Source organism: Trichosurus vulpecula, chromosome 2 (assembly GCF_011100635.1).
Source record: "Trichosurus vulpecula isolate mTriVul1 chromosome 2, mTriVul1.pri, whole genome shotgun sequence".
NCBI lineage: Eukaryota > Metazoa > Chordata > Mammalia > Diprotodontia > Phalangeridae > Trichosurus > Trichosurus vulpecula.
In genome coordinates, this window is record NC_050574.1 from 379,550,439 (window position 1) to 379,801,782 (window position 251,344).

General features: G+C 37.2%; 4 protein-coding genes, 1 long non-coding RNA gene and 1 pseudogene across 5 annotated transcripts; 2 read left to right on the plus strand and 4 right to left on the minus strand.

Annotated features, from left to right (window-relative positions):
• Nucleotides 1–16,070: 16,070 nt before the first annotated feature.
• BRWD1 (bromodomain and WD repeat domain containing 1) lies at nt 16,071–166,694 on the minus strand. Its single transcript, XM_036747966.1, has 41 exons — nt 166,240–166,694; nt 166,011–166,069; nt 165,801–165,830; nt 165,562–165,621; nt 129,366–129,516; nt 127,241–127,339; nt 124,333–124,493; nt 122,337–122,558; nt 115,062–115,162; nt 114,454–114,524; nt 113,456–113,556; nt 112,873–112,913; nt 103,839–103,937; nt 91,453–91,603; nt 90,963–91,097; nt 87,835–87,963; nt 87,350–87,575; nt 85,306–85,494; nt 77,107–77,290; nt 76,275–76,368; nt 71,658–71,783; nt 69,279–69,394; nt 67,017–67,206; nt 65,276–65,401; nt 65,051–65,158; nt 64,298–64,422; nt 63,766–63,848; nt 58,814–58,925; nt 56,843–56,904; nt 51,574–51,729; nt 48,486–48,606; nt 46,616–46,741; nt 42,475–42,556; nt 39,461–39,502; nt 36,662–36,808; nt 34,444–34,596; nt 33,437–33,600; nt 28,176–28,402; nt 22,183–22,305; nt 21,082–22,011; nt 16,071–17,849 (listed from the first exon to the last, which is right to left on the minus strand). Exons 1-41 carry the CDS (start codon nt 166,286–166,288, stop codon nt 16,693–16,695), a joined length of 6,828 nt encoding a protein of 2,275 aa, XP_036603861.1. The 5' UTR covers nt 166,289–166,694; the 3' UTR covers nt 16,071–16,692.
• Nucleotides 165,967–167,626, plus strand: LOC118840453. Its single transcript, XR_005009662.1, has 2 exons — nt 165,967–166,043; nt 166,409–167,626. It is a non-coding gene; the product is annotated as an uncharacterized LOC118840453 (long non-coding RNA).
• Nucleotides 167,627–181,909: 14,283 nt separating this feature from the next.
• Nucleotides 181,910–189,328, minus strand: HMGN1 (high mobility group nucleosome binding domain 1). Its single transcript, XM_036743465.1, has 6 exons — nt 188,789–189,328; nt 187,918–187,950; nt 187,796–187,825; nt 187,663–187,713; nt 184,150–184,281; nt 181,910–182,837 (listed from the first exon to the last, which is right to left on the minus strand). The coding sequence occupies exons 1-6, from the start codon at nt 188,801–188,803 to the stop codon at nt 182,790–182,792; spliced, it is 309 nt and encodes a 102-aa protein (XP_036599360.1). The 5' UTR covers nt 188,804–189,328; the 3' UTR covers nt 181,910–182,789.
• A 339-nt stretch (nt 189,329–189,667) lies between these two features.
• GET1 (guided entry of tail-anchored proteins factor 1) lies at nt 189,668–214,793 on the plus strand. The gene is made up of 5 exons (XM_036743466.1): nt 189,668–189,949; nt 204,182–204,347; nt 205,073–205,140; nt 210,657–210,771; nt 213,976–214,793. Exons 1-5 carry the CDS (start codon nt 189,848–189,850, stop codon nt 214,047–214,049), a joined length of 525 nt encoding a protein of 174 aa, XP_036599361.1. The 5' UTR covers nt 189,668–189,847; the 3' UTR covers nt 214,050–214,793.
• Nucleotides 214,794–217,074: 2,281 nt separating this feature from the next.
• Nucleotides 217,075–217,962, minus strand: LOC118836107 (flavin reductase (NADPH)-like). The gene has a single exon (XM_036743463.1). It carries the CDS (start codon nt 217,879–217,881, stop codon nt 217,258–217,260), a length of 624 nt encoding a protein of 207 aa, XP_036599358.1. The 5' UTR covers nt 217,882–217,962; the 3' UTR covers nt 217,075–217,257.
• Nucleotides 217,963–232,571: 14,609 nt separating this feature from the next.
• On the minus strand, nt 232,572–233,938 carry LOC118837215 (annotated as a pseudogene).
• Nucleotides 233,939–251,344: the final 17,406 nt, after the last annotated feature.

The following is a 251,344-nucleotide window of genomic DNA, read 5'->3' on the forward strand; positions in this document are numbered from 1 at the left end:
TTCAACTGCTTAAGCCAAAGTTGTTCAGTTCTATGAAGACCTACGTCTTCTAGAAATAGCATCAAAAAAAGATGTCACATATTTTATAGGGGATTGGAATGCTAAAGTAGTAAATCAAAAGATAATTGAAATAGCAGGCAAATTTGGCCTCAGAGTAAAAAATTAAGCAGGACCGAGACTAATAGAGTTTTGTCAAGATAACCCACTGGTTATAGCAAACACTCTTTTTCAACAACCCAACAACTGACTGTACACATGGGCATCACCAGATGATCGGTATTGAAATCAGATTGATTATATACTTTGCAGCCAAAAGTGGGGAAGCTCTATACAGTCAGCTAAAACAAGATCTGGATCTGACTGTGGCTCAGATCAGGAGCTTCTTATTGCAAAATTCAGACTTAAATTGAAGAAAGTGGGGAAAACCATCAGACCATATAGATATGCTCTATGAAGTGGAAGTGATGAATAGATTTAAGGGATTAGATCTGATAGATAATGTGCCTAAAGAACTACAGACAGAGGTTGGCAATATTGTTCAGGAGGGAGTACTAAAAAGCATCCCAAAGAAAAAGAAGAGCAAGAAAGCAAAATGGCTATCTGATGAGGCTTTACAAATAGCTGAGGAAAGGAGGAAAGTAAAAGGTAAAGGAGAAAGGGAAAGATATACCCTACTGATTGCAGAATTCTAAAGAGTAGCAAAGAGAGAGATTTTCTTAAATAAGCAATACAAAGAAATAGAAAATAGAATGGGAAAGATGAGATCTCTTCAAGAAATTTAGAGATATCAATGGAACATTTCATTCAAAAGTGGGCATGATAAAAGACAAAAATGAGAGACACTTAACAGAAATAGAAGGGATTAAGAAGAGGTGGGAAGAATATACAAAAGAACCATACAAGAAAGATCTTAACATCACTGATAACCGCGATGGTGTGGTTACTGATCTAGAGTCATACATTGCGGAGAATGAAGTCAAGTGACCCACTGCTAACAATAAAGCTAGTGCAGGTAACAGAATTCCAGCTAAGCTATTGAAAATCCTCAAAGATGATGCTGTTAAAGAGCTGTACTCAGTATGCCAGCAAATTTTTGGAAAACACAACAGAGGCCACTGGTTTGGAAAATAGCAGTTTATGTCCCAATCCTAAAGAAGGGCAATGCCAAAGAATGTTCAAATTACTGAACAATTGCACTCATTTCACAGGCCTGCAAGGTTATGCTTAAGATTCTACAAGCCAGGCTTCAGCAATATGTGAACTGAGAATTACCAGAAGTGCAGGGTAGTTTTCAAAGAGGGAGAGGAACTAGAGACCAAACTGCCAACATTCAGTTGGATTATGGAGAAAGCAAGGAGTTTAAAAACACTTCTACTTCTGCTTCATTGACTACACTGAAGTCTTCAATTGTGTGGATCACAACAAAATGTGGCAAATCCTCAAAGAGATGGCAGTATGAGATCATCTTGCTTGTCCTTGGAGGAACCTGTATGTGGGTTAAGAGGTAAAGGTGAGACCCAATTATGGAACAACTGATTGGTTTAAAATTGGGAAAGGAGTATGACAAGGCTGTAGAACATCACCTTATTTATTTAACTTATATGCAGAGTACATCATGCAAAATGCCAGGCTGGATGAATCAAAAGCCAGAGTTAAGGTTGCTGGGAGAAATATCAACAGTCTCAGACATGTAGATGGTATCACTCTGATGGCAGAAAGTGAATAAGAATTAAGAAGCCTCTTGATGAGGGTGAAAGAGGAAAGTGTAAAAGCTTGCTTGAAGCTCAACATTAAAAAAAAACACTAAAGATCCCTTCTCTTCCTGGAAAATAGAGGGAGAGGAGTTGGAAGAAGTGTCAGATTTTGTATTCCTGGGGCTCAAAGATCACTGCAGACAGTGACTGCAGTCATGAAATTACAAATTGGAAAGAGAACTATGGTAAATAGGGACAGCATATTAAAAAGCAGAGACATCACTTTGTTGACAAAAGGTCCAAACCTATAGTTTTCCCAGTAGTAACATGTGGCTGTGACAGTTGAACTATAAAGAAAGCTGAGCACTGCAGAATCAGTGTGTGTGTGTGTGTGTGTGTGTGTGTGTGCGCGCGCGCGCGCGCAGAAGACTTTTGAGAGTTGTTTGGATAGCAAGGAGATCAAATCAGTCAACACTTAAAGAAATTAATTCAGACTATTCATTGGAAGGACAAATTCTGAAGCTGAAGCTTAAATACTTTGACTACATAATGAGGCAACAGGACTCACTGGAAAAAACCCTGATAGTGGGAAAGATTGAAGGCCAAAGAAGAGGGGGGTGGCAGAGGATCAGATGGATAGTGTCATAGAAGCAATGAAAATGAGTTTAGACAGACTTCAGGAGATAGTAGGGGCTGGAAGAACCTGGTGGGCTAGGGCCCATGGGGTCATGAAGAATCAGACACAACTGAATGAATGAACAATATCACAAAAACCCAGAGAGAAGAGAGTGATAAAGAGAAGAGGGTAATTGGCAGTGTCAAAGGCTGCAGAGAGGTCAAGGAGGAAGAGAATTAAGAAAAGGCCATTAGATTTGATGGCTCAGAGATTATTGCTATCTACTCCAGAGGGCAGTTTCAGTTAAATGATGACATCAGAAGCCAGACTGAAGACAGTTAAGGAGAGTGAAAGAAATCAGAGGCAGTGATTAAAGATGGCCTTTTCAAGGAGGTTAGCCACCATAGGATGATAACTAGTTGGGAATGAACAGGTCAAATAAGGTTTTTTTTTATATGTAGGAGAAATAAGAGTGTCCATAGAAAGCAGGGAAACCAGTCACTAGAAAGGGAGAATTTGGAGATAAGTAAGAGAGTAGATATGATAGAGGAGTGAATCTCCTGGGAAAAAATGGAATGAAATGGGATCATCTCTGCAGAGAGAAGGGTTTGCCTTGGCAAGAAGGGTCACTTCTTTAGTTGCTTGACTTTTTTTATATCAATTAAAATTTTTTCAATTACATGTAAACCAAACATTTTTTTTTTTTTTTGGCAGAGGAAGGCATTTTATTACACTCCCCAGGAGAGCGGAGAGCGGGTGTAGTGCTCACGGGAACACTCACCTAAACCAAACATTTTAACTTTCATTTTTAAAAAATTTGGAGTTCCAAATTCTCTTCCTCCTTTCCTCCTCTCCCTACTCCTTGAGAAGGCTAGCGATTTGACATAGATTATACATGTTCTGTCGTGCGGAACGTTGCCATATTAGCCATGTTGCGAAAACAAATGTGGACAAAAAAACCCACAAAACAACCCAAGAATAACGAAAGTTAAAAAAGTATGCTTCATTCTGCATTCATTTTCCTCAGTTTTTTCTCTGGAGGTGGATAGTATTTTTCATCTTCGATCATTGTATTACTGAATATAGCTAAGTCATTCCCAAGTAGCTAGGTGGCACAGCGGATAGAGTTCTGGGCCTGGAGTGTGGAAGACTCATTTTCCTGAGTTCAAATTTGGCCTCAAACACTTACTAGCTGTGTGACCTGGGCAAGTCATTTAACCTTGCTTGCCTTCGTATCCTCATCTGTAAAATGAGCTGGAGAAGGAAATGGCGAACCACTCCAGTATCTTTGCCAAGAAAACCCCAAATGAAGTCACAAAACTTCAGGCATGACTGAACAAATCATTCTCAGTTGATTATCATACAATATTGCTATAACTGTGTACAATGTTCTCCCAGTTCTGCTCATTTCACTCTATCAATTCATATGAATCGTTTCAGATTTTTCAGAAAGCATCCTTCCTATCATTTCTTATAATGCAATAGTATCCCATCACAATCATATACCACAGCTTGTTCAGCCATTCTCCAACTGATGCGCAGCCCTTCAATTTCCAATTCTTTGCCACCACAAAGAGATACCATATGTGTGTATGTGTATATATATATATATATACACATACACACACATATACATATATACACACACACACACACACACACACACACACACATATATATATATATATATATATATATATATATATTTTACATGTAGGTCCTTCTCCTTTTTCTTTGATCTCTCTGGGATTCAGACTTAGTAGTGGTATTGTTGGGTCAAAGGGTATGCACAGTTTTATAGTTCTTTGGCATGTCACCTCTTGAGAGACAAATGTGAAAGAGTGAGTGGTTTGAGATGAGGAGAAATAAGAGAAAGATCTCAGCAAATGACCTGATTTTTTTTTTTACTTTCAGCCAAAATTCTTGGCTGAGAGTAGGGGTAAGGGAAGCCATTGGATGTTTGAGGAGAGATGAAAAGGTTTGGAAAGAGTGGTGAATTAATTAAAGAGATGTCAAAAGATTATCTTGATTTAGTGAGACCCCCATTGAGATTACATAACAGAAATTTGTAGTGGACCTCACATGATTTCATAATTTTTTCCAGTTTTGTTCAGTAGTGTATCAGTAAGAGCAAAGGCAGAGGGTGGTAGGAGTAATCTAAGGTTGGGACTTGGCACGACAAGATTAGTGATAAGACAAAAGGGCAGAGGTCTCAAAAGATGATGGTATAGTTGAGCTGGTTTATCGAGGGGTCAAGGTCAACAAGACTACAATCAGATAAACAAATTTTAGCATTTATAAACTTGGAACATTTATGAGTGGTGGCAAGATCAAGGGTATAACCATCTCTGTACGTAGCTGAAGTGAGATGGAGAGTAGGTCATGCAAAATAAGTAAGCTGAGGAACTAGGACTGTGTTTGAGGGAGTATCAATATGTATGTTGAAGCGCCATAGTATGAGAACAGGCATTGAGGAGAGAAGAATTTGTTTTAGGCACTAAACTCATTGAGGAAGGTTGGAGGTTGGTAGATAACAGCCACCAGAATTTTGATTGGGTGGTAAATATGGATTGAAGGAACCATAAAGGAGAGGCCATTAAGTGATGGTGCTAGAGGGACAGTCTGGAAGTAAGTACAGGGAGCAAAGTGTATTCCAACTCTGCCTCACCCCTATCATCAGTGAATTGGGGAGTATGAGTGGAAGTGCAACATGCTGCAGGAGGTGGTCAGGGAAACTGTATTATTGGGGGAAGTCAAGTCTATATCAAGGCAATAAAATGGAAGGAGAAAGGAAAAGTAGTCTTTTGACCTACAATATTTCTTTTTTGTGTTTAGTACTTTGTTCTGTTCACTCATATCTCCACCCTCAGTTCGTGTTTGGGACTTTGTGTGGGAGCTGGACTCTTCTTTCTCCTTGACCCAGATTTCTAGTTCTTCCACTGACTTCTTCCTGCTCTTAGGTCTACTCTCACAGAGTAGGACCCCCCGCCCAAGAGTATCTCTGATCAGATAGATAGCTGTGGGCTTCAGATCTTCTTGTAATGTACCTGGGCAGAGAGTTGGCAGGCTTCTGGCCTATTTATCTTAACTGCTGCTGACTGAGCTGGATGAAGTTTACTATTGTTGCTCTTCGGATTTCTTAATCAATGTGGAATTATAATAGCTAGAGTCTTCCATGAGCTTAGATTAGTTTTAAAATTTCCTTCCAACTCTGAATTCCATGATCCTATGAATTATGGCAACTCGCAGCTCAGTCTTGAAAGTATAATTCATGAAGTCCCACCACCCTTTATTTAATTTTTTTGTTCCATTTAACTTCCTATTGTTAAGAAAAACATTGAGGGTGGCAAGAGAACAGGTGATTGAGTATTTTACTTTTATCACTTTAAAGGATTTTCCCCCTTTTACATGAACCACTTAAGAAAGTTAAGGAGCCACTAGTTAGGGCACAAATATTTGTTTTTCTAGTGCATTATTTCAGTTCTAGAATACAGTCTACGTATATCATCTGTAATGCCCAAGGAAGAATGTTGTAAGGAAGATATTATAGGAGAATGAAGTAACGTGACCTTATTAAATAGATGTCCTTGAACCTGTTACGAGAGATCCCCAATTGAGTAAAATAGCAATAGTACCCCGTACCCCTTTCCAGCTCTAGGATTACGTTCTAATTAATACTACCATTTTTGCCATCTTAAGTTTTCCCTGTTCCTGTCCTACATTTAATTTCTTTTCACACCCTCCCGTCTTCCTACCTTCCTCAATACTATTGTGGGTATTATCCTCAGTCCCCTAGGCATGCCTAGGTATCCTAGAGTTCTTAATCTCTCACCCCCAATATACAATGTTACCAAATCTTGTTATTTGTGCCTTTGTAATATTTCTCCCTAATCAGCTTGTCTTCAGACACCACCTCACGCCTGGACTAATGCCTTTGACTTGCTCTACCGCAGTTCTCTCTCCATTACAGACCACCCTCCACTCAGCTATCAAACTGATCTTCCTGGTGCACAAGTCTGACAATGCTACTCTCCCCGCTATCATCCCCCCTCCCCCATTTAATCAATTCAGGATCAAATATAAAAATTTACCTGGCTTTTAAGCTCTTTGTAACTTGGCTCCTTTCTACTTTTCCAGCCATTGCTCATCCCACCCCTACTCCCCATCAAAAATCACCCAGTTCCTCTGAGACTCAGGGACCCAATTCTATCTTCTGACTCCAGTATTTTCATTAGCTGTCTCTCATGCCTAGAACTCTTTCCCTTTTTATCTCTGCCTTCTCTAAAATCTCAGCTAAAGTTACAGCTTCTCCAAGGTCATTTTCCTAGTCCTTTGTATCAACTAGAATTTATGTAGTACTTTAAGGCTTGCAAAGGGCTTTATGAATATTATTTCATTATATCCTCACAAAACCCTGAGAATTAGGTACTATTATTACCCTTGCTTTATAGATGAGAAAACAGGCAGAGAGAGGTTAAATGGCTTGCCAAGGGTCAGTTACCAAGTGTTTGAGGTCAAGCTTGAACTCAGGTCTTCCCAATTTCAATTTCAGGGTTCTATCCACTGTGCCATCTGCCAGTTTATCTTGTGTATCCTACATATATCTTGAATGTCCAGTTGTTTCCATGTTGTTCCCCCCATTAGACTGTGAGCTCTTCAAGAATTTTTTTTTATACTTTTCCGTACTGCTTAGCACAGTGCCTGGCACAGAGTAGGTACTTAAGGGGAAAAAAATATTTCCATCACACTTTCTGAAATGGTATATTTTCATTTATAATTTTGTCTCAAAATCTCTCCATTCAGTTCAGCTATTTGTCCTGGTTTATTTTGTAATGTCCATCAGTCTAGTTTCGTTACAAAGACATGAACATTTTTGTGGTAATAGATAATGTATTTTGAAAGGTAGTTCTAACACAGTGTTCAAGAAATTCCAACCTTTTGTATAGCAACTTTTTAGAAGACATGTATTTTCTGGATTGTGTATGTTGTTTCTCATTTTATGTAATGAAATAAATATATTAATTAACTACTTTGGTGTAGGGTATTGCTATAATCCTCACTACAGGAAAACAAGTAAGATCTGGCAAGATAAACTAAGATTAAGCTTTGCAAGTCAAAAGCAATTCAAACTAAATTTCAAAAAAGGAGGGAAGGTGGGACAGGAGAGAAGGAAAAGAGCAAGAGAGCACCAAGTTTGAAAACTAAATTGGTTATAAATTCATTTGTATAAAGCAACTCCTATAAGAAGGTGACAAGATGGCATCTTCCCACAAAAGGGCAACTGCAAAGCACTAAGAACAAATATAAGAATTTCAGCAAACTTCAAGATGTTAGAATATAGAGAACTTATTTATAAACCAGCTGAAAAAATGAGAATTTTGTTATAAAATACTTTATTTTCATTGTAGAAAGACCTGGGAACTGCTTAAAAACACATAGGGCAACTCAGAGGTAAGGTCAGGTTGTCTATTAGGGCACAGACATAACTTTTTCATGACATGCTAACAATACATTTGCTCAGTGCTTGAAACATATTAAATGATTATATCCCTTATTAAAATGTGTCTGTACCAATCTTCTGAGATTCACATTCTGAGGCAATGGTGAATTAGACCACTTCTGTTAAGGTTGTTCTAGACATAGCACTTGAGGGAGTCTGCTTTCCTTGAAAAATAACTTCCCAGAATCACAAAACTGCAATAACTGTGTTTCATACAGAGTGGGAATAACTGAGCTATTGGCTATTTGAGAAAAGGAGCAACCCATTCATTCACCTATCTCCCAGTCATACATGGTTATGTGCTTTAAGTCCTAAGTGAACAGACGGACTCTGGAACTCATGACACTTAAGAGCCATACTGAAAAGGTATGTCTTCCTCCATGACTAGTAAACTCCCACTACATTTTACTCTTCCAATTGTAGTGACAAAGTCACAGCTGTTTCTTTCATGATGGAGACCTAGCTCCCTGTAGAAGATACCACAATCCTTTCTAGCACTGGTTGACTTTAATGCCTTCCACACAAATGATCTTGGAGAGGGATCATCTTTACTACCTAATTTCTGAGGCTATTACCAAACCCTCCCTCTGCCACCATCACTCAGTGACTTTACTCTCTTTGAGGTTCACTTCCTCTAGATACATCACCCAATCCTTACTCTGGTGGCAGTTACCTAATAGCCATTGGGTTATTCTTTCTTCCATAGAACTCAATATCTGAGTTAGTCGTCTTCTTATCATTACACTGTCCTAGTGCCATTTCACATCTCACCACAGATACAGTTTGGGTTTCTTCCCCTGAAAAATATCTTCATATTTTTAGACCACTGGTCAACTGGGGAATGGCTCTTGTAAATATGAATCAGTTCCTTGTGTTCTGAAAATGAGACCTTAATTGAATCTTTATTTCTCTATATTTATTAGAGAAATCTTCCCCCAGTTGTTTCCCTTTTAATATTAGCTTTATTGGATATTTCTGCAAATCCTTTTTATTGTAACCAAAATTATCCATTTTATCTTCTGTGACCCTTCTTGTTGGATCATGAGCTTCTCTTATAGATCTGGGAGGTAATTTTTAAAAACGCGCTTCTCTGTTTATGGGACTTTTTACACATCTAGGTCACAAAACCATTTGGAACTTTTTGCTTGGCACTGGTCTCAATTCCTGCTGTGTTGCTAATTCTCCCAGTTTTTCCCCACATAGTGGGTCTTTTGCCGCAGTAACTAGAATCTTAACTTTATTGAAATATTAGGCTCAGTATGCTGAATACTTAATCTGTTCTGATTTTTTCAACCAGCATCAATGTTTTCGCTTCCCACTTTTTTCTCTAGACATTCTTGAACTTTTGTGATTCGAAATGAATTTCGTTTTCATGTCTTAGTCATCTGAAATGATCTTTTGGTAGTCTTGCACGGCACTGAATAAGTAAACTAATTTGAGCAATTAATATTCCCCCAATTACTGAAGTATGCCTATTTTTGATAAAAATGTTTTGTAGTTGTTTACGTATAATTCGATCTGTATATTGGTAGTCTCCCAAATACTTTATACTTTCTGTAATGTCTTTATATAGAATGTTTGCTGGGTTTTTTTAGATCCTTGCAACTTTGCTTCTTAGTGTTTCAGTTAGTTTTTTAGTTGACTTTCACCACATGCAAAAAGCATGCTTAGTCCATAAACTTTATTTTTTGTCTTAATGGTATAGGTAGCGTTTCTAGCACTCTGTCAAAGAGTAGTAGTAGCAATAAACATTCTTGCTTTGCTCCTGATCTTACTAGAAAGGACCATTACATATGATGCTAGCTCATGGTTTTAAGTTTATATTGTTTAGCAGATTAAGGAAAGGTCCATTCTGGTTTTCTAGTGTTTTTAGTAAAAATGGGTGTTATACTTTGAAAACCTTTTTCTGCATTGACATAATCATATATGATTTTGTTATCAAGTCAATTATGTTCACACTTGTTCCAATACTACAACCACCCTGCATTCTGGGTCAGTATCCAAGCTGGTTAGTGCATAATGTCAGGCAACTAGGTAGCACAATAGAGCTCCAGGCCTGGATTCAGGAAGAGTTCAAATCCAGACTTGACACTTAATAGCTGCAGGACCTTGGAGGACCTGTTGACCCAGTTTTATCATTTATAAAATGGAGATAATAGCCCCTACCTCCCAGGGTTCTGAGGATTAAATATTTTGAAAGCGCTTAGCACAGTGTCTGGCACATAGGCTCTCTATGTTGGCTATTGTTTTATACTCTTTGCTAATATTTTTGCACTGATGTTCATTTGCAATATTGATCTGTAGCAGGGATGTGCTGAAAAATGTTTAACAACTGAGCCTCAGGGTGGGAAGGAATGTATGCACTATACACTTTTTAAGGTTTATTAATATTTTCTTCATCATTTTCTTAAGACTAGACAATCAACAAATCAAGTTCAGTGGCACAGTGGATAGACTGCTGAGAGTCAGGAAGACCCTCTTCCTGAGTTCAAATCTGGCCTCATACACTTACTATATGACTCTGGGCAAGTCACTTAGCTCTGTTTGCCTCAGTTTCCTCATCTGTAAAATGCTCTGGAGAAGGAAATGGCACAGCACTCAAGCTGGACACAACTGAAAAACAAGGTATAAATGCTCACACTGAGGATTTAACAGTATGCACCAGTAAGCACACCATGTTAGTTTTTTTCAGCTCTCCATGGTTTATGTATCAAGACCATAACTGCATCAAAGGAATATAGTAGAATCCCTTCTTGTGCTATTTTTTTTTTTGCAAACAGTTGTATAATATATAATTGTTCTTTGTTTCATAGAACTCACTTATGAATCCCATCTGGACTTGGGCTTTTCCCCACTATGCCTTTGGGAGTTCTTTTTATGGCTTTTCAATTTCTTTTTACATTCTTGAGAATTGGCAAATATAATGGCTAGAGTGACCTCAAAAAGGTCATAATCAGTTGGAGAGGTAGCATAGGTCTGGAGAAGGATAAATGTTCAAACATTTATAAAGGGATAGAACCTGTTGGGTGGTAGCCAGTGAGTGTGACTTGAATTTCTTATGAAATTCTGTAGCACACGATTAAAGGGATGGTTAATAGAAACAGAAACAATGATCACAAAGGAGCATGGTTATGAAGAACAGGTTATTCCAGAACCCACTAAAACACTACTAGACTTACCATTTTATCGGGGGAATGCTGTAGATACAATTTACCTAAATATTAGCAAAGCATCTGACGGTATCATCACAACCAAGAGAAATGTGGGCTCAGAAATGTTACATAGATTTGGCACTGGTTGAATAGCATAATCCAAACAGTATTCATTAACAGTCTGATATGAGATGAAAGCCCTAGGATATTGCGCTATTTATACATATACTCATACATCTCATTCCAAGCCTGCACATGATGGAAGTTTTGAATGGCAATCACAAGTCAAAAAGACCCCAACAAGTTAAATGATGGAGTAAATCTTAGTAAAATATTAGGGATTAATGCTTGTATTTCTTAATACTTTAATAAGTTCAATACTTTGATTTTTAAAAAGCTACTTGAAAAGGAAAAGCCTTGGTTATACTCAGGTACACAGCAGTTTAAGATATGGAATTTGAACTGAGAAGAGAAGCCTTAGTGGGGACATTCTTGTCTTCAAGTATTTGAAGGGCTTGTACAAGGGATTAAAATTGTTCTGTTTGGCAGAACTAAGAGCAAAGGGTAGAAGTTGTAAAGGGGTCTACTTTGGGCTTAATATGAAGACAATTTTCCTAACAATCAGAGATATCCAAAAACAAAAGTTCGCTTGAGCGGAACTGGATTTCCCCTCATTAAGGGTCTATTCACTTGAGTGGATAGATTATGTTATGGAGATTTTTACTCAGGTGTACACAAACAGGTTCCTTCTAAATGAAAATGTTTCCCTATTTTGAACAGGAGACTTTCAGTTTGTACTGTTCAAGGATTTGAAATTTGTCATTTAACTTATTACCTCTTCAACTAGAGATCAAAGTTTTCTAATTAGTGTAAATACAGAAAAGGGAATATGTAAATGTAAGATTTTTTTTCCCTTAGAAGGAGAATTTGTCAGGCTATGACTGATACAGTTGACTGGCCATGTTCATTGTAAAGTTCCTGTGACTTACAAACAAGTTTTTGGAGGTTAACAACTTTTCAGGACTTTTGAAAGAGTTCCACAATCCTTTTTAGTCCATAACAAACTTGTGAATTTGTAGACACACAACTCTTCTACCCCTATACCAGCCATTTTTATAAGATGTTATATGCATACATATACATAACTCCTCAAAAATATTTAGTTTGTTGAGTTCTGGAACAAACTAATAAAAAGCAAATACCTGATGTCATGAAACAAAAATAAGTTTAAAAAATTGAGACTTCACTTCATTTTTAAACTCACTTTTTGTTGCAGACCCAAAAAGCTGTAAGGGCTCTTTCAGCTCTATAATATTCACGTAATACATTAAGATGCATACAGATCTAGAACCATTCTCCCTTCATTATGTTTAATTATGGCACTGTTACTCCTACTCTCCAGGTTAAATTTGTGAGGCAATTTATAATAGTCATACACTGATGCAAAATGGAACCTACATTTTGAAATGTTGAGACATTTCTCTTACCCCTGATGGATGTGAGTTTGTACCTAACTCAGATTATCTAGATAAGTCTTTTAAAATAGTGGTCTCTAAAGTGGGAGCTGTCATCCACCCTAAGGGGACTGTGATCAGCCAATTAAGAGAATGGAAAGATGGATTACATCTCATACTCCCTGCCACTGTCTCCACAACTGCACCTATCCTATCCCTATACCTACCACTCTCCTACTCTACTCAATCTTCCTTCCTGTGCAAGCTCCCAACCTTTTTTCTCCTCAAAGCAGCCATCAGTTCCTCAAAGTACTTATAACCTAATCAATACAGGCACACCCATAGCACTGTGTAGGTAGGTAGCTTTCCCCTGAGATCACTTAGAATCTGTGGTTGCAACCACTTCAATGTTGGGCTCTGTGCTCTAGGATATTAAAAGCCTTCCTTGCCTACCCTCTTTATGTTTTGGGTGGGACAGCTAGTCATGTAGGAGGATGAGAAAGTTGTGATCTACATTTCACATCTCAATATCTTTCCTTTCCAAACCTATCCTTCTTCCAGACTTTCCTAATATTATTGAATACACCACCACTGTACCAGGCATACAGGCTTACTTCATTGTTGTCTTCAGTTCCTCACCCCACATTGCCAAATCCTGTTTCTACCTCTACATCTCTTGCATCTGTCTTCATCTCATATTCACACAATGACCACCCTATATTTCAGTCCCTCATCACATCTAGCCTAAACTATATTAACTTCCAATTGGTCTCCCTGCTTCTGGTCTCTTCCCTATCCTCCACACAATGGCCAAAGTGACTTTTCTAAAGTGCATGTTTGACCATTTCAGTGTCCTACTCAGAAACTCCAATAACTCTAAGATTAAATGTTATTTCATCCTTTTAAAATTCCAATTTTTGTATATACATATTACATGATTTATAAATAAGTAAATAAACACGTATTAAGGAGAGGCGCTAAAACATTTTTTACTGATGGGGTGTTCAATCAAAAGGTCTGGAGATTTTTGTTCTAAAAAAGATGGCTTACCAATAGTTCTATTTCTGTTTTATGGCAATATCCCCTGAAAAGATATGAAACCCTAGGGATTTTGTGTTTGTGACACAAGATCCTCTTATTTTGATCATTTCTAAAGTTTCCTTCCATCTACAGCTTTTTTGTCAAAAATTCAATCTTGATTTTAAAATTCAGCCTTGTTTTAGATTTTAATTTTGTCTCAGTGGTGTTCTAATTCAGCAACAATGAATTATGATATACAGGCAGTATGAGATGTGTTTTGAAACAGAATCAGGATGAGAGATAATCAAGTGGGTTCCTCACGCCTCCGCATAGAAGCATACCAAAACATAAGAAAAACAACGTGGAAAGTACCAACAAAGAGCTCTATTTTATAATGTTCTGTAAGTCTGTAAAGCTATATTTTCTTCATTAATCAAAAGGAGGATGAGTATACCAGGAACCCTAACAAGAAGAGAGTAAGTTAAAAGCTACACTGTTGCCATCAAGTAGGCCAAAAAAAAAAATTCAAATAAATTTGGCATATTAACAGTACAAGATTATTTAGAGACATATCTAACCAGTTTCTAAAATGTTTGAAACCATTAATATCAAACCTGGTTAAGTTATGTTCCTTCTTCTAAAGAAAAGAGAAATAAAATCTCAGTACTTTAAATTATTTTCTATTATAACTTAAAATTATAGAACTTATGATAATTCGCTTTTAGTAAACATTAATTATATTTGTACTATAATGAATGACTATAGCACTTTTTGTATTGGAATGATCTAACATTCCTTTATGTAAAAAAATTAAATAAAAAAATTTAAAGTTCACATGCTGTAAGTCAACATAAATATTTCCTTTATTACTTTCTTAAATAGTGGCATGTGTATATCCTTCTCAAAATTAAATATTGAGAATAGTACCCAAGATTAAAACAACCTATAACTACACAAATTCCTTTATAGCACCAAGTTCTTATTTTATTTGTTTTTATAATTTACCTTTTTCCAAGTACATCTTTACAGTGAGAAAGTGAAATGATGCTGTGCTTGGTTTTTCCTATTATATTCTCATTAAAATATGAAAGTTGTATTTACTAACAATTGGTTAAACCACTTTGACTGGACTGACCAACTAGATAATTTAGCCCAAATGGGCAAAACTCATTCTGTGTATACATGCAATAAGAAAATTTTTCTTTATAAAAGAACCTAAGCCCATTTAAATATTCCACATTTATATGCACTCAGATTTTTGATACTTTACACAGAAGACAGTGGTAAATGTATAAACAAATAAGCTTAAGAAGAGTTTAGGTTAATTTATGGACTAGATTCATAACAATTTATTATAGTAACTTAGGGGATGTTCAAGGAACATTCTAAAACTTTTTTAGTTTAGTGCCCTAGACAGCAATCTCCCTAAACACCCCAAACTGTTTGGGGCAGAACACTGTACTAAGATGGTATACATATATTCATGTTTTATAATACTATCGAGGGAAAAGTTTTTATCTGAAATTACAATTCCCTGGGAGATAATAGGAATAGATATCCTAGATTGTGTCACTACTGTCTAGAACAATCCTACCTTGTTGGTAGAGAGTGACAGTACAAGTTTCTGGGAAATATGTACGAGTACTTTGGAAAGGATTCTTTAACTTAGAAGCAGAAAAACTTGTCTACAGTTTTTAATAACTTTGATTTCAGGGAAAATAAGAAATAGATTTTCTATTTGATGCCAAAACCAAATTTAAAGCCAGTCATGGTGGGGTAGAGGTATAGGGCATATAACCGTCCTTAGCAAAATACATAAAAAATATTGGAGGTACTACTTCAGGCACATGGAAGCTCAATGAGGCTACATATACTGACAGGAATAAGGTGACCTAGCAAAGAAAAACATATTACTACAAAATACAAAATGTTTAGGTGCCAAGTTTATCTTAACGGTTTCAAAAATCATTAAACTAACGTGTACTATGTTTTCTTAGAAACTGCAAATCTACACATTAGGCCAGTGCCATTAATATTGGTAAGGTTACTTTAGTAGCCCAGGGTGTATGGGAATGCAAATTGATATGGCAAATCAATTCGAACAACAAAGATATTTGCCTCATTTCCCTGGATGAAGTTTCACTGTCACAAAACCAAAATTATAATTTCAATATTGATGGGAAACTCACCTAAGTACAGTAGAGTGGCGTGGGATAAAATGATTTTTAACCAAATTGAAATAACACGGACTACTAGTTAAGAATACGATTTTCTTAAACCAAAGGCACATTCTTTCATTTCAGAGGATGAAGTAATTAAGGATACTAATTCACTTTGGTTAAATACATTAATGTTAAAAAAAGATTTCAGGTGGCTAAGAAGCAAGCTTTACAGCATTTATACATTAGTGCAGATGTTTAAAAAAAATTACAAAATAAAGGCTATGGCTCTGACCTTACTTAGAATTTTTTTTTTAAAGAAACATGTTCAACATTTAAACAAAAAAGCCTGGATAAAACAATTTACCAGTAGTTTCTAAGTTCAAGTTTACAGCAAAGAAATGAGAAATGAGAAAATATATATATGATATATCCATATCATATATACATATAAATATATATATAAAACCCCAACACCATTCAAAAAGGAAAATGGAAGCCAGTAAAATTAATGGAACTGATATTCTGTATTGAACTGTGGGTGGCAATAAGTTTTTAATGGGAACCAAAACAAAATGGTTAATTATCTGTCTACCTAGTAAAGAGTTCCTCTTCCCATGATGTTAATGTCAGTATGCTCTTGTTATGAGTTATCTGTAAACCTTCACATGAAATGATATTATACAAAGGAGAATAGAAACTATGACTTACTTAAGAATTTAATAAAGTAGTAACTATGAAAAGTATTAACTTGCTACTTTGAAAATAATGATCAACCATTTAATACTAGCCAGCTGTCTAGTGTTTATAGACAAAACAGATTTTAAACTCTTGCTATATGTAGTCACATAGAGTCAAAATTGAGAGCTGCCCCAAAATGAAGCTTATTTTGGCACCTGTGCTAAATGCTGCTACCTAAGCAAGGAAAAATAAGGAAAAGGACAGTCATGATTTAGTCACATTCATAACTTTTTCATAGAAAAATATAAATATATTCCCTGAATTATAGAACCAAAAAAAAAATCACTGGAACAGCCAATATTCACCACAAATTCCAGCTCAATTCCTCTAAAAAATGAACTGGTTTTCCCTCAAGGTCATAAGGTGCAATCACCTGTATCAAAAACATTTTCTATATCTAAAACTCTATCATCATCCCCATAATTATATCTTACAGTTCTTCTACCCTGATTTCTTGTTCTTATTTTTGAACGTCGTGGAGCTTTTCTAGTTTTTGCGTAGTCCAAATCCTCCCAGTCATTATCATCCAACCTTAACCTTGGTCGTTTGCTTTTTCTTGGTAATCTCATTGGTTTAGATACGTTACCTTTAAAAGTATTACCACCTCTTCGAACAACATTTGCTTTTCTATTCCTTTTTCTCTTTTTTGTTTTTATGTTATCACTATAAGCAGTATCCGAATCAGTTTCTGTTTCCTGATTTGAATCACATTTGGGATTAGTCTTTGAACTAGCTGCTATTTCAGAACCTTCCAAAATTTTTGATTCAGAACATTTTCTTTTCCTCCCCTTTTCAGATTCTGTTGTGTCTTGCTCGTGATGAACCTCTGCCTTTCTGAAAGGAATCTTTTGACGCGTTTTCCTTCTGGTTCTTCTACCTGTCCATTTTCCTACCCCAGAACTCATTTTGTCTTCAACATTATTCTCTGAAGTAGATCCCTGCACCAAAGCTGACCGGTAAGGAACTTTCCTCCTATTATCATCTTCTGGATTATGGCTTTTTGAATCCTCACTTGAAGATTCAATCAGGGAATTTTTCGTTGTATGAGGTGCAGCACTAGTAGACTTGAGACAATTGGTGTGCCGTTTCTGATTACTTCCTGAATCTAAGTCTCCATTTATAGACTCACTAACATTTTTCCTGCTACTATCAGAACCAGTGTCAAGTAGTTGATCTTCAGAGGTACTTTGTTCATTTAACACTGTCTCACTCTTTAAACTTGTATTTCCCTCAGAATCATATGATGCATTCTTAGATTTAGTAGAAGCACAATTAAGGGTCTTTTTCCTGTACCCATTGCTTCTAGTGCACACATTTTCTGAATTAAAATCTTCTTCATCACTCATTAACCTTATTTTATTGGCAGCCATTGCAGCACTTCTCCGTGGAATCCTTCGGAAACCAATTTTGCCTTTTAATGATTTAACTACTTCTGAATTGCTGTCTGACTCACTGGAGCATATCCTTTTCTTAGAAGCTTTTCCATTCTGTCCATTTTCTTGAGATACAGCATCTGGGGGGGAAAAAGTACTTTAATTTTTAATGATAAAGTAAATGATTATTCCTATTAATAGAAAGTTGAAAAGTATAGAATAAAATTCCTATTACACCATTACCCAAGGTTTTTTTGTAATTTCAGCTCAAAAATTCTGCCAAACCACAATCTTAGAAATTTATATAGCACCTTTCTACCTAATATGATATGATCTTTTATTTTGTTAACTTTAATGGGACCCATACTCATCACTGACTGGGTCAATTTACCAACCAGTGGACCAACAAGCATTTATTAAGCAGCTACTATATGCCAAGCACTGTGGTAGGGGCTGGGGATACAAAGACAAAAAACAAAACATGCCCTGCCCTCAAGAAACATATTCTATTGGGGGAGACAACATGGACATAATTATTTACAAAGTAAATATAGGGTAAATAGGGTAGTTAGGCATTAGTGTATGTAAAGTGGTGCTTGAGCTAAACTTTAAAGGGATTAGGTATTTTAGGCAGTGCTTCTCAAACTGTGATCTATGAACCCTTGGGAATCCCTGAGATCCTTTTTTTTTGGGGGGGGGGGAGGGGCTCTGCATGGTCAAATGTACTTTTATCATAATCAATATTAGGATATTATTTGCCTTTTAAAATATTCCTCCATAGGGCAGTTAGGTGGCGCAGTGAGTAGAGCACCAGCCCTGGAGTCAGGAGGACCTGAGTTCAAATCCGAGCTCAGACACTTGATACATGTACTAGCTGTGTGACCTTGGGCAAGTCACTTAACCCCAACTGCCCTGCCAAAAAACAAAAAAACCAAAAACAAAAAACCAAAAAAATAAAATATTCCTCCTATTTCCAACTACATATATGTATGATGCTGACTTTTCTTCATCTATTTCAATCAAAATAACCTATCACAACAGACTGAATTCAGAAACAGATTTAAGAATCCAGTTTTCTATTAAGCCAGGCAGAGATGTACAAAAATGTTGTTATACTCCTATTTTTTTGAAAAGTTATTTTTCATTAAAATGTTACATATCTTTATTATTTTAATGAATTAATATTTTTAAAACTTATCCATTTTAACTTATGGTAAATATTTATATTTATATAAAAATATTTGCAAAAACAAGTTTTAACTTAACATGGTAAACATCAATAGATGTAACTCACATAAACAAAAGTTCTTGGGGTCCTCAACAATTTTTAAGAGTGTAAATAAAGAGATCCTGAGATCAAAAAGTCTTTGAACTGCTGTTCTAGGAGTTCTCAAACAGTAAGTGCTCCACAACTGTTTAAAATGTGTGTGTATGTACAATATTTCAATACTGGCCTTCTTTGTTATATTACTCACTTAAAAATATTATTCTGAAAAAGTTCCATAGACTTTACCAGACTGCCGAAGGTGCCCAGGATACAAAAAGGCTGATTCCCTGAGGTGTTCTGAGAGGTGGGAGTACAAGAGAGTACACTACGGGCTTAAAGGATAGTGTCTATAAATATAAAGGCAGCTAGGTGGTACAACAGATAGAGTATGGGGCCTGGAGTCAGGAAGACTAATCTTCCTGAGTTTGAATATGACTTCAAACACATGCTAGCTGTGTGACTCTGGGCAAGTCACTTCACCTTGTTTGCCTTAGTTTCCTCATCTATAAACTGATCTGGAGAAGGAAATGGCAAGCCACTCCAATATCTTTGCTAAGAAAACCCCAAATGGGGTCATGAAGAATTGAACATAGCTGAAAACGAATGAACAACAAGAAGTATGTAAATACAGAATGTCACAGATGAGGACAAAAGGTTGCAGCCAAGTTGTCTAAACGCCCTCAAAAAGATTTTGTTTTTAACTCTACAGGCATTGCTGTACTAGTAAATCTACCAAGCCTCACTGATTCATCTCCACCACATCTCTCTTTCTACTCTGCAGGAGCCACAGGAGCTCTTTCAACATTAAAGTGAAATAGTCAGACTTGTGGTTTAGAATATCACCAGTAACTGTGTGGAGGATGGACCAGAGAAAGGGATGGATGAGAGAGATGTGGTGAAAGCAGTGCTGGCAACTTATTGTATGTAAGAGGCAACGGAGTTAGGGATGAATTCAAGTTTGAAAACTAAGGTGACTGTATGGTGGTGCTGAAGATATAGAAAAAGTTAAGTGGTGGGAGAGAAGTTGTGGGGGAGACAATAAGTTCTGCTTTAGAAGTGCTGAATTTGAGATTACTACGGGACCTCCAATTTGAAATGTCCAGTAGCAGTTTGTGAAACTGCGCTGGAGAGAAAGTAGGACTAGAAATTGGATCTAGGTATCATTTCCATGGATATAACTGAATCCATGGAGGGACAGGAAAGAAGAGGGGATGAAGAGGGAGAAAGGGGGAAGGAAAAAGAGCATGGGAAGAGGGGCAAGGGAAATAGAGAAGAACAATGGGAAAGGGGTAAATCTTCCGGAGTAGATGGGAAGGGGTGGGGCAAATTGGGGACGGACGGACAAATTGGTGGCATCTTTTAATCAGAGACTGAATAAAATGGGGGATGGTTTTGAGATGTAAAATAGGGGAGAAGTTGGAGGCCGTGCCAGAGGGCTTTCATTTTCTTAATGAAATCTGACACAAGGTCAGAGGAGGGGAAGATGAGGGGTTTCATTAGAGAAGGCTTGGAACAGCTATTGTGGGGAGTGCTAGAGAAATTTGATTAGGGAGAAGTAACAGAATTGCCTTGCTGCTGTACATCATTAAGATTAGACAACCTAAATTTGTAATGAACTCAGACAGTAAGGATGCACAACAGAAACCAGTTATACATACTAATCCCCTCATCATATTCAAATCTTTCTTCAAAACAACCTTTCTGCAAACAGTCCCATTTTCTGCTCTAAGCTACACAACTGTGGTTCACACAACAACACTCAGATTTTCCAGATTCTCTAAATCCTCACTAGAAACTATTACCAAGAAACTATTGTACCAGAAACCTTTGCTGGCAAAAATATTCTCTTCCATGTTAAGTACAGAAGAGAAAACACTAGAGTTAGTGGTAGAATATCTTGAATATACAGGTTGAAATAAGATTTGGATGTAGTACTGTGTATCAGTATTAAAAGGTATAGACACCTTGGGAGCAGTACATAGGAGGGAAAGATGGGGTGAGAGAGTAGCTAAGTGGGTGAGGTGGCAAAAGGACACAGTGAAAGGACACAGATTGTGAGTTGGGGAGAATAAGGGAAATGACAAGTTGTGTTAATGTTAAGTTACCTTTCATAATATCTTTTGTCCTTTTATTTGGTTCTGTATTGTCATAACTATGGTCGGAATCCAAATCTGTTTCAGATTCATGTTTCAAATAATGCTTGGAAACAGCGAGAGGCTCATCCTCCAAATGCCCTGAATTCAAAGTTGTTTCTGCTGTTTCACAATGTCTTCCAGCTTCTTCTTCACTCTTTTCACCTTCATCAGAGTCCTCTGAATCACTTAGGACTTTTGCTTTCCTAAATACAGTAGCACTCTTCCAGCAAGTTTTCTTGCGTTTTTTACCACTCCATTCACTTGGCTCAGAATCTGCATCCTCCTTACAACTCTTTCTGGCCTTAGATTTCTCAGCTGAAGTTGATGGGCAAGCTTTCTTACTGCCATTCTCTGAATTATAGCCTTCTGAATCTTCCTCAGAAGATTCTATCACGGGAAATTTTGTTGTAAAACCTGCTCCAGTACGGGCTTTATAACCATTAGCATGCCAATTCTTTTGCGACACCATTAAATCACTTTCAGACTCAGAACTTCCATTTTCAGATTCACTGACAGTTTTTCTAGCAGCACCAGAACATACCCCTGATGCTGGCTGATTTTGTTTTTTTAGTTCTTTTTCACTTCCTGTCTTTAAACTTTGATCATCCTCAGAGTTATATAATAACTTTTTTTTAGCTGCAGCAGAGGCATTTCGGTGAGGCAGTTTCCTGCTGATTTTGCTAGCAGAGCAAATACTTCCTGAGCTAAAATCTTCTTCTACATCACTCATTAGCTTAATCTTATTAGCAGCCACAGCAGCACACTTTCGTGGGATTTTTCGGTTACTTCCAGCTTTGTCTTTGATTGTTTTACTAGTCGGTACTGAATTATCAGAATCACTCAAGTAGACCCTTTTGCGTATAGCTTTTCTACCACAACCATTTTCTAAAAAGACAGAACCTAAAAGAAAAGGTGTGAAATGTAAAGTGAATAAATCTTACTTTCATTTAGAAACATAAAATATAAATGTAAATTAATGGTTAGTACACTAAACTAAGTCAATCAAATTTTTACTTTGCTTTCAATGTTCTCCTAACATACATTTCTTTAAAATGTTACTGAATATCTTACCATTTTTTCTTTGAGAAGTTCTATTTCTAGTCACAATGAAGTTTCTGCTTCTGGAAATGCCATTACGTAATAAGGGCTCGGGAGATTCAGAGTTCTCTCTACTTTCCTCTGAACTACTGGAAGCTGACAAAGCAGAGAAAGAAGTAATTGAGAGATCTGACATAAGCTTTGTAACAAGAGACTTAAGAAGTTTTTCTCAAAAAGATTCATATCAGCACAGCAGATTTTTTAAAAATAGCATACTAAGGTATAAATACTTAAAACATTTAAGTAGCATATATCTCAAAGACATGAATTGTAAGTTTCTAACAACACAGGACTACAGATTTTGAATTGTGTATCAAACAATTTTACATGTTGTGAAACAAGTAAACGAGCACCCATTTCAATTTTGTCATAGAAATAGCTTTAGAGCTCTAAGGACCACCTAATCCAACCTCTTCATTTTACAAATGAAGTAGATGAGGAATCTGGGGACCAACCTGTACTAGAGTGATTGGGGACAGTGACTGGATGGACCCTGGATGCTACATTTATAAAACATTTATAAAAGAAAATTGCTCAAATACATTAGAAACAGAATGCAAGGTGAAAAGAGAAGTAAAACCCATCAGTTACCTCCAGAAAATGAAAATACTCAAAAATGTCATTGCCAAGATCCAAAGTTTTCAAATTAAGTTAAAGATACAAGCAGCCAAAATGTAGAAGAAAAAAAAAAGTACCAAGGAACCATGGTGATGATCACACAAAATTATGTTACAAATAATATGAAGAAAAGGCTATCTTGGAATACTGTACCAAAAGGTTTATAATATAAAATGCTGCAAAAATGATTGTAATACTGTGCTGCCAGGGGCAGGGAAGAACGGGTGCAGAAGCTTCAGAGACAGGAATAGAAATAATCTTTAACAGAATAGAGGACTTTCAAGCATTTCTGATAAAAACAGCAGAGCTGATTAGAATCTTTTAAATACAAATACAGGCGATAAAAGAAACCCAGAAGGTTAAATCTATTAAAGCCATGGAAGGGTTTAATGGTAATCATTAAGTAACACATTCCTAACAGAAGAAACAGAAATAAGTATCCTTTCGATGTCCAATTGTTATATATTCAGAGAGGGAGTAAAGAAAGACATGCAAGGCCTTGGAATGGTTTTGTTCTGCTTTACTGGTTTTAACAGAAGGGAAAAAAAAAGAGGGAAAAAAGAATATACAAAAGGGAAAGGAGGTATAGTGGGGAAAATTTATGTCTCATAATTATGATATGGAAAGAATATACAAATGGAGGTCAGATTGGGAGAAGACATCTGATGAATTTCACCCTTATCTGAACAGACAAAGGAGGATTGAACACATACGCACCTATAGAGTTTGGTGTAGAAATACATTAAAATCAGTAAGGAAATAGGAGGGGACACGGAGAAGGAAGAAGGGAGTTTAAGGGGGCAATTAAATTTAGAGAGGTAATAGTCACAAGCAAAATAAAATTCAGCTATAACAAGCAGATCAAAAAGTGGGAGTGGAATAACAGAGAGAAGTGTATGGCCCAATCAACTACTGGGTCATGTGACCAACCAGATGAAGAATTAGGTAGTTTCTTCAATTCTCACAACTTCTCAAACCTCTCCAAAATAAGAATTATGCATGATATGAGGCAATTTCATCTGTCTCTATAGTCTAGGACACCAAGATCCCAAACAAAGTAAAAAATTCAGTGAAATGACAGCAGAGAAAGCTTATCCTTAACCCCTAACAAGCTTATTCAACACCAACTACCTCACTACCAGTCACACTCAGCAGCATCAGGGCTGCACAAGTTCCACCTGCATGCAACAGAACACAACTCTACATACCAACATCACCAAAGCACCCTACCCTTTTAATGAAGTTAATATAGTTCTAATACCAAAACAAGGTTAAGAGAAAACAAAGAGAAAGAGGAAGAAAAACCAAATATCACTAACATTTATTCAACAGTTTTTAACAAGATCCTGTCATACACCTCATAGTGATTTATCCAAGAAAACATTCATTAAAACCAACATGGATTTGTACCAGAGATGCAAGGATGGATCGACAATAGGTAAACATAAATAATTAATCATGTTAAAAACAAAAATACCTAAAGCCATATGATTATCTAAATAAATGCAGAAAAAAAGTTTGACAAAGTACCACATTAAGTTGTACTGAAGACTCTACAATTAAAAATGAAAGAATGATGTGTACACACACACACCCCCAAAAGTGAATGTGACAAAATTATAAACAACAAGCAAGTCCTGAAAGAGGTGAGAAGACATTCACCCTACCCCAATGCAAAAGTGGGAGGTCTGCGTGTTGCCCAGATTTTTAGAATTTTTTTTTATGGCTATCAAGCATATGCTTATGTTTTCACCTATTTTACTTTTTTTTGGTTGTTTAAAAAATATTATTTGTTATATAAGAGGGTTCTCTGGGAGACGTAAGGGACGGATAATGGGATAAGCTATGATGATGTAAAAAACAAAAGACATAAATAAAAACCTATTTAAAAAAAAAAAGACCCTGTCAGTCATAAGGATCTAAGCTTTGTAAAGAGACAAGAGCAGAGAAGTGAGATCAGGTTGATGGAGAATATGACCATGATGATGATGATGATGACAATGATGATAGCAGCTAATATTTGTAGAGTGCCTTACAGTTTACAATACACTTTACAGATGTCATTTGACCCTTCCAAATACCTCAGGAGCTAGAGACACAATTACAATCCACATTTTGTGATGTTTAAGTAGAGGGAGACAGACATTAAGTGACTGTCCAGATTCACACAGTTAATCTCTGAGGCTAGATCAGAATTTAGGTCTTCCTGACTCCAGGTCTAGCACTCAATTCACTGTGCCCCCTAGATACCAACTTGTTCTAGTATTGAGTTCATCTGTATTCTGGTTCAGACTTACTTTGGGCTATCACAGCAAGAAATGCTGGGAAAAAATTGGCAAAAACAAAACACCTATTTGTTCAAAACTCTTGAAGAACATTGGAATAAGTGGACCTTTCTTCAATATGGTAAATACTACCTATTTAAAACCAAGAATAAGATCTATGAGTGAGAAAAGCTAGAGACTTTCCCAGTAAGATCCAGAGTAAAGCAAAGATATTTACTGTCATCATTATTTGGTAGTGTTCAAAGTGTTGGTTATTACAATCAAATAACAAAAAGCAACTGAGAAAAGAAACATAGTGAAAGAATAAATAAAATTATTGCTTTTTGCAAGTTACATGACTAGAGGAAAGAGATGTATCTTTACAAAAATAAAGATAGACTTAAATAACCGGAAAAATTTGTTTATGGTTGGACCATACTCAAATAGATAAAATTAATTTACAAAATCAATATTACCAAATTTTATCACCAAAATGAATTTACAAAAAAGGATACCAAAGAACCACTTCTCAAATTATATTACAAATGAGTAATCATCAAAACAATTTGTTAAAAAATAAAGAGGATGAAAGATGAAGTGAATAATTTTGATCACACAGAACTCAAAAATTGTTGCAAGAAAAATTCCAATGCATTGAAGATTAGAAAGTAAACAGTCAATGGGAAAAAAAAATTTGTATCAATTCTGATAAAGGTTTCATTTCCAAGAAATATAAGGGACTGACTCAAATGCATATGAACAAGAACTGTTTCCTAATGGATAAGTTGTCCAAGAATATGAAGTCAGTTTTCAAGAGGAGAAATCCAAGCTATTAATAGCCATAAGAAAAAAAAAAAGTTCTCAATCACTAATAATTAGAGAAATGCAAACTAAAGTAACTCCTGAGGCTTCACTTTACTAATCTCTAAGAAGCTAAATGAACAGGTAGTTTTCAGATGAAGAAATCGAAGAAATCAGAGCTTTCCATAGTCACAAAATAAAAAAAAATGCTCTAAATCACTCTTGATAAGAGAAGTGCAAAGTAAAACTCTGAGGTACCAACTGGCTAATGCCAGAAAATGAAAATGATAAATGCTGGAGCAAATGAAGATAAATTGTGACATTAATGCACTGCTGCTGTAGTTGTGAAGAGAACCAACCATTCTGGAGAGCAATTTGGAACCCTGTCTAAAGGGCTATGGGCATACCCTTTGATCCAGCAATAGCACCATTAGGTCTGTATCTCAGAGATAAAAAGAAAAAAAGGGAAAAGGACATGTTTGTACAAAGATATTTATAGCAGCTCTTTCTGTAGTGACAAAGAATTGGAAAACCTTCATTTGCCCTTCAATTGAGGAATGGTTGAACAAGTTGTGTTATATGAATGTGATGGAATACTGTTGCGTTATGAGAAATGACGAGCAGGATGCTTTCAGAAAAACCTGATTAGATTTACATGAACTGATACAAAGTGAATGAGCAGAACCAGAAGAACATTGTACACAGTTACACAGTAACAGCAATACTGTATGATGATCGACTGGGAATGACTTATTCTCAGCAATACAAGATAATTTCAAAGGATTCATGATGAAAAATTCTATCCTCCTCCACAGAAAGAACTGATGGAGTCTGAATGCTGATCAAGGCACACAATTGTTCATTTTCTTTTCTCTTGTGGCGGTTTTTTTTTTTTTGGTGTTTTCATTCACAACATGACTAAGTGGAAACATGTTTAACATGACTGCACCTGTATAACCTGTAACAAATTGTTTGCTGTCTCAGGAAGGGGTGAGCCAGGGAGCAAATTTGGAATTCAAAATTTTAAAAAACAAATGTTAAAAATTGTTTTTACATGGTAACTTGGAAAAACAAAATATTATTTAAAAAAGAGAAATGCATATTAATATAACTGAAATTCAACTTGATATCCAGACTGTCAAAGATGACAAAAGAGGAATGACAAATTTGGAGGGATTTTGGAAGGACAGACACAGTGGTGCAATGATGGTGAATTTGAAAACTGGCCCTATAATTCTGAAAAACAATTTGGAACTACAGGCATGTCCCATAAGTTACTAATTTGTGCACATCAAAAATTGATTAAAAACAAAGGGAAAGGGTCTATATGCACAAAAATATTTTAGTCACACTTTTGGTAGTTGTAAAGAACTGGGGACAAAGTGAGTGCTCATAAACTATGAAATGGCTGAATAAGATATGGCATGTGAATGCACTGGAATATGTGCTATAATAAATGACAAAGGGGACAGATTCAGAGAAACTTGGGAATACAATTCCTACAACTACAATAATGTAAAAGAAACAGCTATGAAAGACTTAAACTACTGTTCAATGCAATAACCAATAAATAACTCCAAAAATGAATAATGATGCTTCCAACTTCACAGAGAAGTGATGGGAGATGGTGAGACATATATTTTTCAGACATGGCCACTGTGTGGATCTGTTTTATTAGACATCCGTATATGACAAAGGAGCAGCTGGGGGATTGGTAGATAATGAAATAAAGAAAATAAAGCATCATTTAAAAAATACACGAAAGGTTGTTCAGAGGGGAACATAAACAGAGCAATTTTGTAACTATTATATAGCAGGCTTTAAACATTTCATATACGATTCCTTTTTTCTGTTATTATCTGTATACTGGAACATTCATATGTTGATACTTGTTAGTAAAAAGAAAATTTAAATTTTAAAAAAAATCAATTATATAACATACTATGAAACATACTAAGCATACGAAGATGAATTAATATATAATCTGCTGTCCTCCAAGTGCTAACATCTAACAGTACCTTCCTACCCTACTGATCCCTTAAGGTCCAACTCAAGTCCTTCCTGGCACACACTGACTATCTGGATCAGTACTACAGAATTTAGCACTTCACTGTTCTCTAATTTTCATGCCTATCTGTTTTACCAATTAGACTATGAAGTCCTTCTGAGGGTCAGAACATTTCATGCTTTTTTCAAATTGCCTCAAGGCATCCAACAGTGAATACAAGCATATTAGGCAATTGATTTTACTTTCAGTAATATTAAATAGTCTTCATGTCTCACCAGTTAATATTGTAGAGTTTGCTAGAGTTATGGGTCTAGTCCTTCCAATTTTTTCAGATGATGCTGCAGAATCAGATGAATCACCAGAAGTAATATTGGCAGAGAAGCTAACTGTTGTCTTCTGGCTTGAAGACCAAGCTGCACTATTTGAGGTAGACTGAGCAGGAGAACCTTCCAAGTCAGGTATGACTTTTTCCTGGGATTTCAATTGTTTCCATTTCACATTTCTGTTCAAGAAGAAAGAGAAACCATGTATAAATGCAGAAGTGTCAGTGGGCTTAAAAGCTAAGTGGAAAAGATCTACCCAAATTCCTGACTAAAGACAGAAAAGTCCTGAATTCAACCATAATTATAAGAAAATAATACTTTCATAATATACACAATGAACAACTATTAATCCTTTATCCTTAACTTTGTGTTCAATTTTGTCCTAATGTAGGCTATGATATACTCAAAAAATCCTTTAGGAGCAAGATGATTAGATAGAGTTACAAAAAAATTTTTTTAAAGGAATTAACACATATAACGTGTTACTACTAAAATTGGGGACCCTTGGTGGGAGATAAACAATTTGTTTCTTCTACTCTCTTATTTATATATCAGAAAAGAACACAAGGAGTTAACTGAAAAGCTTTTGTAACTTGAGACTGTTCAAGGCATACAGAGGGAAGTAAGTAGTAAAGAAAATAGGGCCAGAAATCAATATTTGAAGTGAACTAATCTAAGACATGGTATCTCAATGCATTGGTCTTCTCTTGCTGTTGTTTTCACTCTGATTTCAAAAAAACCAGAAAGCAATTTGGCAGAAACAGGCATAGAGTCTGATTCCACAGTAAAGATGGCAGAAACTAACAGCAAGACAGTTTATTATTTTTTAAAATGTGCATTCCTGGCACTATGTCTGCTGAGAATGAGACAGCTGGTTTTGTTTGTTCATTTGGGAGAAGAGGTCACGTAAAGGAGACTGCTTTATTGGTTCCACTACTAATGGGGATGTATGTGTAGGGGAAAAACAGATTTTCCTTACTTCATAATCTCTGGCTGCAGAAGAAAAAATTGATTAATTATTTTTCAAAACTGTGGCCTCATTTTTCATACTTACCCTATCAGATACACAGATAACTGGACATTTAAAATGTTCATAAAACATATTAAAATGGAATATTAGCAATTCTTATCTTTTAAATATGCAAAGTTTAGACAGTAGTAATGTTAAGTCACACATTAAATAAGTACAGATATAAACTAATCCGAGTTTTCCATCTCATGTTAGGCAGAGCGTGTACCCTGAGGAAAGGCTACTAGGCTAGGTATCTTCCATTTGTCCCAAAGCAAACATTTCCATCTCTACCAGCACAAGGCAACTTTCACTTGCAGCTAGCTCAATTTCCCAAATGAGATGTAGAGAACCTCCAGTGCAAAGGGCACCCCCTCCCTTTGATTTCAGGTCTTCCATCTGTTCCTAAACCTGTCCGTTTGAGGGTAGAGGAGTAGCATTCTCCACTTACTGTTGAATATTCTCATACCTGGTCATACCTCTCACATTCTAGTAACTCCTGTAGATTACCAGCCAAACCCCATTCTTCACTCCCCACCACTAAATTCTTCATTCCAATGCCCTTCAACCCCTCTCATCCCAAAGTGTTATCATAATTTCCACCCAACCTTTTCACTGAACCCTCTGGAATGCCTTTTCCATAGCCAATAAACCTCTTCATCTTAAATCTATTCCTCTCCCACTTCTTCCATTTACTAGCTCTTACTAAAACCTGGCTTTCCCCTGATGACACACACAATCTCCCTGCCACCTTTTCCAGACTGGCTGTACCTTCACTCACTGGATGAAGCAGAGGAGTTGGAATACTCCTTTCCAGTGATACCTCTAGGTTCTCCCCCTTCCTCCACCACTCATAAAAACATCTCTTCCTTCGAAGTTCATACTAATCATATATAACACCCTATCAAAATCCTGGTGGGTAATGTCTATAAAACCCTTGGTCATTTCCCTTCCTTCCTCAATGAGTTTAATACTAAATTCACACTTTTCTCTCCTCCTTAACTCCTGCCCTCATACTAGCGGACTTCAACATACATACTGATTCTTCTTCAAAAACTCTAACCACTCGGTTCCTCCTCAAGCTACTCATTCTTTCTTCCCATCTCAGACACACACAAAAACATAGTCACACTCTTGATCCTGTCATCATCCATAAATTACCAATTCCATGTACAAGAATTCTGAAATCCCCTTATCCAAACATAATCTATTGGCTTTTCACTTCTCCCTCTGCCTTTGCTTGTATAACCCTACTTCTTTTTCATGTGCACAATGACCTTCAATCCCCTAATCCCTCAATTTTCTCCCTGGCCATCTCCCCTGCACTAGCCACTCTCTCTTCTTATCCCCATCTTGACCCCTTGGTGAACCAATTCAACTCTACACTGTCCCCCTTTGAATCCCTCACCTTCTTATAATATTACCAAGTATGCCCAGATAAGCCTCAGCACTGGATCACTCCCATCATTTATTGCTTTTGCTCCTGAAGAAAGGTGGAGAAAATTATACAACTTCTTACCGGGTCCACTACAAATTTATGTTATACCACTTCAACCAACTGTCACTACAATTAGGCAATGCCTATACCTCCTTTATCAACTCACTATCCTAGTCTCTACAGAGGTTCGTCCAAACCTTTTTGTCTCTCTTTCCAACTCTCCCATGGCTCCTCCTGCCACCATGCCCAGCTGAGAACTTGGCTGCATATTTTACAGAAAAAACTGAGGCCATGTGCTGTGAAACTCCTCCTTACTAATCTATCAATCAGGTACTTTCTGCCACTTTTCAACTTCATCTGTTTTACATGAAGTGGCCTTACTCTTTACCAAGGCTAATCCCTTTACTTGTTCAAGTGATCTCATTCCACCTTGTCCCTACTCTTTTATTTATTAATATTAATCTCTCCCTCTCTACTGACTTACTTGCTACTGCCAACAAACACACTCATGTCTCCTCCATTCTGGAAAAAATCCTCACATGATCATTCCACGCCTGCTAACTATGTCCTATTTTTCTTTTGCCCTTCACAGCCAAACTTGAAAAAGCTACCTAGAGTCCTCCAAGTGCTTCCACTTTCTCTTCTCTCACTTTCTTCTTAACCCCTTAAAATCTGGCTTCCAAATTTATCATCACACTGAAATTGCTTTCTCCAAAGTTACTAATGATCTCTTAGTTGCAAACAGAACGGCCTTTTTTCAATCCTCAGCATCCTCAGATATCTCTTTCCTCCTTGTTATTCTCTTCTCTAGGATGTCGGGACACCATTTTCTCCTGGTTTACCTCCTACCCATCTGACCACTCCTTCTTGGTCCCCTTTGTTGTATCCTTTTCTAGGTCATAGGGGCAGCCAGGTGGTGCAGTGGATAGAGAATTGGGCTTGGAATCGGAATGATGCATCTTCAGGAGTTCAACTCTGACCTCAGACACTTACCAGCTATGTAATCCCAGGCAAATCATAACCCTGTTTGCCTTAGTTCTTCATCTGTAAAATGAGCTGGAAAAGCAAATGACAAACCAATCTAGTATCTTTGACAAGAAAATCCCAAACAGCATCAATGAGGAGTTGGACACTACTGAAAAGAATGAACAACTAAACTAACCTCCAGATTATGCCCTCTAACTGTAGGTGTCCTACAGGGTTCTCTCCTGGGACCTGTTCCCTTTTCCCACTATACTACTTCACTTGGTGATCTCATCAGTTCCATGGATTTAAATACCATGCTATGCTGATGATTCTTAAATCTATCTATTCTGCCCCAATCTCTGTTGACCTCCAATCTTCCATCTCCAACTATCTTTCGAACACTGCAAACTGGATGTCCAATAGACATTTTAAACTGCCCCAAACTGAGCTCATTCCCCTCCCCACTAAATTCCACCTCCCACCCCCACCCCTTACCTATTATTGTAGAGGGCAACATCAGTCTTTCAGGCTCATCTGGACTCATCACTATCTCTCATCTCCTATATCCAAAGCTGTTGCTAGGCCTGTTCATTTCACCTTCGGAAAATCTCTTAAATATGCCCCCTTCTCTCCTTTTGCACTGCCACTACTCTAGTGAAGCCCTAATCAATGAAGGCCTCGATTCCTGTAACAGCCTGCTGGTGGGTCTGCCTGCCTTAAGTCTCTTCCCACTACATTCAGCCACTAAAATGATTTTAAGAAAATCAAGTTCTCATTATGTCTCCCCCTTCTGCCCCCAATACAAATGCAAATGCTCTGTTTGCCATTCAAAGCCTTTCATAACTTAGCTCTCTCCTACCTTTCCAGTCTTCTTACACCTTATTCCCTGACACACTGTCTTTGAACCAGTGACACTGGCCTCCTGGCTGTTCCATGAATAAGACACACCATCTCTTGGCTGGGAATTTGCCTTTCTCCTCCTCTCCATGTGACTGACCTCCCTGGCTTCCTTTAAATTCTAATGTCCCACTGTTCATAGGAAATCTTCCTTAACCCCTCTACTTCGAGTGGCTTCCTCATGTTAATTGTTACTTATCCTTTACATAGCTTGCTTCGTAAATATTTGCTGAGTAATTTCAGGATTAATGCACTAATCTAGGGAAATAATTTGCTACTAATTATTTTGTACTTTATAAGTCACTATAGATAATGTCTATACATGTGCCTGGCTACATTTTTTCCATATGCTAACAACTTGTAAGGCTATCAGTTATGAAGAAATTAATTTATTGTTGTTGTTCAGTTATTTCAGTTGTGTCTCCCTTTATTTTGATCCCTTTTGAGGTTTTCTTGGCAAAGACAGTGGAGTGGTTTGCCATTTCCTTCTCGGGCCCATTTTACAGATGAGAAACTGAGGTAAACAGGGTCACAAAGCTAGGAAGTGCCTGAGACTGGATTCAAAGTCATGAAGATCAGTCTTCCTCATTCCAGGCCCAGTGCTTTATCTACTGTGCCACCTAGCAGCCCATGTTCTACATGAAGTATAAGCCGTAATTTGTTAGGCATGTCGAAAAACTATTTTTCAGACTTTTACCTTAAGATATTTACTATAGCTTAAAATAGCACGTTTTACTCCAATATCATAAAACACATACACATGATAAAAAGTGACTTCCCCAAACACTTTTCAAATCATTTAATATCATATCTATCTTTAATATCTATATGCATGGTATGTTAATAAACTAAAACATCAAAGAATCCAAAAGTTATGACTACAACTTGTCATCACCAATTCACCTGAATTTGCTAGATTGATAGCCACATGTGGAACTTTGCCTTCTCTTACACCTCTGACTTCTTCGTAATTTTTCATTGTATTTTTGCCCAATTTTAAAATCAGAGGAAATTCTCCTTATTTTTTCCTCAAATAGTGCAGATAATCTAAGAGTCATACTGTATATCTACAAAGAAAATGAAAAAAAGCACAATTAATTATAAAATAGCCTTCAAAAGTATTTCAAGATTTTAGTAATAAATAAGGTCTTGGCCATGGCCAATAGATTTGCTTTTTATCTGATTATCAAAGGAAATTATTAATTTCAAATCTCTGTCCTAAATGCTATTTGCTAAATAAAGAGTAAAATGGAGGTACAGAATGAGATATATTTTCAGACACAGCCAAAGAGAGTCTCATAAGGCTGAGGTGGAGACCAATGGAAAGTGACAGTGATGTTAGGAGGGAAAAAAAATGGAAAACTTCAATTAAGCTTAAAAAACCTTTAGGTCTGAAAAGCTTAAGGATGGTTTCTATTCTTAATTGCTAAGGCTGAGTTTGAAAGCAATAAAGGCATTGTTTGAGTAAATTTCTTAAAGTAAATTCTTGAGGTCTTTATGAATAAATATTTACACGAATGAATATATATACACACCCCTCCCCCCATGCCCCACTGCCCAGACACACAAGAAGGAAAACATAAGGAAACAAAGACAACAAATTCAAAGGAACCTACTCAGAGAGATTAGAACAGACAAGTGGGTAAAGACAAGGAGGAAAGGAACATAAATAAGACAAAGTATACATTTTAAACAGTTGTGTGAACTCTTTGGTTAACAGTTGTGATTTACATTTAAGTACCAATATAATGTGTATAAAAATGTTATCAAAGGTTTTTAAGGTGGTTTGTTACAAACCCATTTTTCATTTACCTAGGTTAATTTTTCTACTCACCACTAACTAGCATGTGCTAACCCACAGGCTATGTGTATAAATCCTTCCTTTTTGTTTTAAAGACATTAAAAATTACCTTTGACCTTTTGTTTGGTGTGTATGCTTTAGCATTACTAAATATTAATCGGATATCTTTGCAAAATTCCAGTGGGTTGTCATAATTTCCTGCTTCTAGAGTTTCCCTCACTGTTCCAAAGTCCATTGGAGTGTCTATAATATCTCTATAGTCCTAGGTTTAAAAAAAAAAAAAAAGAGGTCATTCAACAAATATTCTTATAAACAAAAAAAACTAGGTGTAAAAAATTTTTTAAATTGCAGAATCAAAATGATAAATCTATGAGAAATCCTTGGAAGCCATACAATTCACCCATTCCAAACAAATGGAAAGAGAATTCAGTCCTTAGAAGTAGTTTTCTTTTGGTCTACACCTAAACCTTTTTTTTAAACTACCTTTTCTTAAAAAAAGTCCACAGGCCTAGGTTTGGAAGCAAGAAGTAAAGTCAACATTTACTGATTAACAATATAGTCAATGCTAAACGTAAACAAGTAAATAAATACATTTCTTTCTTTCTTTCTGGGGGATATTCTATGTAAATGGGTAGAAGGCATCACATAGTAAAGGAGAGCCAACCTTAAGAGTCAGGAAGTCCCCAGTACCACTTTTAACATGTGCTGCCTATGTGACTCTGGAAAAGTCATTTAATCTCTTAGTATCCTAAGGTAGTTAATCATAAAATGTAGAGCAGGTGACTATCTGCATTGGCTGAAGAGATCCTCATATCAATAAAATTACAAGTCTAGTTAAAAATAATGGGTAATAAGAATAATCAACTCTTTATCATGTTCTGGACACTGGGAAAGGTGGTCATGACAATGACGGGCCAGGCCCTGCACTAAGCATTTTACAATCATCATCTCACTCCATCCTCACAACAACCCTGGGAGGCTGGTGCTGTTATTATCTCCATTTTACAGATGAGGAAGCTGAGGCAAATAGAGGTGAAGTGGCTTGCCCAGGGTCACAAAGGTAAGTGTCTGAAGCAGGTTCGGTCTTTGAATTGTGGTCTTCCAAGCATAGCACTCTACCCAATACTCCATGCCTAACTGCCTCTAATAATGCCTAGTCCTTGGAAAAGGGATAACTATTTGCTCAATTACCTATTAATCAATCTTCTACTTAACTTGGCTAATATTTTCCACTTGACATTCACTAGTGTCTGCTGATTTGCAGGTTATGCATATAACTACACCTATATAAATGACTCTTCTGTTCACAATGGAAAATTATTTTTTACCTTTTTATGTGTCATTCTTAAATATAAAGTGTTTAAAGTACTGATAATTTTCAGTGGCATTATACTCATACATAGTATCTCTGTTAAAGAAAATCATCTCTCTGAACCATAAAATCATAGATCCAGAAGCAATAAGGCCATTGGGTACAACTCCTCATTGAGAAGGCCTGAGGCCCAGGTAGAGTGATTTGCCTAATATCACAAAGAGTAGTCAACATCAGAGGCAGGTCCCTCTTACACTAGTCATTGCATTGAAGTAAAAGCTCACACAAATAGAATTACAATCATTGAAAATCATTAATGATTTTTTCAAACTGCTATATAATCAACTGAAGTGATAGTTTCTGGAAAAACTCTCTGTATCAAAATTTCAGGTTTTACTTTGTTTCCTTAGTATTAGTGTTGGAAGAAAAAGAATTGTCTTTATCAGAGCCATTTCCAAAATGTATTAAATCAAAGAGAAAGAAATATAATAACCTTGGTGTAGACAAATCCTTGCATTTAAAAAGTAACCCACATATAAGCAGTGCTTTACAATTACAAAGTACTTTACATATAATCTCATTTGACCTTCACAACCATGATATATCATATGACCTCAAAACTGGAAGGGAAACTCCTTGAAGAATTACTGAATATATGTGTTATTCCTTTAGTACAAAGTGATCTCCATAAACATAGACTATTGCTTTTTATTGTTATAATGTCTTTATATCCTCAGCATCTAGAGAGTACTTTGAATTTATTAAGAGCTTAGTAAGTTTAATAAATATTTGTTGAATTTGTACGGATTACCAAGAAATGAAAAATACTGAACTTAAAAAATACAAATACTTAAAATTTTTTCTCAAACACGTCATTTAAAAAAATATTTAGTTATTAACAGCTTGTACACACCAGATACATGAGAGTATATCTTGTTCTTATAAGTTTAATTCAAAGATGTATCAATTACATTCTACTGTCCCCAAAATAAAAATTTAAATAATAATAACTTACTGGATACTCAACCAAATCAACAGGATGTCTAAATGGCTCAGAATCTTCACACTGGAAAATTAAGTTCACTAGTTCTTTACATTGTCTCTGCCAGTTATTTTTATCATATTTCGTTTTATTACTGTTCCTTTTCTTCCAATGATGCCCCTAAAACATATTCACAACATCAGTTTCCGAAAACTACAGTTATTTTTAAGAAAGAACATATCCTAGATAAACTATGTACAAAAGAAAACATCATCCAAAATGATAAATACTGTGAGCAACCTTACTATTGCCATAATTAAGTTATATGATACTACCATTGTTACAAGAAAAAAAAAAACTTTCAAAAATGACTCAGTGTAATTGATGGTCTAATGGTATGCAACACTCCAGATAATCCATAAAGGTGTACTTATTACTGGGCATTTATCCAATAACGGCATTTGAATATCCATGTTGTAAAATAACACATCTAATGACCAAGAAATTGCTTTGTAAATGATAGAAAAAAGAAGCCTATGTTTTTAAAATCAGTAGGTTACAGACGTGTAACAAAATTACAAAACAGTTTTTACTGAAATGTTTTAAAACATTCTAAATTAAAGCCTTTCAAACTTAAACAATGGAAAAATATTAATTGCTCATGGTTAGGTCAAGCCATGATAACAAGAGTAACAGTGCTTCCTAAATTAATTTACTTGTTCAGTGCTCTACCAAGTGATCTGAAGGAAAAAAGGGTGAAAAATCCCAAGAGAAATAATGTAAAGAGGGAAAAGGAAGGAGTATCAAATCTCAATTTATGCTAAGAATCAACAAAAACTTCTGGGAAAACTGAAAAACGAAAAACAAAAACGAACAAAAATTGGCAGAAATTAAGAATTTAAACCAAAATCTTACACCATATACCAAGATAAGCATAATCTATAGATAAAAGGTCACATCAGAAGAAAAGCTTTCAGAGCTATGGAAAGGGGAAGAATTAAGAAACAGAAGATAATTTTGATTATATAAAATTTAAAAATTTCTGCAAACAAATCCAATTCAGCTAAGATTAAAAGGGGAAACGAGTAAACTACAAAAACTTTAGCAGCATGTCTCTAATAAAGATCTAATTTCTATAAGTCATAAGGAGATTAGATGTGTAAGAATAAAGCCATCCGCCAAGTGATAAATGGTCAAAGGATATGAGTAATGGAAGAAATCCAAGCTATTAATAGCTTTCTGAAAAAATGTTCCAAACCACTAATAATTAGAGAAATGAAAATTAAAGAAACTCTGAGGTTCCACCTCATGCAGTTAGGCAAAACTGACAAAAAAAGGAAAACTACAAACGATGGAAGAGCTATGGGAAAACAGGAACACTAATAGACTATGTGGAATTATGAACTAGTCTAACCATTTTAGATGGTCTAACCATCCCCACTGTAACTAAACTGTGCATCTAGTGATATCACTACTAGGCCTATACACAAAAAAGATCAAAAGAGAAGGACAAGGATCCATATGTACAAAAATATTTATGGTAGCTCTTTTTTTAATAGCAAAGAACTGGAAACTAAAGTGGGGAACTGAGGAATGGCTAAATAAATTACTGTTCTATGAAATAAAATAATAAATTATGAAAGGAATGGTTTCAAAGAAACCTATGAATATTTGTTTGAAATGATGCAGAAGTAAATTAGCAGAACCAGGAGAACAGTTTATAAAATAAGCTACAATAATGTAAAAACAAACAATATTGAAGGACTAAAACTAATTTAATGACCAACCATGATTCACAAGGACTGACAATGAATGAAAATGCTACCCCATCACCTAACAGAGAGGTAACAAACTCAAAATGTAGAATAAGACACACATTTTTAGACATGATATGTTTTGCTTGAGTATATATAACTGTTATAAGTATTTTGTTTTTCTTTTTCCCAATGAGACTGGGGAGATTGGAGTGGAAGAAAATAAATGCTTATTTTAAAAAATTAATTTACAATGAATTAAAGTTTTTAAAAATTAAAATGCATAACCTTCTGTTCTTTGTAAATGGTGTATTTCTCCCAGACACAGACTCAAAATCATACCTCCTTTTCTTTATTTCTCTAAATCTAGTCAGTCACCAATTAGTGTTTACTTTCACTGGAAATGGCTCAACTCTTTTCCTTATCATAGCCCAGAGAATCTACTCTGATTCAACTTTCTTCATCTCACCTCTGGGTCACAAATACAGACTTCAATTGATGACCCTGGGTCTCTTATCACTCCATACTAAAAAAAAAAAAAAACACCCAAAGGAACAATGCACTTTTTCTTAAGTACCACTTTTAGCATGTTATTCCATAGCTCAAAGTCCCCCTCCTTTTCCTACAATATCAAATCCAAGCTTTTCACCCTATCTTTTAAAATTACCATAATCTGGCTCTAGTTGATGCAGAGTCCAGATAGAGGAACAACTATAACCTCATTTCCTAATCACTTGTGCCAGTCAAACTGTCTTCTGTCCTACATCAACATATAATGCTGATTCCTAGAGTATGTGTTTCAGGTTTTGCCCTTCACCTAACATGTCTTTCCCACCCCCTCTGAATACTACCCCTGCGCTAAAACCTACATCTGAAGTCCACCTCTTCAGTTCAATCAACACTTAATCCTAACTAATTTGTAAGCATCCTTCCTAAGATACTGCAGGAACAAAGAAAATATTTATTCAATTATTTCAAGAAAAAGAAAATCTTCAATTTAAACCCTAATTTAGTAAAGCATAATCTTTATAAAACATCAAGAGCATGTAATAAACATGAACAAAACAGAATAACTTACTCGTATTCTTCCAGAAGAAGTTTTAGGAAGATCATGCTCATCCTACAAAGGAACATGAATCAGATCACTTTAAAGGTGGTTTAACTTTTCAGAATTATCTATTCAACAGAATAATCAGATTTGTTATTCTTTGACCTTTCTATAGCTTCTAAAAAGAATTACATTCAATCACTAATTTGATGCATAATTAGATAATTTTTAACTCCTCAGCTCTTAATTTGCTCAATCAAATTAAGCAGTCTGTTCTAGCTAGAAAAATCTAGAACTCTCTCTGTATACTAATCATAAAGTATTTGACAAATTCTTTCATACCAGCCTGATGGCCAGGATGGGCCATGTAATAGTGGAATTAATTGGACCATGAAATCAGATGAAAGACTGAATAAAGGTTAATTAGGCAGGAGACTTCGAGGGAAATTTCTCAGCAACTTATCTTTGGCCCTATACTGATTACTATGCTTAACAATGTTTTGGATAAAGGTGCAGATGATGCTCCTATCTAACTTTCAGGTGACACAAACTTGGGAGTCAACACATAAGATGATGACGTCAGCATCCAAAAAGATTCTTGATCGTGACCACAAAGAATGCTGGTCCAAATTTTTTTTAAAAAATGAGATGTGATGACTATAAACATAGCTATATGTGATGACTATAAACATAGGTCAAAAAATCAATTCATAAGTATCAGTTGAGAGAGAAGCTAGTACCTCTGAAAAAGCTAGGGAAATTTTTAGTGTGATGAAAACTCAATATGAACCAACAATACAACATAACCTTGAAAAATGCTAACATAATCTTGGGCTGAATTTAAAAAGGTAGTTTAGGGAACAAAAGAGGTGGTTAACCTCACTGTATTTTGTCCTAGCACATGTCTAATGTACTGTGTTCAGTTCTAAGGGCTACATTTTATGTGGGATACTAACAAGATGGATAATGCTCAGAAAAGTATGACTGGGATGGTACAAGTGCCCTTGAAAACAAGTCAATAGTCATCATTTCAAGGAACTAGGGATTTTTAGCCTGGAAAAGAAAAGATTTGGGGGACCGTGACAATTGCCTTTAAGTATTTGAAGGGCTGTCATGTAGAAGAGAATCTATGTGGCATCTGGCCCTTCTCTCCCTCTTCCCATCCCCATCACTGCAAAATTAGGAAAAACAGGTAGAAAATGCAGAGAGTCAGGATTTAGGTTTGATGTAAAAATAAAAAACAAAACACAAAACTTAACAGTGCTACCTGAAAGTGAAATACATTGCTTGAAAGGTAATGATTTTTTTTTCACTTGAGGTCTTCAAATGAATAACCATTTCTGGGACACTGTAAAAGGGAATCTTATTCAGCTATACATTATAGCCTAGATAGACTCTGAGATCTCCTCAAATCAATTCCACAATCAGTAGTAAAATAACAGGATGACCTTACCCTAGCATATTTTTAACAAAAGCGTTTGTGGTGGTGTTTTTTTTAAGCCAATTAAACTTAGGTCATTACATATTTACCATAGGTACAAAGAACCAGAAAATACCAATCTCAAGCTTAAAAATGTTTTAAATAGGTGCCATAGTTTTAGGAAAGAGAAATGAGAGGTCATCTAATAGCTAGCTGGCATTTATGTAAGCCCTTTAAGCTTTAGAAAGGGTTTTTTATAGGTGTTATCTAATTTGATCCTCACAATAATCCTGATAGGTAGGTGCTATTATTAACTCCAGTTTATAGATGAGGAACCTGAGATTAAGAGGTTAGGGCTTTGATTAGGGTCACACAGCTAGTGTCTGGAGTGAGGATTTGAACTAATTTCTTCCTGATTCCAAGTCTAAGACATCTACTCCATGATGAAGAAACTAAGGCCCAGACAGATTAAACTGGAAACACGGGCAGTGATAGGCAGAGTTTAAATCTAAAGCCTCTGGCTTCAAATCCAGGACCTCATTCCATTGTTCCAGGCTGTCCTCTCTCCCATAAATAATGACAGGCCATTTATACAGTGCATGGTGAGGAAAATGATTTAATAATTATGGCAACCCTTCAAGGTTGCATCTATCTCAACTTTACAGGTGAGGAAAGTTAGAGAAAGCTAAATGTGGTCACATAACAGTGATGCTCAGGCTGCGTACACTGCAAAAAATGATGCCCCTTTTGGACAATCTCAGCTTTACCACCTTCTCCTGGCTTAAAAATAAAGAAAAAGAAAAAACTCCCCCCATTAAAGCCAACTGCCAACCGGTTTATTGTTTATAATCTCAAGAGAATTAGTTGCCTAAATCACTAAGAAGTTAAGTAACTTGCTCATCCATGGTCACCTTGATTTTTTAAGTGTCACCACTACTTACACTATGCTGCCTCAAAAATATGCAGAGAAAAAAATTTCCAAATAATTGCCTTTAAAGACATTTATATATCTCAAGTTTTAGAGACACTGCTATACAGCTAGGGATAAAACATTAAATAAGATTACTGATGAAAATATTTTATTATTTAATATCAGTATAGTTCATAAATAATTGTGTATTTCACAGGTTCTCTCAAAGATTATCCAGATTAATTTAGGTCACCAAATCAGATAATACATTCTAGTTCCGCCTATTTTAAATAGGAACAGTATAATTACAGCACTGAAAGAAAACTAAATATAGGAAAAAATCAAGAGAGCGAAGATTTTGTGCTGTTAAACAGAACAATTCTTTATCCTTAACCCATAGCCATTTAGATAAGATTATACTATTCTGTTCAAAAAGCAGTAAAAAAAAAATATTAAAATTAAAAAATGCTGATTCATTTTGCTACCTGTGCACATCTTGAAATACACTTTAAAACATATTGCCTTTTTCCCCCCCAAAATTGTGTTTTTCCAGCAACATATATAAGCGTTGGGAAATATTCTAATGAAAAGTGTAGAAAGAACACCTGAAATTAATTTTAACTAGTTAAAACTAAAGTAATTTTCTCATTTGGTTTTAGGTTAGGATAAAGAAAAGTTTTTTCCTATAAATAAAAGTACAAATTAATTTTATACCAAATCATCAGCATCTGTGCAGTCTTGTTCATCATCTTCACTAATATTACAAAATTCAGAAATATTTGTACAGTCTTGATTGCTGAAAGAAAAAATTAGGTTACTTCAATGAGAATATATACAATGGTTGTTGCTTCTGTGATTCTACTACAAAAATGATTCATAAAGATAAGTGATCCTCAAAGCTTCAAGAAAAACTGATTATCAGAGTATGAGAATCAAAAGGACCCATGAATACATTGTGTGTTCTTATTCACCCTCTAAAAATCACAAAAGACAGCATGGGGAGAGACACTGCCTGCTCTTCCCCTATGAAGCTGTAAAACAAGGTCACTCTCTCTATAAAGTCAGGATTCTATGTGAAGAAAAGTAACAAAGTACCTCAAAATAGCTGCCTATAGGGCTATATAATAGGAGAAAATCATTTTTTTATTATTGATGTTTTCTTAATAAGGGCAAATATTATATACCTAAAGCCAAGAGCTGGTATTATTTGTAATGAATAAACATTCCAAGTCTTTCAAATAATATCTGAGTGTAAAGCAAGTATATCCATTGTTACTGTTATTATTTCAGAGTCAGAATTAATAAACATTTATTAAGCATCTACTATATGCCAGGCACTGTGCTAAACAACGGTGAATAAAAAGAAAAGTAAAAAACAGTTATCTGCCCTCAATGAGTTCACAATCTTCTGAAGGAAGAGAGTACAGAAAGAGAAACTGAAAGGGTTGGGCTGGACAGGGAGGGGTGGCGTGCCACGAGGGCAGGGTGGAAAACAATGACCAGGCATGGGAACAATAACGAATTCCTGCAGCTGGGATGGGGAAATAATTTGAAGAAGTGTGAGTTTCAGAGTTGATTTCATATTGCAGAATGATGCATTTCTGGAGATCAAGAAATCCATAAGGTAATCCAGGGAGAAAATGATGTGGTGAATTAATTCCTAGTGCCTTCCTTAAATAATATAAGATCAAGGATGAGCTCTCCCACATCCACCTCCCACCCACTTCCACCAGAGGAAGGGATCTCAGGGGCAGGTGATGCCTGGGGAGTGTCAATTTCAGTTATTTGAATTTTTTTTTGGTTTAGACCTGTCATTTTATTGGTGTAGGCAATCTCTAGTAAGTAAACTCCCTCTGTTGATGGAAATAAGTAATTGTTTTATAATTTAAAGGTCTAGTAAATTGCCTGAGTAGGCACTGAGAAATTAAGTGACTTGCTCAAAGTTACAATGTGTAAACTTCTAGCATTTAATACAATGTTATAAATGCTAGCTATACAATTAAGAAAAGAAGAAATCAAGGGAATAAGTATATGCAAAGAGGAGAAAATTGTTCTCTATTTTCAAATGTTAGGATGATTGAGAAGTCCTGAAATTAAATGAAGTTATTAGTGAATTCAGGAAAGAAAATAAAACTGTAACAATCACCACTCTTTCTTTATGTTATTAATAAAATCCAGAAGAGAAAAAAATCCATCTAAAATAACTACAAAATGTAGTTGGAAGGTTGCGGGTGGGGGGGGTGGGGAGGAGTAGAGTTGATGAGTAGTCATGATGATACAAAAAAAGAAAATAAATAAGAACATCAATGAGACAAAAAATACACAGAAGAGAGAAGGAAGATGAGAAGAGAAACAGGGATCTGCTATGTTAAATTTACTAGTCACCCCTTCCACATTTCAGGGGTTAGAAGTGCACTGTCACTCACAATCTGGAAAATCGGTATTATTATGGTACTAAAAGATAAAATATGTTGATATTATACAATACCATATACGTATATTTTGTGAATTCCTGAGTTTCTAAACTTTTTCTGTGTTGTCTGCATCCTCCGCAAAACTCCAGAAAGTTCTCATTTAATTTCTCATGCTGATCCATGATATATTAAAACTGTGATGGGGAAGGGGTAACTACATAAGCTTTAAAAAACTAAGTAACTGATGTTCCTAGTTTCATACACAAACCATTTTCCCTAAGTAGGGGAAGTAAAAGAATGTAGTTTAATTCTAAACTAAGACAAGGAAAATTCCATTAACTTTACTTTTGTTTCTGTATCCTTATTATCCTATCTATATAAACTGTATAACCTAGGAAAACTATGTAAAAAATAAAGACTGTAAACTAACTGTAACTCTAGCAGGAGTGGAGGGAATGGTTACCCCTGCTCCTGCAGCTATATCAGTGTGGGTGTTCCAGTGAGCACTACACACGCTCTCTCGAGGAGCATAATAAAATGCCTTCCTCTGCCCAAAAACAAACAAACAAACAAACAAAAAAAAACATTTTCCCTGTTCTCTGTGTACTGAAATGCTCATGTTTGTTAGGATCATATTAAAAGAATGCATTAAAACCAAAATTTTTTAAAAAGTAATTGCAAAATGCATAAAACATCTGGGAATTAACCTACCAAGACAGGCTCAGGACCTAGATAAATACAACTGTAAAAGGTTCTTCACAAAAATAAAGGAAGACTGAAACAATTGGAGAGACAGTCACCATTCATGGTCTAACCCTAGCAATTTAACAAAAATGACAGTAGTATTTAAATTATTTTATAAATCATGTACAATACCAAACAACCAAGGAGTCCCTTTATAGAACTAGTTAAAATAACAATGAAATTCAACTAGAGAAATAAAAGGTCAGGAAATCTCAATGGAAAATTTTTGAAAAAAGCAGGAAATTAGATAGACTAGCATTATTAGATTTTAAACTATACTACAAAGTTATAATAATCAAAATTATTGTACTGAGTAAAAAGAGAAACTGACTAAGGGAATAAATTAGAAAGACTCAAAAGCAAACAAACATAATAGCCTAGTTTTCAATAACCTGAGGACATCTGTTACTGGGGTAAGCATTCCTCACTTGACAGTAATTGCTGGGAAATCTGTAAAACAGCTTGGCAGAGATCAGGTCTATGCCAATATCACCTGGTATGGGCATCTAGGTGGAAAAGTGGAGTGCCAGGCCTGGAGTAAGAAAGACTTATCTTCCTGTGTTCAAATCTGGTGTCAAACACTTACTTACTAGCTGTGTGACCTGGGGCAAGTCACTTCACCCTGTTTGCCTCAGCTCCTCATCCGTAAATTGAGCTGGAGAAGGAAATGGCAAATCACTCCAGTTATTTTTGCCAAGAAAACCCCAAATGAAGTCACGAGTCAGACACGACTGAAAATGACTGAACAATATCTCCTGGTGTACCACAGGAAGTATATAGGTCACATCATAAAACAAAGAAAAGAATGGAAGTACTTTACACCATAACTAGGGGGAGAATCCTTAGAGATAAGTGATCATAAAAGAAAAAAACAGACAATTCTGATAACATAAAACTAAAAACAATGTGCACAAACAAAATTAATGAAGCTAGAAGAAGAGAAGTTTACTAAAGAAAAAATCTTTACAACAAATATTTGATATCCAAATATATAAGGAATTCAGGAAGTCAATAGACAAATGTATAATAATAATAATAATAATAATAATAATAATAATAAAAATAAATATTAAGCACTTGCTTTGTGCCAGACTCTGTATTAGGAGCTAGGGATATAACTACAAAGAATGAAACAATTCTTTTCTCAAAGGAGCTGGACTTGATACAAATAATCTAGAAGAACTATTCCCTAACACAAAAGTGATCAAAGTATATAAACAATCCATTTCAAAAGAAGAAATGCAACCTATGGAAAGAAGATGGATGGAGGTGACACGCAAGCACTGTTAGGTCAAAAGAGCTATTGGATTAGAAGAACTTGGTTGCTATCTGGAATGAATGTCTCCAATCTGACATTCAATTTACAATACAGAGTAAGAAAAAATGAAATTTAATTGGCATTATTTTCTGCCACTGAAAAGAACATTGTTATTGTAATAATTATGTCATTCAAAGTAACAAATGAAATAGTGCCCTGGAGTCAGGAGGACCTGAGTTCAAATTCGGCCTCAGACACTTGACACATGTACTAGCTGTGTGACCTTGGGCAAGTCACTTAACCCCAATTGCCCTGCCAAAAAGCAAAAAAAAAAACCAAAAAAAAAACCAAATGAAATAGTTATGCTTCAAAGGCAAAAAACATACAGTAGAGAAAGATAATAGAATAACGTGTAGTTGAAAACATCGTTACTACTTACTTAATGAATTTTAAAAGCTGGTCAGTGATCTTCTTAGCTGATCTTGCAATAGCACTTCCAGGTTCATTAAAGGTTCTGGCATTATATTCTATATACCTTACTTCCCAGACCAGGGCAGAAATCCTCCTTTAAAAGAAAGTAAATAAAATAACACCGAAAAGCTATTAGATTTAGGACTAGAAAATGAAAGTGTGATTAAGGGTGAATATAACAAATTCATGCTTAGGATGTGAATCCAAATGTACAAAAACATTATGAACCACCTCTAGCACTATCAGCTCTGCCACAATCATGAATGATTATATTGGTTTGGGGTAAACATGGGTGAAGAACTAAAATGTCTCATCCCATCACAGGGTATGGGAGGGGAGCTAGTAAGGAGACCATCATGTCTGGATGTTTAATTTCATAAGTGTAGGTAAATGCCAGTGTGGTAATTCCCTCCAAAGTTTCAGACTGATTATGATAACTCTTCTGTAACTCAGCATCTTAGAGCAGCGGCATCAAGCTCAAATAGAGATGGATCCTCGTAGGCTGCATATTATCACAAAACTATAAATTAACATTATTTATGTTATATTATTTATTTTGTTAGATAATTTCGAATTACATTTTAATCTGGTTTCAGAATATGGGCCACCAATGGGTCCTGAGTTTGACACCTCTATCTCAGAGGCATGTCTGGGGAACTGAGAACTTCTGTGATTTTCCCACCTAGATCTTCCTGCTGGCCCTATATTCTGACGCTATGATGCATGTTATCTCATTTTTACCAAATGAATAATTAAAATCTGATTAGATGTTGCTTATATAGTAACCTTGCAGAAGTTAGAAAAAAAATGTCAAATATACTACCAGTTGGTAATGAACACGGAAAAGAAATAAGCATGTATGTAATATCTACTATGTACCAGGCCCTGTTCTTTGCAAATATTATTTATTTCATATTTTAAGTATAAAGTTTGTATTTCTAGATGGTCTAGAGTTGATCCAGGTACAAAGTGATGATTGGTCTTTAATAGTACTCAATAATCTACCAAACTGAAGTATAATTATAAACCAAATTAAAGACTTTAAGAATAAAATCATTTAATTAGTAGGTTAACATGCTAATATTAGAAATTAATTTGAAATGCCATCCATCTAACATGATTTATAAGTAAAACAGTAAACCATGTAAAATCATTAGTTCTAGAGTACCCATCCCTGTGAAAAATATACTGCTATCATCACTCCCACAAAGAATGATCCAATATATTTTGGAAAATTTAATAAAATAATTGCTTTTATTTAGAAAACATTCTTCAGTAGTCTCACAGCTATCCTTTTAGTCTAAATTTCTTTTTCATCAATTATTCTTTTCTAACCATTTCCGCTTCTCTATAATCAGGGATCACTTCCTAAACTTGGAAGTTTGAATAGTTTTTTTAAAAAATTTACTTTTAAAAAATAGATTATACAACAAATAGTGAGCTGAAAATACTATTCATGCACAAAACATTTTTTTATTGCTGGTAAAATCTTCACAAAAAGGCCTTTATCTTTCATATGGAAGGACTAAATAATAAATACACTGAAGAAATAAATCCACGCAGAATCTAGGAAATCATACTAGCAGGGGAAAAATTACTTTCATTGTTAATCCTTAAGATGGCCAACTCCTTAGACAAATATAAAGAAAAAGTAACACCTAAGGTTTTTTAATACCAAAGTTATCTTAAAATAAAAGAACCTAGAGTAATACGATTCTAATATAACTTTCTGTTTTTGTAAAATAAAGAACACCTTTATTCTCCTTGTTTACTAGAAATCTTGTAGGTAGGAAGAAAGAAGCATATTTCAAAATTAAATTTTTTATTAAGCTACTGACCTGTAAAATCGATGGACAAGTCTCATCCGAATGGTGTAAAGATCTGTTGGATAGGCTACCACTGTACAGTACTTTGGGTATGTACATAGGTCAACTGGACCTGCAAAAGCTGCAGCTATATCTAAGAAAAAAAAAGCCATTTAAATAATTAAATTTCAGTGAACACAGACCCAAAGATAATGAAACTTGTTTCCTTCCTCTTGGCAGAAGTATAAGAGACTTACCTACCTTTATGTAACTACACATATGCCCTAAGTCTCTGTTCTAGGCTGCCTTCTCTCTTGGTAACCTCAACTCCCAAGGATTTCATCTCTATACAGATGACCCTGAGATTTACATATCCCTCCCTAGTGTCTTTCCTGAGCTCCAATTCTGTATCACCAACTACCTACTGAACATTTAAAACTATTTGTTTCATAAGAATCTCAAACTCAACATGCCCAAAACAGAGGTCCTCAAATGCACAACCCTACTGAGCTTCTCTATTTCTGTTGAAGGCACCAGTACCTTCCTAGTCATCCAAGTTCTCAAACTTAACTTCTTAGTCTCCTTCACCATATATACCATAATCAAGCATCAAATCTTGGCAATTCTAACACTACAGCATCTCTCAAACCCATTTTCCCCGCTATATTCTCACAGCCCCAGTAACCTCTATTACAATAGCCTTTTGGCTCATATCAACATTGACCCTCTCAAATCCATTCTCGACATGCCTAATAAAGCACTGCTCCTAAAGCACAGGTTTGACTGTATCTCTCCTCTGCTCAATAAACTCCAATAGCTTGCTGTTACTTAAATCAAATACAAACTCCATTTACAACCTAGCTCCAATTCCATTGTTTAGTCTTTTCAGTCACATCCAACTCTTTGTGACCCCGTTTGGGGTTTACTTGGCAAAGATCCTGGCGTGATTTGTCAATTCCTTCTTCAGCTTATTTTACAGATGAGTAAACTGAGGCAAACAGGGTTAAGTGACTTGGCCAGGATCACACAGTTAGTAAGTGTCTGAGGCCAGATCTGAACTCAGAGGTCTTTCTGACTTCAGACCCAGTGCTCCACCTAGCTGCCTTTTCATGCATTCAATTGTCCAATCAAACTGGCCTTGTTCTGTTACTCACATACACAATTCCACTTCCTGTCTTTATGCCTTCGCTTAGGCTGTAGGCACTCTCTCTCATCTCTACCTCTTAGAAGCCCTAACTCACTTCAAAGTTCTGCTTACGCATCTCTCAGACATGAGAAATATTTCATTATTACCCAAGTTGCTAGTGTTTCTCTCCCCAAATTATCTTGTATTTATTTTGTGTGTATTTATCTGTGTATGCCTCCCCTGACAGAATGCAGACTTCATTACATTTGTGCCTTAAGTATATAAACGTGCACTGGGCCTGGTATATAGTAGGTGCTCAGTAAGTCAATGAGGAATAATTAAGCATCCATTATGTGCCAGATACACACAGACACAGACACAATCAATAAACTGGAAATAATAAAAAGAGTTGGTATCTAGAAAGGCTTTTTGCCAAAGATCAGATTTTGGTTTAGACTTGAAACCAAGGAAACCAGGAAGTGAAGAAAGAAAGGAGAGAATTCCAGGCATGGAGGAGAGCTGGTGAAGGAAATCATGATTGTCTTCCTCAAAGAACATCATGGAAGCCAGGGTCACTGAACTGCAATTAAGTAATTGGGAAGTAGCAGAGAGGAGACAGTGGGAGACAGTTGTGAAGGGTTTTAAAAGCCAAACAAAAGACTTTATATTTGATCTTGGAAGTAAAAGGGAATAACTGAAGTTACTAAGTAAGGGAGGGGTGGAAAGGATAACATGATCAGATTTGTGCTTTGGGAAGATTAGTCTGATAGTTAAATGGAAGGTGGACTAGAGGAGGGAGAAACAAGCCTGGGAGACCAGGCACAGAAAGACACTGCAATAAAGCGAGGCATGAGGAGATGAGGGCCTTCACTGGGGTGGTGGCAGTGTTGGACAAGAAAAGGGGGCATACAGGAGAGATGTTATGAAGGCAGAATGAAGAACTTGGCAACAGACTAGATATTAGACAGTGGGGACAAAGGAGAAGAGAAAAAGTGAATATTTGAGAATGTCACCTAGGTTGTGCGCTGCTTTATTGAGAGGTAGGGCCAAGATGATAGAACAGCAAGAAGTTTCCCCTTAAACTGCCCAAAACAGACCCAGAAAACACATCAGACCAAATCCCAACAGAAAAAAAAAAAGTCACATTGAGTGCCTAGGCTAGCATTAGAAAACACACAAGTCTAAGAAAATTAGGGATACAGCCTGGCCAGGAGCATGCCCAGGGAGAGGACGTGCGCTGGATCATGAAGAGGTCCCAGATCCATACCGGGATACCGTGATAGGAACAAGTGCCATTTGGTAGCTCTGGCACCCATACCTAGTTCTATACCAAAGATCCAGGACCTATGCAAAGGAGTAAGGCACAGTAGTAAGAAGGCAGTATACTGAGAAGTAATAAGTTCACAGTTAAGTAGCAATTGTATGTTTCATCCACCAGGAGCAGGGGTGGGGTTGGGGTCTCTGTTCCAACTCCTAGTCCAGTCTGAAGCCTGGAGAGGTATAGCAGAGGAATGAGGACAGGAATTCTGTACCAAGGTGAAGCCTAGAGAGCCTTCCAGCTGGCTAATAAAGGCTAAGTCTAACAGTATTCTACCATTGCTCAGACCCAAACCCAAGCCAGAAACTTGTAGAGCTCAGACTGAAGCCAAAGGAAGGGAATGAGGGGAAAGGGTCAACAATCAGACTTTGACTTAGATCAAAGATCTCTGAGACACTGAAAGCTTGGAACACGCCATACACAGTGACTGCATTGTATATTTTTTTGTATCTGCAAAACAGGAGGCAGGAGGATTTCCAGAAATGAACGATAGAAAAACAAAGGACACCAATAAATCTTATTTTAAAAAGAAATTAAATCCTGTCATTTCTCTCAAAATTATTCACCAAGTAAAGCCAAAATATTAATTCAAAGCACAATGCAAATATCTCATAAACAATCATTTGTGTTGATGATTTGCAAATTTTTGATATTTCTAATAAAATGTAAACTGTTACCAAGATTCAAAAGCTGATCAATGCCATTGATTATTCTTTCACATTCTTCATCCCGGGACTTTTTACCCCATTCACCATTCTGGGGTTTGTATAACAACTTCTCTAGTTCATCTGAAGTCACTGAAATACTAGCTCCCAATTCTTCAGGTGGATCAACTACATATAAATAAAAATATGACACAAGAAAGAAAAAAGAATGAACAGGAAAATATAAAACTATAAAAATATACTTTTACATTCAAATAGCTCACTTTACAAATCTTTTACCCTTTGTATACAGCATAGAAAAATCTAGTTCAGTAAAAGATGGTCAAACCAAATATATCTCCAAAAGCAATCTTTCACAATCTCAGTCTTATCAAATTTTATTCCAATTCTATAGTGTGATACTGTACAATTTCAAGAGTTGAGCCTTTACATTTAAAATACTTCATGTCTAAAATATAAAATGTGGATACTTTCAAATAGCCAGTATAGAAGCAGCAGAAGGAAGGGAAGAAGGATTAGGGAAAGGAATAAGCATTTATATGGGACTTACAATGTGCCAGGGAAAGTGCTAAGTACTTTTAACAATATGGTAGGCAATAGTTTGCTAAAAGGTTTATAATCCTTACCTTATTTGAGCCTTACAACAACTAGGTAGCTAGGTAGATGCTATCATTACTCCTTTTTCACAGTTGAGAAAACAGAGGCAAAGAGAGATAAAATGTCTTGCCCAGGATCACACAGCTTATTAAGTACCTGGAGGCCATATCTGAACTCAGTTTTTCCTGACTCCAGGTCCAGCTCTCTATCTAAGGAGTCACCTAACTGTCCTGTGGGCACAAGGAGGTAGGGATTCTGTTCACTAAAATTTCAGCTCACTTTTCATGGCTATGCCATGGGGTTGTCCTACTCCAGAAAGCATGTAGGGTTGAAGGGTAGAGCTTGAAAGCCAAGGAAGATGATTTTGGACTTGATATGGCAGGCAACATATATAGTGTCATCACAGGACCCTACAGAAAATAGGCATGGGTGGGTGGGAGTGATTTTTAGAGCAATGATTTAAGAAAATTGAGCTGCTGAAGTGCAATTAAGGAGAACATATATATCTGACATTGTAGAGAAAGACAACTTTGAAAGACTTGGGAACAATGATCAATGATAAACTACAGGTACAAGACTGAAGACAAATACCCCATCTCACCTCCTATCATAAAGGTGAACGTTAAATTTAGAAAGAAACATGTTTTCCACACATGGCCAACAAGTGGCTTTGTTTCACTGGGATTATGCATGTTTTTAATAAAGGTTTTCATTTCCTTTTTTTCTTCTTTTTTTAACTGGCAATTGGAGAGACATTATAAATGCATATAAAAGTAAATTTATTTCTAAAAATGTTTCAAATTTGTCTTTAAAAATAGTAGTAATAATAAATGCTAATTGTACTTAATGTATTAATTCCTATACTTTCTGGATCTAGATTTTACTCAACTACTTCTATATCCTATCTGATAATTATTTAACATTTGAAAGAACCTCTGTATAAAAATAAGAAATGCAACTACTTGAATACGGATTTTGCAAACAAATATATTTTGGAAAACATGGAGCTTGAACTTTCCTAATTTTTACAATACATATAATATTAGTCACTAGATGTTTAGCTTGTATTTTAGAATCATGGTAGGAATGTGATAATACTGTTGTACACAGAATGCTTTGAAATGCTGTCAGTAATACCAACAATAACATTGGATTATTTCACATTTCGCAAATGGCACGCCAAAGAAGCAATCTTCATAAATTACCTATTTGCTTATAAGTGCAATTAAGTTTTAGTTTTAATTAAAAATAAAAAGAATTTGTCCAGGAAGCTACAAGGAAGGTGTTTGCCAATGCTAGGTGAACTTGTGGGAGAACATGAATGGAAGTCCACAAAGAATGAGCAAACATCCTATTTGTGATAAACTATATTGTTGAAGGGAGCATACACATCAATGAAATCAAAGATCCACCAAGTACCCACAATCTATCCAAAACACAGAGAACAGACTGAAGAAGAAAAGAATAAAAGAAAAGTTAGTAAAATATTCACAAAAACTCAGTAACATGATGAGGATATCTAGCTTAAAGTGTTTACAGTAGTACTAGATAAAGGACAAATACATACATAGTAAAGAAGAACTGACAGGAATCAGTAACTGTTGGGTTATAAGAGTCAAGATAATGCCAAGATTTGGAGACTGAAAAAAAAAAACATCAAGTCACTAAAAGAACTAAGAAAACTGGGCAGATTGGGAAGATATGATACATTCAGATTTAGAAATGTTGAACTTGATCAGATGATATGAAACCTAAAAAGAACTCTGAAGGTTTCTTGGATTTTCAAGTAAAGGCTAAATCCAGGGAAGTCATTAAAATAAAGGTGCTAGTTGAAAGCACGAGCCAGTATGATTTTTCTGAGACTGTAAAGATGATGGAGAGGTTCAACATTCACTAAGTCTTGGATATACTGATACACACAAGTCAGAACACAAACAGCATTCAATAACACAGAAATGAAAATAAGGATATCATGGAAAGAGGAAAGCATTTCACGTGATTAACATGAAATCTTTAGGAGTCGAAGTACTGAGGTCAAGAGTCAAAGTTAAAGAGACTGCACAAAAACCATGGATCAAAAAATCTGGAAGGGAAAAATAAAAAAAAAGCAGTTAACCTGCTTATTTTGTTGTTTTAAAAATGGCAAGATCTATTGAGATGTCACCTAGACAGTAGGTAGGAGAAGCATCGGAGCAGCACCTGCAAGTCTCAGACCAAAAGGAAGAGATTCTACAAGTAGAGATATTTTGAGGTGACGGTAGATAAGGGATCTCATGCAATATGGCTTCTATCTTTTCAAACAAGGGTGCAAATTAGACTACAAACATGGACTACAGAAACAAAGAGATTGGGAATACAAAAAAGATGATTAATAGAAGAGGTGAAACTGCAATGGACAAATTAGTCAATCAGTTCATCAGCATTTTATTAAGCACCCACTGTGAACTAGGCAATGTGCTAAGTACAGGGGATATGCAGAACAGCATGAAACCCCAAACAAACAAAAACATCCCTGTTCTCAAGGAGCTTAGTATATATAATGGGGGAAACAGCATACCAACAACTATATACAAATAAAATATATAAAGGATAAATTGAGAGGAAGTTAAATTAAGGAAGACTGGGTGGGGTTTCTTGCAGAAGGTGAGACATCAGCTGATATCCAAAGGAAACCAGGAAACTAGGAGGCATAGAAATAGTTGCTGAAAATGTTCAAAATTTGGGAGAGACTGTCATGTAACAGTAACAGTAAGAAGGTTAGTGTCACTGGATTACAGAATGCATGGAAGGTGGCAAAGTGTAATAAGACTATGAAAAGGTAGGAAGAAGCTGGGCTCCAAAGGGCTTTGAAAGCCAAATGGGAGGTTTTATACTTGACCTTGAAAGTAATCATAGTAGTAGAATAAGACAGTAACATGGTTAGGTTAGGGATGGCTCTGAGAGTCATGAGTTTATGGATGATAACTGAAACCACAGGAGCTGATGAGATCACCAAGTGAATAGTGTGGAGGTAGAATATAAGACTCACTGTTAGTAGGTGTGATATGGATGAAAATCCAGCAGAGGAAAAAAAAAAAAGCAGCAGTTAGGAGGAGAACCAGGAAAGAGTAGTATCACAAAAACCTAGAGAGAATGGAGTATCAAGGAGAAGAGCTTGACTAACAGTACAAAGGTGGCAGAGAGGTCAAGAAAAAATGAGGACTAAGAAAAAGCTGGTAAGTAACTTAGGAAAGAGAAGCTTCAATCAAATGAAGCCAGAAAGCTAAATTTCAGAGAGTTAAGAAGAGGAGAAAAGGAGGTAGAGGGGTCTTTTTCAGACGGCTTTTCTCAAGTTTTGGCACAAAAGGAGAGATATAGGATAATAACCAGGGGACAACGGACAGATTAAGTTAGGGTTTTTTGAGGACAGGGGAGACATGGGCATATTTGCAGGAGGCAACCAGTAGAAAGAGAGAAACTGAAAAATTAGTGAAAAAGTAGGAATAATCAAGGTGGGTAATCTATTGGAGAAGACGGAATAGAACAGGATCTCTTAAGCATGTAGAGGGGTTTGCCCTGGCAAGAAGGGTCAATTCATTGGGTGAAATGGGTGGAAGGAGTAAACAACAGAAGAAGCCACCTGAGTGATATGAAACGAGGAACAAAGAATAGGAAGCTCTCAGGAAATGGCCTCAATCTTTCCAGCAAAATATGAAGCAAGGTTCTCAGCTGAGAAGGTGGGGGAAGGGGAACTGTGGGAGGCTTAAGGAAGAATGAAAAGTTTTTGTGGATTAGAGAGGTAAAAAATGATTGCCTTGTTGCGGTGAGGTTCCAGTTGAGATTATGCAACATAAATTAGGGGGTTCAGCATGGTTTCATGATCTTCTTTAAATTTGTTCAAGAGGAATGTGTGAATGAACAGGAGTGAAGGCAAGGGATAGTGGGAATGATGTTTCTTTAGTACTTAGCATCCCAAGAAAGAGCGCTACAATTTCTGCATTTATCAAAAATCGCCAAATGGAAAAAGAACAGTAGATTTGGGGTTAAGTGCTCTTTGTTCAAATCCTAGCTCCATTATTTCCATGATACACGACAACAGACAAACCACAACTTCTCTGGGTCTTAGTTCTCCCACATGTAAAGTGGAAAGAATAACCTTCATAGGTAGCAGGGCATACTAAAGAGGGTCAGCTTCAGTCAAGAAGACCCAAGTTCAAATTCTGCCTCTCACAGATACTATCTGGGTGATCAAGGGCAAAGCACTTAACCTCTCTATGCCAAAGACAGCTCTTTAAGTTACAAATGATTCTGCTGTTCTACATCAGAGGAAGGAGTTCCATATCAGGAGTTCCTTACATTGATAAAACCACAGGACCAGACCAAGAAGAACACTTTCTGCTACCTTCAAAGTATGGTAAATTCTAAAGTGTTAAATGAATTCCAGTTGGTCATTATGCTGTCAGCTTTAACAAAAGATAAAACAGTGAAAACATGAAATTGTGTAATAAAAAGAAAATAGGACAGAAGTGAGGAATCCTAGGCATGAGTCTTGACTTCTACTAACAATTATGAGACTCCGGACAAATAATTTTCCTTTTTGGGCTTGTTTGCTCATTTGTAAATGAGAGGGTTAAACTCAACCCCTAAAGCCTCTTCTAGATCTAAAATTCTATGATTCCTTATAATTTAATTAATTTCCACATACCATTATCAGGAATTGGCTCCATATCCCATGGACTAAGCTTTTCTATTTCAGTATTGTCCCACCTATTTAATCAGTAGGTTGGAGAAAAGGAAAAAGTTAGCCTTCATAAAAACATTTTAACTGATGTCTGAGGGTAGACATCATTAGCAAATTTTCAAAAAAAGGAACATGACTCATAATGTAAGATATTAATTATTCTAGAAATTAAAATAAAAACACTAATTGCATTCTTTAAAATGGCCTATCTAGTCAAACCAAATATCAACCCCTCTTCTGATCTTTAAGATAATGAATACTTACTGTAAGACTAAACTAAGTGAATTTAAAAAAAAAAAAAAACCCTCAGATATTGAATAAAAAAACATTCAATTGTTTACCATGTACCAAGCACTATGCTAAGCTCTGGGGATATAAATACAAAAGTGTATCAGCTGCTGCCTTCACGGAGCTTATTTATTTTATAGGGAGAGACAACTTAAGTATTCTATATTATACAGAATGCCCCAGAAGTCTTGTTTCAGTTTTAAACTTAAAACTAAAACAAGATCTTTGAGGATACCCTGCATTTCTTGGTATACGATATACAATGTGGCATCTTCTTTATTCTCTTGGACTGGTGTCAGACATGTCTATCTGATTTTTATAAATATTCTGTTCCTTTGGCTTCCGTGACAATGACTCCTCATCTCTCTTACCACTCTTTTATCTTGTTTGCAGGCTCCTCATTCACTACCCCAACTCACATCTCTAGCTCTCTTTTCCCATTAAAATCTCTCCCTTCACAAGCTCACCTCTTCCATACCTTCAATTATAATAACCTTAATGCAGATGACTCGCAAATCAGTGTCTCTTGTTCCCATCTTCTCCCCAGGTCCTAGTCTCATGTTTCCAAATGCCAGCTGGCTATGTCCACCTGGATGTCACAAGCTTTACTCATTAGGTCCAAAACTGAATTTATTTTCTCCTCTTCAAACCTGTTCCTCTCCCCAATTTTTCTATTTATGTCAATGGTACCCAGTCACCTACAGTCAAAGTTATTAACTTTTTTTGTGTCATGTATTTCTTTTGGAATTGTGGTGAAACCTATGGACTCCTCAGAATAATGTTTTTAAATGTGTAAAATAAAGGTAGTATGAAGGAAACCAATTACACTGATGTACAATTTTCTAAAAATATAAAAACCAAGTTTAGGGATCCTAATCTTTGACACCACCATAAATCCAATGATGTAAAAATGTGGTTAAATCTACTTCATATCCACCCTGTCTTTCCCTCAATTCCCACCATAAAAGCTTTTATTCAGATCCTCTTATCACCAAGACTATTGTAATAATCCACATTACAAAGTCTGTCTCTCCTCTATCTTCCCCTTATCTATGTATTCTTGATAATTATGCAAGTAATCATCCTAATGAATAGTTCTGATGACACCACCAATCTACACAGAAACCTTTAGAGATTTTCCATTACTAATTAAATAAAGTAGAAATTTTAGAACCTGGCACTCAAGGTCCTCTACAGTTAGATTTCTTTCTACCTTTATCTTACACTATTCCCCACTGTGTTGTATTACATAAACCTGAAATCACCACGCAGAAGTATACTGTTATTCAAATATTCAATATGACACCCAAACTGGATTATTTTCCATTCCTTATACACATCTTGCTTTATTCTATCCCCACACTTCATTTTCTTTGAGCTCCAACTCAGGTACAACTTCTCTTCCAGGTACTCCATCAGTACCAAACCTGCCACCTCTACCTATTGATGAAAAGGGTAACTCCCTCCTCAGTTTTCTAAGTGGGCTAATCCATTGTTCTTCTTTGTATCAGTTATTTCAGATCTTATCTTCCTGGATCTGTGTCATACATAACTTTCTAACTTAAGGAATTAGAATAGTATGTGCACATAAGAGGCACATAATAAATGTGTGTTCAATGAATAGTAAACATAAATATTTGTACATACTTAACATTGTAACATTGGAAATGACTATCTGGATACTGTGGTTGAAAGGGCTCTTGACTTAACACTGTTCCAAACCACCAAGCATCATCAATTATAGATCGAAATCTGTCACCTGTAAAAGAAATAGCAACTATTTTTTAAAATGCAAAGAACTACCAGACTTTTAAAAAAACTATGCAGGAAATACACAATGAACGTTACTTTAATTCTTATGTTAAATAAAATTTGAGTTATTGATATTACCATATTAATGACCAGAAAGTCCCATAACTAATGTGACTGTTTAGTGGCTATAACGCATTACTATAGTAAAAAAACTTAGTCCAGAAGTTCTTACTAAGATAAATACTGATACCTGCATCAGTAAAACTACAAAATATCAAACAACAAATAGAGACACATTTGGAACGCTCAGCCTAAATCACAATGCATTTGTCTAGTTCAGGTACCTAAATTAAATATATGCCATCATCGAAAGAAAAAAAATCACCATTATAAAAAGCCCCTAAAATGCTGGAATTTTACACATGGCATTCCAATTCCGAAAACTGTTACTATCTAAAAGAATGAATGTAAAATTCTTTACAAACTTTAAAGTGGTATACAATAACAATCATAAAATTATATACTATAATAATAATTATAAAAGCTAGATAGCATGTATATAGTGCTTTAAGGTTTACTAAGCACTTTAAAAGTACCATCCCATTTTATCCTCACAATAATTCTAGGAATTAGGTGTTATTATCATCTCCATTTTACAGATGAGAGACTGGGATAGACAGAAGTTAAATGATTTGCTCATGTTCAGATAGCTAGGAAGTGGCAGGATATGAACTCCTGACTCCTGGTCTAGTACTCTATCTACCATTCAGCCTAGCTGCCTTATATATAAATGTTAGCTATTATTTAACTAGAAATAACTAAACTAGAAATAATAATCTGATTTTCAAAATAAGACAATGCCTCTAAGTATCATCTCTAGCTAAGTGGTGCAACAGATGGAACATTGGACTTGGAGTCACAAAGGAGAGAATTAGAATCTTGCTTCAAACCCTTATTAGCTACATAGCCTTGGGCAAATCATTTAACTCCTCAGCTTATTTCCTCCTCACCTATAAAATTGGAGTAACAGTACCTGCCCTCCAAGGTTGTTATGAGTATTAAAAGAGAATATTTATGAAAGGGTTTGTAAGCCTTAAAGCTCTATATAAAAGAGGAGCTTTATATATGTCAAAGAAATCTGTGTTTATTATTAAAAAGTATAAAATATTAAATACCTACCACATTTGACACCATGGAAAGCACTACATAAATGTGGGTAAAAATATTTTATGAAGAATGAAAGACAATACAGTTATGCAAATGCTCTCAGACAAAAAAATGTTGAGAGGAAAATAGGGCATGATAAAAAAGTAACATGAACAAAGTTATAAGTTTATAAAGTACATAAACTTTTTTAATAATAAAGGTTGCAAATTTCTGGTTTAAATATTCCATAAATAATTTTTTCATGGTTTTTATTCTATATGTAATGTGTTTTGATTCATTGTTTCACATATACACATGTGTATATATACATATAAATGTGCCTATATATACACACACTTTTTTAAAAGAAATACACCCTTTCCTGTTAATCCAAAACCATCACTAAAAAAAAAACTACCCATACTGCCCTAAGAAAACCATAGAACAACTCACAAAAATTTGTGATTCTAATTCTTTTTAATGAAAAAATAGAAACGAGATCAATTTTTGAGCATTACTGTAGCTTTAAGCACAACAATACTGTTAAGGGCAACTAGTTCCATGAGAATAATACTGTAAGGAGGACTAGGAGTCTCCTAGGAAAGAAAAATTAATTTTAGTCCCATAAATCACAAAAGTTTAAAATCAGTCCTTAGAGAGACTTGACTTTAATAGGGAAATCTCAAGGAACATGTGCAAGAATGAATTGCTTCAATGCTTATGGGTGAAAGTTGAGATGATGCCACAAGCCAACAGAGTTACTTCTGAGGTTTCCAACTATCGTATGGCTCTCAGGGAACAAGAAATTTCATCTGGATATTGGAGAATAAAAGAACCAAGTGGTTAGTGAGCATTTTGGAAATCAGTCAGTAAGCTGGCTAGCTTCAAAAGAAGAAGTAAAAGCGAATGCCTCTTATTTCTCCTCCTTGGAAGGAGAAGAATTTTCACCGAGACTGAATTGGGGAACAAAAGAATCCAGAAATGGCCAGCAAAATGAGTAGAAAAGGCAGTGTTAGAGGCTGGAGTCTCTGGAAGCAAATCCACTTGCTACCTTTTATTAGGAATGGGACAACAAATGTGACAAGTAGGGTTATGTGGAAGTTGACTAAATTGTTCAGGATGGGGTTAAGGAATTAATTAAATTATTTTAATTGGCATTTTTCTGGACTTGAGGTGAGGTTGAGTTATAGTTTATGAATATTTATAAAAGCTGTTGTTGTTTGGGGCAACTTTATATGGGGCATTTTTCTCTAGCTTGATGAATACTCAAAAGGTAGACTATCTGAAGAAAAAAATTCAGAGTATCCTGTGGAAACTTAAAAAACAAAACAAAATAAAACCACTGCTTCTTTATAAATACAAGCCCTTATCTACTAGATTTACAAAACTTTGGGCCCATAATAAATGCTTATTGATTGACTGATTCAAACATCCTAAAATGCTTTAATATAATTATGATACAACTTTTGGAAAATAAAGTATTTCTTAAATTGACCAGGAACATTTGATAACAACAAAGAACTAAACAAGTATTATTAGCTATAACATTATGAAGAGTCTACCTTTAATAAAATGATCTCACCATAGAGATACATTGTTTCTAAAACAAAACTTCAACTTTATAACAAAACTAACAACCAGAAGAAAATGGTGAAATGCACGTATATCAGTGACTTGATAAGATGAAAAAATTATAAAGAAATTCTTCATACTTCACAATAAGTAATTTTGGTTATATTGTGGCACCTAAAATAATTCAGGGAAGATCAAAATAATTAATACACAGTTAATGAGCTAGTACAGAACTAGTTAAGAAGGGCCGATATTTTGAAGACAGGTTATAGTAGTTTCTTCTATTTACCCAACATAATTTTTCTCTATTTCAACAAACAAAAAACCTTTTCAGTTCAAGACTAACAACAGAAACAGAAAAGGCACAGTTCATAAATGAATTGAGCAGGGAAGAATATGACCACATTTGTAAATTCTAGCTAAAAAGCCTTGTTAATTATTTGTTTTGAAGCCAGCTGATTTTCGTTTAAAGATTTTCTTGTAGGAAAAAAAAGCCTTTTTGGTAAAGAAATCAAAAGATTCCAAGTAGAGTATACCAACTTGTGTCTATTACAGGTGTTAAAGCACCTTAAAAATATCACTGTCAAAAGATTCCAAGTAGAGTATACCAACTTGTGTCTATTACAGGTGTTAAAGCACCTTAAAAATATCACTGTCAAAAGATTCCAAGTAGAGTATACCAACTTGTGTCTATTACCGGTGTTAAAGCACCTTGAAAATGTCACTGTCATGAACTGAACTAATATTTGATCTGAAGTTATGGACAACTGATGTGGTAAAAGAATTTTAGCCACAAAGCTGTTTAAATTAAGTCACAAGAAAGTACTGAATATAATCTCCACAAGCTTAGATTGTAGAGAACAAAATTTAAAAAAAAAATTAAATGGACCGGGAAAATAAAATGAGAGCTTCTAACTTACGTCTCCAGGGGTTCCAAAAATATATGGATGGCAGCCTTAATTCTTTGGGCCTTGACTGTATGAATGTTAACCCTCACATGTGCCAGCTGCCTCATCTTTTTCTTCTTTTGGCCACACGCTTTCCTTCAAGAAAAATTTCCTCTACCTCTAGTCCCAGAACAATCCTGATTACCTGTACAGATATTACTGTTAAGAATAGTATGTTAAGAGCAACCATGCTCTCATCATCTTGCATTTCAAAGGATGATTGCCTAGATTTTACCTCTTCATAGTGCAGAAACCAGGAAGATCTGTTATAATAAGGGCTTTAAACCTGCCATATTAAATGTTTTTTAGATGCTGTCTGAAAAGGATTTTTTTTTTCAGATGAGAGGAAAGCAAGACTTGATGAAAGAAAGATGAAGAACTCTGCTATAAACTAAACTTGATGTATCTTACCTGTTCCTTCAAACACCTGAGAGCATATAATATGTGTATACACTAAATAGTAAGGGTAATGTGTACAACACTGAGGTAAAAAAACGAGAAGTTGCTAATTTGGGAGTATTTAAAGTCAACTCAAGTCATCAATTATGCAATAACTTGGGAGAAAAAAAATTATACAAAACAAAAAATGAGCCTGACACAAAAAAACTTCTCTGTAATTCATTCTCTAATTCCTATATTTGATTAAAGAAATATGTAATAAACATACCTATTTGCCCAACTTCAATTAGTCTGTCAATAAGGGCATTGAAGACATAAATATCTAAAATCTAATTTGCACAATGTGTAGTATACAAAATGAAGATACAAACAGCTTTAAATACCTCCCATCTAAATTTGGATTAACACGGCAATCAGGTTGAAAGATCTGAATAAATTAAAAAGGGTTTCTGTTTATAACTTAGGAATTCTTAGGCCAATTTGCATTATAAACCAGTATCAACTAACAAATAATATGGAAAGAATATTCAGTATTCACAAGGAATTATTTAAATAATATATCCTTTCCCAAAACATATCGATCTGAAAGTAAAAAATGTTGAGGACCTACCACACTGCAGATAGTACATACTAAATGTTATTGAATTGAAATCAGTATTAACCAGTCTACTAATCTTACAAAGACTTATTACTGAATGCAAATACTACAAAATCAATATTACTTAATCACATCATATAATCTATCCTTACATGTAAGGCTTTGTAGAAACTTAAAAGACTTACGAGCTTGCCAGTTCCTCTGTCGTGCTTCATCATAAAACTGACGTAGTACAAGAAAGTCAATAACATCTGGCATATCATGATATCTAAAATAATGCATTCTATTAATTACTTTGCATAATTATTGCAGGCAATAATACTGCTTGCTGCCTAATACATGCTCCCATTCCCCCACCCACCCCCAAAAAGGCTAGAACAAATTTCTCTCATAGATCAGCAGTTCTCACAACATGTGGCAAAAGTGGTACACCAGAATACTAAACCTAAGACTCAAACCCAAAGTGGCTGCTATATAAAACCCATTTGCCTTTGTCCCTTCCTCACCTCAACTTGGGCACAACTATGAACAATCTCAAATACCTATAATTCTTTGTTATTTATTCTTTTTACTAGAATGCAAAAGATACGTCAAGGTTTCTCATCTCTTTTGAACATCAAGTATTTGCTATTAGAACCAGCCCACTAGTGCAGAACAATGCTCATATTAAAGATATCAAAATTTAATTCATAGCTAAACAAACAGAAAAATACATACTTAAGAGAGAAGGACTTGTCCAGAAGCTTTCCAGTGGCTGGATCTATAAAAGCGAGCTTAAGGCAACAGAGTGTAGGGGGACCAACCTCATACCGCATCCCAACTATTTTGACCAATTCTTGATCCTTCAAGAGATTTTTTAAAAGTTACTTGAGTGGCACTGTTAAAAGCATTATTAAGCAAGCTCTTAAAGACTCCATCCCTCTTTCTTTACAGATAGCATTACCCATTTACGCTCCTCCCAATGTAAGTATTCAGTTTGTACAGGCCAGTCCAACCTTAGGTTTTTATTGAAACAACAGACAATATATTTTGATTTGCCAATTTAGTGAGAGCTCTGCGGTAGCCTGGCTTTGTTTACTAAAGCATTCATGTAAATTTCTATGCTTGTAGGTGGGCCACATAAATCGCACTGCATTTTGGACAGCTCTGGTATAGACAATAAGTAACATTTTTATTTTCGTATTTATGACTAGCCTTTTTAACCTTTCATTGTAGTATTTTTCTTTAAGTCAATGCCCATATAAAATCTTAAGGTTTGGAAAATAACAGTAAAAAGTTACTTCCTTTTATAAAACTGATGACAAGTCATATACAGTTGTTCCCAAAAGTTTGTAAAATGAACCTATAAACTAATTATAGTCAAGCAAGGAAGCATTTATTAAGCACTTAGTATATGTCAGGTATATGTTAAGTGCTGGGACGTAAAGAAATGCAAAATTCTTTTACACAAAAAATAGTAATAAAACTTACTCTAAGATCCATCTTCTTCCATGGCTCCTTGTTGGGGTTCAGCTCATAAATATTATTTCTCCTGACTGCCTCAACATAAGCTTCATGACCTTGTCGAAAATATATTACCTACAGAAAGAAAATTAAGGCATATGAAATAAATACATTTGAAACACAAATAATTAAGCCTGATTTTATAATATTTACCAAAACTTATCACACATACAAAAAAATTACCACTCTTACCTCATCACCCATTTGAGGAACAAATGGAGATTTCCGAAGTGTAGTATCTGTTATCCAAACTGGAGGATGAAATTCATATAAAAGTTCTATATTTTCAAGCTCAGCTGGAGTCATCCTCTGCAAATTCTACACAGTAAAAGACCCAAACTATTAGTGTCCCCAAAACTGTATGAATGCAAAACATTCTTTATAGAAATAGAATGACTTAAATAATTGAAATGTTAATTGCTCAATTAACAGCTGAGCTCAATAAAACTGAGCTCAATTGAACCAATACAATGAAAATGACAACACTACCTAAATTTATTTATTTAGCACCAAAACAATCAAAATACCAAAAAATAATACTAAAAGTAATCTGGTGGAAACAAAAGTCAAGAATCTCAAGAGAAATAATGAAAAAAAAAGTGGGAAAGGGGCACTAGCAGTAATAGTTCCCAAATTATAGAACAAAGTAGTAATCATCAAAACAATTTGGTGCTGGTTGAGAAATAAGAGAAAGGTTCACTAGTGGAACAAATTAGCTACACAATATGTAGAAGTCCAGTCTGATAAATTTAAAGATGTCAAATACTGGAGTTGAGGACTTATTCCTTGACAAAAAATGTTGGAAAACTGGACAGCAGTGTGGCAGAAATTGTGTTTAGACCAATACCTCATACCAAATAACATGATAAGCTCCATATATGACTCAGGTATAAAAGGTCACATCATAAACAAATGAGAGGAAAAAAAGGAAGACATTTTACCTTTCAGATCCACTGATAGGGGAAAGGTTCATGAATAAGTAAGGGTTAGAGAAGATCACAGAAGACAAAATGGACAACTTTGATTACATAAATAAAAAGATATTGCATAAACAAAACCAGTACAGCTAAAAATAAAAGGGAAAAGTTGACTGGAGAAAAAAAAATCTTTGGAGTAAGTTTCTCTGATAATGATCTAATTTATAAGATACATAATTGATTTAAATTTGTAAGAAAAAAGCCATTCCCATTGATAAAGTAGTTAAACATTTTCAAAGGAAGAAACCCAACCTATCAATAGCCATAGGAAAATCGGCTCCAAAACATTAACCATTCTAAAAAAATAAATATTAAGGTGACTGAATTTCCACCTCATACTCGGTCAATTGGTAAATTTGATTTTTTTAAAGATGGCAAAATATGGAGGAGCCAGGGGAAAGCAGACACTGATATACTGTGGTGTAGCTGTGATTTTTTTTTCAGTCATTCTGGAAAGCAATCTAGAACAATGACCCAAAAGTCACTAAACTACTTAGTCACATATTCAGAGATACCACTATTTGACCTATATTACAAGTAGATCGAAGAAAGATTAAAAGGACCCTAATGCTCAAAAATATTTAGATTAGTTCCTTTTAAAAATGGCAAAGTACTGATACAAAGTAAAATAAGAAAAAAAAGGAGAACATCATGAAGACAAACAATTTTGAAAGACTTAAGATTCTCCTAAATGCCAATCAGGATTCCAGAGGATTAAAGATGAACCATGTTAGTTATCTCCTGACAGAGAGGTGATGGGACTCAATATCCAAAATGAAACATGTTATTGGACATAGGCAATGTAGGAATTTGTTTTGCTTAACTATGCATATGTTATAACAATTCTGGTTTTTTTCCCAATTGGAAGGTGAAGGTTAGAAGGAGAAAAATTAAATTGGCAAAACAAAATTTTTTTAAAAAAGAAATTTATAGAAAGTACAATTTTTTTTTCATACCGACTTCTTAGGTTTACATTTTTTCCTTCTCTTCCGCCTTCTCTTTGGAGTAGATAACTTCTCAACAGATACTTCATCTTCTGAGCTACTGCAATACCGTATAATTCTACGACGAGATGAGGTTCTTAAAGGAGGCTGAAGATTAATGCCAACATCAGCTCTCCAATCAGAATATCTGGCTGAAGAATCACTATAAAAAAAATACTAACTAAATGAAACCAGTAAGAGTCTTGTCATAAAAATTTATGATTTGTCCTGAATTGATTTTTTAAATTTTCAAAAGAAAAATGCAAAAGTTTAACTCTAATAGTAATAACAGTATAGATAGAAAGTTAAGTGTCAGACCAGAGAAGAACTGGGTTCAAGTGCTGCCTCTGACACATACTAGCTGTGTGACACTGGGCAAGGCATTCAGTCTCTCAGTGTCCTAAGCACCTTTCTAAGACAGAGAAGGTGCTGATCCTCATTAGTACACATTTCTCAATAGCAGCTGACTACTCTGATCAAATCACAGGTCCAATGACTACCCCTAATAAATTTAAGAAAATTTATCAACTTCTCTTTGGCAATTACTTACAGAAAGCCATGCAAGATGTCAACTAGTAAATTAAAGAAATCAAAAATCCAGTACATGACATGCAAAAAAGCTAACTTGATCTTAGGCATAATGTTCAGAATGAGAAGCAATCATCCTGTTATAGTCTCAAAACCTGGAGAGACCACTTTCTCTAGTACTGAAGAACAGCTCCTTGGAAAGAATGTGTTCAGAGGAGGGCAACCGATATGGTTTAAGGGTCTGGACAGTCTGCAGGAAAACAAGTCGAAGGAACTGGAGGTGTTTAAGCTGGAGAAGAGAAGACCTGGGGAAGCTATGGTGCAATAGAATTTAAGTTCCTTGAGGGCAGCAAATATTTCCCTTTTGTCTTCTCATCCCCAACCCCTAATACAGTTTCTGGCCCTAAACAGGTAACTGCTGACTAATTAGTTCAAGTATGAGAAGAGCAATCATGTAAAAAAAAAAATGAGACTTCCTAAGATCACTAACTTAGAACTAGAAAAGACCTTAAATATCATGTATTCCAACACACTCACTGTACAGGTGAGAAAAGTGAGACCTAAAAAAGTTAAGTGATTTCTTTAAGAATGCACAGTTAATAAAATGTTGAGTTGGGATTCAAAACTAGTTCCTGATTTCCTATTTAGCATTGCCTCCCTTATTCTACTACACCTAAGAATACAAAATAACAAAAGACGGAAGCTACAGAAAGGCTGTCATTAACAGTGAGGGCTGTCCAGAAGTGGAATGGATGACCCTGAAGGGCTGTCCTATCAAATGAGCCAATACATGTGACCTGCCTTAGCTAGCCAACTCCATACCACAAACGATACTTAACATCCTGGCTGACCATCCATTTATAGTTATTCACATTTCTATATCCCCTTACTCACTTTCTATGTCTAGAAATAGTCATCAAATCAATGCTAACACTGCTTCTGGAAGAAGTGTGTCAACTGACATTCCTGGTTCCATTCATCATCTCTTCGACTTTCTAAAATGAAACCCATTTCCCTGATCTTAAAATGATTCTTTCCTTCAATAAAGAACATAAACTTATTGAGGACAGGGACTTTTTTGTTTTGGCATCCTCGATGCTCATGACTGGAACTTGGTAAGCATTTTACAGATGATTTCTCTAAGACAGCTGGTGGCAGGAAGACCTGAGTCCAATTTGACTCAAGATATTTTACTAGCTGTGTGACCCTGAGCAAGTCATTTAACCTTCATTTGCCGCCTTAGTTTCTTCAACTGTGAAATAAGGATTATTGCACTACCTTGCAGGGTTGTTGTGATAACGCTGAGCATAGGTTCCATATAAATGCTTATTCCCTTCCCCTATTCCTCTTCCATTTTCATTCATCTGTTCTTAATGTGAAGATTGAATACCCAGTTGAAGATGCTGTGTAAGGGGTTCCTATTTATGTACAGAACCATATGGGGTTTTGAAAAATTTGGCAACAGTAAAAGGTTTCTGAATGAACAACCACCAAAAATTGATTGAAAATTAAATGTTACGAATCCAAGGTGTTTCTGGCAACGTCATAACTTCACTGCAACCTTGGTTCTGAATACAAAACATGCACACTTTGCACTGTGCTTGCCCTCAGAACTGCAAAAAGGGGTCGCAAGTGGAAAACATTAAAGAAGCCCTGGACTAGAATAGGCAGTCCCCCAAGCTTTGAGACTGTAATTCTCTGAAATACCTGGAATTGTCACTGTCACTTTCACTTTTTTCTTCACTTTTCCATTCTTCTTCTTCTTCCTCTTCTTCTTCTTCAGAACTGCCAGAATCTTCACTTTGATCTGGAGTTGAAGTGTCCTGATTCAAAAAAGTGGGGGATGGGGAATACAAAATACAGCAATAATTTTATTCTTTGATGGAAGAATGGCTAAAAAGCAAGTTAAGAAGCATTTGTACATCCTTTGTATTTACCTATACTTGTATATATTGTTCTCTAGCATAGATTTTAAATTCCTTGTAGTAGAAAATGTTATTTTTGTCTTTGTATCCCCAATGGGTGGCACAAGTAAGCATTTAGTAAACTGATACTGGTATTCCTAATAATGGTAAATCTGACACCCTCAAAATAATATAAATCTATTACCTCTTTATATTCCTTACCAATCAGAATTAAAACAATAACCTTTTTAAACTTAGGCAACATTCTATAAAGTTAGTCCTTTCCATACAACAGCCCTGTAAAGTACACTTCATATATACTATATACCTACTGCCTCAAAGAATTTTCAATTTTCACTGCAGATGGTAACAAAAGAAAATGCAAAGTTGTGTCGATGAAATTTAATGAATGAATTTAAATCTAAATTTAAAATGAATGAAATGAAATTTAATGCAGCATAAGGACAGAGTTTGAGGAAGAAGATAAAGAGTTCAGTTTTGGACACACTGAATTTTAAGATGTTTAAAAAGGGAATTCTAGTTTGAGATGCATACTAGGCATTCGTAGATGTGAGTCTAGAGATCCCATAAAGGTTAAGGCTGAACAAGTAGCTTTGATAACTATCAGCAATTAATAGACTATTGCTATTGTTGAAGGAAGAGTTGATGAGAATCTGAATTAACAGTCTTGGCTGTGAGTAGCAAGAAGGGGACAAATACAATAGACAGTGAAGGTAGAAACAAGATTTGGCAAATGACTGGATACAAGGGGAAAAGGAGGATGAGAAGTCGAGTAAAATGATGAAGTCATAATCTTTGGTCTTTAGAAGAATGGTGCCTTCTGCCTTCAACAGAAAAGGCAAGATTCAGAAGATGTGTGGGTTGGGGGAGAAGAAATGCAGGATGTGGGATCAAGATGGCAGAGTGAAAGGTCACAAATGCCAAACCTCCTCCAAAACCTCTCCTACAAAACAACCAGGAAATATCAGACAGAACTCTGAGTGGGAGAGCCAAGAAAAAGCCAAAATGAGTTATTTTTTCTTCCCCAGCCCAGGACAGCTTAGAAAGACAAAAAGAGAGATCTATGGAAACTGGAGCTGGGGCTAGCCGAGAATGAATGGCAGAAAAGGCATTGGGTAATGGCAGTGGCAGGCAGCAGCAGTGGGGAGTAATGGCAGAGGCTACGGTGGCACCCGTGCCCAGGGACCAGAGATGTTAAGGGGAATGAAAACATGGTCAGAAAGAAATCCCAGAGGATCCCTGTCTAAGCACTAAGTCTAAGACTGGATGCTATTTGGTGTTTCTGTCACCCACTACCTAGTTCTGGATCACCCTACCTGGGAAGGAGTAAAGTACAGAACAGGAGGGGGAGACCTTTTCCAACATTACATCACATTTTCCCTTCTCTCCAAAGAGACATGGAAGGACTACAGGCACGGAAGGTCGCATACACTGTTAAGACAAAGTCCCTGTACCAGCTATTTTAGTTATTTCTTTGTAACAAGGGAAATTCAAACTTCAAATGATCATGACATTAAGAAAAGGAATTAACAAATAGAAGGTAACGGCTTAGTGCAGTTTTAGGCTGAGAGCTTTACAGCTTACAACTGCATCAAGACTTACGGAATACTCTGTATTACCGTGAGGAATTAGTAAAGAAACAATACAAGTAAAATAGAAGTAAAGGTCTAATTGAAGGCACAAAATAAATATTCACAATGAACTTGGTTCATTAACAAGATACTAAATCCTTTTCAGTATATGTTCAGAATATGCGTTTTAAAAGGAAGGAAAATGTAATTACAGAGATTCCAAGAAAACGCTTACAAAAATTTTGGTGACAGTAAAACAGATAATTTCACCTCATTTCTCCAGCAATGTCAAATGATCTAAAAATTACTAAAATTTTAAAAATTATTTAAAGTTAATCATGCGATTTCAAAATTGTCAGTAATACACATATTATTTATATACTTGTGTGCATAAACATATTCAACAAACATTTAACTATGGTACTTTTTCAATCAACTACAAAAAACTAATAATGATTGAATTAAAAATATTCTAATTTCTTTTGGATTTGCAAATTTGGCCTCAAATATCTGTCTGGTCCAAAGTAAAAATAAAATTAAAGGAACATTATTCAAAATTAATTTATACATTTCAATATTCCATTACTTACCTGTCTTATGAAACTAAGAGAGTCATTTTCTTCCTCAGATGATGACTCAAGGTGACCAAAATTATTTTCATAATCTGAGTATTTAGATCTAAAAATTCTCTGTCTGGACTGGGCCACTGGGACCATCTAATATGCATAGATATATACATGAGAAAATAAAAAGAAATAACAATCAAAGACCGATTAAAAGCAAATATTTAAGATACTAAGAATGCTAAGCATTTTTGCTTCTTATTACTATTTAAACAGCATAATTAGCATTTCTAACAAAAAAATTAATTGTAAGTCAATTATGGGGGAAATCACTTTACATACTATGGAAAATATTCTTGCAAATCCATGTTTTCAAAAAATACATTTACCTACATTTTCTCCTGGAAATTTTGAATTTTTCCACCAAACCAAGATATGTTAAAAGTATTTTTAGACTGATCCTTAAATACTACCTAAATCCTATGGGAATCAAAGTCTGCTCTATAATAGTTTATTGGAGTCTAGAATTCAATCCATTATCTACCATGATGCATCTAAGAGTCACAGAAATAGCAAGTCAGTATATTCTAAGCAAAGGAGATAATATAAGTGAAAGTAAAGGCAATAAAAAGTGAAAAGAGCTAAAAACAGTGAGTATTACAATCTGACTAGGTGAAAAAGGAAACAGTAAAAAGATGCTGGAAAGGAGAGTTGGGATCCAGACTTTGGTGAGCATTAAATAAGAGGGTAACAAGTTTCAGCTTTATTCTGAAGATAATGAGAGCAGGAAGCACTGAAAGGGACAGCAATGGAGTAGAGAGAAGATAAGGCTATATAATTTAGAGCCTGGAACCACTGCCACAGAGATAATCAATTGGGATAATCCATGAGAGCTAATGAGATTAGAAAGTGACACATATTATTCAACTCTACAAAAAATTTTCAAGCTCCTATTTATTATGTACAACTACAGTGACAAAAATGAAATTGCTTCTACCCTTTAGAACTTTATATTCTGAGAAATGTAGACAACAAGTAAACAGATAATATGATAATCTGAGGAGAGAAAGAATGGAAGTATGTCAGGGAGTAGGTGGAAACTGATCTGAGCTTATAGTATGCTCCAGACACTGTCCTGGGAGCTTGCCTGTGTGAAGGCAAGGAAGAGACGGAATGTCCATATGAAAAGAACAGTACAGCATATATAATCCCGTATAGCTATAACACTGAGTAGCTGAACAGGACGATAAGGCAGAAAAGATGGGCTGGAAAAGATACTAAAAATACTGAAGAGAGACTTAAATGATAGGCTGCACTTATATCAAATTCAATTCACAACATTCTCCTTGTTGCTTGTCTGAATTATTAGTTTCTAAATACTGTGAATATAGCAATGTTGACAATCCCATCTCCCCCCCCACCCCCCGCAAAAGGCATAATATGCTCTCCTGAAGACTGAAAAGCTCCTAGCACAGTTTGACACTGAGATGATGGAACATGCATTAAATTCTTCAAAGATAAAGAAGTCCTTTAAGAGCAAAGATACAGAAAGAAAATAGTCCATTAAGAGCATAGCATGAGTATTTCTGAAAACTTTGAAACAAATACTTAACCTTTCATTACTGCAGTCCCTTTTTAATTTAAAAAACTTAGCAAGTATTATATCATTTATTGAAAAAAGATAAAACTTATTTCCCATAGTCCTTTATGATACCCTGCATAGACTATGTTGCTCACATTTCAAATTGCTTCTTCCTTCACTGCTTTGCATAATACTTGAGTCTACAATTTGAAAGTAGCAAAGCTCTACATTTTTCTAAAAATTTGTTAGAGATTAAAACAGTCAGAAAAATATATTATTTTAGAAGCAAATGAAGTAATGAGTTTACAGGTCAATAAGAAAACTAGGAAATACTTTGGGAGGTTAGGAAAAAACGTATGGTTGCTCAGCACACCATTAGTTCATTTCATACACTTCATTAAATGTCTTAGCACACCATTAGTTCATTTCAAACACTTCATTAAATGGCTACTTTATGCAAGGGACTCAGATCTTTACATAAATACTAGTCTAACCCTGGGGTGAGGAACCTACAGGCCCTCTAGGTCACATATGGCCCTCTAGGTCCTCAAGCATGATCTCTTTTAACTGAATCCAAACTTTACAGAACAAACCCCCTTAATGAAAGGATTTGTTCTGTAGAACTTGGACTCGGTCAAAAGGCTACACCCAAGGACTTCTTTTCCAGTCATAAGTCACACATGTGCTTGATACTGTTTATAACAGGTCTTCTTAAATTTTTTCCACTCTCGATCCCTTTTTGGTCTCTACAGTGTTTGTTGAGTGTTGCATGGCCTGAGGGCATGCACAGTGCAAAGTGCAAAGTGCACATGCTCTGTGTTCAGAACCAAGGCTGCAGCGAAGCTGCATGGGAAAGCAGTGCCAGAAATACCTCAGACTCATCATGAGCTTGATTTTGAATTAATTTTTGGTTGTTGCACATTCAGAAACCTTTCCACTGTTGGCAAGTTTTTCACAACCCCATGGGGGGTCATGACCCACAGTTTAAGAAGCAGGTTTATGCCACTTAGAATACAAATTATCATGGTTAACACAATATAAAGCTTGCTTGTACCCACCATGCATTTTTCCATGGTCTTTTGGATCACCTAAAATAGATTCATAAGTACTTACAAACTCACCAGTAGAAGACTGCTGTCACAAAGAATTTTGGCTGACAAGCAGCTTTAAATCATGGAAAGTGCTAAGTTTCTCAAATGCCATCCAGTTGGCCTGACAGACCTACCTTATTATTTATCTCCAAGTTTATAAAAAGTAATGGCCTAATTCAATTAGTTTAGCTATATGTTGTAACCCAGGCTATGTTTTGACTCCGCTTTATGTTAAAACAAGGTTTGAGGCGATAAATTAGTTAATAAACATTTAATAAGCGCCCACTACATGTCACATGCTACACTAAGTTTGTAATGTCTTGCAAATGAGCACATACTCTTAAAAAACCATCTTATGGCCGGGGGGGAGTGGCGCAGCTAGGTGGTAGAAGTGTGTAGAGCACCAGTCCCGGGAGTTGGGAGGACCTGAGTTCAAATCCTACCTCTGACACTTGACATACTAGCTGTGTGACCTTGTTCAAGTCACATAACCCCAAATGCCCTGCCTTCCCCCCTCAAAAAAACAAAAACCAAAACAAAACTGTCTTATTCTGGACTACGTATCCATGCTTAAGAGATCAACACTGCTGGATGGGATGATCTGGAGGGACTCTTCTTTGTAGAAATAAAATGTTTTACATAGAATTTCTCTAAGAACAACAATTACAGTTAGGGCAATAACTGCTCGTCTTCTCCCATCCTTCATATTGTTCCCAAAGTGCTTTTTCTAAAATTTGGGTCTGACTATGTCACTCTCCTACTCGACTAGTAGGATCTGGCTCCAGCCTACCTTTCCAATACTGTTACACTTTATTCATCTTGTTCTGAACACAGTGGGATCCAGCCAAAGTGGTCATCTTTCTCCCAAACACAACACTTTATCACCTATGGGCCTTAGTAATGGCTGTCTCTCATGCCTAGAATGCATTCTCTTCTCATTTCTAGCTCTTATAATATTAAAGAGTTTTCTTCAAGCCCGAAACTCACAAAATTGTTCCCGATCACCTCCCCATTATTAATGCTTTTCCCCCTCAAAAAAATTATCTTTTATTTTGTATATATGTGTAACTAACTATATTATATGAATGTTTTCTCCCTTTGATATCTCCTCAGAAGCAGAGACTTTCCCTTTTTACTTTGTATCCCAAGCACCCAGCAGTCCCCAGTACATAATAAGTGCATAAAAAGATTTGATTACTTCTTCAAGTAACAAATAAAAACTGGTGAATATGTTATTGAGCCACCACCAACACTTTTAAAGACTCCAGCATAGAAAAGGTTCAGAAGGACTGAACAAGGATAAATTATTAGACTATGTGTATGTATGTACACACACACACACACACACACACACACACATACACACACCCCAGGCAAAATTCTACAAAGGACTAATAAAGAAATAGTGAACATGTAGAAAAGGAGGGTGAGATCATTAAGGGACAGCATGGATTAATCAAAAACACATCATACCACACTAGCCTAGATATAATTTTTTTGACAGGGTATTTAATAACCTAGAAGATCAGAAAAAAGCTTTAATTATAGTTTATCTAAATTTTAAGAAAGTATTTGATACTCTCATGATAGTCTTGTGGGGGGAAATGGAGCTTTATAGGCTAGAAAACAGTAAAATTAGGTTCCTTTAGAGCTCACTGAATGTCATTAATGGCTTTGTGTTAGTTTGAAAGATGGTCTCCTGTAGAGTGCTCCAGGGATCGGTGCTTGCTGGAGATGTGCTGGGGAGTGCTTCCAGGGATGCTGTTTAACATTTTTATTAATAAATTTTTTATTTTTAATCAGGTATCATCTGGCCTTTATAGTTTTAAGTTTCTGTGTAATTCTCTGTGTAGTCTGTCTTTATAATACATTTGGAAAATAATTTAGAATGTGAAGTTTCATTCAAATTTGAATGTATCAATTTTCATCTGGTTCCATCCTCAAAAAATAGACTTTAACTGTATATCATACCTTTTGGGTTAGCTGAAGAGGCTTCTTTTTTCTTTCTGCTATATATAGATTTTTCTCCTCTTCACCCTTTCCAATTCTATAATCTTCCAGCTTTCTGTAAGAGTTTATCAACATTTAGTTTTGGTACTATGCCTTCAAACATCCCAAAAAGTTCTTAAAGACATAATTGTTTTATAAATATTGTGATGCTAAAATAAAAGATTCAACTAGGGGAAAAAAAAATGTAAGATTTCTCTAAGTTAAAAGAGAAACTGCACATAAGTCAAAAAAAAAAAATGAAAAAACAAAACAGAATGTAATTCAAAATATAAAGACCCCTTTTAAGTACAGCTAATACGTCTACTTTTTCAGACGGGGAAAAACCCACATCATTATTTTGCCTTCTAATTAGTCTTGAGAGCAATGCTCAAGGGAATTCTACATATAGTGGCTTATTAAACTATCATCAGACAACCAAAGTAGGGTTTTCTCCATGAATTTCTGAAGAACATATTTCTTTTTCCCTATGGAAGAAAGCAAACTCTACAAATAATCTGGGACAAGGTCTTCCTGACTCCAAGCCAAACAATTGTCACATTGCCTATCTACCTATATCTATATGTTCATTAAATGGCTTTTGTAGGATGCAGTTATAAAACCACCAATCTTAAGGGGAAACTGTAAAAGTAAGCATTCCAAAGGCATAACTAGATAATTACATTAGACTATCCTGTTTAAAACATACAATATATGTACATACATACCCTAAGTTTCTTTAAAAATATAAAAGTATGCATATTCGTGTATACTCCCTACTCTGAAACAATACAGCAAATTAAAATTTTAAACAAACCGAAATATACTCAGTGGAACTTCTGGAACAACCACTCTTCGTTTCCAAGCTTGCAGATCACGTTCTGTGGCAATCTGACTACGTGGAGCATTCTGATGCATCTGACGAACACCTTCCACTTGTCCACTACGACGCAAACCAATATTTGGAGGAGACTGGATGTCTAAACTTAGTCTTCTGAAACCTAGAGGAATGTATTAAGTGAAAAATATGTATCAAGTACTATATCTTAGTGTAAAATAATTATGAAGATAATAGAAATTTTCTACAGAAAGTCACGCCAAAACTAAATTTACTGAATTTTACAGATACATATATACATCTACATATATATAGATACAGATATAGATATATGTAGGTGTGTATGTAACACACATAAAATCAAAATTAGAAAATTAGTATTTATCAGACAATAAACCTCAATTTACCAAAATACTCAAGGAAATAAGCATTATCACTAAGTTCAGTACAACATAATGACAAGTCACAAACCAATGTTACAATCTTGATTATTCACTACAGCATGTTTTTGATTAATATATACCGAAACAATATGCATAATTAATTCTTAAAATCAACACTTTTAAAAATCACAGATAAAAATCTTCACATATGGTTATTTAATAACATCAACTTTATTAACCCCCTTTTCATTTATCCATCAATATCTAAAAAAAGTTCTATTCTGATATTTCCTTTTTGCTTCAATACTCTGGGTTCTCAAAGTCTACACAACACCAGCAAAGCACAAGCTTTTGCAGAAAGCTAGAAAGGCTTACAGTACATGCATGGTAATGGATTACATCTGCTGTCCCAAAATGCAGAGCAGCTCATTAAAATAAACTCTGACCACCAGATGATGAGGAGGCATAGTAACTCTTAGGAGCCGGGAGTTACAAGTTGAGAGTATGGGGGGAGAGGGGAAAGGAGAGAATGAGCGTTCAAATAAGAACTACATATACACAAATTCAACATTTAACTGTTAGGTCCATTCATCAACCCAAAGGATCTACTGGTGCTGTCTTATAATTTTGCATCTTTCCTTTCTGTCCCTGAAGAACTGTTATGTTCATAGCTCTCTAGGGGCTTCCACATTTTTCTAAAGTTACATCATGTTAATTAATAAATTTAAACTTAGTAATGACTTATTTAATTATATGTTGCTGCTTTTAAATACTTAATATTTGGTCTACTTATAATGTAAATAATATTAAAAATAAAGCCAGAGAAAGTTTCCTGAGTGAAAAAAGACTTTGCCAGTACTCACTACAAATCGAAACACAATGAATGCTCCTCAAATGCTTTGTTGTTGTTTAGTCGTCTCTTACTCCTCATAACCCTTTTTGGGGACTTTCTTGGAAAAGATAGTTCGTCATTTCCTTCTCCAGCTCATTTTACAAATGAGGAACTGAAACAGACAGGGTTAACTAACTGGCCTGGGGTCCCACAGCTACTAAGTGTCAGAAGCCAGGTTTGAACTCAGGAAGATGAGTCTTCCTGACTTCAAGCCGGGTGCTCTATCCACTGTGCCACCTACCTGTCCTCCTAACATGCTACCTAACTAGTATTATAGTTTCCAATAACCTAAGAGAAGAATTTTTAATAATATTGTGAATATTGTTGTTTTGGCTCTTTCTTCACGTTGCATCACTTCTTACAAATCTTCCTGTGATTCTCCAAATTCTTCATATTCAACATTCTTTATAAAGCAGTCATATTCCCTTAAATTCCTGTATGTTTATTCACTAGTCTCCAAATGTTAGACACATGTATAATCTCTTTATCACTAATGATTCTGCTTTTTTTGCAGAAAATCTTGCTGTCAATAGCGGCCTTAGGGTCTCAAAATGGAATCTCTGAGCCAAAGTGCATAAACAATTTCGAATTATTTTCCAAAACTGATGAAGTAATTCATAGTTCCTCAAAGTCTGTAATGTGTTGATGGCGTGAATTTTAAAGGTAACATTAAGTAGGAACCCAATGTTTTTACTTTTCGTACATCTTAACATACTCTTACAAGAAAATTTTGTCATTGTTACTGCTTTTTTTTTTTTTGGTGGTGGTGGTGGTGGGGAGGGGTCTTTATATGGCCAGACATAAAGGTACAAAGATCTGGGTTCAACTCCTCCCTCTGATATTTTTTAGTTATATAACCATGAGTAAGAGACTCTCTGAAACACCAATCGTTCAACTGCTTTAAATAGGGATAAACTATATTTAACTTCCTCAAAGGGCTGCTATGAGACAAGTTCATTCAAATAAAGCATCAAGCAAACTTTAAAGCACCGTATGTAAAATGTCAGTATATATAAATTTCTGAGAAGGTATAATGTGGGGAGGCAAAAACATTAAATACCAGAAAGAGCACTGGACCTGGAATCAGAAGATTGGATTCCAATTCTAGCACTGCTACCTGTGTAATCTGGGTAAAATCTTTTAAATTGTCTGATCTTTAGCCTCCTCTCCTCATATGTACTTTTCTTCATAAAATCTTTCCTTTCCTACAAGATGGAACTCAAGCACAAGAAGCCTTTTCTCATCCACTCAACTGCTAGTACTATCCTTCTCAAACTAACATCTTTAAATACTTGGTATTTGTTCTCTTTTTTAATATAGTGGCTAGAGCTAACCTCAAAGTCAGGAAGACTTGGATTCAAGCCTTGCCTGTGACACAATGGTTAAACAAGTCCCATCATCTCTCAGCCCTCAATAACTCTCTGAGAAGACTTGGACTTCCACTAACTGAAATTTTCTTCATCTACAAGTTCCCTATGCCAATGAAATCACAGCTCCCATCACCATCTCCTGTTCTCTTTATATTTATCCTATACGAACATTTATATATGTGTGTACACACAAACAATCTTAAAATCTTCCTTCTTTGTATATGTATCCCTACCTAGCACAGTGCTATGCACATAGCAAACACTTATTAAATGCTTAATTAATGTTTGATTAATAAATGCTAATGAATCTGTAAAATAAGTAAGTTGGCCTATATGGCTTCAGAGGCCAGATCTAATTATACGAACCTACACCAGGAAGAAAAGATGCAGGAAAAGAAAGATGCAGATTAGAAAAAGTTTGTAATGATCACCTCTGGCATTGTACATCAATACCCAAAATTTACGGGGAACTAACACAAATCTATTATATTAGGAACCATTTGCCAAAAGAAAAGTGGTCAAAAAACCAAAACAAAATGAAGAATTTCCAAAAGTATTCAAAGTCAGGAATAATTAAAGAAGTACAATTAAAACAATTCTGATGCATTGATTTATTTCAATTCTCTAATGGATCTGTGATCTGACATACATGAGTACTCCCTCCACTGATACAGGTAGTTATCTACCTACACATTCTAATTCTTCGCAATTCCTGTCCATGTCTTCATAAAGGATCCACCCCAATGGATAAGATATCACTTTATAATCATCCATCAAATTGGCAAAGACTGTAAAAATGTTAAAATTCAATGTTGGTAGAAACATGGGAAAACAGGCATGCTAATTTGCTGCTGGTGGAGTTATAAACTGATATCTCTCTCTCTCTCTCTGGCTTTAGAAAGCAACAAGTAAGACAAAAAGAACTGCAGAATTTTTCATATCCTTTGATCCAACTAGGTTTGTTCCTGAAATTATAAACAGGAGGAAAACAAAGATCGTGCTATATTATTAAAAAACAACAACAAAAAACCTACTTCATATCAGTTCTATCTACGAAAGCAAAGAAATAGAAAAAAAATGTCTAATGATTATGGAATGGTGGAATAAAAATGGTATTGATTAAATTTGTGAATAATTAAAACAAAGAAAGATGATCTGAGTGATAGAAACTAAAGAAGGCATTTCCAAAGAACAATATACATACCTATAGCTATGTAAATTTAGGCCATATTATAGAGCATTGAAAGGCTAACTGCAAAGGACAACACTGGTACTGCTTTCTTAAAGTTAAAGCACATATTCTTTCTTATTCTTAAGGAAATAAAAATTATGAAAACAGACAAGCTGCATAGAGTCATAAACCCTCAATTGTGTTTTCCTGCTTAATAATTTTCTGAAATTATACTATTCTGTGGTTTCTCTATCTTGTAAAGTGTGTTAAAACATTTTATCAAGAAAAGAAAGAAAAAAAGCTAGTGCTTAGACAAGCCATTAAGATAAAACATTAAGCTTACTTTGTTTAATGTACTAATAATCTGACCACATTCTATACTTACTCTAGATAAGTAATTAAAAGTAAAGTCATTAAAAAAGATGCTCTCACATAGTTAAGGGGCAATGTGCTGATAAAGTGCTGGCTTAAGTGTTGAAAAAATCCTAGGTTCAAGAGAAGTCTCTGAAAAATATTGGCCCTGTGCAAGTCACAATCTCTCAGTGCCACCAAGCAATTCTCCAAGACTCTCACAGACTGTGGCAGATCTATATTGGTAAAGGGAGTTTCCCTCTAAAGAGGCTCTCTACACTAAGGAAGACACCAAGTCCAGACAAAAAACTAAAAATAGTACTAGAAATGCTTTTGTAGCAATATCAAGACTTTGTAGCATTTTTCTGATTCCAGAATTTCTCTCTTAAGTTTTCTATAAATGACAGGGATTTACTCCAATAACTAACCAGACTATCACTTCGCAATCTAGCCAGTAAGATATTAAATTTTCACCTGGCTGATTTACTCCTGGTGTTTATAAAAAAATCTAGTCAATGCTGTTTAACAATTTGCCAGTGGTTGCCACTGTCCAACATGATAAATTCCACATTGAAAATTATGTCTTTAAATTCTATTTTGAAAACTTCAAAATGTGCAAAACTAGTTTGAGTAAAACGACAAACAAGTAGCAGTGAAAATATACTTTTAAAAGGATTCTTTAAAATTAATATGTCTCCTTCTATATGATGAATAGTAATGTGGAACCAGGAATTGTAATTATTGCACAATGCTCATCACCAACATTTAAAACCATTTGGAAATGAAATAAATCCCTTGTGCTCAACAGGTAAGAATGACTATCAACCAACAAAATCTCTTGAATACTCTTGAAAACGCTCATTTGTTGAAGATGGTGGCTTGAAAACACGGACTCGCTTGAGCTCTCCCCCAAATCCCTCCAAACACTGGGAAAGAATGACTCCAAACAAATGCTAGAACTACAGAACCCATGAAATGACAGAGTGAAACAAGTCTCCAGTACAAGACAGCCTAGATGGTCAATGAGAAGGGTCTATCGCACTGTGCTGAGAGAGGAGCTGCAGCCCAGTGTGGGCCATACCAGGCCAGAGTAGATTGGGCGGTGCAGGCCACAAGGCCCTGAATCGCTGGCAGCTGTGGCAGTTCCCAGACTTCTCAACTCACAAACCCCAAAGACAACGGAGCAGGTCAGTGGGAAAATTGTTGGACCTGGATGAGAGAAGTGCGTAGTCCAGTCCCAGCCCTGGGGCAGCAGAGATGGCTGCAGCTGTGGCTGAGGCAGCTGCTTCCAGCTCCAGGCCCACAGACAGTGGGGGGAATCAGGTGGCTACTCAGAGTGGAGTGCAGGGATCCCTTCACTGGTGCTAAGGCAGAATACTCTGACTTTGCCCTGCTTGGTTGGGGGTCGTGATCCTGCTTGGCGGTCCTTGGGGGAGGAGGAGCACTGATGAGACAAAGCTTGTGGTAACTATGGAGAGGGAGTCCTCCTGGTAGTTACATGGCATCAAGGAGTGCTCGCACTCACAGACCAGAGCACAGGCCAGTAGAGGAGTATCATACCACCTCAGAAGAGAAGTAGCTCTGAAAACAGCAGCACAAAACCCCTGAAGCTTGGGACAAAGCACTCTCCACTCTCGAAGCAGTCATACCCTGACAAAGACCTCAAAGGTCAAGCAATTGGCTGGGAAAATGAGCAGGCAGGGTAAAAAGAGTTGGACTACAGAATCTTTCCTTGGTGACAAAGAAGATCAAAATGTTCAGCCAGAAGAAGCTAATAAAGTCAAAGATGCTACATCAAAAGTTTCCAAGAAAAATATGAATTGGTCTCAGGCCATGGAAGAGCTCAAAAAGGATTTGGAAAAGCAAGTAAGAGAAGTAGAGGAAAAACTGGGAAGAGAAATGAGAGTGATGCAAGAAAATCATAAAAAACAAGTCAATGACTTGCTAAAGGAGACCCCAAAAAATACTGAAAAAACCAACACCTTAACAAATCAACTAACTCAAAAGGCAAAAGAGCTCCAAAAAGCCAATGAGGAGAAGAATGCCTTAAAAGGCAGAATTACCCAAATGGAAAAGGATGTCCAAAAGACCACTGAAGAAAATCTACCTTAAAATATAGAACGGAGCAAGCGGAAGCTAGTGACTTCATGAGAAATCAAGAAATTATATAACAGAAACAAAAGAATGAAAAAATGGAAGACAATGTGAAATATCTCATTGGAAAAACCAATGACCTGGAGAACAGATGCAGGAGAGAGAATTTTAAAATTACTGGACTACCTGAAAGCCATGATCAAAAAAGAGCCTAGACATTATTTTTCAAGAATTTATCAAGGAAAACTGCCCTGATATTCTAGAACCAGAGGGTAAAATGGAAACTGAAAGAATCTGCTGAAAGCGTCTTGAAAAAGATCCTCAAAAGAAAATTCCTAGGAATATTGTAGCCAACTTCCAGAGTTCCCAGGTCAAGGAGAAAATATTGCAAGTAGCCACAAAGAAACAATTTGAGTACTGTGGAAACACAATCAGAATAACACAAGATCCAGCAGCTTCTACATTAAGAGACTGAAGGGCTTGGAATACGATATTCCGGAGGTCAAAGAAGCTGAGATTAAAACCAAGAATCACCTACCCAGCAAAACTGAGTATAATAATTCAGGGCTAAATATGGATTTTCAATGAAATAGAGGATTTTCAAGCATTCTCAATGAAAAGACCAGAGGTGAACAGAAAATCTGACTTTCAAATGCAAGAATCAAGAGAAGCATGAAAAGGTAAATAGGAAAGAGAAATCATAAGGGACTTACTAAAGTTCAACTGTTTTGTTTACATTCCTACATGGCAGATGACATTTGTAACTCATGAGACCTTTCTCAGTATTGGGGTAGTTGAAGGGAATATGCGTATTTATAGACAGAGGGCACAGGGTGAGTTGAATATGAATGTACGATATCTACAAGGATAAAATTAAGGGTGAGAGAGGAATATATTGGGAGAGGGAGAAAAGGAGAGATAGAATGAGGTAGATTATCTCACATAAAAATGGCAGGAAAAAGCAGTTATAATGGAAGGGAAGAGGAGGAAGGTGAGGGGGAATGAGTGAATCTTGCTCTCACTGGATTTGGCTTAAGGAATAACATACACACTCAATTGGGTATCTTACCCTACAGGAAAGTAGGGTGGAAGGGGATTGGGGAGGGGGGAATGATAGAAGGGAGGGCAGATTGGGGGAGGAGGTAGTCAAAAGCAAACACTTTTGAAAAGGGACAGGGCCAAAGGAGAAAACTGAATAAAGGGGGACAGGATAGGAGGGAGGGAAATACAGTCAGTCTTTCACAACATGACTATTATGGAAGTGTTCTGCATAACGATACATATGTGGCCTACGTTGAATTGCTTGCCTTCTCAAGGAGGGTGGGTGGGAAGGGAAGGAGGGAGAGAATCTGGAACTCAAAAAGTTCTACAAAATGTTAAAAAAAAAATTGTTTTTACATGCAACTGGGAAATAAAATATTCAGGCAATAGGGTATAGAAATCTATCTTGCCCTACCATTAGGTAAGGATAAAAGGGATAGGGGGGATGGAGTGGGGTGATAGAAGGAAGAGCAGACTGGGGAAGGGGGTAATCAGAATGGATGACATCTTGGGGTGGGGGGGAGGGTAGAGATGGGGAAAAAAATTGTAACTCAAAATCATGTGGAAATGAATGCTAAAAACTAAAAATAAATTTAAAAAAATAAAGTAATCATGACATAAAAAAAAAGAAAATGCCCACTTGTCAAATAACTTTACATTTAATTAGCTCTTTTAGTTGAAGTCAACTACAGCTACTTTGATGGATCCATTTCAGGGTGTACATGGAGAATACAACTCCAAAAAATCTTCTCAACCAGCTAAATAAATTGAGATGTGAAGGTTTTCCAACGTGGATCAACTTATCAGTGAATAAACTGTCTTATTTCAATTTTACTTTATATATATTAAAATATTATTTCTTCCTATATTTATTACCTCTTCTTGGTGTTTCTTCCCCATCTGGAAGATCATTTCGAAAAACATCTTGATTTGCTCCCATTCTCTGATCTTGCTGTTGTTGTAACTGTCTTATCATTCCATCAAGAACAACCCTGGCTTCTGGATTTTGCTCATCCAGATCACTGGTATGTTGGCTTATTATCTGTTCAATGACCTCTCCATCACCTTGTAGGTAACAAAGTGAAAGGACTGTTAATATGTGATCAGAAAAATGCAATTTGTTTAACAGACTTGAGTAACGCTAGAAGCAATAGTTTCAAACATCTTAAGTTACACAAACTCTGACAGATAACTTGTCAAAGGATATGAAGTTCTTTAAAAAAAACTGAAACCATCAAGCCAACCAAGTAAAAAAAAGACCCAAACCATTCATAACAGAAATATGAATCAATAAAATAACTTGGGGGTTTCATTTCACACTCCTCAAAGTATAGAAGGAGATAAAAGAATAGTATTAGAGGGCGCGTAAGAAGACAAGGACAGTACTGGTGAAGCTGTAAATTAGTCTAAATGTTCTGGAAAAAATTTCAAATTATGTTCAGAAAAGTTACTATTCATATCTTTTGACCCAAATTTCACTACTGTCCATTACCTTGACTCAAAGATCCTGCAGCTAGGGACATACCTCCCAATGACATAAGTGATAAAGAGAAAGGACTAATGGACATCAAAATATTTATGGCACAACTTTTTTTAGTAGCAAATACCTAAAAACGAAGTGGATATCCATAGACTGGAGAATGACCTCCACCCCCACCCCCCTGTGGTATATGGATATAATGTGGTAAATGAATGTATTATTGTGCTGCAATAAATGATGAATATGATGACTATGCAGAAGCAGGGGAAGACATGAACTAATGAAGAAGGATGTAAGCAGAACCTGATAAACTAGACAATATAAATTTAAGGAACAAAATAATCAAAACTCAATGCTGTCGAAGTAAAATGACCAAGCCTAGCCCCAAAAAAACAGAAATGAGAAGGCAACTGTCCTTTGCTGAGGTGGAGGATGATGGATATAGAACACTGAATGTGTCAGAATTTTTGGATATACTGCTTAGTTTTTCTTTTTGTTTTTCCTTTTTTATTCTTTGTTATAAGTAATGACTGAGAGAAGAATTCACTGGGAAATGTATGAAATATAAAAACAAAAGACAGTAAATATTTTTTTCAAAATTGGACATGCAAAATCCCTAAGCACGGATTATCATTTCTATTAACTGGCTCAAGTCAGTGCTTGAACTTTATAAAAATAACATCGTTGAGATAGTCATTAGATAAGTAACTGCACTATTATCTGCAAAACTGAAATATAAACTTTAAAAGGTATCATACTGAATGTATATTATTTCTTCAACCAATCAATTTTTTAGAAAACCAAATGTTTCCTGATTTAGTAGGAAGGAAGAAGCAATCCTAAAAACAAGAGAGAGAGCTAGATGGCACAGTGGACAGAAGACTCAATTTGGAGTCAAGAAGATTTGAGAGCGGCAGCTAGGTGGCACAGTGAGTAGAGCACTGGCCCTGGAGTCAGGAGGACCCGAGTTCAAATCCAGCCTCAGACACTTGACACACTTACTAGCTGTATGACCTTGGGCAAGTCACTTAACCCCAATTGCCCTGCCTTCCCCCCTCTAAAAAATAAATTAAAAATATATTTAAAAAAAAAAAGACGGGTTCAAATCCTGCCTTAGACATTTAGTAATAACTCTGTGATCCTGGGCAGTAGATAGAGTGTTGGGCCTAGAAACAGTAAGACCTGACTGAGTTTGTATCCAACTTCAGACATACATGAGTTGTATGACCCTGGGCAAGTCACCTAGCCTGTCTACTTCAGTTTCCTCATCTCTAAATGGGGATAGCAATTGCACCTTTTTCTCAGGGTTGTTATGAGGATCAAATAAGATAGTTTTTTGCAAAGCATTTCACAAACCTTAAAGTGCTACATAAATGGTAGAAAGGAAGATAGAAAGAAAAGAGGAAGCTTATTTAAAAATAAAAAGCTTTTTCATCTTACTTGTTGCCACATATCCGAGCTGTGGAACCAAATGTTCATCTGCAGAGTTCTCTCGACCTGGTACTAATCTTTGATACTTAGTTGGGTGAGGATTGCCATCTACATCCACCAAAAACGGAGGAGGCATGAGATGAGGAGCCTGTTGGGTCTGTTCATCTAATACGTAATTATTTGAATCACGAATCAGTGGTCGGTAGTCAGTATGGAAGAACATCTGATCAGGAATCTAGAAAAACAAAGATTTCATTTTGGCATGTAATGGAAGTCAAAGAGCCTGAATGATTAGAAAGAGTTTAATCACAAATATCAGTACAAAAAAACATTCTCCATGAATCAAGAGTATATCTTCCTAGAAACAGACTGTAAAATATAAAGTGTTATTTTGAATGTCTTAGGAGAACTGAAATATAAGAAAATCTAAGCTTATAATATATATGACTATAATTCTATTTAAAAAAGTATTCTATACATAAAATTTAACTGACCTTCTCATAAGGTTTACTGCACCCAAATCCAAATATAAGCAGATGTCCATGAGAATCTGTACAAGCGAAATGCTGTCCATCTGATGAAAATTTACAGTCAAATACAGCTCCATGTCCTTGTCCTTCAATCTAGAAAACAGCAGTTGAAAATATTGTAGGAAACACAGACAAGAAATTTTATCCAACAAATGCTTTTTCAATTAAAAATTTTTCAGGCTACTCTTTGGAAGATTGAAAAAAAATAGTTTTACATTAGCTATTATCATTAGTCAATTTGTATTTTCAAACAAAATACAGAATTGTAAAGTTCAAAGAACCTTAATAGTTAATAGGAGTTACTTTAAGTTTTTAGAACTAAATCATTTTTAGATTATTAATAAACTGCCCTCCCAGATCATAAAGCAATTCTCAAGAAAAAAACCTGAAAAAACAGACCAGTACAATGGAACACAGATAACAGAAATGACAACAAATGCATACTAAAATCCAGAGTTTAATAAATTTATGTATAGCAAACAACGCTAGGGAAGAATTATTTAATAAATACAGATATGAACAATGACTGGCAATATAGTAAAAAATACTGTGCCAGCAACATGTAACTCTCAAACATATTGACTTGATCAAAAATATCAACATAATGAAACAAACTTCTAAAAATATTCAAAGCATTCTTTATACTCCCCTTCTCCACTCCAAGACACCCTTATTTCTTTCAAATTTTCCTATTTCAGTAGACGGTCTCACCATTCTTACAGTCATCCAAATTCAAAAGATGCAGGTCACCCAGGACACCAATATATATCCAATCAATTGCCAAATCTTGTTACTTCACTCTACTCATCTCTTGTATCTGTCCCCTTTGTAGCAGAGCCAATGGAACTTTAACTTATGCAATTACTTCTATAATGTTTGGCCTTAGTAGTTCTATACCTCTTTTCACATGTACATGAGGATGTCTTTATTACTTGGGATTTTTGTAACTGCAAATGCCAACCTTCTTTCACAGATACAAATGAATTGATACTACTTGTTAAACATGCACAGTACATGCAAAGAAGTTATAATACTAAACTGAGGTCTTTTTATCTTTAACATTAAAATATTCGTGAAAATTGCAACACCCTCTCCCCCATGCCATCACCAAAAGACAACACAGAAAAGTAGCAAGAGTGGATATAGATTCACAGTGAAGTCCTCATCCTTCTACCCTGCCCCTCAGGGCAATTTGAGAAGTACTAGCAATAACATGATGTTAGAGGCAAGATCTATGAAGGCAGTTTAAGGCAGACAGCTGTGGACAATAAGGCAGCACATAAGGCTAGTTTTGAAGTGGTGCTGGCTGCCATGCAGCAGCGTCAGGATTTAGGTCACTCCCCCAAAGAAGACCCCCTTGCTTCAACTAGAACCACAACTCCTTGAATCTATCAGGTTCTGAAAGGGTCAATGGCAAGTCTAATCATGTAAAATTCTTTACCTTTCCCTGCCCATCCCTAGACATGAGTGAACACCAGAAGCAGGGGATAAGGGACAGGTAGAAGGAGATGACATTTATGGAGAGGCTATTTGTCCTATTTTTCTTCTGCCCTCCTCCCCTCCCCTATAAGAGACTATTCCACAATAGCATGGATCCCTCTGAGTCAGCCGGTCACCTAGCATTTATTGCTGCTGTTCAGTTGTTTTCAGTCATGTCCAATTCTTAATGACCCCATTTGGGGTTTTCTTGGCAGAGAGACTGCAGTAGTTTGCCATTCCCTTCTCTAGTTCATTTTACAGATGAAGAAACTGAGGCAAACACAATTAAGTGACTAGCTCAGGGTCTCATGGCTAGTAAGGGTCAGGACAGATATGAACTCATGAAAAGTCTTCCTAACTCCAGGTCTGACCCTCTAGCCACTGTGCCACCTAGCTGCCCAGCATTTTTAAGTGTTAGGTAATGTATTAATAACTGATGATAAAAAGAAAGGCAAAAGACAGTCTCTAGTCTCAAAAAACTTGCACCCTAATGGGAGAGACAACATGCAAACAACTATGTAAAAACATGATGTATACAGAACAAAAAGGGAGATAATCTCAGAGCTAAGGCATTAGAACTAAGGAAGAATGGAAAAGACTTCTTTTCAAAAGGTAGGACTTGAAGGAAACAAAGGAGGCCAAGAGGTAGAGAAAAGGAGGGAGAGCATTCTAGGAATGGGGGACAGCCTGTGAAAATGCCAGGAGTTAGAAGATAAAAGCTCTTATGTTAGGAATAGCAAAGAGGTCATTGTCACAAGTTGAGGGGCTAAGGGGGACTGAGTTCTACGTTTCCTTATTTCATAATACCTTGCCAAGCCATAACCTTGGATTACTCACAAAATCCTCATGTATTAGATTTTTCTTCAGTTCTGATTAATATGCTAATGAAAGGAGCTAGAGGAAAATTAGGAAACCATGAGAACTGGTTCTACTACATACTAACATAATCTCAACTGGGCCCTCACTTTAGCAAGGTGATCCTTTTACACCTTCCTAAAAGACTCACTACTGGAACCACCATGGAAATAATTCCAAGCCCCACTCCCAATCTCTCATGGTTCTTTTTTTTTTCTCTCCACCCACCCCTGGTATCCCAGCTTGAGAACTCTCTCTCATGCCCTTCACACTAAATGCTCCCTCCCTCCCCTTCTCTGCTCATCTCACAACAGCCTAATGTCTTCCCCACTATCTCCTCATTAATTCCTGCCTCACATGAAAGTGATCCTTCTCCTTGATAGAAGTGAAGGCATATAATAATACTAGAAAAGAAAATTTCCAACAAGAGATTTACTGTTAAGACACTGAACAGAATGAACACCAGCATTTGATTAGCCTCTGGCCATAATTTAAGAATGAAGGGCACCTAAATAACTGTATAGTTTAGACTGAAATACAGATACATCCGCCAAGCAAGAAAATGTTTTGATTAAACACACTTTGAAGTTTTCGCTAAAATGACAATTATATAAACATCAGTTGAAGGAGAAAAAGTATTTAGATTTCAATAAAGTTAACTTGAGGGGGAAAAAAAAGGCATGCAAACACACAGGTCTGGAAGGGGTGGCTACAAATATAATTTTTTTTTTGCCATAGATGGCTTTAAAAAAACTTACGATATTGAAGTAATGCTTTGTCTTAATGCCTTTTGTAATATCCCATATAAATATATTTCCATCATGACCTGCAGACAGCATAATCCTGGAATCAAAGGGATGTGTCTCCAAAACAAATACTTCATCTGTGTGTCCCTTTATTGAATATTCAAAACAACACATTAAACAGTTTTTCAAGTTTAAAGATACAATTTTTAACAAGGATTTTAATAGTGTTCATTTCTGTGTTGTTTTCACAAAGTTAGCATTAAGGAAATACAAATGTAGAGGTCTGTTATATATCACAATTTCTATAACAATAGCATGTATATTCATGTATATTAAAATGAAAATTCTGACTATTCAGCTATTAAATGTCTATAGCAAGTTTCCATAGTACATTTCTAACTTATATATTCAACATTATTAAATCAAAACATTATTAAATCTAAATAGCTGATTTATATTAGATTACTTTAACACTTTAAAAGAAGATTCAAAATTCACATACCACCAAGTTATGAAGTAGCTGTCCAGTATGAGAATTCCATACTTTGAGTACATGGTCATTTACAGCTGTGACAACAAGGGTATCATTTCGGTTCCAAGCTATCATTGTTACTTTGGGTTTCATAAATTTCTCTTCTTCTGAACACGAGTCACTAAGAAAAATCAAATACACCACTTATAAATTCAAACATTCATTTATAGGGTAAAATAATACCATATGTACACTCTTAAACTAGCAGTAAACTAAAGAAATTCAGAAAAAGCTTAAACCTAGTATAGCACTGTAGAAACTCAGTTTTATCAACTATTAATCATCATGGCTGGATAAAAGTCCTGAAGAAGCAAGTCCTTTAAAGAGATAGAAGGTGAAAATTAATAAGAATAGCTAGTATTTATATAGCATCTTAAGGCTTGCTAAATGCTTTACAAATATTACCTCAATTTAGCCTCACAATCCTGTAAAGTTATGTTCTACTATTATTATCCCCATTTTACAGATAAGGAAACTGAGGCAGGCAGAGGTTAAGTGATTTCCCCAGGTTCACTAGGGTCATATTTGAACTCAAGTCTTCCTTACTCCACATCCAAGACTATTCACTATGCCACCTAGGAAATTTACATCTTCCCTTTTTCCTTTCTGGGTTTTGGTCATCTGTGCTTTTCTCCAAGAAGGGCCTCAATAAAAAATTTCTTCATAGTTGGCAGCCTTGGAGAAATATGACATAGTGATAACAGTAACAATTAAATTATAAGAGAAACTGGTTTAAAAAAATAGCCTAACTATTGCACTTTTAGAATTTATATAGCACATTCTTTGAAGGCTAACATTTAATAATAACTAGATTTTGTTTTACAAAGCACTTTCCTCAAAACAGTGGCAGCAGGGGACAGATGTAGTGCAAGTCACTATCTTCATTTTAAGTATAAAATGACAAGAAATTATAAATACTATCTGCTCAAGGTCACAAAACTACTAAGTGGAAGCAAAGGGAGGGCTCAAATCTAGGTCCTCTGATTCCAAAGATAATTTCCTTCTTACCACATCATACCTTCTTGGTAGTGTTCCTAAACAAATTTTCTCCCTGCAACTCCCTCTAGCACCTCATTTCTACCATCATAAGGAAGACTGTGCTAGGCTAAGGTCCATAAAATTTAAAAGTCCCCAGAGTTCAACAGGGGCTGTCTGATGATCAGAGTTCCAGGACCAGGGATAAATATGGGCAGATGAATCACGTATCAGGCCACTAATTTTAAGGTTAGTGAACACCACTGTTTCCAAAAGGGACCTCATCACTAAAGCACCCAGCCACTTCTCTGTTTTTTTACACACTGGGAACCCTTAGCAGAATATCTGATGTTATAATGTCTAGCTCACCAGAACACCACAGCAGAGGCTCAGGGGAAAAAAAAAAAAGGAATATATGTGCTCCATGAAGTTCAGTCAAAGCCTGAACTACTCGAGTACATGGGTTGGCTTCAAATGTGAGTGGGCGAAATACCTGAATGGTCTTATTTCAAGTGAGGAGTAAGATGATGCTCCCTTTTCATACAGTGATTTATGAAAGCAGAAGATGGCAAGACAGTAGATTCCATCAAGATAAATTCATCTCTGATCAGGTGGAAAACACCTTTAAAAAGTGACTACTTTTTTATAGCTCTAAGAGTAATAGCATCCCCTCTTATCCCAGACTAAAAAGTATTATCATGGGTGAGAAGGCTTTGAAATTTCCCAACATCAGGCTTAATCTCTGCCATATAAAGTAGCCCAGGAGCCCACCTGAACTGACAGAACAACACAAACCCCCATCTTGGGCCTAATGGAAAAATCCCTAGTCAGAGATCTAAGGATATTTACTTCTGAGCCAAGAAGGCAATTCATCAGCATACCTTCTACATTTCTGAAGGAGACTGAGGGGGCATGCTGTAGATCTCAGAAATTTGCTTCATAAGTGGGGCATTTCCTTAAGGATTGACACGTAATCCCTAGATCACTACATTCTCAAATCAGAAGCAGTACCACCTAGGCTAATGCTATTCCTCTCTCCTAGAACTAGGTTAACTCGGTCTGCAGGGGGCATGCACCATTCTTCACAAGGAAGTTTAAAGTATGCAGGTCAATAACATTCTAACCTTAGGCAGCAAGACAGCCACCAACAGGGAGTTTCCATCAGGGAGGCAACTGAAGAATAGAGTGAAGACTGGATAATGGCCAAGATAAGAACCAACTAGAAGTTATTTTCAAGAAGGGTCCTGGGTAATGTAATGGGAAGGGCACATTAGTCATTCACAAACAAGAGCATCTAGAAGACATCAGCAACCATAAGGAATACCTCTTTACAGCTTGGGTACTACGCTGGACCTCTTGCATAATGCATAACAGTGTGAAACACATTTAGCAAATATATCCTGTTTTAATCTTCACTTCCTGTTTATAATCTGAAAATCAAATACGCTAATCTATTACATTTTTCAAGGAAATAATTTTGATGCATAAATGGGAGAGCACTTGATGGAATACATCTCTAAGGTACCATGCTAGAAAGGCACTGAATATGGTCCTCATAGTATACTGAGTTCTAAGCAGTAGCCTCATTAGGCATAGAGATAACAAGGTTGGGTTCCACTGGCATAACTTTCAAGAAATGACAGCTGCCTCCACACCACAATGAAGAAGAGAAGGACTTCAAAAATCAGGGTAAAAGGAAACAAAAGCTTTATGATGTGATGATAAGCCTTTTTAAAAGCCAACAGGCATTACTCACAAATGAGTGCTAGCCTTCAAAGGAGTCATGACTTTAGATTATTATTCCAATAATGCTACCATTGCCCAAAATTGGAACTCCTGCAAAAACTTCCTTCAGAGCAATTTATGAGTTAATTCCAGAAAAATAAGGCATTATTATTCTATATTTGGCTATCTTTTACTTACCATAAATAGCTGTAAATTACTTTTCCATTAAAAAAATCCATCATTAAAAAATTAAAAACTGCAAGCACTGAGCATATTCAAAATATAAGACTAGAAAGAAAACTCCAAAAACTGTCAAACACAGATATGATTCTCAGATTGAGCCCCTGAAAATATAATGACCACCATACTTATTTTTTAAGTCTGAAATATTTGCTTGAGCAACAGCATGGCACAGTGGATAAAGGAGGAGCCTTAGAATCAGGAATACTTGATTTCAAATCCTATCTGATACAAACTGCCATTGGTAGTGAGAGGCACTAGCAGCATGGGGGGAAATGGAGATCAGAAGAAGTCTCATGTAGGATGTGTAACTTGAGGTGAGGTTTGAAATGAAATAAAGGATTCTAAGATAAAGAGGTGATAAGGAAGTGTATTTAAGATATGGAGGACAGTCTGTGAAAAGTTACAAGGAAAACTGATGAGATGTCATGGGAGGTATAGCAGAAAAGGCCAATATGACTGTAACATAAAGTGTGGGAAGCGAAGTAATATATAATAAGGCAAGAAAGCACTATTACATATTGTTAGTACAATGCCTGGCATGTAATAGGTGGTTAGGGAGAGACAAGAGGCAAGTAGAACTACCACCATTACCTCACCACTACTATACTGAGCATCTCCCTCAGATCTTGATGAATACATCCCAGGACCTCGAATCAAGAGTCCTGAGAATAGTAATGCTTCCAGAACAGTAGCCATAGCTAGCATCTTGTGGAAATACAGCCCAGCAACTACTCCTATAGGTGCTAAAGCTGCTAAAGATCAGGAAAACAAAAAGTTCTCCCCAAAGTCCTTGACACAACCAAATAGTTCAACATCAGAAACTAACATCATTTTATTGGTGGAAATGTCATTAAAGAAGAGGCAGTACCATGGGACCATTCCATCTGACTTGCAGCTGAAAACTTCCACATGTTGTCTCCCCCCTTTAAAATGTGAACTCCTTGAGAGCAAAGAATGTCTTTTTAATCTTTCTATTTGTATCACCGAACTTAGCACAAGAATAAAAGTTTAAGAAATGCATTTTAAGAATTCATTCAAGGGCAGTTAAATTAACAAATTGAAATGTTAAAAATATTTAAAAATCAAAGGAATAAAAGGCTGTAATATGGGCAGCTAGATGGAGCAGTGAGTAGAGCACTGGCCCTGGAGTCAGGAGGACCTGAGTTCAAATCTGTTCTCAGACACCTGACACATGTACTAGCTGTGTGACCTTGGGCAACTCACTTAACCCCAGTTGCCCTGCCTTCCCCCCTCCAAAATTAAAAAAAAAAAAAGCATTCATTCATTGATTAGTTCAACAATGTTTAATAGAATATAAGGCAGGATGGAGACAGATTATAAAAGACTTTGAAGTAAATGATAAAAATACATTTGTATATTATTTGGGAGGAAATAAAGTCACTCTAGCAATAGTTTATTGAGGAGACATAGTCAAATCGGTGCTTTAATAAGAAAGTCATTTTGACAACTATGTATGGGATGGATTTAAGTGGGGAGAGATTTGAGAAAATAGAGGTATTAGGAAACTATTCCAATAGTCTAGGTAAAAGGTAATGCAGGCCTAAACTAGGGTGAGAAACATGTATGGATAAGAGGGATATCATGAATTTAATCAACAAAACTTGGCAATTAGATATATAGATTCAAAGACACTTGAAAAGTCAAGGAGGATACAAAAATTGAGAACCTGATTGAATGGAAGGATAGTGGTGTCCTCCACAGCTATAAGAAAATTAGAAAGAAACACGGGTTTTAGAGGGCAATCTGCTAGAATAGACTGGAGAGGATGAAAAAGGTACAAGAAGCTGGCCCTGGTGAAGAGTAAAGACATCACTTTTATTATACATATATTATTTATATTTTATTTTTATATATTTTGTTATGGATTATTGTGTATGTTATTTGTATATTATCCAAAAAGAGAAAAACAGTGAGGAATGATGTAAAAGTATTTTCTGAGATACAGCATGGTGAAGAAGTGGGAGCTCTCAACAAATAAACTATTTTCTCAGTAAAGCACTGAGGCAAAACTGTCTGATTGGAGTATAGGGGGCAAGGAGTGAGAAGAGGATGATGTTATGAGACAATTCAGAAAAAAACAGAAGGCATAAAAAAAAATAAACCAAACCCTGTGGGGAGTGTGACCAGATTAGGGAGGATCAGTCAAGGAGGAGTAAAGAGATGGTCTTGAGGAATTAGAGAACCAGTTGAGATAAAAATGTGCAAGACTTCCTCCAACATTATACAGGCAGCACGTAAAATGCCCAGACATAACGAGGGCAAGAAACAAGTGGCAACAAAATTGCAAACTGCTTTTTATCTGCAACACAGTCTGCATGGGGCAATTGCCTAAACACCAATGAAATTTTAGCTACAAAGCTAATATATGCTTAGGGGAAAAAAAAATCAGTTCTATTCCTCTTCGAAAATCCTACTGTGATGACTCACAGCACAATGGAGGTGACACTGACCCTAGCTACGGCAGGTTCTACTGAACCTTGACGGAAAGGACACAAGTACATCCTTGGAAACATTGTTTGCCTTTTTAGGATAACTGAGAGGGTCATTACTAGAAGGCTGTATACGACATGATAGAATTTAATGGCCTCAGCAACCAAGGAAATGAAGAAAAACTAAAATCATCTTCCTAACCCTTTGGTGGTAAAAGAAGAAAACAAAGAGGACTGGGTGGGAATAGAGTGTATCAAGAAACAGTTTTTAGATTATATATAATGATTAATCTAACTGCAGGTATATGACATAGGAATTTCAACATAATACAAAATGGAATTCGTTCTTTTTCTCCTAGAGCCAACCAATCTAATGAACAAGATTTCAGCAGAGAATATTCTTTCTTCATTCTAAACCATCCTTCTAAACAATGAAAAAGAATTTCTAAGTGTTTACTATGAAGTCTCTGGCCTCAAAGAGCTTATATTTTGTCAGTCAATAAGTTAGCTGGCATTTCTTAAGCCACTACTATGTGCCAGGCACTTGTGCTAAGGTCTGGGGATACAAAGAAAGAAAAAAAAAGCTGTCCCTTCTGTCAAGGAGCTCACAGTCTACTAAGGAAGACAAGATGGAAATAACTACAAACAAAAAAAGCATATAAAGGACAAATTAGGGGTAATCTCAAAGGGAAGGTATTAAAATAAAAATCAGGGAAAGGCTTAATGAGGAAAACTGAGACTAGAAAGGTAGGCAGTGAAGAGGTTATGGAGGGCTTTAAAGACAAAGAGAAGATTATCTATTTGATCTCAGAGGCAAAAAGGAGCCATTGTAGTTTACTAAAAAGGCATGCCATGCTTACACCAGAATTTCCGAAAATGAACTAAGGGGAACATTCGGGGGGAGAGATTTGAAACAGCGAGTCAAATCAGTAGGCTACTGAAAAAGTCCATGTCTGAGAGCCAGAACCAAGGTGGTTAAAGTTTCAGAGGAGAGAAGGGGGCATGACTTGACAAATGATTAGCTATGTAAGATGATCAAGCAGAGAAGAGAAAGACAAGCCTAGGTGACTGAAAAGATGATGGAGCCCTCCACAGTAACAGGTAAGGTTGGAAAAGGTGAATATTGGGGGAAAGACAGGGTTCAGTTTTGTATAAACTGAAAAGAACGCTATAAGGCACCCAGTTTTAGATGGTGAATAGGCAGTTGGATATGCAAGTCTGGAGGCCATCAGATAGGTTAGGACCAGATAAATAAATCTAAGAATCACCGCCACAAAATGCTTATGAGATCACCAAGAGAAGCAGTATAGAAGGAGAAGGGAAGAAAGTCCAGGATAGAGTCCTGTAGCTATATCCCAGTTACTAGATATGAACTGGATGAAGACAGCAGTCTGGTAGGAACCAAGAGAATGAAGTATTACAAAAACCTAGAGAAGAAAGTATCAAAGACATGAGGGTTATCAACAATGCTAAAGAAAGGATTAGGATTAAGAAAAGGACTTTAGATTGGATTTAATCAAGATATATTAGTGGTAAATTTGGAGAGAACAGTTTGGAGAATGAATGATGAGGTCAGAAGGCAACTTCAGAGAGTTAAGAGACAGGAAAGAAAGGAGAGACACTGACAGTAGCCATGAAAGGGAAGAGAGGAATAGGATAATATCATGGATTAAGTGAGGGTTTTTTGAAGAGAGGGGAGATGCGAGTATGTTTGTGGGCAGTAGAGAAGCAACCAATAGGCAGTGAGAGATTGAAGATCAATGAGATAGGATGAAGGGGTTGGGTGAAGAGGGGATTGTGTTAGTAAAGATGAAAATGGCCTCACCTGTGTATGTAGAAGGCTTAGCCTTTGCAAGGAGAAGAGTCATTGCTTCATGTGAACCAGGACTGATAGAGAGAGTGGTAGAAAGTATCTGAGAGATGGGAGATGAGGAGGAGAGATGAAGCAGCTTGGCAAATGACCACAATTTTCCAATGAAATAAGAGGCAGGGTTCTTAGCTGAGAGGGTGGGTGGAGGGAGAGTCATAGGAGGAATGAGAAAGATCAGAGAAATTGCTCCAGTCAGCAGGAGAATCATAAACTGGTTGGGAAAATGTACTACAGTAAGGGCCCAGTTGAGATTATGTAACAGAAAGCTGTAATGGATTCAGGCAGCATGATTTCTTCATTCAGCAACACATGAGTAGGGAACAAAGGAAGTGGATGGCAAGGCTGACATGTGGCAGGTTCACAAAGGGGTTAAGATGAGGAAGGGAAGAGACTGTAGGCAGTGCAGCTGTGATGGTTTGGAAAAGAAGTGGGTTAGGGAGAGATTGGAGGTCATGATGAGAACCAAGAACAGGGATAGGGCTTGCAAGGCAACGGGAGAGGTGGAAAGACAAAGATTGTGATCAAAGAAGGGAATTTCAGAGTTCATGAACATGTGAAACACATTTGTGAGTGACAGCAAGGCAAAAGGCTAAGATCAACTCTGCGCAGCTGAGGGGAAGTACATGGGAAATGAGGAAACTGAGGTGACTGAAAGAGCATCACCACAGTAATTGGGTAGGAGAGAAAGACTATGGAGCCAGGAACTGAACTCATGAGTTCATTGAGAGTATCATGCAGAGGCTGGCAGATAAACAGCTACCAGAATCTTGACTGGATGATATAGACCGAATGAACCTCAAAGGAGAAGTGGTTACTGAGTGTTGGTGAGAGGTCAAAGCCTGGAAGTTGAGGAGCAAGCAGTACTCCAACTCACACCACAACCAGTGATTGGTGGGGGAGGGGGAGGACAAGTGGAAAGGGGTGTGTGAAGGTGAAGCTAATGCTGGAAAAGGTGGCCAGGGAAACCTTCATCAGGAGAGAGCAAGGTCTCAGTGAGTGCAAGGAGAAGGAAGTAGTGAGAATGTAAAAGACCTAAAATGACAGCATGTATGTCAGTTATTGAAGAGCCATTTCATATAGCACATTGGAAAGGGTGGGGTGCTTTACACTGATGGGAATGGCCTTAGGATGTTTCAATGAGTCTTTTATTGATGAAGCTATGAATTGCTGGGAAACACTTAATTTTTTGAGAAAAATTACTTGTGCCTTTGTTCCACAGTTTAAAGGTGTCTAGTCCCCAGTGAAATTACGATCAGATGCTACTATCATGTCTTAAGCTCAGAACCTTCATGGAAAAGTAGAACATGCTTTAATAACCAGTCAGTGAACAAGTTTCAGACAAATAGTATGTGGTGCTTTAAGGCTTGCAAAGCATTTTATATGTTATTTCATATCATCCTCACAGTAATCCTGTGAGGCAGGTGCTATCATTATCCACATTTTACTGATGAGAAAACTGATGCATACAGGTTAAGTGACTTGCCCAGGGTTATCTAACTAGTGTCTGAGGCAAGATTCAAACTCAGATCTTTCTGGCTCCATTTTTTGTGCTGCCTAACTGCCAAGTGGAATTGTCCAGAAGAGTGGTGAAAAAGGCCTGAACCAAGGTGGTAACTGAGTAACTAGAGAGAAAGGAACATATATGAGATACTTTGTGAAGACAGAAATGACAGGATTTAGGAACAGATTAGATATGTATGAAGGATGAGTGACAGTGAGAAACAGAGGAAGATAGGAGGTCTGTTTTCCTTTCAACAGTAACAGGGAAATTGGGAAAAGGAGAGGCTTGTAGGTAAATATAAAGTTCTGTTTGGACTTTTTGAATTTAACACACATAACCATATGTAGAGATATCTAAAAGACAGCTGTTAAGGTGAGAGTAGAGCTTGGGAGAAAGACTGGGGCTAGATTTGTAGATCTGGGAAAGAATGGCATGAAGATGATCACTGAACTAGAAGATTACCAAATGACAAAATATAGAGAGAAAAGAGAAGAGGGCTGAAGACCGTGTCTTGGAAGACACCCACAGTTAATGGCCATGACATGGATTATGAACTAGTGATGGTGCACTTAAGACAGGTAAGAACGGAACAAGGAGTCAAAATAAACAAACAAAAACCTAAAGAGGAGAATATTCATAGGGACAAAATAATCAACAATGTCAGATGCTGCCAAAAGTTCAAGAGGACTCTCAAAGCCATCTTCAGTCTTCAGTCTTTCTTGCCCTATGTATAAAATCAATTGCCAAGTATTGTGAACTCTATCTAGTTTCTCATATGAATTTAACTACCTTATATCAGGTCTTCATTACCTCATGGCAAAACTAATTCTACAGTCTACTACTCCAGGACTTAAGGCCTTTTCACTTCCACAAAGCTGGCAAATTGATATTCCTCAAGCACAGGCATAACCCTGTCACTCCCCTGCCCAAAAAGTTTCAGTGACTTCCTATTGCTTCTAGGACTGAATATAAATTCCTCTGTATGCAAAGTCCTTCACAATGTAGTTCCAACCTAGGGGTATCAACTTAACTTTTAAGACGTACTTCATGTTATTGCCCTCCCACACTCCACATTCCACATAAACTGATCTCCTTGTGAGCATCACATTCTATCTCTCACTTCCAACCCATTTGCACAGGCTATCCTATCCTCCCTATCCTGAAATGTTTTCTTTCCTCACCCCTCATTCCTGGAATTTCTAGCTCCATTATTTCAACTGCTACCTCCTTGTTCCTCCTTGTTGGTAGCAGTTCCCCTCAAAAAATTAGTTTGAATTTACTTTGATATATATGTACACCACAATTCACTCTTTAATGTAAGAAACTGAAGAACATTTGCTGATTTACATTAATAGGGAGAATTTCCTGACTTGGGAGTTTCCAACTCCGTTGAGTAATCTGTATATAAGTTACCTCCCACACCCCCTGTAAAATGCAAGATGCACGAAGACGGGGAACACCTTCATATTTTGTTTTTTTACCCCCAGTGCCTAACACAGTGCCTGGTATATAGTAGGCAATTAATGTCTTTACTAATTGAATATTAAGATTTGTGCAATGACAAAATAACGCTTAATAACAGATGAACCAAACCATATTAATATGGATAGTCTTGAAATAAACAAGGAAGTTTCAGCTGAATGTAAGGTTGGTTCACAGGTTGTCCTCAGAAAGGCAAAGGAGTTGGCAGAAATGGTTTCATTAATGTGTCTAAAAGCAAAACCTAGTAACTCCTGGATCAAAAACAAAATCCTGTCATTGAAAGCCCTTCATAACCTAGCCTCCTCTTACTTTTCCAGTCTTCTCACATCTTACTCCCTGCCACACACTCTTCAATCCAGTTGCATTGGTTTCCTAGCTGTTCCACAAGAAAACACTCTATCTGTAGTCTGTAGGCACTTTGTCTATCCCCCATGCCTGGAATGGTCTCCATCTACTGGCTTCCCTGGCTTTCTTTGTTCAGAAATACTCTTGATACTCAGTATAAGGTCATTCTCATAAAGAAATTAGATATGTGAACCAACTAAAATTCCATCTTTTACAGGGAGCCTTTTTCAACCCTTCTTAATTCTAGTGTCTTCCTTTTGTTAATTATTTCCTACTTATTCTCTCTCTCTCTTTACACACACACACGCACACGCACATGCACACACACAAAATCACTATAAAGAAAGGCAAAAGATTAAGAATAGTATTATTTAAAAAAAAAGAATAGTATTATTTATAACACAGGCAAAGTGAAACAAATCTAAAGAATTACTAAATCAATCCTCAGCTGAGCCACATCACTCCACAATCATTTACAGATAAACTGTCAGAGGATAACAAATAAACATTAGATGCAACAAATTATCATTTCCATAATGTTCTGTTTTCTTCAACAGTGACAGTGGAACTACTACATTTGGACCCCCAAATCTCAGATACTTAAGCCACCGTCATGCTTAAGACTTACGTCAGGAAAAACAACTGAACAAAGCAAGTAAATATCCTAAAAACCAGTACTTAAAGTGATACAGTCTTAAAAGCACTAAGGAAACCTTTAAGAAGGTATCCCAGGAAAGGCAAGCTACCAAAAAAGTGGTATTAAAAAAAAAACAAAAAAACACATGGATATGACTACTCCCAAAAGGCCAGTAACTACTGGTTCACACGTCTAATTTCGTATCTTTATGAGAATAATCTATACTGCATATCAAGTGAATTTCTGAACAACAACAACAACCAAAAAAAAAAAAAAAAAACTAGAGCAGGTACTTCCATATATACCAAACTATTCACAGAAGAAATTTTTTGCGTGTGTTAAAACCAGAAATGGGTCCACCAATTGGAGGATAAACAAACTGTGATATGTAAACATAATGGAATGTTTTGATGACATAAAAAACGACAGCTATTTAGAAAAATTTTAAGTGGGAAGATTTGAATTAACTCCTGCGAAGATAAAAAAAGAAACAATATACACAGTGACTAAAAAATGTGAATGAAAATAACACTGAAAGACAACTGAACTTGGGATTAAAACACCTCTTGGGTCCTCTTAGGTCCAGTGAGGTTAAAAGACTTGCCAGAGATTCAGAAATCAATAAAACACAAACCAAAAAAACAACAGGCTTTCATAACTAATATTCCCAGATCTTTAGAATCACACAACTGACACATACATACAAAGAATACAAAATCCCACTATATATTGCTTGTTGATTATGAGAGCAAGAGAGCAAGAGAGAGAGAGACATTTGACTTAGTAGAGCAATACACAGCCTCTGTGGAAGATCTCTGGAAGTTATGGACAAGAATCAGAAGGTGAGAATGCAGGGCAATTCTGTAATCTCCTCATAGAGGACATGCCAGAATGGGTGCGATCACAGATCCAAGAAAATATTGGGGAAAAAACCCACATTTCTTTTATTATCACACCCAATTCTGATTATAATCCATCACAGTTATTTGGCAAATTTATGAATATAATAATTAAAAAAACCTAGCCTATGAAGAAAGTACCTACCAACCCCTTTAAACAAAACACAGATTCATAATCTCTATAAACCAATCATTTCCTCTATCTGATCAATAAGTCACCCCAACTTACCGTGACAATCTTGTTGCCATATCCAGTAAAATACTCTTCCATTCTGGCTGCTCAAATTTCCAAATTCTTGCTGTTCCATCTCTGCTACCACTTAAGAAGCTAAAAATAAATATTAAGAAAGGTATTACACCCACACATTTGAAAGTACATTTTCATTACACTGAAGATCATAGGAAGATAGATTAAGAGCTGAAAGAAACCTTAGAAACTCATCCAGTCCCCCATTTTACATAATGAGCCATAGGAGATGAAGTCCTGATCAATATCACACAAGTGCAAAGAAGCAATAGCAAGGAGCAGGATCAGAACACTCCAATCAAACAAGAAAATAAGGATTAATCATGTGCCAGGAAGTATACTAGGCACTGGAATGCAATCTCCAACTTCAAGGGTTTATTTCACAGGGTTCTTTCTACTGCACTTCTCTGCCTACCAAAATCTGCAATTGCTTAAAACCATACTAAAGCAGTAGTGCAAATAATTAATAGTACAAATGCAAAATTATTTTCACAAGACAACAGGTTTAGAGTCAGATGAGATCACAGAAATTAGCCAGTCCACTCTCTACTTTATAGGTGAGAAAACCAAGGCTAGGGAGATGAAGTGATTTTTCCAAAGTTCTCATAAGTGATATCTAGCAGAGTTTGGCTTGAAACTGTGTTCTAGGCTTCCAAACAATACTCTTTCAACTATACCACATTGCCTGTCTGCCTTCCACCATATCTCAAGAATCTTTTTTGTGATAGCAAAATTGCATTAAACCTCACCAAAAATAAAAAGCTGTATTGCTACTCAACCACTACTCCTTTAAAATTCAAGTGACCACATGCTACTTCATTACTGATAGAGCTATGAGCGTTTCAGCCATTCTGGCAAACCATTTAGAATTATGCCAGAAAAGTTTGATTAAATTGTTCATACTCACTGATTCAGACACTAAAATGCTAGACCTAATCTCTAAGGTGGTTACTAAACAGACAGCAAGACCCACACTTACATGTAAATTAATACTCCAAAGCAACTAGAACCAAAAGAAGAATATATACACTGTAAATCTAGTCAATACAGAACAAACAAAACTGATAAAATTCAATGGTCACATTATCAAAGTTAAAGGACACACATACACATCCTCTCTACTGATAATCAACAAATCAGCTGTTCTTTGGAGAAAGTACTTTTTCGGGGGAGTAATGTTTGGTATTTGTTATAAAGTGCTGAAACAATGTCAAATTAAACAAAGTCAAAAAATGTTTAAATAAAATTTTTGAAATTTTACAGATAAAATTTATGCTATACAATATCATCTTTGCTCCAACCTGAATCTAGCCATCTCTCTGAAACAGTTTTTTGCCTTTCTCAGTTTTACACCTAGTTCACAATACTCCTTTCCACCTATCTCTGATATCCTGAGCTACTTAAATATATCAATAAATTTCCAATAACATAACCTCATAGTTCCTAAATTTAGATTGCCACCATTCTCCCCTCTATATCTGCCAAACAGAAGCAACAATACATAACAGACTTCCTCAGATCACAAATCTAGAGTAAGAAGGAATCTCAAAGAGATCTCTAGTAAAACCATCTCATTTTACACATTAGAAAACTGAAGCTCTGGCAAATTAAGTGATCTGCCCAACATCATATAGGTATTAATAATCATCAGAGGTAGAAATTTTGAATCCAAGTCATCTGACTAGAGACTACAGTCTACCACTTCATAACACTAGTTTTATCCTTGTCTCAAACTCTTGAATTCCCTAATCTAGATCTCCAACTCCCAAATCTTTATTTTCATAAAAATCTATGTTCCTCTCAGCCTCTCACATTTTTAACATACACAAACATCAAGATCTGCTAAGTTCCTGAAGCATGTTTCCAAGCTGTAATGAAGAACCTCCTAAATCTTGTCAAAACTGATTACTGCATACTCCTGGAATTTTTTTGTGGGCACAAATGACACTGCCAAAAAAATTTAGACAATATTAATAAAGATTATCATGTCTCAGCTAAAAATCTGAAGACCTAAAGGGTAGAGAGCAGTGTTTTCATCACTGCTACCAATCAAAGTCAAGGCAAATAAGAAGTAAATAAATAGTTGAGAAAATTTTGTCTATAGAGATTTCAATTTCTGGACCATGGCTTAAAAATATGATTCTGAATAGAGAGCAATGTAGCTAATGAAGGCTGGTAAGAATGTACTTCTCTGGTCTTGCCAATCTAACCAAAGGGCTTTAAAAAGCAAAAAGAAGGAAGGAAATTGCATATGTAGGCAGTATCTATTATAAACAATAGTAGCTACAACAGCTAACATTTATATATTATTTATTATGTATCAGCCACTGTCCCAAGTGCTTATTTACAATTGTCATCTCATTTGATCCTTATAACAACCCTGGAAGGTAGGTGCTATTATCCTCATTTTACAGAAGACAAAACTGAGGCAAACAGAGGTTAAATAACTTGCCCAGGGTCACACAACTAGGAAGTGTCTGAAGTAACATCTGAACTCAGGTCCCTCTAACTCCAGGCCCGGTGCTTTAGCCACTGTACCACTTAGCTGCCTAAGTACAACAACAGAGACAGCAAGAAATTATCAGAGGCAAAATTCAAGAGAGGATCCAATAATACTAACCAGATTTTCAGAGTCTATATGCAAATGAACAAAATAAGAATAACAAATATGGTGGCCTGGCAATACTAATGCAATTAGATTAATCTGACATCATCAAATATTAGTGCTATTTGATGGAATGGGGCTGATGACTTGAATATGGCTGAGAAAGAGTAAGCCTTATCCAAAACAAACAGAAAAGGTTAAAGAAAAAGAGGGGAGGGGGGAGGAGGAGAAGAAGGAGGAGAAGGAGAGAAGAAGGAGAAGGAGAAGGAGGAGAAGGACTCTTTTGTTTTTGTTTTTGGGTTGTTTTTTTTTTGGTTCTGTTTCTTCTTTCTCATGATTCAGTCCATTGGTCAAAAGTCTTCTCCACAACTTGACTAGTGCATAAATTAATTCAATGCAAAGTTATACATGACAGTTATATGAGATTCCATGCCGTCTTGGGGAGGGAGGGGAGAAAATCTGGAACTCAAAACCATGTAGAGCCGTGTGTGGTAAACTAAAAATAAATAAATTAATTAATTTTTAAAAAGTCAAAAAAAAAAGGAGGAGGAGGAGAAGGAGAGAAAGAGAAGCAGGAGGAGGAGAAGAAAATTTGGAACTCAAAAACTTGTGGAACTGAGTGTTGTAAACTAAAAAAAAAAAAAATTAATTAAAAAAAAGGAAAAAAGGGAAAAGGGCAAAATCACATTGTATATAAGAAGAAAGAGTACTAAAAGAACTGGAGGCTATGATTTTTTAGCTATTGTCACTGTTCCTTAAAATGGAAAATGGGAAAAGGACTACAGAACCGAAGGGTAAACAACCCAATTTCTATACAAGTCTGCAAATTATAGTCTAGTGAGCTTGACTCTGGTTCCTGAAAAAATTTTTAGAATATGTTAATAAAAAATAGCAAACATCAATGATAACTACAAAACTCAGATCTATTTGTTGTTGTATCAAAGAACTGGTGACAACAATTAAGAAGTGTAATGGAATATTATTACAATCTAAGAAATTATGAAAGATAAAGTCAAAGAAATCTGGGAAGACTTGTTGCAAAATCAGTAAACAGAACCAGAAGACAATTAATTTCTATGATGATCATAATAATGTAAAGGAAATAATTTTCAAACATTTCAAACTCTGGTCAAAGAAGTGAACAATCATGGTTGCTAGAGAGTGATGATGAAACATACTTCCTACACCTGACCTTAGAGGTGATGAATGGTTGCATATAGAGCTATATGTAGTACACAACTAATGATTTCTTTTTGCTTGGTTAAATTTATTGGGCATAAAAGAGGCTTCTATGGGGGGAGGGGGAGAAGGTAGAGCTTGAGCTGATGGGTAATAAGTGATGGAAAAAAACATCAACAAAGTATTTTTAAAATACACAGAAGATAGCAAAAGGAAGCTCACAAGTGGAAAGAGAAGCATGACAGTTTTATTACTACTGTTTTAAGTTTAATATACTTTAAAAACCTGTATCCAAGTTTATGCTATGATTTCTTTCTTCCCTCCCTCCTTCCTGGTGGCTCCCCAGGCTACCAGGGGTTCACCATATTGATGCTGACTCAGTGGAAATACCCAATCTATTCTTTTTGAGATAATTTCTTCTGAGTTCAAGAGGTCTGCTAGCTTCTCGGTAGGTACAGTAACGAGTATGTACTACCGCACCTATTTCAGGATCACATACAATCCTTTTCTGTTCTTTGTTTATTGAAATGTTTGTGTCTTTTGACATTAAGCTCAAAATAAAAAAGTAGTGATAACAAAGAGCCAGAACCAAGAATAGGTCATGTTCTCCTCTGAATCTCATTTTCTCATTTGTAAAATTGGAATATGAATAGTTCTTTTTTGCAAAATTCTGTAATATATTATTAAAGGGATGGTTTGCTAGCATTTGGAAATGAAAGCAGTGATCACTACAATTAACACGGCTACTTGGTAGATCACAGGAACATTACTGATACAGTTTACCCGGACCAACAAAACTTGAGCTGAACCTAATAAGGTGAAACTTAACTTATCAAGGACAAATGTAAGGTCTCAAATGTGTTAAAAAAAAAAAAATCAAGTTCCTATGTATAAAATGAGGGGACTGCTACATGATGTTTCAACTGAAAAAGATCCCCAGTTTTTCTGCTCTGTTTTAGAAACTACACACTCAATATAAATCAACCACATGATATAGCAATTTAAAAAAACACTAATGCAACTTTTTACATTAAGAAGACTAGGGAGGTGACCTTAGTACTATACTCATTTCTGAATGCCACATTAACAAAGACACTGATAAAATGGAGAACATCCAGAGGAGAACAATGATGAAAAAGGAATCAAGATCATGTCACATAAGGATCAAGTGAAGTAACTGAGGATGTGTAGCCTGGAGATGAAAAGATAAGACAACTGTCTCCAAGTGTCTGAGAGTTTGTAATGTAGAAAAGGGATTATACCTATTCTGCTTGACCTCAGAGGACATAATGGCCCAGCAACAAGGATTGGAAGTTGCAAAGAGGCACTTAGGCTTGATGTAAGAAAAAACTTTACAGGAGTTAGAGCCACCTAATAATACAAAACAAGACAGTATGTTCCTCCATGCTAGAAGTCTTCAAGAAAAGGCAGCACCGACTGCTTATTCTGGGAAACCATCATTTATGTACAAACTGGACTAGATGTCTTCTTAGGTCCCTTCCTACTCTAAGAATCAGCTGTATAATGATTTCATGTTTATTGCCCATCTTTACTTACCTCCTGGTGCCCAGCCTATCCAAATTAACCATTTTCAATGAGATTACCATAAAAGTCCTTACCCTTTTTGGCTTTCTACTATTATTACCCAGCTAATTCCCAACACTGGGTAATCCCCAGCTTCCTACCTATGCTCCAGGCTGCCAATTGCTGCTAGATATATCCACAAACACCTCATGGAGCTTATTAATTATAAATTAATGCAACACAACCTTGGCTGGAATTCAGCAGTCTTCTTATTTGCTGTCATTTCTAGTTCAACAGAAAACCACCAGAGGGAGAAATAAGAGGCAGTATGTGCCAAACAAGACAGCCCACTACCATCACCTTGACTAACATCTTCTTTCTGATTCTGCTGGAGACAGCCCAAGACCCTGGACCTAAGAGCCATGCACGGCAGTGGCAGTGCTTTCGACCATTATCCTAAGAGGTCACCCCTGGCAACTGCTCTGGCTAAAGCTAAAACTTGAAGATCCAGAAAATAAAGTTCTTGCCACCAAAGTCCTTGGCACTCACAAATGGTTCAACATAAAAAAATGACATTATTTTTTATCAATGTAATGACATTAAATAAGAGGTATTAACATCTGCCTAAACATGGGACCGTTCTACCTGATTTGTAGCTATGAGAGCAGGGGCTGTCTTATTTTTCTTTGTATCCTTAGTACACAGTACTTTGCATGTATGAATTTTCAACAGTGACTACTCATCTCTCTTCAATTCCTTAACTGTACTTAAAATTTTCCCTAGTGAACAGAAGTTAGCTCTCCTATCCAAATATCCTCTGACCCCTACTCATACTACTGATCCCATCCCCATCACTCAGTCTCTTCTAAATGTTATTACCTCTCTCCCTTGTTAAGTGTTCCTTCCTTTCTGCCTCCCTTATCTTAAAATCAATCAATAAACATTTTAAACATCTACTCCATGCCAGACACTGTACCCTCAAGAAGCTCACAGCCTAATGGAGGAGACAACAAGCAAGCTATATACAGAGGCAATAGTAAACAATTGACAGAGGGAAAATACTAGAATTAAGAGGGTTTGGGAAAGGCTTCCTATAAAGAAAGATGGGATTTTAGTTGGGACTTAAAGGAAACCATGAAGTCAGAAAGCAAAGCTGAGGAGGGACACCATTCTAGGCATGGGAGACTGCCAGAGAAAATGTCCTGAGTCTAGAGACGGAGTGTCTTCTTTGTGGAACGTCCAGGACGCCAGTGTTACTGGATCTAAGGGAATATGGAAATGAGTCAAGTATAAGAAGACTACAAAGACAGAAGAGGGCTAATAGTGTTGTTATTAAGGGCTTCAAATGCCCAAAACAGTAATTTTGTATTTGGTCCTGGAGATAAAGAGTCATTGGAGTGTACTGAGTAGGGCGGTGACAGGATCAGACCTGGGCTTTAGGAAAATCACTTTAGCGGCTGAATGGGTTGAAGTGGGGAGAACCTTCTCTTAAACCTAATATTTCTTCAAGCTACTATTCTTCTTTCATATGAAGGTTTATAACCTTTTCTTTTATAACGTAACAGGCATTCCCCAAGGTGCAAGGTCCTCTTTTTTTTTCCCTCTACCTTAATGATCTCATTTATTGTAGATGACCACAGATCTGAACTCTAGACTACCACTTTTAACTGCTTATTTGGCCTAATGACACCACCTGACACACAGAAAGCACTTCAGCGCTCTACGAACATCTCACTCATCTTTCCTCCTGATTCAATTGCTATATCATGTATATTCTATTACCTATGCTCTTAACTTCAGAGAAACCTTTGACCCATCTCTATCCTTCCTAAACATCTAGTCAACAGATACTGTTTATGCCATCTCCATGCACTGTTTCTCATCACTTCCTCACCACTGCCAGGGCCACCATAACAGCCCACTAATTCGTCTCCCTATCTCTAGTCTTCAAAATGCATAGGTCTGTTCTTGTCCCTCCCTCTTTGAATCTCCAATGGTTTTGCACTGCTACCTATTTACTGATAAATATCTAACACTGGCTTTGCACTATTAGCTGGCTCCAATATTCCCTTCCTATTTCACCTTCACATTCTTTGCACTACACACACATTTGGTGTTTCCCAAATACGTCTTATGCTTTTCCACTGCCATACCTTAATTTACACAATTTTCTGTAACTCAAAAATCTTGTTCTCTATTGTCACTTTGTCAAAAATCTTACTAATCTTTCAAGGATTACCTTAAATGATATTTTCTCCTGAAATCTTTCCTGATTAACCCAAACTGATTGTTATATCTGGTTCATCTGATGTTGATACTCATAATCATGGATTAAGTTCTAAGGAAAACATGGATATGAACAAAGTGTATTAAAGGTCACAGGCTTCTCACTTTTCCCCAAAAACTGAAAATGCAAGTTCATAACTCTACTTAACTATATTTAATCCCTTCTGTAGCCTGCTGGTGGGTATGTTGAAAAGTGTTTGGTATATATCTTAACAGGTAAACCTCCCCCAAATTCAGATTGGTGGATTCTTATCACTCTAGATCCCATAACTACATTTTTAATCTGTAGCACAAAGCCCACACATAGGTGTAGCACCAGCCTCCATACTGGAAAAGGTGTTATAAATGTGCAGTGTCTTACCACATCTACTAGACTTTATAATACTTAAGGGCAAAATCCATTGTCTCCCTCCACTATTTAACACATTTCCCATTCATTTCAAGAAAACATAAATACCATAATGTAGTGTTATTGACATATCTCAGATGTTCTTTGTTGTGGAAAGAAATATCCTATTACAACTTAGTTCATGTGGGATGTTATATCTCATCAGAATATGAAGTTACTCTACCTCTACTTCAAAATTTCTAATTAGAATTAATTAACTTGGTCATAGTTCATCTAAAATTGCCCTTTATAATGCTCATTTGGGCAAAAATAGTGATATACTAAGATCTAATTAGTCCTGTGAAGACAACTACTAACTCAAATAGTGAATATGAAAATTCAATATAGACCAAATCAAAGGTTAAAAAAAGCATATATAATCAGAGAAATCCAGGGAAACAAAACAGAAGCAACAGCTCTCATATGAATATGTAGGTCTTGTACAAATGGATTTATTTCACACTGTGGCCTAAGTATGAAAGCTCATTTTCTTTGCCTTTAAAAAAAAAAAGGTTAAATAAGTCTCAGTTACAGGAAAACACAATTCCTTGGGGAAATTATGGCATAAAAAATTAAATAAAATTTAAACAATCAAGACATATATTAAAAAAGCACAAGATATGTTTGCAGAAAAATGTAAACACTAATTAGGAAACAATAAATACAAGGTGTCCCAAAAGTCTAGATACTAAAATGCGATTATAAAAATAAATAAGCTTACAAATATTTGAAATATAAGAAATGTGACTATAAATGTAAATAAGCCCTTCACTAAGATTGCTAACAGAAGACAAAAGGGTAGAGCCAGGAGTACAGTAGAAGAGGAGGGTAAATGAGAAGATACAAAAGCATGTAAGATCTCAGAAGAACTTAAGTTTTAGTCAAAGACAAAGAGATTAGAGCAAATGAAGATTAATTCCATGATGGCTAGCCTAGATATTATTATATTTAAAAATATAGAGCACATATGTGCATATGTGTATGCATATGCAAATATATCTGGTTGAAAGTTTAAATTTTTTTTAAAAACATACCGATCACCATTGTTAGAAAACTGGATGCTATCGACTTTGTCCTACAAAAAGAAAAAGTATTCAAATTATTCAACTCTTCATCCAAATATGTATTTTCCTCATATGACTTCCAAAATAATCCAGTGTTAGAACTATTTTGAAACTCAAGAATCTCTTCCACTTTTATGACTATAAGAATTCTGCCTCTTAGTTACAATAATAAAAGAGCAGAAGCAAGAATTATAAAATACAGGCAAGTGAGTTTCCTCTCACTAACTACAGCTGATCTAGAGAAAGCATGATGCTAAATATCTACAAACGGATCAAACTCACACACCTGTGATTAATAAAGGCCTATAAAGAATGGACATCTATAATTAGCTAAAATAATAATCTAAGACTTTTAAAAATGAAATTACCATTTATTCCAAAAATTAAACTTCAATGGAAAAGTTATCTTAATGTCTCTACTACCTTAAGGCTTAGAACCTCAAACTAATGTATAATGAATAGCAGCTCCATAGCCAGATGAGCAAAAATCTGAATACTTACTAATATTTTGAATAAATTAATGCATATATTTAAAAACACAAATAGTACTTACAGTGTGACTTTCGAGTTCTGCTATTTTTTCAGGCATTTCGAAGCCCAAAAAATACATTCTGATTACATGATCAGTACTACCTGTTGCTAAGAACATGCCACCTGAAAATCAAAATCACAAAACACTGAAATACATTAAGTTTTAGTAATACTTATTAATATGCATTATAAAAACTCCCACATCAAATTCTTATCAAGAATTCTTCTAAAACTCACAAAAGTTTCTCAGACAGATCCACTTTCCAACAAACAGAATTTCTTACAATTTTTAATTGCTAGCATTTAAAAAAAATCAATCATGCACTGCAGACTAAAAACGTTAATTGGATCTGAAAATATTTACCATCCTCACCAATTATTCTATAGTTTTTGGTGGTATTCGCATAGGTTCCTTCTTTGAAACTGTGGGGCAAAAAGACTAATTTCTAAAGGCAGGAGCCACCTGTCTGAATTTTAGTCTATATTTAAGCTACTATTAAATAAAAAAATCTACATAGATAAAAAAAATTAAGGTTTCTTCAAGCTGTCCTAAGAAGGTAATAGCTAATCAAACATGATCTCTAGTATGAAGAAATAGAACAAGACTACTCAAATAGTTTTTGGTGTGGAAAGGAATGAATTATGTTACAAAAGAATTATGTAACTCATCACAAGAAGTTTCAAGTAAAAGGTCACAGTCAAATGAAATCTAACTTTGGCATGATATGCTGTTTAATTAATACCACAAAGCTATGGAGCATCTCCTTTCTGGGTTGCTCCAGCCTCATTTTTTGGCAGTAAAGAAGAAAGCAAGCTAATACTTCTCATTCCTTCAGCAGTTATGATGCCAATATTAGGACACCAAAAAAAGAAGGAAAGAGTTTTAAGCAGAAATTAAATATACAGGCATATACCACAATTTCCCACACAGTCTAGCACACTAGGGGAATAAATAGGTTAAAAAATTAAAAGTCATTAATGGAAATTAATAAAAAAGTATATTAAAATAAGTTACCTTACCAACACTAAAAGACGAACAAAGCATTTGAACCCCTGGTCTAGGTTTTTCAGTGAATTTCAAAGGACGATTACTTTTAAAAAATAAAAATGTTAAAAAATTAGATTAGCACACTGATATTTACTGTCATAACTTCAATATGCTTAAATAAAAACCTGGGCTCTAAAAATATTTCTTTCTAAAACAATACAATTGTATGTGCCGACAATCAAAGTTTCCTAACATTAAGTCTACAGAGGAGGCCGTTTAATTGGTATAGGCAATGTGTGAAAGGACAAACTGGCATTTTAGAATTTAGGGACTGACGGGGGGCACCCATATGGCCCCATTTACAACTATCTCCAAACAATCAGGACCATATCATAGAATCATTGGACCACAGATTTAGTGCTGGAAGGGATCTTAGAGGCCATCAAATCCAACTCCCTCCTTTCACAGATGAGGAAACTGAAGGGCTTGTAACTTGCCCACAGTCACACTTAGTGACTTGGGCAGGATTTGAATCTGAGACTTCCAAACATCAAATCCAGCACTCTTCTGTCTTGCCTCTTGTGGTAATACTAATGAGGAAAAAATTGATGTACAGTCATCTTTTAACTAAGGCACAAACCTGAATTTCATGGAATTTAAGTCCCACTGCCAAAAGCAAACTGTCCCATCTGCACCGGTAGACACCATGTATCTTTCAGAGCCATTAGCCTTTGGACTAAACTAAAATAGACAACAACACATGCATTCAGTTTCTGTAACTTTATTGCTTAAAAAAAAAAAAAAAAAACGAACAACTTCATTATAACTTATTTTGGAAGACAAACTAATTTTTCAATGTTGAACTCAAAAAAATTCCACAAGGAAATAAGTTCTTAGGAGTTTTTTGTCTTTGTATCCCTAATGCCTGCCACACACAATGCCTGGAATATAGCAGGTGCTTAATAAATGTTGGATGAGTTGAACTGAACTGAAGCTTTAATACTAATCAACAAAAAAGTCAAATATTGTTGAAAGGACGCTTTAAAAAAACCACCAAATACAGGTAAAATTCAAAATGTAATGACTTCCACTACCTAGAAAAAAATACACGCAACTTCAAGCTTTCCTGTTAGGCTAATCTTTTTTACAAACTCCCCCATAAACTAATCTTACACAACATATTGAGTTTCTGGTGTCTGGAGCATATAATAGCAAAAGATTGGGCACTGACTTAGCTGGTTATATATATCCTTGCTCTTTTATTCAGGCAGCAAACTGAAATGCTTGCAATCGTAACAAGCATCAGAACTACTGTCTCAGATACCCATAAAACACCAAATTAAATATTAAGTGCCTACTTAAGGACTAGAATTATGTAAGCATAACAAAATACCAAAGTACAATAACATACGACACTTTAACCATGTAGTTTATAATCTAATTGGAAAGGTAAACTATTTATACATTAAAATAAATAAAAATAAGATAATAAAATGCCCATTGTGCAGCCTAGACATTTGGTATAAAAAAAGAGAAAGTTAATGTGGGATGGAGATATCAAAAAAAATTCCATAGGACAAAAGAGATTTCAGTTGGGGCTTGAAGGAAAAGTAAGCTATTAATAAAAGAAGAAAGGAGGAGAGAAATATAAATACAAAGGACTGAACAAGTAAAAACTAGGAATTAGTGTGGTAGAGATGGCAATGAAATCTGCCTGACTAGAAGGGAAGGTTTGTATTAGAAAATACTTGGAAATAAGCTTGAATGGGGAGAATAGATATTATGGAAGAAAACTAGGCAGAGGAGTTTGAACCTGATGCATCAGGCAATAAAAACTGTTATCACATTCTTGAAGAGCAGAAAAAGTTGAAGGTAATGTTTTAAAATATTCAGCTTGTAGCAATGCATACTAAATGAACAAATATTCACAAGAATCTGTGCCCTCATTAATTTGGATACTCCCTCAAATGATGCCGATCACAACCCATGCAGGATATCCTACTCTGTGTAACTCTTGTCTATGTCCTGCCATAAATTTGCCATAGGGTGTCCACCTAATAGGTTGCAGGGCTTCCTTGTTTTCTCCTGGAAGCAAAGAATCTCTGAGAAAGTCCACCTTGTCCTCAACCCTGGACTAATTCATCTTCCTTTTCTACCATAATTTCCCTGATGACAGCCTTTGCTCCTGTTCTTCTGTAAAATTGCTTATTTGTTACGTGTGATAGCCTGCTCATGACCTATGATATGCTTCTACATTTTATTATGTGATAAATTCCACATCTCATAGCCATATAACAATACCAGGAGAATATGGGTATTAAGATGATGGGCTTTGGTTTCTGGGAAAAAGTTGGAGTTATTAAAGGAGCTTTGCAATTTTCTGAAGGCAATCCAGTCAGTTTTCATATCTCTGCTTAATTATGGACCATTTCCATTACCTGTTCTAGATACAGGACAGACTCCATAGGTTGTCCAGAAAACTGTATCATAATCTGGGCAATAAATATTCTTCAGTCACTTAAGTTTTTGTTTTTTTTTTTTAATGTGGGTGGTCAAGTCAAACTCTTTTGAGATAAGACACTTTGCAAATGTTCTCACTATGGAACAAACAAAATGTCACTTGCAAAAAGGAGCACAACACACAAGAAATCCCTTTTCAGGTTGAACTCTATCCCTGGATCTCCTCTATCACACTGAAGAACACTTGGCAAGTATATGTCAGAGGCTCACTGAATAAAGTTATGTCTTTGGTCATAGCTTTCAAGGAATCTGGATTTTGATGTGTGGCTGGAAGACCAATAGAATTAAGCCTTTAAGATGTAGTACTGCTCTACCAATTTAACTAACAATAGTCAATAACATTGATTAAGCACCTAATATGTGCCAGGCACTGTGCTAAGTACAGGCATACAAATAAAGGGCAAAAGCTATCCTCATGAAGCTTACAATCTGATAAAAAAAAAAAAGGCAATACACAAAAGGAAGCTGAAAAGAGTATGTGGGGGAGGGGTGATGCCATCAGAAGTTACTGGTACCCAGAATAGGGGGGGCATGTTGTTTGTGGAGTCAAAACCAAGCAAACATCTCGTTGATAGGAAATGAAGAGTTAGCAGAAAAACTATAAAGTGAGGTGTGAGGAGTAGCTTACTGCTCTGCCCTCCAGAGGGGAGAAGCAACTGAGGGTGCTTAAGTACTGAGTATTAAAGCTGAATCAATCACCATGATGATTAGACATGAAGTGAAAAAGATCCTGGGGGAGGGATGGTGTTCATGGAATCAAAACCAAGCAAAATAGCTGATGAGAAATGAAGTATTTGTTGAGTGACTACGATGTGCTACACACTATGGTAGGTGCTAGTGATAAAAAGAAAAAAAGTGAAACAAGCCTTGCACTCAAGGTGCTTACTGGCTAAACGGTTTTTTATAATCAAATAATAAGCACAATTATATCCTATATTCTTTATGTCTTTCAGTCAACTGCATGATGGTAAAGATGGGTCTAATGATAGAAATGTGCTGTTGCCTATACCCTGGGCTGCTAGGTGGCTCGGTGGATAGAGCACTGAATCTGGAGTCAGGAAGACCTGAGTTCAAATCCAGTCTCAGATGTTTACTAGCAGTTGTGATCCTGGGCAAGTCAGTTAGTCTCTGTTTGCCTTAATTCACTGGAGAATGAAATGGCAAACCACCCCAGTATCTTTGACAAGAAAACCCCATGGTCAGTATCAGCATGCTATCGACCATGCGGTCACAAAAAGTTGGACAAGACTGAACAACAATAATCCCTAAAAAATATCTCCAATACATGTGTAGATGAGTCTCAAATATTTTGAATTGATAGAAAAATAGGCATATAGATCAATATAATCGTTGTTTTCCCTTGTCTTTTTTCAGTATATATAATCCAAGAATTTTTTTCAATTCTTTTGATATCTTTCTCTCTTGATCATGGTACAAGGGAAAGAAGGGTGATTCTATAGCCAGAGGACAAGGGGCTAAACCCACCTTTGAAATGTACAACAGGCATGCCCTTGGGGAGGTCTTTGGTCCACTCCCCACACACCTCAGTTTCCCTCATCTGTTAAATGAGGGCATTGGACTAAATGTTCCCTGAGGTCCCTTCCAGGTCTAAATTTATGATCATAGGATTTTACTAATCAATTGCTCATTACTTTCAAAACTGTCATCTCCAGCAAAGATCTTATTTATGTACACATGGTCTAACTTTTCCCATCTTTTTCTCTCATCATTTCTACCCAGTCTGTGGACACATCTGAAACTATAATGTTAGAGTCAAAGCATGAGCTTTACAGATCTTTTCAACTTTTCTTCTGTTTGTTATTCTCCTTCAATTTTCACCCATAAATGCCAAGTAATGACTTCTTCAAATGGCATTTCCTAAACTGCCCAGTTATTAATGTCTTTCCTCTGTGAAATTACTTTGGATTTACGTAAAGGTAGAAAAGGGTAGTCATGATCACAGTGAAGACCGTGAGCAACTACAGGATTTGTAGGCAATTGAAGGTACATTTTCATCAAATAAGAAGTCACTGAAGTTCTTCATATGGAAAATGACGAAGTTAGAATAAATGACCTCCAAAGTTGCTTAAAAGCTCTAACTATATGAATGGAAGAGTGCCATTGGAGTCATGCTCATTGGGATCCAAAGAACTGAATTTCCTCATGAAAGGCTGAGAATCAGCTGCTGATCCCTACTGTCTACAGAAGCAAATTGTTAGGTCTAGTCCTCTCTTAAATTGCACTTTTCCTTGTTCTTATTATGTTCATTTCTGACACAGAGCAATGACAATAGAAGATTAGGGGCAAGAATCTTCCTTCCCACTTCAAAAGCAAACAATAGCAACTTACAGCAGAAACATATGGCTTGCACCTGTGCTTGCACACCATTTGACAGTGTTCCTAAACTCCTAAACAGGACATTGTTCCTAAACTCAAATCTTCTTATCAAAAGATAAAGGATTACAAACCCTTTAGGACAATACATGGAATATAGCATAATCTTCAATAATTTAGTGATCTAGCAGGGAATTTTCCAGGTTAGGATCAGGTTTATAAGTTGCCTCATAACTTGGATAGTTTCAGGGTTACAGAATTCCAGAGTTACAGTCCCAGGATTGACCTCTTGAGAAAAGAGGATACCCTAATGAGGCATACTTCTCTGGAGGAAAAAAAGAGGATCGGAATAATATACACAGCCCTTAAAGAGGATCCTCCTTTATTAGTAAAGCCTTAGACAAAGAAAAAGATCACCCATATAGTTCGTGGTGTCCTACTTGGGAGAACAAAGTAAAATATTTACTTGGATATCTGCAGGTCTGATGGGAAGGGGATTCTTGTTTCAACAGCTCTGTATCATTAATGTATTTGTGCTTAATAGGAAGAGCTTTCCCATCCATTATTAGGCGCATGTGACCTGCTTAAATCACATGGAAGCCTAAGTCACATGAGCCTGGGTCACTAGGGTTGTGATGCCCTCTCTGACCTGAAGTACACACGTATACACATACACATACACACACACACACACACACCCTCCTCTCTCTCTCTCTGAGGTTAGCATTTTGCTTTGGGGTTCAGTCATGGGAAGAGTGTTCATGTGATGTAGCCAGATGAGATTTTGAGTAGCCGATAAGGAGGCCTCCCCCTCCCCCCGGTAACTATGTATGTATTGCTTTTGGTCAGACAGTTGGAAGCCCTGTCTGTTGGTCTTTACTGTTTGCATTTGCTCTGTTTATATAATTTCTCTTTGTATTTTTGAAGTTCAGGGTGCTAACTTTTCCCCTGAACTAAGTGAAACACACACACACACACACACACACGTTTCATTAAAGTAAGATTGTTAACCCTTTTTAAGTTGCTTTCCTTTAGAAAAGCAGATCAAAGAATCTATGCTAGAAGCCCTCCTGTGTGCTGGTGCTATTGGTCTTACACCCCCGTAGCAGCTTCAAATATCAATGTTGTTACAAGCTCCTAAAGTATGATTACTTCTAGAAGAGTCTAAAACAGAAAGTGACTGTATATAACCCAATTCTTTGGGAGAGAGATTTCGCTAAATTGTCATGGTAATCCCCCAATGGCAACAATTTCAGTTCCCTTCAGAAAAAGCTATTTTGAGTGTTTAATATCTTTTAGCAGTTAATTCATGTGTGAGTTCTTTAATGTGTTTTCAGTAAAAGTGAAATAAAGGCTATCTGATGCCAACCTACACAGGAATTGTGGGACCTGTGACCAATATCTAGAGAAACCTAGAAATAAGCTATACCATGAGGCCAATTAGAGACTTCCCCAGAATACTCAAGAAAGGGGGAATGAACCAAAGCGAAATAATCATTCTCTGAGGTAAAGGTCCCCAAACTGGCCTTAGTCTATGTGAACTCAGTCTTTGGAAGTCTCAAGATTGAATCTATTTTATAAATAGCTTGATTTACTTCTCTATGTACACTCTTCGTATTTATTCAGGATAACATGGGCTACTTGAAGAAAGGTACTAATTCACTATTGTCTATATACCCTGGCACATGGCAACATTAGGTACTTAAACAACTGCTGGCTCACTGAATTTTAATCTCTTATCATACTGCCATGCTGCCGCAAGTATATATCAATTAACAAGGTAGACATCATGGGAAGTGAGAATAGGGATTAAAATAAAAATGCAAGAGCCTTCAAAAATGTACTACTTCCCCAGAAAGTACAAACTTTTCAGTAATTAAAATTGTACTCCCTGAGAGCAAGCAAAAACATTTTACTTTCTAATAATCTTTGACTTAAATGAAAAGCATTTCTATCATTTTAACAGCATAACTCAACTACAAAAAATAGGAACAACCTTCTATACGTCTTTAGAGGAAAATCTACCTTGATCACTTTATAAAATATGAACCTTTCAAAGAAAATGTCTGAAAAACTATTCAGATGGTCAGAGTCAACAGGATTTAGAATGGGAAATCTTCTATTCCAATCCCCTCATTTTACAGAGACATTAATAGACTTGTTCAGTCTTACAGGTAAGAAGTGGCAGAACGCTGATTTGAAATCAGGCTCCTCTGACTCTTGTTCTCTTTTTTCCACAATACCATACCACTTGCCATGGATCTAACAAATACCACTATCATGACTCCTTACAAATTTAGGGTTAAAAAACACTCAATCATTAACACCAGTATGACCAATTATGTCAAAGTTTTTTGAGGAAGTGTTCCAACAACTTTCCCAAATCCAGAAGATTTAAGTGAGAGAAAAAATATATTATTTTTGAAGTAGGACCATATTTGATTGACCCTAAAGCACTGGAATACATCTTAATAAAATCTAGGCATAATTTCTAATGTGTCAACTCTACCCAAGGCATTTGGTTACCCATCCTGTGCCACCCTTGTGAATCATGATGGGTTGATTTCCTCAATAACAAAACTCCCAATTTTTATTACTTCAGAAAGATTTAAGTTCTTAAAGTAATGGGAAAACTTTAAAAATGCTCACTGAACTAAAAGGGGAATAAAATAGAAAAAATATTTAACCATGCACCTGATTTTTATCTATTAATTTATTTTTAAATTTTATTTATATATTTACTCATTTTAATTTTATTATATGTTTATGTATACATATAATAAAATTAAAAATGAATAAGTTTATGTATAAATTTTACATGTAAATGTATATAAAATATGCAAACAATAAATTCAATATATACACATGATAGTTTATTCATTCAACAAGCATTTAATTAATCTCTACTATGTGCTAAAAATACAAAGATAAAAAGAGAAAGAGCCCCTGCCCTAACAGAGTACATCCTTTTACATCCCTGCCAGATTATAAAAGCATCACATTCAACACTATGCTCATGCAAAAAAAGAGATTATACAAAAACAAGGACATTCAATTTTACCTGCAAAGATGTAATTGAGCCAGTGTGTCCCTGAAGCACAGCAACTGGGGCACAAGTTCTCAAGCACCACACTCTAATTATTTTATCACAACTTCCTGCAGCAATCATAGTATTTTCATAGTTCACTGCCATATCAGAAATTTCTGCAGAATGGCCTCTTAATGTGGCCAACAATCTGCCATTATGTGTAGACCATATCTTTACCAAACAATCATCTGAACCCTAAAAAAAAAAGGTCCCAAAGTAAATGTATAAATTCAAATTAGCAAATTAAGCTGTTTAAGTGATTTTAAAAGAAATCATTTGTTTATAAAATTAAATATGTAATTATTTCCCTCCCCCAACCTCTTAAAATGTAATTGCCTCTCAAAATAGCATGCCAAATAATGAAACTTTAATACAGACAAAGGTTATTAGAGCCATGATATTTTTAAGGTTTATAGAGAGATTCTAGGTTAGTATTGAGGGAACTGAAGGCATTAGGTAAATGCAAGTGGTGAAATTGTGGTAATTGAGTGAACCATGCTGACTCTATCTTGGGACTCAATTTTGGAGCTAGCTCAGTTCTGTTTCTATTCAGTCAAATTCTGTCCTGTGGGAAAATTTTATTCAATTGTGGAAACTGAAAGAAAACCTTACTGCATTGTTTGAACCTAGCCCTGTGTGGCTGGGAAACTAAATTACCTCTGTCCTGGTATTTAAAGACCCTTAGCTAAAGACTCTAGGTTATATTGACCAGCAAGCTGGTCAAATCCAAAGATTAATGTAAGAGACTTTTCTCACAATTGCACATCTCAAGTAACCCCTATGTCTTATTTAAAAACTGGCCCTATGAGTTATTGTTTCCACATTCCTTTGATTGTTCACAGACACTTGGGGGGAAATGGAACACCTCTTTTTCCGAATTCAGGGGAATTGCACCTGTTTATTCTCCCCCATCCAACTTGGAAGATCCCTAATCTTTCATCCAATTAGAAATCAAATTACCTAATATTGTGTTGTTTTCTTATCTGACTAATTGTTTTTAATGTATAAAGTCTGTCACCTCCTCTATTCAGGGTCCAGACCTAAGCTGAGTAGCTCTGGTCCCACTTTGTTAGGCAACTGGCACGTGTTACTTAATAAAAAGATATTCCTGGAAGACTGAATCTTTGTTTCCTCAGTCATTTGATCTTTCACCCACCACAATATCCAGCATGGGATGTAAGATTAATAGATTAAATCTTGTTAGCATAAATTTACCAAAAAATTCCAAGTCCTAAGTCAAGAGTCTTTAATCTTTTTTGTGTGAAAGCCATGGACCTGTTCTTAGTATAATGTGTGCTGCCTACATTCATAGCTGAAGGAAAAACTACATTTCAGTTAGAAGTTAATTAAAATGAAAATGTAATTTTTCTACATCTAAGTCTACGGACTCTCTGAAATTTGTCCACTCTATTTCCCACTTATTTCAGACAATGGATGGCAAGTTCCAGTAAAACTAAAGAATTCCAAGTTTGTCTTTAACAATATTTGATCCATACTTTGCAAACTGAAATTGAATGGCTAAGTCTTGCTTTAAAGGTTACCAAGTTGATCTCCCTAGGCCTCAGTAACTTCATCAGTTTTAAAAAAAAGGGTGCTACTCTATTTTTATTTACTGGAAGGTGGGAACTGCTCTAGATGATTGGTGTCTTAAATTTCCTTCCTGTTATAAGATATATGACCTGTCTAAAAACTGATGGACTAAATAGCCCCTTCATTTTAATTAGTCCACTAATCTCAATTTACAGCACCAGCCACTTTTGTTCCCTAAAATTCAAACCAAAATAAAAAAGCACCTGACATACCTAAACTCAAATATAAGTATGCCCACTCCAGTTTTCCTTTAAAGATCTGGAAGGTTTAACAGAATTCCAAATTATTATATCCAATTTAAAAAAAAAATTTTTTTGACATTCTCAATTAGTAAATCGTTATAGAAGGTTAAGACATTAAGTTTATAATATTAACTCACAGTAAAGATTCTATGCCCTGTCCTATCAAATGCAACACAGTAAACAGCGGAGAGATGTCCCAGAATCCTCCTGTGCATTTTTATGTGTTGATACATACTTCCTGGAAATGCCATGCTAAATGAGGCACATCCTGTAAGTTGTTTTCCACGAATTATCTCCACTACAAAATAAAACAATTAAAATGGTTAAGGGTAAGTCTTACATAAAAAATTTTATTTTTTTAAATTCTCTTTTATTTTCAGTTTCAAATACTCTGCCTTCCTCTACACCTTCCCCTACCTGCTAAGAAAGCAAGCATACAATATCCATTACATGTATGAAGTCATGCAAAACAAATTTCCACATTAGCCATTTCAAGGAGAGGGAAGGAAAGAGACAAAAAAAAAAGAGAAAAAAATATGGTTTGATCTACACTCTGATCCCATCAGTTTTCTATCTGGAAGTGGATAGTATGTTTCATCATGAGTTCTTTGAAAATGAGGTAGATCATTGCACTGATTGGAGTTACTAAGTCTGTCACAGTTGATAATCTCTATAATGTTGCTATTACTGGATAAATTATTCTCTTGCTTCTGTTCACTTTGCATCAGTTCATACAAGTTCCCAGATCTTTCTTAAACCTTATCGGTATCATTTCTTAGCGCATAATAGTATCCCATCACATTCATATGATATCCTTTCTTCAGCCATTCTCCAACTGATAGGCATCCCTTTAATTTCCAATTCTTTGCCACCACAAAAAGAACTTGTATAAATATTTTCATTTTTCTTTGATCTCTTTGGATTATAGACCTAGAAATGGTATAGCTGGGTAAAAGGATATACAAAGTTTTACAGCTCTTTGGGCAAAGTTCCAAATTGTTCTCCAGAAAGGCTGGATCAGCTCACACAAATCAATCAACAGTGGATTTGTGTACCTATTTTCCCATATCTCCTCTAACATTTGTCATTTTCTTTTTCTGTTATCTTAGCCTATCTGATGAGTGTAAGGTACCTCAGAATTGGTTTAATTTGCATTTAAGTTTAGTGACTTAGAGCATTTTTTCATATAACTATTGACAGCTTTGATTTCTTTCTCTGAAAACATGTCTGTTCATATCTCAACTATTTACCAATTGGTGAATGACTTATTCTTATAAATTTGAATCACTTCTTACATATTTGAAAAATGAAACCTCTATTAGAAAAAATGTCTTGCTAAGATTTTCCCCCAGTTTCCTAATATTCTTCTAACTTTGGCTGTAATGGTTTAATTTGTGTAAAACTTTTAAATTTTATAATTTTTTTTTGGATGGGGGAAGGCAAGGCAATTGGGGTTAAGTGACTTGCCCAAGATCACACAGCTAGTACATATGTCAAGTGTCTGAGGCCAGATTTGAACTCAGGTCCTACTGACTCCAGGGCCGGTGAACTAATCACTGTGCCACCTAGCTGCCCCACTTTTTAATTTGTGATCAATAGTATGCCATTTTACCTCCAGTGACATACAAAAATCTAGGAAAAACATAAAAATTGGAAATATTTATCTTAAAACAGTCTCCTAATTTGCACAAACTTTTCAACTCTGAAATCAGAGGCAATCAACTTTCTTTCCAACTACTATGCTGCAAGACATAACAACAAAATAGTTCAAAAGTAATAAAAACACGCCATCCATCATAAAGCTATCACTACAGTACTAGGATGTAGTTTGGGTCTTTTTGTACTTGAAAAAAACAAAAATGTAATGACCAGTCTCAGAGAACACATGATGAAACACTCCCCTTTTCTCAGAAGATAAATGAGAAAACTATTGATATAAAATGTTGCACATACTGTCTGAGCGCCAAAGTGTTAATTTGTCTTATATAGCTGGGTTGTTTTCTTTTTCTGTTACCATCAAGTAATTGAAGATTCAAAGGCATACTGAACGGGCAGTGTCAATGGTGGGGTGGAGTGAGGAGGAATATTGGTCAAGGATTGAAATGTAAAAACAAAAGGTATCAATATGAAATTTTAAAACACAAAACATATCTATAGTACTACTGATGAGATCACACATTTATTCTTTTTTTGGTAGAAATCTTAACCTCAACAAAAATGCAATTTCCAAATACAAAGAACAGTAAAGATTTTTAAAACTACATGTTAAATTTAACAAGACAGAGTACCAACGCTAACTTACCTTTGTTCCCCTTCTGTTCTCTTCTGTGTCTTTTTTAAAATGTTCCATTGATATTCTTTTGTGTCTTCTTTTTTTTGGCATCACTATCACTACTCTTCTACATCCCTTCTTAAGCCCCTTCCTAGTTGGCCCCACTGGGGGTGGGGGAGGGGGCTCAGCCTTTTATTACCAAACTAAGTACCATCAAGCAAAACAAACCCATAAATTGGCCAAGACTGAGAGTATATGACTTATCATCCCCCTCCAGTCCAGCACTTCTATGCCAAGTTATGGGAAAGCATATTCCATTATTATCCATCTTCTAGACAGACTGGTCATTGCTTTGGTCAGAGTTCTTAAAGTCTTTCAAAGTTGTCTTCCTTACTTTTTCCTCTCTTTGCCCCTCTCTTTTTATAAAAGAAGAGGTAGTGAAAGTGCAGGTACATGAACACTAGTAATCTGTAACTGAATTGATCTACGTGCACTCCTCTCTCAACCTTCCCTAGGTTTTAAACCCTTTTCTCCTACTTGTTTCCCTGGCAAATTTAATGGATTTCTACATTAAAATGTGTGTGTATATTCAACCCTCCTTTGTCTTGTTCAAATAAGACTGTCTTTAAAATACTAGTTTTCAACTATTAAAAAACTAATCTTATTATATTGATCTTAACATACATATACAGATATATGACATATATGCATGCATGTTTATACGTATCCAAATTTATCAAGGAATTCAACAAATGGCTGAAAGATAAACGTACCAAGGTTTGGTGGGGAACCATAATTTACAGGCATTTCAGGTGGTCTTCCTCTATGAAGAGCAGCAAATGCAGAGCCCTTCCAAACTGTATCCCGGCAATCTTTAAAATTAATTTTAGATGTCAAAAAACCTTGCAAGTTATTACTAAGAGAAAGTCTTTTTATACGTTTCCATAATATGTCTCATGTAATTAAAAATTTAAAAGTACTTAGGAACCATAGATAACTTAAAGTTTAAACAATATGATTGTAAAACATTATCAATGACAAAGCAAAGAATGTAAGATTTCAGTCTGAAAACTATTCCACAAAGTTTCCTCTTCTTATACTTCCAAGTATAGGTAGGACATGTATAGATGAGAAGTAATAAAGATTTGAAGCAGATAATTATTTTCTCTTAAATTATTTCTCTTAAGAAAAACCATGATGATAAGAGCACCAGCTTCAATATGAGGCAGAGGAAAGGTAAAATAGAGGCATGATAAAATACAAAATTTCGACTGAGGAAATGTCCCAGAAGAGCAGATAAACTATGTTTTACATAAATGGATTCATTACTGCCACCACCAGGATGACAAATCATGTGCAAGCTATCCTTCATAGTACTGGTACAGAGCCAAGTAATCTAATAAGATGTAATTAACAATATCTTGGAATGTAGCCAATCTAGTAGGCTTTGAAGCAATACTCATGCAACCCAATTACACTGGGATGGGCATATGTAAAGAACGTGTAAATCAGAAGAGCCATGAAATACGAGCTAAAATGGAGTATTTCCAGGGCAGGGGCAAGAATAGATAAGAACCATTTATTGAGTCAGAAACAAAAGAAGTATAACTCTGGATGACTAGGAAACAACTTTTAAAAGCTTGCAGGGCGGCAGGACAATTTGCATAAAGCAAGAAGGAAAATTTATTCTTTTTTTTTTAGTTAAAGTGGCTCAGAGAGCCAAAAGGCAACGTCACAAACAAAAGCTAGCACTTTTCTACATGATGACAATCATTAATTAAAAGAAAGAATTCAAATGGGCTCAAGGTAGTAAGTATTAATACTTCTCCACTGAGATTTTCAGCTGAATTCACACAAAGGACACATTTCACCAATGTGTATATTCATTGTGATTATAAAATCTTCAATTAACTAAAAACTGTGGAGGATAACTAATATACCAACTTCAGGCACTTAGTTGTGTGACCCTGAGCAGTAAACTGAATGATCTCCCAGATCCCTTCCAGGTCTAAAACTCTGGCAGAAGCACTATTCAAAAAGTATTTTGACAGACTGAGATAATAGGTCAAATATAACAAGAAGAAATTTAATGAGGATAATTGTTAAATTCTTGTGTTTTTAAGGGGAAAAAAATAAACTGCACAAATACAAGACAGGCTTTGGTTGACTAAAATGAGGCAACTGATTTCACTTTGGGATAGTTTAAATGGCTATGACTGTAATAACAGAAAAATGAGTAATATTTCTATTTTTTTTTGGAGGGGGGAAGACAGGGCAACTAGGGTTAAGTGACTTGCCCAAGGTCACACAGCTAATACATGTGTCAAGTGCCTGAGGCCACATTTAAACTCAGGTCCTCCTGATTCCAGGGCCGGTGCTCTACTCACTGCACCACCTAGCAGCCCCACTATTTCTATTTTTGAATAAGGAAACTAAGGTACAGAAACGTTAAGTGACTTGTTCTTTTCTGAAATTCTTAAATCAGGCTATTGAGGTATCACATATCAAAGGATAATCAGAACATGAATACCAAATAGAAATACTTCAATCGTTTTAATAAAGCTAATGAGATATGAACATAGCGAAGATGCTAAATTGAGTTGATGTCTCTGATTAGCAAGTTTAGAAAGATCTCAGAAATGCCTCTTAAAAACAAAACTTAGCTTTTATGAGCCTAACACTTTCATCTTTTATCTCTTAGATTTTATATTTAAGACAGAAAATTTTAAAGCATTAAAAAGGGCTCAATAATATTGTCATTTCAGCTTCAAATTTAAAACCAAGAAATACTTCATAATCTAGAAGTTATCATTTGCTTACAACGTTTATATTACTTCACAAATTATACAACTTACTAAAACTATTGAATATAACCCAGAACTTCTTAAAATAAGATACCTTTTGCAGTACGTAGCAAGGACTGCCTTCCCGCACCAAGCAAAGATGTAACTCTGGAAATACAGGGTGGAATTTCTTTATCCAGTATAGGGCCAATACGCTGACAGATTTGCAACAGATGATCAGGTGCCACATGCTTATTTGACAAGACCTAATTGGGATAAAAATTTAAAGGGTACAGTGTAAGTTTAAAACTTTAATATATTTATATTTATCATGCCCATATGTAGTTTGCCAATTCTGTCAATTCTATGAAATATATCTTTCTTCAAATGCTGTACTGTAGTTACTTTGCGTGTGCATATATGTATATGTATATGTATATGTGTATATATATATATATATATATTTTTTTTTCCATTATGTGTATGTATCCCACAACAGAATCTAAACTCCTTCAGGGAAGGGACTTGTTATTTTTGCCTTTGTATTCCCCATGCCTAACAGAGCGTGTTAATTGATAACTGGTACTTAATAAGTTTCTTGATAAATTAATGCTACTATATTTCAGGCCATTAGTCCTCTTAATTTAGACTACTGAAATCTAGTACCCCTATCTTAAAACTCTTTTCTCTCAAATCTAGCCTTCATACTGTTAAAATAACAGGACAGGTATCATTTCTCTTATCAAAAACTTTCAGTAGCTTTCCATAACCTGCCAAATAAAACACAAAGAATTAGCCTGGCATTCAAGTCCATAAATACGGCTCCAATTCATCTTTCCAAGGGCAGCTGGCAGCTCTGTGGATAGAACACTGGGCCTAGAGTCAAGAAGACCAGAGTTCAAATGCAGCTGAAGACATATACTAGTTGTATGACTCTGGGCAAGTCATTTAACATGCTTGCCTCAATTTCCCCAACTGCAAAATAAGGATAATAATGACACCTATCTTCCAAAACTGCTGTAAGGATCAAATGAGATATCTGTAAAAAGTGTTTAGCACAATGCCTGGCACGTCGCAAGTGCTATATAAACGCTTATCATCTTGCTCCACTCCCTCCCCATCCCTGCCTTATTTCGCCTATTTCATACTCCAGCCAAATGGGACTATTTGCTGTCCCACAACCTCATCCAGAGTTCTCACAAGCTCTACGGCTTCTAAAATAGCTTCCCAAACATAATTTCTGCCTATTGATATCCTTCCTTTGTTCATGGTCCTGCTTGCCTATAGCTCCCTCCATAAAATGTACCCTATCTACTTGGCTAGAAGACATCCTCATCCCACTCTGACTGATTGTATGCATTTAAAAATCACTGAAAGTATGTGACAGTCATGTACATAGTATATGATAGATATGTACATTTTATCCTTTACTAAATTGTTAAGCTCCATGAAGGCAAAGATTTGTCTTGATATTCCTCTATATATGCTCAGAACCTAATAAAGTAGTTAAGTTTATAGAACTGTATTAAGATTGTATGTCAATTTTACAATAGTGCTACTACTACTACTGAAAGAACGTACATATTTCTGTTATATAATATATACAATTTGAACACTGAAAATGAAATTCAAAACTCTAATTTTAAATTATTTCCTCAAGGTAATTGCTGTAGCAATCAATAAAAGAAACTATAAGCGTATGTTTCTGTGTATATTCTACCCAAATACAATATATAAGAACTGTGGTGCCAACTGAGTTAGAGTTTTGCCTCAGACATTTAATACCTCTGTGAATCTGTGCAAAGTACTTAATAGGATAGCCTCATCTTACTCATTTGTAAAAATGGGATAATACCAGAAGCACTTACCTCACGGATTTGTCGTAAGGATTCAATGACAAAGTAAAGCACCATATGTTACCCTTCTTTTTTAAAAAGATCATGCTATAAGATTTTTTTTTAAAAGAGCACATATACAACCTTAGCAGTGAAAACTTATAATTTATTGGCCTGACTTTTTTTTAAATCTAAAAAGTTTCTGAAACTCAGTGTTGTTAGAGAATGCCAAAGAAGTTTCAGAGAATAGAGAATAGGCTCTTATTCTGTTATACTTATTTTTCCCTTGTTTCCTCCATGTAAATACCTCATTCTCTTGAAGTCTACTACCATTAGGTATTGAGACTCCCTTACCCTTATCCAATTCTAAAAAAATGAATGCTCCAATGAAAGCTTCATTGTTTTGGGGAATATTGCTAACCTGTTCTCAAAAGTATAGAAATCAAGGGACAGAAAGCAGGGAAAGCAGAAGAATCCTGAGGAAGCACTTATAAAACAAAAATATTTAAAAGTCACTAGCCTAAAAAGTATTTTAACATACTAAGGACTTTGTTAACTTTTGAATAATGCACAGTCATATCGCAAGTTCTTCTCATTTACAGTCATATCAACCATCACTAATAGATTATCCCATAGCAATTAAAAAATATATATAGTTTTCTAGTTTTATTTACATTTTGGCTGGTGAAAATTTTTTTGGCTCTATCCAGTTGAGTTAGTTTTGATTAAAATTACTGTAAATTCTTGTGAAAAATGAATTTTGTAGAAAGCACAAAAGGACATTTGCACATCAGCATCTGACTAGGCAGAAAGCAGTATATGAAAATAACTCACAAATTCTACTTTGCACAGAAGAATATCTAAGTTTGAAAAGAAGAAATTAAAAGGAAAACTCACATAGTATAAAAAGGATCAATCAACCAACAAACACTTCACACTAGGTCCACCGTTGGAGCCATGAATCAGTATAACTATTTTGGAAAGCAATTTGAAATTATGGACGTAAAATCATTAACATAGCTATGCCCCTTGAACTAGAGATTCTGTTACTAGGTATATACTTCCAGGAGGTCAGTGATAAGAAAAGAAAATCCACATAAGCATCAAAATACTTACAGCAATACTTTTTGTGGTAACAAAGAACTAGAAATAAAGTAAATACCCATCAACTGAAGAATGAATGTACAAATTATGATGTATAAATTTAATAGAATAGTATTACTCTGATATAAGCTAACATAATAATGATATAAGATATAAGAAACAATGAGTATGATATATACAGAGAACACGGAAAGACTTGCATGAACTGATGTAGTGATGTAAGCAGAGCCAAGAACCACAAAAAAATCAAAAGTTAACATTGCAAAATTACAAAGAACATGTGGGGCCTAAGAGAAGAAATATGAGAAGACATCTCTTCCAACACCTTTATACAGGTGAGATTTGGAATACTGCATATACATATGCAGATACGTGTGTGTGTGAGTGTATATGTGTGTGTATACACACAAATATATACAGATATATTTGATGTATTGATCAGTTTTGCGGATTTTTTTCTCTTTCTTGTGAAAATACATTTTTTTTTAAAAAAGAGGGATGGTTTTCAGGGGAATGAGAGGGGAAAGGATACAGGGAAATTTGGGCAATGTAAAATCAAAAAGGCATCAGTAAAGATTTAAAAAAAAAATAAGCATTTATTAAACAATCACTATGTGCCAGAAACCATGCTAAGCTCTGAGGCTACAAAGAAAATTTAAAAACAGTCCAGTTCCTAAAAGCTTACATTGTAAAGAAACAACATGTACATAAATTAAATTAGTATATGCAAGATACACAAAGAACAGATGAAAGGTTGTAGCATGTAGGGGGAACCAGAAAAGGTCTCCTGCCCAATGCCTCATTTAGGTTGATTCTTTAAGGATGTCAGAGATGTCTAGGTAGGTAAAGAGAATTCCAGAATAGGGATGGTCAATGCAAAAGCATTGCAACAAGCCAACAGTTTCATATATGTACATCAAGTAAGCCAATATAAATCAATTCATCAATAAACATTTAGTAAGAGCCAATTATGTACCAGCCATTGTGTAAGCACGGGGGATACAAAAAGATACAAATGATAGTCCCTGTCCTCAAATATATTTAGAAAGCAAGCTATATACAAGATAAACAGGAAATAATTAACAGAAGGAAGGCACCAGAATTAAGAGGGGTTGGAAGGTAGAAGGTGTGATTTTAGTTGAGAAAGGAAGCCAGGGAGGTCAGTAGTGGGGGTGGAGGAGGGAAGAACATGGAAACAGTCAGAGAAAATGCTCAGTATAGCTAGATCACAAAGCAAACAGATGGGTGCATAATGCAAGAAGACTAGAAAGGTAGCAAGGGGCCAGGTTATGAAAAGCTTTAAAAGTTAAACATAAAACTTTAAGAATTTACATTTGATCCTAAGTATAGTAGGGAACCAAAGAAGCTTTTTAAGTAGGTGAGTGACATAGTCAAACCTTTAAGAAAACCACTTTAGCATCTATGTGAAGGATGAATTTGAATGAAGACAAGTCTAAGGGAGAGATGATGAGGGGCTGAACTAGGGTAGTGATTGTGAGAAAAAGGGGACACATACAAGAAATATTGTAAAGATAGAAACAAAAATTTGGCAACTGATTGGATCCATGGAGGGAGAATGAGGAATCAAGAATAAGGGATGACGGAATGAAAGCTAAGTTTTGGATATGAAAAGTTTTAGATATCTATGGGACATGCACTTTGAAATATCCAAAATTTATTGTACTGCTGAAAACTGAAGAAAACCATGCTGCTTGTGCCCACTACAAATGTGTTACACAATCTCAACCAGGCCATCGACGCATCAAGGTCATCCTTTTATATCTCACTAATCAATTTCCACTCACCACAGGAGCTATATGAAATCCTTTTAATCCCTCTTGAGATATCCATGGCACCCCTTCCATAACCCTCTCAGCAAAGGACCTTACCTCAAACTTTAATTAAAAAAGAACAAAACTGAGGTCACTGACAAGAGCGCCCCCTTCATTACTCAGATGTCTTCTCTCACTATTTACTCCTTTATCCCTAGTTTCATATGAAGAGATGGCTCATCTTAATAAGGAAAACCCCTCTCTCTATATTCCTGATCCCATTCCATCTAGCCTTTCTCAAAATTAACCCAACATCCCCATTCTCTCACTAATCTTCAATCTCTCCAGTTAATGGTTACTTCCTACAAACATGCCAATTCACCCCCATCCTTGAAAAATTCTCACTTGTTCTGCTCATTCCCCACTAGCTACCATTCCTGTATCTCTCCCCTTCTTCATAGCTAACTTTCTTGAGAAAGCTTCACAATCAGCGCCTCCACTTCTTTCTTCTCATTCAATCCTAAATCTTCTGTAATTTGGCTTCCAAAATTCTAATTATACCTTAACTGACAAATCTGAAAGGTCTTTTGTCAATTCATATGTAGTGTGATTTTTCTACAGTCTCTCATGTATCACCTCAGGTATCTTTCCTACCTTCTCTTGTTTTTCCCACTTAACAATACTCCTGCAAGAGTGCTGCATGCCTGGAATGCTCTCCCTCATCACTTTTACCTCCTGCTTCCCTCAAATTTAAACGCTACTTTTCCAACCACAATGCTAGGGCTTTCCCTCTAAGACTACCTTCTTCCACTGACACTTACATATATAATTTTTTATATATTGTCTCCCTTAGAAAGGGAACTCCTTGAGGGCAATGCTCAATGTTTTCCCTTACTTTGTATCCCTATCATTTAGCACAGTACCTGGGCACAGTACTAAATGCTTAAATTTCAGATAGTCAACAAACATTTATTAAGCACCTATTAAGTACCAGGCACCATGCTAAGCACTGCAGATACAAAGAAAGGCATAATATGCCTGGTCTCAAAGAGTTCACAGTCTGAAGTGGACGTATAGCTCAGGAAAAAGACTAGGGATGGATATGCAAATCTGGTAAACATCTACACAAAGGTCACTGAAGCCCTGGGAGTGGATGAGATCATCAAGTAAGAGAATAGAGAGAAAAGAGAAACTCAGAAAGGATTGTATGACTTGCTTCTGAAAGGAGTGAGAAGACACATATAACTACAACACTCAAAGAAAATCTGGAAAGACTCAAAAACTCAGATCAACACAATGATGAGTCATTACTTCAAAAGACTGATGATAAAATATGCTTCTCACCTTTCGGCAGAGAGGTGACAGATCAGACATGAAAAAGCAATACATATCACATAGGCAGTAGGTTGCTTTGTTTTTATTGACTATACTTATTAGTTAATAAGAAGGGGTTCTTTGAGGGAGGGGAAGTATTACAGGTAGTAATCAGATTGACACAATAAAGAAGGAAAGAAAAAACTTATATAAGTTAATTTTTTTGTTGTTGTTTCAGTCATGTCTGACTCTTTGTGACCCCATGTGGGGTTTTCTTGGCAAAGATACTGGGAGTGATTTACCATTCCTTCTCCAGCTCATTGTGCAGATGGGGAAACTGAGTCAAAAAGGAATAACTAACTTGTCCAGGATAAACACTGCTAGTAAATGTCTGAGGTCAAATTTGAACTCATGAAGATGAATCTTCCTGGTTCCAAGCCCACTGTGCCACCTAGCTGCCTGTAATAGCTCATAGTTTTATATAAAATATTCTTTCAATGCTCTTTATACATTTAAATACGCTTAAATAAGTAAAAAAAAAAAATTGAAGAAGACCTGGGTGGTGCAGTGTTGATAAAGGGCCAGGCTTGGAGTCAGGAAGACCTGAGTTCAAATCCTGCCTTAAGATATTTACTTGCTGTGTAGCCCAGGGCCAAGTCACTTAATCCTGTTTTCCTCAGTGTCCTCATCAGTAAAATGAGTTAGAGAAGGAAATGGCAAACCACTCTAGTGTCTTTGCCAACAAAATCAGAAATGGGCTCAAAAAGAGTCAAATATAAGTGAAAAAACGACGGAACAACAAGATAAACCATAATCTTATGCTACATATTACTTTAAAATTCTCAGCTACACCTTAAAAGTCTAGCATCATATTCCACATGAAACCTTTGCTAATCCCGCTGCCCTCCTCCCCCATTCCTCCATCCTCATCCAGGTTGCTAGTCTCTCCCCTCCAAAATTAATTTTTACTTATTTCGTATAAATAATATTGCTAAATGTGAATTTTTAAGAGTCAAAAGTGGCTTGTTAAGAATTGACATACCTGACAAAAACTGCTAGGAAAACTGGAAAACAGTAAGGCAGAAAGCAGGTATAGACCAACATCTTATACCATGTACCAATATAAGGTCAAAATGTGTACATGATTTAGACTTGTATAAAAGGTGAAAACATAAACAAATGAGGAGAGCAAGGAACAATCTACCTGTCAGATATATGGATGAGGAGAGCATGGTACACAGTAAAAGCAATACTGTATGATGAAGAACTGTAAATAACTTAGCATTCGCAGCAATACAATGATCCAAGACAATCCCAATATAAAGACCAACATAAATCTGATTTATATAAAAGTATTTTATTACATTCATGTAGTAACCGGGTTTTTTGGCAGGCATACTCCCAGGTATTTTACATTGTCTACAGTTATTTTAAAGGGATATCTCTACATAAAGGGTGATACCATAAGCAAATTAAGAGGGTATGGAATAAATAAGGAGAGGAGGGCGGAGCCAAGATGTCAGCAGGAAAGCAGGGACTAGTGTGAGCTCCCGGCCGAGTCCCTCCAAAAACCTATAAAAAATGGCTCTGAGCCAATACTAGAACTGCAGAACCCACAAAACAGCAGAGGGAAGCAGGGCTCCAGCCCAGGACAGCCTGGATGGTCTCTGGGTGAGGTCTATCCCTCATGGAGCTGGGAGCAGAGCGGAGGAGGGCAGAGCCTAGCGTGAGCGGCATGGACCAACCAGACCAGGGGCCGGGGGGAGCGTGCCCTAGCACCCTGAATAAGTGAGCTGCAGCAGTTACCAGACCTCTCAACCCACAAACACCAAAGACAACGGAGAAGGTTAGTGGGAAAAGCTGCTGGGGACAGAGTTTGAAAAGGAGTTCCCGTTTAGGCCACCGTCCTGGGGGCAGCGGAGGTGGGGCAGCTACAGAAGTACAGCTGCAGTTGCTTCCGGGCCCAGGCCCACCTGGTGGGAGGAATTAAGATCAGAGCAGGAGTGAAGAGCCTACTGAAGATCTAAGTCCAGTCCGGGTTAGGGGTTCTTGGGGAAGGAGGAGTGCTGGTGTGGCAGAGCTGGTGCATTCCCCCAAGCTTGGAACATAGTTCTCTTAACTCTAAAAGCAGTCATACCCCACTGAAAAACTCAAGGGTCAAGTTAGGTGGCTGAGAATATGGCCAGGCAGCGAAAACACACCCAGATTCAATCTCAGACTTTAGAGTCTTTCTTTGGTGACAAAGAAGACCAAAACATACAGACAGAAGAAATTAACAAAGTCAAAGAGCCTACAACAAAAGCCTCCAAGAAAAACATGAACTGGTCCGAGGCCATGAAAGAGCTCAAAAAGGATTTGGAAAAGCAAGTTAGAGAAGTAGAGGAAAAACTGGGAAGAGAAAAGAGAAGGATGCAAGAAAACCATGAAAAACAAGTCAATGACTTGCTAAAGGAGACCCAAAAAATGCTGAAAAATACACTGAAGAAAACAACACCTTAAAAAATAGACTAACTCAAATGGCAAAAGGGCTCCAAAAAGGCAATGAGGAGAAGAATGCCTTGAAAGGCAGAATTAGCCAAATGGAAAAGGAGGTCCAAAAGACCACTGAAGAAAATACTACCCTAAAAATTAGATTGGAGTAAGTGGAGGCTAGTGACTTTATGAGAAATCAAGATATTATAAAACAGAACCAAAGGAATGAAAAAATGGAAGACAATGTGAAATATCTCATTGGAAAAACCACTGACCTGGAAAATAGATCCAGGAGAGATAATTTAAAAATTATTGGACTACCTGAAAGCCATGATCAAAAAAAGAGCCTAGATCTCATCTTTCAAGAAATTATCAAGGAGAACTGCCCTGATATTCTAGAGCCACAGGGCAAAATAGAAATTGAAAGAATCCATCGATCACCTCCTCAAATAGATCCCAAAAAGAAATCTCCTAGGAATATTGTCACCAAATTCCAGAGCTCCCAGATCAAGGAGAAAATACTGCAAGCAGCCAGAAAGAAACAATTTGAGTATTGTGGAAACATAATCAGAATAACACAAGATCTGGCAGCTTCTACATTAAGAGATCGAAGGGCTTGGAGTACGATATTCCGGAGGTCAATGGAGCTGGGATTAAAACCAAGAATCCCCTACCCAGCAAAACTGAGTATCACACTCCAAGGCAAAATATGGATTTTCAATAAAATAGAGGACTTTCAAGCTTTCTCAGTGAAAAGACCAGAGCTGAATAGAAAATTTGACTCTCAAATACAAGAATCAAGAGAAGCATGAAAAGGTAATCAAGAAAAAGAACAAGAAAAAAAAATTGCAAGGGACTTACTAAAGTTGAACTGTTTTGTTTACATTCCCACATGGAAAGATGATGTGTATGATTCATGAGACCTCGGTATTAGGGTAGCTGAAGAGAATATGCATATTATATATAAGTATATATGTATATAAGTGAATGTGTATGTATATATATATATATGTACGTGTGTGTGTGTATATATATATACGTATATATATAGAGAGAGAGAGAGAGACAGAGAGAGAGAGAGACAGAGAGAGACAGACAGAGAGGGCACAGGGTGAGGTGAAGATGAAGGGAAGATATCTAAAAGAAATAAAATCAAATTAAGGGATGAGAGAGGAATATATTGAGAGAGGGAGGTAGGGAGAGAGAGAATGGGGTAAATTATCTCGCATAAAAGTGGCAAGAAAAAGCAGTTCTGTAGGAAGAGAGGAGAAGGCAGGCGAGGGCGGAATGAGTGAATCTTGCTCTCATCAGATCTGACCTGAGGAGGGAATACCATACATACTCAATTGGGTATCTTACCCCACAGGAAAGAAGAAGGAAGAAGATAAAAAAAAAGGGGGAGATGATAGAAGGGAGGGCAGATGGGGGTGGAGGTAATCAAAAACAAACACTTTTGAAAGGGGACAGGGTCAAGGGAGAAAATTCAATAAAGGGGGACAGGTTAGGAAGGAGCAAAATATAGTCTTTCATAACATGAGTATTGTGGAAGGGTTATACATAATGATACACATGTGGCCTATGTTGAATTGCTTGACTTCTTAGGGAGGGTGGGTGGGGAGGGAAGAGTGGAGAGAATTTGGAACTCAAAGTTTTAAAAACAGATGTTCAAAAACAAACAAAAAAAAAAGTTTTTGCATGCAACTAGAAAATAAGATACACAGGCAATGGGGCGTAGAAATTTATCTTGCCCTACAAGAAAGGAAGGAAAAAGGGGATGGGAAGGGAGTGGGGTGACAGAAGGGAGGGCTGACTGGGGAACATGGCGACCAGAATATACGCCATCTTGGAGTGGGGGGGAGGGTAGAAATGGGGAGAAAATTTGTAATTCAAACTCTTCTGAAAATCAATGCTGAAAACTAAACATATTAACTAAATAAAAAATAAATAAAAATTAAAAAAAGAGGGTATGGAATAGTTATCTGTCAGATTTATGGATAAGGTAAGAATTTAGAACCAAGGAAGATATGGAAAGCATTGCAAGATGTAAGACAAATACTTTTGCTTATATAAAATTAAAAATTTTTGCACAAATAAAACCAATGCAACCAAATATAAGGAAAGCAAACTGGGGAAAAATTTTTGCAACAAGTATTTCTGATAAAGGCCTCATTTCTCAAATATATAAAGAATTGAGTCAACGATCAATGGTCAAAGGACATGAACAGACAATTTTCAGACAAAAAACCCCAAAAGTATCTAGTCATATAAAAAAATGCATTACTGGTTAAAGAAATACAAATTAAAACAACTCTGAGGTACCACCTCACACCTATCAGACTGGCTAATATGACAAAAAAAGGAAAATTACAAACATTGTAGAAGATGTGGGAAAACTGAGACATTAATGCACTGTTGGTGGTGTTCTGAACTGATCCAACCATTCTGGAGAACCATTTAGAACTATGTCCAAAGGACTATAGAACTGTGTACACCCTTTGATCCAGCAATACTACTTCCAGGTCTGTATCCAAAAGAGAAAAAAGCAAAAGAAAAGCACTGATGTACACAAAAATATTTATAGCAGCTCTTTTCATGGTAGCTAAGAATTGAAAATTGAGGGGATGCCCATCAATTAGGGAATAGATGAAGAAGCTGTGGTATATGACTGCAATGGAATATTACTATGCTTTAAGAAATGTCAAGCTCAGTGATTTCAGAAAAACCTGCAAAGATGTACATGAACTGATACAAAGTATAGTGAGCAGAACCAAGAGAATACTGTACAAAAAATAGCAGTATTTTATGATGAAGAACTATGAATGATCTGGGTATTTTCAACAATACAATAATCCAAGACAATCCCAAAGGACTCATGATGAAAAATGCTATCTGCCTCCAGAGAAAGAACTGATGCTGTCTGAATAGAGAACGAAACATATTATTTTCCTCTTTATTTCATCTTGCACAAAATGACTACTATGGAAATATTTTACTTGATTGTAAATGCATAACCTGTATCAGACTGCTTACCATCTCAGGGAAGGTGGAGAGACAGAATATGGAATTCAAAAAAATTTTTAAAAAAGGATGTTAAAAATTATTTTTACATATAATTGGGGGAAAAATAAAATATTAAAAAAAGGACTGACATTCCATTTTGCTCTGCATTCACCATTTTTGTTGTGTATGATTGCTGCATGAACTGCAAGACTAACTTACAAGGGCTGGTTTCCCTTACTGTCTTCTTTCCTCCTCTAACTGGTACAAAAAAGACTTAATTGCTATAAAAGGAAGACTTCCAACAGACCAACGATTTAGGCTCTCCTCCTTTCTCTTGTCTTAGAGATAATATTTGGTCTCCTTTGATTTATTAAAACTAGCTATGCTAATAAGATACATTTTTTCCCTCTACCTCCTGTAGCTAGTGATATACATTCTCCTTAACAAGCACACCTTTTTAGGGGCAGCTAGCACTGGCCCTGGAGTCAGGAAGATCTAAGTTCAAATCCAGCCTCAGACACTTGACACCTATCAACTGTGTGACCCTGGGTAATTCACTAAATCCTGATTGCCTCACAAAAGACAAAACAAAAAAAACCCCAAACATACTTTAAAAAAATTTTTATAATCAGTCACAAAGTAATGAACTACCTTCCCCTCTGCTTTGTCTCGTAAGACACAGAAATATTTATAGCCAAATTATAAGGGACACACATTTCCATCAACTGCTAACGAAGTGTGTCTCACTCTGAGTGAATAAACTATAATTTTCCTGCCTCATGTTTGGTATTGGCTTATTGGTATACGTTAACTAGTCAAAAAGACTACAAGAACAGGCACACAACTTTGGCAACCCAGAAAGGACTGTACTAGCTCAGACACTCATGCTCCAACTCCAGCAACTTTCCCACAAACAACATCTGAGTTAAACACTTCTAAAATGGACAACTTCGAGGGCTGATAAAGTTGCATTCCAGCACCTTGCTCTAAATTGTGACACTCTGCAGAGACATGTTGGTGTTTGGTATATTTTTGTTCTGTACTGTCCATCTCTTCTGCCTGAAAAAACCTTAGACATAAACTGTTAAACTGAGGCCACTGGTCAGATAGCTGCTCTGATATCCTGATGAAAATGGTGATGTAATTCAAGAATCAAACGCAAGGGGTTGGCTGAGGGATCTCATGTTTCAACAAGAGAGTTCCTTTATTTCTGGGCGAATACCTGGGCTAGGACTGTTCGTGAAATGTATCTCATTATGCAGTTTTCCAGTCTTTTTGTTTGGTGCTGGCTTGCTGGCAATAACTAGTCAAATGGACTACAAAAAACTCATATAAATACATAAATGCACAAAGGACGGAAGGAGAGCGGGAAGGTGACAGGGAATGAGAAAAAGGGAGACAGGAAAGATACATGTACCCCTATATATGTATGCATCATTTTCTCTGACAGAATATAAACTCCTTTAATGCTGATAATATTTTATTTTTGTCTTTGTCTTTCACATAGCCTAGTATATCCTATTTTGTTGCTGCTCAGTCACATCCAATCCTTCATGACTCTGTGGACCATATTGTCCATAGGGTTTTCTTTCAAAGATACTGGAATAGGGGCAGCTAGGTGGCACAGTGAGTACAGCACCGGCCCTGGAGTCAGGAGGACCTGAGTTCAAATCCAGCCTCAGACACTTGACACAAGTACTAGCTATGTGACCTTGGGCAAGTCACTTAACCCCAATTGCCCTGTCCCCTCCCCAAAAAGATACTGGAATGGTTTGCCATTTCCAACGAGATTAACGTCAATTCCTGGGAAAATTACAGATTATTGCTAGAGAACCAAACAGTGATTATTAAAAGACAGCATGGCTTCATCAAGAAGAGGGTCTTCCAGACTAATCTCATCTCATCTGATAGAGTAACTAACTAGACTTGTAAACTGGAAATAAGATACATTTAAAGTTTCAGCAAAACATTAGACAAAGTCTGTCATGCTATGTAAATGGCGAGTTAAAGGCACAAGAGATAAGGTTGATTTGGAATTGACTACCCTAAAATGTATGTGCTTCAAGAATATGTCCTTGATCCCATGATATGTAACATTTTAAATAAATGGTATAGATAACAAAGTTTAAAAGAACATATAAAATGGTGGATGACAGGATCCAGAAAGATCAATAGGTGAGAACAGCCAAACTGAAAAGAATAAATTTAGCAGGAATAAGATACAGAACATTTTAGTTGGAAGGGACTTCAGAGGCTGTTCGGTCTAAAACATACTTTAACAAAAATTCCCGCTATATTATTCCCAATATGTGATCATCCAAGCCCTGCCTGAAATTCTCCAGTGAGAGGGTACCGGGGTCCCAAACGCCTATAGTGGTCTATTCCATTTTTGGACACTTGTTTCATTATTAGTAACATTTTCCTTATATCAAGCCTCATTTCTTACAACTTCAACCTATTCTAATTCTGTTCTCTGGGATAATGAAGAACATGCCTAATCTCTTCTGTATAACAAACCGTCAAAGTGATCTTGTCACCCTGTAGTAGATCAAGGTTAAGCCAGCCAGCCTAGCGATTAAGATTAGGGATTAGAATGAAATGAGATGCTCATAGACCACGTGTCAGTACGTTTAGCCACTGCATGAAAAGGGTATTCACCAAGGACACAGTGTTCTCTTATTTAGGATCAGGACCAATATAGAAACTCAAGAGATGCAAGGCCCTTGTCTCCATACCAAAACACAGCAGCTGGTCAGAGGGTGTGTTGACTTGCATAGCAATGAAACATCCATCAAGTCACAATGCCAATAACTCCTATGGGCCTTTTTATGCCATAGGCAACAAGAAAGCCATGTCAATGGCTGCAGCCTTATCCCTATAAACAAATCAAGCACCAATCCCCCATATCATGGACAGCTGGGGGCGATAGATTTCCTGATAAAACTGACGATGAACAGAAGTAGCATCAGGAACATGAGGGTCAAAGCACAGATGACACTTTCAGTGCCAGTCACCAATCATAATCATGGGTCAGGGTCATTTATTTAGTAAGGTATCTATACTAAGTCACTACCCTTCTGATGAAGTCTGTCCCAATGGGAAAGTCAATACCATTCCCATCTCAATGCTTCCCAGACCACTAGGTAAGACACGCCTCTCCTGGAAGCCCTGTCAGGGTCACAGATAACAACATCACATCTTTGGTAAGCAATCTTTTCTGAGAGGCTGTCACCTTCGCCAGGGGCATCTATAAAGTCAAGAATGCCAACAAATTATCTAGAGGATCCCCTTTCTTCCAGTTTTATACACCACAGCTATAGTTTCACCTCTCATGTTGTTAGATAGCAAGGTACCATCAAACAGTACAAGCCCTTCATCCCCCAGACTTTTTAAAAAAGAATTGTCAAAACCACCTCAAGGGAAAGAAGTCCTGCTATTGGGGTAAACCAAACCATGGTGCGTGGAGTTCTCAGAGGAAACAAGGACTCTGGGGGCTAGACAACTCTGCATAGGAAGGGAAAAGGATAGGCTCAGGAAAGTCAACCAGAAGGATGTACAAAAGCAGTTTATCCCTATCAGTAAGGCACTCTGGAAGCTGGAAGGAGGGAATAGGAGGGAGAGAATAAGCAGAGAAACCACTGGACTAGATGGCCCTCTTTGTTGCTGGGGTGTAACTGATCTGTTAGGGACGTGGCTTCTTCAAGAAATACCCAACCCTGGGGCATGATAAATGAGCTATGATTTGGCAAAGACAAAGCCTTATTTGTGAGAAGGGAGAGGATCCATTTGCCAACTGGGATGAGATCAATGATCATGAGGAGCTTCACCAAGCAGAAGTTGATTACTCGACCTTAGTTTTGGGGAAGGGGGAGAAGGAGCAAGGTGTGTCAGATGGTACAATGCCCTGTACAACATGACACCAAGGACCTCTATAAACAGATTGGCAAAAAAAAAAAGCAAAAGTCATCAATTAAACTTTTTGAAAAAAATATAACAAAACACTCCTTGAGACTTGGTTGGCAGGGAACTAAAGGTAGACTGCCAACGTGATTTCCTCATCACCTGAGTACAAAGCAATAAAGAAGAGCTCCAAGAGTTCTTGGAGGGCCTAACCCTCTGATCGGCTGTTTCTTTCCAGACCCTCCATTTTAAAGAAGACACCCGTGTCTACACTCCTGACTCTCCAGACTTTCTCTGTCATTCTCCACCCTACCTCCATCTCTTCCCCTCTTTATATGTTCTCTTCCTGCATCTCCTTCGGATTCTTTTATCCTCTGTAAAACATGAAAGAAACTGCCCTAAGCTTCTAAGAATCGCTACTAAATAAACATGACCCTTAAATTTTCCAAAGTCTACAACTACACTAAAAATAAAGCATCAAAGGCAAAAAAGGTGGTCAAGTGGCAATAGTTCAAAAAGACCTACTATACTTACAGTTGTGCCCCGTGGCAAAGTTGTACTCTTTTAGTTTTTGTTAAAGGAGCCAGTCCGAGGCTTTGAACTGGAAGGGACCTTATAGATTAACTCGCTAATTTTTACACACGAGAATGGTGGACTCTGAAGGCAGAATGTTGCATACACTCTGAGGGCTGGTTGTACTATCAGTTTTTTCTGCTGCAAAGGAGGGTTCACATGAAGGGAGGTTGCCACAACATGATTCGATAAAAAAAAAAAGGATCAATATTTTTAGCAAGTGAAAGTAGATCTTAATTTAGAGCATATGGAGAGTACTGAACCAACCACAAAAAATGGTGAGCTACACCCAGCAGATCACTTGTGCAGAGTACATACTTCAAATGTGTTCTAATGTGTAAAGAAGTGTGCACATTTTCAGGTTTCTAACAGACTTCTGTTGCAAGATATTTTCTCAAGCAAATCAATCTGACCTCCATTACAGTGTAAATAATTTACACAATAAGGCCAAGTCTTCCCTGGTGAAAAGTAAGCTCCTTGAAGGTATGGATTATTTGAGTTGTATTTGTCTTTGTATCCTCAGGGCCTCGAACAGAGTAAGCATTTAAGTTGGCTAGCTGAAATGAAATCTTACCCTTAAGAAAATAATGGCTCAAGCTACCATTTGCTATATTCTCTCCTAACCTCAGTTGTCACACTCAGAAAGGCAGAGCAATTGAGCAAGTAAGAAGCAGGTTTTATCAAGTACAGCTTTAGAAGGTATCAAAATCTCCCCTGTATTCTGAAGCTGTCTACAGGCAGTAAAGCAATGGTTTTCCCAACTTTGTGAAGCAAGGCCATTCTTTTTTAAATAAAAACTGTCACCCCACCGACCTCTCATTTTTATAAACATTTACAGAGAGAGAGAGAGAGAGAGAGAGAGAGAGAGAGAGAGAGAGAGACTTGTTATGGCTGCGAATGGCCACCCTCGTGATAGTTAGAACTGAACAGGCTAACTTAGCTGTACTGTGAGTTTGTTTTGGGGAAGACCCCAGCAGGGGGTCAGAGATGTTTTGGGATGGCGAGGCTCCAGGGTGTGATACTGTGTGTGTTTTACTGCTGTGATAAACTGGATAAATAGCTTGTAGGATCTGGTTCTCTAGTGTCTGAATAAATGGCTTACTTCTTCTACCTTCTATGTAGCAAGTCTCATATACTTTGTGATACAGAACTAAATAGGCATTTTGACAATTATCATCTACATTGTTATTACTGACTTACTGATACATTATTACAAATAAAATTTAAATTTTTATTACAATTTTCTAACAAATCTTAAACAATAAAACCACAAACTTATCGGTAAAATTCTTTACAAGTTCCAGATTCATAACTTATATAAAAAACCTTTACATTACTAATGTGCTTATTTTTTTAGGTAATCTTAACAACGTAAAAAACTATATAAAGCTCCTTGCTCATATTTCTCAACACAAGTGATTGAAGCAAAGGATCAAAATTACTTGAGGGACCACATTTTTAACTAGTACTTGTAGACCTGTGTTTCATCCTGGCATCAACTAGGCCTCATCAATGTAATTTTCCCATATTACGTAATTTTCCATTAAGAATTTTCTCTTAGCAGATCTTTTTGTGGTAGCAAAGAATTGGAAATCAAGGGGATGCCCATCAATTGGGGAATGGCTAAACAAGTTGTGGTATATGAATGTAATGGAATACTACTACGCTGTAAGAAATGAGGAGCAGATGGACTTCATAATAAGCGGGAAAGACTTATATGATCTGATGCTGAGTGAGGGGAGCAGAACCAGGAAAACACTGTATACAACCACAGACATATTGATTCTGTGATGACTTTGATAGACTTGGCTCTTCTCAGCAATACAAGGTTCAAAGACAGCCCCAAAGGTCTCATGATGGAAAGAGCTATCTACATCCAGAAAAAGAACTATGGAGTCTGAATGCGGATTGAAGGAAACTATCTGCTTTTTTTCTTCTATGTATGTATTTTTTGGTTTTGTTTCTTCTTTCTCATGATTCAATCCATTGATCATGGTTCTTCTTTAAAACTTGACTATTGTGTAAATATGTTTAATGGGAAGATATATGTAGAACATACATCGGATTCCATGACGTCTTGGGGGGAGGGAGGTGGGGAGGAAGGGGAAGAAAATTTGGAACTCAAAAACCTGTGGAACTGTGTTGTAAACTAAAAATAAAAAAATCTAATAAATAAATAAAATGTTTAAAAAAAAAAAGGAATTTTCTCTTACTGTGGCATTTCCACTAATGTCTGAAAAGTAATACCATTCCCAGCATCAGAAGATTCAATTCCCACCTATGTCACCTTGGACAAGCCAACTACTTCCCTGGGTCTTGGTATCCTCATCTGTAAATTAAACAGTGGAAACAAAGAACATCAAAGGTGAGTGGGGTGGAAATGACAGAAACCCTATATTCTGGCAAAGCAAGTATCAAAGGATTCAGAGGGTATTAGAGCAGAGATAGGTAGAATTTCTTGCTTCAGAGGGAATGCTTCAGCAAGACAGCCCAGGAAGGATGGGAGAGGAACAAGAAGACATAAAAGACATAAAAGACATAAAAAAAAAAAATTCCAATAAGGAAGAAAAATGAAATTTGTCTGAAGAGACTAATGTGGACACATATGGAATCCACCAACTTGAGATTTTAAAAAGAGTCATACAGAAGACGGAAACAAGGACAGGTAATATAAAATAATATAAAAAACAGCATCAGGAATGCTAAAGTTCAGAATGAGCTGAGACTGGCAGCCTAACCTAATTACAAAAAGAGTTTTTAAAAGCTGCATCGAGGGGCAGCTAGGTGGCACAGTGAGTGGAGCACCAGCCCTTAAGTCAGGAAGACCTGAGTTCAAATCCAGCCTCAGACACTTGACACATTTTCTAGCTGTGTGACCTTGGGCAAGTCACTTAACCCCAATTGCCCTGCTCCCGACACCCCCCCCCACAAAAGTTACATTGGAAGATGAACAAAGCTATAAGACCTTTGCTTGGAGCACTTGACAAATGAAAACAAAGTAGAGAGAGAACTGCCACATTTTTGTTTTGTTTTTTTCTGCAAAGAAGAATGACCTTTACCCTGGAAATGCCAGAAACAAAGTTACTTACAAGGGGCTGATAGTCCAAGACAAATCAAGAAATAATGGAAATACCTAGTTACCCTTGATTAATTCAAGCCACCTGGTCAAATTTAACCATATCCTTGTGTCCTGAACAGACGTTCACTACTGAGCCGCTCTTGAGCGACATTTGAAAGATCACAGAAAACAGCAGAGGTCTGAAGAAAAGCAAATGTCCCAGTTTTCAGAAAAAGCGAAAAGAGCAGTCTGAAAACTACAGACCAGGGAACTTAACTCTGATGCCTAGGAAAATGATTCTGGGAAGGTTTATTAAAAAGATAGATGGTGAACATTTGGAAAGTAGTAATTAAAAAATATCAGCATGGTTGCATCAAAAACATGTCATGCCAGACTAATCTCATTCTCTTTTTAAGTAAGATCATTAAATTAGCAGATGACAGGAATGTGTGGATATAGTTTACTTACATTTTAGCAAAGCTGAAGGATTCTGGGAAGATGGTATAGATGGTATAATAAGGGAAAATTGTAGGTACTCAGAAATTCTCCCACAAAGTAAAATATTACCTCAAAGTAGACTATAAGCCACAGAAAGAAATAAAAGTTGGGGCAAAGTAGCTGTCTTCCTAAGACAACTGGGGAGGACCTAAGAAAAGACCCAACTTCCAGGGTAGGCCTGTTTGAGGTGCAAACACCTTCAGGCAGACTCTGATGAATCAACAAACAAGCCATGGTACAACTGAGTCCGGTGGCAGACTTGAGCTTCAGGAAATTTAACCTCTCCGACAGTACGGAGGTTGGACAGTTGGGCACTAGTAGACTGAAGGACACTCTGCTGTTGCAGGACACCAGGAAAAGGTGTGCTCACCAAATGTGGCCCAGGGCTGTGGTCGTGTTGAGTGTGGTAGCAAAGAGGGCAGGGACCCTTGTTGGCCATGGGCACCTGCAGGATAGGGGAGTCCATGGTTTAGCTTCCAGGACAAAAAAGTGAGCTGAAGTTTGCACTTGAGGGAGGGACTACAGGGAACAAAAATGTCTGTAGTGACAGTGTGGCTGGGGGCCCTAGCAGTGGTTCAGGGGCAGAGAAGAATGAAGGCCTGAGGTCAGACCACCAGACAGTGCTTAGAAACAACTGTACTAAAACCTGAAGCCTGAGCCATAACCGCCCCCCCTCCCCCAACACACAAACCCCAGGACTAGAATCTCACTATAATATGCCACTAAAATAAATTACTGAATGAAAAAATAAAAACATGATGACTGAGTGTGCAAAGGAGGAAGAACCCAATCACAGACAGGTACTATGGGCATAGGGAAGATTTGGATTCAAACTCAGAAGATAGTGAAGTTAAAACCTACTTTGAAGAAAAATGTCAAATAGTCACAAATCCAAAAAGAGTTCTTCGAAGAGCTTAAAAAGGACTTTAAAAATCAAATAGAAGAAGTTGAGGGAAAATTAGAAAAAAAAAAGTAATTCAAGAAAATTATGAAAAAGCCAACCAAATGGAAAAAGAGATCCAAAAACTTAAGGAAGAAAATAACTCCTTAAAAAGTAGAATTAGGCAAGGGGAAGCTAATGACTTATAAAACACCAAGAAATAATAAAATGAAAAAATGGAAGACAACGTGAAACACCTCATTAGAAAAACAACAGATCTTGAAAATAGAGGAGAGACAATATAAGAATTGTTGGACTACCTGAAAGTAACAATAAAAGAGTCTAGATATGATATTAAATTATCAAGTAAAATTGCCCTGCAGTTCTAAAATGAGAGGGTAAAATAAAAACAGAAAAAATCCATCGATCACTACCTGAAAGAGATCCCAAGATGAAAACTCATGGGAACATTATATTCAAATTTCAATCCCAAGTTGAGAAAATACTACGATCAACAAGAAAAAAAAAATTCAAATACTCTGGAGCTACAGTGAGGACACCACAAGATCTAGCAGTTACTACATTAAAAGACTGAAGCACTTGGAACATTCTATTTCAAAGAGCAAAGGAGCTGGGTTTGCAACTAAGAATAACTTACCCAGCAAAGCTGAACTTAATCCTGAATGGGAAGAAAAAAAAAATAGTTAATGAATCAAAAGACTTTCAGGTATTTGTGACAAAAATACCAGAACTCAATGGAAAATTATAAGACCTAGGAGAAACATACAGTAAACATTAAAGACAAATTACAGGGCCTCCATAGGTCAAATTGTTTACTTCTTATATGGGAAAATGTTACCTGTACTCTTAAGAATGTTATCATTACTTAAGTAGTTGGAAAGAGCATAGAAAGCTAAGGGTTGAGTTGCTTATGATGAGATGATTCTAGAAAATAAAATTGGGTAGGGAGAGGTAAAATGAAGTAATTATCTCATAAAAACAAGGCATAAATGAGAACTGTTACAGTGGAAGCAGGTGGGGATGGAGGGCTGGTAGTGCTGGAACCTTACTCACATCAAAAGTGGGTTACACAGGGAATAATATATACATCTAAAAGGGTATAAAAGTCTTCTAAATTTACAAAGAAATAGGAGGGCAAGGACCATGATAAGGGAGGTACTTTTAGAAGGGTATGTAGCTCAAGAAGTAGAAAAGTAGAGGGAGAGCAGAAGGGAGGGATTCTTAGAGGGGTGGGTAGACTTAAGGAATAGGATGGTGAGAGGAAAAGGGAGTGTGGATTAGGGAGGTAGTGGGTAGAAGTAAATAAGACACATGAGGAGGGATAGGGTAAAGAGAGCTGGTGAGAAGGATAAATAGGAAAATAGGACACAGGGAAATAAATAACTAGTAATTATAACTTTAAAGGTGAATGGGATGAACTCACCCATAAAATGGAAAAGGACAGGAGAATAGATTAAAAGTCAGAATCCACAATATATTGCTTACAAGAAACACATTTAAAAACGAGAGGTAAATACAGAATTAAAATAAAGGGCTGGAGTATAATTTATTACACTTCAGCTGTTTAAAAAAAAGCAGCGGTAGCAATCATGATCTCAGATAAAGTTAAATTTAAAGGAAATTTAATTAAGAGATAAACAGGGAAACTACATTATGATAAAAGGTACCAAAGGCAATAAAGCAATATGAGTACTAAACCTATAAGCACCAAATGTTATAGGATCTAAATTTTTAAAGGAAAAATTAAAGGTGGAAATAGTAAAACTATAACAGTGGGGGACTTTAACCTTCCCCTTTTAGAATTGGATAAATCTAGATATGATAAATATCTGGAAAACTGAAATAAGAACAGAAAGGAATACATCTTTTCTCAGCGGTACCGGATACCTTCACAAAAAATGACCATATATTAGGGCATAAAAACATTATAGTTAAATGCAGAAAAGAAGAAATGCATCCTCTTCAGAACACAACGCAATACAAATTATCTTCCATAAGAGACCAGGGAAACACAGACTGAAAACTAATTGAATACTAAACAACCTAATCTTAAAGAATGAGTGAGTTAAAGAACAAATCATAGACGCAATAATTTCATTAAAAAGAATGACAATATTGAGACAACAATTCAAAACTTATGGAATGCAGCAAAAGCAGTAGTCAGAGTAAAATTTATGTTTTTAAATGTTTATATCAATAAAACAGAAAGAACAGACCTATGAATTAGGAATGCAATTTGAAAAAAAAATTAGAAAAAGAACAAATTAAAAATCCCTAATTAGGGCAGCTAGGTGGCACAGTGAGTAGAGCACCAGCCCTGGAGTCAGGAGGACCTGAGTTCAAATCCAGCCTCAGACACTTGACACATGTACTAGCTATGTGACCTTGGGCAAATCACTTAACCCCAAATTCCCTGCCAAAAAATAAGTAAATAAAAATAAAAAAATTCCTAATTAAATGCCAAATTGGAAATCCTAAAAATTAAAGGTAAAATTAATAAAACTGAGTGTACGAAAACAATGAAATTAAAAAAAACACCTAAGTTCATTTTATGAGGAAAAAACCAATAAAGTAGACACATCATTGGGAAAGATGATTTAAATAAGCAAAGAAAATGAAATCATTAATATTAAAAATGAAAAGGGTGACTATACCACTAATGAAGATGAAATCAAAGCAATTATAAGAAGCTATTTTGCCCAATTATGTCAATAAATTTAACAATTTAAGTGAAATGGAAGAATATTTACAAAAATACAAACTGCCTAGATTAACAGAAGGGGAAATAGAATATCCAAATAAACCTATTTTAGAAAAAGAAATTGAACAGGCCATAAATGAGCTTCCTAAGAAAACAGCCTCTGGACCAGATGGAATTACAAATGAATTCTACTAAACATTTAAAGATCAAATAATTCCAATATTAAATAAATTATTTGGACTAACAGACAAAGGAGTTCTACCAAACTCCTTTTCTGAAACAAATACAGTACTGCTATCTAAACCAGGAAGAGCAAAACATAAGAAAATTCACTAATGAATATGGATGCAAAAATCCCTAATAAAATACCAACTAGGAGACTTTAACAATATATTACAAAGATTATATGTTGTAACCAAATGGGATTTATACCAGGAATGCAGAGATGGTCTAACATAAGGAAAACTATTAACATAATTGCTTATATCAATAACGAAAGTAACAAAAATCACATGACTATCAACAGATGGAGAAAAAGCTTTTGATAAAACACAACATTCATGTCTATTAAAAACACTTGATAGCAGAGGTATGAAGCAACTTTTCCTTAAAATGGTAAGAAGCACCTTCCTAAAACCATTAACAAGCATTATTTGTAATCGTTATGAAGTAAAAGCGTTTCTCCCAATAAAATCAGGAATGAAACAAAGATGCCCACTGTCACTAATATTATCCAATATTGTATTAGAAATGCTTGCAACAGCAATAAGAGAAGGAAAAGAAACTGAAGGAATCAAAATGGGCAATGAGGGAATAAAACTGTCTCTTTTTGGAAAATTCTAAAGATTCAATTAGTGGAAATAACAACTTTAGCAAAGTGGCAGAATGTAAAATAAACCCACATAAACCATCAGCATTTCTATACATCACCAACAAAAATTTCTCCTTCCCCGGGACGGTAAACAATCAGATATAGAATTTACATGTGTCATTATGTAAAACATTTCCATATTAGTTATTATGTGTAAGAAGACTCAAATAAAAAAAATGGAAAGTGAAAAGCAGCATGCTTAAATCTATATTCAAATAATATCAGTTCTTTCTCTGCAGGAGGATGTTATGCTTCATTCTCAGTTCCTTGGGATTGTCTTGGATCGTTGTATTGCTCAGAATAGCTAAGTCATTCACAGTTCTTCATCAAACAATATTGCTGCTACTGGGTACAGCATCATCCCAATTCTGTTCAATTCACTATGCATCATTTTATATAAGTCTTTCCAGGATTTTCTGAAATTATCCTGCTTGTCATTTCTTAGAGCTTGTTTAGCCATTCTCCAATTGATGGGCATCGCTTTGATTTCCAATTCTTGGTCAATACAAAAAGAGCTGCTACATTTTTGTACAAATAGATCCTTTTCCCTTTTGCTGAATGTCTTTGGGATATATAGCTAGCAGTGGTACTGCTGGATCAAAGGATATACACAGTTTTATAGCCCTTTGGGCATTCAAATTGCTCTCCAGAATGGCTGGATCAGTTCATAACTTCCCCGACAGTGCATTAGGGTTCCAATTTTCCCACATCCCCTCGAATACCCAACATTTTCTTTTTTGTCATATTAGTCAATCTGGTATGTGTGAGGTGGTACCTTAGAGTTGTTTTAATTTGCATTTCTCTTATCAGTAGTGATTTAGAGCATTTTTTTCATGACCATAGATAGCTCTGATCTCTTTGTCTGAAAACTGTTCATATCCTTTGACCACTTATCAACTGAGGAATGACTTGTATTTTTATAAATTTGACTCAGTTCTCTATTGAGAAATGAGGCCTTTTCCCCAGTTGTCTGCTTTCCTTACAATTTTGGTTGCACTGGTTTTGTTTGTGTAAAAACTTTTTAATTTTATAAAATCAAAATTATCTACTTTACATTTTTCAACACTCTCTGTATCTTCTTTGGTTCTAAATTCTTCCCTTATCCATATATCTGACAGATAAACTATTCTATGCTCTCTTAATTTGCTTATGATATTACCCTTTATGTAGAGACACCCCCTTTAAAATAACTGTAGATTATAAAATACCTGGGAATACGTCTGCCAAAACAAACCCAGTTACTACAAGAATGTAACAAAATACTTTTATACAAACCAGATTTATATTGGTTTTTATATTGAGATTGTCTTGGTATTGCTGAGAATAGCCTAAGTTATTTACAATTCTTCATTGTATAATACTGCTTTTACTGTGTACAATGTTCTCCTGGTTTTGCTCACTTTACTTTGTAAAAATTCATATTAGCCTTTCCAGAACTAAATTTTAAACTGTAGTATAAGGCAGTAATTACAAACTATCTGGCACTGGACTGCCTAAGAAATAGAAAGGTAGATCAGCGAAACAGAGTAGACATAAAATACACAGTGGCAAATGATTACAGTAACCCTGCATTTGACAAATGTAAAGATTTAAGTTATTGGGATAAGAATTCATTATCTGGTAAAAATTGTGGGGAAAGCTAGAAAGCATCTGGCAGAAACTGGTAAAAGACCAATATCTTGCAATATTTATCAAGATAAGTTCAAAATGGATACATGACCTAGATATAAAGAGAGACATCACAAGAAAATCAGAACATGGAACACAGTATCCATAAGACTTATGGACAAGAGAACAATTTATGAATACACAAGAGATTCAAAGCATTGTGAGGCATAAAATGGATAATTTACATTACATTAAATTTGAAAAGTTTTGTACAAAGAAAACAATGTAGCCAAGATCAGAAGAAAAGCAGAAAATTGGGAGAAAATTTTTATACGCAGTTTCTCAGATAAAGATGTCATTTCTCAAATATATAAAGAACTTTTGCCAATGCATGATACAAGTCATTCCCCAATTTATAAATGGTCAAAGAATATGAACAGGCAGTTTTTCAATGAAGAAATGAAAACTATATAAAGTCATACAAAAATACTCTAAATTATTATTGATTCAAGAAATGCAAATTCAAATAACTTTCAGATATCATCTTACACTTATCAGATTGGCTAAAATGATAGAAGGGGAAAGTGATAAATGGTGGAACGTATGTGCAAAAATTGGGACTCTAATTCGCTACTGGTGGAACTGTGAACTGATCCAACCATTTTGTTGTTTTTTCAAAGAGGTCAGGGTTAAGTAACTTGCCCAGGGTCACACACCTAGTCAATGTCAAGTGTCTGAGGCCAGAACTAAACTCAGGTCCTCCTGACTCCAGGGCCAGTGTTCTATCTACCGTGTCACCTAGCTGCCCATGATCTAACCATTTTGGAAAGCAATCTGGAATTATGCCCAAAGAGTTATTAAGCTCCCTATACACTTTGATCCGGCAATACCACTATTAGGTCTGTTTCCCAAGGTGATCAGAGAAAAAGGGAAAGATGTTCTATATTCTAAAATATAGCAGCTCTCTTTATGGTGGCAAAGAATGGGAAATTAAGGGGATGCCCTTCAATCGGGGAACGGCTAAACAAGTTGTGGTATATGATTGTGATAAAATATTACTGTGCTATAAGAAATGATAAGCTGGTTGATTTTAGAAAAATATGGGAAGACTTGCATGAAATAAAGAAGAGTGAAATAAGCAGAACATGAAATGAGAAAACACTGCGCAATGTAACAGAAATATTGTAATAAGAGCAACTTTGAATGACTAATTCAGTTTGAGTATAATAAGTACTCAAATCAACTTCAAAGGACCTATGAAGATGCTATCCACCTCCAGAGAAAGAAGAGATAAATAGAAATATGCATATTACGATTCTGTACACATACACACACACACGCAAGCATACATACACACCTATGTGTGTCTAATGGTAGCCTTCTCTAGGGTGGAGTGGAGTGGTGAGGGGGGAGAAAAAAAAGCAGTCAATGAGGAGAATGCCTTAAAAAGCAGAATTGGCCAATGGTAAAAGAGGTCCAAAAGCTCACTGAAAAAAAATAATTCCTTAAAAATTTGAATGGAGCAAATGGAAGCTAATAGCTTTATGAGAAATCAAGAAACAGTAAAAACAAAACCAAAAGAATGAAAAAACAGAAGACAATGTGAAATACCTCATTGTTAAAATAACTGACCTGGAAAATCAACCCAGAAGAGAGAATTTTAAAATTAATGGTCTACCTGAAAGCCATGATCAAAAAAAGAGTCCAGACATCATCTTCCAAGAAATTATCAAGGAAAACTGCTCTGATACTCTAGAACTAAAATAGAAATGGGAAGAATCCATTGATCACCTCCTGAAAGAGATCCCACAATGAAAACTCCCAGGAATATTACAGCCAAATTCCAGAGTTCCTAGGCCAAGGAGAGAATATTGCAAGCAGCCGGAAAGAAACAACTCAAGTATCGTGGATCCACAGTCAGGATAACACAAGATTTTGCAGCTTTTAAAAGACCAGAGGGCTTAGAATATGATATTTCAGAGGACAAATGAACTAGGATTACAACCAAGAATCACCTACCCAGCAAAACTGAGTATAAACCTTCAGGGGAAAAAATTGACATTCAGTGAGATAGAGAACTTTCAAGCATTCTTGATGAAAAGACCAAAGTTGAATAGAAAACATGACGTTCAAATACAAGATTCAAGAGAAGCATAAAAAGATAAACAGGAAAGGGAAATCAGAAGGGACTCAATAAGGTTTAACTGCTTACATTTCTACATGGGAAGATAATATCTGTAACTCATAAGAACTTTCTCAAAAAAAAAAATACTTTCTCATTATTAGAGTAGTTAGAAGGAATATATATATATATAGACAAAGGCAACAGATATGAGTTGAATATGAAGGGGCAATACCTAAAAAATAAAATTAAGGGGTGACAGAGGAATATACTTAAATAAAAAAAAAAAGGAGAGGTTGAATGGGGTAAATTACCTCACATAAAAGAAGCAAAAAAAGCTTTTACAGTACAGGGGAAGAGCGCGGAGGTGAGGAGTGAGTGAGTGAACCTTGCTCTCATCAGAACTGGCTCAAAGAGGGAATAACATACACACTCAATTGGGTATAGAAATCTATCTTACCATACAGGAAAGTCAGAGCTAAAGGAGATAAGAGAAGAAGAATGGGGATGATAGAAGGGAGGGCAGATTTGGGGAGGAGGCAGTCAGAGGCAAAACACTTTTGAGGAGGGACAGGGTGAAAGAAGAGAGAGAATTGAGTAAAAGGAGTGGGGGAATAAGATGGAGGGCAATACAGTGAGCAATAGTAACTATGAAAACAAATTTTGAAGCAATTTTCTCTGATAAAGGCCTCATTTCTTCATACAGAGAACCAAGTCAAATTTATAAAAACAAGAGCTATTTCCCAAAAGATATGTTCACTTTTCAGATGAAGTAATCAAAGCTATCTACAGCCATATGAAAAAATATTCCACTCACTACTGACTGTGGAAATGCGAATTAAAAAAATTCTGAGGTACTGCCTCATCATACCTATTAGATTGGCTAATAGGACAGAAAAGGTAAATGACAAATGTTGGAGGGGATGTGGGAAAAGTGAGAAATTGATGCACTGTTGGAGTTGTAAACAGATTCAATTTGAAACTATGCAAAAGGGCTATAAAACTATGCATATCCTTTGACCTAGCAATACCACTACTAGGTCTGAATCCCAAAAGAGATAAAAAAAAAAAAAGGAAAAGAACCTGTTATGTACAAAAATAATCACAGCAGCTCTTTTCTGAAGACAAAAAATTAGAAATAGAGGGGATGCCATCAATTGGGGAATGGCCGAATCACGGCTGTGGTATATGATTACAACGGAATACTACTGTAGAAGAAGAAATGATGAGCAGGATGCCCTCAGAAAATCCTGGAAAGACTTGTATAGGCTGATGCAAAGTGAAATGTACTGTGTACAAACTAACAGCAATATTGTAAGATGATCAGCTGTGAATGACTTAGCTATTCTCAGCAATGCAAGGATCAAAGACAATTCTGAAAGACTTGTGATGAGAAATTCTTTCCATCCCCATAGAACTGATGGTGTCTGAATACAATTTGAAGCATACTTTTTTTAACTATTTTTCTCGAGGTTTTTTTGTCTATGCTTTCTTTCACAATCTGACTATTATAGGTATGCTTTACATAACTACACATGTATAACCTGTATCAAATTGCTTACCTTCTCAATGAGGCAGGGTGGGGAGGGAGGAAAGGAAGAATTTGAAACTCAAAGTTTTAAAAACGAATGTTAAAAACTGTTTTTACATGTAACTGGGGAAAAATGAAATACTAAATTAAAAAAATACAGGGGAAAAAATAAAAACAAAAAGCACACACAGCAGAGAACAAAATAATTTTTTTGGAGAAAGCACAGAAAAGCAGGGTAGCCTAGAAAACAATGTGCAGTATTTGTTACAGTTTTTCAAAAAAAGTAAACAGTGTGAAATGGAAATTCATGATTTTCTACTGCATTCTCTTTTTATGTTGTGCTGTGTACATGGAAATGGTCTTTTGTCTTTTTGTATTTATGTTCAAAATAATTTAAAAAAAGTTTTTAAATTAAAAAGATTTTAGCAAAGAAAAGATCAAGTATCTCATAATTCTTGTGACGATGGAGAGATATGGATTAAATAAGAAAATCATTGACTGAAAGACAATTGAGGGGCAGTTAGGTAGCCCAGTGAGTAAAGCACCAGCCCTGGAGTCAGGAGGACCTGAGTTCAAATGTGGCCTCAGACACTCAACACACTTACTAGCTGTGTGACCTTGGGCAAGTCATTTAACCCCAATTTTCCTGCCTTCCCCCCTCAAAACAAACAAAGACAACTGAACGCCAGACTCAAGGAATAATTGTTAATGGCCAACATGGCAAGAGGTCTCCAGCAGAGGACACCAGCTTGGCCCTGTGCTGTTTAACATTTTTAATGATGATATGGATAAAGACACACTATGTTTATTGTATCTGCAGGTAACAGAGCTAGGAGCGATAGCTATCGCAATGGGCTACAAAAAGATCTTGACAGGCTAGAGCATTGGACTCAAAATAATAAGGTGAAATTTAATAGAAATACATGTAAAGTCTTGCACACTAGCACAAAAAATAACTTTACAAGTACAAGATAGGGAGATATGAATGGACAGCAATTGTGAAAAAAAATGTAGTTTGATTTTAGCTCATTGTCAGTTAGCAGTGTGACAGGGTAGCCAAGAAAATTAATGGCATCTTGGACTACACTTGATGGGCACAACTTCCAGGAATAGGAAGACGAGTCCCATTGTACCCTGCCTTTCTCACATTTGTGGAATACTGTGTTCAGTTGATTGTCAGAGTTTACAAAGGATATTAATAAGTTGGAGTTTACAGAGGATAGTATCTAGGATGGTAACAGGCTTTAGGGCCATGACATGAGGATCAACTGAGAAAATTGCATATTTAGCCTGGTAACTATGTACAAGTATCTAAAGGACTGTCATGTGTGGGAGGAATTAAGACTTGTTCAGACTGGCCAGAGTACAGAAAAAATGGGTAGATGTTGCAAAGAGCCAAATGTAAGCACGAAATCAAGAAATACTTACAATTCAAACTACCTATAAGTGGGACCGATTGCCTCAATAAGAGACAAGGTTCTACCTCTTGGCAATCTTCAAGCAAAGGCTAGTTTTGCTTGGGTACATTACACTGAGATTCCTTTCATTTATTGGTTGAACTAAATGGCCAATGAGGACCCTGCCAAATCTCAAAGTCTGTGCCTATGTGAGATACAGGTTATTTTATGGGAATGTTAAAGACAGGAGGTGGGGAGGGAAGGGCATTTTTTTTTGTTTTTTACTTGAGGGAGGGAAATGTGGGCATGTTTATAGGCAGTAGGAAAGGAGCCAACGAAGTAAGAGGAAATAACTGAAGCGGTCAACTCCTACACCTGACAAGGGATAGAACAAGGACACAAGTAGGGGTATTAGTCTTAGCAAGAAGGGCCACCTCTTCCTCAGAGACTAGATTCAACGTGAGAACAGGAACAATAAAGGGGTTCTGACAGGTAGATTATGGAATTAAAGGAAGCTCATAATGAATGCTCTGAATTTTCTGAGTAAATTAGGAGAGGTCACACACTGAGAGAATTTACAGGTAGTGTGGTTTAGACAAGTAGTTCTAGAACAGCAGCTATGAAGAATCAAGCAGGAGGGAAAGATAACTGCCATGTTTTACTGAGGGTCCATTACATTTTTAGGGGAACCACGTGGTACAGCTGTGGTTTCGTCTAACATCCACCAGTAAGCAAGTGGAGAAGTTGGTGAAGGTTAACCCAATGCTGGCTGGTCTGTTTGTTTTTGGCATGTAATGACGGGTACCTTGAAAGGGGGACAATAAATTTCAGTTTGTTTAGTTAACTGTGTGATCAAAACAATGAAGAAAATAAAAAGGTCAGAGTAATGATGATGGCTTTAGAGGAGCAGAATGACTGTAATTTTAGTGTCAGTGCTGAAGAACAGAATTGGGAAAATGGAAGAAGTAATGGTGGAAGGTTGAAACCAGTAATTTCAGAGCTCAAGATCATGCACATAAAATGAGTGACAATGAGATGAAGGATATGACCATCCATGAAGACAGATGCAGAGGAGAGATGGTCATGGAATTTGAGGATAATTAACCAGGAGGCCAAGGTGTTTGAGGGGATATTACTGTGTACACTTATGTCAGTCCTCAAGTATGAGAGCAGGATTCAGGGCATAGTGAAAGGCTGGGGGGGGAGGGGTGAAAGAAGAAGATGGTGGGGCATTTACTGAATTCCTTGGCAAAGGAGGAAGAAAGAATGGGGGGAGGTGGTTCCTGTAGATGAACAAAAAGAGGAACTGGATAGGATGATATAGTCCAACTGTTTAGAAAATGTCAATGAGTAAGGAGTATACATAATCCTCCCCTTGGTACAGTGTATGGTGCCACCAGTGAACGTTACAGAAACACTATGTCTTCTGGAAGCCAAGATTCTATAGTGCAAAAAAAGATGAAAAAAATCTAAAATAGTTTTCTCTTCTCCCTTCCCTCTCATCTCACATGCCTTCTGCTACAACTTCTTCACCCACCTAACATCAAGTGGTAGCTGCCATTCTCGTTGGCAGGTACAAACCACTCTCTATGCACAAGTGATCCCAACCTATCCTTTGTCCAGCATATTGACCTCTCTATCATCCCTACCCTCTGACCTACTTTAAGTTTCTCTTTGGCTTCTCTGCCACCCATGTTTCCTCCATCCTCAAAAAACACTCATCTGATCCATCTGTCTCCAATGCCTATCATCTCACATAGCTCCTTCCCATCTACAATGGGTCCCTCTCAATTTCTTTCATCGAAGCAGGACAGTGGAAAGGGTGCTGGACCAGGAGCCAAGAAGACTTCAAATCTAGCCTCAGAAACTCACATACCTGTGTGATTCTGGGCAATTGACACAACTTATCTGCCTCTTTCTCCAACTATGAAATGAGGATAACGACAGCACCCATCTCTCCAGTGTTACTGTGAGGATCAAATATTTGTAAATCGCTTAACACAGTGCCTGACACACAGTAGGCGCATAATAAATGCTTATTTCCTTTCTTCCTTCTTTTCCTCTCACTCTTTTTAACTCTCTGAAGTCTGGCTTTCAAACCTCATCATTCATCTGAGACTGCTCCCTCCAAAGTCACCAATGATCTACCTACCAGATCCAATTTATAACAATTTTCTAACAAATCTTAAACAATAAAACAACAAACTTATTGGTAAAATTCTTTACAATTTTCAGATTCATAACTTATATAAAAAACCTTTACATTATTAATGTGAGTTTGTTTTTTTAGGTAATCTTAACAACGTAAAAAGCTATATAAAGGTCCTTGCTCATATCTCTCAACACAAGTGATTGAAGCAAAGGATTAAAATTACTTGAGAGACCACATTTTTAACTAGTGCTTGTAGACCTGTGTTTCATCCAGATGTTGACTAGGCCTCTCAACATTTAACACTGTTAATCATTCTCTCTTCCTTGATAACCTTTTCTCTTTAGGTTTCCGTGACACTACTTTATGCTGGTTCTCCAATCCTTGTGATTGCCTAGCCCAAAGCTCTCTTCCCACCAAATGTTATATCCCAGAATGTAAACTCCTTGATTGTTACTATCCCACTTTTGCTTTTATGTCCCCAGCAACCAGCCCAGAGTTTAACACATGGTAGGTTTTAAACGAAAAGTTAATGGATTAGAGGAGCTTTTCCTGTTAGCAGACCTGCAAATCTAAATCACAGGGATTATGGGAGGATAAAGTGAAAATACAGTAGACATAAAAAGGGGAAGAGCTGACTGAATGTGGCTCCTATCTCCAAGGACCCAGTGATGTATCAGTACAGAATAGGTCTGTTAGGCCCAGAGGAAGTCACATTCAGCATCAGTTCTTTTCCTTCATTCTACAATAGCAGTGGATGATGCATAGACAAAAAATATACTATCTATACAACATGTGCTTCATTCCTAGTTAGGCTCATGTTGGACTGAGTGAGGTCCTAACAACAATAAATCTAGTAACTGATTGGGGCAGCTGGCAAGGTGTTGTTGCTTTTCTCAAACAATTCAGTGAAGAGAGTGGAAGATGTGTCTTCCACATGTGGCAGCATATCCCAAAACAAGATTTCTAAATTTAGCCCTTTGGCGCTCAGTGTTTAAGTAAAGATTACAGCAGAGTCTCAACCTTTTCTGTCACGGATCCTTTTTTGGCAATTTGGTGAAACCACGGGCCTCTTTTCAGACACTATTTTTATTAAAATATTTATTAAAAACAAACTCAGATGCCAGGTTAAGAATCCTTGGTTACAGCATTATTCAAGAGAAACAAGGCGGAATAGATACGGCATCTGTAAAGCTCTCGAATAAGAAATCTTCCAAATTTTGTCTCTGAAAGAGGCTGGAGTTAGAGTTTAAACCTTGTAGGCCTCTAGACAGAGTCCTAGACAGAAAAAGGATTATGTAAGAGGTTCTTGGGAAGGAGCTTTGGTCATAATGAAGGCTTCTCCCTCTCTCCCCCTTGGGTACCTAGGTTATTGTAGTATGTCTGACTTAAGTAGGTACAGCAGAGAAGGAGGCAGGGAGCAGGAGAAGACAATAGGAAGAGAAAGGTGGGCCTTCAAACCCAATCCCTGAGCAATACACAGCATCCTTCTTCACCATAAGTTTCTAATGCTAGCACAGCTGCAACTAAGACCTCCTCGTTTGCTCCCTCTGACCTAAGGGGTGGTAGAAGCCATTCTCACGAGCACCCATGTTAATAAGCAGTAGGGTTCATCTACTTAGTCATTCAGTAACACTAGATCCAAAACATAGTAAGTTTTTTCAGTAAGCCAACAAACCACGCAGTTAGATGGTACAGCAAATAAGAAAGCTGGGCCTGAATTCAAGAAAATCTGAGTTCAACTACAGCCTCAGACACTTACTAAATGTGTCAACCTGTTTGCCTCAGTTTCCTCAACTGTAAAATGGAGATAGTTAACACCTACCTCAAAGGACAGTTGTGAAGATCAAATGAGGTATTTGCACAAAGGGCTCAGCAGTAGGGCTCACACATAGTGGGAACTATATAGACGTTTGTTATTCCCTTCCCTCTTCCCTTATGCCTTGAGTTTGCTTAGTAACTAGTCTATGCTGTGAAGGGGGGTGGGGGGAGGAGTGGACTGAGCAATTATACAACTTCCTACAGTCCTAGAAAATAGATAATTAAATATAACTTCACCCTCAGCAGAAACATGGGTAAAACTACTAGGTTTGAATAAGGTATCCATCTTCAAATGAGATTACTGTATCATATTTGTTTCTTAATTTTTCTTTGTCGCAAGGGAAGAGTCAATCTGGAAAGAATATAGAGTTAAAATGACTGGTAGACAAAAATGCATCAATAAAAGATTTCTTTTAAAAAAAACTTCTCATAAAAGGAGATCAGATGAACAGAGGACAAAATGTATTTCCCAAATAGACTTATCTGGTCGTTCCCTGCTCCCCACCCCCCACTAAAAAAATTAACAATGTTCCCACCTAAGGCTGACTCTGTTGTTCAATCGTGTCCAACTCTTTGTGACCCCATTTGGGGTTATCTTGACAAAGGTATCAAATTTGCCATTTCCTTCTCCAGCTCAGTTAAGAGATAAGGAAACTGAGGGAAACAGGGTTAACTGACTTGCCCAGAATCACATAGGTAGTGTCTGAGGCTGGATCTGAACCCAGGTCTTCCTGACTCCAGGCCCAGTGCTCTATCCACTGAACTACCTAGCTGCCTTTGTATTATATAGACACAGAAAAACACAAGTTCAAATCTAACCTCAGACACTTACTAGCTGTGTGACCCTGGCCAAGTCACAGCTAGTAAATGTCCGAAGCCAGATTTAAGCTCGAAAAGAAGAGTTCAGTCACGTCCGACTCTTCATGACCCCATGGACCGTGTTGTCCACAGGGTTTTCTTGGCAAGGATACTGAAGTGGTTTACTATTTACTTCTCCAGTGGATTAAGGCTAACAGAGGTTGAGTGACTTGCCCAAGGTCACACAAGATTGTACAGGCACATAAGTCCCATTGTTTAATCTTGCAGAACTGCCACGATTTAAAGAACTGAATTGGTGACACTTTACTAAGGGAGGAAACAAAAGGAAAGAGCCCTTAATTGTCTCTCAACAACACTTAAAGACATATAATGAAACATTACACAGAAGTCAACTGCAAGTTAATTTAAAGCTGCCAATTTCTGTAGTGTCCTATCTTCTAGAATCTCCACAAAGAACTTAAGACAATACCAAGTAGGTTAAGCAAATAAACACTAATTATTCTCCAATTTCAAGGCTCAGGACTTTTACTAATCAAGGAGCAGCAGAGAACAGAGGAAGTTTGAGATAATGGCCAAAGTTCCATTAGCAAAATACCAAAGACAATGAAAACCATATCGATGAATGGCCACTCCTTGTGATGAACCACCTACAACTTCAAATTCACAAAGGTTTATTAAATGTTTCGACTGAATTACCAAAACAAAGACTTACAACTAAAAAGACTAAACACATTTCAGAGAAAACATGATTTTATACATTAGCCTATGTGTACAAAATTTTAGGTTCTGGTTTGTTAAAGGGGGGGTTGGGGGAGGGAAGAAAGATTTTTTTTTTAAACTGCAATATATAAAGCAAAAATCTCACCAGGTCCTCATATTTCCAGTCATGTTCATTGCCTTCCCAATCCAATCTCTTCGGCAACAGCTAAAAAACAAAACGCACACGTTACTAAAACTTTGGTTTGGGACAATCCGGTCAAATGAGTTAAAAAGAAAAGGCACCGCTCACAGGGCATGAATTGGGGGAGGGGGCACGCCAGAGTTGGGGGGAGGGGCACGACAGAGTTTTGGGTGGGGGGGGAAGGATGGGAGATGAGTACAGACCTGGTACTGTTCCAGTTCCTGCACCAGCACCTGCAACAAACAGGACACTCGGTTAAGAGATCGGGGAGGGGAGGGGAAAAGATGAGGCCAGATCCCTCTCCCACCGCCGCCCCCCACCCCAAAGGACTGGAGAAGACACGGCTCATAATGCCATCATCCAGCGCGGGGCCAAACGGCGGAGAGGGATCGAGCGCCGGCCCCCGTACTCACCTGGGCGGCTCTCCGGCAAGGACCGGCGGACAGGTACCGAGCGATGAGGAAATAGAGCTCTGCGGGAAGAAGGGAAACCCAGAGTGAGCCGGGGCAGGGGGAGGGCGCGCCAGTTGGGGCTAGAACGGCAGGGAAAACGGTCGGCCCTGGGGAAAGGGACCCTAGACAAGCCCACTAGGGAGCTCCGGTCCCTAGAGACCGGTCAATGGGGACTCCCGCCTCCTCTTACCCGACTCAATGGGCGGCACGGGATGTCTGGAGGCCGAGTGTTCGGCCATGACCGAGCGCGGCGGCTGAGAAAGGTAATGGACTGGCGTAGGCCGCGCCGGGGCCTAACTGAGATATTCACTTCTGGGTACGGCCCTCCCCCTCTTCCCAACTCCGACTCTTTCCTGCAGCCATACAGCGTAGCGACCTCACAGCGTCGTGACGTTGCCCATGACGCAGCGACGCAGCTGCCGACGCCGACGCCGCAGCCGACGCGGAATGAGAGAGAAAAAAATAGTTCTAACTTTGAAGGTTTTGAGAGGAGAAAAAAAACCAAACAAACCCGTGACCAGGCTCCCTACTTCGACTTCCGTTTTAGTACTAAAAGCACATTTTTAGGGACTTGAGAAAAGGTTGTCTCTTTAGCAGCTTGCCCTGGGGAACGCGATGGCGTGGAGAAGGCTAGATGATTGTTGGAATCAGTGCGCGCGGTGAAGCGACCCCCTCCTTGTTTTCAAGCGGAGCTGGCGGTGCTGGCGGTGCTGATGGTTGCATGGGCTGAGCCAGAAGTGCCATGTAGGGTATTTGCAGCGAATGCGGGGATTGGAATTTGGAGAGCGGAGCTTCTGGAAGGTTCTCGAAGGGAGACAGTTGCAAGTGTAACCCTGGCCTATATGGAGCCACCCTGCTCCAGGCAGTTGGTGGGATGAGCGGTGGGACTCAGCTTGCTGCCACGTGACTGACCCTTCCATCCCTTGACCTAGATGGATACGGGAATTCAAATTTGAAAAACCTGCCTGCGCTGCGGAGAGAGAAATGGGATTCCTTCCTGTTTTGGTGAGGGTCCCAAGAAGCCCTACAGTCTTTGGAGTGAAGGCGTGTGAGGGGAGATGGCGACGTGGTTAAAGATCGAACTGGGGACCGGTTACCAAGACTTGGTGATTGGCATACTGCCACATACGTCTTAGGCCTTTTAGTCGTAGAGTTAAGTGGATCCTGCCTGAATATAAAAGACAGAGAAAACAGCTGCTAAGACAAGGTGCTTATTTTATTGTCAGAGCTAAAATTCAATGGTAGTTCTTTAAAATTAATAAGCCACTACTTTGAAAGATCCTGTAGATGGAAATCTTTTCTAAAGGGCTCTTGTCTTTTAGATGGAAAACAAAAAAAAAAAAGTGCTTCACACACGTAGAGTGTTTTAGAAATTACCTGTAAAAGTGTTATTCATCCATGTCCGTTTTTTCCCAAAGCTTTCCTTCAGAAGCTACATTTACACTTTCGCATCATCACCCTATTACCATCCCTTCAATGATTTTACGTAATTCAAAGGAGATTTTCTATAGATTTATCTTATGTATACTGTTTATCCTTGATTTACAACTACTCCTAATAAAAAGGTGATGAGACTACTATTTTATTTTCATATCTGATTTCCAAAGTTGTCCCTCTACAGAACAAAGCTGTTGTCATTAGTATGTGCTACGCTCCTGTCTAAGCTACCTTAAGCGAATAATTTGGCTTCTTTGATTTGGACCTGAAAATATTACAAAATTTAGATTATTGAGAACAGTAGAAAGAAATGGGATCAAATGAAATAATTGTAAAGGGCTTAGCAAACTACCTGGCAAGTGTTATATGGCATACTATGTAAAGTTAGTTATTATTATTTCGAAACCAACCCAGACGCTAAATTTACAAAGTACAAATGAAACTAAGATTATGTGTTTGATTTCCACCCAGAAGTCAGTGGAATTTACTAACAATAACAACAAAAAAAATTATACTACCAAATAGGGTGCCCTCCCAATTCGGCAGTCATTTATTGAGCTCCTTTCTACCACAGGAAAATGAATGTTAAAGGTCGGGTATATGCAAAGAATATAGAGGAGCAAAAAGGAAAGTAATTTGAATGGACAGGATGTAGTATGAACTGGGGAGATTAGAAAAGGCCCTCTGAGGAGATAATAAGTAAACTGTGCTTTAAAGGAAACTACAGATTCTGTGAAGGGGGGATGGGAAGGAATAGCATGAAGAAGGAATGCCCTGTACAAGGAACAACCAGTGCTGTTGGGCAGCTTGACAAATTGTTTGTTTTTTGCAGGGGGGAAGGCAGGGCAATTGGGGCTAAGTGACTTGCCGAAGGTCACACAGCTAGTAAGTGTGTCAAGTGTCTGAGGTCAAATTTGAACTCAGGTCCTCCTGACTCCAGGGCTGGTGCTCTACTCACTGTGCCACCTAGCTGCCCCCAGCTTGATAAATTGAAGAAAACACCAGATCAAACTCCAGGTTTTATACTTGGTATTAGTGGGACATTAGGCAATTGTTTTACCCATTCTGCATTTCAAAAATTTCCTTCGAGCTCTAAATCTATATTAAGTGAAGAACTTTGTCAGGGATCTCTTTCAGACCTAGGCAATTCTAAAAAACACTCCCCCCGCTCTCCCCGCCCCCCGTGTGAAGGCAAGAAAAACAAGACATCTTACAAATATGTATGGTCGTATAAAACAAATTCTTGAATTAGCCATGCCCAAAAAAAGAGAAGAAAAAGAAGACATGCTTCAATCTGCACTCTAAGCCCACCAGCTCTCTAACTGGAAGTAGACAGCATGTGTCATCATGAATCTTTTGAAATTATGAATGGTCATTGTGTCAATCAGTTACTAGATCTTTCAAAGTAGATTGATTATCTTTACAATATTCCTGTTACTGTATGAATTGCTTCCCTAGTTCTGATCACTTTGCAACAGTTCATACAAGTCTTCCTAGGTTTTTCTGAAACCAGCCCCTCCCTCATTTCTTATAGCACAATAGTATTCTATCACATTCATGTACATAACTTATTCGGCCTTTTCCCAATTGATGGCATCCCCTCACTTTCCAATTCTGTGCCACCACAAAAAAGCTGCTGTAAACTTTTTTGTACATATGTATCCTTTTCCTTTATAATCCCTTTGGGGATTAAAAATCTACTAGCAGTCTCACTGGGCATAGTTCCAAATTGCTTTCCAGAAATGATTGGATTAGCTCACAACTACATCAACAATGCATTAGTATGTCTATTTTCCCACATTCCCTCTAGTGTTAGTCGTTGTCCGTTTTTATTATCCAAGCTGATGGGTGTGAGGTAGTACTATGCTAAATGGGCTAAATGCTAAAGGGCTTTCCCAGAAGATCAAGGATCAAATGCCATTACTATTTGATATAGTTGTAGAAATACACACTATAGCAATAAGAAAAATAAATTGAGAAAATAGTCTAGGCAAGAGGTGACAAAGGCCTACAGGCAGCTATATAAAGTAGAGAAAAGCAGACCTACATGAGAAATGTGGAGAAAGAAATTACTAAATTTGACAAGTGATTGGCTATGTGGGGTGAACAAGAAAGAGGAATTGAGGAATGACACTAAGGTTGTGAACCTGGTCAATGTGAAAGATGGTGGTCTCAAAAGGAATAAGGAAGTTCAGAAGAGGCAAGGGTTTTGGGAAAAAGATAATGAGTTCTTTTTTGGACATGTTGAGTTTCAAATGTCTATGGTCAGATATTCAGTTCAAGTCCAACAAGAGAACTGTGATTTGGTACTGCAACTCAGAAAAGAGACTATAGCTAGATAAATAGATCTGGGAATCATTTGCATAGGAATGATAATGATATTATGAGACCACTAAATAAGAAAGCATAAAGAGAAAAAGGAAAAAGGCTAAAGACAGCTACAGGGATCACCTTCCCATTAGTGGTTATAAATAATATAAATGAAGATCCAGCAAAAGAGACTCAGTAGGAGCAGACAGGAGGAATCCCAAAAACCCAGAGAGGAAAGTATCCAGGAGAAGGTAAGTGTCAATTATATTTGGGGATAGAGATTATTGTAACTTTTGCAATTTCAGTTGAATAATGAAGTAAAAAAACAGGCTTAGGAGAAAGTGAGCTGTGAGGAAGGCATTAATTGTAGACAATTTTTCAAGGAGCTTAGTTGAGAAGAGGAGGACAGATATAGGACAATAGCTGGTGAGTATGTTAGGCTCCAGCTCTGCACCACTACTTAACTCCTGACTTTTATGTGACAGCCTTTAGGCACAGGGTCTGAAGCTCTGTCACTTTCATCCCAAGAGGGGAGACAGGGACCATTGGCTCAATCCAAAGAAGGGGGGAGAAGATCTCATTGAGGTTGCAAACCCCTAGGTGAGAAGTGGGGTTTTGACAATAGCAAGAGCTACTATCCCAGTACCCCCAGGAGCCTGAAGATAGCTCTGATTCTGATTCTGGTCCCCAGAGGAGGGAAGAAACGTGATTACCACAGCTAAGTCAAGAAGCTAGCCTTTCCTGAAGCATGTGGGGTGGGGAGGGGTGGTCAATCCTTCAATACATTCAAAAATTTAAAATACCTAGACTATCAGAAAACTAGATAATCCAATCTCAGCAAAGGAAATAGATCTAGTTGTAAAGAAACTACCAAAGGGAAGAAAAAAAAAACTGCCTGGGCCTGATGGATTCATAGAATTCTATCATACTTTTAAAGAACAGTAAGTACTCACACTTCACAAAATATTCTCAAAAACTGAGAAAGAACCTACCAGAATCCTTTCATGAGACAAATATAGTCCTAATACCTAAAACAAGAAAAGATTAAAACACAGAGAAAAAACTATAGGCCAATGTCATTAATGAATATTGACTCAAAAAATGTAAACCCTATCAAAATGATTACAGTGATTTATCCAAGAAATCATTCATTATCATCAAGTGGGATTTATAATGGAGATTCAAGGATAGTTCAGTATTAGGAAAACAATATAATTAATCATATGGAAAAAACCCAAAACATTCTAAACCGCATGATCATCTCAATAGACACAGAAAAAGCCTTTGACAAAGTACAACAATCCTTTATGCAAAATGCCTTACAAAATATAGGTATAGATGAACCTTCTTTTAGTATCATAAAAATATCTATCTCAAATCAAAAGCAAGTGTCGTATGCAATGGGGATACAGTAGAACCTTTTCCAATAAATATGGGAATGAATCAAGGATGCCCACTCTCCCCACTATTATTTGATATAGTTCTGGAAATACTAGCGATAGTATTCAGACAAGAGAAAGGAATAAAAGGAATAAAGATAGGTAAAGAGGAGATAAAATTATCCCTGTTTTCTAATGCCATGATGGTTTACTTGGAATACCCCAGCAAATCAGCAAAGGTACTAAGTGAGACAATAATTTTAGCAAAAGTTGTAGGTTACAAAAGAAATCCTCAAAAATCAATAGTATTTTTATATAATAGAAACAAAACATAAGAAACAAAAATAAAAAGGGAAATCCCATTCCAAATAACTATAAAATGTCTAAAATATCTAGAGACCAGCCTTCCAAAGTACACAAAAGACTGTATAAATTCAATTGCAAAATGCTCTTTAAAGAATTAAAGAACAGAGGGCAAATGGGGGGAGGGGTAATCAGAAGCAAGCACTTTTGAGGTGGGACAGGGTCAAAGGAGAGAATAGAATAAATGGTGGGGCCAGATAGGATGGAAGGAAATATAGTCTTTCACAACATGCCTATTATGGAAGTGTTTTGCATGGCTACACATGTATGTGTAACCTAATCAAGTTGCTTGCCTTCTCAATGAGGGTGGATGGGCAGGGAGAAAGGGAAAGAATGTGGAACTCAAAGTTTTAAAATCAAATGTTAAAAATTGTTTGTACATGCAACATAAGATATACAGGCAAAAATATACAGGCAAATTTAGCTCACCCTACAAGAAAATAGAAGGGAAGGGGATAAGAGAAGGAGGGGGAGCAGTGATAGAAGGGAGGGCAGACAAGGAGAAGGGGTAATCAGATGCACACTGCCTTGGGGTGGGGGAGGAGAGAGATGGGGAGAAAATTTGGAACTCAAAATCTTGTGGAAGTGAATGTTGAAAACTAAAAATAAATTAATCAAGAATTAAAGAACAACCTAAATAGCTGGAGGAAGTTCAATGCTCATGGCTAGGCCTTGCCAATATAATGAAAATGACAATAATACCAAAATTAATTTATAATTTTAATGATATACCAATCAAATTACCAAGAGCATACTTTCCAGAGCCTGATAACATAATAAAATTAATTTAGTAAAACAATAGGTCTAGAATATCAAGGAAAATGATAAAAAGAAGTAAAGATAAAGGATGAACAGCATGTCCAAACCTCAAACTATATTATAAAGTAGTAACCATCAAAACTATCTTGTATTAATTAAAGAATAAAGAGAGATTAATAGAACAGACTAGATAAGGGAGATTCAGAAACAATCAAACTCAATAACCCAGTGAGTGTTAAAGCAGAAAACATAGCTTACCTAGGGGAAAACTCCCTATTGGAAAAAAAAAAACTGATTGGAAAACTGAAAAGTAGTCAGGGAGAAATTAGATTTAGATAATACCTCACACCACACTCCACAATACATTCTAAATGGATACATGACCTTATTGTAAAAGATCATACTATAAAAAAAATTAGAAGAGAAATAGATCATGTATCTCTCACTGCTATGGGTGAGAGCTGTATTCTTAAACAAACAAGAGATGGAGGCAATTACAAAAGATAAAATATGTAACTTTGATTACTGGAATCTGAAAACTTTCTTTACAGACAACATTAATGCATCTAGGATATGAAAGAAAGCAGTTGAATGGGAAAAAAATCTGTGTATCAAATTTCTCCAATAAAGATTTGGTATCCAAAATATATAAAAAATTAATAAACACATAAGACTAATAGCCATTCCCAATAGATAAATGGTCAAAGGATATGAACAAATAGTTCTCAAAGGAACTACGTAGTATTCATAACCACATGAAAAAATGTTCCAAATGATTAAGAGGAATGCAAATCAAAACAATTCTGATATTTTACCTTACACCCTTTAAATTGACAAAAATGGCAAGAGTAAATGTTGGAGGGGATGTGAAAAGATAGGTACTCCGATATGACGTTGGTGGAGCTGTGAAAGACTACAACCATTTTATTGTGGGTTTTTTTTGTCTCATCACTATAGTTAGCATTTCTTTTTCAAAATTTATTTTTAATATTCACTTTTCTAAAAATTTTGAGTTCCAAATTCTCTGCCTCCCTTCTGCCCCTCTCTTCCTCATTGCAATATGATATTGATTATATATGTGAAGTTATGCAAAACATATTTCCAAATTAGCCATGTTCAAAAAAGAAAGAAAAGAAAAAGCAAAGAAACATAAAGAAAGAGAAAAAAAGTATGCTTCAGTCTGCACTCAAAGTTCATCAGATCTCTCTTCCTGGAGATGGATAGCATTTTTCATCATGGGTCCTTTAGAACTGTCTTGAATCAGAGTAGCTATCTTTCACATTTGATCAGCATTACAATATTGTTCTTATTGTGTACAATATTCTCCTGGTTCTGCTCACGTTACTTTGCATCATTTCATGTAAGTCTTCCCCTTACAATACATTCATTTCTTTTTTCTTTTATTAATCTGCCCTTCCCATCTATCCCCATTGAGCAAATTAAAAAAAAAAACAACCCTGAAAAGAAAAGCCCTTCAATAATACATACATAGTCCAACAAAACAAATTTCCAGCATAAGAGATTGTAAGAGCATTAAGGTATAAAGAAATAAAATTTTGAAAGACTTTAGAACACAATAATCATAAACTACCACTCTAAAAGAACAGTATATAGTGCTTTAAGGCTATGTTATACAGTGCTTTAGGATTTGCAAAGCAAGTTAACATGTGAACTTCATAACAATCGTGTGAGGTAGGTGCTACCTTATTTTAGTGATTAGGAAACTGAGGCTGAAAGAAGTGATTTGCCAGGGTCCCCAAGCTAGTATCTGAGGCAGACTTAAACTCAGGTCTTCAGGTTCAGGACTACAAGTTCAGAACTCTTACCCACTCTCTGTACCTCCTAGCTGCCTCTTGAAACGCCACTCACCTCTGAGCAGATGAACTTGAGATATAGAAAGAGACAGATTTTTGGACATGGACAATGTAAGAATTTGTTTTGCTAGGCTATATATGTATGTACTGATGCCTTCTATTTTTACATTTTTTTTCTTTTATTAATTTGTTGGAGTGTTCAGGGAAGACCGGTACCTCTGATGTGAGGGCTGTTGAGCCCTTTTTTCAAGGCTGCTTTCCACCTTTAGTGTTCTTCTGCCACCTAGCTCCCTGCTGTGGCTCCAGGAAGCACATCGGCCACACCTCAGTAAAACTATCTCAACAGGTTGAGGGCAACCAACAGGCCTCAAACCTGTTAGTGAATTAGGAGAGTGTCTATCCAAAGCATGTAAAGATTTTCCAAAGGTAGAATGAGCAGATGAGAACAATTTGTTCCAATGGCCATGAATGTGGCTAAAACTGGTGCCATGGAGTGCTTAGAGCTTGGTTAAACATCTAAGACACCAAGGTCATCCACTGCATCCTGGGCCATCACCATTCATCGTGACTTTTGTCTTGCCACTGGAATTAAATGACTCTGGGAGAGTGAGGCCAATGACTTTGAGCACCTCTGCATCACTTAAATCCAATTTATATACGAGTCAAAAGACATTACCCTTATCTGTGTGCACGTTGTATGTCTCCAGTAAGCTCACAGAAGGGAAGGACTGTTTTGGTTTGGTCTTTGTATCCCAACTACCCACTTGGCACAATGTCCTACATATGGCGTCTGCTTAAAAAGATATTTGTGGGAATGGAATTGAACTGTCCTTCTTTGCCTGTCCAAGATACGTATCTGTTTATCTCCAGGATCTAGCACTATGACTGACACATAGTAGGCACTTAATGAACAATGTTTCTTGATTTGTATATGTATCACATAACATACAACATAGATATTTCATCCATTGTTTCCAGTTCCATTTTTCGAATAGTTAATCTCTTTTGTATTGCAATGTATTTCACTAAAGAACTGAGATTTGAACCCTAGTTTTCTAACTACAAATAGAAAAGGTAACATGTAATCTTGACCTAGAAAATTAAGGATATATGCTATATACATCTTAATCATTTGGTATCTTTAATGGAATCCAATTCTAAAATGCCTAATAAAGACTTGCGGGTAGATATGGAATCTGATCACTCATTTCTGTCAATGCAATAAGAATAACATTTATGTAATGCTTTAAAGTTTACAAAACACTTTACAGATATTACTTTTTTTGATCTTCACAATAATTAAATAAATTAGTTGTTATTGAACCCATTTTATAGATGAGGAAATTAAAGTTGAGTGAGGTTAAATGACTTGCCTAGTCACAGAGCTAGTAAGTTTTGGAGCCAGACTCCAAGTCTGGCCTCCAATCCACTATACCATCCAGCTGCTTCATCCAAATTCATTGCTGATGAAGTTGTCTGATTAATCCCTCTAGGCACAAACTTCTGATTGGTCACTAGATTTAAGAATCTCCTCAATCAGCTGTCTAATAAACCCAAGTTGAAACTAGTCACGAGAAAGGAATGGATATACTGAAACATTGAGATGGATTTTTTAAAAAGTATTTTTTACATGACTATTCTGCAGTTTTGTCTCTACAGGATGTGTATTTTCAGTAGTTAGAAGAAGGAATCCTAGAGATCATTTTATGTTGAGAATTATCCTATCATCTGAACAAAGAGTTACCCATGAAAAAAATGCACCCTAAACAGGATAGGGATAAAGACTAGACTTGTGATTTCATTAGATAGAGAACTCCCAGGTAAGGAAGGGTTGTTGTTTTTTTTCAATGCAAGTTAGTCTTAGAGAGCTGTTATGATTTGCTAAGGTCATATAGTTAGTATGTGTCATATATCAGAGGTAGGACTTAAGCCCAGATCTTCTTGGCTTTTTAGCTGCTCTTTATCCAAGTCCTAATAAAAGATTTTTTAACATTTAAGACTCAGATCAATGTAATGACCGTTCATGATTGTAGAGTACCAATGATGAAGTATGCTGCTGTAATGGCAAGTAAAGTGGGACTTTTTGTTCTTTTGTTTTGGAATGCTTCTCAGCACTAAGGCAATCAACCTCAGAGCTCAGAATTCAGCCCCTGGGCAGTGTGGTAACTTTGCAGCAAGGCAATGCCTTTTCCTGGGACATTTGGGACCCGGGGGGAGGGTGGAGTTGTCTATGGTGAGGGGGAAGAAGTGCCATGGATGCCCAAGGATCCTCCCCCTTGCCCCCCACCCCTGTTGGCTTTGTTGCCTAGCTGCCCCCCAGGACTTGGAAGCAGGGTGCAGGAACAGTGAGGGGAGAACAGACTACCAAGAGAACTTTATCCGGACGTTTTTGTTTGCTTTGGGACTTTGCTAATTAAAGCATGCCTGGTACCTGAGGATGCCAGGAGGATGCCTGCAACCACAGCGTGGGAAGGACACACCCTCAAGAAGGACTTTACTTGGACCCTCTATATTGACTAAAGAATGGTGTTTGTGTTATAAACAAATAGTTTGGGGGATGCTACTGAATGATGTTTTGCTTAAGGATATTGCTATGAATGTTATGGTTTAGTTTACTGAACAACATGGGATGGCAGGGTGTGGTGCCTCTGTTTGTTCTAGGATCCATAGCCATTTAGATTGTGGGGCCAAGGATCCTGGAAGGGGTGGAGTGTAATGGCAAGTAAAGTGGGACTTTTTGTTGTCTTTTATTTTGGAGTGCTTCTCAGCACTAAGGCAATCAAGTGCCTTTGATTGAGTCTTGCATTTGTTTGTAGGAAGGCCCACACCCTTTTGCTAGTTAGGTCACAAGAGGTGTGAAACCCTCAAGAGGTGTGAAGCACTCTGACCCTGAAAAAGGGTATATATATACTCTGAGGTTAGCATTTTAAGGGGGGAGGGCACACTCATTGAAAGAGTGTTGGTGATGAGACTCTGGGTAGCTGTTGAAGCAGCCCCTCCCCCTTTGAAAAACCCAGATGTTGGTGCTTCTCTGGTAACTATGTATTGTGATTTGGTCTGTTTATGTTGTCTCTGTTTGTAGTTTCTGTTGGTATTTGCTCTGAAGTTCAGGGCACTGACTTTTTCCCCTGAACTAAGTAAATGCTATATGTATGTTTAATTGAAATGAGATTGTAAACCCCTCAAAGTTACTTTCCCTAGAAAAGCAAATCAAAGAACCCTTGCTGGCAGTCCTTCTGTTTGCTGGTCTTGTTGGTCTTTCACCGCCACAACAGCTGCTAGCAACGTTGTTATAGCTGCCTACTTTCTGGCAAGAAGACTCATGATCCAGAATGAGACATACATTTTGGGGCCATTGTAAAAAATTGTTTTGCTTGACTGCCTATTTGTTAGAAGGCAAGGACAGTTTTGGTTTTGTCTTTGTATTCTTAATTAACATCTACCAGTAACAGTATCTTGCACATGGCATCCGCTTAAAAAGTATTTGCATAATGGAATTGAACTGCCCTTTTTCTTTGCCTATCCAAGATATGCTCATAGCTATATTTATCTATCATCCATTTCATTTTCTGTCTTTATAGCCCCATATTTTGCTTTTATATACAAGATTTTTCTTTTCAATGGGAGGAGGGAAGAAAACAGGGAAAGGGGAGCTAGGGATAGGGCTGTGAAAATGTTTAAGAGAACAGAAGGAATCATACACAGGGAGGAGAGTTTTAAGTTATATGATGAATTTATTGTATACTAAAAAAAGAAAAACACACTCTACATAACAGGGATTCACGATTTCATGTATGAGCCCCCACCTTTTTTTTAATTGTCTGTTAAATTCAGAAATTTAAAACTCTTAAAAACACAAAACTGAATCAATTCATATGTAAATTAGAATATGATAGTGTTGTACCATGGAAGATACATTGATTCACATCTTGGCTCTTCCCCAGTTATTATTATTACCTCTTGTCCTTGGGCAAATCAGTTCACTTCTCTGAGACTTCTGCTTCCTCATCTGTAAAATGAAAATTGGATTAAATGATCTCTAAATCCCCTATTGAATAAATTCTAGTGGCTCCCTTTTCTTTACCTAAAGTTCTGTTAAGGCATTTAGAGCCTATCACAACCTGGCCCCAATCTACCTTTTCAACCTTCTTTACACATTACCATCTTCTCTGTACACTCCAATCTATCCAAATAGGCCTTAATGTTCCTCCCACACAGCACCGTCTCCATGCCCATGATATACTCATCTCTACTTTTTGGAATTGCTAATTTCCTTCAAAATTCAGCCCAAAGACCATCTTTAATAGGAAGCCTTTTCTGATACCTTCTTTAACTCTCCCAGCTATTAGTGCTTTCTCCCAAAATTATCTTGCATATTTAGTATCTATTTTGTACCTATACATATAGTTTCAAGTTGTATCACCCACTCTCCTCCCCCACACCCCTACCTCCTAAGATAGACTTTCCTGGGACAAAGGACTTTTACTTCTGTCTTTGAATGCTTATTGCTTGATTTCACAATCTGTGACAAGAAGAAAGTTAAAATCAGAACATTTCATTAATTATCAAACACATCTAGCTTATGCAAACAACTTTCATATGCCTTGAACTCCATTACAGAAAAAAAAGTCAGCAATATCTATAATATTATAGTCATTATAGGATACATTCCTATAAGTCATCCAGAATACCTTCAGGAGTGTGCAGGTAAAGGTTTAACAACCAGCTGGGGGGGCAATAGGGGAGAAGGAATGTACATGACATTATAGGACTATGAGATCTAAATTCTTAATATACTCTCCATCAATTTCTCACGTCTAGACAAAACAATAAATCAAGCCCTATTTGTAACATTTGCTAAAATGCTCACAGTGAAAACTTAACAACTGACTTTTTCTAGAAAGCTGGTTTGAGCTCTTTCCAGCACACCACTGTTCTTCCTGGCAAAAAGCAGCATAACTAGTTCTAAATGTTATTTGGCCTGTTGCCATTTTGAAGAAACCTACAGGGAATTAGGATGGACTTTTGTCTCTGGAAATGCTTCATTAAATAGGTTTTTTGGGGTGTCTTCTTTATGATTTTAATGCCTTGATATTCCCAAATGACGTAGTTTCTATTATAGAAAGCCCTCCCAACTTCCATATTTGGGGCCATTTTTTTTTCTGAGACCAATTCTCATCTTACAGTATTATAGTTGTAGACATGTAGAGTAAGGAGATTTAGCAAGTATCCCCTCTAAAATATAGAGGGCAAGTTTTTTTTAACTAATTTTTTTGCTATTTGCTTAATGGTTTCATATTTGAATTTATTACCATGGTTGCTCCATTCAAGGCTATTTAAAAAAGATTTCCTAGTTTAGACCTTTCAGGGTCAGGTAATGCTTTTGAAGTTTTGCCGAAAAGAATAGAGAAAAAACACACTTCTTTCTGAAATAAGAACAGAAAGAACACTTACTCCCTTGTCTCAAGCCTTTAGAAAAACCAAGGTCTGGTGGAACTGTGAATGATTCATTCTGGAGAAGAATCTGAAATTATACTTGTTCTAAACTGCCCCAACAATACCACTATTAGATGCATATCCAGAGGTCAAAGCCAAGGGAAAAAGTGCCACATATACAAAAATATTTCTATCAGTATTTTTGGTAATAATAATGAACTGGAAGGAAAGGTGCTTATCAACTAAGGAATGGCTGAATAAGTTGTCAGATATGGATGTCTCACTAAGAGAAATTGCAAATATGAAGAATTCAGAGAAATTTTGGGAACTGGTATAAACTGATAAAGAGCTAAGTAGGCAGAACAACAACAATTTGCCGTGCTCATGGCATTGAATTTAGATTTCTGATGAATGCATTGTTCAATTGTGACTTCACAGGACCGAAGTAGGCACTATACTGAAGAGCTTCTCAGACTTTTTCCACTTGTGACTCCTTCAGGACACTTTTAAACCAGGTTGTGACCCACAGTTTACATTTTTAGACACGACCAACATGTTTGCTCCAACTGCTTAGTTTTCATAATGGAGTGATCTGGTGTGCTTGTGTGTAGTCAATGGAAAGTGACTGCCAAAAAAAAGCCCCACTTAAATATGAATTGTCCCTTCTGGTGTGCTGTTGCTGACTTAACTTACTTGCCCCAATAATAAAAAAATAATCACAGCTGGGCAATTTTTGTAAAAATGTGTTCAAGTCTACCTTGATGTTGGAACTAAGTTTTGCAATTAGAGGCTTCAGAACTCTAATTGTTATTGACAAGCCAGTACTAAAACTATAAAACAGAAAAAATTGGGGGGGATACTTATTAGCTATGAGACCCTTGGCAAATCACTTGACCTCAGCCTGTTTCCTCATCTATAAAATAGGATAACAGCACCTACCTCAGGGTTGTTGTGTCCTATATAAATGCTAGCTACTATTGGATTCAAGGTACTCTAACACTGATGCCAACGTGGTGATGTCGTTTTGGTCCTCTGAGAATGAAGGACAACCACTAAGCTACTACTGTCATTTTTAATATAAAATGTGCAAATAAGTATCCGGTATAACCAGATGTCACAGTGGATACAGCCTATAATAAGGAACACTCAAGTTCAAATCCAGCTGCAAGATATTAGCTGTCACCCTGGGCAAGTCACTTACACAGCACAGCACTTGGCACATAAATGTTTATATATATACATATACATATAAATATATATATGTACACACATATAAATGATATGTAGATGTTCGCTATTATTATTTTATATTTAAGTGCCTGAATATTTGTGGCAAATGTGTCTTCATGTCAACCCCAGGGTTGCCACAGTCCTGTTGCAGTATAATTTGGAAACCTAGACTCTGGGTCCCCATCTTCTGTACTTAATAGCTGGTGGGCAAGAAACTGCTATTTCATCTATTAAATGAAGATAATACACCTAACCTACCTGAAGATGCAGACCACATGGAAGAAAATATATGGAAAGAAATTAATAGAAAACCTTCAAGCGTTCATTGGGATAAGGGATCTTTCAAGGGCTCTGCCATCTCTAAGATCTGATTCTTCCCAGACTTCCTGTACAACAGTACTCAGAGCCTCTTCCCAATTCAATTGGTACACTCTGATGAGATTGGTTTTTTAATTAAGTACAAAAGCTCTCAGAAACGAGGATTAACATCATTATATAGAGTTTCAAGGCCTTGGATATTCCTCCCCAATTCAAGGGAAAGAGTTTTAAATCAAAAGAATTGCATTGTTTTGGTTTTGCTATGGTTTAACTATCATCTTAAGCAAATACCCATACTGCCTTACACTTATTTTTTCATATCAAATCATGATACTTTGCCTTCCTTGACACTGTGAGGCTAAAATAAGTGAATACATTTAAAACATCTGTACTTTATAAATGGGAAAGAACCATAATTGACTGACAGAAGGCATATTTCTTGATAAGAGTAATATTATTTTGCTTTACAATGAGCCATTATACTAGCATATTCATAGGTGACAGTGATTTCATTGATGTAGGGAAATCCTAGATGAAGAAACTTTGCCTACTAATGCAAACTAGTGCTCTTTCTGAAACTATAAGTATTAGAGTTGTCTAGAGGATAAAGAGGTGAATGATTTTCCTATGATCACAAAGCCAACATTCCAGAGGTGGGAGGATCCTGGATCCTCTCTATGCCCCACTGCCTCCTCTGCATATTCACACAAGCGTGACAGTCCATTACAAAAGGATCATGCAAAAAATTTAACATTAAAAAAAAAACCACCAAAATATTCTTGTTAAATGTAATACATGGGTTACAAAACCAAAATTCTTTTATAATCAAGATTTTATTAGTTCATTTGGTAATCCGTACATAGACACTATGAATAAATTGTACATTTAAAAAATGCTAGAAAAATCTAAAAATTACGTAGTTGTAATCCTTTTCTGAACTGTTATTCCAGTGACTTTCTTACTTTAAGTCTTGAGGCAACTCTCCCTAAAAAGAGGTTATCAAATACCAACATCCTGAATATGGATAAGGTATTAGGTCTTTTACAAAGCAAAGTGCCACTAATTCTGTATTTGATAAAACTACACTCATTATATACATTTTCCAGTCTTTTACAGCACATTAACAAAGTTACTGGAAAAAAAATTGTACCACCACTACCAAAGCTGACAATGTCACAGATAGCACACAAGTTTGAAAGGGAGATCCAACACCAGGAAGCGGTTTTATTTAGGAAACAATTGTACCAAAAGACAAGATGGATACAGATTAATTAAAATAAAGAGCTCTAAAATTTGTGGTCACAGCTCCAAATTGCTATCTATGCTTCATGTAATATGTCAAAACTGCCTATGGAATGTTAAGCCTATGCACAAGACACACAACACCTTCCTAGTAAACATTCTATTAATTTCTGGTTGTATTAAAACAAACAAACAAAAAACCAAACTGACAACCAGCACATGATTTCACCTCTTTAAACAGGACTCTAAATAAAGCCACTTTAGATTGGCTTACATTTATCTAAATGTTTTAAAAAATTAACGTGATGAGGTGGGATTGCCTCCTTCTTAAAAATGTGTTTCTAGAGCTACTAAAAAACTGGCATTTACAAAATAGTTGATAAAAATATTCCTCTGAATTGTACAAGAAGGGAGGTAACAGGGACAATTGTTAAAACACTTGGTGTAAGATGTTATTCAGATTTGGTTTCTTTCTCTCCTGCTGAATCAGAGACTGGAACCTGGAAAGAACGTAAAACAAAAAATTATAAAATTGCTCATTATATTTGATATAGGCCACAGGAGGGACTAACATTTCCGAACAAATTCGTAGTATAGATAAAATCAAAATCAAACTGGATACTGCAGACACCTCAATTTCACAATGTCCAAAACCAATCATCATCTTTTGCCTCAAACACACCCACCTACCAAACTTCTCTGTGTGTCAAAGGTACCACCATTCTTCCAGTATCCCAAGTTTGCAATCCAAATTATCCTTCACTCATCATTCTCCCTTACCCTATGCAGTTAATCAGTGGCCAGATCTTGCTATTTCTAACTTCGTATCTCTTCCATACAAAACCTTCTATTTATACATCCACTACCTTAGCTCCAGCTCCTTTACCTCTCATATAGATTGCAATGGCATCCTAATTGGTGTCCTACCTGAAATGACTACCTTCTCCAATCCATTTATAGCTGCCAAAGACATTTCCTTTTAGCCTAGACTTGACCCTCAATTCTCTACCTCAATAAATGCTAGGACCTCCCATTGCCTCTAGGATCAACTATAAACAACTTTGGCTTTCAAAGCCCTTCACAACCTAGCCTCAACCTATCTTTCTGCACTTACGATCAAGCCAAACTGGTCTTCCCTGTTCCTCACACATGGCACTCCATCTCTAATCTCCATTCCCATATTCCAGTTTTCTATCTGGAATGCCCTCCCTTTCCCACCTCCACCTTACAGAATCCCTTAATTCCTTCAAGATGCAGTTCAAGTGATACCTTCTACAGGAACCCCAGCTGGTAATATCCACCCTCCCTAAATACTGTGCATTCACTTCATATTTATTCTCTACATATCTACATATGTTCAATGTCTCCTCAAAGAGAATCTACGGTATTTAAATGAATGAATACGATATTTTCTCACAGTAAGATATTTAGTGTGGACTGGGAGCCAGAGTTCAAATCTTGGCTCTGGCCACTTACCACCTGTTTGACCCTGGACAGAACATTTGTTCTCTCTGGTTATGTTTCCTCAACTGTAAAAAGACAGGGTTGGCCTAGATGATCTTTTTTGTTTCTAAATCTATAGAACTTATACTGGTGAAATTCTGTCTATATGCAAATATTCTAGCATAGTCACCTAAAAATCTGGTATAAACTTATGATGACTAAGTACACTTTGAGATATATTATCATAAAGACTAGAAACCATGATGTTGAGATCGGTTTACCTTATTTTATAGTGGGGCTGTTTTTTTATTAACAAGAAAAATTGCTATCTGAGAAAATCAAGGCATATGGAAAAGAATAAGTACTGACCTCTTCGTTTTTAGTTTCTCCATTTTCTGCAGGCAAGTCATCTTTATTCGCCTCTTGGTTAGTAGCTTCTGCTTGTTTTCCTTTTGCTCCTTTTTTTCCTTTTGTGTGAACTTTTTTGTCCTCGGATTTAGCCTACAGACATATAGTGTTGTATATATTAATACATCTTCCTAGGTATTAAACATATTAGTCTGAATTACATAGTAAACTTTTTCCAAGAGCAAAAACCAACTTCTTCCACGAAACCAGGATATTCTAATGAACTTTTAAAAAGTGCTTATTAGTAATGAGATCACAGTAAGATTTTAGTAAAGGTCAAACATTTAAATATTTTATGTATGAAACATTCAAATGTTTTGCTTTATTTTCCAAATTATCAAGTTCATATCAAAAACATATATTAAAAAAATGAATATCAATCTTTTAAATCCTCAATAATCGGGGGAAGGAGAGGAGGGATTGGGTTGATGAATTCTAATCACCTACTCTCCCCCTCTTCCTTGCAGATTAACCATTATATCTATTTTTAAAAAGCTAATCTTTCTATGAAAAATGTTTTTATCCTCAATTCTTTCCATTTTTAGGGGAAAAAACCCACTGTACTTATTAAAGATTCTTTGAAACAAAGTTTGTCATTGAAATAGCTAATGAAAATTCCCCTTTACTATTTACTATCTATTTTTCTTCTTTTTTAGCATATCTGAAAAGGAATAAGCAAATACAAATAACATTTTAATAGTTCATAATGAAATCCAACCAAGAATCAAGATGGCAATTTTATAATCACTGAAAATGTTGACCTTTTGATCCTAAGATCACTTAAGTCAAAAGTAAAGAGTGATAAATTTACATTTTTATTATTTCTACTTAGGTGTTTGAAAATTTGGCAACTATGGGAAGCCCCACTTGAATTTTACTCAAAAAAAAAAAAAAAACAACAACAAAAAACCCAAAACCCCAACATCCTAAGCTGTTTTAATGAAGTACAGTTTTATATTTCAGGTATGGCTAACTGGAATACAGATAAGATTCACATTTTAAGAGTTATCCAAGTTTTATGGATGAAGTCTCTAAAAATTTCCTATAATTCCCAAAAAGCAAACCAATAAAATACTTTATCTAAAAGATGAGCTGCATTCTTAAGCTCCCTTTTACCTCTATCCAAATGAAATTTGTGTGTGTTTATGTGTGACAAATTCAACACTGCCACAAGGAAAAATAAACAACCCCCCCCATCAAGTTTATACCCCAGTATGAAGTGAGTTAGTAGCATCACCTTCACATATGAAAAATGGTCCATCATTAAAGACATTTGTTGTTCAGTAGAGTCTGACTCTTTGTGACCCTGAATGGGTTTTTTTTGTTTGTTTTTGGCAAAGATACTGGAGTAGTATGACATTTCCTTTCTCAGTGGATTAAGGAAAACAGAAGTTAAGTGACTTGCCCAGGGTCACAAAGACAGTGAGTGTCTGAGGCTGGATTTGAACCCAGGCATTCCTGACTCCAGGCTAAATTCTTTATCCATTGAGCCACTAAAGACATAGGATTGTTCAAAAACATTGCTTGATCTGCAAGCCTTGGAAGCTATATTAAACTGAAGTAAATTAAGTTTACTGAATGCTAATAATGTCTAATTTAAAAACTAAAGTATACTTCATACATACACTTGGATGCATCTAGAGACTGATGAATGGCTATTACATACTGGTAGTAGGTTGCATCTCTCAGTAAAACATGACTTATGGAATGTATGGATGATCTTTCTATGACTTAAAGGTGTACAAAGTGCTTTATATACATTACTTCATTTGAGCCTCCCAATAGCCCTGGTAAGAAGGTGCTACAGATATTTATCCCTTTTTCACTGATGAGAAACATGAGGCTCAAAGAGGTTAAGAGGATTTGAACAAGTTCTTCCTAAGTGCAGCAGTTCCACCCATAGTACCATGTTGCTTCTCACATAAAGTAACTTGTATTTTGATAATACAGGTCTGTTAAAGTCTGACTAGCATGAAGACTGTGGCATAAATTAGAAAGAAGAGAATAAAGCACATTTTAAAGCATCTCATCCAATCGATGGCTTTTGTGGATAAAACAGAAACATTCTAAATAAAGCTGGCATCATTTTCTCAAAAGAAAGTTTGAATGATGCCCCAATCATCTGTATCTCTAAAAGCAAAGTGGTGACTATTATCAAAACACTAATGTCAAATTAACACTTTTAATAAGAGAGCAGAATAAAATATGGAGGGAAAATTAAACACTATTCATGTCAATATCCCAGGAAAATTTACTGGCAGTTCAAAGATTGCAACTTATATCATAGCTGGTTATAAGTGAAATAAGGCTATTAGAATAAAATTATTCTAATGCTATTCTAACTCACAGGATGTTATTCTCCTGTGGCATTAAAAGCCTTCATTGTTTTTATTATGTGTATACCTTTCCTGAGCTGGTTAAGATCTCAAGCAAAATATTTTTAACAAAACAATACTTAAAAGAATTTTACATAAAGGCCTATTTACCCAAATTTCAAAAGTACAGAAGAAAAATTTTTGAGTTGTTAAAAACTATTTTTTTTAAATTAAAAGTAGGTCAACAATATGTTGGTAAATGAGAGTGAAAAACCAGTAGTAATTTATGGTCAAATTTGCTCATAATTAGAAATTATTACCAAAACAAAAAGCCTTAAAAATCATCCACCTGATATCTAGATTTAAAAACAGCTGAGGAATTATTAACTCTCTAAACTGACTTAGTACCAAACAAGGTATTAATTCTGATAGATTAAATAATTATAATTGCAGTTTTGTCTTTGATGAGTAACCAAGCTCAGACATCTAATAGTTATGACTTCGTCTAACAATTTACATCAGATGCAAATTTAACAATTCACTTTTCCAAGAATATACATTTGGATTCTTCTGAAGATTGATGTAATATATTTGAACTTTCTTGTTAGTATTTTTTGCTGTTTGCTTTGAGTGGACATGTGAATTTTCCCTTCTGACTTTGGAGAGCTTCTCAAAATGAAGCTTATGAAGAGAATATCATTTAGCATATTGATTTTTCTAGCTAAAAAAGTACCCATATATACAGGTGCTTAGAAATAGCTTTCTTCTAGCAATTTAGACCATACTGAAACAAGTGCACTGTTAAAAGACTACTCTAGTAGTAAGTGTAAGTAAGTAAGTGAAAACCAACATCTAATTAAGTGTTTAAGTGTTCAAGAGTTTAGCAAAATTAAAGACTTTAAAATATTGGAGCGGAGAATTCAATGTTAGGTGTTTAGCTCAAAAGAACTTCTGAGTAAAAAGCATATTCTGATTATACTACTCTTGCTTATTAACTGAAGAGAGAATAAAAGAATCTGGTTTTCTAATACTTTCAGACACTGAGCCATAAATATTCGGTTTGGTTGAATGGGAGTGGGGAGCGAAAACAGAAAATTCAAATTAATAATTTAAATACTATCCAACAACTTCTAGGTTCTTTTCATGTACAAAATCTTACCTTCCTAGCTGTCTTTTTGGGCTTAGGTTCAACCTTTGCAAGGACTGGTTTCTGGAAGACATAAGTATCTGTAAGTATTTTGTTATCTGATATGTAACAGAAAACAAGAGTGAATAAAGTTGGCTTTACTTACAGCTGACAATCTGGCCGACCTCCTCTTGGGCTTAAAAAAGCAAAAAGCAAAGTTATTTAAGATATGTAACTTAATGCTTCATTCCTCAAGACCCATATTTCTTGAAATTAAAGCATCCTTACCTCCTCCCTTACTTCCCCTTCTGCAGAGTTGACCTAGTCAAAGAAAGGCAAAAGTTAGTAACATCAAAAGCATCAAATGAACCCAGATCCCATAGTTTCCCAGAACAAGATCCCAAATTAGGGAGGCTTTTTGCCCTAGGGAAAATCTGTCTGCTGAGACTTCAGAATAAGGTTGAATAGAAATAATAGAAATACTTCAAATTCTGAACTTCGGCCCTACTGAAGCAGAAATTTCGATAAGGCCAATCTCAACAGGCAGATGTCATTACGGTAGAACGGAGATATTGATAAATCGAAACAAAAACACAAATAATCACTCCAACTCCCGTATCCTTCAAGTCTTTAGGAGGACCTTCTTTCCTCTTAATAAACGGAGTAGCTGCTGCTAACAGGTTAACTCTAGGCGGGAGAAAAGTAAATTTGGGGAAGCAGTTGGGATTGCAAAGTTCAAGAGAAAAGATGGAGGAAGGCGTGCGGTTGGCAGAGGAATTTCATTCTCCCTGCAAGGATGCCACGATAAGCGAGGTCTCCGGGTCGTCCTTAGGAGCGAAGGGTGACAAGGCCTTTACCTCTTAACTGAATGTGTCTGTCTCGTGTGCACCTATGTTTGAACGCTGCCTCCTCCATTAAGACTGGGAGCCCCTGGAAGGCAAGGACCGTGATTCTGCCTGTGTTTGTACCTAACTCTCAGCAGCAAGCATGGCACACAGGAGGCGCTTAATCACTGCCTGACTTGACTTTCTCCCGCAGCGGGCCCTGGGGATCTGGACCTCAGGCATCGGGCGCCCCGGGAAAGGCAGACGGGGCTGGTCACGCGTGTCAAGTCGGGCCGGGGCGGGCAAAGGCAGTGACCACGGGTCGGCACACTCACCTTCCTCTTGGGCATCTTGGCTGCTAGTGAGGATCAGCTCCCTCTCCCCAGACACGGGCGAGCGCCGGCGGGAGAGACTGGGCTCTGGCGTCGGAGGGAAAGTGCCGCAGCCGCGGGAGCTTCTTCTCCGGCAGGGCTCCTGGGCCTCGACGCTCCTCCTCCCGCCGCTGGGCTGCGAGGACCCGCAGCGGCAGCAGTCCGAGAACTAGATGGAACCGGATTGGAATCCCGCCTCCTCCCCCTTCCTCCATCTCCCTCTTCCCGCCGGCCCAGGCCACTCTCCGCCACAGCCAATTGGCTAGGACCGCCCACCTCCTGCCGTTCAAACGCCGACAGAAACCCGGCATAGGCGGAAAGCACAGTCAATCCAAGTCTCTGCCCCGCCCCTTCACCCTCCCATTCCATTCTTTCTCGTCCTCACTTTTCTTCTTCCGGGAGCCTGGGACTGGAGGAGGAAGCGGGGCCGACCTCCCACCAGTCCCCGGCTTCCAAACCGCTACTCCTTCTCTCGCTTTGCTGGAAGCGGGGCTGCCGGCACCGTCTCCGCCCTCATTGGCCGAGGGCAGCCACGTGCCTTCACTTCGTTCCGGGTTCTCACACTCAAGCCCCAACCCCTGTGCGCCGACTCGTTTTACGTAATTTTCCCGCCGGCCAGGTCCTGGTGCCAGACAGAAAGCTTAAGTTTTTACTGTTTCTTTTCCCCAGGGATGACGAGGCTTGAACGCTTCTTGCTATTTGATCTTGTTCTAGAAGGGGCGGGGGAAGGCAAATTAAAGAACAGATGAGTGTTTGCTTTTCACCTTTACCCTACCTTCCCCCAAGATGGGAAAAGAACGTCTGACAGCTTAGCTCCCCAGCAGCACTGGTCTACGCTGCGTACTCAGGGCCACGGAAGGAGGCGCCATACTCAGTCAGAAGCCGGGGAAGTGGGGGGCGGGGGTAAAGTGGGAATTCTCCAGCGCCGGACTCGCCGGACCATGGAGCACGATTGCGCAGGCGCCTCTCGGCGCGGGGGATCCTGGGCAGATTTCCCTGCCGGACCCCAGGAGTCTTGAGAAGATGACTTTAGAGGAGAGAGAAGGATGCGTTTGGCTCCTTGTGCTTAGCTCTGTGTTTGTGTGTAATCTCCTTAAGCTTCTCCTCCCCTCCTTCTCTTCTGTCGTAAGTAGCTGCCCCTACCGGAGCCACGATTCCCAGGCTTCCCGGAGCCGCGGTGGGGACCCGGGATCCTGAAGCTCCTCCCCCTTCACCCTCTTCCCCCCTTCCCCCCCCCCCCCACGTTAGGCCGGAATCACCTGGAGATCGCAGTTAATCCGGCATCGGTGATCTGCTGGACCGGCCTAGCGCCCCTCCCCCTCCAGGTCTCCTTAGGGACTCGAGGCCCAAGGAAGACCGGTTTTCATTCAGATTGAGGGAGCGTTTATTAAATATTTATCATGCGCAAAAAATGCCAAAACAAAACCACCCAAGGTGCTTACTTGAAGACGCGTCTTACGTAAATTAAATGTTGGAGACAGTAACTGCCTTCTGGGAAAGTTTGACCGAGGAAGGAGGTGGCACCTTGGTGAACTTTTAATGGAGGGAATTGGGCTGTAGGGGTGAGGCAGGAGGTAAGGGGAAGGGAAATGGAATGCCGGGTGCTGGGAGCATCAAATTGGCCAGCTTCCCTGGAAATGAGACAGCGTGAATCCAAGTGACTTGGAGAAGGAAGGGAAGGAAACAAATATTTACCAAGCTCCTCTTATGTGCCAGGCACTGCGATAACTGCTTTACAGTTATCTCATTTGATCCTCACAGCAACCCTGGGAGGCAGGTACTGTTATTATCCTCATTTTACAGAGGTGGAAACTGAGGCTGTAGCGTGCCAGGAATCGCACAACTAGTAAGTGTCTGAGGCCACATTTGAACTCAGGTCCTGACTCCAGGCTCAGAACTCTAGCCACTGTGCAGCCTAACTTCTTCACAAAACATTTTAAAAATATCATCTCCTTAAACAGGTTGATACCAAACTCTGGAGGACTTTTAATGCTAGAATAAGGAGTTTGTAATATATAAAAAGAGAGAGAGATACATACACACATACACGTATATATGTATGCATGTGTGTGTATATATATTGTATTCCTGTTGTTTTTAAGGTCAGTTATTTCTTTAGATCTGTTGCCTTGGGAACATTATTTTGGCAGTAGTGAAGGATGGATTGAAGATAGAGTGTCCGATTAAGGACCAGTTAGGAATGTATTGCCATAGATCATAAAAGAAGTTAAAAGGGTCTTAATAAGAGTGCTGGCTGTGTGAGTGGAGGACAGAAGGTAGATGTGAGAAATGTGGAGATAAATCAACAAGACTTGACAGCTAATTGGTATTTAGGGGAGAAGAGAGAATTGAGGACGACCCTGTTAGAATGGTTTGTGCTTAAAAACAGGAAAGTTTGAAGGAGGTACATTTAAAGGGGATGAGTTTCATTTTGAACATGTTGAGTTTGAGATGACTTCTGGGACATTTATATGGAAAGGTTAGCACCTAACTAGTCTACTTATTTTTCGGGGCTTCATATTTCTCATCAGTCACAAAATAAGCTCTTCTTGGGCAGGAATTGTTTTTTGTACTCCAGGCATCCAATTCAACACCTTCCACTTAGTAAATGCGTATTGAATTGAATCTGTGAAACAAGGTGGATTGTTAATTAAGTTTTACAAATGGGTTTTGTTTTTATCAGTTATATGCCCCACCCTCACCATTCCTTATGGCAAAGAAAACAGTTAAGTAAAAATAACTGGTCGCAGGGTCCTCTTGAAAACACGTACAACGTCTTGAACCAGTACTTTCCCACCTCTTTGATGGAAAGGAAGATTTTTTTTCCTTAACTTTTTCATGATCAAGATGAGTCATTGAAATTACCCAGTATTTGGTATCTTTTCAACTATATCATTATAGAAATGTTCCACTTCACTTTGCATCAATTCATACAAGTCTTATGTTTCTCTGAATTCCTCATATTTGTTGTTTCTTGCGGCATAATAATATTGCATGATATTCATGGATCACAGTTTGTATACGTGTCCCCTTGTTTAAAGTTTTTTGCTTCCACAAAAAGAGCTGCCACGAATATTTTAGTATTATATAGTATTTTTTTGGACCTCTTTTGGATTTATGCTCAGTAGTGGGAACTCAGGATCAAAGGATATGAGCAGTTGACTGATTTATAATTGCTAATTCTTTTATAGAATGACTGGACCAATTCATAGCTCCACCAGCAGTGTATTAGTATGCCTTTCCACCTCTCTAGCATTGACAATTTCCATCTTTTGTGATTCTTGCAAATTTGCTGGGCATCTGAATTATTTTAATTTGCATTTTTCTTAGTAGTATTTTGAATAATCTTTCATCTGCAGTCACTCCTCAGCTTTCATGGGTGTAACATTTCTACAAAACAGCACAAAAATAAAAAATACAAATGTTGATACATTAAACCTATGGGAATTCAGGGGTTAGGTTCCTGTGACCACCAAAAACTGTAATCTTTCACTAGAAATTGCTGAAAATATACTTTTTTTTTGCATGCAGTTCTTTATAATAAGCATTCTGATAACATGTGCTTTTCCTAACATAGTAAGCACGAAATAACCCATAAAATGCAGTACACAAAACTGTTAACATGTAAAACATTTTTCTTGCTGGTAATGCCTTATAATTCTGTGACCTTTTGTGCTAATATCTCAATTGAACAAAAACCAAAAAAAAGCATTGATTTCAGATGATACTCACTTTTCATAACACATGAAATCTATACCACCAAAAATACAGCAAAGGAAATTCTTAAAACTTAAACTTTTTTTAACCTGATTCTTACCTTCCACAGTGTCAGATGGCAGTGTGAGGTCATGGTACTGTGTACTATACTTTTCTCCTTTACGTGATTACAAGAAATCACCAAAACTCAGCCCACAATAGGTGAAGACGTTGTGGCATCTTTATTTTCTCACTAAGTTGCATCACTGTATCACTGACTTTGCATGCTTGGGCTTAGAGCCCAAAGGACTTGCACTATCTTTGGGAGTATAATTTTGACACAAAACTTGAGGCAAACAATGAAAATATGCAGTGAATGCACAAGGTACTCTTTATAACAGGAAGGTGAACAGGACCAATGAAGTGCCTAGTAGGATACTAGCTGCTTCACAAACTTGTACATTTCATGCCTCACAATTTTTTCTCTACTGTGCCTAACCCAAATGTGCACAGTGAGGTTACTAATAAAATCGCAAGAATGCTGAAGTCTCTTAAGTTAAACAAAGGAATGTAGAGGACTAACTGTAGTTGTTGATAGTGATTCTTCCTTTGAAAATTTTGTTCCTATCCTCAGCCCAGGCCATGATCTTCCTGCTGTTTGCTACCCTTGGAATGTACTTAACTGATTTTTGCCTGTTAGGTTCCTTTGCTTCTTTCAGAGCTTACTTGACATGCCATCCTCTGTATATGTATATATTATTTCCCCCCAGTGCTCGCCCACTCCCCCCTCCCCCGCCCCGACCCCCGGCATATAAGCTCACTGAAAGTTGAAAATGTTTTGTTTTGGTCTTTTTATACTGGCATAGGGTAGAATGTGATAGATGATTAATAAATGCATGTTGAATGTATTACCAAAGAGGGAGCTAAAGTAGATATTGTTAAGGCCCATAAGGATAAACTAGGACATAAGCAAATGTCAAACAGAATCTACCTAAGCATAGGGAAAAGATTGTTTTTTTGATTTTTCAGATTTAGAAACTTTTAGATTGAAACAAATTTCAATTTTAAAATTTAATAGCTTTAATTTACACTTTCTTATAACATGCTAGAAAACTGCCCCCTTTTTCCCCCTGAACCGTGTTTACTGTATTTGATTGTGGAGGTAGTCAAGTCCACAAGTATTTATTGAGTGCTTACTATATGCTAGGCACTGTGCTAAGTTCTGGGGATATTTGTATCCCCAGTTATTTATACATAGGGATATTTGCCCAGAAAGGTAAAACGAAAAGAACAAAACAGAGCAAAATATTCCCTGTTCTCAAGGAGCTCATAAACTGAGAGAGACAACATGCAAACAGCTACGTACAAACGAGATAGATGTATATATAAATTGGACATAAACACAGAGAGAAGGCTCTACCATTATGGGGTATCAGGAAGGCGTCTTGTAGAAGGTGGGATTTTAGCTGAGACTTGACTGAAGCCAGGAGGCAGGGGTGAGGTTGAAAAGAATTATAGGCTTGGTGGAAAACAACAGTTGAGGAATAGCAAGGAGACCAGTGTCACAGAGTATGTGGAGGAGAGTGAGGAATAAGACTAAGAAGGAGCCAGATTATGAAGAGTTTTTAAAAGCCAGGATTTCATGTTTTATTCTGGAGGTAATAAGAAGCCACTGGAGTTCAGGCTTGAAGTAATAAGGGCCTGCACCATAGGCTGGTGGCAGTGTCAGAAGAGAAGGTAGAAATAACAGGAATTGGCAACAACTTGGGGAGTGAGAAAGTGAAGAGTTAAGTGTGACACCGTAGGTCTCTGCCGGTTCTTCACCTACCGGATTGCTATCTTCAACCAGTTCATACTCACTAACTGGTCATATCTATTAACTGGCCTTCTCTCTCCATACAGTTTCTCTTGGTGATCTCATCAGCTCCTCTGGATTCAACTATTATTTCCATGATGACGATTCTTAGATTTATTTATCCAATCCTAACCTCACTGCTTACCTCCAAACTCACATCTCCCATAACTCACAACTGCCTATTCACCACCTAAAACTGGATGCCGTGTAGACATCTTTACAACATGTTCAAAATTAAACTTTTTATCTCTCCCCCACCCCCTTCCAGACTTCCCTGTCCCTCCCAGCCACTCATACTCACAACTGTATCCAGTGCAGGGATGATGGTCTGGGAAGGAAGTGAGGGGTGGAGGGACTGGAGGTCGTGGCAACAAGGCAGTGGGAAAGATAGATTGATGATAGATTGTGATCAGATAAAGGAATTTCAGTGTAGAGTGGGAATGCTTGTGAGCGATAAGTCAGGGGATAAGGCCAACTCTGGTGTGTAGCTGCAGTGGGGTGGAAGAGTAGGTCATGGGAAATTCAGAAATTGAGCCGCTAGGAAATTAAAAGTGATTGAAGCAACATCACTTTGTGTGTTGAAGTGATGTAGTATATGAGGGCAAAGAGTTGAGGAGGAGAGAAAGACCGTGAGCCAGGCATTGAATTCATTGAGTAAAGGATAATATGCTGGAGATTGATAAATAAACAGCTACCAGAATCTTGATTGGATAATCAATATAGATTGAATGAACATCAGAGGAGAAGAGGTTACTGAGTGATGGTGAGAGAGGGAGAGACTGAAAGTTGGGGAACAAGCTACAGTGCAACTCTTGCAACTCCCCCACAACCGGTAATTTGGGGAAGAAGGGGAGAGGGGTGAGTGAAAGTGCAGTCAGTGCTGGAAAAGGTGGCCAGGGAACCTGTTGTCAGTAAAGAACCGGGTCTCAGTGAGTGCAAGAAGATGAAGTACTACGAAAGAAAAAGGTTTAAGGTGACAGCCAGCACATCAGTTATTGAAGAGGATTCCATAGAGCACATAGGAAAGGGTGGGCTGCTTTAGAGATGTCAGGGAGGATGTGGATTGAGGTAGATGGGGGATGTTTCAAATGACATCCATGTGTTGGTGGAACAATGAATTGCTGGGAAACACTGTCATTTTTCTTTTTTCTTTAATATTTTATATTTCCCCCCTCCCCAATCACATTTAAAAACAAAAGAAGTACAAGAGAGTTTTTTAAAAAAAAAATAAGCTTTGATCTGGATTCAGATTCCAGTAGTTCTTTATGTGGAGATGGATAGCATTTTTCATTATAAGTCCTTCAGAATTATCTTGGATCATTGTATTACTGAGAATAGCTAAGTCATTCACAGTGGATCATTGTACAGTATTGCTGTTACTATGCACAGTGTTTTCCTAGTTCTGCTCATTTCACTTTGTATCAGTTCATGTAAGTATTTCCAGGTTTTTCTGAAAGCACCTTGTCTGTCATCTCCTATAGAACCATAATATTCCCTCACAATCATGTACTACAGCTTGTTCAGCCATCCCTCAATTGATGAGCATCCCCTCAGTTTCCAATTCTTTGACATCACTAAAACAGCTGCTATAAATATGTTTGGACATATAGGTCCTTTTCCTTTTCCTTTTTTAAAATCTCTTTGGGATACAGGCCTAGTAAGGGTTATTCCTGGGTCAAGAGGCATGCATGGTTTTATAGTCGCCTGCGAACAATTCCAAATTTCCCTCCAGAAGGGTTGAAGCAGTTCACAGCTCTACGAACAATGCATTAGTGTCTCAGTTTTCACTCTGTCCTCCAACATTTGTCATTTTCCTTTGCTGTCACGTTAACCACTCTGATGGGTGTAGGGTGGTACCTGAGTTATTTTAATTTGCATATCTCTGATCAATAGTAATTTAGACCATTTTTTTCATGTAACTATAGACAGCTTTGATTTCTTTGTCTGAAAACTGCCTGTTCATACCCTTTGACCATTTATCAATTGGGGAATGCATTGCGTTTTTGCAAATTTGACTCAGTTCTCTATATATTTGAGAAATGAGGCCTTTATCAGAGAAACTTGCTGTAAAAATTTTTGTCACAGTTACAATTACTAACTGTAATTTACCTCCATTCTGTTTTCCCCTGTTTATTCTACTCTCTCTTTTCTTTCACCCTGTCCATCTTCAAAAGTGTTTTGTTTCTGACTACTGCCTTCCCCAATCTTCCCTCCCTTCTATCAGCACCCCCTCCCCCTTGGTTCCTTCCCCTCCTACTTTGCTGTAGGGTGAGATAGACTTCTGTACCCAACTGAGCATGTATGTCATTCCTTCTTTGAGCCATTTCTAATAAGAGTTAGGTTCAGGTACTCCCCCTGCCTCCCACCTCTCCCATCTTCACCTCCACTGTAAAAGCTCTTTGGTACCTCTTTGATGTGAAATAATTTACCCCACTCTATTTCTCCCTTTTCTTCTTCTCCCAGTGTATTTCTCTTTCTCACCCCTTTATTTTTTTAGATAGCATCCTATTACATTCAAGTCAGACCTTGCCCTCTGTAATGTATACTTGTTTTACCTCTCCTAATAATGACAACTATCATATTCTCATGTAGGAATGTAAACGGCCAAACCTTATTGAATCTCTTGATTTCTCTTTCCTGTTTATCTTTTTATTCTTCACTTGATTCTTATATATAAAAGTCAGATTTTCTATTCAACTCTAGTCTTTTCATCAGGAATGCTTGAAAGTCCTTCATTTCATTGAATGTCAGGATTTTCCCCTGAAAGATTATACTCACTTTTTTGCTTGGTTGTAATCCAAGCTCTCTTATCCTTTAATGTAGAAGCTGCTAAATCTTGTGTTAATCTGACTGTGGCTTCACGATATTTGAATTGTTTATTTCTGGCTGCTTGCAGTATTTTCTCTATGACCTGGGAGCTTTGGAATTTGGCTGTAATATTCCTGGGAGTTTTCATTTTGGGATCTCTTTCAAAGGTGATCAGTGGATTTTTTCAATTTCTATTTTACCCTCTGGTTCTAGAATACCAGGGCAGCTTTCCTTGATAATTTCTTGAAAGATGATATCCAGGCTCTTTTTTTTGATTACGGCTTTCTGGTATTCCAATAATTCTTAAATTATCTCTCTTAGATCTATTTTCTAGGTCATTTGTTTTTCCAGTGAAATATTTACATTTTCTTCTATTTTTTCATCCTTTTGACTTTGTTTTATTGTTTCTTGAAGTCTCATGGAGTCATTAGCTTCAATTTGCCCAATTCCAATTTTTGTGGAATTATTTTCTTCAGTGAGCTTTTGTGTCTCCTTTTCCATTTGACCAATTCTACTTTTGAGGAATTATTCTTTTCATGGGATTTTTGCGCATCTTTTACCATTTAGCCCATTCTGTTTTTTTTAGGGATTATTTTCTTCAATATTATCTTGTGCTTCCTTTACCAAGTTGTTGAACTGTTTTTCATGATTTTCTTGCGTCACTGTCTTGTCTTTTCCAGATTTTTCCTCCACCTTTCTTACTTGATTTTTAAACTGTTTTAGCTTTTTTTAGCTCTTCCAAGAATTCTTTTTTGGGTCTGAGACCAATTCACATTTTTCTTTGAGGCTTTGGCTATAGCAATTTTGCCTTTGTTGACTTCTTCTGAATTTGATCTTCGCTGTCACCGTAGTAATTTTCTGTGATCGGGTTCTTTTTGTTGTTGTTTGCTCATTTTTCAGCCCCTTTCTTGACTTTCAACTTCATGTTAAAGTTTGGCTCTGCCCCTGGAGTAGAGGAGGAACTGTTCCAAGCTTTCTTGCTGCTGCTATCAGAGGTATTTCTGAGGATCTGTAAGTTTTCAGTTCTTCCAAGGTGGTATGATCTAAGGAGAGGTCACTGCTCTCCTGGCCTGTGCTTTGGTTGGTGAGCAACCGCAGTTCCACCATGGAACTGTGACCAGGGTCCACATTCCCCAGCAGCCACAAGCTCTGGTATGCTCCTCTTCACCTTGACACTGCGATCCAGGACTTTGACCCAGATCCATGTATGGGCAATGCAGCATAGTCCTGTGCCAGCAAAGGCACCCCTATAATCCTCTTCTGACCAGTTGTTTGACCCCCCTTTCCGTCTGTGGGCCAAAAGTTCTGTAATCCTCCACAGCCTTTGATGATGCAGTTGCCCCCAAGGTCTTCTGATGTTTTGCTAGGGGTTCGGCCTGTGCTGAACTGTGCTTCACTGTGCTCCACTTTCACCTGGGTGCTATAAACCTACTGACCTTCTAAGTGGGTAGAATATTGTTTCACCCCATCCTTTTGTGGCTTCTGCCGCTCCAGAATTTGTTGTGGGGTGTTATTTATAGTTGTTTGAAGAGGAATTTGGGAGAACTCGGGTGATTTCCTGCCTTTTCTCCATCATTTTTGCTGTAATTTTGTTGCTAATTTTTGAGAATTTTTCAAGAAAAATCCCTCAACTTTGATCCACCGCTGGATACAAACCTTGAGAAGTTCGAAGATAGGAAGACGCTATATATACCAAAATTTTCGTGGCACTACTTTTTGTGATAGTAAAAAACTAGAAATAAAGTGGATGCCCATCAACTGGGGAGTGGCTGAGCAAATTGTGATACATATGTAATGTAATATTATTGTATTATAAGAAATGACAAATATGAGGAATTAAAAAAAACATGGAAATACTTGTTTGAGCCTTTGTAGGTCCATTACCAACCTTTGTGGAAAATAGAACTTGTGGAACAACATACTCACCGACTATAATAATGTAAATGAAAATGCTGAAAAACAAGTTAACTCCTGATTAACTATAATGACCAAACTAGAAAACAAATAATGAAACAAATGCCTCTCATCTTTGTGATGAGTTGTATGGATAAGGGAAGAACAACTGGTTACAAAGCATAGCATATGCTCTGTAGTTGTTAGATGCAGTTAATATATAGGTTTTGGTCAATTTGTTTTTTGTTTTTGTTAAAAGGGAAGGTTCAGGAGTGGGGGGCAGCAATTCTTATTTTTAAAAAGACCCTGGGGAAAAGATTTCACTAATTTCTATTCTTTATAGCTGCCAATAACAGTTCTTTATTTTTCTTCAGAGGGGCAGCTAGGTGGCTCAGTGGATAGAACATTAGGCTTAGAGTCAGGAAGACTCATCTTCCTGAGTTCAAATCTAGCATCAGACACTTGCCAGCCATGTGACCTTGGGCGAGTCAGTTTCCTCATCTGTAAAATGAGCTGGAGAAGGAAATGGCAAATCACTCCAATGTATTTGCCAAGAAAACCCCAAATGGGATAATGAAGAGTTGGATATTACTGAAAAATGACTGAACAACAACATGATTTTTCTTCAGTTTGGTTGCCTTGCACAGGCTGTCTTATTTGGATTTTGAGTATATTTATGTTTTCAAAATCAAAATGTAAAAAAAAAGTTGCTTCTATTTCTTATCTGATAATCATGATATGTACTATATAAAAAAGTGCTTAAGAAGAAGATGCTAGTAATGATTCTTGATTGAATGTTGTACCAGAAGCAAGCAAGACACACCACAGAGTATAAGTTTTAAGTGGAGAATTTATTAGCCGGCGGCCATTGGGGTACGGTACCACAAAGCAATGGCAAATGTGTTGGGGTGATGGCTTGGCTTATATAGGATATGGGGGTACAGAGTGGGGGGGGGGAGACAGGAACAAAGGTCCTGGCTGATCAAAAGATTCAGTCAGGTTATCGTACTAGTGGGATAATCTCATTTACATTCCTTGGTGGAGTCACGGAGCCCCAGGGATATCTGCTAGACAGGGTCTGCCAGGTTATCCTTCAGTGGGATGGTCCTATCTATTGAGATTCCTTGGTGGAGTCATGGAGTCCCAGGGGGTTTGCTAAATGCCAAAGATATCTGAGTCCATTCTTTCTGGGGGTGCTTGTCAGTAGCTAGGGGTTACTCAGGGGTTCCTAATTTTCCTTGTATTACATTCCCCACTTTTTTTCATGGGGGGTTTCAAATCCTTGAAAAAGGAACGACCTGATGGGGCATAGCAATAAAAATTAGGAGGCCAACCAAAACGCTAAGCAGGGGTGACAATAAATGGAACGCTAGGTCGTTGGCCCCAGGGGAAGGCCAGACCTAGTTGGAAGACTCAAGGAGAGTCCAAGGAGCCTCCCCGGGTACTGCACTCCAGAAATTTAAAAAAAAATGGTATAAAACATCCCACATTTCCCCCTTTTTGGTCAAAGGCAAACTGAAAGTTTCGCCTAAAGACCAATTAAAGGTATGGAAAAAACTCTATTTTCCACAGGGTGAAGTTTTAAAATCCCTGTCTAGGTGGAGTCAGGTTTTCCCTTTTCTGTATTTGGACATCCCCAGGGATGGGAAGAAATTGTAAACTAATTGTAAGTAAGCAGAGGGAACATAATAAAAATTCAGGAAAAACAGTCTTGGGAACACAAGGACGCAGAAGGGAAAAAAGCAGGTCTTTGCTCAGGTTCTGGTTCCGGATCCTGCAAGAAAGCCATCCGCGTCCGGTGCTGTCCCTCTCAGGCTCTTGGAACCGCAGGGCGAGGCTCCTGTAGGCCCAGATGTCCACTCCTCACACGGGGTTCCCAGAACACATGTAATTTGATGATTAAGAAAGAAACACAGCATAGTTCCCAGCCACGCAGGGCTAAGTTCTGCCTCTCTGGTTCAGATCTAGAAATTCTCAATTTTAACTTACTATAACTTACAGATACTTTACAAAGGGGATATATTTTCACTTGTACCATTATCTTATACAATTTTCTTGTATTAGCATCCAAATTTAAGATCTTATTAGCAAAACACACTTATCAGCTCGAATTTCCAGAACTGATAAATTTTTAGAGCCAATCATACACATCTGATCCTATTGCCTTTTTCAAAATTTGCTATCCCTTCCTTTTATTAGACATTGATCACATTACATCTTGGCCTTATTTGCTTTGCCTAATCATTTTCCCCTTTTTGGAGGATGTTATCCCTATATTATTTCAATGTTTTATTTGGTTTATTTGTAAGCTATTCATACCTATATCCTATTATAATAACTCAGAGATATTTCAATATTCATCTATCTATTACCTAACAGATTTAGCATAGTGCTTACAAAACTTCTTGATAATTTAAATTTGCTATGAAAGAAACGAGGCACTATGTCATATATCTTAACAGAAGGAAAGAACTTCCTTAGCTCTGTTTGATTCCAGGCACGAGTCATATCTGATAGCCAATCTTATAGTCACCAGGTGCTGAAAGCAGGACTTAGGTGTAACCAGGTGGGGACTTTCCTTTTCAGAAAGGAAATAGCAGAGTTGGGAAATAAAGTCAGGAAGATCCTACCTAGGTTGTGACCAAGGCTGTCTTCACGACTGCTCCCAGGCAGATCTACCTTAAATTCTCAGCTTGCAATGCCTGCCATGCCATTACCGGCTTCATGTGACCTAGTCCTGTAATCAGAGCTTAAGACAATATTAAATTGTAGTCCCATAAAATCTTAAATAGTAAATAAATATCCTTCAGATAAGACTGCCCAAATTTTATTGAGCTAATAATTATCAAATCAAGCTACATAACTTTTCCATCTTCTAAATACTTCCTCACACTCATCTCCAACTTACTTTGACCTTCTGAAACTATCATTCTCGGGACAGGAGAGGCTTAGCTAACTCCCATTTGTCCCCAAACTTTCTTATCTGCCTTTCCTATTGTCCCTCAACCTTAATTTACCTTTCCAAATCTTTCAAACCTAGTACTCAGTCTTCCTTTACATTTCAACCATAAGACAAAACAATTCATAAGTTAGTACTTTCATTGTCATAACTGTGTATACTGGAATCCCATTCCAGCTTCTTAAACACACAAAGACACAAAAAGGGGATTTGTTTTTCGTGATAACTCATTCTAAAAAGGGAACACTTATTAAAAAGATCTGCCATCTCATCTGCCCCTGAGGGTAGGTTCTTCTCCATCAGATGGCAGGCTTCACTAATTAAACTACCAGGCCAAACCCATCTGAAGTCTTAGTCTATTCTTATCAGTTTTTTTTAAGAAGCCAGGTTGGAGGCTTCTTGGCCCCTATTGTCCTCTTATTGCTGCCCCTCCCCTTTCCTTCCCTTCTAACAGGTGGGCTAAGGTGAAATTCTTTTCTTCTTATCTAAACTAAGGGCAGGGAGGAGTAAGGAATTTAGACTGTCATTTGAACCTCCTTACTCAAAAAAAACTTGAATAAGACATTGAATGTGTGCTTCTATAGATAAGCATTAATTCTAATAATTCTAATAAGGTTCTCACCCAGAAACTCCGAGAACTCACAATAGGTTTGAACTGCAACCAATTGGCTTACAGGTGGAAATTCAGCAGGCCTTCTAAAATTATACAAAAAGATTTTCCAAAAGTATTTTCCCTTCTTAAAGCAAAATAACCTTTAAACATTTGGATTCAGTCACAAATTAGTCCATAAACCTCCAGATTAACATACGTAAATACATCTTTAGATGATACAGGCTTGAAAATCATACCCCTATATTTTTCAAGGTATTATAGCAACTCAATTCTTTGTTATTACAGAATTTCTAGATATCACAAAATCCTTTAGTCAAAAAAGATTTTGTCATGGACCCAATTAAATTAGCTTTTATTACAATGACAAAATTTACCAGGACTTTTTAAGAGCTTTGTCTATAGGAATCCCTCTACCCTGAAAACTTTCACAAGATTGATAAGAATTCATGACTAGATGGTTTCAAAAGTTCTTGTTTCAGTTAATAACCTCTATTTCTTAACTACGATTCTTAATCTAACAACATCCAGATTATAAGAGAAATTATTCTCTAACAGCACAGGTAATGCGATGTTAACCAATTTGTATATAATAACAAACTTAGAAATAAGTACACCACAAGCACTTATCATGTACTTAAAACTTGAAACAGATTCCAATTAATTACCAGTCTAGTGATCATAACTGAGTTGGATAAGCAAATCAAATCTGATTCCTAACTACTAGTGGTAACATTTTAATTTCTGAGGCCCAATACTCTCTGCATTGTAAAAGATTACCACATTTTTCAATATTGCTGATACATCTGTTTGTCAAATTACACAATTTAGAAATGTACCAGTGCCCTAAACATAATTATGCATTTTAAAACTTGAAACAACCCTTTTGTCAATTTAGGTGAACACATTTCTAAATCTCCTTGCACAGAGAATCTTTCATATCATTATTTGAAACTATAACTTTAAATCACCAGATATATTCTCATAATACATGTATCACATATACTAATACATTAACATCCCAAATACACTTTATTTAGCTGTATATTCTTCAGCACCACTACCTCTGGCCCAGGTATAGTATAAGTTTTAAGTGGAGAATTTGTTAGCCGGCGGCCATTGGTGTACGGCACCACAAATCAATGGCAAATATGTTGGGGTGATGCCTTGGCTTATATAGGATATGGGGGTACAGAGTGGGGGGGGGGAGACAGGAACAAAGGTCCTGGCTGATCAAAAGATTCAGTCAGGTTATTGTACTAGTGGGATAATCTCATTTACATTCCTTGGTGGAGTCATGGAGCCCCAGGGATATCTGCTAGACAGGGTCTGCCAGGTTATCCTTCAGTGGGATGGTCCTATCTATTGAGATTCCTTGGTGGAGTCATGGAGTCCCAGGGGGTTTGCTAAATGCCAAAGATATCTGAGTCCATTCTTTCTGGGGGTGCTTGTCAGTAGCTAGGGGTTACTCAGGGGTTCCTAATTTTCCTTGTATTACAGAATGGCACTTTAAATATTTGCTTTTTTTTTGGTCAGATATCCAAGCTGCTACAAAAGGATGTAGACCAAGAGTCCCAGATGAGAGCAGAAATACAAACCATGAAACAAGACCTCTCCGCTATTAGCATGATGGATGAATTTGCCAGATACGCCAGACTAGAACGAAAGATTAATAAAATGACTGATAAGCTTAAAACTCATGGTATGATATCTTGTATTTGCAACATGCTTGCAGATAATTTAGATTGATACGCTTTGTGCAAGTTTTCCATTTAATGTACAGTTCATGTGAAAATTTCTAGAATGATTATGAATATTTTTTCCTGGGTGGTCTTTTTTTAGTACTAGTAGAAATTTTAAAAAGGAAGATAATTCAACTGGAAACAGTATTTATGATTCTAATGCACTCCTACTTGCCAAGCACTAAGAGGAATTTTTCCAAAGCTTAGCTGGCTTTTTACTCCAGCATAGAATCAGTCTGCATAAAATGACTTCATCCAGACAGAAAGTCTCATGATAGATTATTAGGGATCTTTGTTATACCTCCAGGAAGATGCTGAGGGTGAATTTTTACCACCAAAATTGAGACAACGAGGTATTATGACAACTCTGTCCTTAAGAACATTTTCTGCTGTGAGCTTATAACAAATTGCCTTTCTACCTATCAGTGGGAAAGTTGGTCGGAAGAGCAAATAAAATTTGAAAAATGCCTTCATATATGAAGTGAATCTCATTTAGAGCCTGTAGATTAAAGGAAATTTTATAAAGTCACATTTGGTGGAAATGGACCAGATTTATTGTTAAGGAGGGAAGGGTGAGAGTAACAATTCAGACTTTTAAAATCCTTAAATATTAAATCTTTTTTAAAAAGAAAACTAATTTCCATCTACGTAAATTGTCGTTCACATTTCACTTTTTTCCTTCCAGTGAAGGCACGAACAGCTCAGTTAGCCAAAATTAAATGGGTCATAAACATTGTTTTCTACATATTGCAGGTAAGCATTGTTTGGTATTAATTATTTTGTAATATTTGGAAACTGTAAAATATATGCTATTATTAAATGTGTATGTGTTATTAAATCTATGTACCTATATATTCATATATGTGTGTCTGTATAACATTTCATATACAAGCTATCCCCCATGATGGAAGGGCAAAGTGTATTACATTATGTGAAATAGGGTTGGGGAATACCTCACAGTTATGTATGTCATTTGCATCTTTCTTTGCTACCATGCTGAGGATTCTTCTGGCTTATTGCTCTGAAATCTATATATAGGATGAACTACCATGTTAGTGGAAAGAGACTTGGATCTGGAGTCTTCTGTAGGTTTGAGTCCTGGCTTTGTCATTTACTAGCTCTGTGCTTTAGGCAAGTTACTTCACATCTCAGGGCCTTCATCATTTATTGGGCTAGGATTTGTCAGTTCACTTAGATGGCAGAAATGAAAACATGGTACAGTGGAGCTCCGTCTAGACTCAGGACCTGAGTTCAGATTCCAGATCTGCTACTTACTACTTTTATAAGTCACTTAACCTCTCTTGGCTTTAGGCTTCTCATCTTGTAAAATTAAGGGATTAAATTAGATGACCTCTAGGGTCTTCTCTAGCACAAAATTTTTGATCCTGTCAAATAAGATAGCATCTTAGAAACCGCTGACTTTGAAGCAGAGATAGTCTGCTTGGCTTCAGGAAAGGTGATGTTTGTGTTTAAAGCTGCCTTGTCACCAGTGAAATGAGGATCAGATGCTACTGTAACAGCTGAGGCTCAGAGGCAGAGTTTTACAGAAATGCTTTAATGACTAGCCAGAATGAATTTCAGATAGTATGTTAGCTAGCATGTGGTGCTTTAAGGTTTGCAAAGCATTTTATATATGTTACCCCATTTGATCTTCATCATAACCCCATGAGGTAGATGCTAGTATTATCATCCTAATTTTACGGATGAGAAAACTGAGGTACAGACAGGTTAAGTGACTTGCCCAGGGACACACATCTAGTAAGTGTCTGAGGCAGAATTTAAACTCAGATCTTCCTTAACTACAGTTCATGCCCTCTATCCTTTGCTCCATCTAGCTGCTCAAAAGGACATATAGAAATAGATGAGAGTAGAAATTCCACAAATCCAAATCTATAGAGAACTCCAGAAGACAAGTGAATCAGGTTTGTGCCAGGAACTGTGTTGCTGGTTGCCAGGGACACAAGTACAAAAAATGAAATAATCCCTTCTGGCAACCTCAGTTTCAATGCAAGATGACCCGAATATCAGAAGAATCTTTGTGGTACACATGGAGAAGTACCTTCCTCATTCAAGAGGGCTAGTGGCCACATCAGAACTACCAGAGGCCGAGGAAATTGTTCAGTAGAAGTACAACTTGCTCTGCACATAGCTTCATAACCTGTGATGAGTCTGTGCAGGAGGTTTTGGTGGAATGAAAGTTTGCTCTGCTTGGCAAATGTCAAGGCCAGTGTATTTTCTCTCTTTGGCTAAAAGTCTTTGGAACTTCATCTGGCACTGTCATAGATAGAAATGTGGTAAAGGGTGGAAATGGGCTATATGCCCTATAAACTATCCTAGTTATACCAGTCTGTGACTAGACAAATGAAAAGTCTACTGCCATTCAACTGAAACTGCTCTCTTCAAGAATACTGATGATTTCTTAATTGCAGAATCCAATGTTCTTTTCTCAGTCTTCATCCTTGACTTTTCTGCAGCTTTTGATATAACTGTCTACTTTTTCCTGGATTGTCTCCCCTCCCTTGGATTTTGTGACACATCTTCCCTGGTTCCCCTTCTTGTCTGACCATTCCTTTGCTGTACCATCATCCATATTCTACCCATTTTATTTCCAGGGCTTTGTCCTAGGTCCGCTTCTTTCTTCACACATACTCTCCAGGCAATTTCATTAGCTCCCACAGGTTCGATTAGTTATATGCAGGTAACTCCCAAGTCTTTATAAACATAGCCCTAATCTCTCTTCTATATTCTAGTCCCATATTACCACCCACTCACTAGACATATCCAAGGCCGTATGCTACCTTTTCTTCTCAGTACCTCCAGTCCCCCTTCCACCAAAAAACCAACAACTCATCCCTCCTTTGAAACAATTCTTTTATGCAGTATGTCCCAAAAGTCTTTGGGTAATTTAAACTTTAGTAGCTTAAAATACCTTTGGGACACCCTATATTGAGGGTACCGCTAACCTTCAAGTCACTTAGGTTCACAACCTCAGCATCATCCTTGACAATTCTTCCTCATCCTTTATATCCATTCATTTGCTATTCCTGTAGATTCTCCTTCCATGGTGCATCTTGTTTTCATCACCTGTCATCTGGACTAGCTTCCTAATTGATGTCCCTGCTTCCAGTTTTTCCCATCAATTCTAGCCTCCATTCAGTTGCTAACAAATCTTTCTAAATCATAGTTCTATTTTCACTCCTCAAGAAATCTTCAATGGCTTGCTGTTATTTCTAAAAATATAATGTAAACCATAATGAACTCATCATTCTTCATTTAAAACTTTTCACACTCTGGTTTCAGTCTACCTTTCCAGAATTATTTCACATTTCTTCCATTTATACATTGTACATTCCAGCTACACCAGCCTGTTCATTCCCTAAACATGGCACTCTGTCTTTGTGCTTTTGTGCAAGCATGTTCCCCCATAGATAGGAACTTAGACTATATTCTTTCCTCACCTTGCCTTTTAAAAGCCTTAGTTTCCTTTGAGGCTAGTTAGCAGGTGTCACTTCTTACTCAAAATCTCAACTGACAGTCTTCTGGGGGTAGAGCCAAGATGGCAGAGTAGTAGAAAATGCTCAGCTGAGTTTTCCAGACACTGTAAAATAATGCCTCAAGTCATATTCTCGAATGGCAGAGCCAACAAAAGGTCAGAGTGGGACATTCTTTCAGCACAAGAAAACTTGGGAGTTACAAAAGAGGTCTATGGCACAGGGGTGGAGGATGGCCTAGAGTCCACTTGGATGAAACACTGATGGTAGGATTAAGTGGTGGTGACAGAAGGAGCAGCAGCTTTGGGAGCTCCAAAGCCAGAGAAGGGGACCTGGCAACGGATAAGAAAGAGACTGTTAGCGCTGGCTATAGGACCCATCACTGTTTCGCAACTCCATTGCCTATACGTCCTTTGCTTAATTGCCTACTTTTGGATCAAAGTTCAAGGGCGGAGAGGAGCACTTTCAGTCAAGAGAGAATGGAAGCTCAGAAGGGTAACTGTTTGGCAACTTGATTTTCCATACCTGCTTCTGGGTCATAATTCAAGGGCAAGAAGCTCTTTCGGTCAAAGAAGCCATTAGGGGCAATATCACTTCTGGTCCCAAGGGATCAAAGTTTCCCAGTGGGAAATGTAAGATATTTGATCTTGGCAGTTTACCACATTTTATGAAATCAAATTAGGCTCTTGAGCATTACTCTTAGGAGATAATTATGTGAGGAGAGTTTGGGGGAGAGCTTTGGATTTTGTTTCCAAAACCAAATCAAAGCGAATGTATTGTAAATTTGAGAGAAAAAAATGATGTGGTTTATCTGTTAAGTAAAAAAAAGAGATGAAACACAAAAAGATAACAAGAGGCATTAACTATTTTGACTCCACATCAGTTATAGGCAGTAATCCCCGCAGAGGAAAGTTTCATAGAAGGCCATGTGACAGTAACAGCAGCATTGTGCGACCATCTATGATAGATTTAGCTCTTCTCAGCAATACAGTGATCCAAGACAGTTCCAAAAGATTCCTGATAGAAAATGTTATCCACGTCCAGAGAAAAAAACTATGGAGTCTGAATGCAGATTGAAGCATACTATTTTCACTTTTTTTTTCCTTTCTCATAGTTTTTCCCTTTTGTTCTGATTCTTCTTTTAAAACATGACTAAATGTGAAAATATGTTTAACATGATTGCACATGCATAACTTGTATTAGATTGCTTGCTGTCTTGGGGAATGGAGAGGTTAAGGAGGGAGGGAGAAAAATTTGGAACTCAAAATCTTATATTAAAAAAAAGAATGTTGAAAACTATTGTTACATGTAATTGGAAAAAATAAAATACTAGAAAAAGAAAAAAAAAGAGGCTGTATGGACTTTATGTGCAGTTGGCTTATCTGTCTTTTTATAATCACATTAGTAAGCTTATATTAATAAAACCTGTTCATAAATCTTTAAAAAATTTTTTTCATTCATTTTGAACTCAAATACAAAAAGACTAAAAGAGGACATTTTCATGTACACAGCACAACATAAAAAGAGGATTCAATATATAAAACCATAAGTTTCCATTTCAAACTAGTTTAAAAACAAAACTGTAGTAAATACTACATGTTTTCAAAACTGTTCTGCTTTTCTGTGCTTCCTTCTAAGTTTTCTTTTGTTCTCTCCAGTGCACATTTTATTTTTTTCTCCCTTCCCACCCTGCCCTAGAGAAGGCTACTGTTAGACACAAATATGTGTGTATGTATATGTTTATGTATGTGTGTATAAAAATGTGTTTGTAAAACCATACTATGCATATTTCTATGTACCATTTGTTTCTCTGGAAGTAGACAGCATTTTCCTTCCTAGGTCCTTAGTAGTTGATTTGAGTATTATGACTTAGTCATTCAAAGTCATTCTTTCAACAATTACTGTTACTGTGTACAGCATTCTTTTGGTTCTGCTCACTTCACGCAAGTCCTTCCATGTTTTTCTAAAATCAACCAGCTCATCATTTCTTATAGCACGGTAGTATTCTGTCACAATCGTATACCATAACTTGTTTAGCCATTCCCCAATTGATGGGCATCCCTCTAATTTCCTGTACTTTGCCACCACAAAGAGAACTGCTATAAATATTTTAGAGCATATAGGTTCTTTTCCTTTTTCCTTGATCACCTTGGGAAATACATTTAATAGTGGTATTGTAGCATCAAAGGGTATACACAGTTTTATAAATCTTTGGGCATAATTCCAGATTGCTCTCCAAAATGGTTGGATCAGTTCAGAGTTCCACCAGCAGTGAATTGGTGTCCTAGTTTTTCCATGTCCCTTCCAACATTTGTTGGACATATAATTGGACAAAATAATTCCTTAAAATTGTTTTGATTTCATCTTCATTAGTAGTATAGTCACTCACCTTTTTCATTTTTAATAATGATTTTGTTTTTTTCTCTCTTCTTAAAAATCATTAATCAGTGGTTTGTCTTAGGGTTTTTTTTTTCATAAAACCAACTCCTAATTATATTTATTAATTTATTGGTTTTCTTACTCAATTTTCTTACTCTCATCTTTAGTTTTAAGATTTCCAGTTTGGTGTTTAATTGGGGATTTTTAATTTGTTCTTTTTCTAGTTCTTTAAAAATTGCATACCTAGTTTATTGGTCTGTTCTTTCTCTATTTTATTGTATGTAAATTTTTCCTCTGATTGCTGCTTTTGCTGCATTCCATGGGTTTTCATATGTTGTCTCATTATTATTCCATAAATCTTAATGATGTATTTCACTTATCAGAATTTTTTTTTCCTAGGCTTTATTGATGATCTCACTTATTTGGAAGTATTATTCTGATCCTGTGACTGTGCTACCAAGTAAATGGATAGCTCCATTAGAACGTTTAGTGGCATTTCCTACTGGAGTAGCAGGTAAGACCCTTAGGTAAACAGTCTGATCATGGATAAGGAATAGAATCATTGATCAGTGAAATAGATTAGATACACAGTATACAGAAATAAATGACTACAATAATCTAGTGTTTGATAAATCACAAAATCCAAGTTACTAGGGCAAGAACTCACTGTTCAACAAAAACTAGTAGGAAAGCTAGAGGGCAAACTGGGAGAAACTAGGCATTGACCAATATCTCACATTGTATACCTAGAAAAGATCAAAATGGGTACATGGTTTTAACATACAGATGATGTAAGCAAATTAGGGGAGCATGGAAAAAATTGTCAGATGTTTTTATAAGGAAAGAATTGGTGACCAAAAAAGAGATAGAGGAACACAGGAGGTAAAATGGATAACTTCCATTACCTCAAGTTCAAGAGCTTTTGTACAATAACAGTGCAGACAAAATTAGAAGGAAAGCAGGAAGCTGGGAAGAAATTTTATGGCAATTTTCTCTGATAAAGGTGTCATTTCTCATATACATAGGTAATTAAACCAAATATATAAAAATAAGATCAGTTCCCCAGTTGATAAATGAACAGTGGTTATGAATAGGCAATTTTCAGATGACAAAATCAAAGCTATGATTATTTATATGAAAATCAATGATCTAGAGCACTAATGATTAGAAAAATGCAAATTGAAATAACTCTGAGAGGTACCACCTTACACCTATCAGATTGGCTAATATGCCATCAAGGAAAATGAAAAATGCTGGAGGGGATGTGGGGAAATACATTCACTAAAGTACTTTTGGTGGAGCTGTGAACTAGTCTGACCATTCTGGAAAGCAATTTGGAACTATGTCCAAAGGATATTAAACTTATGAATACTGTTTAACTCGGCAATACCACTACTAGGTCTGTACCCCAAAGGAAAAGGACCCATATATACAAAAATATTCATAGCAGCTGTGGTGACAAAAATTGGAAATTGAGGGAATACTTATCAATTGGTGAATGACTGAACAAGTTGCAATATATGAATGTGAATACTATTTTGCTGTTAGAAATGATGAAAAGGATAGTTTCAGAAAAACCTAGGAAGACTTGTATGAACTGATACAAAGTGAAGTAAGCAGAATCAGGGGAACATTCTACTGTGATAGCAATGTTGTAACAACAGTCAACTGTGAAAGATGTAGGTACTCCAATCAATACAATGAATGACCTCTGACAATCCCAAATAAACTCAGTGCAGATTGAAGCGTATTTTCTTTCACTTTGCTTATTTTTCTTGCTTTTTTCTCCCTTTCTCAACATGGCTAATGTGGAAATATGTTTTTCATGTATAATGAATATTGTATTTCTTGCCTTCTTAATGGGTACAGGAGGAAGAGAGAGAATTAGGAACAGAAAACAAAAAAACTTTAAAAAATAGATCCTTTGGTGAAAATTAATGTATATACACATTAGTGTGGGTAGTGTGAAAGTTAATATAGATGTGCATAAAAGAAGAGGAACTTGACTCAAATACTTTTATAGCTATAAACAAAAATTCCTGTTAAGGAAATAATAACTGAAGTCCAAGATATTTTTTTCTAGCTCAGCCCTCCTTATGAGGGTTCTGAGGGAGATACCTTGTAAATAATATATAGTGCATCGAATTTTCAAATAGCCATCTCTAAATATACACATCTCGTTTTGCACCTTGAGCCCATCGCCTCTCAGGAAGCATGTAGCATTCTTCATCTTTATTCTTCCAGAGTCACAGTTGGTCATTGCATTAATAGGAGTTCTTAAGTCTTTCCAAATTGATTATACAGTGTCATTTTTGTATAAACTGTCTTATGGGTTCTGCTCACTTCACTCTGCATCATTTCATAAATTCCTATATTTCTCCCAAATTTCCCTTTTCATAATTTCTCATGGCACAATAGTATTCCCTTACAGTCATGTGATAATTTGTGTAGTCATTCCCCAGTTGTTAGTATTTTGTTCTTTGCTACTACACAAAAGAGCCACTATAAATATTTTCTTGCATATGAGGCATTTTCCTCTTTTTTTGATCTCTTTGATCTAAAGATATTATTGGGTCAAAGGGTATGCACAGTTTAGTAACTTCGGAGGCATGGTTGCAAATTGCTTTCTAGAATGACTGCCCCGTTTTGTAGTTCCACCAACAATGCATTAATGTGCCATTTTTTCCCACAGCCTCTCCAGCATTTGTCATTTTCCATTTTTTGGTTAGTCTTGCCAAATCTGGTGGTTATGAAGTAGAACCTTAATTTAATTTGTAATTATTTAATTGTCATTGCTTTGGCACATTTTTTCTATGGTTGTGGGTAGCATGGTTTCTTCTTTTAAAAACTTCTTTTCATATCGTTTGACCCTTTAGTAGTTGGAGAATGGCTCCTATTAGACTTTTGAATCAATACTTCCTATGTATTAGAAATGAGACCTTTGTTAGAGAAACTTGATATAAAGATTTTTTTCCCCATTTAACTGTTTCCTTTCTGTTCTTAATGCATTGGTTTACATTTGGGCAAAACCAAGTTATTTTAATTGAAGCTTTTCCTGAACAGTCCAGAATAACTTAACACTTTTGGATGGTAATTGTATGTCAGAGATATGATACATAGCTACACATATACATATGCACATATATGTATATGTGTATGTATATATACATATATCGCCATCCTATACTCTAAATAAATGAATACACTCACACATATGGTCCAGGCCTATGTATTTTCTGGGGAAAGGAACTTTTCTATAAGGAAATTCCTTTTACAAATGAAGATTGCAAATAAATGTTCCGCAACCTATAGTTTTATACTTTTGCTTAGGGTACTGAGAAATTAAGTGGCTTGCCAAGAGCGTTGTGAAGATGTTATAGTATTGGCAGAGATAGGTCTTGGACCCAGTTATGCTGTGTCACTTATCCAGTATATTGTGTTGCTTTTTATTGTCGTTTTGGTCTCTCAAATGGTAATGCACAGAGGACTTCAACATGAAAAAAGTGCTGAAGCAAATTGTGAAGGATGTTTTTCACTATATTGATTTAGGAATATAGACCTTTGATAGTATAAAAACAAATGAGTTGAGAATACTAAAATGTAAATTTATTTTTTCCGTGAAAAATTTGGTTTATTCCAAGTTCGTTATAAATCCAGTAGTGATATGTCCAAAATTGTCAGCATATTATATGTAGTGTTTTTTTTAATAATTTTTCAGGTGGTGTTGGAATTACTTGTTGGCTTGTCGTCTGCAATAAAGTTGTGGCTATCATGCTTCACCCTTTTAGCTGAAAAGAAAAATGAATGAACGCCAGGATTTTAATTACTTTTCCACTGTAACAATTAAAAATCTGGTTTAAAGGTTTTTCTTTTAAAACATACCTTTTTCTGGAATGTAGGCATACCAAGGCTAAGAAAAAATTGTTTATAATTGTTATAGTTGAAGTAGAATAATTTTGTTCTGAATATATGTACACATCAGTAAGTCCAACACTAATTTATTTTCTTTAATAATGGTAGCATTTATGACACATTTAATAGAATTTAGAAGGGATTTTTTTTGTTACTACTGTTAGAAAATTAGGTGTTTTAGAATTGCCATAAAAGCACTATATTGTTTTAAATTCTAATTTGCTAAGGGAAATAACTCTTAATAACACCAGTACTAAAACATGACATTTATTTTTTTAGTCTGATCCTACAAAATATATTCAGCAATACTGAAAGCCTTCTTATTCTTGACAAAACTCCACTTTCTGTTGTGATAGTTGTTGGTGTTAAATATTTGCTTATCTGTCTTTTCTCTAAGGGGTAAACAGTGTAGATTAACTACAAGTCTAGCTTGTTGTTAAAAACGGTTAGAATTTCATTATTTTTATAAATGTTTGCTATATGTTGTTTTGTGCATGAACTGCTTTTGTATGTGAAACTTTAATGAAATTTATCTTAATATTTAGACTAAACTTAATATTTATGTTCATGAAATGGCCTTGTTCTATTAATAAAAAAAGTTAATAAAGAACTGATTAAATTATTAAATCAGATTCCTTTTGGACTTTGTCTATAAAATAACATTGTGATAAGCTTGTATTATTGGCTTATCAGTAACTAAAAAGTTTTTTTCAAAAGTTTGTAGTAGTTTTTACTTAATCAACATTTGTTCATTATGCTAAATCACTATGGTATTGCTCATCTTTATGTGAGGTTGTGTCATTCACAGAGTACTTTTATTACAACAGCCCTATGATATAAAAATATTAATTGTCTTCATTTTGCAGATGAGAAGAATAAGACTTAGCTTAATACTTGTAGAGAAATGTTGCGGTTGGGACTTGAACCCAGGCGATCTGAACATCAGTCTCTTTCTACAGTACTAGAGTGCTCTTAGTTTTAGATTGCTAGTTAACAAGTTTTTCTTAAGCGATTACCATGAGTCAGGAACTGTGTTAAATGCTCAGGATACAAAGGAAAACCTAAACAGCCCCTGCATTCAAGGATCTCCTATTCATGTGGAAGAGACTAGGTACATACAATATATACAGAGTAGATGGAAGGTGATTTGAGAGGGGAAGACACAGCTGAGGCAGCCAGAAAAGGTGTCCTGTAGGAGGTGAGATTTAAGCTGAGACTTGATAGAAACCAGGGAAGATAAGGGAAGGAGATGAGAGTACAGGGCATTCTAAGTATGAGGGACAGGCAGTGCAAAGGCATGAAGATGGGAGATAGAGTGTCGTGTTCCAGGAGCTGCAAGTAGCCTAGTACCGGTAGATTGTAGCATGTTTGGGGGGGAGCGAGGTGTGAGAAGGCCAGAAAAGTAGGGAGGAGCTTTCAGTGCCTAATGGAGTTTATGATCTTTGATCCTGGAAGAAATAGAGAGCCAAGGGAGCTCATTGATTAAATAGGGAAAGGGATGGGGGGTGGGGGAGAGACAAGAGAGGGGGAAGAGGGAAGTTCGATGACATGGTTAGACCTGTGCTTTAGAAAAATCACCTTTGTATTCAGATGGAGGGTAGATTGAAGTAGAAAGAGACTCGGAGCAATTAGAGGGTTATTGGAATAGTCCATTGGGTGCTGGTGAAGGCCTAAAATATGGTTGTAGCTGTATGAATGGAGAGGAGAAGACGTATAGGAGATGTGAAGGTAGGAACGAGATTTGGCAACGGACTGGATATACGAGATTAAGTAAGGGCAAGGAGTCAAGGATAATATTGATGTTGCAAGCCTGTGGCCTAGAAAGTATAAGGAAGGTGGGAGGATTTGGGGAAAAAGACAACGAATGAGTTCTTTTTTGTACGTATTGAGTTGGAGATGTCTGTGACACATCCACTTTGAGATATAGTCAAAAGGCAGTTGTTGCATTGTTTTATCCTCGATGGTTAACTTACCAAGTGTTGCTTTAACAATCTGTCAATGAGATTCTCATAGTCAAAATAGCAGATGTGTAACAGCCTATAAAAGAGACTTCCAATATTAGCTCGAAACATTTTTATCTAGGCAAGGACCTGATTGGATGTTGTGACCTGCTCCCATCCTAAGTAAATACGAATAATTTTTTATGTGTGTAAATTGGGAAAATAGAAGTTGTTGTATTTCTCTTAAATTAAAAGATTTAAGAGAATTTAAATGTGAACCAGAACTCAGGGGAGAGACAAGGGCTGAATATTTAGATTTGGGAATCATCTGCATAGAGATTTAAAGCCATGGCTGATGATGAGATCACCAAGTAAAATACTTTGGAGAGAAAAGAGAAGGACCATTATGTAGTTGGGGGGAGAGACAATACCTCGCTAGTGGGCATGACATGGATGAAGAAATGGCAAAAGTAACTGAGGAGTAGTTAGAAGAACCAGGAGAGAGCAGTGTCACAAAGACTTAGAAGTCTAAAAATCTAGAAGGATGTAATAGTGTCACATGTTGAGGAGGAGTCAAGGAGGGTCAGTATTGAGGAAAGTCCATGAGTTGTGCCTCACTGTATCCATTATTGCATTATTGTGATTTTTTCTTCCTCTGGTACAGATCCAACCAACTTTTACTCAGGTATTTACTTAAATGGATGCATAATTTTATCTCTCTGGATGTTTCTTCCAGTGATGCTTATTGCAATCCATTGATACCTTTCCATCCTGTGTGACTCTTGTCCTTGTTTTCGAGCTACTTGTCACTGGGAGCCCCTCTAGTGTGCCGCAAGCCTTTCTGTCTTTCTCCTGACATCATGAGGAGACCAGGGGTGTATTTTGGCTGTCTTCTTTCCTCCCTTGTCCTTACCATGTGGCTAGGTCATCTTCCCAGACTATCATACATTTTCCTGATGATATGGTTTTTTTTTTTTTTTTTTTTGGTACTACAGGATCTTTTATTGTTCTGTTTGCTGCTTTCCTCCCATAGCCCCACTCAGCAATGGGCTATCCCTGCTTCCAAAGGACAGGACCAAGCGCTGCTCCTTCTCACCCGTGGTCGGGCTGGGTTGGGGCTAGGCTTATGGTACGGATTCCACATTCTCCTAGGTATACTGATGGGAAGGGTAGATGATATGTCCATCATACTCAGTTGTGGTGAGGCATCGAAGCATGAGGTGTCCCAGGTCATGTTTGGAGATGACTCTGAAGGGACCTCGTCCATCCACAGTCACATTGTAGGCTCCTGTCAGTGGCTGGTCCCCAGCAATGTGCGGGGGCATCACAGCCACGTAGTGTAGACCGGAATCCAACAGCAGTTTATGCATACGGATGTGGTCATCGGTCACTGCCTGGAGCCGGGCAGGGACCTGAGCTGGGTCCCACAAGAGGAAAGCCAAGGTGCAGGCCACGACCTTGTCCACGCCATGGGCCTTCATGGCGGCCACAATGTTCCAGGTGCCCTCTGACATCACGGTGGTGGGACTCAGGTCACTGCCGGTGCCCAGCAATATAATGACAGCATCCTGCCCTGCCACAGTTTCATTCACGTTGTCTGCTTGCAGGACATCACCCACCACCACCCGGGCTGGCTGGGGACCATCAGAGGGTAGCTTGGAGACATCCCTCACCAGCACTGTCACTTGGTAACCTGCTTGCACCGCCTGTGCCAGGGTGGCGAGCCCGGTTCTGCCGGTGGCTCCAAAGATCGCTATCTTGTTGATGTTCATGCTGCCAGAGGCCGGGGATCCAGTCTGGAGGGACAGAAACCACAGAGAATTCCGCGCCTCGCTGCGAAACCATAGACCCGGATCTCCTGATGATATGTTTTACTTATCTTCTTCAAATATCCTCATTGTAAATATGTGGGAATGAGATCTTCTCTATCACAGTGGCAATGATATTAGATGATGAAGATCTCTCGTGATGCTTATAATCAGAGGATTATTGAAAAGGTTTATTGTGTTGTTGTGTCTTTCGAAAGGTTTTGATGTGTGGAACAGAGATACCTTTTTTGAAGACAGTCTTTTTTGTTTTTGGTTTTTTTTGTTCTGCCAAATCAAATGCTTTCTCATAAACAACAAACAAACACAGTGGAATCTTGCGTTCTCTACACTTTTTTCAATTAATTGCAAAGTCGTAAAGATAATAAATAGCATTTTTATCGATTTTTAAAGTTTGGAAATCACTTACAGTATCTCATTTGGTCATAACACCTTGTAAGGTAGATGCTATTATCATCTTTATTTTACCAATGAGGAGACTAAGGCTGAGAAACCTTAAGTGATTTATTCAGTCATATTGCAAGTGGATGAGAGAGGAGAGAATTCAAACTCAGATCTTCTATCTTCCAAATCTGGTATTCCATCTACTATGCCACATAGCTTTCATAAAGATTTGATCCATTGTAAAACATTATTTGTCAAAGCCCACTTGTTCCATGTTAATATGCCCTCATTGAGGATCTACTTGTGCACTTCAGTCTTTCTGTTTTTCCATTTTTGTTCTCTTATAGTGCCACATCTGTCTACTCCATAAACATATCTGGGACTGTGATGTCCACATTTGGTGACTCTTTCATTATCAATGGTGAGAAAATAGTTTATTTTAAAGTTTTTGCCAATCTTTTCCATTTTTCTTGTCTTGTCTCCTTACATTTTCATCCTTAAATGTCCTCAAAAGATTTTGCTTAGTTCGGTCTCTTGCCAAATTCACTTTAAACTGGTTTTATCCTTCACTGCTTCTCCTTGCTTTTATGAATCAGTACTGCTTTTAATCATCCATCATCCTTCACAAGATTTTATAAATGAATTTATATCATAAACTGGCATTAACTTTGGCCACCACTTCTATCCACATGATAAGTAAATCCTGTTTGCTGACTAAAGCACTTTTTGGGGTCTTTTGGTCTTTTCATCGGTTTACGTTAGTTAACATTCTGTATGAAAGTAATATAATCAGTCTTTCATTATCATTTCTCAGTTACCCGTTTATCATTATCAGTTGTTTAAAAAGTTCAGAATTAAGGAGTTTAAGTTGCGTGCTGTATCTTTTTGTTATAGTCTGTTAGGGGTCCCTGACCAGCAAGGACCCCAATCTCAGTACGTAATGATGAGGCGGGAGTCAGGGAAGATGCAACTCTGATTTATTGGGAGACATTATCCAGTTTTATAGGGTTTTGCACTACATGAGCAGAAGCAGGTGTTCAAGGGGTAAGGGGATGACAGTATGGGAAGATCGATATCAGGTGGGAAGAATCTGGATTGTTGTAAACTATGATTCCTACAAGCGTATGGGAAAAACTAGGGCTGTAGTAAGGTAGTTTCTATGGGAGTATGGGAACAAAGGAGGGTGCTGTCCTACAGTATCTACGGAGGCATGGGAAGGCTCAGGCATGTAGCCAGCTGATATCAGAACTGTATGAGCTATGTGAGGCACGGGGCAGGATGCCCTTGTAAAGTATCAAAGATGTTCCAGTAAGTAAAGTATCAAAGCATTGTTGTGTTAGGCACTGGTTCAAGAGCGTTAGGTAGTGGCCAGCTGGGTTCCTCCTTCTGGGCTTGTGAGTCCTTGGTGAATGGAGTCTGCCTGCATGAGAAAGGATGGCTACGAGAGTGGGAGGGGGGCTGTTAGGGACGGAAGTCCTTCCTCCGGGCGCTTGCTGTTCCAACTCCTACTAAGCCTGTCTGGTTTTACCCAGGAAACAGGCTAAGTGCTAGGGTCTGAGCAGCCCCGGGGTTGGCACCAACTCCCTACAGTAGTCTAGCTTTAAAAAAACCATTCTGATATTTGCTTTGACAGATTGGTGGTCTAATTTTACTAATGGTGAAAATGACAAGTTTTTGAGTGATCCTAATGTGTATCCATCTTTTATATACAACTTGTGGTTATTTTTATAATTATCTAGGATAATATAGAGAATTTTGACTATAAAATATGGAACTGAATGAAAACAAACATATCATGCTAAAACATACAAAGCCAAGTATCACCTTTTCAAAATAGTCATTTTCTGAGGCAGTATGCAATTATTAATTAGTTGCTGTGTCTTTGGATACTGTAAGTACAATGGCTACTCATGGGCCCGATCTCACTACTGATTAGCATGGGAGCTTTGGCCTGCTCCATTTTCAACCTGGAGCAGTTCCTCCCTCCACAGACAACCTAGTGATGCCCCAATCCCAGGGATTCGCCATATTGATGTTGTATTTAGTATGGGCACTTGATTGATTTAGCCCATTACAGCTAAGAAATCTTGACCTCAACAGATCTGCCAACCTCAACCTCATTTGGAATTACAGGCCTGTGCCACCATACCTACTATTTAATTGACACACCAAGGAATCTCTACTTTGCAAATGACTGAATCTTTCACATTTAAATGCAGTTAATAAAGTTCATTTTTGAAACAGTACCATTGTTACTGTTCAAAGTAGTTTAAATTGCATTCTCAGTGACAACATGATAGTGAACAGTTGCACTAAATACAGTTTGCTGTTTGTATCACACAGACTTAACACAGAGATTCTTAATCTAGAGTCCAGAACTTTTTTTTAATTTAATTTTTTTTGTTACAGTTTAAGTTTCACACTGTTGCTCTCTCTCCTTCCACACCCAGCACTACAGAAGGCCGGAGATTTATCAATATATGTAAAACTGTACTGTGCATACTTCTGCTTATCAGTTCTTTCTCTGGAGGTGGATAACATCTTCTTTTCTAGATGATTTGAGTATTTATAGTACTCAAAATGACTTAGTCATTTCACATTGTTCTTTGAACAATTTTGATGTTACTATGTACAACATTCTCTTGGTTCTGCCAATTTCGTTCTTCATTATTTCATGCAAGGCTTTCCATGTTTTTCTAAAATCAACCAGCTCACCGTTTCTTATTCCATCACAATCATACACCACAGCTTGTCTTTCCCCAATTTGGGTATCCCCTCAATTTCCAGTCCTTTGCCACCACAAAGAGAGCTGCTATGAATATTTAGAACATATAGGTTCTTTACCTTTTTCCCTCATAACCTTGGGAAACAGACTTAATAGTGGTACTGCAGGGTCAAAGGATATATGATAGTTTTATAACACTTTGGGATAATGCCAGATTGTTCTTCAGAATGGTTAGATCAGTTCACAGTTCCACTGACAGCGAATTAGTGTCCAGGTTATCCATATCCCCTTCAACATTTGTGCCTTTCCCCTTCTATCATTTTAGCCAATCTGATAGGTGTGAGATGATATCTCAAGGTTGTTTTGATTTTCATTCTCTAGTCAGTAATGATTTAGAACATTTTTTCATATGATTATTTATAGTTTTGATTGCTTCATTGAAAAACCGTTCACATTTCTTACCATTTATCAGTTGGGGAATGACTCATATTCTTATAAATTTGACAGAGTTCTCTGTTTGAGATATGAGACCTTTATCTAGAAAACTGTAAATCCCCCCCCCCAATTTTCTGCTTTCCTTCTAATCTTGACTACATTGGTTTTATTTGTTCAAAACCTTTTTAACATTTAAGTTTTTATAACTATTTCAATATAATGTTTCCTTTGTAATTCTGTGCATTGTGTTTTATTTTATGCATTTAATAGTATCGTGGGGAGGATGGTGATGTGCTAAGAGAGGAGGGCCTTAAAGATGCACCAATCTGAAAAGAAATAAGAAGAATCACCTGCAGACTCCTCCATCTATCCCAGAGATCTCCAGAAGGAATCCCAGAATCTTGCAGGGTAGTTGGAAGACAGGGCGCAGGGCAGGGCTGCACCAGAGGGCATCAAACACCGGCACCAGAGGCCTGAGCCTGGGAGAGTCTCCGAGCAGAGACCAGCTCAGGGTATCCTCCTCAAAGTCCCTGGTGACAGAAGCCCAGCAGGAGGAGCCCCCTCCCCTCCTCACCCCCTCAGGGAGCTCTAGGCAAAGGCAAAGGTCTGGTATAGGGATCTAGAGGCAGGGTGCAGTAGCATCCTGGGCCTAGAGAGAAAGACTAGCTTGAAGTACCTCTCTGAAGCCTGTGGTGGGAGCGTGGTGTATGGAAGTAGCCCCTGAACTCAGCAGCTGGGGAAACCCCAGGCAGAGCCTAAAGAGAGAGGCTCTGGAACTCTATGGCAAGAGAGAGCTCCCAGTTAGCACTCAGCACTGAAGTAGCCGCAGTCTCTTGAAGAAGGAGGTTAGTCTTGGCCATCACACTCAGGACCTGCAAGGCCCTGTCCATTCCATTCAGTTTTTAAGCTTGACCCTGGCACGTGTAGAGGAACCTATATCCCAAAGTTAATGAAATGAGCGAACCAAGGAAAACTCCAAATACAGTAAGGAAATGTACCATGGTTTGAGAGATGCCCAGAAGGCAAACTCAGGAGTTTGGTGACGCTACAAAAAGTTCATATCAAGTTGCAGAGAAAAAATGTCCTAGTCACAAGAATTATAAGAGTACACAAAAGAAATGAAATAATCAAAATGAAATAATGGCAAAGAGAATTGACACCTTAGAAAAGACATAGGAAAACCTACCCCAGGAATTATGTCCCTAAAATTAGAATGGGCCAGACAGAAAACAATGAAAAAACAGATAAGAAGAAATACTAATGTAAAATTAAAAGATTTTTATAAAGCTAAGAAAATGCCAAGAATATTATATAAGAAACAACTGACCTAGAAACCAAGTGAAGAAGAGACAATCTTAAGAATTATCAGATTATCTGAAAATCGTGACCAAAAATGTCTGGTTTCATATGTCAAGAAATATAAATGAAAACTGTCCAGAGCTCTTAGAATCATGGGGCAAAATGAAAATAGAAAGAATCTAAACTGATAGCCTTTGGAGATCAACTCCAAAATGAAAACTCCAAGGAACATCTTGGCCAAAATTCAGAGTTTCCAGATCAAGGAAGAAAATACCATGAGCAGCCAAAAAAGAAAGGAGATGGGAATCATGATAAAGATCATACAACACTTGATGGCTGCCTCTATGGAATATAATATCCCCAAAGGCAAAAGGCTTAGAACCAAGTAAACTTTCTGGTAAAAATAAATATAATCCTACAAGGGAAAAAATGGACCTTTAAAAAAAACCTTTTTCATAAACCTAATCATCAAACACAGCAATGTCAATCTACAAAGAACATGAAAGAGTACCATATAAGAAATTATGGACTGTCACACAAGTTTTTAAAAATATATATGAAATTTATAAAATACTAACAAAAATGATCCCTTTGTGACCCCTTCTGGGTTTTTTGGGTGGGGTGAGCGCATGCACACACATATAGGTGTGTGTGTGTGTGTGTGTATTTAAAATTATATTTATATATAATCATATATACAGATTAATTTTAAATGTTACAAATTTTCCATCAGCAAAAATCTGCCTTCTTTTCTTCCCACTCCAACCCGCTCCTTCCCAATTGAGAACAAAGATAAAACTCACATTATAAACATAGCAAAACAGATTTCCACATTGGTTATATTCAGAAAAATGTATCTGAATTTTTACTCTGAGATCTTCACCTTTGTTGGAAAGTAGGTAGCATGTTTCATTCTTAGTCTTTCGGATTCATGTTTGATCATTATACTGAACAGAGTTGCTAATTCTTTCAGAGTTCTTAATTTTGCCATATTGTATTGTCATTGTATAAATCTTTTTTTGCTGGTTCTATTCACTCTGCATCATTTCATTCAAGTCCTAGGTTTCTCTGAAACTATCCCCTTAATCATTTCTTACAGTATTCTGTCACATTTATATATTGTCATTTGTTCAGCCAGTCCAAAAGTGGATTTTTAGTGGAATTGAGGATTTCTAAGTATTCTTGATGAAAAGACCAAAATTAAATAAACATTTTGAAATGAAAACTGACTCCCAAGAAAACATCCAAAGGTCAGTCAGAATCACTTGATAAGCATTTATTAAGTGCCCACTATGTCCAAGGCACTGTGTTAAATGATTGGGATACAAAAAGAGGCGAAATACAACCTCTGCCTGCTCTGAGATACCTTGTAGTCTAATGGAGGAGACAGCATTTAAAAAAAATCTGATATTACTATAGCCCTTTTAAAATATTATGATGTTTTATTTTTTCAGTTACATGTAGACATAACATTTTAATGCTCTTTTTAAAAATTTGAGTTCCAAATTCTCTTACTCCCTTCCACCTCACCCCCTTGAGAAGGCAATTATATATACATACATATATATATATATATATATACACATTATACATGTGCCATTGTGCAAAACATTTCCATATTAGCCATATTTTGCAAAAGAAAATGCAGACCCCCACCCACTAGAATAATAAAGGTTAAAAAAGTAAACTTCAATCTGCACTCATACTCCTATCAGTTCTTTCTCTGGAGGTGGATAGCATTTTTCATCATAAGTTCTTTGGAATTGTCTTGGATTACAGTATTATGGAGAATGACTAAGTCATTCATAGTTAACCATTATAAATGTTGCTGTCCTCTGGTCTTTACCCATAAAGGGATTTTGTTCCCCTGTAATCAGCAGCACTAGCACTCCTCCTGGGACTGATCAGGTCCCCTGCTCTCCTACAGCAGCAATTGCTAGGGCTCCTGTCTTAGAACTGAGACCAGGGTCCCTACTGCCCAGTGTGACCACAAGCACTCCTCTGCCCTGGAAATGCAACCAGCCCCCTGGGCCCCTGGTCTCCTGTTACTGCAAGTGCTACTGTTCCTTTTGGCTCTCTGACTGTGACCTGGCATTGTGTGTGGGGAATGCAACAGGGTCCTGAACCCACTGTCAGCAAAGAGTCTCCTTCAGTCTTCTTTTGACAAGTTGTTTGACTTTGCACCTACCTCATCGCCTCTTTCTGTGGGCTGCAAGCTCATGAAGCTGCTGCTACTGTCGATGCAGCTGCCTCCAAGGCCTGCTTCTGGTCCTGCCCTCTGTGCTATCCGACCACCACCCTGATGAGACAGATTTTTCCTGCTGACATCATGAGTTGTCTTGGGCTGGAAAACTGTTTTCTGCTGCTCCAGAATTCTATTTGAGGCATTATTTTAGAGTTGTTTGGAGGGGAACTTGAGAGAGCTCTGCTGAGTGCTTCTCTACTCTGCCATCTTGGCTCTGCCTCCTTCCATTAATATAGTCTTGACACCTAAGCCAGGGAAAGACAAAGTAGAGAAAAAAATACATCCCTAATAATTAGTGCAAAAATTTCAAATAAAATATTAGCAAGTAGGCTACAACAGCATGTTAGAAATGTTACTATGGCCAGGTTTGTTTTATGTGAAGGATGCAGCATTGGTTCAGTATAAGGAAGATGATAAATTTAATAAAGTATACTAGAAGAAGCCATATGATTATATTAATAGATGCTGAAAAGATATTTGACAAAATCCAGTATCTATTTCCATTAAAATCTAGAAGGCATGAGAATAAATAGACCTTACCGTGATACAATATGTTGCAAAAGTCTTAGTGCAAGTAAAATAAATAATAACTATCTAAATCTAAGACCAACATATGTAATGGAGAAAAGTTAAAGGATTTTCTAATAAGATCATGGGTCAAGCGAGGATCCCCATCATCATTACTATTAATCATAGTGCTAGGAAAGATAGCTATAGCAAGAAGACAAGAAAGAGAAGTCAAGGGAATAAACATAGGCAAAGAGGAAATAATTTCTGATTTTTGCAGGTGGCATTTTAAATATGAAGCCCTAGAGAATCAACCAAAAAGCTAATTAAAACAAATTCAGCTAAGTTGTAGGACATAAAATAATAGATAAGTTCTGGATCACATGACCAACAAGATGGAGATTTAGACATTTTCTTTGATACCCTTGACCCTTCAAACCTCTCCAAAACATAAATTATGCACCAAAAATAAAAAAAAAATACTTTAGCTTTAATCAGAACTAATCACCATGGTCTAGGACACCTGGAATACAAAAGAAGGTTAAAAAAATAAACCCCAAAACTGATGCCTACATTGAGCTCACTCAATTCACCCAATTTGTGAAGGGCTCTAACACTGGAAGGGCCTAGGTGAGCTTGATCTGAATGTACCATGTCCATTTAGCAATGTAAGCTTCTGTGCCCCACCCATTTTATTAGAGAGACTGTCTTGTATCACACGACCCATAATAGACGTTTCTAGGAGAAGAGTGATTATATGACTCTGTGTCATCCCACCACTCAACATGCTGCTAACAATGAAGCTCCGCTGGGCAGCCCAAGAACACATGGGTTTGCAACTAAACCCCACCCCGTATTTTTGTACCCCCTCTCTCTTTTCAGTGCCATGGAAATCCAAGCTCCAGACTGCAGAAGCTTACTGAGGTCATGATAGCATTCTATGTTGCAAAAGATCACTGCAGGAGAATGGAGGGAAAGGTGCAGGGTATGTGTGTAGGCTTGAAATACAACTCAGCCCTACATCCCCAAACCTTCTTTCTCTCAGAGCCTCCAAGACCCAAACTACAGAAATCAACCCTATAAAACCAGAGTGACAGCTTTCTGACCTTCCAGTGCTAGGCCAGAGGACTGAGGGACAGAGAAGGCAGGATAGGACCCTGGGTGAGAGGGGTGGGGTGGTAGGAGGGTGTCCTGTGTGGCACTCCACTAAGCCTGAGGGGAAAAGCTCAGCATCCAGCTGGGGCCAGTTCTGTCCGCAAAGTCACTTGGGGCAGAGATTTAAGCTTATGAATCATGAATTGCCCAGTGTGAGAGGAGGCTAAGAGGCTTTGAGGTCCAGGCCCCAAAGAAACTACCGTCAGAAGGGAAACCACCATTCCTGTGACTGAAACTAATCAGAAGTTTGTTTTCACTTAGGAAAGAGTCCCATTTACTTTCTCCAGGGCTTCCTGAACTTACCCTCTTTATTACCCCATTGTAGTGGGCAGAAATCTGAAAGAGGTCTTCCTTCCTGTGGGCTTTGATGTGTATTACATTGATGATGCTGTGTTGACTGGTAAGACCACAATAGCAGAGGCCCTAAGTAACATGGTGGCCCATTCGAAGGACGTACAGTGGTAAACAAGCTCTCAGAAAGTCCAGAACTCCCACTCATTCAAATTTCAGGGAATCAAATGGGTGGCAAAAATCTTGAAGATTCTGGGCACAGTCTAGAATAAGCTACTGATACTTGCTTTCCAATTATCTAGGTAGGAAGCTGTTACGGGCCGAGTTAGAGCTGAGCCAGAGCCGAGCCCTGCCCTCCTCGGACCTCCACGCCCAGGGCCTGCTGAGATAAACTCAGGGCTCTGAGATATGGGTGGAGCCAGGAGGAGGGGTCTCGCCTTTGTTGCTTCCCTAGCAATTCCAGGTCTTTGCCCGGACCTGCTTGAGCACATGGAACTTCCGGTTCTTTGCCTGGACTGCCTGCCCGCAGGGAGCTTCGGGTTAGAGCGGGAAGAGAAGGGGAGGAGAGTAGGCGGAGTCGGGGCGGTCCTAGTACCCAGGTGTCTTGATTTTACCTGTTCTTTCACCCACGTAACCAAAGAATGTACCTACGTCACTAAAGATATAAAAATGCTGCTTGCTGAAATAAAATTCGGAGTCATTCACCATCTTTCAGCTCCCGCCCCGTACATTGTCCGTGAGATCAGGCCCTTTGCTAGGCAAAGGCCTGGGTATGGGGGGCTAACAACAGACCCCCACGATTTGGTTGCGAGGCCGGGGACCCGCAACAGGAAGCCTAGAGCCTAAATGAACTGTTAAGGTTTTTGAGAACCCATATTCCTTAATTGGGTGTCCTCATGGCTCCCGTTTATCAAGTTGCCTGCCAGTATGTTTCTTTTAACTGGGGCCCAGATAGGTTACAGTCCTGTAAAATCTAAAGCAGGCTGGCTAGCAGTCTCTCCCATGGAGCCCTTTATGACCTACAAGGCCTTATATGTCTGGAAGGTCTCTATCCATAAAGACCAGGCTGAGTAGAGCTCTTGGTGGGCATTAAAAGGTGTCCAAGCAAGTGATTGTTATGTTTCTGTAGTTGCAAGTTGCCCCAAACTATATCCATTTTGCAAAGTAGTTGCTTGCCAATATTGGGTTCCAATTGCTACTGAATAGATGACACAGGGTCATACAATCACTCTTCTCCTAGAAATGTCTATTATGAGTTGTGTGACACAAGCTAGTCTCTCTAATGAAATGGTTGGGGCACAGAAGCTTATATTGCTAAATGGATGTGGTACATTCAAAATCAAGCTCACCTGGGCCCTTCCAGTGTTAGAGCCCTTCACAAATAGGGTAACTACTGTGCCAGAGATTGAAGCCTCTAATCCAAGGCATAGAACCTTGCTTCCTCTGCTAGTTCAATGGGCCCTCACCTATGAAAACCTGGCTCCTGAAGAATGTTGTTTTGTTTGGTCTGTATCTATGGCTCCATCTGCTATGAGACATTTGCAACTCGACTAATCCAGCAACAGAGGGATACCCTAGAACAGTGGTGGGGAACCTGTGGCCTTGAGGTCACATGTGGCCCTCTAGGTCCTCAAGTGTGGCCCTTTGACTGAATCCAAACTTCACAGAACAAATCTCCTTAATAAAAGGATCTCCAGTCCTGCCCTAGAGAATGGGTTCCTCGCGAGTTCTTCCAGTTGGATGAGACGGCTGTCATATGAGAGAGCCTTGAGAGATAGGGAAAATTCATATAATTCCTGGGTAGTGCCTGTAAGTCTGGCCAAGTGGTTTGGGGGCTGGAGAGCACAAAGCTGGATAATCAAAGATTCTTCCCTTTGGAGTCAGGACCAATGGGGGAATTTTACCTATGTGTTTCATTATATACAGTTGTTTGTGGGATTCTTCAGTACCCTACTAAAGACATCATTGCTAAACAAGGTTGGAGCCATTAAAAAAAGATATGGTGATGAGTAGAGATTGAAGAGTGGGTCCATTGCCAAAATGAATATCGGGATGGTGATGCCATGTTGTACTAGGCATAGGACCATTTATTCTGCTAAGGACAAGGCAACTCTTCCTACTGAACTGGGCTCCTTGTGCCAGTCAGAGCAGCCACCTAACCCAACAGGCAAAGTGCCACTCTCCCATCTCATGGCAAGAGGTTTGCCTCTGCTAATCAGTAGTAGCATCATCATGTACCTGACTGCCAATGTCAGGTGTCCAAACTCCCAAAAGTCAAGTTTGTGATAAATTGGTGTCACTTTACAGAGGGGAAGAGCTTTTTAGACCAGTGATTTCTGGGATCCAGTCTCCGGGAATACTTACATGATAAGAATGGACTATTTTTGCTAGAACCTCTTCAGTCTTTCCTTATTTTATTCACAAAAACCCTCTTCAGAGACCTCCCTATGCCCTGGAGAAATAGTTCAGGTCTCCTTCAGTTGGTAGGCTTCCTTTCCTCTAAGAAGGCTCAGATAACTCATTTCCAGAAAGGATTTGGGAGACCAAGGGGTGATTTCATTTTGAGGAGCCTTGCTTTCTAATAGCATGGTAAAGGTGAAAACTTTATCAGTATGGTAAATGTGTACTTAGAATAAATAGGATCCCTTTTATGATTTGATAGTAATTCTGAGTCCCTGAATGGGAGTGAAAGTCCTTATTTAGCCTATGTAGAAGAAAGGGATATTCCCCTACACAGAGGTTTCTAAGGGGTCAAAGATCTTGTATAATTTCCCCGATGTTAGTCTTAGGGAAGGAAGTGTTGGTGGGTGAGCCAGAGGTTACTGAATGGGTGTCACTTTAGGAAGAGCTTAGGCATCAACTTGGATCTTGGGACAGGTTGCATATAAGAGCTTAACAAACTCTAAGCTGCTTCAATTTAGATAACCCTGATGTGTAATGAAGATGTTGACAGCATTGAAAATGTCCTAACCAGTGCTGTGGTTCTGAAATTACTGGTGGTGTTCCTACTTATTGTTGCTATCTTACATCAAGAGAAAAATCTGTGACTGTGTTGGAGGTGTCAGCATCTAAATTAAGTCCCTGAAACTCCTGGTGGTGTGCCAGTTCATCACCAACATCTTGCATTAGGAGACTTATTGTAAACTGCAAAGATCTGATATCACCTACACATAATTTAAATCTGAGAATTTGTCCCTTTGTAGGGAGATGGAGGAGCCTAGGAATTTGGACTGTCATTGTCCTCCAAATTGTTTTTCTTCTTTCTTATATTTCTTTATGATGACTGTTTTGGGAAAGGAAAATACCTATATTTTTCTTTTCCCTTTTACAACTCCCTGTACTGTGGAGGATTATCTGGTGAAAGCCCTAAGAGCTTTTAAATAATAAAAAGTCTTCCAGTCTGTAAAGCTCTGCCTCCCTTCATGCAGCTTCTTGGTAGTATTGATGTAATTTTCTGGTCATTTAGGTGCATAAAGCCAATCAAAGGAGTTGAATGCCTGTTCACGTAGGGGCATAAAAGATCCTATAGACTCGGGATGGGCACTCTTTCCAACTTAGTGGCATCGGAAGACCATGCTACCAATCACTATACCCTGCCCTTTGTTTTCATATGGAGATGAGGGGGCACCTCTCTATACAAGCTAAGCGCTGCTGTATGTATCCTTGTTCCATATCCTTGCTATGTTAGGGTTAAGTAAACCATTAAAAAAAAACTATTCGATGATCTATGAGTGCCTCATTTCCTCCCAAAATTAATCCTAATAATTGCTAATGTGAGAAACGTGGTTTTGGGGATCACTGGACTTCCCCAAATTGTGAGAACACGTGGCTTTGGGGATCATTGGACTTCCTAGGCAGGGCCAAAGTCCTGAGGAAGAACTCTGATAATCCCTAGGGAAGGCTGTACAGACCACAGGACTCCCAGAGGAAGACCAAGTGGTAGCCCCCCCCTTAATCTGTGGGGATCACAGGGCCTCCTAGGGGTCAGACCCTAAGGAGGACCCAAGTGATGGCCCCTTAGGACAGTGGTAAGATCACAAGGCTCCCAAGACAGGGTGGGAAGTCCCAAGTGATGTTCCCTTAAGAAGGCTGTGCAGACCACAGGGTTCCCCAAGGGCATCCGGAGTGGTAACCCTCTTAACACCTCACTGGGGATCACAGGACACCCCAAGGCAAGATCTGGGAGTAAGCCTGGCAAACTTCCACTGCCTATTGCTTCCCTTCACTTGACCTTAGGAAAATCCATGTGATTTGCCCATTTTCACCCAAAGAACTCAAGACCAGAGTGGGCAGAGAAAGGCATTTTATCACGCTCCTCAAGAGAGCAGGTGTAGTGGTCCCTGGAACACTCACACTGATACAGCTGCAGCAGCAGGGGTAACCATTCCCTCCACTCCTGCTAGAGTTACGGTTAGTTTACAGTCTTTGTTTTTTCACATGGTTTTCCTAGGTTATACAGTTTATATAAATAGGATAAGGATACGGAAGCAAAAGTGAAGTTAATTAGATTTTCCTTGTCTTAGTTTAGGATTAAACTATATTCTTTTACTTCCCCTACTTTCCCTGTTTAACATATGCAAATTATGCAAATCAGTAGGCCTGGATTCTTGACCAAGACCAGACCCTAGATAAGCTTGAACTGGTTCAAGTGGATTTGGCCTCTCTAATTCCCTAGACTGCCTTCTCAAAAAGTATGCACATGCGTACAAGCCTCTGACCTCTCACCTGACCGACCTTGAGGCCTGGTCTCTGCTAAAGCTGGGGTGGGGGAGGGCAGGGAAGCACACCTTTAGTTCTGTGGAAACAAAACTCCTCCTCCCATTTCTTACACTAACATTTATATACAACCCTGAGAACAAAGTGCTGTCATGACCCTCATTTTACAGATGAGGAAACAGAGGCAAAACAGGTTAAATGATTTGCCCAGGACTGTATAGCTATTAAGTGCGCAAGGCTAGATTTGAATTCAGGTCTTCCTGACTCCAGGTCTGGCATTCTATCTAGTGTGCCCCTTAGCTGCCCCTGAACATTGAAGCTGAACTAACCAGGCCTGCTAGTAACAGATGAAGGAACAAAGGGGATTATTACAGCCAGTGGTAGTGGGAATTGAGTGAACCACATTGACTCTATCTTGTGACTCAGTTCTGGAGCTAGTTCAGTCCCTTTTCTATTCTTTGGGTCTAGTCTAACTTCCGTCTCGTGAGAAAACTTTGTTCAGTTGTGAAAACTGGGAAAAAACCTTATTGTATTGCTTGAACCTAGCCCCGGCAAGGTTTAAATTGGCATGACTGTTTCTACCTCTACCCGCTGTTTAGAGACCCTTAACTAAGGACCCAAGTCATGCTGATTAGAAACCCAGTCAAGCCCAAAGATTGATGTAAGGGGTTTTCTCACAATTGTGCTTCTTTTTTTGGTGGTGGTTGTGGTGGGATTAAATGCATTTTATTTTAGACAACCTACATGACATGTTTTTAAAAACAATGCCTCCACTCCAAATAAATCAAGGCCAAAAATAAATGAATAAAGCTCAAGATGACATCAGTCCAAGTTTGTCCAAGTCCTGGTGTTGTGTAGATGACAAAAAGCAGCAGCCAGTTATGATGACAGGTGATTCAAAGTAATCAGCTGAGTTTGGTAACATTTCTCCATTTCTAAGCCATCTTTAAAGAAAATCATATATGGAGTCACACCATCCTCACGGAAGTCCAAGAGAGCCACCATGCCGGCTGGATTCCTGTTTTCGCCTATGAAGAACCGACAGTTTTTAAAATTAGCAAGGCTGTGTTTGATTGGCTCTGCAGCTCCTGTCATGAAAGGTTTTACTCTCTGTGGCTTGTGTTCTTCGAGTCTGCCTTTGATTGATTTCATATAGTCTTTGATGTACTTTTTTGTAGGATTCTTTTGTGAAAGTAGTTTCTTGCAGATGATGGTTTATTACTCTGTCGACTCCAGTGATTATAGTGGCATCTGTTCCTTCCCCCTCAGGACCTTCAGCAGAGGCATTTCCACCCACGAGTGAATCATCAATTCTGTCCTACCGACCATCTTCCTCTCCACCTCCAGGCACAGCCCGTTCGCGATCTCCCGGATCTTGTGAAATGTCGGAGAACATCTCCTCATGGCTGATGAGGTCCAAGTATATGGTTATGGCTGCGGAAGGAGGGAGGCGGTGGCGGTGGCGCTAGCGCTGCGGCGCCCCGGAGCTCGGTGTGAGCGCTATGCAGCCGGAGCGGAGCGGCACTTGGGGCGGGGAGCGGGCGGAAAAGACAATTGTGTATCTTAAGCGACCCATGTGTCTTATCTGAGAACTGGCCTCATACTGATCGATCAGAATTGTTTCTGTGTTCCTTTGATTGTTCATTTAGGGGAATGGGACACCTCTTTTTCTGATTTCAGGCAATGCACTTGTTCACTCTCTCTCCCAACCTGGAAAGTCCCTAATCTTTCCTCCGATTAGAAATCAGATGACCTAATGTATCCTGGTTAATTGTTTTCTTTTAATTTTTTGGCCTTACTTGATTTTTTTTCATGTGTAAAAATCTGTCTCTGTATTTGGGGCTAAGCTGAGGAAGGTTCTGGTCCTGATTTGTTTGGCAATTGGCATGCCCTGCTTAATAAATCAATATTCTCAGAAGCTTGAACCTTTGTTTCCTCAGGCATTTCATCTTTCACCTGCCACATATACCAACCTCATCTTTCAACTGAAATTGCTCCCTCCAAAGTTATTAACAATCCCTTAATTGCCAAATCTAATGGCCATTTATCAATCTTCTCGATCTCTCTGCAATCTTCGGTTATTGGATCTTCAACTAAGGCATGCTCACTAACTGTGGGTATCTCCTAGGCTCTGATATGGGCCCTCTTCTCTTCACTATTGGTGATTTCACTAGCTCCCATGCTGTCAATTATCATCTCTATGCAGATGTCTCTCAATTCACTGTCCTAGCCCAAACCTTCTTCATGTCTCCAGCTGCCCTACTGGGCATCTCAAAGATGTCCCATAGACATCTTAAACTCAGGATGTACAAAATCGAATTCATTATCTTTTCCTCAAAACTTTTCCGTATTCCTAACTTTCTTGTTACTATGGAAGGCACCACCATCCCTGTAAGTCAACCCAGGCTCACAACTTTCGCGTCATTCTTCATTCCTCACTCACCCCACATCCAGCCAGTTGTCAAAAGTCTTGTCATTTCTACCTTCTTTCATATACTTTTGCTTCTCTCCTCTGATTACTTCTACTATTTTGGTTCCTTCCTCCTTTCTGGTCTTCTTACATCTTACTTACCTTATGCAATCCAGTGACACTGGTCCACCTGCTATTCCTGGTACAGGACACTCCATTTTCTAACTGAGCATTTTCGCTGGCTGTCTGCCAAGCCGCATCTCTCTCCTCCAGCTTCCTTGGCTTCTTTCTCATCTAAAGTCTCAACTTCTGCAGGAAGACGGTTCTGGTCCTTCTTAACCTTCCCTCTGGGATTATCTCCAATTTATCATCACATATCTTATTTCTAGTTGCTTGCATGTTAGACTGAATTTTTTGAGAAGAGAGACTACTTTTTTGCCTTTCTTTATATATCCAGTATTTAGCACAGGACCTGGAACATAGTAGGTACTTGATAAATGCCAATTGATTGATTCCCTTCCAAGAACCCCAAGGGAAATAACTTAAAGGTTATATTTGACTTACATCTTATTGTTGGTGTTCAGTCGTTCAGTCGTGTCTGACGCTTCGTGACCCACTGGACCATGCCAACACTATTCATGGGGATTTCTTGGCAAGTAGACTGGAGTGGTTTTCGATTTCCTTCTCCAGTGGATTAAGGCAAACAGAGGTTAAGTGACTTGTCCAGGGTCACACAGCTATTGAATGTCTGAGACCAGGTTTTCCTTACTCCGGCTTAGCCTTCTATCCACTGAGCCACCTAGCTGCCTCCTGACATATCTAGGCTCTTCCTATAAAGGAAGTAGTAGGAAGGTACTTGATGTATTATATAAATAAGGTATTTTTTTCACACAAAAGAAATGCTTCGACTGAGGCCCCTGAGGCTTCTTATCTCTTCTTGTGTCCAGTAGTCAACCAATAAACATTTCATAGGTGCCTACTATATGGCAGGCACTATGCTAAACTCTGAGAATACAAAGAAAGGCATAAGACAGTCCCTGCCCTTTAGCAGCTCACAATATAATGGGGGAAGAGAACACATATAAAGAAGCTAAAAAGCAGGGGATGAGGAATAAGGAAGGTGGTAATGAAGTACTGTAGCCAGGGTGGGAAATGAGCTGAAGACACATGAGTTTTAGAGTTGGTTTCATCCTGCAGCATGATGAGTTTCTGGAAATCATGAAATCGAGGAGGTCAGTTGGATGGGAAATGATAATCCAAGGCTGAAAACATCCATTTCAGAATTACTATCATTCACCTAAGCTCAGGAAGGAAACATAGAGAGGAAGCTAGGGATTTGAGAACCAGTCTCGAGCTCATGTAGGCCATTGTATATTACTGGCCACCATGTGTGAGCAGTTCTCCACTTTTGCAGAGATGGGGGAAGGCCCCCCTTTCCTACCTCTTCACAGGAACTCAGCGGAGAACTTCAGAGTCCTTACACTCTTGGCAGAAGATAAGAGAAAGGTCTACAAGTCAGGTTAAATCTCTTTAAAGTCTATTTAGTGGATGGTTCTCTCTGGCTTTGTTTTCACTCTTCTCTGAAGCAGCCACTTCCCCTTGCTGCCATAATAGGGATAGAGGGACCATCCAGGGTGTACTGCATTGTGTCAAAGCACCTTTTATTTATTTGTTTATTTATTTATTTTTTGCACTAAACTAATAGGTGAAAGATGACAAATGTGTGACCAGAAATGAATAAGCTCCAGGCATGCTCCATAAGGTATATTCTAGCTAGAGCCAATGAGGGAGAGGTTCCCATAGTTACACCATTACTCTTCCCTCCCCTCCCCAGTTAAACTGTGGTTAACCATTGCATTAATGGACTTTGTGTATTTTATTGCTTAAAGGAAGGTGAGAGGTAATAGGAGGTAAAGCACTGTATCAGCAAGGCAATAATCACGATATAGATGATAATTGTCAAAATGCCTACGTGGGTCTGTATCGCAAAATATAGGAGACTCTCCACATAGAAGGTAGAAGAGGTAAACCATTTATTCAGACACCAAAGAACCAGGTCCTGTAACCAGTAAGTCCACAACATCACAGCAGGGAACCACTCCATCGCACAACCTTCTGCCCCCTGCTGGGGCCTTGCCACGTACGAGCAAACTTACAGCACAGCTATCACATGTCTGCTCTTTCCCTCAGCTCTGTCATAACTGCTCTCTCAGTATTTCCTGTGACACGACTTCCTTTTCCTCTCAGTAAGCTCCTCCCACCACATGTGACTTAGGCTTCCTGTGACATAAGCAGGTCATATGGCCTATTAATGGGTGGGAAAGCTCTTCAAATCTAAATTGCTATTACAAGCACATAGGAGAAAGAAGATTTTCAGATGTGATATACCTATACATGAAAGACAGAGACAGAAAGATTGAGAAACAGAGAAAGAAGCAGATGGTTTTAGAGAGACAGAAATAGAGACAATAAGTAGTAATTGAGAAACACCCAGAGAGACAAAGAAGCAGAGTCAGAGAGAGAGATTAAGATTCTAGTGGCTGGAATCTTCCCATCTGGGAAGCTTATTTCCTTTGTACATCTGGGGGCTCAAGATAAACAAAAGAGGACTTTAAAAACATTTTTATTCATTTTGAATGTAAATACAAAACGACAAAAAAAGAACATTTTCCATGTACACAGCACAACATAAAAAGAGGAGACAATATAAAAACACGAGTACCCATTTTATACTGTTTACTTTTTTTGAAAACCTATGTAATAAGTACCACTTTTCAAAGCTATGCTGCTTTTCTGTGCTTCCTTCCAAGTTTTCTTTTGTTTTTTGCTATGTACTTTTATTTTTTTTTTCTCCTTCCCTCTCCACCCCACCTGAGAGAAGGCTATCATTAGGCACAAATATGTATACATACGTAAAACCATACTGCAGATACTTTTACTTATCATTTCTTTCTCTGGATGTGGATAGCATCTTCCTTCATAAGTCCTTTGCAGTTGATTTGGGTATTTATAATACTCAAAATGACTTAGTTTTCAAAGTTGTTCTTAGAACAATATTGCTTTTTTATATATGCAGTGTCCTCTTGGTTATGCTCATTTCACTCATTACTTCATTCAAGGATCTTCTTGGGAAGGCTTTTTGCTTATTCCCATCATAAATAATGCTTGCTGGTGGTTTTAGGTAGATGCTTCTGAACATTTTGAGGAACAATCCATTCAAAAATATGCTTTCAAATTTTTTTTAGTAGGAATGATTGTTATATTTTATCAAAAGCTTTTTCTACATCTATGGATATAATCATAATTTTTGTTACTTTTGTTATTGTTATAGTCAAATGGTTTTCCTTATGTTGAACTACTCCTGCATTCCTGGTTTGAATCCCACTTGGTCACAATATATAATCTTCATAATATATTATTGTAGTCTCCTAGCTAATATTTTATTTGGGATTTTGGATCCCTATTGAGAAATTATTCTACAATTTTCATTCTCTGTTTTTTCTCTTCTAGGTTTAGGTGTCAGTGCCATATCTGTTTCAAAAAAGGAGTTTGGTAGGGCTCCTTTGCTTTCTGTTCCAAATAATTTATTTAATATTGTAATTAGTTGATTCTTAAATATTTGGTAGAATTCACTTGTAAGTCCATCTGGTCCTGATGCTTTTTCCTTAGGAAACTCAGTTATGGCTTGTTCTAGTTCTTTTTCTAAAATAGATTTACTTAGATATTCTATTTCCTCTTCTGTTAATCTAGGCAGTTTATATTTTTTGTAAATATTCTTCCATTTCACTTAAGTCGTTAAATTTATTAGCATATACCTATAAGATTTATGGGAAAGTAAAGAATTCATGACACAACAAGAGATAGAGAACATTACAAAATACAAAATTGATAATTTTGATTATGTTAAATTGAAAAGTTTTTATATAAAAAAGCCAATGCAACAAAGATTAGGAGGGAAGCAGAAAATTGGAAGAAAATCTTTACAACTAGTGTCTCTGATAAAGGCCTTGTCTCTAAAATATATAGGGAACTGAGCCAAATTTATAGGAATACAAGTCATTCCCCAATTGAGAAATGGTCAAAGGATATGAAGAGGCAGTTTTCAGAGGAAGAAATTAAAGATATCTATAGGCATATGAAAAAATGCTCTAAATCACTACTGATTAGAGAAATGTGAATCAAAACAACTCTTAGGTACCACATCTCTCCTGTCACATTGGCTAAAATGACAAAACAGGAAAATGATAAATGCTGGAGAGGATGTGGGAAAATTGGAACATTGTTACATTGTTGGTGGAGTTGTGAACTGATCCAGCCATTCTGGAGAGCAATTTGGAACTATGCCCAAAGGGCTATAAATATGTTCATACCCTTTGACCCAGCAATACCACTTCTAGGGCTGTATCCCAAAGAGATCACACAAGTGCAAAAAGGACCCATATGTACAAAAATATTTATAGCTGCTCTTTTTTGTAGTAGCAAAGAATTGGAAATCAAGGGGATGCCCATCAATTGGGGAATGGCTGAACAAGTTGTGGTATATGAATGTAATGGAATACTATTGTTCTATAAGAAATGGGGAAGATATGGACTTCATAATAACCTGGAAAAACCTACATGATATGATGCTGAGTGAGTGGAGCAGAACCAGGAGAACATTGTACACAACCACAGATATATTGATTCTGTGATGACTAACCTTGATAGACTTCACTCTTCTCAGCAATACAAGGTTCAAAGACAACTCCAAAGGACTCAGGATGGAGAGAGCTATCTACATCCAGAGAAAGAACTATGGAGTCTGAATGCAGATTGAGGCAAACTATTTGCTCTCCTTGTTTTTCTTTTGTTTTTTTTTTCCTCTTTTGTTTTTGTTTTGGTTTTGGTTTTGTTTCTTCTTTCTCATGATTCATTCCATTGGTCATAATTCTTCTTTACAACTTGACTACTGTGTAAATAAGTTTAATGTGAAGTTATATGTAGAAGACATATTGGATTCCATGCTGTCTTGGGGAAGGGCGGGGTGGGGAAGAAAATCTGGAACTCAAAATCATGCGGAACCGAGTGTTGTAAACTAAAAATAAAAAATCTTAATTAAAAAAAATTTATTGGCTTATAATTGTACCAACTAACTCCTTATAATTGTTTTGTTTTCATCTTCATTAGGGGTATAGTCACCCTTTTCATTTTTAATACTAGTGATTTGGTTTCTTTCTCTCTCTCTTTAAAATCATATTAGCCAATGTTTTATCTATTTTGTTGGTTTTTTCATAAAACCAACACTTAGTTCAATGGTTTGCTTATACTTAATTTTATTAATCTCACCTTTAATTTTTAAGATTTCCAATTTGGTGTTTAATTGGGAATTTTTAATTTGTTCTTTTTCTAAGTTTTGTAGTTGTGTATCCAATTCATTGGTCTGCTCTTTCTCTATTTTATTGATAAACATTTAGAGATAGAAATTTTCCTCTGATTACTGCTGCATCCCATAGGTGTTGATATGTTGACACATTATTGTCATTCTTTTTAATGAAATTGTTTTTATGATTTGTTCTTTAACCCACTTATTCTTTAAAATCAGGTTATTTAGTCTCTAATTACATGGTTAATTTTTGTATAGGTACCATGTGCCATTGTGAAAAAAGACATATTCCTTCCTATTCCCATTCAGTTCTCTCCAAATATTTATCATCTAGCTTATCTAAGATTCTATTCCCTTTTTTGGTATCTTTCTTATTTATATAATTTTTTGTTAGATTTATCTAATTCTAAAAGGGAAAGGTTAAAATCCCCCAGTATTATCATATTACTATCCATTTCCACCTGTAATTCATTTAATTTTTCATTTAAAAATTAGAGTTATAGCATTTGGTGCTTTCGAAGTTTAATGTTGACATTGCTTCATTTTCTATGGTTCCTTTGATCATAATGTAGTTTCCTTGTTTATCGCTGTTAATTAAATCCATTTTAGCTTCAATTTTGTCTGAGATCATGATAGCTACCCTTGCTTTTTTAAAATTTAATTTTAATTAATTTATTTAATGTATTTAGTTTTCAGCATTGATTTTCACAAGAGTTTGAATTATGAATTTTCTCCCCATCTCTACCCTCCCCCCCACTCCAAGATGGCATATATTCTGGTTGCCCCATTCCCCAGTCAGCCCTCCCTTCTGTCACCCCGGCCCCCTCCCATCCCCCTTTCCCGTCTTCTCTTGTAGGGCAAGATAAATTTCTATGCCCCATTGCCTGTACATCTTATTTCCTAGTTGCATGGAAAAACTTTTTTTTGTTGTTGTTTTTGAACGTCTGTTTTTAAAACTTTGAGTTGCAAATTCTCTCCCCTCTTCTCTTCCCTCTCACCCTCCCTAAGAAGGCAAGCAATTCAACATAGACCACATGTGTATCATTATGTAAAACCCTTCCACAATACTCATGTTGTGAAAGATTAACTATGTTTTGCTCCTTCCTAACCTATCCCCCTTTATTGAATTTTCTCCCTTGACCCTGTCCCTTTTCGAAAATGTTTGTTTTTGATTACCTCCTCCCCCTATCTGCACTCCCTTCTATCGTCCTCCTTTTTTATCTTCTTCCTTCTTCTTTCCTGTTGGGTAAGATACCCAATTGAGTGTGTATGGTATTCCCTCCTCAGGTCAAATCCAATGAGAGCAAGATTTACTCATTCTTCCTCACCTGCCCCCTCTTCCCTTCCTACGGAACTGCTTTTTCTTGCCACTTTTATGCGAGATAATTTACCCCATTCTCTCTCTCCCTTTCTCCCTCTCTCAATATATTTCTCTTCTATCCCTTAATTTGATTTTATTTTTTTAGATATCATCCCTTCATATTCAACTCACCCTGTGCCCTCTGTCTATATGTATTGTCTATATATATAGGTGTACACACACACACACACACACACACACACACACACACATGCATATTCCTTTCAGCTACTATGATACTGAGGTCTCATGAATCATACACGTCATCCTTCCATGTAAGAATATAAACAAAACAGTTCACCTTTAGTAAGTCCCTTATGATTTCTCTTTCTTGTTTACCTTTTCATGCTTCTCTTGATTCTTCTGTTTGAAAGTCAAATTTTCTATTCAGCTCTGGTCTTTTCACTGAGAAAGCTTGAAAGTCCTCTATTTTATTGAAAATCCATATTTTGCCTTGGAGCACGATACTCAGTTTTGCTGGGTAGGTGATTCTTGGTTTTAATCCTAGCTCCATTGACCTCCGGAATATCGTATTCCAAGCCCTTTGGTCCCTTAATGTGGAAGCTGATAGATCCTGTGTTATCCTGATTGTTTTTCCACAATACTCAAATTGTTTCTTTCTGGTTGCTTGCAGCATTTTCTCCTTGACCTGGGAGCTCTGGAATTTGGTGACAATATTCCTAGGAGTTTTCTTTTTGGGATCTTTTCGAGGAGGTGATCTGTGGATTCTTTTAGTTTCTATTTTACCCTCTGGCTCTAGAATATCAGGGCAGTTCTCCTTGATAATTTCTTGAAAGATGATATCTAGGCTCTTTTTTTGATCATGGCTTTCAGGTAGTCCAATAATTTTTAAATTATCTCTCCTGGATCTATTTTCCAGGTCAGTGGCTTTTCCAACGAAATATTTCACACTGTCTTCCACTTTTTTATTCCTTTGGTTCTGTTTTATAATATCTTGATTTCTCATCAAGTCACTAGCTTCCACTTGCTCCAATCTAATTTTTAAGGTAGTATTTTCTTCAGTGGTCTTTTGGACCTCCTTTTCCATTTGGCTAATTCTGCCTTTCAAGACAGTTTTCTCCTCATTGGGTTTTTGGAGCTCTTTTGCCATTTGAGTTAGTCTATTTTTTAAGGTGTTGTTTTCTTCAATATTTTTTTCATTATTTTTGGGGGTCTCCTTTAGCAAGTCATTGACTTGTTTTTCATGATTTTCTGGCATCATTCTCATTTCTCTTCCCAATTTTTCCTCTACTTCTCTAACTGCTTTTCCAACTCCTTTTTGAGCTCTTCCATGGCCTGAGACCAGTTCATGTTTTTCTTGGAGGCTTTTGATGTAGGCTCTTTGACTTTGTTGACTTCTTCTGGGTGTATGTTTTGGTCTTCTCTGTCACCAAAGAAAGATTCCAAAGTGTGAGACTGAATCTTTGTCTGTTTTTGCTGCCTGGCCATGTTACCAGCCAACTTACTTGATCTTTGAGCTTTTCATTGGGGTATGACTGCTTGTAGAGTAAAGAGTAAAGAGGGGATGCGCCATTGATTTCAGAGCTATTTCTCTACAGCCAGCTTTGCTACACCAGCACTCCTCCTTCCCCAAGAATCACCAACCTGGACCTGATGCAAATCTTAAGCAGGCTCTGCACTCCTGTTCTGATCTGCCACTTAATTCTTCCCACCAGGTGGGCCTGGGGCCACAAGCAACTGCAGCTGTAGTTCTGTAGCTGCACCACCCCCTCTGCTCCTGGGGCGGTGGCCGAACTGCAAACTCTTTTCACTCTGTCCCCTGCAGCTTTTCCCACTAACCTTCTCTGTTGTCTTTGGTGTTTGTGGGTTGAGAAGTCTGGTAACTGCCACAGCTCACTGATTCAGGGCACTAGGGCCTGTTCTGCCCAGCTCCTGGTCTGGTTGGTCCTGCCGCCACCCACGCTGGGCTTCTGCTCCCCTCCGCTCTGTGCATGATAGACCTCATCCAGCGACCATCCAGGCTGTCCTGGGCTGGATCCCTGCTTCCCTCTGCTATTTTGTGTGTTCTGTAGTTCTAGAATTTGTTCAGAGCCATTTTTTATAGGTTTTTGGAGGGACCTGGCAGGAAGCTCACACAAGTCCCTGCTTTCCAGCCGCCATGACCCCTGCTTTTTTTTAACCTCACCTGAAGCATAATACATTCCACTCCAGTCCTTTATTTTAACTATGTGTAACTCTCATTTTAAAATGTATTTCTTATAAACAACATACTATTGGATTCTGATTTTTAATCTATTTTTCTCTTTTCATTTTGTGACTAAGTTCATCCCATTCACCCTCAATGTCATAATTATTAGTTTTGTATTTCCCTCCAACATATTTTTCCTAACTATTCATCCTTCTCGCCCTCTCTTTTTACCTTATCCCTCCTCATACATCTGATTTATTTCTAACCACTATCTCCTTAATCTGCACCCTTTTAAAGAATCTTTGCCTTATCTTCTCCTCTAATTCCCCTATTCCTTAGTATACCCACCCCTTTAAGAATCCCACCCTTATCCTCTCCCCTCACCATCCTACTTCTTGATCTACATAATGTTCTAAAAGGCCCTCCCTTATCTTGTCCTCTCATATTTCCCTTTAAATTTTGAAGGCTTTCATACCCTTGTAGATGTATATGTTCTTCCCTCTTTGACACAGTTTTGATGAGAGTAAGGTTCCAGCACTACCAGCCCTCCACCCCCACCTGCTTCCAGTATAACAATTCTTCTACTTATGCCTTGTTTTTATGAGCTAATTACTCCATTTTACCTCTCCCTATCTTGATGAGAAATTGAGAAGTCATTGGTAACTTTTGAGAGAGAAGTTTTGGTACAATGCTAAGGTCAGAAGCTGAATTGTAAGGGGTTAAGAAGAAAGTAAGAGGAAAGAAAGTAAAGGCACCTTTTGTAGATAACTTTTCAAAGGAGTTTACCTACAAAGGGGACTAGGGATATAGGATGATAAAGGGGATTGAAGGGTCAAGTGAGGGATTCTTGAGGATGGGGGAGACATGGGTATGTTTGTAGGCTGAAAAAATGAAACCGTAGATAGCGAGAAACTGAAAATAAGTGGAGATGACAGAGGAGTCAATATGTTGGAAGAGATGGGATGGAATGGGATAACTTTAACAGGTAGAAGCGTTAGCCTTGGTAAAAAATAAGGCCATTTCATCATGTGAGACAAAGGTGAAGGAGGAGATAGTAGCAGAAGGCATCTGAGTGACAGGAAATGAGGAATGGGGGAGAGAAGGAGGTCATAGTGAATGGCCTCAATTTTTTCTTTAATATACGAGGCAAAGTTGTTGGCTAAGAGGATTGAGAGGAGGGTGAGCCATGGAAGGCTTGAGAAAGTATGAAAAAGCTTGGAAGAGCCATTGTGGAGAGTAGGATAGCGTCATGGGTAGTTCGTAATACCTGAGGGGACAAAGTCTGAGTTACATGATTTATTAGCAAGCCATGCATAATAAAAAGAGTCAATGGACTCCTCAGTAGCCAAAAAGACCCTGAATATAGGGGAAAGCACACCAGGCCACTTAAGGTGTGTTTCAGAACACAGTTTATCAATCAAAGTCTTAAGTTCTTTGTTCACATGTTCAACCTGACTCAAGCCTTGGGGGTGAAAAGAGGTATAAAACCTAGGAGTCACTCTGAGACAAGAATAAATTTGGAGAAGACCATGTCAGTGAAATGAGATCTTCATTTTGAGCCAGAGGGCCAAACCAGGGCATAGTTTCTTCAAGAATAATTTTGGCCATGAAACTAACATGAGCTTTTGAACTAGGGAGTTAACTAATCAATGATTACAAGACAAACTTTGTAGTGACCAGACTTAGGTATATTGATAAAATCAATTTGCAAGTGCTCAAAAAAGTATAAGCAAGGAGGCATCTGCCAAAAATGATGACATGGAATGCATGTTGATTGAATGTCTGAAAAGTAGGACAAGAGCCAGAAATACATACAGCACAAGGTATAATTCTGGGGCAACCCACACCTTTCTAATCATATCCACAATCCCTTGTGTGCCAAAGTGTGCTCCCTCCCCGCCACCTTCCCACCATTATGAACAGAGAGATCTACTTGGTGATAGAAACTCTGGGAGAGGAGTGGTTTGCCTTTTGCAGTCACCTTGTCCCCAATACCTGCTTTGCATGAAAACACTGTTCAATTTTGCAGTTTCAGAGCCATTGTAAAATAAAGGTGAACATTGTCAGAAGCAGAGAGATAGAACATGTGGGACCTCAAGGGTAGCACACTTTGTAGCAGTGTCAGCATGGTTGTTGCCCCTTGAAACAGGATAAATTCCATTAGTGGGCAGGGCAATGGATAATGGCCGGAGCAGTAGGAAGTCTTGGGGCAGATAAAAGTTCTCCAATGTATTGAGTATTTGCAATGACTTTACCAGAAGATGCCAAGAAATTCCTTTGGTCACCGTAGTATCCTGACAGCATGATAAACTCCAAAGATGCATTTTCCTTCCCAATAAAGTCACTTCATATTTAGCAAGTCTATCATTAGAGAAATCCTAAGTGTGTTAGGATCTCCATGCCAAGACCACCCGTCTCTTTTTACTCCTCTTTTTTTTTACTATTGGGAGACACCCTGTTTTCCAGAGCTAAGGCACAGCAAGCAACCTGTGCCCTGAGTTTGCCATAACAACAATCTTTTCTACTTCACCCTCTAGATGAACTCTGCCACACTAAAATCCCAGAATTGTTTTACACCAGCCCCAGGTGGTCCCTGAGCTTGGACAAGCACCTGCAGGATCCATGTTCTGATCATGAAGTCCTACTATGTCTCACTGTTGCTGTTACCTCTCATTCTCAGGGCTACAGCTCACTGCATAGCCATTGCTATGTGTATGAAGATTTGGCCTCATAAAAAGGGGTCTGCTTAGAGAAGAGGCCCTGACACATGGATCTTGTTTTCCTCCTCCAATGGAATAAAGAAAGCTCTTTGCTTATGACTGCTGTTGACTGTATTTTTTATTTGGTTTTTATTTTATTTCTTAGAGTAAACTGTGGTTGTGATGACCTGTGTGGGCTCTTTGGTGTTTTTGGAGTTAACGGTGGTTGCATAACCTCTGTGACTTTTTTGGTCATTTGTTTTCAGACTTGACAGTTGGTGTCAGAAAGTGAACAATTACCTTCTGCCTCACCCCAAGTATGATTCGAGGTGTGGTACCTACAGGATGCCATTGAGTTCCAATTGAATTGACTTTAAGAATGGCAGTGGGTGATTTTCCTGCTTTGATTCCCAAGCTCCTGTCTGTTGGTTGAACTCTGCTTCCTTAGAGGATCATTGTGACTGCAGAGAGGATTCATCCCTCTCTTCCTGGAGAAGTCTCTGACTTCTGGGAACAGGTACATTTTGTTTTTGTTTTCCCTCTGGTTGCAATACAGAAAATGTGGTAATTTAAGAGTGCACTGCTGAAAAATATGGCTGCAGGGCATATGCCTTCAGTCCATGGAACAGATACATGCAAGTTTCTTAAGTAATTGACATAATTTGACATTGTTGGCCAACTTGGGGTTTTTTGATTGGGATAAAAACAAATTACCTTAAGAAATGTCTTGAGGAAGCCAGCAAGAAGTTAAATACCCTGAATGGGATGCTTTTAAAAAATTGCTACTTAGGGGGCAGAGTCAAGTTAGCGGAGTGAAAGCAGTGACTTCCTTGAACTCTCCCCCAAGCCCCTCCAAATACCTGTAAAAAATGACTGTAAATTCTAGAGCAGCAGAACCCACAGAATGACAGAGTGAAACAAATTTCTAGCCCCAAACAACCTGGAACGTCAACAGGAAAGGTCTGTTGTACCAATCTGAGAGAAGAGCACAGTTCAGTGTGGGCCATGCTGGCATAGACTGGGCCCTAGCAACACCCCGAGTAGGCCTCAGGCGACTGAACCACTGGCAACTGTGGCAGTTTTCAGACTTCTCAATCCCAAAATGCCAAAGACAACTTAGAAAGTCATTAGGAAAGGTCAATAGGCCTTGGGAGAAAGAGGAGCTTGGTCCAGCTCCAGCCCCAGTCCCAGCCCCAGGGTGGTGGTGGTGGCAGCAGCAGCAGCAGCAACTGCTGCTGCTGCTTCTGGAGCTCTTGGACCAGAGATGGTGGGGGGATCCAGCAGCTGATCAGAGGTGGGGTTCAGGGGATCTCTTTGCTTGCACTGAGGCAGGATTCTCTTGCTTTGCCCTTGCTTGGATCTGGGCCGCAGTCCTGGGTGGTGGTTCTGGGGTGAGGAGGAGTGCTGGTGTGGCAGAGATTGTGGCAGTGGTGGAGAGGGAATCCTCCTCACAGTTTCAAGGCAGAAAAGAGTGCTTGTGATCACTCACAAGCTGGGTAGGTGATCACCCAGAGCACAGACCGGGAGAGGAGTAAATACCTCTCCCTTGATCGTACAATCTTGGAAGAACTAAAAATTCACAGGTTCTTAGAAATATCTCTGAAAACAGCTGCACAAAACCCCTGAAACTTAGGGTAGTGCACTCTCCACTCTGGAAGCAGAGTCCTACCTTGACAAAGAGCTCAAAAGTCAAGTAATTGGCTGGGAAAATGAGCAAACAGTATACAAAATCAGACTACAGAATCTTATTTTGGTGACAAGGAAACATACAACCAGGAGATGACAACAAAGTCAAACCTCCTACATCCAAAGCCTCCAAGATAAATATGAATGGGTCTCAGGCCATAGAAGACCTCAAAAAGGATTTTGAAAATCAAGTAAGAGAAGTGGAGGAAAAATTGGGAAGAGAAATAAGGATGCAAGAAAATTATGAAAAACAAGTCAACAGCTTGCTAAAGGAGACCCAAAAAAGTGCTGAAGAAAATAATACCTTAAAAAATAGACTAACCCAAATGGCAAAAGAGGTCCAAAAAGCTCATGAGAAGAATGCCTTAAAAAGCAGAACTGGCCAAATAGAAAAGGAGGTCCAAAAGCTCATTGAAGAAAATAATTTCTTAAAAATTAGAATGGAGCAAATGGAAGCTAATGACTCTATGAGAAATCAAGAAATTATAAAACAAAACCAAAAGAATGAAAAAATAGAAGACAATGTGAAACATCTCATTGGAAAAACAACTGACATGGAAAATAGATCCAGGAGAGAGAATTTAAAAATTATTGGACTGCCTGAAAACCATGATCAAAAAAAGAGCCTAGACATCATCTTTCAAGACATTATGAAGGAAAACTGCCTTGAGATACTAGAACCAGAGGGTGAAACAGAAATTGAAAAAATCCACTGATCACCTACTGAAAGAGACCCCAAAAGGAAAACTCCTAGGAATATTGTAGCTAGATCCCAGAGGTCCCAGGTGAAGGAGAAAATATTGTAAGCAGCCAGAAAGAAACAATTTGAGTATTGTGGAAACACAATCAGGATAACACAAAATCTAGCAGCTTCTACATTAAGGGATCAAAGGGATTGGAATATGATATTCTGGAGGTCAAAGGCACTAGTACTAAAACCAAGAATCACCTACCCAGCAAAACTGAGTATAATACTTCAGGACAAAATATGAATTTTCAATGAAATAGAGGACTTTCAAGCATTCTTGATGAAAAAACCAGAGTTGAATAGAAAATTTGACTTTCAAATACAAGAATCAAGAAAAGCATGAAAAGGTAAACAGGAAAGAGAAATCATAAGGGACATATTAAAGTTAAACTGTTTATATTCCTACATGGAAAGATGATATTTCTTTCTCAGTATTAGGGTAGTGAAGGGAATATACACACATATATATATTTACATATATATACATATACATGCATATATATGTATATATATATAGATAGAGGTCACAGGGTGAATTGAATATGAAGTGACATCTAAAAAATAAAATTAAATTGGGGGTGAGAGAGGACTATATTGGGAGAAGGAGAAAGGGAGAAAAGAATGAGGTAAATTATGTCACATAAATGGCAAGAAAAAGCTGTTATAATGGAAGGGAAGAGGGGTAGGTGAGGGGGAATGAGTGAATCTTGTCCTCATCGGATTTGGCTTAAGGAGGGAATAACATACACACTCAATTGGGTATCTTACCCTATAGAAAAGTAGGGGGTAAGGGGATAAAAGGTGGGGGGTGATAGAAGGGAGGGCAGAATGGGGGAGGAGGTAGTCAAAACCAAACACTTTTGAAAAGGGACAGTGTCAAAAGAGAAAATTGAATCAAGGGGGACAAGATAGGATTGAGGAAAATACAGTCTTTCACAACCTGACTATTGTGGAAGTGTTTTGCATAACGATACATGTATAACCTATATTGAATTGCTTGCCTTCTCAAGGAGGGTGGGTGGGGAGGGAAGAGAATTTGGAACTCAAAGTCCTAAAAACAAATGTTAAAAAAATTGTTTTTACACACAATTGGGAAATAAGAAATACAGCCAATGGGATATAGAAATCTATCTTGCCCTACAAGAAAGTAACGGGAAAAGGGATAGGGGGGTGGAGTGGGGTGATGGAAGGGGGGCAGACTGGGGAAAGGGGCAATCAGAATACATGACATCTTGGGGTGGGGGGTGGATAGAGATGGGGAGAAAATTTGTAACTCAAAATCTTGTAGAAATGAATGTTTAAAACTAAAAATAAATTTTTTTAAAAAAGAAAAAAATATAAAATCTTAAGGGGGAAGAGAAAAAAAGAAATCTACATGACAAATTTACATGAGATATATATTCATAAATTTGCATGATATATATTTAAAAGGATAGCAAGTTGTATGTAATATATTTGCAGTTTCATGTGCAAGCATCTTTTTTTTATCAAAATGTATTGTGGAAATGCTTATTTTATTCCATAAATTAAAAAGTAAATAAATAATTAAAAAAAAGAAAAGAGAAAAGTTTAAGCCAGAGATCCCCTATAACTCCCCTAGTTCAGAGACCCTCTCCCTCTGATCCTGTTCACCGTTTTTATCTTAGATCAGGTTCCTAAATAAAAGGTGTTGGAAAAAATGCTGGAAAAATGCAGTGAAATGAATTACATCCTAGTTTCAGAAATTAGCTGTGTAATCTTAAGTTATTTATGCTTGCCCCATATAAAGAGAAAAATAATGGTACCCACCTCCCAAGGTTATTGTAAGGATGAAAATAATATGATTGTAAAGTGCTTAAAGTGATTGACATATGTTAAGCCCTACATTATTTAATTGAATGTAATTGTTCTCCGACTGAGAACTCTATAGTGGGTTTAAAATGACAAAGGTAATATGATTAATGATTTTTATATGGGACAATTTGGAAATGCAATTAACTGAATTGATGTCATCTGAAGCTTTTTTCTTGTTTTAAATACATAATATTGTTTGTGTTGTTGTATTTCTAAATTCTCTTATATTATGAAATTTGAGACCATTGTAACAGAAATGATGTTAGACAAAACAATTTTTTATCTAGATGCTGTTACACATGAATTGAGTTTTTAAAAGGATGTGATAGAATAGATATTTGAAAACTGTTATTTAATGAGGTATATTTTGTCATAAAACAGATGACAATAAGTTTATTATAATAGTGAATTTCCATTTGAAAATTGGCTATTGTGAAAATAATAGGTGGTTTAAAATGTAGCTTCAACATATTAATGATGAGTCAACTCTCAGGTATTTGCTGTATGTGTGAAACCCCAGAATATGGTTAGTTCTAATTTATAAGTAAAGGATAAATGAAATTTTAACTGTTAGGGAAACATCAGGAAAAATATTCAAGCCTCAAGTTGGGGTCAGTGAAATTTTTCTATTTAAGGTTAAAATTCTTGGGACTGTAATTTACTATTGTTTTGAGCTTTGATTACATGGATCAGTTGTCTGAATTGTCATGAAGCCAATAGTAGAAAATGGCACGTGCTGCAGTCTGGGAACTGCTAAATGTGATTGTCTGTGATTAACTCAAGATAACTATAAAATGTAAAATTTAAAGCACCTCTCTATCCCTTCCTTGTAGAGGTAGGGGACTATGGTAGTAGAATATTTATTATATTGTTAGCTTTGCTTGATAGTTGGTTTTGCTGAGCTACTTTTTTCCTCTTTCAATTTTGCTCCTTGTTTAAGGAATGACTCCTTGGGTAGTGGAAGGACAGGGACATATTTGGAAGTCAAAGTGATATGAAAACAAAGATTTCAATTAAAAATAAAAATTTTATAAAGTAAATAAAGCCCTTTAAGCCTAGTGAAAAGAAATGAATTGATGAAAATAGCTTCAGTTAAAAAAAGTAAATTTACAATAAACCCACAAATCACCAGCCTTTCCACATCACAAAAAGTTTCAATTTAACATCTATATTAATGATAGAATGTATCAAAGAGTTGTCTATTAATCTATAGACACAAACAAAACCTATATAAAGGCAACAAGAAAACATTTTAAATATTAAGAATGAAATTTGGAAAGAGTATTTTTGAAAAGAGTATTTTTTTGACAGACAAAAAGAAAAATTCTAAAATTAGTGAAGGAATAGGAACTGAATAATTCCAAGGGGAGTAATAATTACACTAATACATAATTTGTTGTTTCTA

Coding starts and splice junctions, on each gene's coding strand:
- BRWD1 (XM_036747966.1), bottom strand. CDS start 166,288: ATGGCCGAACACTCGGCCTCCAGACATCCCGTGCCGCCCATTGAGTCG. Junction 112,914..113,455: donor CAGAACTCGAAAGTCACACT/GTAAGTACTATT, acceptor TTCTTTTTGTAG/GACAAAGTCGATAGCATCCA. Junction 87,964..90,962: donor CAAAGCATTACTTCAATATC/GTAAGTTTTTTT, acceptor GCTGTTTTCTAG/ATTGAAGGACAAGGACATGG.
- HMGN1 (XM_036743465.1), bottom strand. Junction 187,826..187,917: donor AAGGGGAAGTAAGGGAGGAG/GTAAGGATGCTT, acceptor TGCTTTTTTAAG/CCCAAGAGGAGGTCGGCCAG. Junction 182,838..184,149: donor GAGAAACTAAAAACGAAGAG/GTCAGTACTTAT, acceptor CGTTCTTTCCAG/GTTCCAGTCTCTGATTCAGC.
- GET1 (XM_036743466.1), top strand. CDS start 189,848: ATGACTTTAGAGGAGAGAGAAGGATGCGTTTGGCTCCTTGTGCTTAGC. Junction 189,950..204,181: donor TCCCCTCCTTCTCTTCTGTC/GTAAGTAGCTGC, acceptor TTTTTTGGTCAG/ATATCCAAGCTGCTACAAAA. Junction 205,141..210,656: donor TTGTTTTCTACATATTGCAG/GTAAGCATTGTT, acceptor TTTTTTTCCTAG/GCTTTATTGATGATCTCACT.
- LOC118836107 (XM_036743463.1), bottom strand. CDS start 217,881: ATGAACATCAACAAGATAGCGATCTTTGGAGCCACCGGCAGAACCGGG.